The sequence below is a fragment of the Rattus norvegicus genome, chromosome 5 (genome assembly GCF_036323735.1).
Source record: "Rattus norvegicus strain BN/NHsdMcwi chromosome 5, GRCr8, whole genome shotgun sequence".
In the NCBI taxonomy this organism is placed as follows: domain Eukaryota; kingdom Metazoa; phylum Chordata; class Mammalia; order Rodentia; family Muridae; genus Rattus; species Rattus norvegicus.
The window spans coordinates 79,477,969-79,747,500 of NC_086023.1; the positions used below are offsets into that span (position 1 = coordinate 79,477,969).

The 269,532-nt window shown below is 44.7% G+C and overlaps 6 protein-coding genes, 1 non-coding gene and 1 pseudogene across 16 annotated transcripts in view; 2 read left to right on the top strand and 6 right to left on the bottom strand.

Annotated features, from left to right (window-relative positions):
* The first annotated feature begins 835 nt into the window (after positions 1-835).
* On the top strand, positions 836-130,150 carry Snx30 (sorting nexin family member 30). Of its 5 annotated transcripts, none has more exons than XM_063287322.1 (9): positions 836-1,458; positions 54,783-54,974; positions 63,034-63,144; positions 82,370-82,528; positions 87,879-88,074; positions 89,479-89,678; positions 94,783-94,869; positions 103,467-103,619; positions 121,193-122,077. In XM_063287322.1, the coding sequence occupies exons 1-9, from the start codon at positions 1,195-1,197 to the stop codon at positions 121,307-121,309; spliced, it is 1,479 nt and encodes a 492-aa protein (XP_063143392.1). In that variant the 5' UTR covers positions 836-1,194; the 3' UTR covers positions 121,310-122,077. The 5 variants fall into 5 exon arrangements, with proteins under 5 accessions (XP_063143392.1, XP_063143394.1, XP_063143393.1 ...); XM_063287324.1 differs by lacking the exon at positions 121,193-122,077 and adding an exon at positions 129,031-130,150 and having other exon boundaries at positions 840-1,458; XM_063287323.1 differs by lacking the exon at positions 121,193-122,077 and adding an exon at positions 107,935-113,632 and having other exon boundaries at positions 852-1,458.
* Positions 54,229-54,310, bottom strand: Trnaa-agc81 (transfer RNA alanine (anticodon AGC) 81). Its single transcript has one exon. It is a non-coding gene; the product is annotated as a tRNA-Ala (tRNA).
* Slc46a2 (solute carrier family 46, member 2) lies at positions 116,035-125,106 on the bottom strand. Of its 2 annotated transcripts, NM_001106652.1 has the most exons (4): positions 123,813-125,080; positions 122,439-122,522; positions 121,662-121,818; positions 117,182-117,657 (listed from the first exon to the last, which is right to left on the bottom strand). In NM_001106652.1, the coding sequence occupies exons 1-4, from the start codon at positions 124,945-124,947 to the stop codon at positions 117,591-117,593; spliced, it is 1,443 nt and encodes a 480-aa protein (NP_001100122.1). In that variant the 5' UTR covers positions 124,948-125,080; the 3' UTR covers positions 117,182-117,590. The 2 variants fall into 2 exon arrangements, with proteins under 2 accessions (XP_063143396.1, NP_001100122.1); XM_063287326.1 differs by lacking the exon at positions 122,439-122,522 and having other exon boundaries at positions 116,035-117,657; positions 123,813-125,106.
* A 29,115-nt stretch (positions 130,151-159,265) lies between the features above and the next one.
* On the bottom strand, positions 159,266-162,842 carry Obp3 (alpha-2u globulin PGCL4). Of its 5 annotated transcripts, none has more exons than XM_039109326.2 (7): positions 162,551-162,842; positions 162,110-162,243; positions 161,808-161,881; positions 161,023-161,133; positions 160,576-160,677; positions 160,360-160,405; positions 159,266-159,502 (listed from the first exon to the last, which is right to left on the bottom strand). In XM_039109326.2, exons 1-6 carry the CDS (start codon positions 162,647-162,649, stop codon positions 160,386-160,388), a joined length of 540 nt encoding a protein of 179 aa, XP_038965254.1. In that variant the 5' UTR covers positions 162,650-162,842; the 3' UTR covers positions 159,266-159,502; positions 160,360-160,385. The 5 variants fall into 5 exon arrangements, with proteins under 5 accessions (XP_038965254.1, NP_001029131.1, NP_001029130.2 ...); NM_001033959.2 differs by having other exon boundaries at positions 159,266-159,514; positions 162,551-162,707; NM_001033958.2 differs by having other exon boundaries at positions 159,266-159,601; positions 162,551-162,707.
* Positions 162,843-180,101: 17,259 nt separating this feature from the next.
* On the bottom strand, positions 180,102-181,686 carry Zfp37-ps6 (zinc finger protein 37, pseudogene 6). The gene has a single exon (XM_063261287.1). The coding sequence runs from the start codon at positions 181,155-181,157 to the stop codon at positions 180,435-180,437; it is 723 nt and encodes a 240-aa protein (XP_063117357.1). The 5' UTR covers positions 181,158-181,686; the 3' UTR covers positions 180,102-180,434.
* Positions 181,687-226,482: 44,796 nt separating this feature from the next.
* Positions 226,483-229,839, bottom strand: Mup4l4 (major urinary protein 4 like 4). The gene is made up of 7 exons (NM_147212.1): positions 229,702-229,839; positions 229,260-229,393; positions 228,956-229,029; positions 228,172-228,282; positions 227,725-227,826; positions 227,509-227,554; positions 226,483-226,677 (listed from the first exon to the last, which is right to left on the bottom strand). Exons 1-6 carry the CDS (start codon positions 229,798-229,800, stop codon positions 227,529-227,531), a joined length of 546 nt encoding a protein of 181 aa, NP_671745.1. The 5' UTR covers positions 229,801-229,839; the 3' UTR covers positions 226,483-226,677; positions 227,509-227,528.
* The window catches only part of Zfp37-ps1 (zinc finger protein 37, pseudogene 1), a 29,733-nt pseudogene continuing 7,482 nt past the window's right edge, over positions 247,282-269,532 (top strand).
* The window catches only part of LOC134479066 (zinc finger protein 37-like), a 28,577-nt gene continuing 7,508 nt past the window's right edge, over positions 248,464-269,532 (bottom strand). The window contains 2 exon segments of the mRNA XM_063261342.1: positions 248,464-249,200; positions 249,202-250,330. Of these exon segments, the coding sequence (XP_063117412.1) occupies positions 248,789-249,200; positions 249,202-250,330 (1,541 nt within the window). The 3' untranslated portion in view covers positions 248,464-248,788.

Sequence of the window (269,532 nt, forward strand, 5' to 3'; positions counted from 1 at the left end):
CTCAACCAAGGCAGACTGCTCTGAAGGAGATAAAAGACAACAGCTACTGTACTAAGGACTCAACTCTGGACTATGTCAGAAGAGGACCACTGGAGTTACATGAGACTTCTGGTAGTTATTTTGGGTTGGTTTCAGTTCTGCATTCTACACGACTTGTTTCCAGAGAAAGTGTGACAGATAGAGCCCTTTGTGAATCTCAGTGTTAAAACCTGTCATCGTTTTTAAACAGGTAAACTGGACAAACCTAAGAAGTTCAAGGATCGGAAAAAAATGTGTTTCTTCACAGTGAGCCACACGCAGTTCTTAAGTGTTTGCTAGATGGGCAGATGACCCTCTAACTTGGCCTTTGAGACAGAAGCGCCAGTGACAGGTAAGTGGAAAAAGGGACGCACATACACTTTAGTGAGCTGGAAGTAAAAAAGCCTGGTCTGTCTCCACCATGCCAACAATTCAGTTCAGCCCGAGGCCAGTATAGGAACCATCCATGCATGAAAAACGACTAGAACCTCACGGTTCTTCAGAAGACTGGTTGGCTAAGTGTGCATGCAAGGACCATAAATCATTTGTAGCACGCGCTATTTACGGATGCTCACGCTTCTGAGGTTTCGCCTTACATAAACCCAGCTTAGCTGCAGAAGCCAGCCGGTATGGGGACTTCAGTGTGGATTTGAAGACATATGACGCTGCCTCTTTAAATGTCCTTGTAGTTTTTCTACTCAGTGCTCTCTAGTTCCTCTGAGCCACGTAACCCTTTACGTTACTAAGATACGCTCCACATTTTTATTTCCTCCTGCGCGGGCAGTGTGGCTCGAAGACCCTAACTCACGCCGCTGCCGGGAGCAGCTGCCGGTGGGCGCACTTCCTGCCGGGAGGTGGGCGGGGCGGGCCACCTCCTCCCTTAAGCCCCGCCCCACCCTGCGTCCCGCCCTCCCTCCGGGCCCGCAGAGGCTCCGCGGGGGCGGGGCTGCGAGCCGTGGGCGGCGTGGCGCTGCTACCAGGGCGCAGGGCCGTAGGTGCTGGGGATCGCGGCGACTTAGCCCACGGATCTGCGGTGTGTTGCTCAGGAAAGCTCATCCTCCCGGGCAGGAGAAGCATCGGGCGAAGGCTGCCCCCACCGACTAGTGCAGGGCCTCAGGCCGAGTAGGGCCGAGAGCTACGGGAGTAAGCGGCGGCGGGTCCCGAGCGCAGCGCGCCATGGCGGGCGGGCCCCCCAAGGCCCTGCCGTCCACGGGGCCCCAGTCCTTGCGCGACATGCCCCACCCGCTAGCGGGCTCCAGCAGCGAGGAGGCCGTGGGAGGCGACAGCACGCCCAGCCCGGACCTACTGATGGCCCGCAGCTTCGGTGACAAGGTGGGGCGCTCGGGGCTGGGGACTCCTGGGGCGGAGCGGGAGACGAGGATGGATCCAGGACCACCCCTGACACTGGGCCGCGCTCACCCTGGAACCCCTTTCCCGAAGGTTAGGCGTGTTTTGGCCCCAACAGCCCTTGGCCAAAGCTTGTCCTCTCACTGCCCCCGCGGGGTCGCAGCTGCAGGCTGAGCGGCCAGAGGGCATGTGTTACCCTGGCTGAGAGTAGCCCTGAGCGCGGGTGACAGCTGGTGGGGAGGGGTTCGGGTTGGCAGGGAGCATGTGGGGACCCGAGGCGTGTGCTGCGGTACTTCGCTTCTGTGTCCCGGGAAGGAGGTCCCTCACCCTCCAGGTGCATTCCTTGAAGAGGAGCTGCAGAATAGAAATAACTTGTTGGTGCCTCCAGTTTCTCCGGGCTGAAAAAAAAAACCAAACAAACAAACAAGAGTTAATGGCTAATGACTTTCCGGGGTGGGTCTGAGTAGCCTTGCTCTTCTTCTCCCCAGTCGGTCATGTGGGGAGTGATCTTTGTTTAGGTTTGCTGTTTGCCCCAGGAGTCACCTGACTTCGACCTCAACGGCGGCTGGAGGAGAGACTCTGGTTTTCGGTCTAGGGCTTCATTCACCTCCTATTGCAGACCACATTGATTAGGTTTGGCAGTGGCTGGTTTTGTGGTTGACGGAAAGCAAGCTCGCCCTTTGACCTTCTTTGTGCAGAGGGAGGCTCTTGGTGGTTGAGGTATACTACTCTCCTGCTGCATTGAGAGACAGCAAAGTCCAGTGAGGAGAAGGAAGAGACAGCATCTCCCCCGCCCCCATCGCCATTTCGGCTATGACCAGGATTTTGAGCAGCGATTGTATCTACGCTCCTGCTGCCACTTAGTCATGAGTTGCAGACATTCCGATTGTTCTTAGCACTTGAGATCAGGGTTTCTTCCTCCTACTAAAATGGTAAATGAATTCTTCCTTTCCCTAGTATTAATGGAATCAATGGAACCGGGAGACTTAACTTCTTCCCTTAGATGGGAGGGCATATGGGAGGTAACATTTCCTGTGGGAGAGTGTGACTTGCTGGCCCTGAGCCCTCAGAATGATCAGGGAGTGATAGGGGTTTATAAAGCATAAGCTAATGAAATGGATTAATTGAACAGCACAAAATACGTTCTTGCATTCATACCCATACCTCTGTGGTCATTGCTTTTAATAGATTTTTAGACTATGTGAATACATAGGCAGCTTGCAAACCCTTCCTTATATTTGACATTCAAAAAGTGATCGTTAAATGCCTGAATGATAATTTTTTCCCGTATTAGCAGAGAAATTGATTTTGAATGGATGTAGAATGAGAAAGAACTAAGGTTAAATCTTTGGTTGCTGTCTCGGTTCTCCATAGGAAATTGAATTATTTCCTTACTGCTGTGTAAGAAATTATTTCAGAATTTAGCACCTGAAAATACTATCTGTGAGTCAGGAACCTGGGTGGTTCTGAGTCAGACCTTTAGGAAGCTGCCATCATCTGAAGGCTGGGTTGGGAGTACTCTTATCAATACTAGGCTCTCGTGTGGTTCTTCGCAAACCACAACATAGTAACTGGTTTCTGCCAGAGAAGGTGATCCAAGGCAGCCCCAGTCTCCAGCACTTTGATCCTCAAAGTGACATACCTCTGCTGTGTCTATTGCTTATAGAGGGACACTGGTACAGTGCGAAAAGAGGGTGTGAATCCTAGAGAATACTAGGAATGGAGTGGCCATCTTGCTTCTAACCTACTGTGTGTGTGTGTGTGTGTGTGTGTGTGTGTGTGTGTGTGTATGTGTTGCTGTGAATTGAACTCATGGCAAGTGCTCTACCACTGGGCTGTATAGATGTTTTGAGTATTTCCTTATGATCCAGTCTTACAGCCATTTTACTAATAAGTACTTGGGAAGGTAACTGTTCTGTCTCACTGAGATCTGGTTGGCTGGCAGTGAGACCCTTACCTAATTATGAATGGTTTCCTCCACATGATCTATTCTTTGAGAGTCTTGAAGGCACTATGGTTAATTATTTAACATTTAATAAATATCCCAACAACTGCGGAGAGCATCAAAATGACACAAGTCTCCAGGGCCCAATTTACAGTCAGTCACTTTTCCTTCGAGGCTCAGCGTTACAGTTTCTCTCTGTGGTTTTATTCTCTTATTTTGACATACATGTGTTCCCGTGCATTTTTTTAAAAAAGACTTATTTTGCATTTGTATGCGTGTGGATGTGTGCTTCTGTGTGAATGGATACTGGATGTACGCAGGTCCCTGGGAGGCCAGAAGAGGATGTTGGTTTGCCTGAAGATGGAGTCACAGGCTCTGTGAGCCTCCTGACATGGGTGCCCGTAGCCCAGCTCAGTTCCTCTGGACCAGTAGGAAGTACTCAAACTGCTGAGCCATCTCTCCAACCCCTCCCAAACATTTGTTAAGAGAAGCTAGAGAGCTGCAAACATGGGGATAGTTGTGGGGAGCTCCTCTTGCCCGTCTTTTCCTTGTTTAGGTAGCATAAGTGCCCTTGGAGGGCAGGAGTAGAGTCAGGGGCTGTGCTCAGTCTTGCGCAAAGGGCTTTTTCCCTGCCTCTTTAGACGTGGGGTTTCATCCTGGACAAGGTTTTAGGGTTGGTCCTGGGTAAGGGGCACGAAGGCATTGGCAGGCCAGAAACTGTCAGGTTATTGCACAGAAGGGAATTGCTTTCTCTGGCTTCAGATGGTGTTGCCAGCAGCGTAGCTGACAGCTCCAAATGGCCTTTTTTGTTCTGGGCGTAGGAAAGAGCGGCTGTGGTGATGTTCCGTCCATCGTCTTCTCATACTGTCCAAATGGTGGTACAGTGGGATAAATTTTTGTCTACCGAGGGCTGGATGGAAGCATTCTCCTGGTGCTACCCAAACCCACCAGGCCTGGTATCCCTTCATTATTCCTCTCCAGCTAAAATGTAAATAAAACCACTTGACCTATTTCTCTGCTGATTTACTTTTGTCCACGTATTCTGAGCAGTTTCTTCAGTGGTTCAACCTCGTGCCTGGGTGTTCATTCTGAAACGAAATACTTGATCCCTCTCAGCCTCCAGTCCTTGGTTAGGACTTCTCACACCCCCACCTTCTTTACCACCTACTTCCTGACCCTTCCTGCCACCAATGTGTCTTTCTTTTACATTTCAATCCCTGGGTATGGGACTCCAGATCTTCCTCTGTCCTCTTTGACAGCTTTTCTTTAAACCTTTAACTTTCTAAAAAAAAATTATATTTTTTTATGTGCATTGGTGTTTTTCCTGCATGTATGTCTGTGCGAGGGTGTCAGACTCCCTGGAACTGGAGTTGTGAACAGTTGTGAGCTGCCATGTGGGTGCTGAGAGTTGAACCCTGGGCTGTGGAGGAGCAGCCGGTGCTCTTAACTGCTGAGCCATCTCTTCTAACCCCTAAATCTTTAACCTTTAAACCCAATGCTATACAATGAATTCAGGACTGAACAGCCAGGAAACCCTGTCTTAAAACAAACCACCACCACCACCAAAGCCCAATCAACAACAACAACAGCAACAACAATAATAAATACATATTATAAATAAAGCTTACTAATATAGTGGATCACATAACCAATTCTCAGCCACCAACCCGGGAGTGCAACTGTGCCTTCTGCCTGCTCAAGACTCTGGATGTTCCCATGGCAGTCAGAGTGAAGGCCAGGGTTCTCAAGGGTTCTTCCAGGCCCGCATAATCAGGCTATTCCCTGACTCCTTTTGCTTTCTTCAGGCCTCTGCTCCATTGTGCCCTCCACATGACATTTACCACAGACCTCCACTTGCCACGCCCCCTCATGTCCTTAAGTCCTAAGACAGTCCAGTTCCCAACAGCCAGTGGTCCTGAAGTCCCCTTGCTACCCTGCTTTCTTCCTTCCACAGTACTTGCTGTGTAACCATGCACATTCCGAGAATGGGGATTTTGCTGCGTTAGTAAATAATCTTGGGTTCCTAGAACAGTGCCTGACTCCCTGAAGGTTTTCCTGGATGAACAAGAAGAATGAAGTCTGCCTCCCAGGGGTGGCGTGGGGCCACTCGGTTGGTTGAGAGCTTGCCTAGCTTGCCCTAGGCTGGAGTTCAGTCTCCAGCAGAGCAGAACCTTGATGGCAGTGTACACCTGCAGTACCTACACTGGTATTACCTTGGGAGGTGAGGCAGGTCATCGTCGCCATACAGAGAGTTCAAGACCCGCCTGACATACATACTACCACGCCCCCATTTAAAAAAAAAAGCATGTGGCTTGGGGAGATGGCTGTGCTCATACAGTGCCTTTTGTGCAAGCCTGAGCACTTGAACTCAGGTCTCTGGCATCCATATAAAGGGCAATTGCACACATCAGTGACTCTGGACACAGGACAGGAGGATCTTTATGACACTCAGCCAGGCCAGCTGAACTGGTGAACTCCAGGTTTCCACAAGAGACTGTCTCAGAACACAAGTGGGAGCTTGCTGGATGTGCTGGTGCACACCTGTAATCCCTGCAATCCGTGGGGCCTTGACTGAGGACACTGTTGTCCCTCTGGTCCCCACATTGCACACACGGACATATTCATGCATCGTCTTCTTACTTTTTATTTTGAGACAGGTTCTTGCTGTGTAGATCTGCCTGGCTGGTCTTGAACTCCCTGCCTCTGCCTCCTAGTGTTAGGGATTAAAGGTGTGGAACACCACACCTAGCTACTATTATTAGTCTCTTCTGATGTACGTGGACGCGCTTGTGTGCACGAGATCAAAGAATAACTTTTTTTGAGTTCCTTCTCCCTTGCCTCTTTGAGACAGGGTTTCTTGTTTCTGTGGTGCTACTTAATCCAGGCTGGCTGGGCTGTGAGCTTCTGGGTTCTGTGCCATTCTCCTGCCCCCAGGCCCCCCTAATCTGGAGATATTGTGATGCTAGGTGAAAGACACCAGGCTTTCTTAAGTGGGCTCTTGAGGATGGAATTCAGATTGCCAGCTGGCAGAGCAAGTGCATTTTACCCGCTGAGCCATTTTGTTGGCCCCTAGTTAAGATTCTTTTAAAGGGGGTGTAAAACAAACAAACAAACAAACAAAAAAAGCAAGCTGGCTGCAGGAAAATGTACAAGCTATTGAAAGGACCCAGATATTTTTGGCTGCAGGCATGGCTAGAATAGGTGCTGATGGTGTTGGAAATCTGTCACTTGCAACAAGCAGCAAAGTTCTGTCTTGACTGGAATTGGGTCAGACACCCACACCCCGTGTTTGTGAGGATCAGGCACAGCTAGCTAGAATCCAGGTATCTTTGGCCTGAGGGACTTTTAAAAGTGGAATATACAAATTAAGTGTATCTAGAAATGTGCCTGTGGAATTGAAGAGTTAGACATTATTTTTGTCAGTGAAGGAATGAGATCAACATTCATGCTCCTAACCCTCCATGTTAAGACATAGGATTTATTAATATTTTAGAAGCTCAGGCCGGAAGAGGATGACTTCCAAAGTCAACTGGGATGGGAGAACAGCTCAGTGGACTACTTACCATTGTGCTTGAGACCCTGTGTGTGTGAATTCTCAGTGGTCCGCGCGCGCGAGCACACACACACACACATACACACACACACACACACACACACACACACACACACACAGAGAGAGAGACAGAGAGAGAGAGAGAGAGAGAGAGAGAGAGAGAGAGAGAGAGAGAGAGAACGAACATTAAAGCAAAGTGTCTCTGTTACCAGAGAGAAGAGTATGTTGGGCAAGCAGGAAGCAGTGATTATTCACTAGAGATATTCTACTTCTTTGTAATTTGGGGTGTGTGTGTGTGTGTGTGTGTGTGTGTGTATGTGTGTGTATGTATGTGTGTATATGTGCGTGTATGTGTGTGTGTATGTGTATGTGTGTGTGTATATATGAATGTGTATGTATGTGTGTATGTGTGTGTATGTGTGTGTGTGTATGTGTATGTGTGTGTGTTTATGTGTGAGTGTGTGTGTGTGTGTGTGTGTGTGTGTGTATGTGTGAGTGTGTATGTATGTGTGGTCATTATTGGTCTTCAGTAATGCTCTACCTTTTGTTGGTTTTTTTTTGGTCATGTGGTGGTGGCTCACACCTTCAATCCCAGGAAAGCCAGCCTACACAGAGAACTCCTGTCTTGAGAAACCAGAAAACAGAAGTTAAAAAAAGAGAGACAGGGGTCTCACTGTGTAGGTCTGGTTGTTCTGTAACTTACTATGTAAACCAGCCTGGCCCTGAACTCACAGAGATCCACCAGCCTCTGCCTCTCAAGTGCAGGGATTAAAGGCCTGTGCTACTACCCTGACCTCTACTTGTTTAATTATTTTATTTTATTTTATATGTTTGGATAGTTTGCTTGCTTGTATTTCTGTTCTACGCGTGTGCCTGGTACCCAAGGAAGTCTGCAGAGGGCGTTGTTCCCCTAGCAGGTGGTTGTGACCATGTGGGTGCTGGAAATTGAATCTTGGGTCCTCTGGAAGAGCAGCCAGTACTTTTAACCACTGAGCCATCTCTCAGGTCTCCTAACGGTTTTGTTTTTTTGTTTTTTTTCCTGGAGCTGAGGACCAAACCCAGGGCCTTGCGCTTGCTAGGTAAGCGCTCTACCACTGAGCTAAATCCCCAACCCCCTCTTAACAGTTTTTAAATTATTATTTCATCTCTTTTATTTTCTTACTTACCTTATGATCCTGGGCTTCCCTGGCTTAGCTAGAATGTGGCCAGTGAGGGCCCTCTCCCCACTGGGTCACACTTGCATCACTAGTTTTGAGATAATGCCGGCTCAGCTATGTTTTGGTGAACACAGAACACAACAAAGCAAAGTAACTTGGACTCATACAGTATCTTGGCTGTAGTGAACAGAGTCAGTGAGTGAGCACGGGGATTTTTTTAAAAGTAAGTTTGTTTGTTTGTTTGTTTGTTTGTCTCTCCTTTCTTTCTTTCTTTCTTTCTTTCTTTCTTTCTTTCTTTCTTTCTTTCTTTCTTTCTTTCTTTCTTTCTTTCTTTCTGGGTGATGGGTTTTTGCCATATAACCCTGGCTGTCCTGGAATTTGCTATGTAGACCAGGCTGGCCTCAAACTTACCAAGGTCTACCTGCTTCTATCTCCCAAGTTCTGGTATGAAAATCATTTGATACCTCCTCTGATTCAGGTTTTAGTGATGCTGGGATCAGAGGCGTGTGCCTCCATGCCTGGCTTTGTTCTAAAATCTTACACATTGTAATGGCTATCTTTTCAGATTTGGGGTCATTTTGTATCACTTTGCATTTAGACTTTCATAGTTCCAGGTTAGGGACGATCAACCTCCAGTGGGCTACTGAACCTTAGAGAATGGTGAGCCCTCTATTTAAAGTGAGATTACTGGGGTGAGATGGTGCACCCATAAAAGGTCAGACGCAATCCCAGCAGCCCTACAGCAAGCTAGGAGGCAGAGAGGACAGGAGAATCGCCTGGAAGCTGGAGGGTCAGCTAGTCAGGAGTACAAAGAGTGGCAGAAACAATAGAGGCCTCAACACAGTGGAGGGAGAGAAACTGCTCCTGAAAGTTGTCCTCTGACCTCTACACATGTACCATGGAATATCCACACGAGCATTCATATGCACTAATCATAATAAAATTAAGTGTAAGAACACCCTTATAACCAAAATTTAGATGGGGAGATGGAGGCATTCTACCATTAACTTTGTCCGGGCCACAGAGTTAAGTACCAGTCACATCCACCGTGACCATCTGTTGGCGTGTCTCTTTCTCACTGGACAATGACCACTCAAGAGGCAGACCTCTGCTTACCTTCACCTATACCTGCAGCATCCAGCCCAGAGCCAGGCACATGGCTTGAGAGATACGAGTTCAAAAGTACCTGCACTGTCCAACACAGATGGGTCACGTGCTTTCCCGGCTCTGTCAGTTCTCAAAGCGAACTCCTGAGACCTTCCCCTGAGTAGCCCTGGCTCCCCTCTCCGCCTCTCTGCACACACAGGAGAACACACAAATGACACTGGGTTTCATTGGCTGCTCTGGTGGTCAAAATGAAGGACTCAGAGCCTGTTGTTAGCAAGCTTCAGTGCTCGTAGATCACCAGTATTTCTTGGCCAAGCCGATGTCTATGTACTCATAGCCACCAGTGTCTATCATGGAACATCTGATTTCCCCACAGCTCTCCATTCCCAGGCCACTATGGAGTCCTGCCTTCCCTTTACTGCCAACAAACCTCTCCGTGTCTGAGCTGTTTTCTTTTTCTCTCGCTATCCAGCCCTAGCTGGTTTGCTACTTGCTATAACAAGCTAACCTGGAACACTTTGTCTAAGTTCTAAACTCAGTTTCTTCATCCTGCAGCCCCATCCACTCATCCGAACTCATCCTGTTCAGATTCACAGTGATCAAATGAAGAATTTCCCAGGGCAGCATTCATTTGAGCAGGTTTTCTTTTCTTTTCTTTTTTAAAATAGATTTTTTAAAATTTATTTTATGCATACGGGTACACTGTAGCTGTCTTCAGACACACCATAAGAGGGCATCCGATCTAATTACAGATGGTTGTGAGCCACCAGTAGTTGCTGGGAATTGAACTCAGGATCTCTGGAAGAGCAGTCAGTGCTCTTTAACTGATAAGCCATCTCTCCTCCCATTGAGCAGGTTTTCGATGGTGAACTTTAGACAAACTCTGTCCTGAAATAACTCATTACCGCCACATTCTAGTCTTCTGAACACATCCCTACCACCCTTGCTTCTTAGCTAAGTCCTTCGCCTCTGGGAAGGTACAGATCATTTCCAGTCCCTTGGACTAGGAGGCCAGTCCCTACTTTACCAGTTAAAGTCATCTGGATACTTGCAAATCCTTCCTCCCCAGGCAATGACTCCATTTTCTGCCACAGTCCTTCATAGCTGGCCTTTCACTGCCAGACTCTTCCTATCCCAACCACTGAGTACAAACTCAGTAACCTCACTCAGTAGCCCTGTAGCCCTGCTGAGTGTCTACCTGAACAAGACAAGGCAGAACAAAACAGAAGGAGGGTGTGGCGCTAACATCCATATCAGTGCACTGAGGGCCTCAGGCCTCTCCTACCCATGTCCTCTCACCATCCCTACCTTAAGACACTCTAAATGCATGTGCTTGCTTCAGCCCGCTTGTCGTCTACTGCTAGCACAGTTCTCCCCACCTCCCATCCCTGGAGCTCTGCCTAAGCTAATTTCTCCGATAGTGCTGTCTTCACACCCCACTTCACTCCTAAAAGCCTCCTTAATCCTCAAGGACCAGATGAGCACATAGTCCTTGCCACCTCAGCCCTCCTGCAAGTCAAGCACAGGTACCTGAGCACTGGGACTCAAACACTACCTTTGGACACTCCCAAAGTACACACACACACACACACACACACACACACTCACACACACACGTGCATCTACACACACACGCGCGCACACACACACTACATACACACACGCGCACACACGCACACACACTACACACACGCTCGTGTGCACACACACGCACACACACTACACACATGCACACACTACACACGCACACACACGCATGCATGCACACACGCACGCACACGCACACACTACACGCGCACACACACACGCATGCATGCACACACACGTGCGCACACACTACACACACACGCACACACACAGGCACACACACTACACGCGCACACACACACGCACACGCGCTCGCACACACACACTCCCTGGCTGCCCTGGAACTCACTCTGTAGACCAGGCTGTAGATCTTTCTGTCTGTGTCTCTCCAGTACTGGGAGTACAGGTATGTGCCACCATAGCCCAGCTTCACTTCATATTTTAAGCTGATTTTTTTTCAGTTTTATGCAAAGCAGTGTCAACAGAAGGAAGGAAGTCATGCTAGGTACTAACCAAGCTAGCTTCAGAACTCAAACCATCTTGCCTTCTCTTTCTCTTCCAGTTTACTTACCTCTGACTTTAATTAATTAATTTTATTTTATTTTGAGTTGGGTCTCACTATGTAGCTTTGTTTGTCCTAGGGCTCACTTTGTGGATTAGGCTGGTATTGAACTCTCAGATCTCTCATGCCTCTGCCTCCCGAATGTTGGGATTAAAGGCCTATGCCACCATGCATAGCTCTGACCTCATTCTTGAGCAGCCACTCTGCATGTTGGGAAACAATTGCCCCGACCCAAAAGAAATATATTTCCCTCAGTATCTAATACATCTTGGGAAAGACTGGGGGTTCCCCATGTCACCTGCCCACTAAGGACCATACTTTGTCACTAGAAGTCATTGGTGAGAGACCAGAATGAAGGATTAAGACAGAGGTCAAATCTCCCCTTGTCATCCTCTTCCTAGTGAAGCTGGCCGGGCTGCTTCCTGTCCTGGAGGAGCAGCCCTGTTGCTCAGCTAGAATCTACAGTGACTGGATTCTCCACTGACCCTCCAGTCTTGAGGATCATGGGAGCTTCTGCTCCTGCTGTTCTTGATGACATCTTCATGCCCCTCTTGGCTCCTCAGGTTTCTTATCACCTAGGCAACTAATTCCCTGTACTTAAAGTCCCTCAGATTGAAGTACCTTCAGTGTTTTTTGTTTTCCAATTGGACTGCAACAGATGAATATTCAAAAATGGAGAAAGAAGACATGGAGCAACATATCAAAGATTCAGAAAAACTACGTTACCATACTATGAATTCCCTTGATCTCACATTAACCCAGGACTGGAAGTCTCTCTGACCCCTTCTACATACAGGCAAGGAAAAATCAAAGCCTTAGTGGAGCTGAGATTCGAAGCAAACCTGGCTTCAGCACACACTAACACAGGAAGTGGAGCAGGGCTTAGAGCACAAGGGTTCTCAGGAGGGTCAGGTAGGACCTGCAAGGGGGCAGACGAGATAAGGACTGGGACAGATTTACTCATTTAGCAATAAGGAAGTCATGGAGGACCCGAACAGCAAAGCCAGAAACCAGATAACAGGAGTCTGGGGAGTAAGCCAGAGGTTACAAGTAGAGAGGATGGCAGCATGCCTTCCTTCTAAGTTTGTTTGCAAAGCACAATAACCAAAAGTACACGCGTATATTCATATATGCACTAAGTGTGAGATGAAGGGAAGACTACCACGGAAATGTTTTCTTGACTCTTAAGTTTGAGCGTGTTCAGATGTAATGGAAACGAGGCAGTTGGGAGTGTCTGCTGCCGGCTTTGTATTACTGCAGTGAAATCCCCAGGGACGGCTTGTTTTACCAGGAAAGATTTAAGCTAGGAGTGTAGCCCAGCTAGGTGCCTGCCTCTATCAGCTACCAGGAAGCACAAACTGGGGCCCCACAGTCTTTTCTAAAGGCAGCAGGAGTCTTCCCCAGTCACCCAGCTCTGACATCTGGCCGTCTCGACAAGTTCCCAGCACTTGAGCTTTGGAGGTAGCGAGACACCATCGTATTCACACCAGAGGAGAGAGAGACTCAGGTGAGGAAGTCTCCAAGAGTGTACTACACGCAGGATTGGCCACATCAACTCCTACCAAAACAGGGAAGGAAGGAGGGCTGCAAATTCTGGTTGTATAACTTAGTGGGAAGAGCTCTGTCCTACGGCCTCTCAGGGGTCGTTGAGGTCAACAGTAGGGTGGGGAGGCAGAGGAAGGGCAAGAATGTGAGGAACAGGCCTGCGGTCAGCTGCAGGGGCATACGAGGGCCCACTGTGGAAACAGACAACCCAGCCCCTGTGAGCTGCGCCTCTGATGATGCTCCCGCTGTCTCTGTTCTCTGAACTTTAGGGAAAGGTGTGGACAAAAAGCAAGGAAACAGTGAAACAGGATAGCTGTTGAGGTGGGTGGGCCTCACTGTGTAAAGCAGATGAGGCTGAGGGTGTAGTTCAGTAGGTAGAACGCTTGCCTAACATGCAGGAAACCCTGGGTTCAAGCCCCCAGCACCCCAGAAACCACGTGTGGTGATGTACCCCTGTAATCCAAGCACTCTGGAGGTAGAGACAGGTGGATTAGAAGTTATAGGGCAGCCTCATATAGAGAGAGTTTGAGGCCAGCCTGGGCTACATGGTGCCTTGTCACAATAATAAATAATAGAGGTGGGTAGAGACCTTGGAGCTGCAGCTCGGGCCCAGCACTTGCATGTTAGGCCCTAGGTTTTTCTTCTCCCTGGTAGCACAAAGGGGACCACAAATGAAAGGAGTGAAGGGAAGTGAGGTTGGAGAACCAGTGTCTGTCATTACTGACTCAGAGGGAAGGGCAAGAGAGTAGGGCAGACCACGTGGTGGGGGTCTGCGGCGTCAGTGGAGATCAGTAAAACCACCATGGGAGACAGGACGGTGGGAGTCCCTACAAGACACCACGTGTTTCGGCTGGGCCTGCCCTCCTCTCTGAGGCCTGGGTCACAAAGCACAACTTTCTCTTTTTTCTGTCTCCTTTCAGATGCCAGCCAGAAGCTAAATATGCATCTCCAATACCTTGGGCGTCTTAGTTTTTCCCTCAAGGATCCTTCCCCACCATGTGTCTGACTTCAGGCTGGGTAAATGGAGTAGCTTTTTTCCTTTTTTCTTTCTCTGCTCCATTTCTCTCCTCCCAGCGACTCCACTGAGCCTCACAGCTTATCTGTTCTGGAGTTTTTTCTTTTAAACTTGTAATGAAATTGTGCTGGAGCTTAAAAAGCAAAAAAGGCAAAGGAAGCAAATAGTGTGGAGATTTTTAAAGAATTAAGAGATGGAGTCAGCAGGCGACTCAGGCCCATCTTCTTAAAACACATTCCATGCAAAGCAGAGGAAACCGCCCTCCTAAGGGCCTGGACTCTGGCTACAGAAATGGCTCAGCAGTAGGAGCTCTTGCCGCTCTTGCAGAAGACCCAGGGTTGGTTTCGAGCACTCACACGGTGGCTCACAATTGTCGGCAATTTTCGTTTCAGGGATCTGACACCCTCTTTTGTCTTTCCAGTGCACAGTATGCACTTGAGGCACATACGTCCATGCAGGAGAAACATTTGGAGGCTGTGGTATTGACTCCGTCTGGTCTACATAGTGAATTCCAGGCCAGCCGGGGCTATAAAGTGAAACCTGTCTGAAAAAATAAAGAACATTTCAGAAGTGAAACAGGTACTGAGCAGCTCGCTGGGGAGAGTAGGTTACTAAGCGAAGTCACCCTGAGAGGAGCTGGACCTTTAGCTCACACTGGCAGCCTCTACAACGGAAGGGGTGAGGTTCTCATTAGCCACTGGCAGAAGGCTGTTTGAGTGGTGAGTTTGGGCATTAATTAACAGTAGTTTTCAAACTGCCTAGGGGGCAGACAGAGCAGGTTCGGCTGGAGAAACAGCCAGGCTGAGAAGCTCAGGTGCTGGGTTGGTAGTTAACCAGAGGGTGCCCAAGTGGTCAGCACGTGGGGTGCACCGTCGGGTATTGATAGCACCTGCTCTAGTTACCATGAGGTGTACGTACTGGGAGTAACACTAAGAGGACGTGCCTCTGGCAAAGGAGCTAATTTTTGAGTCAGAGAATGAAGTAGGTGATTTCCTAATGGATAGAAATAGGAAACTCAGCCCCTCGCCCCAAGAAAAGTCCAAAATGTAAATGTGCAGGCTCTAAGTGTCAACTGGGAAACGCCGCGGAGGGGCCGGTGCGTGGTGAGCCTGGAGAGGCGGGTGGGTGATGCAGCTGTGACTGTAGCGGACCATTGGAGGAAACTGTTGGGAGGCCAGCCAGGGGCTAAGGAACAGCCGGAGTGGGCTGAGCTGTGGTTTTAAGTCCTGGTGATCAAGCCCCTATTGCTGGGAAAAGATGGTTAGTGGGTGGGTAGGGGGTGCAGTTCCACAGGACTCCTCTCACTGGACTCTGAGGGTGCCTTTTATTTGCTAATAATAGGAATACAGCTCCTGTTAAGTCAAGCAGAAGGGAAAGGAGGGCTGTGATCCTGTTGACAGTCACAGCTGGGACCTCTTGAATGCCACTGAGGATGGGTCACAGTCTCAGACGTGGGAACACGGCAGCATTTGCACCCCACACATTTTACAGCCAGAGCGAATGGGGAAAAGCCAGGGCTGCCTGGCTTGGGTCATATGCCAAGTGAACCTTGAGGGTGAGACCCTGATTGGCTTAACTTGGGCCAGTCATCTGTGGCTGCGGAGGAATTTAATAGCTGGGTCTAGAAGTTGGCTGGATAGTAAGGGGTCACCACAAGGGCGTCTGCCAGCAGCTCTGGTGACTGGCAGGGTGATGGCAGAATTTGAGGAGACACAGGTCAGGAATAAAAGCATAGGCTTTCTAAGGCAGACATGATTTTTTAAAAAAGTTAGATATTCTCATGCTACAGAATTCAGCCATGTATGTATGTATATATGTATGTATATGTGTATGTATATGTATGTATATGTGTATATGTATGTATATATGTATGTATGTAAATATGTATTGAGACAGAATCTCCTTATGTAGACCAGGATATCCTCAAATTCCCCTGAGTACTGGAGTTAAAGGTTTGCACCCTCATGCCAGACTTTTTTTTTTTTTTTTTTAAGATTTACTTATATTTAAATGTATATGATTGTGTCTGTTTGGGTATGAGCACATTCCTGTATATGCTCATGGAGGCCAGAAGAGGGCACTGAATCCTTTGGAGCTGAGTTACAGTGATTGTGAGACATCAACAGTGCTGAACCCGGTCTTCTGAAAGACCCAGATGTGCTCTCCTCCTCAGAGCCGTCTCTCCGGGTCTGTTATTTATCTATTTTTAGGTAGAGTTTTGCACGTTGCCTAGGCTTTTTGAATGTTTAATTCCAAGTGATCCTGTTGCTCCAGCTCCTCTGGTATTTGGCACTCTGGACACATGGCCCAATGCCTGGCCACAAAAATAAACTTTTTAAAAGTATACACCATGGTAGTTTTCAGTATAATTTTGAGGTTACTACCTGACTCCAGAAGAATTTCATGTCCCCAGAAGACCCCTGTGCCATGTGAAGGCATTCTTTAGTTTCTTTGTCCCCAGCCACTAATAGCTATGGGTTCCCGAGTGTGTAGACTTGCCTCACAGCTGTTTCACGCCTGTAGCACCATAGCGTGTACGTGCCTTCAGGTCCAGCATCTGTCACTCACTCTGATGTTTTAAAGGGTCATCCGTGTCCAGTACATGAGCACTTCAGTCCACCCGTTTGTCCCCCAAGCTTTACTGCAGTCTGACTGCCAAATCATGGTCCGTATTGAAGACATGCGCTGCGGTTCTGACATTCATGCATCGGGAAATCACCACATCAACCTTCTTAAAACATGAAATACCCAAAACTTCAAGTGTAGTTGCTTTTGTTTTTTTGGTAACGGGCAAGAACAGTTGAGTAGCCAGCAAATCTCAAATATAAAGTACATTGTTATGAACCATAGTCACCGTGCGGCATATTAGGTCTCTCTCTCTGAGTTCCTCATTTTGTAACAGGCAGTTTGTGTCTTTGACTAGTACTTCCCCTCATCTCTACCCCGGCATTGCTGTCCCTTTATGAGAGAAACTCATCTTACAAATAAACCCTGTTTGTGATCCTTTCATCAGTTGATGGGCATTGGGCGTTTTAGGCCTATGCTCATTTTTATGTAATTTTCTATAGTAGTTTTGATATATGAGGTCAGTTGTCATTTGTAAAAGTATCTTTCATTCATCTGATGTGATTGTCATCTCTGAGGCTTACCTGTTCCCGTCTGCTAACCTAGGCCTAATCCTGGAATCTTCTAGCCTCCGCACAATCTTATTTAGGCCTAGAATGATGTTAGCTTCTGAGACTTAGTTCTTTCCGCACTCTGGCTGGCTGGTTCAACTTAGCTGTCCTGGCTCAAACGCCTCTCCTAGCTGACTGATTCAGTCTGGCTTCTCTCTCAGTCTCTGACTGAATTGCTCTGCTTAATCTCAAATTAACTGTGGCGATCCGTTCTAATCTTCAGCCTCATTCTTTGGCTCATTCTGTCTTCACCTGTGTCTAGGTTGTTCTCTCTCTGCACTGCTATGTCACTTCCCTCTCCTTCCTCTCCTCATGAGAGTTAGGCATATCCTGCTCTGTCAAATCTTCCTCTGATTTGTCACCTTTCCTGCCACCCAAACTTCACTTTCAAAAACAGGTGCTTCATCCTACAAACTAATTTTACCCTCATTGTTTGGGATTAAAGGTGTGAGCTAAGGATGTGTCTATGCCAGCCAGAGGGATTAAAGCTGTGTGGTAAGGGATGAGCTGCACCACAACTAGATTTTTTTTTTTTTTTTTTTTTAGTAAATCACAACCTCAGGGTTCTCAGTGTGATCCAGTGTTCTGCAACAGTCATTCTAACTTACTAATTCATTTTCAAAACTATACAAGGGATTGAGCACATGGCCTCAGCACACTAGGTATATATAACCTTCGAGCTGTATCTCCAGCATTCTTTTTACTTCTTTTTTTTCCTTTTTAAATTTCAAGACTAACTCTGATTAAGTTACCTGGAACTCACAGTGCAGCTCAGGCTGGCTGGCTGTCCTTCTGCCTCAGCCTCTTCAGTAGCTGGGATTACAGGGTTGCACTGTCAGGCCTACCCAGTCACTTCACATCCAGGGTGGTTTCTGGGGCCTTCCTTGCCCCTCCCCCCCATCTCTAACCACTTTTCACACATTGTATCATACATTCACATTGTTGTTCGGATCTTCAGATTGTTCTGTACTTATTGAGTGGCAGCTCTCACCTTCCCTTGCTTGTCTGCTGATAACCCCCACTCTCTTTGTTTTTGTGAGGTGTCCTTGAGACACATCTTGGAGGATGTGAGCAGACAGTATTGTCTCTCTGTGGCTTGTTTTACACAGCAGCATGTCTTCCAGCATCGTCCATGTTGTAACACACGACAGAGCTCCCTTCTGGTTAAGGCCTTACTTATAGTATTCTAGTGGACCCTGCCCCCAGATCTCTCATTATTCATTTATTAAGGGATGTTGAATTGCTTTTGCCTCTTGGTTGTTTTGAAAATGCTACATTGAGTTGAGCTGGACTGGAGAGATGGCTCAGTGGTCACCAGCACCAACATGCATTACAGTGGGTGTAATTACATAATTACAGGCTCACGACTATCTGTAAGTCCAGTCCCAGAGGTTCTGAAGCCCTTTTCTGACCTCTGCAAGGACTGTGCACATGTGGGAGATCCTTATATTCTGGAACTGCCATCAGTTTAGCACAGGTCAGGTCTAGACATTCCAGCAAAAGGATCTTCCTGTAATCCTAACAGGAAGGGTTGCAAAGTGACAGGTTCACTACAGAGGTGGAGGCCGGGTGCCCTGTCCCAGGGCAGCTGAGTGAGGGCGGTGGTGTGTGCTAAGGATGTCACCTGTCCTAAGGATGGCGGCCTGTCCTGCTGCCATCAGCATCTGTGCTGGAGGCTCTGCAGCAGTGTTTCTGCACCATCTGCCCAGGCAGACCGTGTGCACTCTGTGACTTCGTCAGCAGTTGTAAAGGGCAGTCCGGCCTCTCGTTAGCTCCTCAGAGATTTGTACAGGACTACCACGTGCTGAGGGATTGAGTGCAGCCTCACAGGACAGCCATTCAGACAGAGGAAGGATGGGTGAAAACTGCCGTGTTGGCTGATGTGGTAGATACACACAATGCATTAGAATGAGTGACACAGTGGCTGGCTGGCTTGCTTGCTTGCTTGCTTCCTTCCTTCCTTCCCTTTCTTCTTTCCCTTCTTTCCTTCCTCCCTCCCTCCCTCCCTCCCTTCTTTCCTTCTTTCTTAAGTTAAAGAACTTTAACATTTGACTGAGGTCTTGGTTTCCTATTTCAGGTAACAACTGCATTTTATACTTAAATTAATGGCCAGTTTTAGAGTTTTAAATGAGAATTTGAATGGTTGCTTTCTGCTTTGGACAATAATGAGAGCTCCCCCACTTTTTTAGCCCTTAGATACTCATATTCTCTCTCTCTCTCTCTCTCTCTCTCTCTCTCTCTCTCTCTCTCCCTCCCTCCCTCCCTCCCTCCCTCCCTCCTCCTTCACTTTCTCTTTCTCCACTCATGGTCATGCATGAAACTTAGAGGAGAGTCTTAAGTGTTGCACTCAGGAGCTGTCCGCATCTGTTTTCTGAGACATCTCTCATTGGCTGGCTAGTAGACCCCAGGGGTCTCCCCCTCCACTTCATCACTGGGATTACAGGCTGTGGCCTCATGCCCAGCTTTTTGACATGGGTACTGAGGATTAGCCTCAGGCCCATATGCTAGCATGGCAAACACTTTGCTGACTGAGCTAACTCCCAACCCCTTCCTGTCTTTATTGTTGTTCCAGTCTACTCAGTGTTCATCCAGTACATCCACATTTAACTATGTAGTTTGTGAGGTCCAGTGCGCAATTCAAATGCATGCCTTCTTTTTTGAAAATATTAAGCATGGAGGTTAGAGAGATGACTTAGCTGTTGAAAGACCTGGCTGCTCTTCTAGAGGACCTGGGTTCAATTCTCATCACCCACATGGTGGCTCACAAGTTTCTGCAATTCCAGTTTCAGGGTATCTGGTGTCTTCTTATGGCTTATGCTGGTCCCTGGCACATACATGATACACATACATATGTGCATGAGGCAAAATGCCCATACGCATAAAAATTTACATATTAGATGTGTTGTCATGGTAACAACAGAGCATCAGGCTCAGCACTGGAATACTTCTAAACACAGGGTCCTGCACAGGTTTGTAGGTGGCATGTCCATGAAGCAGGTCCACATGTCCTTGAGAGCCCTGGCTTCCAGGTCCAGTTACAACCAGCATTAATGGCTGGCTAGCTGGTGGGCCCCAGGATCTTCTTCCCTCCACTTCTTTACCACTGGGATTATAAGCTTGTGGCCCCATGCCCAGCTTTTTGTTTCTGTAATTCCAGAACCATATGTGGTGAGCTCTAGATCTGTTCTGTCTCTATCCCGTGTGTGAGAGAGACACCTGGGCTTGCCGGGCTTCGCTACCCCAGCCTTGGTTGACAGTGAGGGTCACAAGACTCCTGTAGTCTCTGTAGAAGAACTTAATTCGGTCTCCTGAGGCCCAGCCTTCCTTGCACGATGTGTGCCTGGTGGTCCTTCATTTCCCTAGTTTTGCTTCTTCTCTTTCCCTTTGTTCTTGTCTCTTTTGCACCAAGGACCTCTCGTGTGTGATCTCTCCTCCCCTCCCTGTCTCTCTGACGTCACAGTAATGTGTGCCCCTGGAACCCGAGGTTTGGAAGGTGCTCTCTGGCGTTATTTCAGGGAACTACCCCCTGACGTGACTACTGTTCAATTCCTCTGACAACTAGAAAGTTGTCATTGAGAGGGGAAGTAACATGTTCAAGGTTACAGAGCTGAAAAAGAGTGAGGCTGTGATTTGAACTTGGGTTTGTTCAACTCAGGGACCTTCACTAATGCCGTACAGCATGGTCCTGAGTTAACCGTGATGCATTTCTTGTGTAGAGCATGGTCTTCAGATAGCCCTGCCCCTGCATCTTAGCCCACATCAAATCCCTCTTAGTTTCTGGGTCTTTTTTTTTTTTTTTGCTTTAAACTCTCAGTGTACCTCTCTCCTTGTTTCTAAGCCTTTTGCTCCCGTCACCATGGGCCTTGGATGATGGTCTCCGTGTACTACCTCCATCTGCCTCACCATCTGCTTCCTTCAGATTCAGTGTCACACCCACGTCGTCCAGGGCCAGCCCCACAGTCTGGCTCAGCAGGTCCAGCGGTTGTTTCTCCACTGCAGAATCCCAGGTCTGCAAAGCCGAGGTGCTGTGGGTATCATTTCTCACTTTCCCCAGGGCTTATTTCTCAGCTGAGGAAACTGATCTGTGAGACCAGAGTTACCCATTCACAGCCATTTTCCCACCTAGTGTTTAATGTTTGCTGAGTGAATGACTCCATGCTTGGCCTGTTTCCTTCTAGGCTCTGTGACCACCCCAAGCTCTGCTTCCTTCCTTTATCCATTTCTCCTAGATGTCTCTGGCTGGGCTTCCATACGCAGAACTGCTCAGGGGGCTCATGGCTGCATTTCTGGCTCAGCGGTTCAGTCTTTGGTGATTCCCGTGTTCCGTGCCTGTAGTTCCTCCTGGAAGAGTATTTCAAACCATACTTCTCCTCCCTCCTGCACAGCCTCGTCCCTGTATGAGCTTTCCTGTCCCTCCAGGTCCGCTTTCATTTCTTATGTGACTGTCAACACTGTCTGTTTATTCAGTCAGGCCCTCATCTCAGAAGCGCTAGCAAATCCCACATTCCTCAAGGACGGCCTTGCATATCCATTCCCTCCTGTGTGGACGTTGTTTATTCGGTCATGATCCTGGCCAGGCTTTCTCTGGTCAGGGATCTATTTGTCTCTCAGCTCCTTCCTAGCAAATTATGCTGTCGCTGACTGATTTCCTCCTGTGTGATTTCTGGCGTGCTGTGTGAATTCTCGTTCCCAGACGATGACAGGGGAATAAATAGAATAACAGGAGAATATGGCCTTAGCACATCTACTATGCTGTAGACGATGACAGGGGAATAAATAGAATAACAGGAGAATATGGCCTTAGCACATCTACTATGCTGTAGACGATGACAGGGGAATAGATAGAATAACAGGAGAATATGGCCTTAGCACATCTACTGTGCTGTAGACGATGACAGGGGAATAGATAGAATAACAGGAGAATATGGCCTTAGCACATCTACTGTGCTGTAGACGATGACAGGGGAATAGATAGAATAACAGGAGAATATGACCTTAGCACATCTACTATGCTGTAGACGATGACAGGGGAATAGATAGAATAACAGGAGAATATGGCCTTAGCACATCTACTATGCTGTAGACGATGACAGGGGAATAGATAGAATAACAGGAGAATATGGCCTTAGCACATCTACTATGCTGTAGACGATGACAGGGGAATAGATAGAATAACAGGAGAATATGGCCTTAGCACATCTACTATGCTGTAGACGATGACAGGGGAATAGATAGAATAACAGGAGAATATGGCCTTAGCACATCTACTATGCTGTAGGGTCTTCAGATTGCTGTGGATTGCAAGAATGAGTGGACACCGCAACCGCGTGAGGGGCTTTGCCTTAAGACCACAGGACTGCGAGTAGCCTGTAAATCAGGAGTGTTGACATTACCTGGCGACTGTTGCAAATGGAAATCCCTAAACCTAAGGCTGAACTACAGCGCTGCAGAATCTGTATCTGTCTTAGTTTTCTTAGTTTGGGTTTTATTTCTGTGGAGAGACACCATGACCACAGCAACTCTTAATTTAATTGGGGCTGTTTACAGTTTCAGTAGTTTAGTCCATTATCATCACGGCAGAGTACAGGCCAACATGGTTCTGAAGATGACCGAAGAGATCTACATTTTAAAATTTTATGTATGTGAGAACACCATTACTATCTTCACACACACCGGAAGAGGGCATCGGATCCCATTACAGATGGTTGTGAGCCACCATGTGGTTGCTGGGAATTGAACTCAGGACCTCTACTATCTCTCCAGTCTGGAGAGCTACATCTTGATCCAAAAGCAGCAGAAGGAGACTGCCACACTAGCCACAGCTTGAGTGTACATGACCTCAAAGCTCACCTCCACAGTGACAGACACACTTCCTCAAACAAGGCCATAACTACTCCAACAAGGCCACACCTCCCAGTAGCACCACTCCCTATGGCCAAGCATTCAAACTCATGAGTCTGTGGGGCCATTCCTATCGAACCACCACAGTATCCTAAGTGAGTTGTATGCATATCAAAATGTGGATGGGACACTTCTGTAATCTGAGTATTTGGAAGGAAGAGGTCGGAGGATCATGAGTTCGAGGCCAGCCTAGGCTAGATAGCCAGACACTGTTTCAGAATAGATATAAACATTTAAAATGCTGCTGCTCCTCTTTATCTTCTTCTTCTTCTTCTTCTTCTTCTTCTTCTTCTTCTTCTTCTTCTTCTTCTTCTTCTTCTTCTTCTTCTTCTTCTTCTGTTTCTCCTACGCCTCCTTTCCCCTCCTTTCCCCTCCCCTCCCTTTCTCCCTCCCTCCCCTCCCCTCTCTTTCTCCCTCCCTCCCCTCCCCTCCCTTTCTCCCTCCCTCCCCTCCTCATCCTTCAGTGGGAACATGGTTTTAGAATAGGTTATGAGACTTAGTTGGGCACTCAGACCCTCTGAGGATCTCTTAGGCAGTAGTGTTGCCTAGATCTTGAGAAATTTGGATCCCATGGTGGTGCAAACCCTGTAATCCCTGGGGAGGCTGAGGCAGGAGGATGGTGAGATTGAAGCCAGCCTGGTGACACAGTGAGGCTCTAAGACTCAGAATCGGGATGTCGCTCAGTGTTCAAGTGCCAAGGCCAGGGGTTGGGGATTTAGCTCAGTGGCAGAGCGCTTGCCTAGCAAGTGCAAGGCCCTGGGTTCGGTCCCCAGCTCCAGAAAAAAACAAAAAAACAAAAAAAACAAGTGCCAAGGCCATGGGTTCAATCCCCAGCACGGGAAAATGAAAAGAGATTAGATTTATACCTTTATACCTTTGATTTTTTTTTCTAGTTTTTTTCCCAAGATATGTGTGTGTGTGTGTGTGTGTGTGTGTGTGTGTGTGTGCAGGCGTGTGCATGTATGTATGTGCAAGTGTGTATGCGGTTTTGTGTGTGTGTGTGTGTGTGCGCGCGCGCGCGCGCGCGCGCGTGTATGGGTATAGGCCCATGTGTCGTGGTGCCTAAGAGACACCAGCTTCCTTTGCTAGTCCCTTATGTTCTTCTGAACACTGAGATGCTCTGGGACTCAATCTTGACACCCCTTATCTGCATAATGTCCTTAAGTGTCTCCGACCTAGCTTTATGGTATAAATATCTCCTGTGCACAGGGAGGAGTACAATCCCAAACCCTCCCCTGGGTCCCAGATCCCTGTCTCACTGACTTCTGACATCCAGGCATGTATCTCCCAGCAGGCTTAATTGCCCACTTAGCTTGGTGGTGGGGAAATGACTTCTTCCAGTCTTTCCTGTATTGTTCTGGTTTCTTAGGCCAACAAAACCCGGAAATCTTTGGAATATTTTAGGATTATCCTTAGCTCTTCTGTCTTTCTCATTCTGGCCCCATCCCCAAACCAAATCATTTGGAGATGTATTGAGAAAATGAGCACTGCTTACTGTCTACCCTGCAGCTACCCCAGTCCAGGCAGCCTCATCTTTTGCTTGAATTCACCAGGTTTGTCTCAGGAGCCTCTTGACCAGCCATCTTGCTTCGACTTTTACACGGTCAGTAAGTTGACAAGAGCTATAGGGTGTGCTTTCAGACTGCGGGACTTACAAGCATTGGGAGACATTTTAGTACCCCAGCCCTCCTCCATCCTTCTCAGCCTCTAAGGCACCCTGGCTGCCTTCCCCTTCTACGCACTGTTTACTGCCTTGCCTCAGGCCTTTCTCATATTGTGTTTCCTTGGCCGAGCATCCTATTCTAGATAGCATTGGGCTCACAGGTCACAACCTGCAGCAAACAGTTTACCTTATCCATGACTTCTCTGATGTTCCCATTACCCATGGTTATTGCTAGCCCAAAAATCTTACATGGAAAGCTCCAGAAATTTACAATTTCTAAGTTTTTAAGTTGCACTCCAACAGAAACATGTTAAAATGTAACACCGTCCTGCAGGGCCCCACCCAGATCAGGAAAGATCTCTGGCTCAGTGTCTGTCCTGGACAAACTGTCTTTTCATTGCTATTTAGTAGCCATCTGAGTTATCAGATCAACCCTTGTTTTACTTAAGATGGCCCCACACTGGTTAGTTTTTCCTTATGGAAAGAGGAGTTCATTTCTGTTCACAATTCCAGAGGGTAAGACCTGATGAGAGCAGGGTGGAGGGGACAAGGGGCTATCATGGTGGCGGAGCAGGAAGCTGAGTACTCACATACTCCATTGCTAGGCAAAGCATTCGGAAGAGAGAGCAGCAAATGGAGCAGACATTTAAACTCAGAGCTGCCTCCAGACAGCTTCCTCCCTCAGAGCTGGACCTCCTGAACCTCCCAGCCAACACGACCAACTGGGGACCATGTGTTCAAACACTCAAGCTGCTCTTTTTCCAACAGGGTGATGCTGGCAATCGTATTAGAGTATGTTGTTGTCATTGCTTCACTTTTAATAGCGATCGTTAATCTCTCGCTGTGCTTCATTTACAGATTAAACTGCCGGGGTTGTGTATGTTTAGGGAAATCATTTGTAGGTCTCAGTGCTCACCTCCCTTTCAGCACTTGCTGGGGGGTCCCTTAGAACGTGGACCCCCATGGTAAGTGTGACTGCTGTGGTTACCAGTGCCCTCTTTGCTACGTTTTTTCCCTTTCTAGCTTACTTTGTTTTGCTTAACAGCTCTTATGCCAGCAGATAGTTTGCTTAAATATCTGTCTCTCCATTGCTATAAACCAAACCACTCGAGGGCTAGAATTTTATTAGGTCAGTTAATGATGCAATTTCAATGCCTGGCCGAAACCTAGGATGGTGTAGTACATACATTTGTTGACTGAGCAAATGAACTTGTGCTGTGATGTCCCTATGAAGACATTTGTCTCAGTGTTAAGTTTAATAGCAACAAAGGGCCTCAGTAGCAATCACTTGTCAGTCAGTTGGTTTTTTTTTTTGTTTTTTTTTGTTTTTTGTTTTTTTTTCTTTCGGAGCTGGGGACCGAACCCAGGGCCTTGTGCTCGCTAGGCAAGTGCTCTACCGCTGAGCTAAATCCCCAACCCAGTCAGTTGGTTTTGTATTTCCAGGCCTGGAACTTGAGTTCACAGCTCTCCTCTTGCCGCAGCCTCTTAAATGATAGGGTCACAGGCAGAAACTACCTGGGAGAGTGGAGTGGATAAAGGAGATGGACTTTACTCAAAGCAGAGCCTCGGACAGTTTATACTCTGAGGGTTAAGAACGGTCACATGGGTAAAGTTGTCGTGAGTCAAGCGTATATAGCTGATTGTATACAAATCACCACAACGACAAGCTGCCCGTGTCATAAGCATGTTTTCCACCGAGGCACATAAAGGACAGTTTAACCACTGAATTGAACACCAACATCAGGCAATAATGAGTAACCTGAAGTAAACTCACTTCTGTCCGGTACACCCATGGGAAGCATGAAAACTCATTCCAAGAACAATTCTGTGTTTTGAAGAACTGAGGTCACAAGATGCTTGGAGTGTTGGTACTCAGAATTCTCCTCTCATGACTCCATTCCTGAATCGTGCTCCAACACTCAGGAGGGCAGTGCTTGCTACTCAATTGTGAAGTCATGAGCTTGGTTCCCCGGCACCCATGTAAAACCGTTGGGCATGGTGGCACATTCCCTTAACCCTAGCGCTATGAGGACGGGGGCAGGAGGATCCAAGGGCCTCACTTATCAGCCAGGCTAGCTCCGATGGCAAGCTCTGGGTTCAGTGAGAAATCCTGTCTCAGCAGTAAGGTGGAGAGTTGAGGTTTCTCAATGTTCCTGCTGCCACCAAATTCTCTTCAGGTGTGCCGGGAGACCTGGCCTATAATTTTGGGTGTTGTTGAAGAAGGGTTTTGTACAACTCAGAGCTTACCTTTGTAGTGTTCCAGACTAGATACACTTTAATCATAGGCTGCATGAGGTCCAGGCATGGGGCAGCGGCACTCACATGCATCTGCAGCTAAGCACATCTCAGGTGGTGATTCGGACCGAATGGTCACGTCTCCACCTCAGCACAGCTGTGCTCTAGCTTTTCTCCAGTCATTCTGATTCTCTTAGGCCCTCTCTGTTAAAGGCCTAAGCAAAACATTAAGGCCTTGATGAGTAAGGCCTAGGTAACTGTTACCTGGCTGGCCTGCCATTTTGTGCTGTTACTAATATTATAAGGACACTTTCTGTTTCTGCTGTAACTAGGAAACGTTCTCATGCCCAAGTTGATTATATATTCTGTTATGTTCTGTGCTTTTGGAAACCAATCACGATAGAAGTCAGTAGAACTGTTTTAAATAGTTACTCACAATAAGCTTGGACCGGAACCAACCATCCAGCAGCACTTCCTGCGTCTGCGTATAAGCTTTTATGGTGTTTGCTTTGATAAGTTGCCCCTGGGATGGACCCCAATATGAGAGAGACACTTAATACCAATATAGGAAACTCTCTGGAACAAGACTTCCATTTTGAGTAAAGGTTAAGTTCCCAAGACCTCCCTGGGAACTGATATCCTACTTGGCAGAAAGAGACATGTATGTATGTATGTATGTAGTTAGTTGACATCCTTGTTGGCAAGTTAAGACATGAATGTTAGATAAGACAAGTCTCATCTTGGTAGACAAATTTAGACATGAATATTAGGCAAAGCGAGTCCTCTGCCGCAGTTGAATACCCCAATCAATGGGTAAGTGTACAACAGACATGATCCTAAGGAAATCCCCTATCCCTAAATCCTGATTGGTGGAATAATTTGGCACAGATGTTTGTAGATTTCAGTCTTAAAAAACCCTGTAGGACCTTAACTTGGTGTCACGGTTCAGTTCCCAAATCTGGACCATGGCCCTAATCTGTCAATCTTGGGGCATATGCTCAATAAACTATCCCAGTGTGACTGAGCTCAGTGTTCATGTGGTTCATATGCAAGTAAGTCCTGGACCCCAACTCTCTGCACAGTGTGAGTTCAGACTATGGGGATATCTCAGTGCACTGCAGTGCTCCAAGAAGAACGAGCTCACCCAAGCCAGTGCATGTAGATGGCGGTGTTTTCACATGTTGACCTCCTGTTTGCTTCTTCATGTACAGCACACAGAGGCAAAGCATGTTGTTTCTAAGTTTTCTTCGTGTGTCAATTATGAGGCTGGCTAGAGAAGTCTTGCTGTGGGCTTACTAGTGAGGTTATGGTGTTGCAGTAAACGAGGGAGGAGAGTCTGTTCACGGTGACTGACAGTGCAGCCAGGAGCCGAGTGCATGCTCTGCCTGGGCTGCCAGTGTTCCTCGCAAAGCAGGAAGTGCTCCTGTGATGATGTCACAGGAGAGATTGCTTAAAGGCTATAAATGCAGGCAGGGCAAGCTGCTGCAGGACAGAGCCTTTGAGGTTGCCAAGAGAATCTTGATAAAATCACATACTGGCTGCCCTATCAATAAAAGGGGGACATTAATAATAACGCTTACTCCATTAGGTTGTTCAGATAGCCTAGTGAGATTCTCAGAGTTCAGATGCTGCTTCGTAAGGGATTTCTGGTAACTTTACTGGACATACTTGATTTTTTTCTTTACATTTGTTTTTGTGTGGTGGGGTGTGTGTGTGTGTGTGTGTGTGTGTGTGTGTGTGTATGTAGTATATGTCAGAAGATAGCTTGATTCTATTCTACATTGTGGATCCCAGGTTGCCAGATGTGAGGACAAGTGCCATTTACTCACTGATGGCTCAATGTGAACATATTTTTGTTTTTTTTGTCTTTTTGATACAGCATCTCAGTCTATGGCTCAGGCTGACCTTGAACCTAAGGTGATCTGTCTCAGCCTTTCAGGTGCTAGATTAGAATTATGAAGCTCCATATCAGCTCTTTGCTTGCTTTTAATAGTAGAGAGAGGTGCGTTTTAGAGTAGAATGAGCTTCCTTAGCCACCCAGACATGAGAGAGGGAAAAAATAAAGAATTGAGGCTGAAGAGACATCTCAGCAGTTAAGAGCATTGGCTGCTCTTCAGAGGACAGGGGTTTGATTCCCAGCACCCACATGGCAGCTCACAGCCATCTGTAGCTCCAGTTCCAGGGGATCCAGCGCCCTCTGCTGGCCTCCTCAGGTACCAGGCACACAGGCATACATTCAGGCAAAACACTAGTACACATAAAAATGACCGAAGTACAATTTTAAAAATGAAAGGAAGACTGTGCAGCAAGTGCTTGAGGGGAGGCAGGCGGGGAGACGCTCTGTTGGTCAGGCCTCCAGGACTGCAGTTGGACAGAAAGCTGGCACTGCAGTGTGTGTTTGCAGTCCTGGCACTGGGCTCTGGCCTAGGTGGATGGGGCAGCGAGAAACCCTGTGTTAAAAAGCAAGGTGGACAGCATCCCAAAAGAAGGAACACCACCTGAGTTTGCTTTCTGACCTCCCATGCTGGTATACGTGTGCATGGGTACAGCCCTGAGCATGGACACTGCCCACATCCATAGTCGGCACACAGAGCAAGAGACAATAATCCAGTTCTGCAGAGTCTATCAGGGGGAAGAAAATCCTGACTCTGAGGCCAAATTCTAGATCGTCCTGAAACTAATCATCCCCTGTGCTAATTCACTGTTGTGGTTGCAGTGCCGTAGACCCAGTCCCGGCCCTGGCCTCCTCAGGGCGCACGTTTTCATTCCTCTCCTTTATTTGAGGTTTCATCTTGTTTCAACAAGACGGAATCAGCCTTGGCTTGTTGAACGAGTACAGGAAGAGTCATTTGGTGTCTGTGTGCTGCACACCTTGAAGAAGGACTTGTCAGCTGGCAAGAAAACAGCCTTCCCTCCCCAAGGAAATAGGAGTTCAGATTCCATTCATTTATTCATTAAATATTTATCAAGTTGGATATCGTCTCTGCTCACAGCCAAATCCCTGTTGACAAGCCTCTGTGCAGGACTCTCCAGGTTCCCTTTGTTTCTTCTACCCCAATATTAAAAGATGAAGGTTTCAAACTGAAGACTGTATTGCTCCTGTCTGATATTTTTATCGTCAATATGCAGAGCTGCTTTTAAACTTTTCTCTTGCACCTGGTGGCGTCACTCAATTCTCACCAATTTTGGGTAACTCGTATTAGTCTCTTTTCTGTTGCTGTGATAAAATGCCATAGCCAGGGCAGCTTACAGAAGGAAGGGCTTATTGGGGCTTCAGGCTGCAGAGGGATAAGGAGTCCATTGCCTACATGGGGTAGAGGGCGGGGTGGAGGGGAGCATGGCCGCAGGCAACAGCAAGGGTGGCCACTGAAACAACAGGCTGAGCCCTCCAGTCTTAAACTACAAGCCAGGAGTACACTGGAAATGGGTCCCCCAGGCTTGTGACAAGCTGCCTCCAGCAAGGCCACACCTGCCACCCCAAGCAACAACACTAACTCAGGACTAGGATTCAAATGCTTGAGACTATAGGGGACATTTATTATCCTAACCTCTACACTTGTCTACCTAGAAAATTCAAGGTAATCATGTTTTGAAACCCATTGATTTCTTTTTTTTTTAAAGATTAATTTATTTAATGTATATGAGTACATTGTAGCTGCCTTAGACACACCAGAAGAGGGCATCAGATCTTATTACAGATGGTTGTGAGCCCCCATGTGGTAGTTGGAGTTTGAACTCAGGACCTCTGGAAGAGCGGTCAGTGCTCTTAACTGCTGAGCCATTTCTCCAGCCCCCCATTGATTTTGTTAATAAAACAAAACAAACCAAAACTGGCTTTGTTTATCATGGTCCATGTCTTTAATTCCATAACCCGGGAGGCTGAGGCAGGTCTATCTCTGTGCGTTTGAGGCCAGCCTGGTCTACACAGCACATTCCAGTGCAGCCAGGGCTACATGGTAGCCCTGCTCTATCAGAGGATGGGAGTTAGGATTCCAGCACTTGTATCAGGCAGCTCAATACCCCCGCCCCGCCCCCAACACATACCCACCCATTTTAGTACATTGGCCTGGACCTATGAATTCTTATGAAATTCTTAGATGAGGTCATTCTTGTCATGTCCTTGGCAAAGGGGCAACGGGTGTTTTCTCATTAGCTTTATTTGCTTCTGGTTTCTCGTTGACTTGAGAATTTTTCTAATCATATTTTTTAATTACCAAATTATGTTAGGTGTATGGGTGTTTTGCCAGTATGTCTGTCTGTGCACCAAGTGTATTCCTGATACCAATAGAGGGCAGAAGAGGGTGTTAGATCTCCTGTTACTGGAGTTATAGACGGTTGTGAGCTGCCATGTGGGTGCTGGGGATTGAACTCAGATCATCTGGAAGGGCAGCAAGTGTTGTTAATCATCAAGTCATCTCCCCAGCCGCCCCTAATTTAAAAAAAAAATTAGGAAATGAATGGAATGGTTATGATAAAATGCACCATTTAGCGTCTGTGGGTGCTATTAGAATTTTTCTGCATTAATTAATTGATTACTTCCCCCCTTTTTCTTTTTTGAGTCAGGGTCTTATTGTGAAGCCCTGGCTGACCTAGAATTCTCTGTGTAGACCTGGTGGCTTCACACTCAGAGCCACCTGTCTTTGCCTTCTGAGTGCTGGGATCTAAGGCGTGCACCACCATGCTCAGCTGCTAGTTGGTTTCTTGACATTGAGCTATGCCAGGGTCCAGCCTCGACACAGGATCAGAGTTCTCAACTGGAAGCAGGGATATCTGGAAGGCATAATAAATATACACGGACTACTCTTTGGGTACAAACTGACAGGCAATTTCAAGGCTTAAAGAAGTTTCTCTCTCTCTCTCTCTCTCTCTCTCTCTCTCTCTCTCTCTCTCTTTCTCTCTCTAGCAGCACACACTCTGCATTCTCTTGTGCACCCTGCTTTTTTTTTATTGCGGTTTTCTTTTCTTGAACTCCCACACTCATGCACACCTCTGTTCATTACCCTTTCATTCTCACACACACTCTTCATACACACCTCACACACATCTCACATGCACGCCTCACACACATCTCACACACACCACATGCACTCTCCTTTCACTCACACACACAGTCTTCATACATGCCTCACATTCTCTCTTCACCCACTCTTCCCATGCTCTCCAGCCTTTCTCTTGCCCCAGGCTTTTATTGATAATCCAAAAGCAGGTAGAAAAAAGACATTGTATAGTCATTGCCAAATCAAATTCAAAAGAATAACCACATCCCACAAAGAACTAAGAATTACAATTGTTCCCCAAAGTTTCAAGCTTCCCCTATTCCCAAGCCTGTGTCCAAAATAATAATTGTAGACTTATCATTACTTAAACTTTAACTTTTAACTTATTATACTTCAGAGGTGTAAGAGCCAAAGCTCTGAGGTCAGCTACTTTCATTTCCCTGTGAAGCTCTAATGATAAATGACATGGGCAAAGCTGCCAGGCAGTGTCCAGAAAGAATCAAGTTAACCCTTAACTCAGTGGTTCTGCTAGCTTTCTGTCCCTTACACACAATGACTCTCGTAAGAGTCCCAGTATTTTGACTTAGTTTACTAGTATATAATTTTATATATTCTATGCTTCCTTATCCAGGAACCACTCTCAAATGTTATGTAAAACTTATTTTCTAACTTCAATAACTTTTTCCTTTCTTAGGGTACCAATGTTAAGACTCTAATTCATTTTCTAATAATTTCTTTAAAGTTTCTTTGCAAGTCAAGCATTAATCTGGAACTACTATTGTGCAGTTATTACATTGTTTCCAAGATGAGAACACACAGCATGCACCTGGGCCATTAGGGCTGTGCTGTGCTGTGTCCTTATGCCTCAATTTCCAATTGTTTAAGAATCATAACATCAAGGAACATCTAGTTTCACAGAATTCACCAGAGCAGAAGGAGAAAGAAGTAGGAAAGTCAGATATAATAGAATAATTATGCACATCAAGGCCAATTGAAAGGCAGTCAGGCACAAATGAAATCTATACAGCCGTTGTCCAGGGCTAAGGGTAGGAGAAATGGGAACAACCAGTTTTTACAAAGAGCTGCTGTGGGCTACTGAGATGTCTCCATCCCGGCCTACTGCAGGCAGCCTCCTATTTCAGATGGTGGGTCCCCTGGGGGATGTGTGTCCTGCTTCTCAGGGTCCCAGATGCCACCCTACTTTACAAGGAGCTGCTGCAGGCTTCTGAGATGTCTCCATCCCAACCTACTGCTGGCAGTCCCTGTCATCATATGCTGTCCCCAGCAGAGCTGTGCTTGTGTTTATACTTAGAATGCATTCTACTTTGCTATGGATTTAGTTTGCTAATGGTTTAATTTTTTTTATTTTTAATAAGTATGAGAGAGAGAGAGAGAGAGAGAGGGAGAGAGAGGGGGAGGGAGAGAGAGAGGGAGAGAGAGAGAGACGGGGGATAGAGAGAGAGAGAGAGAGAGAGAGCGAGAGAGAGAGCGAGAGCGCGAGCGCTCCTTGGGTCAGTTCTTGCCTTCCACCTTGTTGAGGGGGAGGTCTGTCTTGTCCCTGCTGTGCAGTGTGCCTGGATGACTGGCTTGGCCATCCTGTCTCCACTCCCCTCTCATCATAGGAATGCTGGGATTTCAGGTGGATTCCAGCTTTGGCTTTGTGTGTGGATCCGGGACCAAATTCAGGTCGTCGAGCTTGCGTGCCAGGCATCTTTCCATGGAGCCGTCTCCCTGGCCTTGATGGGGCTTTATGGATTTTGAATTTATTTTTTATTTTCTGTTTGTCCCCCCACACCCTTTCTATGTCTTTATTTTCTCTATTTCTCTACTGACCTGATTGATCAAGTTCACTGTGTTCTGTTTTCTTTTTCTCTGCAATCTATTCCTTGTTTCCAGATGACTAATTTTTGTAGCTATATTTCTTTTCCATAGGAAGGTTAGTTATTATCCAGTTTTCTCCAGAATGAGGAGAGATGTTCTGGCTTCCTCGTCGTTTGTGCTTAGGTTTTATTGCCATCTTGACTTTGACCTCATGATTGTGGTTTTGGAAAAAAAAGATGTTTCTTCTATTTCTTAACAGCTTCAAACTTGACAGTAACATCAGCTCTTTATTAAATCAATGCTATCCTTTTCCCTTTTTCTCTTTTCATTAGAGAGGAAAGAGAGAGAGGGAGAGAGAGAGAGAGAGAGAGAGAGAGAGAGAGTCTGTGTATAGTAAGAATCATGCCCAGAGCTTTGTGCTTGTCAAGTGCATGCTCTACCACCAAGGAACAACCATTATTTTCCTTTCCTCCCCCCTCCTTCCCTGCCTCTCTCCCTCTCTTCCTCCCTCCCTCCCTCCATCCCCCACTGTTCCTACTCTGCCTTGGAACTTGCCAAAGATAACTTTGAATTCATAGTTCTCCTGTTTCTCTCTCTGTCTCTGTCTCTCTCTGTCTCTGTCTCTCCCCCGCCCCCCTACTGGAATTAGAGCCATGCACTGTCATACCTACTTTTATGCAAGTCTGGAGACCTAGACCTCCTGCATGCTGTCAAGCTCTGTCATCTGGCCTACACCCCCAACCCTCTTTTTCGAGTAAGACTTTATTCTGATTTATTTTCTTTAATGTAATGCATTAGGTCCATAAGCGCCCCCTTTCCCCATGATTCTGTGAAACACGTGGTTGTGGTGTGTGACATTTACTGGACACTAAGGCTAGAGTTGGCCTTTGCTCAGGCTGCCGGGACTGGGAAAGGTGTAGGATAAGGTTGGAGAGGGAGAACACAGAGACTGGCCTCTTGGACTTGGTCTTTGCAGCTTCCTGTTGTGCTCTGTGTCTGGCTAGAGCCTCCTCAGCTGAGGAAGTATAAACTGAGTTGCCCTGCATTGGAGAGTTTAACAGCTGTTCTAGAAATCCCTTCCTCTTTGTTTTCTCTAAGAAATCAGCCACTCCACATCCACCACCCTTCCCTTTCCAGCCTCTGCTCTCAGCCACTGTGGCTCTGAATTTGCTATTTTCTCCAGGTTCTTTAAATAAATAGAAAATCCTATCTCATCCCATAGCCAGCATTTCCCATGTGGTCCATATCTGCCCGCTCTCCCTCCCTCCCTCCCTCCCTCCCTCCCTCCCTCCCTCCCTCTCTCCCTCCCTCCTTCCCTCTCTTCTCTCTCTCTCTCTCTCTCTCTCTCTCTCTCTCTTTCTTTCTTTCTTTCTTTCTTTCTTTCGACAGGGTCTTAGCATGTAGCCCTTGCTGGCCTTGAATTTGCTAGGTAGACCTAGGTTGGCCTTGAATTCACAGAGGTCCATCTGCCTGCCTCTGCCTCCCCAGTGCTGGGATTAAAGGTTTTCTCTGTCATGCCCAGCCCCATTTTGGTTTTGGTATTGCTATTTATGTTTGAATGTGTGTGTGTGCATGCACACACTCGAGTGTGACTGTGGATGTGAGCTTACTGTGGCATCCGTGTGGAGGTCAGAGGCCATCTTTTATGAGTTCCCACCTTCTACCTTCTACCTTGCTTTGAGGCAGGGGCTCTTGTTTCTGGTGTTGCCTTGTACACTTGTACTCTAGGCCAGTTAGGTTGATTGTCCAGGATGCCTGCCACATAGGTTCAGGTGTCAGACACCCCGGTACAGAACCAAAGATGTCCCTTACATCCGGCTTTCGCACAGTGTCTGGCTGCTGGGGCTGTTTGCCGTAGTAAGAAGAAATTCATTAGGTAGGGATAGTACTTCTGCTGCCGACAGGAAAGCATTATGGTTGTTGAAGACAGATGGGTCCTGTAAAATGCATTCTAAGTCTTTGCCATTGACATGGCTGAGGACTGAAGAGAGGAGACACTGGATCTGTAATTCATTTTTCTTTTAGCTCAGATAGCCTGACAGAGCTTTAGACCCATGTAAATGGTGATCCCTCCTCCTGTTTTTCAGAGTCCTTCCCTGGTCTTTGGCTCTGACAGTATTTGGGGGCAGTAGGGGAAGTGGGGGGAGGGACCACTTTATTTCAGTGGTGATTTTTCTGCATTTGTTTTCTGTGAGGCCTTGGGGTCAGAGGTAGTCGTTAAGACTACCCAGTTGATAGAAGAAATGATGTTTTCATTTTGATACTGTGATCTGTGTGTGGTGGCTCTCTGGAGGCTGAATGATTGATGAAAACTTCAAGGCCAGCCTGAGCTACATAGTATATTACTGGTCATCCTGAGCTGTACAACGAACCCCTGGTACACATGTATTTGTTTCAGTTCTCTAGAGAAATAGAATGTATGTTAGGGTTTCTGTTGCTGTGAAGAGACGCGACGACCATGGCAAGTCTTACAAAGGAAAGTATTTAGTGGGGTTGGCTTACAGTTCCAGAGGTTTAGTCCATTGTCATTATGGTGGCAAGTGTGGCAGTGTCAAGGCAGATGTGGTGCTGGAGAAGGAGCCGAGGGTTCTACATGTGATCAACAGGCAGGGGGAAGAGAGCAACACTGGGGCTGGCTTGAACATGTGAAATCGCAGAGCTCTCAACCCCAGTGAAACATTCCCTCCAACAAGGCCACACCTCCTCATAGTGTCACTCCCCTTGAGCCTACAGGGTCATTTTCATTCAAACCACCAAGAGTTGTCCCCTAACAGAAAGGCCACAAAGCTGGTTGTTTTTGGTGGTCTTCGGTCTATATCAGAATCCCAAAGAAGTAGGTTCTAATACCAGCGAGGGAATGCCTCAGTAGCAGGATAGACGAACTTGCCAGTGCGTGTGAAGGCATGCAGGCAAAAAAGCAATAGCTCATTTCTTCCATGTCTTTTTATGGGCACTGCCGCCAGAAGGTGTGGCTCAGATTTAAGGTGAGCTATCCCACTGCAAATGATCCAGTTTAGGTGGGTCTTCCCATCCTAAATGCCTCAAATGATTGGATCCAGAAAAATCCCTCATGGGAGTGTCCAGCAGCTTGGGTTGTCGTTCGTTCCTGGTGTAGTCAAGCTGACAACTGATCTCAACCATCACAACGCCTGTACACATGAAATAAATGAAAACAAAGCAAAATAAAACTAAGTTATGTGTCATTTAAATGAGGATAAACAATAGTTTATTGACTTTATGTAGCTGTTCATTTTCTGTGTTGGACTATCTTCGTGTATCTGTCTCTCTTTCTTTTCTTTCTTCTTCTTCTTTCTCCTCCTTCTTTCTTCTTCCTCCTCTTCCCCCTCCCCCCTTCTTCTCCTTCTCTTCTTCTTCTTTGGCAGGGTTTCTCTGTGTAGCCCTGGCTGTCCAAGAACTCACTTTGTAGGCCAGGCTAGCTCCAAGCTCATGTAGATTTGCCTGCCTCTGTCTCCTGTGTGCTGGCGTGTGTGTGTTTCTATGCATGTCTATCACATGTACATGTTTCCCTCACCCAGCACCCTGTAGTCAGTGCTCACTTGCTACTATCACCTCTCACCGTTAAGAGAATATTCATGTCCTTATTTAGACAAGGCTTATCCATGTAGCCCAGGCTGGCATGTGAACTCATGATCCTCCTGTCTCAGCCTTCCAAGTGCTGGAATATTTTTCACATCTTAAATACATGAAAATTAATCTGAAGTCTTTCTTACATGCTGTAATATGTAAAAACTAGCAAGATGGAAGCCTCGGTGTCCTTATGTAGCAGCACAGTTACTGTCTTCTTGAGCTGTGAGTACAGGCAGCACATGGTACAGACATGAGCATCTTAATGATTCTGAAAAATTCATATCCCCCTGCTATAAACTGTGATCAGACTTCTTGAGCAATTGACATTTGTTTTTGCATTTGGAATTTGAGAACATTATTTGAGAAGAAGGTCCTGATTATTTTATCCTTTTAAAAATAGCTAATCAAATTCTCCATTGGTATTAATTGAAGAATATATTATCTTCTCAGTACTTAAGTTCCAGAGTTATCAATTAATATTAAAACTCAGGTTTGTTCTGCTGATTTCGGGGCTGACAGGTCATCAAGTCATTAGGCTGACATACGTTCTCTGGGGATGAGAATCCCTCATCCCATGCATTACCCTGAGCATCGGATGGACCACCCACAGTCTGCTCAGCCTCATGGCTTACTAAGTGCAGACACTGGTACTGTCCTTGGTTCATCTTTCTGGAGTCTGCAGAGGATTGATAATGGACAATTGGAGCCACTTATTAATGGCTTGTGGACCGTTTGGAGCTGGCCAGCTCTGAGAGTCCCTTGAGCAGCAGTATGACTCGATTTATTTCTCTGTCGCTGGTGGAGCAGGAGCTTTGCTGTTCTAAGAAACACACGTGGAGGCTGATTGTGTTTGGGTGCTCCCTACATGCCTGGAAAAGAGCGAAGGTGCAGTCAGAATGTTTCGTGTAGCTGGTACTGTCTAGTGTTATCTCTGGGATGTGAGAGGTAGGTGGTGCATGCTCTGGGGTCCTAGGCCCAGTTCTGTGTCCCTCTGCCTGTCCCTGGTGTGTGACTTAGGCCCACGTTGTAAACTCTAGTCCATGTTCTGTTCTCTCAGTAACCACATAGAGTTAATGAACTCTCTTCACTGCTTCCAAGTTATCTCAAGGATGAGTGAGAGCGGATGCACTACAGGTCCTTGGCTTACGCATTCTCTGAATGGTTACTTTGGCAGCCCTTCCCGAAGGATGGAGTCTGTGGAGATTACAGAGGGTTGTTGGTTTGGACTTTATGTGGTTTTGCCTGAAGGACAGCATCACTTAGTCCTCTGTAACTTACCTGTGTTTGAAATACGGTTTCCCTCTGGTTTGATCTGTTCCCCTACCTGGGAAGCATTCAAGAGAAAAATCCTAATCTTTGTCCTCACCCTGTGTCCATTTCTAGAGCATGTGCTAACTTCTTGTGAGAATAAAGCCACAGATAGTGCCAGAGGGAGTCTAAGCACCTGACCTGGTTAGCATTGAGAATCCCTCATTCGCCCTGCCTCTGCTGGCAGCTTGGGGAGGTGGGTGCCCGCCTGCCTACTGCCTACTGTTGTTGCCTGTACCCACCCTCTGCCTCCTGCCCAATGTTGCTTGTACCAATCCTCCTTTGTTCTGTAAGGTTTTTCTGAAAAGCTTAGGCAAAACCACCACTTTCTGGCTTCAAAGCTTAGACGTCCTTTGTGGAGCACTTCTCCAGTGCTTTCCTAAGATCTGAGGCTGGAGCTCCTCCACTTTCCAGGCTGCCTCCAGCTGCCACTTCCCTAAAGCAGCTCAGCTCACACCCACAAGGTCTGGTTTCCAGCTGAAAGTTTCCAACTTTCTTCGCACGGCTGCCTTTTCTCGCTGAAGGGCACACTCCTGGTTCTGGAGCATTGCACCCACGCTTTAAGTGTCTCTGTGTGTGGTCTGCCTATTGGCAGGGTGGACTCATTGTCTTCCCGACAGAGAGGCTGAATCTGAGGGGCTCAGCTGGGGCCTGAGAGTCAGCTGGGTTCTCAGTCCAGGCCTCTGCTATCCTCTTGAAGAAGCAAGTCAAAGTCATCCTGAAGTGTCCACCAGGGAAAGATTACTTCCCCTCCCTCCCCTGGACTATAGGTTTTACTTCATTTGTGCATTTATTGCATCATATCAAGTGGCCATGTTCTGTGCTGCAGCCTACAGGAAAGTCTTGCAGTAAATCCCCTCTCAGTCTGCCTTCTTCCCCAGAACTGCACCTGGCAGCCATCAAGAATGCCATGTTTGGATTAAGTACATGCACTAATAAATTCTGCTCTTTCACATCCTCTCAGCTGAGGTTTGGGGGCCCACAGCACCTGTCAGTTCTGGCACTTAGGACCCGTGTGTTGGGAAACACCTGTAATTTGGTCTGTAACATAAGTAGGGAGTGATAATTATTTTGTTTCTCTGGCATCTCATAGAGCCATAATCAGGTATTTTATTACTAGAAGAAAGGTGCTTAGCACATGTTTAATTGTATGTATTTTAGGAATGTAATCTTTTAGCTAAATTTTGTCCAACAGCAGCTGTACCTGGGAGAGGCTTTGAGGAAAGCGAGCTTCCACAATCTGCTAGCCTTTCTCTACAGCAGCTTTAACCAATAGTAATCATAGTCTTCAATTTGGACAGCTGGTGTTTCCCAGCATGTGAAATGTTAAACGGAAGCGTCGTCAGCAGGTGTGGTGCTGCACACCTGTGACCCCAGCACTCGGGAGGCTGGGCCTGGGCTGTCTAGGAAGAGCCTGTCAAAACCAACAGGACGAAAAGACACGGTAGGCAGAGAAATCCTGGTCCCGAGCTCCTGTGTATTGGCCTCGAACAAGTCTGCAAGTCGCTTCCTATCTGCAGACTCTGTGGTGCCAACGTGAAGGTGTCATTTCCTTTCTAACTGTTATAACACATGGTTTTGAGACACAGTGTAAGGTTTTGGCCTCATTCTTTCCTTGGGCTTCTTCTGTTACCTAACTGCCTCTCTTTCATCTGTTGTCAAGTGAGGATTCAGATAACAGTTCCTTCTTTGCCCAGCTCAACTCTGCAGATTAGCTCAGATGGCCCTACAAAGAGGGCAGGACTGACCAGTGCAGCCCCACGTCTCTTTACAACAGGGATATGTCCTGAAGAATATGTTTCTACATGATTTCCTCATTGTGTGAACACGGTGTGTACTTACCAACCTAAGTGGCGGTGGAGCTCGCTGAATACTTTGGCTGTGTGGAATGCCATAGAGGTGTGGGCGCCCAGCCATACAGCATGTTACTGTAGGCAGTTGTAACACAGTGGAATTGGTGTAGTTGAATAATTTACACACTAGCAAAAGGACAGTGAAAGCATGATGCTAACAGACAGCATAGCAGCAGGCTGGTCTCAGAGCATGCAGCACAGTGAGTGTGGTGCTGCATGGCTGCTCTGGGGTCACTGAGTGACTGCGGGTCAGCCTGCATAGCTGTTCCCCAGTGCAGTGTAGCCCGTGAGCGCTGTGCACTTAGCTGCAGTACGTGGAGGTAGTTTTAAATGTGTTGGCAACTCACCTTACTATAATAAACTTAAAAAAACCTTTTCATCATCAAAAAAAAAAAAAAAAAAAAAACCAAAACCAAAACAAAAAATCCCATAGCTTAAAACACAGACTTCTCTTTTTCTCCTTCCTGCTGTTTCTTGCTTTGACAAGTCCCAGGGATTAAGCCCAGAGCCTTATGCACTTAGGGATAAGAACCTGTTTTTTTCTTTTATTCTTTTTTTTTAAAGTTTTATTTATTATATATAAGTACACTGTAGCTGTCTTCAGACACACCAGAAGAGGGCATCGGATCCCATTACAGATGGTTGTGAGCCCCCATGTGGTTGCTGGGAATTGAACTCAGGACCTCTGGAAGAGCAGTCGGTGTTCTTAACAACTGAGCCATCTCTCCAGCCCTTTTTCTTTTATTCTTAATGTTCAAAAATTAATTACTATGTTCTTTGTTTACTTTGCGTGTGTGGCAGTCAGAGGACAACTGGTGGGAGTCCAGAAGCTTGAACTCGGGTTGTCAGGCTTGGCAGCAAGCGCCTCCACCTGCTGAGCCGTCTTGTAGGTCCATTCTTTTTTTTTTTTTCGGAGCTGGGGACCGAACCCAGGGCCTTGTGCTTCCTAGGCAAGCGCTCTACCACTGAGCTAAATCCCCAGCCCCTTGTAGGTCCATTCTTAATTTTTCCTGTGGTCAGACTCTTGGTGCAGTTAACCATGGACACAAAGAGGAACCAACCTTATCTGGTCTGAGCCACACTGGCAGGGATGTGGGGTTAGATCTGGAGCAGCCATGGACCAAGAAGGTGGCTCTGCAGGCTGGACGTCATCTGGACTTTGGGGTTAGAAATGTGTATTACAAATGAATACATGAGGCTTCTAAAACAGGAGCCCAGGGCACCATGTCTTCTGCCTCGAGGGATTTTTGGTAAGATGTGGATTGGAATCTGGGCACCGTTGCTGAACAAACACCTCAGAGCTAACACCTCGAGACCCCTGTCCCTTTTGTTGGAGGAGAAAGGAATGAAATGAACACTGACCTTAGGAAGTGTGACCTTCTGGGATACAGTCACATGCTTCCTTCCAGTTCAGCCTTGTGTTAATTTTCAGTTTGGGTTGTGGGTTTCAAGGCCTCCCATTGCCACAGCTGTAGGGTGTGTTTGTCACAAACCCTGAGTGTGAGAGAGCTCTACCAGAGGGTGGTTTGAGTTGTGTCCAACGGAAGGAGGGCATGTTTCTGTTCCTTTTCTAGATTAGAAAGGCAGTTGAAACTCTGTGGCCCTTCCTTTTCCCATAGACAGTTTTAAGACTGCAGAAGTCATATCTCTCCCAAGGAAGGATGTAAATGTCAAATGGTACAAAGAAATTTCATCTCTGAGATGCCCACAAATTTCAAAGAGTCTGTTTTGTAAGAGAGTGGTGAATTTTTGGTAGTGTCTGATAAAATGGAGACTTTCAGTCTTCCTGAAAATGTGGGGGATTGAAAGCACATTTAGAGATGAGAGCAGAGAAGACTGTCGTCATAGTAACATCTGATACTTGCCATTGGTCTGCTAGTCTGTCCTGTCCTGCTCCTTGCCTGAGTGGCTTTTGCCCTTAAGAGAGTTTGGTCGGGGGTAATGATTAACCCATATTTGATCACACAGAGCAAACCAGTGTTTTGCTTCTTCTAGACTCTTGTTCTGACAACCAAGACCGTTCTTTACCACCTTTTCTGAGCACATGTCTGCATTGGCCTATTTTGTAAGGTGGATGAGTGGTGGTTACAGGTTGGGTTGGGGACTGGAGAGATGGCTCAGTTAAGAGCACTGGCTGCTCTTGCAGAGGACTAGGTTGGGCTGCCAGCATCCACATGGCTGCTCACTGTAGCTCCAGTTCTAGGGGATCCAATGCCTTCTTCTGGCCCCCCAGCACTGCATGCATGTGGTACACATTTACACAGGCAGGCAAAGCACTCATGTACACTAACCAACCAACCAGAGTAAAGGCTGTGCTGGGCGCCTTCCATATAAGAAGGAGCACTGGGCTGTAGTTGTTTTAGCTCTCCCTGGGACATGGGCTCTGTTCGTCCCCACCCTCGGTAGATTGCCGACGACAGACCAAAGTAACAGTTCTGTCCCTGGTGGACCAGGGAGTTTATTTGGGCTTACTTAACAGATGTAGGTGACACCACACAGCTGTTGTGGTGATTTGGATGTGCTGGGCCATGGGAAGTGGGTGTGGCCTTGTTGGAGGAAGTGAGTTACTGTGGGGGTGGCTTTGAGTCCTATGCTCAAGTTCTGCCCAGTGTAGAAGAGAGCCCCCTCATGGCTTCCTACTGAAGAATCCCCTGGCTGCCCTTGTATCAAGATCTAGAACTCTTGAGTTTCTTCTCTAGCACCAAGTCTGCCTGAGTCCTGCCTTGATGATAATGGGCTGAACCTCTGAAACTGTAAGCCAGCTCCAATGACGTTTGCCTTTGTAAGAGTTGCATTGGTCATGGTGTCTCTTCACAGCACTAAAACCCTAAGACAGCTGTGTCTCATTAAAGTCTCATCCCTGCCTGGGTGAGACCTCCCTTCACCCCTTCACCATAGGGGGTGTATAGATGTGTAGATGGAGTACCCCTTCAGTTTACCCTCTATGATCTATCTGACAGCTATGTCCTACATGTGCCCCATGGGCTGCATGTCCCCCAGGAGAGCTGTGAGTGGGGCCCAACACAAATTGTAATCTTATTTACTTTGTGTATGATTATTTTTTTGTAACTTGATTGATGCTTCTTGAGCATGAACTGTGTGGATGACAACTTTGTGTTGCAATATCAAAAGATGGGAGGGACACCTGCCTGAGCCATAACACAGGTAGGGGCAGAAGGTAAATACGGTTGGGAGGAAGGGGTCCAGGAGGGAGTGGCTATAACCGCAGGTGAGGGCCTAATGACCTCCTTCCCTGGGACACATCGGCAGGCCCTTTTGGGTGCTCGAAGCTCATCTGATGAGATGCTAATGGCTGTTGTGCTTGCAGGACAGAGCTCCACAAGTGTGGTGTGGGACAGCCATGCATGAGACCTAGGCTCTTTATATGTCGTTGAATGACCTCAAGCCTGCCACTTCAGAGTCTTTTCCTTTTAGTGTAGAACAAACAGATTTGATGACTTCTGGTGAGCTCTATGCCCTATGGCCTTGTGTGATGTGGTACAGAAATGCCAGTGGAAGAATGAACATTTTGCTCAGTTGTGGCTTTTGGTTGGCAGGATCCTGAGAACAGGCTGGAGGTGGGCATGTTTTTTTAGTTAGCATTAGGACTTCTTAGTCTGTCTTCTTAGAAAGCTGTGTACTTGGACTTTGAAGTCTGCCAGGTGGTATGCATGTGCATTGACCAAACAAAATACCCGAGAGAAGCAATTAAGAAAGACGGTCTACTTTAGGCCACTGTGAGGCCTGTCCATCAGGATGGGAAGGCGTGAGTGCAGGGGCATGAGGTAGCTGGTCATGTTGCATCTGTGCTCAGGAGACAGAGAGATCAACACTGCTGCCCAGCTCCTATTCTCCCTTTGATTCAGCCCAGGGCCTCAGCCCATGATGTGCTGCCCTCATAGAGGGTGGGTCTCTCCACCTCAGTGAACCTAGAAACCCTGGTACAGACACGTCCACATTCCCCCTTCATGGTGATTCTGAGTCATGTCAAATCTGCAGTCAGGATTGTCCCTTACACCTGCAGTGGCCGGTCTTCTGGCTGTGGGCCTTAGTTCTTCATTTGGGGAGAAGCTTTTGAGAATGCCTCTTCCTTTAGTGCTGGCGACTCCTTGGCCTGGAGTGAATGACCACACTGCTGCCCCCTAGCCTTGCTTTTCCGTTTGGCAAGCGTCCTCATTCTTCTCAAGTTGCCCCAGCACACTTTGCTCTCATTCTTCAGGTCGAGGGCTACTGTTACAGCCAGTTTTGCTTTGTGTTGTCATTAGTGGTTCTGGCACTCCTACCCTAGCTAGACTGAGTGGTTTAAACACAGATGGTCTTGGCCCCATGTTTCCGTAGCCCTGTATCATCACTTTGGCTGACATCACTTGGATGCTCAGTCTGTTCTTGTAATAATGGTGCCTCCTTAGAAGGCATGTGTAGGAACCATATGTAAATCCATCAGCCAGGCAAAATCCTTGCTTTTAAGGGTGCCCGGAGTAGGGGCTACAGTCTGGGGGTCATGGAAGCCTGGCTGAAGACTGTGCTCTTTGACCCTGAAGTCCATTTGCAGGTGTTCTTTTCGTGTTGTGCCGATGGCTGCATTTTAAAGGACACGATTACTCAGAGAAGCCAGGGGAACATAATTCGTTTTCTAAAATGCTTTATCAGATTCTGTGAGTGCACAATAAGGAAGAGTCTTTGTCACATAGGAAATTGGCTCAAAAGGCAGAGTGGGAAAGTGTAAACCTATTCCCGGACAGCACCAGCCTGCAGACCAGGCCATGGTGGCCTCGGGACCTGGTGGATGTGTGCAAATGGCTGTGGGGGCTTTGGAGATTATTAGATGGGGTTTCTAGGGCACTGGTGGGAACACGGAACCTTTTGTACATACTAGTTAAGATACTTGAATAACTCCAGGGTTGAAAAGGATAATGCCTTAAAAATTCCCTGGTGTTGTATGACCATTTCCTCTCCGCAGTTTAGAAAATTATACAGACATAATTATAAGCACTGGTCAGCTCTACTGAAGGAATAAACAACCCTAGGCTCAAAGCTTGCAGCAGACATTATGTTGTGTTTTCTGGCTATGAGTCAGCTGTGTAACTCTTCCCAAATCTTACCTTCCTGAAGGAACAGTCCCTTTTGGGGACATGGTAGGCAGAGAAAAGAGATCAAGAGACTGTGGGAGACACAAGAATTCCTAACAGTCAGCTTAGATCTGGCCTATGCTGCATTCATTTGCCATTGGCTGGAGCAAGTCACATGACCTAACCCAAAGCCAGTGGTGTAGGGTGTTTTCCTGTAAGAAGCCACTAGGCAACGATAAGAATGTGTGATCATGTCACGGGAAGAGGGGCCAGTCACTTGAGGTGTCTACTCACTGTCCCCTGTGTGTCCTCTCCCCTTGTCACTGAATGAGGCAGTGTAAGTGCAGATGCCTTGTGTGCATTCACCCTACTGTGTTAAGGTCTTGTCTGTTATTCGTACTACACCTGAAGTTAATTTGGGGAAATGACTTGCCGTGAAGCAGTGTGGCTGATTACATATTTTCAGGTGTCCTTCAGCGTGTCATTACATCATCTCCCGATGCTCGGCAGTGGCAATCACTGGATGAGGTGGCACACACCTGAACCCCAGCACTGGAGGTGGAAGTGGAAAGATCGGAACCTCATCTACACAGTGGGTTCTGTCGAGTACATTGTGCATACGTGCGTCTCAGTCCATTGGATTGTTGCACTGGCAGGATCTCAGTATTCTCGTTTTTGTGGTCCATTATCGGCCTCATATTTTGTAGATATTCAAGCTTCCTCACTAGCCTAGAGGCAGTCTAGAATTGTATCTGAAAAAGAGGTGATAGCCAATAGCTGGGCAGAACTGCAGGGGTGAGCTGGGAGAAGAAACGGAGAGATTCACCAGCTGATGGACCAGAGCAGAGCAGAGAGGTAGGGCTAGCCACGTGGAGGGACGGAGTGCCAGGATTAGTCAGGTTAAGCTAGATAGCTGGCCGGGAGACTGCCCTAGCTAAAAGGTCTAAGTTTTAAAATATTAAAATGCCTGTGTCATTTAAACCGCTGGTGGATCTGCTGAAAGTCCTGCCATAGAGTTCTAGGCCAGCCTGGCCTGTGAGACCCTGTCTTAACCTCTTCTCCCTTGAAGAAGGCTCTTGTTTCTGACTTTAGTAGACATGTCTCCAGTGTTTCACTGTTTGCTGTGTGGTGTCCTTGTTCTTGCTATCTAGTTTACACAGGGTGCTGTTTCACTGTTGTCAACTGTACAGTGGCTTGTAGTGTGTTCGTAGGCCTGTGAAGCCATCGTCACTTTAACTCTAAAACAGGTCTGTCACCATCCCCACTGAGCCAGCAGCAGCAGCCCTGTCCTCTGCTCCTTTCAGGTCCTTGCAGGCTGAAGTCTCTGAAGGAGGACATGCTGCTGCTTACAGTCAGTGTAAATGGGTCAGACACTGTGTGGCCCTTTGTGTCTGATTACTTTTTTTTTTTTTTTCTTTTCTTTTTTTCGGAGCTGGGGACTGAACCCAGGGCCTTGTGCTTGCTAGGCAAGCGCTCTACCACTGAGCTAAATCCCCAACCCGGCCCTTTGTGTCTGAATAAGGTTCTCAAAGTTCATCTCTGCGATTTCTGATAGTATTTACATACTGTGAACCTCCCTTCTCTGAATCCTTAACTTCACTTACAGATTCTACTAGAGTGGCTCATATTTACCAGTGAAAGGCACCGGTGCACAGAGTTGCCACCATCGGTCTGTATTGTTCTTAGTGTGGTCATTGTATCATCACAGGTCCTAATGTCGAATCCTTGCTTTTGGGAACTCATTTGTCTTGGTCCTACTACATTCTTTTTTTTTTTTTTTCTCTTTTTCTTCTTTTTTCTTTTTTTTCGGAGCTGGGGACCGAACCCAGGGCCTTGCGCTTGCTAGGCAAGCGCTCTACCACTGAGCTAAATCCCCAGCCCCCTACATTCTTTTTAAAAACAAAATTACATATTTATTATGTATACAGGGCTAGGAGGGGATGGAGGTGCATGCTGGGGCACAAGTGTGAGATCAGAGGGAACCTGTAGGAGTTCTGTGCTGGTTATATCATATGGGTTCTAGTGTTTAAACTCAGGTTGTCAGGCTTGGTACAGATGCCCTTACCCTCCCCACTGAGCAACCCCAGACACCTTTCCTTTTATCTTCCCTTCCCTTTCCTTCCCTTCCCTTCCCTTCCCTTCCCTTCCCTTCCCTTCCCTTCCCTTCCCTTCCCTTCCCTTCCCTTTTTTTCTTTTATGTTTCTTCCTAAAGATTTATTTATTTTTATTTTATATGTATGGGTATTCTGTCTGTCTGTCTGTCTGTCTGTGCTCCATGTTTATGCAGTTCCCTAGGAGGTCAGAAGAGGCATTGGATCCCCTGGATTTACAGTTACAGTTGGTTGTAAGCCATGCTGAGGTGCTGAGAGTTGAACCCTGGTCCTCAGGAAGAACAGCCAGTGCTCTCAACCACTGAGTCATATCGCCAACTCTTCTATATATTGTTTTAAAAATTAGAAAGAATTATTTATTTACTTTTTGTGTATGAATATCTTGTCTGCATGCATGTATGTATACCAAATGTGTGCCTATTGGAGACCTAGAACTGGAGGTACAGATGGTTTGGGTCCACCATGTGGGTGTTGGGAATTAAACTAGGGTCCTCTGCAAGAGCAGCAGTGGGCCTCAACCACTGAGCTATTTCTCTGGCCCCTTCACATACTCTTTTTATTGATTCATTTTTAAAAGTTTTTTATTTAGCAAGGCAGTGGTGGCACATGCTTTTAATCCTATGCTTGGGAGGCAGAGGCCAGTGGATCTCTGAGTTCTAGTTCAAGGTCAGCCTGGTCTACAGAGCAAGCTCCTGGAAGCCAAGTTTACACAAAGAAACTCTGTCTTAAAAACAAAACAAAACAGAAACTCAAAAATAAAAACAAACAAAAAACTAACACATAAGCCATAAGTCTTTTTTTTTTTTTTTTTTTGGTTCTTTTTTTCGGAGCTGGGAACCGAACCCAGGGCCTTGCGCTTCCTAGGCAAGTGCTCTACCACTGAGCTAAATCCCCAACCCCCATAAGTTTTAAAATATGGTTTTGACTGTTACTTTATTGTTGGTATATATAGTAATTTCCCTTTTTTAAAAAAAATTTTGATAGCAGATTAGTGGTTAACTCTCATAAGATGGCTTGGGAGGTTTCTCCATGTTTCTCTGTGTCTTGGAATATTTGACTAAGGAGGCCTTGGGCTCATTGGGCTCAGCTGCAAACCCTCTGACCTTGGTGGTCATTGTTTTCAGCTGTGCATCTGTCCTTCCCCCAGACAGCCCAACTGTGGCTTTATGGACTTACGGTATAGTTACTTGTAATATACATATATATCACTTGTAATCAGATATAGAAATAAGATCTAAATAGTTATATTTTTCTTCTTTCTATTTTGTTCAGGCCTTGTAATTTTTACTTTATCTAGTCCATCTTCAATCAGATGTTGGCTTTGTTACTTTTCCTTGTTTTTAGTATGTGTTTTAAGCTTTCACACTTTAAAAAAAAGGGGGGGGGGGAGCACAGAGTAGACGTGGCCCAGTGTTCATCTGTGGGATAAAGCTATTGTGTGCATGTCTTTATCTGCTGTGTGAGCTCTGCCTCTCCGTGTTTGTTTTCTTGGGTTAGGATGATGAGGTAATGCAGGCGTAAGGTTTTTATTTTCTTTCTAGTTTGTTTACTCATGGCTGATGTGGTAATAACACACGTCTGTTATTGGCTTTGCATTGGAACAGGTGAGTTGGAGTGCCTCTGTTTCTGCTTGATGTTGCTAGAAGTGTCTTCCTGAGTTTCTACTTGTAACCATCAAACAGGAAAAGGATGAGGGGAAGGAAGTCAGGGTCCTAGCATTCCTGTAGAGGAAAGTTGGCTTGGCTCATCCCAGGGTCTGGGCTCCCAGTGGCCTGATTTCCATGTAGAGCCCACCCCTCTGTGTTTCAGCTATGTCTGTTTTGTGCCTGTGAACTTGTCCAGAGCTGTCTGTCTAGGTTCATCTGCTCTCAATGGTGCACCAAAGCCTTGAGGGCAGGGTGCCCCCTGCTGGTGATCCCCTGTTGTGCTTTGCCCTTGTGCACCTCAGCCAGAAACCTTCCTTTGTCTCCCTGTCTTGCCTACTCCACCCGGCAAATGCATCTTTCCAATTAGGGTGCACATGAGGGGGTTGTTTGTGAGTTTCAGTGACAGTGAGTAACCTCAAAAACTGTTAAAGGGGCTTTGTAGTTCCCGCTTCAGCAGTGTCCCAGCTGTGTCTAGTAGAACATTTTAGAGAGTCTGGCACTTGGCTGACCCTCTCCCAATTTCTAGAGTCATACTGCTCTTCCTATCACCTCTTCCCCAGTTCTTTTTGTTGCCTTTTTAGATGCTAAGTTAGCATCTGAGGGTAGAAAAGAGAGGATGTAAGCTGCTGTGGTTAACTTACTGAGATTGTCTGGAAGTCTAGATTTATAATTGTTATCTGTCTATCCATCCACCCATCATCCATCCATCCACCCACCCATCATCCATCCATCCACCCACCCATCATCCATCCATCCATCCACCCATCATCCATCATCCACCCATCCACCCACCCACCCATCATCCATCCATCCACCCACCCATCTGTCCACTCTACAGTGCAAACTGGCCTTAAACTTGTAATCCTCCTGCCTCTGCTACCTCAGTGCTGGGATTACAGGCACTGTCCTCTCTGTCCAGCTTTTATAACAAGTGTGCAACATTTTGTCTTGCTGCAGTAAACACCATGGGTCCTGGTTATTTAACAGGTTTCATGGTGTTTGCTGTTCTGTTCTGAGTATCTCTGACAAGCACACTTTTGAGGTTTTTCCCTTTGAGTTGATTCTCCGTAGTGGGTTTAAGTTGAAGTTCACTGCAGAATCATCTGTTTGATCTGTATAGGACGTTCCTTCTTTAGGTGTTCTCTGTGCATGAGAGTTAGGACAAACCAGGCAGGTACAGACTGTGGACAGAATGCTATCCTTTGCTCCTGTGGGTCCCCCTGAGCCACTTTGCCAGGTTCTTCTGAAATGGTGTCATCACATTGCCCCAAATTTTCCCAGTGGTGTAAATAGAGAAGCTGGACTATTTTAGCATGGTTTGTATTTTTACTGTCGTATTGGCTCCCAGTAGATGCCACTCTGCCTTCATAAACCTCTGTTTAACGTAATGAAGAATCTTGCCAGAGATTTCTGTTAATCATCTTGCCAACAGATGGCCATAACATCTTGAAACTGAAAAATCTTTGGACCAGAGGAATTTGTAAAGCAATGTAGTTCTCCTGTGTCTCCCCTGGGGTGACAGGCTGGGGGCAGAGGAAGGAATGTTCTTCCAGATGAGAGCTGACGCTTTACACCAATGAGTGTTTTGTTTGGTTTTCATCAGCAAGCAGTCACCATGGCTCACAAGGGCTATTCTAGATAAGTACTGGCATGATAAAACCTACTGTAAGAAAATGAATTTGAGGTACCAGCTACGTCTCTACTGTGATTTTTCTTTTCAGTAACATTGATGTGCCCATGTTTATAATGAAACGTAAAGGTACATAACAGACAAATCAACTTGACTGAACAGTGACGCGCAGCTTGCCATGCTTTCGTGGTTCACACACCCCTCTGGTTACTCCCCTGTAAGTGTGATGTCGCTTGTACTTCCTCAGCTGAAGTGATGAGAAGAGAACCATGCTCAGGCTTTATGAATACACGGCTTGGGCTGAGCCTAGAACATTTTTTATCTTATTACCCCTTGCCTAGATGCTTCTAGCCTCTGTGCAATCTAAACTTCTGCAAGCCTGGTCCTTGAAGTCTTCACCTTCCAGCCTCCATCTGCTAATACAGGCCTGAGACTTACTGCTGAGTAAGCTCACCCTTTCTAGCTCTTTCTGAACTCTGGCTGGCTCAACTCAGTTGTTCTGGCTCAAACTCCTCCTCTCCAAGCTGATTGATTCAAATTGGCTTCTCTTGGCTTTTGACTGAATTGTTCTGCTTGAAAAGACTGCTTCTGAACTCCATGTGCTGAACCGAACTCAACTGTACTCTCCTGATCTGCACTGAACCAAACTGTTCTGCACTTTCCTCTCTCCCACTACTTTTAAGTAGCATCTCTTTCTTGTCTGCTCTTGTGTGAGTTGGGCGTATCCTATCTCTGATTCATTCTGTCAAATCTTCCTCTGATTCATCACTTTGTCTACTTCTCAATTAGTTGCCATTATTTGGGATTAAAGGTGTATACTAAGGGTGTGTCTGTATTCCAGCCAGAGGGATTAAAGGTGTGCAGCTGTCTGCATTCCAGCCACATCATAACTTTGGATGGGATCCCCTGCCTGAGCAGCCATGTTATTGGATTAAAATTCCTCTATACTCCCGTATACTGACCCCCTCAGTGCTGCAGTATCCTTATTGCAAATGAGAGAGCTAAGGTACCGGCTAGTGGAGTCAAGCTTTTAATGTGGGCAGTGTGGCTCAGGTTACCCTTGCAGGTGTTCTTACTTCCCAGGTGTCTATTGGGTATCTTCTGTTGTTTTTTTTAATGATTTATTCATTTATGTATATGAGTACAGGGTCGCTGTCTTCAGTCACACCAGAATTAGGCATCTGATCCCATACAGATGGTTGTGAGCCACCATGTGGTTGCTGGGAATTGAATTCAGGACCTTAGAAAAGCAGTCGGTGCTCTTAACTGCTGAGCCGTCTCTACAACCCTTTTCTGATGTTCTAAGACTCATTTATTCATCACCACCTTTTGACTATCCCCTGTAAGGTATAGTCTCTGCTTTCGTGGAATTTACAGATGAGTAGAGAGTCAGTCAAGTCAGTGAATATGCAATAAAGTTCCAATAATGATAATCCTGTGAAAGCTGGAGAAGAGCTGAAGAGTGATGGAAGAATACAGGGGCCACTTTTATATTTTGTTGGACTAAGAAGGCCTCTTAAGCGGGTATCTTTGAGCAGCAGCCTGTATGAAGAGAGGGGGTAGCCACATCGGGATCTGGGACACCCCCCCCCCCACACACACATGGAGGGAGGGAATGAGGGAGAAAGAGAGAGAGAGAGAGAGAGAGAGAGAGAGAGAGAGAGAGAGAGAACATACAGTACAGAGACCGTGAGGTCACAGTGAGCCAGGGTCAGCCAGACCAGGAACTCAGAGCAGGAGGAAATCAGGCAGAGAAGTGGTGTGGAGGAGGGGTGGGTGAGCAGTGTCTGCTCTATGGGAGGGAGTTTAGACTTGTGTAATGGGATGGTTTTCAGAATTTAAAGCAAGGAAGCTGACATATTTGGATTTATATATTTTTAAAACATTTTTTTTAAAGCCAGGTCCTCATTGTATAGTAGTCCTGACTGTCCTGGAACTTGCTGTCTTTACTTATTTATTTTTAATTACGTACATATATATTATGTCAGTGTATGAGTTTGTGCACATGAGCTCAGGTATCTGAGGATGCCCTTCAGGGCTGGAGTCACAGACAGTTGTGAGCTACCCTACCTGGGTACCCTCTGCTAACAGCTTTCTAGCCTTGGATTTGGTTTAGTTTTGAAGCACCCTAGCTGTGGTGTGGTGAACTGCGTATGCATTCATGTTGGTCATAGGTGGTGCTGCCAGCATGAGATACCCACTAGAGAGACCAGGTCACTGCAGACTCCACTGTGGAGGCCTCTGCTGGCCTGAGACACCGGGCCCTTCAGTTCACCCAACCCTTGCTCATCTCCCCTAAGCAATTCATGTTTTCTTGTTGCTTTTATTTCTCCTGGGGCAATGTCTTGAGAATCATTTTGTGATAAACTTATGACCCCGAAGAAAAATGTTGACTTTACCTGACTGGCTTTAAAAACAGGATTCATGTTTACCTAGAAGGATTTATGGCTGCAGAATGGAGAAGAAGGCAAAGGGGCTGGAGAAATTCCATGAAGGGATTCGGCTTGGTAGGAACATGGGCTCACTGCTGGCAGAGCAAACACTAAGGCAGGCTAGGTCTTCTTTTCAGTCTGTGTCCTCATAGACAGAGATCATGGCTGACTTGCTAATCTTGCGAGGCTGTCATGGGTGCAGTCAGAGTGGTAGCCTCACTGTTCCAGAGACTTTTAGGGGACAGGTCACACCAGCCTCCAGAGTACTTCCTTGACCCCACCCTATGATCTGGGTCACCAATGCCTTTCCATTGCTATCATGTCACTTTCTTGCCACAGTTTCATTCTTTGTCTTGCAGTGTTATAGGAGGTAATGTTCAGGGCTCTGCTCCCTTGTGAAGTCCTAGCACAGCAGAAACCGTGAGACTGGGCCTTTGTCTCAGTTAGGGTTTCTGGGAGGAGATGACAGACCATAGCAACCCTTATAAGGGGAAACATTTAATTGTGGCTGCCTTACAGGTTCAGAGGTTTGGTCCATCGTAGTCATTGCAGGAAGCATGGTGACGTGGTGCTGCAGAGGTAGCTAAGAGTTTACATCCAATCAGCAGGCTGCAGGGGGAGTCTGACTTGGGCTTAAGCATTTGAAACCCCAAAGTCCACCCCCAGTGACATTTTCTTCAACAAGGCCACACCTCCTAATAGTGCCACCCGCCATAGCCTTTTAAAAATGTTATTATATTTGTAACAAATTCTTAACATATAATTTACTCAGGTAGCTTTAGGCCTTCACCCTAAGGTGGAAAGAGAACGAAAGCAGTTGTTTTGTAAGTCTGTTGGCCTTTCTTTTTTTCTTCCTTCCTTTTTTTCTGCCTGCCTGCCTGTCCTCCCTCCCTCCCTCCTTCCTTCCATCCCTCTCTGACATTTCTCTGTCTGACAATCTCTTTGATCTTTTTTTTTTTTTTTTTCGGAGCTGGGGATCGAACCCAGGGCCTTGTGCTTGCTAGGCAAGTGCTCTACCACTGAGCTAAATCCCCAGCCCCTGAAACTTTAAATTAAATACAAAGAGAACAGATTATATGATAGGCTAAGGTGCTGGTTCTCAGGGTTTGTCCACTTGATATAAGCTCGAGTCGCCTGGGAAACTGAACTTCAGTTGAGAAGGTACCTCCATCGATTGTCTGTAGGCAGGTCTGTGGACACTGTTGACTAATGATTGATGTGGGAAGGCCACACCCACTGTGAGAGGCGCCATCTCTGGGCAGGTGATCCTGGTGTGTTACCAGAAAGCAAGCTGAGCAAGCCATGGAGAGCAAGCCAGTAAGCAGCACGTCCCCATGGCTTCTGCTCCAGTTCCTGCTTGAGGTCCTCTTCTGACGTGTTCATTCAAAACACACGGAGTGAACAGAAGCACTGGCGCTTTCACAGTTGTTGAGGTGTTTTTCAGGCGGCCACAGCAGTGCAGTTGGTGAGGTTCTCTGTCCCCATGGTCTGTAAGGATGTTCTTCTTTCCTTCCAGGATCTCATCTTGCCCAATGGTGGTACTCCAGCAGGCACTTCAAGCCCAGCTTCTTCATCTTCGCTTTTGAACAGACTTCAGCTGGATGATGACATTGATGGTGAAACCAGAGATCTCTTTGTCACAGTTGATGATCCCAAGAAGCATGTCTGCACAATGGAGACCTACATCACGTACAGGATCACCACCAAAGTAGGTCTCTGAATGTTGGGGTCCAGACCTGCTTTTGCGTTTGGTCAGTTGACACAGGCTAGGGTCATCTGAAGGAGGGATTCTCAATTAAGGAGATGACTCTGTAAGACTGGCCTGTGGGCAAGTGTAGGGAGCCTTTTCTTAGTTAATGATTGGCATAAGAAGGCCCAGGCCAGGGTGGATGGGGCCACCCCTGGGCAGATGGTCCTGTGAGGTATAAGAAAGGTAGCAAACAAGAGCCTGGAGACGCAAGCCAGTTAGCAGCCTCCCTTCCTCCATGGTCTGCACCAATTCCTGCCGCAAAGCTCCTACCCTGACTTTCCTCAGTGATGAACTTTTATTGGGATGTGTAAGCCAAATAAGACCCTCTCCTTCCCAAGTCTGGCCATGGTGTTTATCATAGTGGTAGGAGGCAGCCTAGAACAATGCTGTGCGTGAACCGAGACCTTCCCTCTGCTGTTGTGAACGGAGACCTTCCCTCTGCTGTGTGTGAACAGAGACCCTCCCTCTGCTGTGTGTGAACCGAGACCCTCCCTCTGCTGTGTGTGAACAGAGACCCTCCCTCTGCTGTGTGTGAACCGAGACCCTCCCTCTGCTGTATGTGAACCGAGACCTTCCCTCTGCTGTGTGTGAACTGAGACCTTCCCTCTGCTGTGTGTGAACTGAGACCTTCCCTCTGCTGTGTGTGAACTGAGACCCTCCCTCTGCTGTGTGTGAACCGAGACCCTCCCTCTGCTGTGTGTGAACCGAGACCCTCCCTCTGCTGTGTGTGAACTGAGACCTTCCCTCTGCTGTGTGTGAACCGAGACCTTCCCTCTGCTGTGTGTGAACTGAGACCCTCCCTCTGCTGTGTGTGAACCGAGACCCTCCCTCTGCTGTGTGTGAACCGAGACCTTCCCTCTGCTGTGTGTGAACTGAGACCTTCCCTCTGCTGTGTGTGAACCGAGACCCTCCCTCTGCTGTGTGTGAACCGAGACCCTCCCTCTGCTGTGTGTGAACAGAGACCCTCCCTCTGCTGTGTGTGAACTGAGACCCTCCCTCTGCTGTGTGTGAACAGAGACCCTCCCTCTGCTGTGTGTGAACTGAGACCCTCCCTCTGCTGTGTGTGAACCGAGACCCTCCCTCTGCTGTGTGTGAACTGAGACCCTCCCTCTTCTGTGTGTGAACTGAGACCTTCCCTCTGCTGTGTGTGAACTGAGATCCTCCCTCTGCCTCTGCTTTGTCTCCTCTGGTTACTTTTACTATAGTTGTGGGAGAGAATGGTTATATTAAAAGTTAAAAGGAGCCTATATTTATAAGTTTTTATTCTTAAAATGAGGAGGCAGTGTGGCCGAAGTAGTTTAAATAAAACATTTCATCCCTACAATGCCTCTGTATCATATGGCAGTCTTGCTTAATGTGCCCATTTCACAGTATGCATGACATTATACCCACTTAAACCTCTGTAATAGCACCCTGATTGCAATTTGGCCTCAACGCAGTTAAAGACAGACGGGGCTTGAACCCCAGCCTGGTGATGGTCTGCCAGGCCTTCCTTCTACCAGACAGACAGAAGGCAGAGCATTGGGGTTGAACTGAACAGTTCTCACAGTAACCCTAAAAGGCTTGTGTTAGTTAGAATTTCATAGGTGAGGAAACTGAGTAGCTTGTATGGGGTTACAGCATTGGTAAGTGTGTTTCTAACAGAGTTTTTAAGACTACAGAGTTCATATTCTTGATATAATTTACTTGTAAAGAATACAGTCTTCTCACACTAAAGGATGAGTGCGGTGGTGTGCCTCCACCTCTCCCTTATATTTATGGCACACGTGTTCCTAGAGTGCACCCTGCGTGGGCTTCAGTGCGTGTGCTCTCTTGCTTTCCCTCCCAGTGGACGGTGCTGCTGAAGCCCTTCCTTGTCCACATCACTACACTTTGCTCTGGGCCTCTGCCTAATTATGCAACATTATACAAATCTCTTTGTGTGTGTGTGTATGTGTGTGTGTGTGTGTGTGTGTACCTTTAAACCACTCTCAGCTTTTAAAGTCACCCACCCATCTTTTCGCACCTGGCGCACACTGTCCTTCGATGCATGTGCACCTGTCACCTAGGCGGTACTCACACATGTATGAGTGAGGGCCTGGGGTGATGTGCATGGCTCTAGGAATTCTCAGCATTTGTTTCCTTTCCCTTGGGGTGAGCTTACTTTTCACCCTGCTTTCCTTGAGTCTCTGGGTACGTAAGCAGCCCGATGGCGGGGTGACTGCCTTGCTGCACATCAGCGTCCTTACCCCCCTGACTGCAGACAGTCCTCCGCCATGCACATCACAGAGATCCCTGCCAGGCTTACCTGGTTCATTGGCTCATGCACCTGTCCTCACTCTCCTCTCCCTCGGTCCTAGCCTACCTCCTCCCCTCTGCATTCTTATTTCTGCCCTTTCTCCTGGGCAATTAGACTCCTCGTAGGTGAGAAAGTGCCGTTCCCAAGGTATATTCCTGGGTTTCCACCGGGGCAAGGAGTTGCTGCCAACTGAGTCCTGCCGCTTTATTATCATGATATATAGTGATATCTGGGCATGAGAAAGAGAAAGATGGGCCACGGGAGCCTACATGGGGGCTTGCCCTCTGCTGAGGTCCTCAGACAGAGTTGGTGTAGAGCATGAGGTACTGTAAGCCTCTAAAGGGTGAGTGTGGTAGTGGCCAATTCAAGCCAGACTAAAAATGTATAAAAATATAAAAATGCAGGTTTATTGGGAAGATGCTCTTGGGCAGATGAATTTGATGGCCCCAGGGAAGGAGGCCAGGGAAGTCAGTATGGGGAAGGAGAGAAGAGAAGAGGGGGAGAGAGAAAGAGAGAAAGTGAGAAGGTGTGCTTGGTCAAAAAGAAGGAAAGGGGGTTGGGAGGAGGAGGGAAAGGGGAGGAAGAATAAAAATGAAAATTTCTGAGTTATACAGCAAAGAGCCTCAGGAAGGGCAGTCCATCCACTGGGCTGGAGAGTTCAGGGTTGGGGACGGGCTATGCTAGGTATGGACTAAGGGATGCTGTCAGAATCTGGAGTCCAGGTCTGCTTTGGTATATAAAATATGCACCTTATCTGCTTGTTCTGGGGCATGAAACCAATGATGGTGATGGTGATGGTGGTGGTGATGGTGGTGATGGTGGTGGTGGTGGTGGTGATGGTGGTGGTGGTGGTGGTGGTGGTGGTGGTGGTGATGGTGATGGTGATGGTGATGGTGATGGTGATGGTGATGGTGATGGTGATGGTGATGGTGATGGTGGTGGTGATAAGAGAGGTATCACTATGTAGCCCTGCCTGGTCTGGAACTCACAGAGATCTGCCCACCTCTGGCTCCTGAGTGCTGGGATTAAAGGTATGTGCTACTATGCCCAGACTGTTTCTTTTTCTTTTTTTTTTTTGTTTTTTTTTTTTTTTTTTTCGGAGCTGGGGACCGAACCCAGGGCCTTGCGCTTCCTAGGCAAGCACTCTACCACTGAGCTAAATCCCCAACCCCTTCTTTTTTTTTTTTTAATGTTTAAATTTTTACTTTACATGCATGAGTGTTCTACCTGCATGTATGACTAGGTATCATCTGCATGCCTGGTGCCCTTGGGAGGCCACAAGCTGGCATTGGACCCCTGGTACTGGAGTTGCAGATGACCATGGGCTGCTATGTGGGTGCTGGGGTTCGTACCTGGGTCTTCTGGAGGAGGAGCCTCTGAGCGACCACCGAGTCACCTCTCGGGCCCCTCTAATTCAGATTCTTGCCATGGTACAGAGCTGTGTTGCCTGAGATTAGCTGAAGGCATTTTGATATGGAGTGCTGCATCACATCTCTACGGTTCTTGTCTTCCTCTGTGACCAGGAGGTCAATACAGCCCCCTTCTCGGTACCCGCAGCCCCTGGCTGTTTTCTCTTCAGCCTCTTAGAAAGTCACAGCACAGTAACAGCTAATTAATTATTGGACACTTAACCACGTGTCCATCCATTTTTTTCTTCTTTTTTCTTTTTTTCGGAGCTGGGGACCGAGCCCAGGGCCTTGTGCTTGCTAGGCAAGCGCTCTACCACTGAGGTAAATCCCCAACCCGTGTCCATCCATTTTGTGGTGGAATTTTAATTTTAATTTTATGTAATTGATCTGTCATAGAAAACAGGAAATAAAAGTAAGCTAAGACAGTACAATGAAAGCGTGCCCATAAACTTGCAGTCAGAAGCAACTGTGGTGACTTGTATGCTATTTCTCTGTTCTCTCGTGAAAGTGAGCATTTGTGTGCAGCCAGCTCATTACTGCATTGCAGATACACTGTGCTAGCAAGTTCCAGGCAGCACATTTTGCTGTCGTCTCTGAGACCGAAGTCCTGTTCTCTCTGAGGCCACCCCATTGTTTGTTTTGTGCAGCTGCTATTGTGAATATTGACGCTATTCTTAGTTTTAAAATGGAGTGTAGACCCAGTGACATGGATGTAACTGCTCAGTGACGTGTGGCTGATGTGCGCTGTGGCTGGAGTTTGAGTCCAGAGACTTATGAATTGTGCTGTACTGACGGGAGGGTTCGTCTTCATTGTCAGTGGGAGTGGACTGGGAGTCACCCACAGGCACACCTAGGGTGGTGTCGCTTCTCAGTCATTTCCAGCTCCTTTACTCTGGCCAGTTTCTCATCAGATGCTTCAGGCGTCTAGAGTGTCCATGGGTTGAGGAGCTTCCCTGGTGCGGTTTGCAGTTGATTAAAGCTAAGGGAGGAAGAGGAGAAAAGATGTTATCAGTGAGCTCGGCAGTGAAGCAAGAAAAAGTAGTGACTGCAAGAGTGTGCTTCAGTGAGAGAGCTCTGTGTGTGCGCGTGCTCACGTGTGTGCGCGTGCTCACGTGTGTGCACATATATGTGTGTATGAATGTATGTGTATGTATGAGTGTGTGTAAGTGTGTTAGACAGAGCCTTGCTGACTTCAAACTTGCTGTGTAGCCCAGACTTGCCTAGAACTCTTTCCTGATCCTCTTGCTCTGCCTCCTGAGTGCTGGAGTCAGAGCTACGCCCCGCTGTGTCTGTAATACACTCATGTGTTTTTATTTTTGAGGATGAAGGAGAATTAAGATGGACAGGGCTGGCAGAAGTAGGCATGAGTGAAGCTAGAGCATAAGACGGAAATGTGAGGCTTCCCTCAGGGTGAGCATGTGCTTTGGCCTCTGACAGGAGGCGAACACTTTCCCCATTGTTCTGGGAAAAGGAAGGGAAGCTTGTCTCGTGACAGGAAGTAAAGGGATTCTTTGCTTGTGGCTGTAGTTTTATGTGGGGCAGAGTGACAAGATCATCTGGTAGGAATAGGTGGGAGGTTTTGGAGCAGAGTTTAGAAGTTTTGAGGTGTCTGTCACTTTTCATAACTGGTGCTGGGCTGTTGAGGCTTCGAGGTGCTGGGAGTGTTGGAGTCTCTTGGCAGTGTCAGGGATCCTGGTGTCGAGCGTTGCTCTTACCTGACATTGCTAAAGGCACAAGAGCTAGCAGAGGACAGCCTTAGCTTCTGAGTTTGTTGTTGAAACTAATAGTTGGCTAAATTAATTTAGTGTTTTGGCCAGTTTCGTTAAACCTACCATAGATTCTCTTGGCATTGGAGACTGTTTTTGTACAATTTAAAATGTTAAAAAGTCTATTCAAAATCTTAGGGTGCCCATAATATTGTCTGTAGGATAGAAGTTACTCATATGTAGGGCATCGGGCTTCCCAGAGCTGTTTGCCATCTAGGCTGGTGGGAAGGGGACCTTTTGTGGTGCATGGAGTCCAGGTCCAGGCTGTCTGGTTGGGTGGGGATTGGATTGCGGGTTGGTGCTGATGTTTCCAGAGACGACTAAAGGTGCTCACGAGGAGCAGCAGCTGAGCTCCCAGCATGGCGGGCTTACAGTCGCTCTGCACTTGGTTACTGTCTCAGGTCTGACTGGAGATCACTGGTGGACACTGTAAGTTCTAAACAGAGGCAGGCAGATCTCTGAGTTCAAGGCCAGCGATCTAAAAAGCAGTTTCCAGGACAGTCAGTCCTGGAAAAACCTGAGAAACCCTGTCTTGAAAAACTAAAACAAACAAACAAACAAACAAACAAACATGACCTGGACAGACAGAAGGGTGGGACTGGATAAGAAATGTGTGTATCGAAAGCACAGCTTCTACCTGTGCCTTGTGTAGCTACCATGAATTGGTTTATTTCAGGGAATAGAAATGTTACAGAAATGGTGGTTTTGGGATTGATTTGGCGAACATAATAAGAAATGTGATTGATTCTATCCTGGAACATTTAAGAAGGTGGAGGGAGAGGCCCTTTCCCCATTCACATGGAAACAAGTTTGCTTTCCTTTCTCACTTCTCCTTCTGGAGTCTCTGGGTGTTGGGAGGGGTCTTGAAAGTGTCCTCCTCGGTGCTTTTAATGTTGGGGACTTGGGGTGGCTCTGTGCAGTTCAGAGATCTAGGGCCACAGAGTACAACATGGTCCATCAGTGATGAGCCTGCCCTGCTGGTCCTGATGTCCTCCCCAGCCCCCTTCCTCTGTGAAGTCTTCTGATAACTTGGTAGTACCTTGTGCTGTCTTCCCTGAGTCTTCACACTCTTTGACGTGGAGAAGGCTGTGTTTCACAGGTGCTTGTGATTGGAGGGACTGGATGGGGAGCTGGTGCGGTCCTTGAGGGTCAGCTTTCCCCGTCCGGTTCTGCTCAGGCCAAGTCCACAGCTTTGTGGAGAATGACATCCCAACCTCAGAGCCAGGGCTGTGTTCACAGCCGTGGTCAGCGATGGCTGTTTTAAGATTCTTCTGAATGCCTCAGATTAAAACAGACTTTGGGCTTGAAAGAATACATTTGTAAAATGTAGCTTAGATCATTTTTGTCTTGTACCTTAGCTCATATTTGAGATCAGCAATTGCTGGTATCCTTCCAGGGATGAACTGTGTGTCCAAGAAGAGATAGCAGTCAATGAGTAAAATCATATTTTAGCATAACTTAATTTTATTTAATGATGGTTTATTATTAAAGTGATGTATTTCAGAAAACTTTAAAAATCCAGGATCAGGGTAGATTGTTAACATTTTCTGAAACACAATGCATTTTGTTATTTTTTCTAGATCTTCCTGATGGCAGTATGCTGTCAACATCATTGTTCTGCAGAATCTGGTCGAGGAAGCAAAATGTCTTTTTCTTTGTTTGTTTTTGTTTTTGTCTTGCTCCGCAGCCTTCCTGTCCTGGAAGTCACTGTGAAGGCTAGTGAGGCTATCCTTGAACTTACAGATTTCCTTCACATGTCTTGAGTGCTGGGATTGAAGGTGTGTGACACCTCACCTGGCAAAAGCCTCAGACTGTGCGCACTGAGGGAGCAGTCTTCTGTAGTCTCTACTTGACTGCTTCTTCCTTCTGCTTTCAGCAAGGCTTGTCAGCATGTGTAACAGGTGGAGCACCATTCCTTTTCCAGATTTGTGCTGGTTCAGCAGTATCTGAAATTGCATTATTCTGGGGGAAAAAACCCTACAACCCTCTCAGAGTTAAGCTGGAGGAAATGAATCAAATGTTCTAGATAATTCTGAAGAATAGCTGAGTTTCATTTCCTGAGGCAGGAAAACAGAAAAATACCCTCCTCCTCAAAAACAAAACAAAACAAAACAAAAAAACAAAAAAAACCCCCAAAACAAAAAAACCCCAAAACACACACACACACACACACACACACACACACACACACACACACACCAATGAAACCAATGATCTTATGTTTCCTAGCTCCTATGGATGGATGGATGAATGAATTGGTTTTCAAGACAGGGTTTCTGTGTGGCCTTGGCTATCTTGGAAATTGCTTTTTAGATCAGACTTGAACTCAGAGATCTGCCTGCCTCACCCTCTGCCTCCTGAATGCTGAGACTAAAGGCCGCACCACTATGCTGGGCTCCATCCTAGCTCCTTGACTTTGTTTCCTGCTGGTAAACGCTGCCATTTGGCTGTGCACGGGCGGAAGGAAGTGTGTCCTCGCCTTATTTGATTTCTAATAGTGTGTGTCTCCTTCCCCCAGCCAGAAAGCACTCCTGCTCACACCCCCTCTCTCTTCTCACTCGCAGAGCACACGGGTGGAGTTTGACTTGCCAGAGTATTCCGTTCGTCGACGATACCAGGATTTCGACTGGTTGAGGAACAAACTGGAAGAGTCGCAGCCCACTCATCTCATTCCCGTAGGTAGTAAGTCACTGCCGCTTGTTCTCGCTTTTCCCGAATTAGACTGACACAGGTGGTGCTCAGTTCTCTGCCTCGGCATGAAGGCTCAATTGCATTTTATACTGAATCCAGTCACCAAGAGAGTATGTAAGATAGAGGTGAAGTGGCTCACACTCTCAGCTTCTCTAGGTAAGGTGGAGTAGATTTCTACTTTTTTCTTTTCTCCCGTCCTCCTTTCTTTAAAAAAATACTATTAATGTATGTGTGTGTATGTGCATGTGTGTGTGTTTATGTAGGTGTGTGTTTGTGTGCGTGTGTTCATGTGTAGGTGTGTGTATGTGTGTGTGTTCATGTGTGTATGTGGGCATGTGTATGTATGTGTGTGGCTTCCCGCATACACATTCATGTCATAACATACATTTGAAGTCAGAGCACATCTTTCAGGATCTGGCTCTTGCTTTCCACCTTGTTGCTACATGGTTTCTCTTGTTTCTGCTACTCCATGTAGTCCTGGCCACTGGTTCGTGAGCGTGGTGAATCTCCTGCCTCTGCCTCACTCTCAGTTGTAGGCGTGCTAGCATTGCAGATGCGTACCACGGCATCCAGGTTTTCACATGGGCTCCCGAACTTGGCCTGTGGAGCGTCTTCAGCGTCTCTGTCTCTGATGTCTCTCTCTTATGTGGGACTGAGGATTAAATCAAGGGTCTCACACTTGCTGTTCATACACTCTGTACTGAGCTGGACCCCTGCTCTTTTTACTTTTGTTCTGAGGCAGGCAGCGTTTACTAATTTACCCAGGCTGGCCTTGAACTCATTTTGTAGCCTAGGTGAGCCTTGAACTTGCAGCCAACATTAGCCCGCTGTGCATTTGGGACTACAGGAATACACACACCACCATGCTCAAGTTTCTTTTTTTCCAATATGTGGTATTACCTTATTTCTCAAGCTGGCCTCGAGCTCACTGTCCAACCCAGGTTACTGTCAAGCCTATGGCAATCCTCCTGCCTCAGCCCTGTGTAAAGCCATGGTGCCTGGCTCAGATTTTCACTTGTATTATGACAGACAGACTTCCTTCCTTCCTTCCTTCCTTCCTTCCTTCCTTCCTTCCTTCCTTCTTTCTGTTCCTCTCTCCTTCCCTCCCTCCCTCCCTCCTTCCCTCCCTCCCTCCCTCCCTCCCTCCCTCCTTCCTTCCTTTTTTTTTTTTTTTGAAAAGGGGATATCAATACCCCGCCTCTTTAAAAGATTGAAGTTTTGTAGCTGGGTGTTCTGGTTTACACCTATGATCTTAGCACTTCAGAGGCAGAGGCAGGAGAGCGTTACTGGGAGTTCAAGGCCATCATGGGCTACATAATGGGTACCATCCAGTCTCGGCTACGTATGAGACAGTGTCTGGAAAAACCAACAACAGGAACAAAAAGGTTGATGCTTGAAGCTGCTTCTCACAGAAGCTGCTTCTCCTGCTTGGCAGGCATTCTTCCTGAGGTTTGGCTGCCTGCCAAGAAGACACAGCTGATGCTTCAGATTGTGGCCTGTGGGAGCAGAACTCTAACACGCCATCCCTTCACAACCACAGCTTTTTATTTAAAACTCGAAGAAGAAAACCACTTACTCCTCAGTACTGAGGCAGCATAAAGGACCCACCCCTTACAACTCCCTGCCTTTTTAAAAAAAATAGGTGATAGCTAAAATTTTAAAGACCGAATAATCAATATACATATCGGGTGGTTTTCCAAGGCCTTTAAGTTGAGATAATTATTATTTGGGCCCCCATCACTTTGGGGGACGTTAGGACATATGAATCTTCAGAGGCCAATTTATCCTTTAACAGGACCTTGTTTGAATAACCTCCAGGGCTGCCCAGGCTCCCCTTGCTTCTGTGCTTTCCGGCCTCCTTGCTACCCACCACAGCTGGATGCGGCAAATACTGGATGTTTTTAGGGTTGTGAGGGAGGTGATCCACGTGACTGGACTGGGCTGGAGGTGATGGGCCCTGAGGGGTTCACTTTCCCAGACTTTTCTTTGCCACCGTGAGTCCTGGCGGGTCTTTTAGGCCTGCGTCCAGTCACTTAAGAATGTGCCTGAAAAAGAAGCAGTCATTTTAAAGCAGTCGGACCAAGTCCTTGAAATAGACTCCTACTTGGCCAAATTGGTAGCTAGTGATACTGTTTTCAACATGCGCTTCCTATTTCAGAACAGTTTTCGTGTCGTTGTAAAAATAGGAGAACAGGGTTTTCGTACTCAGCACCTTGTGCATTCATGGCTAACACTACACAGGTGTGAGATGCTTGTCACAGTTAATGAATGGTCATGACTAGTCGTCATCGTGTTTAATAAACTTTGTCACTATTATTACTTTGTTCCGAGTTGAGGAGCTTTGCCTAATGCTGTGTTTCCTTCCAGGTTTCCTTCCAGGACATCTCATGGTTGTGCCCCTTTGGCAGTTTTTGCTTGTAACAGTTTCTCAGGGTTTCCTGGTCTTTGACAACCTTTGACAGTTTGTGGGTTTGCTAGCAAGGTCCAGTGGGCATTTGTCTCCAGGCCTTCTAGGTTAGACCATGAAAATGGAGTAAGGTGTTTTGGAGAGGAAAGCCACAGTGGTAAACTGTTAATCCAGGTCATATGACTTGAGGAGTTTCTGTTCTCTCTCTTTCCCTTGCTCCCCTCTGGGCTGCTAGGGGTGTTTCCTTTTCCTTGTGGGTTGGCACTTGAGAATCAAAAGCTCGAGAGTGACACCTGCTGGTAAAATGGAGTGCCACCAGTCTGCAGATCCCATGCTGCACTGCATGTGTCTCCAGCGTCCGGGAGCATCCACGTTCTTCAGTATAGTTTTCATCGGTTGGGTAGCATGGTGGGCAAGAAGGTGCTTTAGAAGCAGGCAGACTTCAGTTTCTTCACAAACTCTTGATACTTAGCCAAAGTGGAGAGATTTAATTTAGGAAAGTATCACTGGTTTAAATAGAGAAGTCAAGTGAGGAATGAGCTTTTTGCTTCACCCCACCCTCCAGCCCCAAATCATCTTACAGAAACTGTTCAAGGTTATCTCTCTGTGTCTAAGCACCAGCTGTGTATTCTTCACCAGTCCTGGCAGCTAACCTTGGCAGGAGCATAGGTGGGGTGGACAAGAGAACTTGGTTGAGTAGAAACTGGGTGCTAGCTCATGGTCTCAGTGCTCTTGCAGAGGACCCAGGTTCCCAACATGCGCATGGCGGCTCACAGCTGTGTATGACTCCAGTCCCAGGGGCTAGGACCCTCCTGTGGTGTCCACGGTCACCAGCCACATACATGAAACATAGACATAAATGCAGGCAGAGCCCATACACAGGAAATGGTTTAAAGAACTAAATCTTAACAAGGATGGAGAACTAGGTAAATGTGCAGCATAATTATTGTTTACACTTTTGCTGTCTCCTGTAATAGAGGATTTATTTTTAAGTGTTTTATTAGACTTATTTTATTTTATGTGTGTTTGCCTGAATATGTGCATAAGTATCATATGTGTGCTTGGTGTCCAAGGAGCTCAGAAGAATAGATCTCCAGGAGCTGCAGTTACAGATGCTGTGAATCACCACACGGATGCTGGTAGTCAAACCCATGTCCTCGGAAAGAACAAGTGTTATCACTGAGTTCTTAGTTTTGCTTTTGTTTTGTTTTGATACAGGGTTTCCCTGTGTAGTTCTGGCCATCCTGAACTTTCTCTGTAGACCAGGCTGGCCTCTAACTGCCTCTGCCTCTCGAGTGCTGGGATTAAAGGCGCGTGAGCCTTGTTTTTACTTTCAATCATGCACATCTGTGTGTGCCCATGGAGGTCAGAAAGGGAGTCATGTCCTTGGAGATAGAGGTATAGACAGGTGACTGTGAGCTGCCAGATGTGGGTGCTGGGAACTGAACCGGGGCCCTCTATAAGAGCTGAGTGCTCTCTTAGTCATTGAGCCTTCTCTCCGGCTCTATGTTCCCTCCTTTTTAAAAAGTCCCACTGAAGCCACATATGTTCAGCCCATTCATTTGAAATGTACAGTTCCAAAGCTTTTAGTGGATTCAGATTTGTGGAACAGCCAACAAATCAGTGTCAGGACCTTTTGTCACCTCAGAGGGAAGTCTCAAAATCCCCACCCGTCACCTTCCTCTCTCTGGAGCCTGGTGGCCTCACTCTGTCTCTTAGGCAGTGGCATCTTTCTCACCCACAGTGGAGCACTGGCTGGTGCTGCTTCTTACTGTAAGGTGATGGTCCGTGTGTGAGCATGCCACATGCTCTGTCCACCCTCAAATGGAATTCCTCGTCTTCTCCTTTGTCTCTTAGGCACAATACTGTGACAGACATTTGTGTGTAAGTCTTCCTGTGGCCAAGTGTTATTGTATTTGGATGTAGACCTAGAAGTGTAATTACTAAATTATATGTTATTCTGTATTTGATCATTTGAGGTACTGCCAGGCATTTGACATTCCCTCACACCGTGTGTGAGTTCTGGTTTCTCTATGTCTTCACAAACAGTGATTATTATGTCTTTAATTATAGCTGTCCTAGAGGGTGTGAGGTGGCATCATACCGTGATTTTTTAGATTTGCATTTGCCTGACAACTAAGAACATTCTGTGATGTTCTTGGTAAATATTTGCATGTCTTCTTGGAGAAATGTCTGTTCAGATTCGTTGTCCATTTAATTTCTTAACGATTTATTTTATTTTTAGTTATGTATATGTGTGTGGGTGTGTGAGCGCCAGTACCCTTGGAAGCCAGAGGTGTGGGTGCTCCTGGAGCTCGAGTCACAGGTGCTTGTGAGTCGCCAGACGTGGGTATGAGGAGTCAAACCTGAGCCATCTCTTTAGTCCCCTCTTTGCCCCTTTAAAAATGAATACTCTCTCTCTCTCTCTCTCTCTCTCTCTCTCTCTCTCTCTCTCTCTCTCTCTGTGTGTGTGTGTGTGTGTGTGTGTGTGTGTGTGTGTGTGTGTGTGTGAAGGTGAAGGAATTTTAGAATCTATTTGAATTGGTTGGGAAACAGGCAAGAGTGGTCTTGAGGCATCTGTCAGTTTATGTCTCTCCATCTTAGATCAGCTGTTGTTAAACATGTCTGAGAATGGCTGTGCTTTCTGATTTGGCTGCTTAGGGTGGAGTGTGGGGATAAAACCATTTCTTTAAAGGAATGAGAGATAGAGCTCTGGTTGAGCGATTCCCAGCATGAACAGGACCCCATGTTCCATATCCAGTTCCTTGCCGGGTGAGGGGTGGGAGTCAGCACTACACTTGGACTTCAGTGAAGCCATAGGAAGATGTGGCCAGTTAAATAGTGGCTCTGGGAAAGTACCCAGATGCTCGATTCGCTTCTCCTCATGGACTGTAAGATACCTGCTTTGTTTCCAGTCTCTGTGACTTCAAACTTGGCATCCTTTATGGGTTCTGATGGGAAAACAGTTTCCTGCTCCTTAGACCCACCCCTTTCTTTTGCCTGAGGAGAATCCCAAGATGATCTATAAACTGACTTTCAATTCAGTATTTTCTACTTTGTCTTCACAAATCCTGGCCTGCTTAAAGTATCCTGTCTGCCCCACCCCTGCTATGAGGGTTTAATGGGGCACCTCCCGCATACTGAGCATGCACTCCCACCACTGAACTACGTCCTAAACCACGAACAGCACATGGGCTGTTAGACTCTTCATCACTGACAAATACCTTGTTTTTTTTTTTAAAAAAAAAAAACATTTAAAAGGAAGAGAAGGGTGCATTTTGGCTGAGAGTTTCTAACCCTGGTTAGTTGGACCCATTGCTCTGAGCCTGAGACAGAGTAAGACACATTGGGAGCATGTGGCTGAAGCTGCTCTCCTCATAGCAGGCAGGGAGCAGAGCAGAGTAAGGAAGGACCTGGGCCAAGTATAACCCTGTAGACACACCCTCCAGTGACCTGCTTCTTCTCAAATAGCACCACCTGCTGCCAGTCACTTCCCAAAAGCCACCGCCTAGGGACAAGCCTTTAACCTGCAAGGGGCATTTCAGATTCAAATCCTACAGAGCCCTTTCAGTCTTGCAGTGTTCTGACAGATTCCTTTCTTTTATATTGCTTTGCTCCTCTGGAATTTAAAAACAGAACGAAGTAACCATATGTGCTGGGAGCTGGAAGTGTGTGGAGTTCTGTAAAGACAGTTCAGTCTTTTATCATTTAATGGAGGCATCCGAGAGTCTCAGTGGAGACTTTGTCCCACATTGTTTCTCTGTAAGTTGATGTACATTAATACACATGTACATTTTACATGTGGGCAATTTCATGAGCGTTATCACAGTCAAGGCACACCTACCCCTTCAGAAGCATCCTTGCATGTATGAATACTTAACATGACACATCCCGTAACACATTTTTAAAATATAATATTTGTATTTATTCTTTGAGAATTAAAATTACTTTTTTTTTATTAACTTGGGTATTTCTTATATACATTTCAAGTGTTATTCCCTTTCCCGGTTTCCGGGCAAACATCCCCCTCCCCCCTCCCCTTCCTTATGGGTGTTCCCCTCCCAACCCTCCCCCCATTGCCGCCCTCCCCCCAACAGTCTAGTTCACTGGGGGTTCAGTCTTAGCAGGACCCAGGGCTTCCCCTTCCACTGGTGCTCTTACTAGGATATTCATTGCTACCTATGAGGTCAGAGTCCAGGGTCAGTCCATGTATAGTCTTTAGGTAGTGGCTTAGTCCCTGGAAGCTCTGGTTGCTTGGAATTGTTGTAAATATGGGGCTCGAGCCCCTTCAAGCTCTTCCAGTTCTTTCTCTGATTCCTTCAACCGGGGTCCTATTCTCAGTTCAGTGGTTTGCTGCTGGCATTCGCCTCTGTATTTGCTGTATTCTGGCTGTGTCTCTCAGGAGCGATCTACATCCGGCTCCTGTCGGTCTGCACTTCTTTGCTTCATCCATCTTGTCTAATTGGGTGGCTGTATATGTATGGGCCACATGTGGGGCAGGCTCTGAATGGGTGTTCCTTCAGTCTCTGTTTTAATCTTTGCCTCTCCCTTCCCTGCCAAGGGTATTCTTGTTCCCCTTTTAGAGAAGGAGTGAAGCATTCACATTTTGATCACCCGTCTTGAGTTTCATTTGTTCTAGGCATCTAGGGTAATTCAAGCATTTTGGCTAATAGCCACTTATCAATGAGTGCATACCATGTATGTCTTTCTGTGATTGGGTTAGTTCACTCAGGATGATATTTTCCAGTTCCAACCATTTGCCCACAAATTTCATAAAGTCATTGTTTTTGATAGCTGAGTAATATTCCATTGTGTAGATGTATCACATTTTCTGTATCGATTCCTCTGTTGAAGGGCATCTGGGTTCTTTCCAGTTTCTGGCTATTATAAATAAGGCTGCGATGAACATAGTGGAGCACGTGTCTCTTTTATATGTTGGGGCATCTTTTGGGTATATGCCCAAGAGAGGTCTAGCTGGATCCTCAGGCAGTTCAATGTCCAATTTTCTGAGGAACCTCCAGACTGATTTCCAGAATGGTTGTACCAGTCTGCAACCCCACCAACAATGGAGGAGTGTTCCTCTTTCTCCGCATCCTCGCCAGCATTTGCTGTCACCTGAGTTTTTGATCTTAGCCATTCTCACTGGTGTGAGGTGAAATCTCAGGGTTGTTTTGATTTGCATTTCTCTTATGACTAAAGATGTTGAACATTTCTTTTGTTTTTTTTTTTTTTTATTAACTTGAGTATTTCTTATATACATTTCAAGTGTTATTCCCTTTCCCGGTTTCCGGGCAAACATCCCCCTCCCCCCTCCCCTTCCTTATGGGTGTTCCCCTCCCAACCCTCCCCCCATTGCCGCCCTCCCCCCATAGTCTAGTTCACTGGGGGTTCAGTCTTAGCAGGACCCAGGGCTTCCCCTTCCACTGGTGCTCTTACTAGGATATTCATTGCTACCTATGAGGTCAGAGTCCAGGGTCAGTCCATGTATAGTCTTTAGGTAGTGGCTTAGTCCCTGGAAGCTCTGGTTGCTTGGCATTGTTGTACATATGGGGCTCGAGCCCCTTCAAGCTCTTCCAGTTCTTTCTCTGATTCCTTCAACCGGGGTCCTATTCTCAGTTCAGTGGTTTGCTGCTGGCATTCGCCTCTGTATTTGCTGTATTCTGGCTGTGTCTCTCAGGAGCAATCTACATCTGGCTCCTGTCGGTCTGCACTTCTTTGCTTCATCCATCTTGTCTAATTGGGTGGCTGTATATGTATGGGCCACATGTGGGGCAGGCTCTGAATGGGTGTTCCTTCAGTCTCTGTTTTAATCTTTGCCTCTCCCTTCCCTGCCAAGGGTATTCTTTTTCCTCATTTAAAGAAGGAGTGAAGCATTCACATTTTGATCATCCGTCTTGAGTTTCGTTTGTTCTAGGGATCTAGGGTAATTCAAACATTTGGGCTAATAGCCACTTATCAATGAGTGCATACCATGTATGTCTTTCTGTGATTGGGTTAGCTCACTCAGGATGATATTTTCCAGTTCCAACCATTTGCCTACGAATTTCATAAACTCGTTGTTTTTGATAGCTGAGTAATATTCCATTGTGTAGATGTACCACATTTTCTGTATCCATTCCTCTGTTGAAGGGCATCTGGGTTCTTTCCAGTTTCTGGCTATTATAAATAAGGCTGCGATGAACATAGTGGAGCACGTGTCTCTTTTATATGTTGAGGCATCTTTTGGGTATATGCCCAAGAGAGGTATAGCTGGATCCTCAGGCAGTTCAATGTCCAATTTTCTGAGGAACCTCCAGACTGATTTCCAGAATGGTTGTACCAGTCTGCAATCCCACCAACAATGGAGGAGTGTTCCTCTTTCTCCGCATCCTCGCCAGCATTTGCTGTCACCTGAGTTTTTGATCTTAGCCATTCTCACTGGTGTGAGGTGAAATCTCAGGGTTGTTTTGATTTGCATTTCCCTTATGACTAAAGATGTTGAACATTTCTTTAGGTGTTTCTCAGCCATTCGGCATTCCTCAGCTGTGAATTCTTTGTTTAGCTCTGAACCTCATTTTTTAATAGGGTTATTTGTCTCCCTGCGGTCTAACTTCTTGAGTTCTTTGTATATTTTGGATATAAGGCCTCTATCTGTTGTAGGATTGGTAAAGATCTTTTCCCAATCTGTTGGTTGCCGTTTTGTCCTAACCACAGTGTCCTTTGCCTTACAGAAGCTTTGCAGTTTTATGAGATCCCATTTGTCGATTCTTGATCTTAGAGCATAAGCCATTGGTGTTTTGTTCAGGAAATTTTTTCCAGTGCCCATGTGTTCCAGATGCTTCCCTAGTTTTTCTTCTATTAGTTTGAGTGTGTCTGGTTTGATGTGGAGGTCCTTTATCCACTTGGACTTAAGCTTTGTACAGGGTGATAAGCATGGATCGATCTGCATTCTTCTACATGTTGACCTCCAGTTGAACCAGCACCATTTGCTGAAAATGCTATCTTTTTGAACATTTCTTTAGGTGTTTCTCAGCCATTCGGCATTCCTCAGCTGTGAATTCTTTGTTTAGCTCTGAACCCCATTTTTTTTTTTATTTTTTTATTTTATTTACTTATTTATTAGTGAGTCCAAACTACTCTTTTTTTTTTTTTATTAACTTGAGTATTTCTTATATACATTTCAAGTGTTATTCCCTTTCCCGGTTTCCGGGCAAACATCCCCCTCCCCCCTCCCCTTCCTTATGGGTGTTCCCCTCCCAACCCTCCCCGCATTGCCGCCCTCCCCCCATAGTCTAGTTCACTGGGTGAACCCCATTTTTTAATAGGGTTATTTGTCTCCCTGCGGTCTAACTTCTTGAGTTCTTTGTATATTTTGGATATAAGGCCTCTATCTGTTGTAGGATTGGTAAAGATCTTTTCCCAATCTGCTGGTTGCCGTTTTGTCCTAACCACAGTGTCCTTTGCCTTACAGAAGCTTTGCAGTTTTATGAGATCCCATTTGTCGATTCTTGATCTTAGAGCATAAGCCATTGGTGTTTTGTTCAGGAAATTTTTTCCAGTGCCCATGTGTTCCAGATGCTTCCCTAGTTTTTCTTCTATTAGTTTGAGTGTGTCTGGTTTGATGTGGAGGTCCTTGATCCACTTGGACTTAAGCTTTGTACAGGGTGATAAGCATGGTTCGATCTGCATTCTTCTACATGTTGACCTCCAGTTGAACCAGCACCATTTGCTGAAAATGCTATCTTTTTTCCGTTGTATGGTTTTGGCTCCTTTGTCAAAAATCAAGTGACCATAGGTGTGTGGGTTCATTTCTGGGTCTTCAATTCTATTCCATTGGTCTATCTGTTTGTCTCTGTACCAATACCATGCAGTTTTTATCACTATTGCTCTGTAATACTGCTTGAGTTCAGGGATAGTGATTCCCCCTGAAGTCCTTTTATTGTTGAGGATAGCTTTAGCTATCCTGGGTTTTTTGTTATTCCAGATGAATTTGCAAATTGTTCTGTCTAACTCTTTGAAGAATTGGATTGGTATTTTGATGGGGATTGCATTGAATCTGTAGATTGCTTTTGGTAAAATGGCCATTTTTACTATATTAATCCTGCCAATCCATGAGCATGGGAGATCTTTCCATCTTCTGAGGTCTTCTTCAATTTCTTTCTTCAGAGTGTTGAAGTTCTTATTGTACAAATCTTTTACTTGCTTGGTTAAAGTCACACCGAGGTACTTTATATTATTTGGGTCTATTATGAAGGGTGTCGTTTCCCTAATTTCTTTCTCGGCTTGTTTCTCTTTTCTGTAGAGGAAGGCTACTGATTTATCTGAGTTAATTTTATACCCAGCCACTTTGCTGAAGTTGTTTATCAGATTTAGTAGTTCTCTGGTGGAACTTTTGGGATCACTTAAATATACTATCATATCATCTGCAAATAGTGATATTTTGACTTCTTCTTTTCCGATCTGTATCCCCTTGACCTCCTTTTGTTGTCTGATTGCTCTGGCTAGAACTTCAAGACCTATATTGAATAAGTAGGGAGAGAGTGGGCAGCCTTGTCTAGTCCCTGATTTTAGTGGGATTGCTTCAAGTTTCTCTCCATTTAGTTTAATGTTAGCAACTGGTTTGCTGTATATGGCTTTTACTATGTTTAGGTATGGGCTTGAATTCCTATTCTTTCCAGGACTTTTATCATGAAGGGGTGTTGGATTTTGTCAAATGCTTTCTCAGCGTCTAATGAAATGATCATGTGGTTTTGTTCTTTCAGTTTGTTTATATAATGGATCACGTTGATGGTTTTCCGTATATTAAACCATCCCTGCATGCCTGGGATGAAGCCTACTTGATCATGGTGGATGATTGTTTTGATGTGCTCTTGGATTCGGTTTGCCAGAATTTTGTTGAGTATTTTTGCGTCGATATTCATAAGGGAAATTGGTCTGAAGTTCTCTTTCTTTGTTGTGTCTTTGTGTGGTTTAGGTATAAGAGTAATTGTGGCTTCGTAGACGGTATTCGGTAGTGATCCATCTGTTTCAATTTTGTGGAATAGTTTGGATAATATTGGTATGAGGTCTTCTATGAAGGTCTGATAGAATTCTGCACTAAACCCGTCTGGACCTGGGCTCTTTTTGCTTGGGAGACCTTTAATGACTGATTCTATTTCCTTAGGAGTTATGGGGTTGTTTAACTGGTTTATCTGTTCCTGATTTAACTTTGGTACCTGGTATCTGTCTAGGAAATTGTCCATTTCCTGTAGATTTTCAAGTTTTGTTGAATACAAGCTTTTATAGTAAGATCTGATGATATTTTGAATTTCCTCTGAATCTGTAGTTATGTCTCCCTTTTCCTTTCTGATTTTGTTAATTTGGACACACTCTCTGTGTCCTCTCGTTAGTCTGGCTAAGGGTTTATCTATCTTGTTGATTTTCTCAAAGAACCAACTTTTGGTTCTGTTGATTCTTTCTATGGTCCTTTTTCTTTCTACTTGGTTGATTTCAGCTCTGAGTTTGATTATTTCCTACCTTCTACTCCTCCTGGGTGAATTTGCTTCTTTTTGTTCTAGAGGTTTTAGGTGTGCTGTCAAGCTGCTGACATATGCTCTTTCCTGTTTCTTTCTGCAGTCACTCAGCGCTATGAGTTTTCCTCTTAGCACAGCTTTCATTGTGTCCCATAAGTTTGGGTATGTTGTACCTTCATTTTCATTAAATTCTAAAAAGTCTTTAATTTCTTTCTTTATTTCTTCCTTGACCAGGTTATCATTGAGTAGAGCACTGTTCAATTTCCACGTATATGTGGGCATTCTTCCCTTATTGTTATTGAAGACCAGTTTTAGGCCGTGGCGGTCCGATAGCACGCATGGGATTATTTCTATCTTTCTGTACCTGTTGAGGCCCGTTTTTTGACCAATTATATGGTCAATTTTGGAGAAAGTACCATGAGGAGCTGAGAAGAAGGTATATCCTTTTGCTTTAGGATAGAATGTTCTATAAATATGTGTTAAGTCCATTTGGCTCATGACTTCTCTTAGTCTGTCTACGTCTCTGTTTAATTTCTTTTTCCATGATCTGTCCATTGATGAGAGTGGGGTGTTGAAATCTCCTACTATTATTGTGTGAGGTGCAATGTGTGTTCTGAGCTTTAGTAAGGTTTCTTTTACGTATGTAGGTGCCCTTGTATTTGGGGCATAGATATTTAGGATTGAGAGTTCATCTTGGTGGATTTTTCCTTTGATGAATATGAAGTGTCCTTCCTTATCTTTTTTGATGACTTTTAGTTGAAAATTGATTTTATTTGATATTAGAATGGCTACTCCAGCTTGCTTCTTCCGACCATTTGCTTGGAAAGTTGTTTTCCAGCCTTTCACTCTGAGGTAGTGTCTGTCTTTGTCTCTGAGGTGTGTTTCCTGTAGGCAGCAGAATGCAGGGTCCTCGTTGCGTATCCAGTTTGTTAATCTATGTCTTTTTATTGGGGAGTTGAGGCCATTGATGTTGAGAGATATTAAGGAATAGTGATTATTGCTTCCTGTTCTATTCATATTTGGATGTGAGGTTATATTTGTGTGCTTTTCTTCTCTTTGTTTTGTTGCCAAGACGATTAGTTTCTTGCTTCTTCTAGGGTATAGCTTGCCTCCTTATGTTGGGCTTTACCATTTATTATCCTTTGTAGTGCTGGATTTGTAGGAAGATATTGTGTAAATTTGGTTTTGTCATGGAATATCTTGGTTTCTCCATCTATGTTAATTTTGAGTTTTGCAGGATACTGTAACCTGGGCTGGCATTTGTGTTCTCTTAGCGTCTGTATGACATCTGTCCAGGATCTTCTGGCCTTCATAGTTTCTGGCGAAAAGTCTGGTGTGATTCTGATAGGTCTGCCTTTATATGTTACTTGACCTTTTTCCCTTACTGCTTTTAATATTCTTTCTTTATTTTGTGCATTTGGTGTTTTGACTATTATGTGACGGGAGGTGTTTTTTTTCTGGTCCAATCTATTTGGAGTTCTGTAGGCTTCTTGTATGTCTATGGGTATCTCTTTTTTTAGGTTAGGGAAGTTTTCTTCTATGATTTTGTTGAAGATATTTACTGGTCCTTTGAGCTGGGAGTCTTCACTCTCTTCTATACCTATTATCCTTAGGTTTGATCTTCTCATTGAGTCCTGGATTTCCTGTATGTTTTGGACCAGTAGCTTTTTCTGCTTTACATTATCTTTGACAGTTGAGTCAGTGATTTCTATGGAATCTTCTGCTCCTGAGATTCTCTCTTCCATCTCTTGTATTCTGTTGGTGAAGCTCATATCTACAGCTCCTTGTCTCTTCTTTTGGTTTTCTATATCCAGGGTTGTTTCCATGTATTCTTTCTTGATTGCTTCTATTTCCATTTTTAATTCCTTCAACTGTTTTATTGTGTTCTCCTGGAATTCTTTCAGGGATTTTTGTGACTCCTCTCTCTGGGCTTCTACTTGTTTATTTATGATTTCCTGGAATTCTTTCAGGGATCTTTGTGATTCCTCTCTGTAGGCTTCTACTTGTTCTCTAACGGAGTTCTTCACGTCTTTCTTGAAGTCCTCCAGCATCATGATCAAATATGATTTTGAAACTAGATCTTGCTTTTCTGGTGTGTTTGGATATTCCGTGTTTGCTTTGGTGGGAGAATTGGGCTCCGATGATGCCATGTAGTCTTGGTTTCTGTTGCTTGGGTTCCTGCGCTTGCCTCTCGCCATCAGATTATCTCTAGTGTTACTTTGTTCTGCTATTTCTGACAGTGGCTAGACTGTCCTATAAGCCTGTGTGTCAGGAGTGCTGTAGACCTGTTTTCCTGTTTTCTTTCAGCCAGTTATGGGAACAGAGTGTTCTGGTTTCGGGCGTGTAGTTTTTCCTCTCTACAGGTCTTCAGCTGTTCTTGTGGGCCTGTGTCTTGAGTTCACCAGGCAGGTCACTTGCAGCAGAAAAGTTGGTCTTACTTGTGGTCCCGATGCTCAAGTTTGCTCTCGGGGTGATGCCCTCAAGCTCTCTGTGGCGGCAGCAACCAGGAAGATCTGTGCCGCCATTTCCGGGAGCTTCAGTGCACCAGGGTTCCAGATGGCGTTTGGTGTTTTCCTCTGGCGTCCGAGATGTGTGCAGAGTGCAGTCTCTTCTGGTTTCCCAGGTGTGTCTGCCTCTCTGAAGGTTTAGCTCTCCCTCCCACGGGATTTGGGTGCAGAGAACTGTTTATCTGTTCTGTTCCTTCAGGTTCCGGCGGTGTCTCAGGCACAGGGGTCCTGCCGCTCCTGGTAAAATTACTTTTTGGGGCAGGGGATTTTATTTTACCTTTTTCTTTTCGACTGTGTTGGGGATCGAACCAAGGGGCCTCATCCTTTTTACCGGGCTTTGGCCTGAGCTCTTTTTTAGCGCACACTCAAGTGCACACCATGCTGTTCACTAGAGAGGCTATTCATGTACAGCGGTGTATGTATGTAAGCTAAGCAGTCCCCTCCCATACCGTCCCCCGCCCCAGACAACCAGCATCCTTTGCTGTGCCTCTCTGCCTGTGCCCGCCGGCCTCACCACTGCTTTGCTCACTCCAGCTCGCTGCACAGCAGACAACACGGACGGTTAGACGGGCATGCGCAGGCTTGGGAGGTGACTTACATTCATCTATCGAACACTTTGGTGTTGAGTTCTACTTGCAAAATGAAGGTTTGTTTTTCTTGAAGGACAGACTATGTATTTGCTATGGCGCCTTCTTCTCACTGGAATTAATGATCAGAGTTTGTATTGCAACAACCGTTTCCCCAATGTAAAATGATTTCTTTTTCTACCCAACCCCACTTTTTAAATAAATATTTACTTCAGTTTTATTCACGTGTGTACCTATGTATGTGCCATCTGCCGTGTGTATGCAGATGCCATGGAGTCCAGCAGTAGGCATTTGTGTCCCCTGGAGCAGTGCCGGGAGCAGTGAGTGTTTTTGTCCAGTGAACTCTCTAGCCTCGCCTCCCTCCTTCTTTGAGGCACTTTTAGATTACTCAGGAGGGACATTAATAGTAAGATGCTGATTGAACTTGCAAGTATTTTGAATTAACATAGGGTTGGCAGTTACTGTCCTTAATGGCTTGGCTTTTAATCTTGATGCTCCTTTATTCGGCAGTGGTTTCTATCAAGTTTCTATCAAGGTTTGGAAGGTACAGGTGTGAGTGATGGCGCGCGTGCTCGGGAAGCTTTTGTTGAATGCAGGCAAGAGTTCAGACTCAGACAAAAAGTTGGACATTCCTCTCTTACTGAGCAGTTGCATATAGATTTCCTACTTTTAGAAATAATCTTCTCCGTGGTAATGTATAGGAAATACACTTTTATTTCAGATCACAGGCCAGGTTTAGAAGCTAAGAGCATTTGGAACATACCCCACAGACTCCCAAGTACCATGTGTAATGTGAGTGTTTTGAAATTAAACCCTGACGTTTCCAATGGAGTCTTGTAGTAATGTGCAAGCAGGCTCTTTTTAGACCCCAACATTCACCTGTACAAATACTTGTGGATGCTGGTTTGTTTTTGAGATAGGGACCTGTTATGTAGCTCAATCTGGCTATGCAACCCAGTACAGTCTTAGGTTTTTCTTGCCTTAATCTTCTGAATGTTGAGATTATGCGTGTGTGTGTGTGTGTGTGTGTGTGTGTGTGTGTGTGTGTGTGTGTGTTACAGCATATAAGTTCATTATGGCTTTGATTCAGCCCCTGATAATTAGGGCGGGCATCTTGCCATGTGCTTGTTGGCTGTTTGTAGGCTGGGGAAGTCGCTGAGCTTCATCACTGCCCCTGTTCATTCACTTTTAAAACGCGTTTATAATACTTTTATTATATTAATCACTGTGCATGTGGACATGAGGTCTGGCACATAGGGGATTTCATACAGGCACACGGGGTCTCCTGAACATTCCACCTTCCATTAGCACCATTCATTCTCTTTTACAGATTCGTGTCGTCTACACATACATGATTTTGCTCACGTATGTATAAAATCTGGATGCCACAGACGAGAAAGCGAGCATGTGATACTTGTTTTTCTGAGACTGGCTTGATCCACTCACTATGCTTAGTTATCTGCAGTCTCCCGTAAATAACATAACTTCTGTGGCTGAAGAAGACACGCTGTGTGCACAGCACATTTCCCTCGTCCTTTCTCCTGCGCCCCTAGCTTAGCTGTGGGAATGGTCTGTGTGCGTTGGCTCACAGTGTTCTGACAGACACCTGCTGCATAGCAGGGTTATTTTTTTAAAGATATATTTATTTTTTTTGTGTCTGTGAGTACACTGTATCTGTCTTCAGACACACCAGAAGAGGACATCAGATCCCATTACAGATGGTTGTGAGCCACCATGTGGTTGCTGGGATTTGAACTCAGGACCTCTGGAAGAGCAGTCAGTGCTCTTAACCACGGAGCCATCTCTCCAGCCCCATAACAGGGTTATTTAGTAGATCTGTTTTCAGGTTGGTTTTTTTTTTTAACAGATTTTTATACATAGATTAAACACATTAATGATTAGCTCTGAATCACGAATAATGCATTGGTATCAAGGAAAGAAATAAAAGCAAGTCCCCTTGGCGTTATTTAGCCAGGAGTGGTCCATATTTAATCCTCTACTTTATGTTCCCTGTGTCTTCTGCCCTCTGTTGTATGATCTGAATCTGTGCCTGCCTGAAGGCTGTCTTGTTAACCTGTCCCTGTGTCTGGGTCTTCTGTGCCTGTCAGTTGTATGAGCTGTGTCTGTGCTTGAACAAAGGACTTCATTCTGTCTTTGTTCAGCAGCACAGAAAGCATCACATGGGAAGGAATGGGCTACTTTACAGACATCCTTGACAGAGTTTTACAAGGAATGACATCACTGGCGCCAACTGAAGAGACAGTAGACAATACTATGTTTAGCGACCGGTATCCATGCATGCTGCACTCAGTCTTTTTGGTAGATTTTAGAAAGTTGCTTCCAGTCTCTGTGTTTACTGCATTCAGCACATGACACACATGCATCATTCTGAGTCAGGGGCATGGAGGCATATATCATTTTAGGTTACAGCTATGTGTTAGTTTAGATCATAAATGCAGATTACATGGAAAGCCCAAGGCAAGTGAGATGGTTGTTACATTGTTCCCTAAAGGCTGGCTAAAGAGCTTGAGCTCAGTAGGCTAGCAGTCAAGACTTAGGTGGTCTTGGGTGTGTTGTTAATCTGGCTGTGTGGTCCAGCAAAAGTCCCAGACTCGTAAAATACAAGAGATATTTTCAGGACTTGGGATGGTTTCGTTTGTTGTTTTGGTTTTGAGACAGTCTTACTGTGCAACCTTGGCTGGCCTGGAACCCTGAGATCTGCCTGCCTCTGCCTTCTGGAGTGCAGGATTAAAGGCGTTATTTTACTGTCAAGGGAAGGCAGCTTTTAGTTTACTGCAGAAATTCCACTGGGTTCCATAACAGAATGGTTCACCTTCCTATAGCAGTAGGCAGATAAGGCTCCCTCTTCTCTACATCCTCCCGAACTTTTTTTTTTTTGTCAGAACCCAGGTATTTTTGCATTAGCAGTCACTTTTCCCTGTGGTGGAGTAAGAGAGAAACCTTTAACCATTCACTTGAGCAAGCTACCAAGGAAATAAATTGAAGATCAAAGGTCCCTGGGTGAGCAGGTAATTTAAAGTGTTTAACAGATTTATGATAGAAAAATGTGACTAAATGAGAGAAGCAAAGTTACATTTTTTTTTCTTTTCTTTTTTTTCGGAGCTGGGGATCGAACCAGGCCTAAATCCCCAACCCCGCAAAGTTACATTTGATTACAAACCTAAAAGGGAAATCAAGACCGGTCTTCAGGTCTGGGAGCCTGCCTACTTCTTTATTTCTTTATTTACTGTGCTCTTGTACCCTTTGAACTGAAACAAAATCTTAATCTACTTTAATAATTTTTTGTGTGCTCAATATGTCTGCCTCCCCCCCTGAAGTGTATCTGTGTGTGTATGTGTGTGCATAGGTAGCTAGTGTAGGTACGCGTGTGTCTCTGGCTGTGTGTGTGTAGGACTGCCCTGGGTGTTGTTCCTCTGGCATTTTCTACCCCTTTCCTTTCTTTCTTTTCTTTTCTTTTCTTTTTTTTTGGTGGGAGAGTGGGGGTAGGGTGGACATGCAGTCTTTCACAGGGCAGTAGCTTACTGAGTGGGCAGAGCTGGCAGCCCAGCGCCCCAGGGATCTGCCTGCCTCTGCAGCCTCAGCACTGTGTCACAAATACACACTGCTACACCTGGCCTTCACGTTAACGTGGGTTCTGGGACTTGAACTCAGATCCCTGTGCTCGTACAGTAGGTACTTTACCAACTACAGTGTCTGCCCAGTCATCGCTCTCTTTTCTGAGACATTGTCTTCCACCTTTCTGTCTGTATCTTCTCTGCATATGTAAAGACAGGACGGCTGCATTCACTGAACGGGTGTTGGCTTCTCAGGCAGGGGCGGTGCGAGTGTTCTGTGCTGACAGGGCACTGCAGCGACATGTCCCATGAATCTTCGTTGATGGTAGCATAAAGGCCTAACAGATTAAACACTGGCTGGAAGTGAAGCTCAGTCGGTAAGTGCTTGGCATAAGTTAATGCAGTCTCAGTCTGAAGACCAGGCAGAAGTTGGGTCAGCTTCAGGCACACATCGAGTTCGAAGTTAACCTAGACTACGTGAGATCCTGCCTCAAAAAAAAAAGCAGACAAAAAAACCAAGTGACACCAACACCAACACTTGGACAGCCGGCTGTAGGAATTTGGTGGCCTGGTGAGCTTTTCTTGCTTAATTACTTATTCTTGATTACATCTTGATGACTGTATTTTTCTCCTGTTCCATAGCCACTTCCTGAGAAGTTTGTGGTGAAGGGTGTCGTGGATCGTTTTTCAGAAGAGTTTGTGGAGACCAGAAGAAAAGCGTTGGACAAATTCCTAAAAAGGATTACAGATCACCCAGTGCTCTCTTTCAATGAACACTTCAATGTGTTCCTCACTGCTAAGGTACAGGCAGAGTTTTGTGTGTGTTGCTGAAAATGCTTGTTCTTTGGCTCCTTCTTAAATGCTCTGCTCTCTGATGAGCCACTTCCACGAGGGGTCCTCTGATGTGGGCATCATAAAGGCTCTCCCTCTGCTTTCTCAGTGCCCATCGCATTGGCACCGGTTCTTTTAGAACCCAGCAGAGGACTAGGCTGCCTCCCACCCTCCTCCACCCCAGCAGTAGCAATGAAAGTCAGTATTCTCTCTTGCCAAAAGTACAAGTGGCCATTACACATTCCTGACAGTGTTGGCAGGTTGGTAGGCTTATTAACAATAGGCAAAAAGAGAGAGAATACAGGATGTTTGGTAGCAGTGTTCTCCAGGGCTGCCAAGATGGTTCAGTGGGTCAAGTATCCACTACAGCAGCCTAAGGAGCCAAGTCCTCTCTTCGGACTTGTAAAGGTGAAAAGACTTGGTTCTACAAGGTTGTCGTCTGACCACCACATGCCTGCCACCCACACAGCAAGGTGTGCACAAAGGCCCCTGCGCCCAGAGTGCTAAGGAACCGGGAGTAGTAGAGGGGAAGAGGAGTTACCTGGTTTTCAGCCAGAAGGTGGGGAGTGGACACTGTTAAGCATCTCACGCCTTTTTTTCTGTTTGTGGAGGTCATCCACCTTTTGCTGTAGAGACAGACCTCACCCAAATCACCCAAAAATGTTTATCTCAGACTCTTTCCCCACCAGACTGTTAATCTTGAGTTCCCAGTTAATAGGACCCATTCTTAGAGGAAATGTCACATGTACTTTATGGCCTCTATGCTACGTTGGTCAGAAGCACAGCAGATTCCAAAGCTTTTAACTACAGACCCCACCCCCTCGGGTGTCTGTCGGATTTGTGAGGGGGGGTCTGTGCAGTCACAGCGCAAGCTTTATTGTGCGCCTAGAATTGGAGTGACTTTCCTGGAAACTTTTCCCTAAAGTGTAAAGTGTGCCAGTCTTGTGCCCACCATGAATGGCATCAGACTCCCCAAGCTTGGTCCAGGTCGGTGATGTCCCTCAGAGCCGAGTTTTCATTGTCACCTCTTCATGGTCACTTCCCTGCCTGAGACCTGCAGAGCAGCACTCAGGAGCCTTGAAAGTAACCGGCCTCATAGTTTTAGACAAGGAAACTGAAGTTCAGAGAGGTCAAACTCATTCAGTCTGCACCACTGGTTCTGGAAGTCGGATCCCGTGGCTCGTAAGGCCTCGGTTTCCAGCTGTATCACAAGGCCTGGCCGTTGCTTGCCAACAACTCTTCCTCTTAGGTGTTTTCCAGTCACTGCCAGAAAAACAGTTGGCTGCCAGTGCTTCACTGGCTTCATGCTTCGCCTGCTGCTGGCAGCACTGACCTGAAATCTAAGAAGTCCACCCATACCGTGCAGAAATGGGCCACATGTCCACACTCTCAGGAAGCCTAGCTTCTCCCTACCCAACCCATTTAGTTTCAGGTCCATGCACTCAAGCCATATATACTACGTTCTAATGACAAAGGTGCTGAAGTCTAGGTTTGTTTTTGTTTTGTTTTTTTGTTTTGTTTCGTTTTGTTTTTTTTGGTTAAAATTACAAGAAAACAGAGACATGTGTACAGATGGCAACTGTTGACATTTAAGGCTCCAGAAGATTCTGTTCTCCACTCAGGGAAACTACCTGGCAAAGGCCGAAGGCTTCCTTTTAGCTTCAGTTGGTGGCTGCCCATGCACTGCCCCCCACAGGTTGAACCTGTTCAAATGTAAGCATTTCCCACTACACTGATACTTGGGTGTGGTTCTTCAGTTCTTGTTTCCACAAAGTGTAATTGGTTCTGAGGTTGCAGGTCCTTTGTTCCGAAGCCCCAAGCCAACCTCATTACTGAGTGAAGTAGGAGAGGGCTGTGGTGTGGATTCCTGGTCATTAGGATCTGCGTGGAGAGTGAGTGGGAGATTGTGTGTATCTTGGAGAGAGATGAATTGAGATTCCTGGGCTAAACAGTATGATAAAGATTTTTTTTTAAAAGATGTATTAATAAGGTCCTTCAGAATCTCCATCAAAATCCAGTTTCATGTAAGGGAATGCAAGAGATCAGTCCTTAAATCAACAAGTTCTGCCTGGGCTTGGGGTGGCGAACACATTTAATTCCGGCACTTGGGAGGTGGAGGCAGAAAGATTAGGAAATCATCCTCAACTACATAGTGAATCAAAGGCCAGCCTGAGCTAGACCACCACCACACCACCACCACCACCACCACCACCACCACCACCCCCCCACACCCTACACCCCACCACCACCATCACCACCCCACACCCTACACCCCACCACCATCATCACCACCACCATCACCACCCCACACCCTACACCCCACCACCACCACCACCACCACCACCACCACCACCATCACCACCACCACCCCACACCCTACACCCCACCACCCCTATCTGAAGAAAAAGAACTTCTGTTCTTAGAAAGCTGAAACTCTCTACTCATGAGTAGAGGGTTTCTTCCCACTAACCCTCCTGTGTTCTTCTTTAACATATTGTTGTGTGAACTTCCCTGGAGGGAGGTGTCAACATTTATTATTTCCCAAGATAGGAGACCAATGACAGACCAATATAATGATTCCTCCAGAGCGGAGCCAGTCAATTGGGTTTTATCTACAGCCCACAGGGAAGGGGCTACTTACAGGAGCGTGTGTGACTGAAACAGCCTCACAACAGTCTCACCCAAGTGTAGGTCATGACTTCCTGTAGCTGCACAGATGAATACTCCCTCCCATTAGCTTCTGTGCTACGTATATGCTCACGCCAAGTACCAAGGAGGGTTACACACAGGCCAGGGAGGTCTAGGAAGGAATGGCTAGAGTCTCAGGTATGGGTCTGATGATCTTCCTCCTATGATAGCAACAGGCCCCATCTTGACAAGGGTCCCTTGAGTAGTCACAGCTGCCGGAGTCAGGCACTAAGCTGGGAAGGGAAGTGTTTTACAGTGTGCAGTGAGGCCAAGATCTTAGATGAAGCACTTAGAGGCAGCATTTACAAGACAGTCCTCTGGGTGATAGCATGTTCTCATCCCAAACTAGTCAAGCCCCCGAGAAGAAGCCGGTGGTTCTGGGAGAGTGTAAGAAAGCTCAGTGGGAACCGATTGGAAGTCATGGGATCAGGAGGCTTGTTTCCCTGACAGGGAACGCTGTGCAGTGTTTGGTTGTTGCTGTTTTGAGATAGGGACTGTGGTAGTTGGAATAAGAGAATGTCCCCATAGGTTCATAGATTTGAATGCTTAATCATCAGAGAGTGGCACTGTTTGAAAAGGATTGGGAGGTGTGGCCTTGTTGGAGGAAGTGTAACACTTGAGGTGGCAGGCTTTGACATTTCAAAAGCCCACGCCAGACCCAGTGTCTGTCAGTCTGTCCCCCAACCCCAACCGGTAGATCAGGATCTGTCTGTCTGTCTATCTGTCTTTTCCAGTGGATCAGGATGTAATTCTCAGCTGCTTCTTCAGCACCATGCATGTCACTGTGCTCCTTGCTATGACAGTACTGCTCTACACCACAGAAACTGCAAGCAAGCCCCAGTCGAATGCCTTCTTTTATAAGAGTTGCCTTGGTCTTGGTGTCTCTTCACAGCAGCAGAACAGAGATGACAGCAGGACTCACTCTGTAGCCTGTGCTAGCTTGAGTGCCTGATCCTTTTTCTCAGCCCTGGTGCTGGAATGACCTGCATGTACCACCAGCTCAGTCCTAAGAGCTGTTTGCTTGTTTGTTTGGTGGGTTGGTTTGAGGCACAGGGTCTTACTATGTAGGCCAGGCTGTCCTTGAACTCAGAGATTCACTGCCGCTACCTCCTGGTATAGTTAGTGCCAATTGTAACCTCTTGTTTTTCTGCCTGTCAACTTTGTTCCTAGAAACAGTGACTCTGAGACAATATTTCATGAATAAATGCCAAGGCCAAAGCTTTGCTTGTTCCCCAACTAGCTCTTCGCTTAATTACTTATTCATTCTGTTCTGAGTCTTGCCAAGTGGCTGGTTACCTGGTCCTCAGTTTCATGTGACTGTTTTCTGGGTCTGGGGCAAATCTTTACACATCTGACTCTGTTTCCAGAATCCTCTCTGTGTACTAGAACTTCCGCCTCCCTATTTCCTGCCTGAGCTAGCAGGCCATAGGCTTTTTATTGACAGGTAGATGCTTCCACACACAGAATAAAAGATTCCCTCTACACCTGAGTGCTAGGACCAAAGGCAGAAGCCACCATGCTGTGTGCTTTGTCTTTTAAAATTCAGTACAAGAAGTTTAAAGGCCCAACCCACTTCCCACTTTTGCCTTGACCCACAGGAAATTCTGAATTTAGGATGTGTCCACAGGGTCAGTTGTGCTCAGTCTTCTAGCGTGCTCCTCTGACTTCTCAGCTCCCTCCTCTCACCCTCCTGTGTCCCTAGTTGGGTTTGAGTGAGGAATGAAATGACCCTCAGGCATTTAATTTTGTCTTAAAGACAGCATGGTGAATTTTTGCCAGAGGTTTTAAAAATTGTGGTAGAGTGTTGTATTTAAAGTCGGGGAGCATTGAACTATTGCAGTAGTTCCTAATGCCGGAACCCTTAATACAGCTTCTTATGTTGTAGAGATACCACAACCAAACAGCTACGTTCCCTGCTACTTTATAACTAATTTTGCTGCTGTTATGACTCAGTGTATAAATATCTGATATGCAGGACCCCTGTGAAAGGTCATTTGACACCCCTCCCAAGGGGTCACCACCCATAGGTTGAGAGCCACTGGCCTGGAGAGTCTGGGGGCCAGCCATGTTGACATGTGACATGAGCATGTGGATATGAGTCTGGGGGCAGGGCAGTCTGCTGTAGAATGCTCTCCTTCTTGTCACAGTAGCTGTGACTTTCTGCAAGTATGGAGCCTGGTGACTACTGATAGATCCCATCCTAGGTGGGCATGTGTGTGGTGGAGGGCTTTGTGGACTCACTTCCTCTCAGCCACTCCCTTCTTACTTCACAGCTAGCTGTGTATAATTCTTCCTAGTTCTGTGTGGCCTCGTGGCCTTGGGAGATGCTAGTGTATATAGACTCTGGACATTTGGCCGAGGGAGATACCTATCTTTGCAGCTTTGAGGAAGTCGTCATTCATGCTGGGATGAGACTTTCCTGTTGCAGGCTCCTCCGTTTGAACTTTAGACTTACACTCTGCTTTGCCTATAAGGGCAGGCAGGTGTTTGTTTGGCCTCCACAGGAAAAGAGTTCCCACAGTGACCCCAACAGCTCCTGCCTTCTAGTTCTTCCTTCTAATGAGACACTGCCTTCGGAAGCTGGTTCCCTCAGCCCTGGCTGGTGACTGAGAGGTTACGTTGTTGTCTGCAGGACCTGAATGCCTACAAGAAGCAGGGGATAGCACTGCTGACCAGAGTGGGGGAGTCGGTCAAGCATGTCACTGGAGGCTACAAGCTGCGGAGTCGGCCTCTGGAGTTTGCAGCCATCGGTGACTACTTAGACACTTTTGCACTCAAACTGGGAACCATTGATCGGATAGCCCAGCGGATCATCAAAGAAGAAATAGGTGAGCTCTTTGTTGAGATTGGCGGTGCCCAGAGTGTCAGGAATGACGTGCATTATGCTGGCTTGAAGTAACCTGCAGACACTCTGCAGTGACAGAACCAGGCCTCGTTCTGCATAAAAAACAGATACCAAGAGGGAGGGGTTAGTGGTGCCTGGAGGTGCTTTGCACTCAGTCCTTGTCGTTTTGCACTCAGCGTCTGTTTGCTGTTCCCATGCCCTCCTGCACGGAGGATGATTACAGAAATAAGCATAGCCGAGAGATGGCTCAAAAGAAGAATGTGTTGCCATGTTTGCCAAGGTTGTGACCCAGTGAGCTTTCGAGCTTACTGTCTGCTCCTCCCTGCCTACATCACCTCACATCCTCTCCTCTGACCTGGGGAGTTGCTCACACCTGAGGCTGTCCTTGTCACCACCACTGCCTGTCTACCCTCCTCCTTCCATGGTCGCCTGATTGACCTTGTCCCCTTACATGGGTGTAGGCAGACACACTGAGCAGCATGACAATCATGCTGAGACATGAGGCACATCACACAGGCCTGTTCAGTTAAACACGGCAGCCATTTTCTGTCAAATGACAGGGACCCCGAGCAAATGGGGGGCTGGGTTTACTCTTGTAGGGTGAAGAAATAATTTTTTTTCTTGTTCCCTAAAACCACTGGTAGACAGGAGCATTGAGGAGGGAGTGAGTCTGCCTCTGTGAGACCACATCTCTTCTAGCAGCATGTTCCCATAACCCCATTGTTTTCTTCCATTGCCTCTGATTTTTTTCCTTTAAAAAAAGCCCCCACCCTCAAGTACTAGAGAAACTAGTACTTGAGTACTAGAGTACTAGAAATGACTCAAGTTAAGGACACCTGTTGCTCTTGAAAAAGACCTGCATTCAGTTCCTACCACCTACATCGTGGCTCACAACCATCTATAACTCCAGTCCCGGGGGATATGAGGCCTCTGAACATATATGAAAGTCTCCCCCAGGGGTTGGGGATTTAGCTCAGTGGTAGAGCGCTTGCCTAGGAAGCGCAAGGCCCTGGGTTCGGTCCCCAGCTCCAAAAAAAAAGAACCAAAAAAAAAAAAAAAAAAAAAAGAAAGTCTCCCCCATTGCTTTCCAAAACATTTCACTTGCAGCATGAGTGAAGAATTATTTTTGAAGAAGTTCACTGGATTGGCTCTTAACTATTTTCACCCATAAGGTATTTAGGTTCCTATTAACAAGAATCCTAGATTTGTATGCTAGTGATAACTTACACTAGCTTGTAGGTATTAAAAATGTCAGGAGAATATGTCTAGGAAAGAGAGGAGCCAAGGCTGTGCGTTCTACCGCAGAGAGGTCTGGGCTGTGGATCCCTAAATCAGTGACACCAGTGAGTGCTCCCCAGGCAGATACCATTGCCTTCTCTTCCTGTAGAGTACCTCGTGGAGCTGAGGGAGTATGGGCCTGTGTATTCCACGTGGAGCGCCTTGGAAGGTGAGCTGGCGGAGCCCCTGGAGGGTGTGTCAGCCTGCATTGGGAACTGCTCCACAGCCTTGGAAGAGCTGACGGATGACATAACAGAAGAGTTTCTGCCTGTGCTCAGGGAATACATTCTATACTCTGACTCCATGAAGGTAAGCTGGCTTGCTTTTTGCACATTCACCAAAAGCCTATGAATTATTCCCTGTGTGCATGTGGTGTACATCCCTCCTTTCTATTTGGGAAATCTAATACCAAGGTCAAATAAATAGGACGTCGTATGCTGAACAGAGGGTGTGAATTAAATGGAGGAAATTTTCTCAGTGTTCGAATACTGCAAAAATAATACTGCTGCTAACAGGAGAGGGACGCTGTGGAGGAAGGATGGTCAGATAACTTAGGGGATTAAGAACACAGTCTGTGGGGGTGGAGAGATGGCTCAGTGGTTAGGCACACTGGCTGCACTCGCAGAGGACCTGGCTTCAATTCCCAGCACCTACTTGGTGGCTCTCGATTGTTCGTAGATCCAGTCTCCAGAATCCCTTTCCAGCCTCCTCAGGCCACAGGCACTTATAAGCTGCACAGACATAGCCGGCAAATCACCCATATTGCCTACGAATTTAGTTAAAAGTATATGGTTTGTTAAATAAGATTAGTAAAGTTGGAAACCGCAGTTTGAGGAAATCTTAAAAAGTAAGACCAAAAAAAAGTTGTTTGCTGGTGAACACAACTGCAAGCAGAGAAAGGAGCCAGGCAGAGAAAGAAAGGTCTGCCTTCCAACAGTATGAAAGCTCTGTTTGGAAGTCCACTTCCAAGCAGCCTTCCAAGGATGGCCCCGAACTCCAATCCTCCCACTTCCAGACAGATACATCCTGTGTTAACTGCAGTTGCACAGAGGTACAGGTGTGCCCCTGCCTAGCCCAGAGGCCTGGTTGGCAATTATTGGAATAGAGCTTGAAAAACCAAAACTTCTGACCCAAACCTGCAGCTTACTTCATCTGTTACGTTGCTTTTTAGCACAGATACAGATAGGGAGATGAAAGGAGGGGCAAGTATAGGAGGCATCCTGAGTTATTTTAAATGGACCAAATGTTTTCACTTTGCTTACAAGGTGTCTTCGTCAGGGTTTGTATCCTGCACAAACACCATGACCAAGAAGCAGGTTGGGGAGGAAAGGGTTTATTCAGCTTACACTTCCACATTGCTGTTCATCACCAAAGGAATTCAGGACCGGAACTCATACAGGTCAGGAGGCAGGAGCTGATGCAGAGGCCATGGAGGGATGCTTCTTACTGGCTTGCTTCCCCTGGCTTGCTCAGCTTGCTCTCTTATAGAACCCAAGACCACCAGCCCAGGGACGGCACATCCACAAGGGGCCCTCCCACCCTTGATGATTAATTGAGAAAATGCCTCACAGCTGGATCTCATGGAGGCATTTCCTCAAGGGAGGCTCCTTTTTCTGTGATAACTCCAGCTTGGGTCAAGTTGACACACAGAACCAGCCAGAACACAAGGGTAACAGTGCTTGTTTTTGTAAACAAAAAGTGACTTTCACAATCCCTGGGGTTTGTGTGGACTGGACTCTTGTACACACTTCATCAAGATGCTCCCCAACCTCACTCAGACAGAATGCAATAAGCACACAGTTTAGGGCTTTTCGAGCCTAGCACGTGGCAAGTATGTTAATGATATACATTTGTGGTTAGAGCAGGATTTTAAATTGCTGGTAGCAAAGATCTACCTGGTATCTAAAACACCGACTGCAGTGTGGGGCTGGGTTTCGGGAGCAGCCGAAGGCACGGCAGGAAGTAGGGGGTTGTTCCTCCTCTTCACCCCGTGTACTGGGATGAAGCATTGTACTGAGTTTCTAACCACGGGTCCCCATAATACTGCAGTCAGGTTAGTGGGGCAGGAAGGAGGATTGCCCACAGTGTGGTGGGGGAAGGGCATGGTGCAGAGGAAGTGTTGATTGGCAGCCTCTGAAGTGGAGCTCTGCCCAGTGCAAGCTGAGGTAAGCCAGCTAATAAAGGAGGAGACTGCTCAGGGACGTGCGGGGTGACCCACAGCAGAGCCTGCATTGTTGAGGCACAAGGTGCTTGGATAAGATTTTCAGTCAGTGATCCATGTCTTCATTGGCACCCTTGTGAATTCATGCTGCCTAAAAATCTGTTTCCATGTTTTACTTCTCTAAGAGTCTTTTCAAAAAAGCTTTCTGATCTTTTATTTTGAGACAAGATCTCTGCATATAGCCCTGGCTGGCCTGGAGCTCTCTGTACAGACCAGGCTCCCTTGAATTTACAGAGTACAGAGCTCCTTCTGCGTCTGCCTTCTAAGTGCTGGGATTAAAGATGTACAGTACCATGCCTACAAACATTCTGCTGTTTGTATTTGTGTGAGAGCCTTGGAGTTTGCTAGGAAAAGGGAAATGGAGAGTTTACTGGAGGCCTGTTTGCTCTCCTCTCCTGCACATGCTGGGTAGCCTGCAGGGTTCAGCAGGTCCCGCTGTCTTTGCCTCCATGGTAGTTACTGGTACTAGCTTTGAATGAACCAGAGTGAGCCTTTGAGGAAGCCTCGTTCCCTTCCCACAGCTTGTGAGCTCACAGCCTCAGTAGAGGAAGGCGTGGCCTTAGCTTGGGGAGATGTATTGTGATCTCTGGTGTATTCCACAACTGTGGAATTTTCTTGGAGAAAACCCAGTGCTGATATTGGAAGTCAAATTGCAGAATATGCCTGTGGTTCCTCCAGGTCGCTTTGTTCCACATTGTAGGCCATTTGCCACAAGCCTGTCATGATTGACAGTTCTAAGTCTCCTACTGGTACTCTTGGTGCATTGCAAACGTTTTAGATGATGTATTATGTTTGTATTGTTTGATGAATCTTTGTAGAAAATTTCCAACATGTCCAGAGTGGGTGGGAGTGAGAGTAGCAGAAACAGGATGGTTACTGGGGTTTGCAGAGGGAAAGACAGAAGAGAAATTAAAAAAACAGTTTCTTAAACTGTGGTCACATATTCAGTAGTGCTCAAATTGTCTCACAATCTTTATAGTCCTTCCCCCCAAATCCATCGGAATCCTTATATTTATTGATAGGTTTCTTAAATATTATATAATTTCTTCCCATTTTTAATTTTTTTCCCCTCAGTGTGTTCTTGTTAAACTGAGCAGTAAGCTGAGTCTCTTCAGTGAACAGAACACTAGTGAAGCTCCAGGTTTTTAGGACCAGTTAGTCTTGCTGACGTGCTCTACTTCTGAACCTCTATCCAAGACAAGCTCATTCTGTCTCAAATTAAATTCACCCTGTCCCCAAACCCTCAGTCCTGCCCACATTTGGTGACACATCATGTTGCCTCCAATACGGTCTCCTTGTTTGTTTCTGCCCCTTTTTGATGAATCAGGATACTGAAAGGCAGAAATAGGGTGGAACGCTCGTGACACGGAGAGAGTCTCAGGTTGAGGGGACTCTTGGCTTTTACCCCATTATATGGGGTCAACCCTCTCTAACTGTCAAAGGCTGGTTTGGCCAGTTGTATCCACAGAGACTGTGTTATTGGAGTGGGGAGCCATCTTTAACATGGCCAGCAGTGTGTAGAGAAGGTGCCCAGCCTTCAGCATGGCTGACGTATAGTCAGACTGTGAAGTCAGAAGACGGTGGAAACTGAGTTGCTGCTGTCCTGCCAGCCAGCAGTGTGGCCTCAGACAGGTCCCATATTGTCACCATGTCAAGTGTCCTCATTTAGACAGTTGGTTCTAGGTCCCTCGCCTCCGCCAGGTGGTTGGCAGCTTCGATGCTGTTCAGGGATCTGGGATGATGCAAGCCCAGGTCTTCCCATAGCCTGCTCATGAAGACAACATCCCGTTTGCTCCAGGTGAGCTGGGGTGGCATAGGCTCATAGGAGAGCAGCTCAGACAGGCAGAAAGCAAGATCTGAGGTCCTCTTGCCCTCCTTGTGGAATGGCATGAATAGTTGGACTATGGTAACCATCCAGGGTGATGCATCTTCTCTCACATCCCCCTTCAGGACTCTAGGCATCCTCAAGTGACCAAGTGACATGGTAAACAAGAGAGAGAACCACACTGTGGACTTACAGTCCCAAGGCATTGTCTTAAGAACGCTGGTTCTGAGATTCTTGTCACACCAACAGGCTACACGTCTGTGTAGCGTCATTCCCTGACAGGCTAGACTGAAAATGCTGCTTTCCCCAGTAAGATGTGCAGCATTCCGTGGAGGGGGTGTGTGTACACATGCACACACACCCATTTCTTCAGTCACACGAGCCTCATGTCAGGTATTCTGTAGGCAGATGGGGCTAGTAACGGCTGTGTTAGAGCCGTTTCTGTCAGCACAGAAAGCTCTGTTGGTGATTCTTGAGTGTGTGGGGAGAAAGTGAATGGGAGGTGAGTGATGGCAGGTTCTAATCTTCGCTGCATGCTGTGTTAGGAGGTCCCTGTGTGGAATTTATGATTGGAAACTGTCTTGGTGACCTGTGGGCTGAGGACTGAGTGTCCTTATGCCTTTCCCCACATCTCTGTCCCTCTCAGGCTGGATGTCACTGGGCCCATTTGCTGCCCCTCCTTGCAAGCTGGCTGTATGAGTTGAAGAACTCAGAGTTCTTGTACACACATCCCCTCAGATATCAGGATCTCTCTCAGACTGAACCCTCACATAGGGACCCAGAATATAGAACAAACAAGTGGCTAATGGAACGATGGGCAGATCAATCTACCAGGGATCAGCCAACAGATCAGAGTCAAGACTTCCCGTAGTCATTCTATAGCATAGTGAGGGTAGCCGATTAGTGTATTTATGAAAACTGCTGAGAGGAGATTTAAATAAGTATGAAGTAATGTATCTTAAGCAGCTCAATTTAGCCATACCATAATATGCATGTATTTTAGAACACTTCGTGGCAGAGTAAATATGTATGAATTTTGTCAATTCCTAAGATTTTTTTCACTGAACTCAGAGACAGCCCTGCATTTTAAGCATAAAGCTTAGCATTTACCTGAGGACTTTGTATGTGGTTAAGCTGAGAGCCCCGCAATATGGCAGTATCCCCGACTTGCTCTTCCCAAAATTTGTTGCTGTCACCATCTGGTGGGTTTCTTGCCTCCTGCCCTTAGAGCTGGTGTTATGAGTAGCTTCTGGACCATAATCCCTGTCCTGGGGCACAAGGCCGGGCCCAGGGCACTGTGATTTGGCAAGGGCTTGAAGATGGAGGCCCCTTCGAAGACATTGTGTGCTTCTCTCTACCTTCCACAGGGTGTGTTGAAGAAGAGGGACCAAGTTCATGCAGAGTATGAAGCCAAACTGGAAGCTGTGGCTCTGAGGAAAGAAGATCGCCCCAAGGTAAGGACAACACCCAGCCAAGGGTGGTTTGGGGGCTGCAGGCTCCCCGCTGATGCTGACTCTCATTCTTAGAGTGAAGAGTAGATTCTGCCTCTACCCATCGGGTGTTCTGTTTCTTTTTTTTTTTTTTTTTTTCATTTTTTTTTTTTTTATTAACTTGAGTATTTCTTATATACATTTCAAGTGTTATTCCCTTTCCCGGTTTCCGGGCAAAATCCCCCTCCCCCCTCCCCTTCCTTATGGGTGTTCCCCTCCCAACCCTCCCCCCATTGCCGCCCTCCCCCCATAGTCTAGTTCACTGGGGGTTCAGTCTTAGCAGGACCCAGGGCTTCCCCTTACACTGGTGCTCTTACTAGGATATTCATTGCTACCTATGGGGTCAGAGTCCAGGGTCAGTCCATATATAGTCTTTAGGTAGTGGCTTAGTCCCTGGAAGCTCTGGTTGCTTGACATTGTTGTACTTTTGGGGTCTCGAGCCCCTTCAAGCTCTTCCAGTTCTTTCTCTGATTCCTTCAACGGGGGACCTATTCTCAGTTCAGTGGTTTGCTGCTGGCATTCGCCTCTGTATTTGCTGTATTCTGGCTGTGTCTCTCAGGAGCGATCTACATCCGGCTCCTGTCGGTCTGCACTTCTTTGCTTCATCCATCTTGTCCAATTGGGTGGCTGTATATGTATGGGCCACCTGTGGGGCAGGCTCTGAATGGGTGTTCCTTCAGTCTCTGTTTTAATCTTTGCCTCTCCCTTCCCAGCCACGGGTACTCTTTTTCCTCATTTAAAGAAGGAGTGAAGCATTCACATTTTGATCATCCATCTTGAGTTTCGTTTGTTCTAGGGATCTAGGGTAATTCAAGCATTTGGGCTAATAGCCACTTATCAATGAGTGCATACCATGTATGTCTTTCTGTGATTGGGTTAGCTCACTCAGGATGATATTTTCCAGTTCCAACCATTTGCCTACGAATTTCATAGACTCGTTGTTTTTGATAGCTGAGTAATATTCCATTGTGTAGATGTACCACATTTTCTGTATCCATTCCTCTGTTGAAGGGCATCTCGGTTCTTTCCATTTTCTGGCTATTATAAATAAGGCTGCGATGAACATAGTGGAGCACGTGTCTCTTTTATATGTTGAGGCATCTTTTGGGTATATGCCCAAGAGGTATAGCTGGATCCTCAGGCAGTTCAATGTCCAATTTTCTGAGGAACCTCCAGACTGATTTCCAGAATGGTTTTACCAGTCTGCAATCCCACCAACAATGGAGGAGTGTTCCTCTTTCTCCACATCCTCGCCAGCATCTGCTGTCACCTGAGTTTTTGATCTTAGCCATTCTCACTGGTGTGAGGTGAAATCTCAGGGTTGTTTTGATTTGCATTTCCCTTATGACTAAAGAAGTTGAACATTTCTTTAGGTGTTTCTCAGCCATTCGGCATTCCTCAGCTGTGAATTCTTTGTTTAGCTCTGAACCCCATTTTTTAATAGGGTTATTTGTTTCCCTGCGGTCTAACTTCTTGAGTTCTTTGTATATTTTGGATATAAGGCCTCTATCTGTTGTAGGATTGGTAAAGATCTTTTCCCAATCTGTTGGTTGCCGTTTTGTCCTAACCACCGTGTCCTTTGCCTTACAGAAGCTTTGCAGTTTTATGAGATCCCATTTGTCGATTCTTGATCTTAGAGCATAAGCCATTGGTGTTTTGTTCAGGAAATTTTTTCCAGTGCCCATGTGTTCCAGATGCTTCCCTAGTTTTTCTTCTATTAGTTTGAGTGTGTCTGGTTTGATGTGGAGGTCCTTGATCCACTTGGACTTAAGCTTTGTACAGGGTGATAAGCATGGATCGATCTGCATTCTTCTACATGTTGCCCTCCAGTTGAACCAGCACCATTTGCTGAAAATGCTATCTTTTTTCCATTGGATGGTTTTGGCTCCTTTGTCAAAAATCAAGTGACCATAGGTGTGTGGGTTCATTTCTGGGTCTTCAATTCTATTCCATTGGTCTATCTGTCTGTCTCTGTACCAATACCATGCAGTTTTTATCACTATTGCTCTGTAATACTGCTTGAGTTCAGGGATAGTGATTCCCCCTGAAGTCCTTTTATTGTTGAGGATAGCTTTAGCTATCCTGGGTTTTTTGTTATTCCAGATGAATTTGCAAATTGTTCTGTCTAACTCTTTGAAGAATTGGATTGGTATTTTGATGGGGATTGCATTGAATCTGTAGATTGCTTTTGGTAAAATGGCCATTTTTACTATATTAATCCTGCCAATCCATGAGCATGGGAGATCTTTCCATCTTCTGAGGTCTTCTTCAATTTCTTTCCTCAGTGTCTTGAAGTTCTTATTGTACAGATCTTTTACTTGCTTGGTTAAAGTCACACCGAGGTACTTTATATTATTTGGGTCTATTATGAAGGGTGTCGTTTCCCTAATTTCTTTCTCGGCTTGTTTCTCTTTTGTATAGAGGAAGGCAACTGATTTATTTGAGTTAATTTTATACCCAGCCACTTTGCTGAAGTTGTTTATCAGCTTTAGTAGTTCTCTGGTGGAACTTTTGGGATCACTTAAATATACTATCATGTCATCTGCAAATAGTGATATTTTGACTTCTTCTTTTCCGATCTGTATCCCCTTGATCTCCTTTTGTTGTCTGATTGCTCTGGCTAGAACTTCAAGAACTATATTGAATAAGTAGGGAGAGAGTGGGCAGCCTTGTCTAGTCCCTGATTTTAGTGGGATTGCTTCAAGTTTCTCTCCATTTAGTTTAATGTTAGCAACTGGTTTGCTGTATATGGCTTTTACTATGTTTAGGTATGGGCTTGAATTCCTATTCTTTCCAGGACTTTTATCATGAAGGGGTGTTGAATTTTGTCAAATGCTTTCTCAGCATCTAATGGAATGATCATGTGGTTTTGTTCTTTCAGTTTGTTTATATGATGGATCACGTTGATGGTTTTCCGTATATTAAACCATCCCTGCATGCCTGGGATGAAGCCTACTTGATCATGGTGGATGATTGTTTTGATGTGCTCTTGAATTCGGTTTGCCAGAATTTTATTGAGTATTTTTGCGTCGATATTCATAAGGGAAATTGGTCTGAAGTTCTCTTTCTTTGTTGTGTCTTTGTGTGGTTTAGATATAAGAGTAATTGTGGCTTCGTAGAAGGAATTCGGTAGTGCTCCATCTGTTTCAATTTTGTGGAATAGTTTGGATAATATTGGTATGAGGTCTTCTATGAAGGTTTGATAGAATTCTGCACTAAACCCGTCTGGACCTGGGCTCTTTTTGGTTGGAAGACCTTTAATGACTGCTTCTATTTCCTTAGGAGTTATGGGGTTGTTTAACTGGTTTATCTGTTCCTGATTTAACTTCGATACCTGGTATCTGTCTAGGAAATTGTCCATTTCCTGAAGATTTTCAAATTTTGTTGAATATAGGTTTTTATAGTAAGATCTGATGATTTTTTGAATTTCCTCTGAATCTGTAGTTATGTCTCCCTTTTAATTTCTAATTTTGTTAATTTGGACGCACTCTCTGTGTCCTCTCGTTAGTCTGGCTAAGGGTTTATCTATCTTGTTGATTTTCTCAAAGAACCAACTTTTGGTTCTGTTGATTCTTTCTATGGTCCTTTTTGTTTCTACTTGGTTGATTTCAGCTCTGAGTTTGATTATTTCCTGCCTTCTACTCCTCCTGGGTGTATTTGCTTCTTTTTGTTCTAGAGCTTTTAGGTGTGCTGTCAAGCTGCTGACATATGCTCTTTCCTGTTTCTTTCTGCAGGCACTCAGCGCTATGAGTTTTCCTCTTAGCACAGCTTTCATTGTGTCCCATAAGTTTGGGTATGTTGTATCTTCATTTTCATTAAATTCTAAAAAGTTTTTAATTTCTTTCTTTATTTCTTCCTTGACCAGGTTATCATTGAGTAGAGCATTGTTCAATTTCCACGTATATGTGGGCATTCTTCCCTTATTGTTATTGAAGACCAGTTTTAGGCCGTGGTGGTCCGATAGCATGCATGGGATTATCTCTATCTTTCTGTACCTGTTGAGGCCCGTTTTTTGACCAATTATATGGTCAATTTTGGAGAAAGTACCATGAGGAGCTGAGAAGAAGGTATATCCTTTTGCTTTAGGATAGAATGTTCTATAAATATCCGTTAAGTCCATTTGGCTCATGACTTCTCTTAGTCTGTCGACATCACTGTTTAATTTCTGTTTCCATGATCTGTCCATTGATGAGAGTGGGGTGTTGAAGTCTCCCACTATTATTGTGTGAGGTGCAATGTGTGTTTTGAGCTTTAGTAAGGTTTCTTTTACGTATGTAGGTGCCCTTGTATTTGGGGCATAGATATTTAGGATTGAGAGTTCATCTTGGTGGATTTTTCCTTTGATGAATATGAAGTGTCCTTCCTTATCTTTTTTGATGACTTTTAGTTGGAAATTGATTTTATTTGATATTAGAATGGCTACTCCAGCTTGCTTCTTCTGACCATTTGCTTGGAAAGTTGTTTTCCAGCCTTTCACTCTGAGGTAGTGTCTGTCTTTGTCTCTGAGGTGTGTTTCCTGTAGGCAGCAGAATGCAGGGTCCTCATTGCGTATCCAGTTTGTTAATCTATGTCTTTTTATTGGGGAGTTGAGGCCATTGATATTGAGAGATATTAAGGAATAGTGATTATTGCTTCCCTTTATATTCATATTTGGATGTGAGGTTATGTTTGTGTGCTTTCATTCTCTTTGTTTTGTTGCCAAGACGATTAGTTTCTTGCTTCTTCTAGGGTATAGCTTGCCTCCTTATGTTGGCCTTTACCATTTATTATCCTTTGTAGTGCTGGATTTGTAGAAAGATATTGTGTAAATTTGGTTTTGTCATGGAATATCTTGGTTTCTCCATCAATGTTAATTGAGAGTTTTGCTGGATACAGTAACCTGGGCTGGCATTTGTGTTCTCTTAGGGTCTGTATGACATCAGTCCAGGATCTTCTGGCCTTCATAGTTTCTGGCGAGAAGTCTGGTGTGATTCTGATAGGTCTCCCTTTATATGTTACTTGACCTTTTTCCCTTACTGCTTTTAATATTCTTTCTTTATTTTGTGCGTTTGGTGTTTTGACAATTATGTGACGGGAGGTGTTTCTTTTCTGGTCCAATCTATTTGGAGTTCTGTAGGCTTCTTGTATGTCTATGGGTATCTCTTTTTTTAGGTTAGGGAAGTTTTCTTCTATGATTTTGTTGAAGATATTTACTGGTCCTTTGAGCTGGGAGTCCTCACTCTCTTCTATACCTATTATCCTTAGGTTTGATCTTCTCATTGAGTCCTGGATTTCCTGTATGTTTTGGACCAGTAGCTTTTTCCACTTTACATTATCTTTGACAGTTGAGTCAATGATTTCTATGGAATCTTCTGCTCCTGAGATTCTCTCTTCCATCTCTTGAATTCTGTTGGTGAGGCTTGTATCTACAGCTCCTTGTCTCTTCTTTTGGTTTTCTATATCCAGGGTTGTTTCCATGTGTTCTTTCTTGATTGCTTCTATTTCCATTTTTAATTCCTTCAACTGTTTGATTGTGTTTTCCTGGAATTCTTTCAGGGATTTTTGCGATTCCTCTCTGTAGGCTTTTACTTGTTTATTAATGTTTTCCTGTGCTTCCCTAAGTGTGTTCATGTCTTTCTTGAAGTCCTCCAGCATCATGATCAAATATGATTTTGTAACTAGATCTTGCTTTTCTGGTGTGTTAGGATATTCCATGTTTGTTTTGGTGGGAGAATTGGGCTCCGATGATGGCATGTAGTCTTGGTTTCTGTTGCTTGGGTTCCTGCGCTTGCCTCTCGCCATCAGATTATCTCTAGTGTTACTTTGTTTTGCTATTTCTGACAGTGGCTAGACTGTCCTATAAGCCTGTGTGACAGGAGTGCTGTAGACCTGTTTTCCTCTCTTTCAGTCAGTTATGGGGACAGAGTGTTCTGCTTTCTGGCGTGTAGTTTTTCCTCTCTACAGGTCTTCAGCTGTTCCTGTGGGCCTGTGTCTTGAGTTCACCAGGCAGCTTTCTTGCAGCAGAAAATTTGGTCTTACCTGTGGTCCCGAGGCTCAGGTTCGCTCGTGGGGTGCTGCCCACGGGCTCTCTGCAGCGGCAGCAACCAGGAAGACCTGTGCCGCCCCTTCCGGGAACTTCAGTGCACCAGGGTTCCAGATGGTCTTTGGCTTTTTCCTCTGGCGTCCGAGATGTGTGTGCAGAGAGCAGTCTCTTCTGGTTTTCCAGGCTTGTCTGCCTCTCTGAAGGTTTAGCTCTCCCTCCCACGGGATTTGGGTGCAGAGAACTGTTTATCCGGTCTGTTTCTTTCAGGTTCCGGAGGTGTCTCAGGGACAGGGGTCCTGCCGCTCCTGGGCCCTCCCCCACGGGAGCCCAGAGGCCTTATACAGTTTCCTCTTGGGCCAGGGATGTGGGCAGGGGTGAGCAGAGTTGGTGGTCTCTTCCGCTCTGCAGCCTCAGGAGTGCCCACCTGACCAGGCGGTTGGGTCTCTCTCTCACCGGGTCTGGGAGCAGAGAGCTGCTGCGGGCCGGGATCCGCGGGTGTGGGACTTCCGGTAAACACAGAACGTGCCTGGTCCTAGAGAAATTCTGCTTTCCTGTGTCCCAAGCTCACCAGGCAGCTTTCTTGCAGCAGAAAATTTGGTCTTACCTGTGGTCCCGAGGCTCAGGTTCGCTCGTGGGGTGCTCCCCACGGGCTCTCTGCAGCGGCAGCAACCAGGAAGCGGGTGTTCTGTTTCTTATTTGTTTGATTGGGAGTTGTATTTGTATTCACAGAAAGGATGGGAGTAGGGAATGTTGTTAAAAAGAAAACAGTAAGGACCGGAGTTTGGGCAAATAGTTTGACGTCAGAGTTAGTCATGTGCCCTCTCCACCCTGGAGCAGACTTGGGCAATGTACAGCCCAGACCGGACCTCAGAGACGGCACTCCTTCACTTCAGTTATGCTTTTTTTTTTTTTTTTTTTAATGATCGCCTTGCATGATGCTGTACTAGTCATCTGGGACCCAGAGGGGGCGGAGAAGTGAGTCACAGAGTAGCTCTGGGGATTGGCTGGCCTTTCAGGGTACAGACGTGTCTGTATCCAGTATGCCACCATGGCAGGTGGATGCATGTCTGCTACGTTGATTCATGTGTTACCATGGATCCACACTGGAATTTGAAAGCTGCCTGCATCTTACATGAATCTTGGGCCTCGCTTCGAGAAGGACACAGGTAAAGATTTATATGTTAGGGCATGGAAATGCCCATATCCTGCCGACAACAAGAACTCAAGACGGTATATTTGTAATGCATTTCAAGTGGATTTAGGATAGCACCCTGCACTGCATCATACAAAGGAGAGTTTGAGCATTGAACAAACGAGCCAACAAGAAGAACCATGGACGCCGTAGACCACCACATCCCAGTCTTTCCCCAACTGACATGAAGGAGCCTGTGGACGCTGTAGTTTATCCTCCATTCAGACATTTTTTTGCCATCTGAGGCCTTAACAGATGGCCCAGCCCCCAATCTTTTGTACCTTGAGCTAGACGGCTCCCATCCATTTTCCTCGGATATTTCTATTCCAGTGTCTACCAGACCCAGGAACATGATTAGCAGTACCTCAGGCGCAGTCGCAGCGTGAGCTACCTGCAAGCCTGAGTGCCAGCTATCAGCAGTCCTGGCACTCATACATCACACGGGAAGGTGCCCAGGCCCTCGGCCCTGCCCAGGCCACGTTGACATTGCTCTGGTTGGTAGAACTGACTCAAAGTAGTCACTCCCGTAGCTTGGGGACATTTGAGCTCAGTAGTCTGGGGACTTAAACCTTTCGGGGTTCAGGCAGCATTTGCTCTGGCAAGAGTTGGCCTAACTCTGGGCATGCTGAACCTGATCACCATACGGGCCCAGTGGAGTACTGTAGATAGGACAGAAAGTCTGGCGTTGGAGAACCACGTGACCAGGAGGCCCTCACTAGCCATGTGCGATGAATGCAACTCACACAGCAAGGTGAAGGTCGAAAGACCCGGGGACACACTTCCCTTTTGAGAAAGCCTTTCTAAGCCTTAAGGAAAACTTGAAGCCGCTTGCTATATTATGCTTCAGTTTTTTAAAACCCTTCAGTGTCTTCCCTTCTGTTCTTGAACTTTGTGGTGAACTGCCACCCAGAGATGTGGAGTCCAGAGGAGGGACCTGGCTGCTAATCTCCTTGTTCAGTTCACGCAGATAAACGAGGAAAGGTTCTCAGACATCATCAGTACTGGACTAGTTCATGTGACCAGAGCAGGGGCCCCTTCTCCTCCAGTTCTGACACAACACATCACCGAGCCCAGGACTGTTGCCATGTATGTTAGGTCTGTACCTGTTTGTCAGCACGGCTGAGTAAATCCTAAAGAGACTCCACACCGTCTTACTCTGACACAGAGGGTGGCTCCCCATGTGTCTCTGCTCTGCTTGGAAGGGTCAGATATTCTTGGGGTAAGATAGTGCTTTTTACAAACCCTTCCAGGGTCTGATTTTCAGGGAGCACTTTGACATTTTAATTTGGAATCATGTTTGTGGAAACCCAACTGCACCTCAGAGCCAAGAATGTATTTCCCTTGCAGGTGCCAGCAGATGTGGAGAAGTGCCAGGACAGGATGGAGTGCTTCAACGCAGACCTGAAGGCTGATATGGAGAGGTGGCAGGGCAACAAGCGAAATGACTTCCGGCAGCTGCTCGTGGGCTTGGCTGACAAGAATATCCAGTATTATGAGAAGGTGAGGAGGAGGCCCCATGTCACCACGCTTCCTAGTAACCATAGCCTTTCCTGAGTGTTGTCTTATTTAGGGATTTTCTGCTGTGAGCAAATACCATGATCAAAGCAACTCTTATAAGGTCAACATTTAATTGGGGCTGGCATACAGGTTCAGAAGTTCAGCCTGTTATCAAGGTGGGAACATGGCAGGATCTAGGTAGGCATGGTGCAGGAGGAGCTGAGAGTTCTACGTCTTCATCTGAAGGCTTCTAGCAGAATACTGGCTTCCAGGAAATTAGGATGAGGGTCTTAAAGCCCACACCCACAGTGACACACCTACTCCAACAAGGCCACACCTCCAAATAGTGCCACTCCCTGGGACAAGCATATTCAAACCACCACAGGTATCTTCTAGAAATCCCCAAACATGATCCCCCTTGTCCCATCTTTAACATTGCCTCATGTGAACTACCCTAGTGCCCTGCAGGACTGTGCTGTTTCAAAGCTGAGGCCCTGTTCTCCTAGGCTTAGTCTGGCTGGAGGAATGGCTCTTTGATGTGGGAAGCTGGCTGTTTCCCACACCGTGATACCAGCATGTGTGCACTCCGAGTTAATGGAGGCTTTGGGGTTGCTTCATGTTTCCTTGTGGTTTTATATAAAGGGGTTTCCATTTTCACTGTGTTGTGGACCCCTCTAGTCATCTCTTGAAGCTGACAGACATCATGCATACCAGAAGGAATTAGGTCCCATTACAGATGGTTGGAGCAGTCAGGTGCTCTTAACTCCTGAGTTATCTCTCCAGCCCACAATAATATTTGTTTTTAATGTTGAACTTTAAGACATACTTTTTAAATAAAGATATGTGGAATTACATTGCAGAACACACACACACACACACACACACACACACACACACACACACACACCCACACACACACACACACCCCACAGGAGGGGAGGGTAAAAGAGCTATCTCCTGAAATTAAGGTTCATTTCTTATGTATCTAATTTGAAGTCATTTCTGGCAATAAGTCTTGATGTCCTTTTGTAGCCTAAACTTGGAGTTAAACACTGGCCAGTTTCAGTTGAAATAACTTGGCCTTGAAATTTGGCTGTTGGGAACAGGACAGCCTCTCACCCAGGGACAGGCCTGTCTCCCAGACTGTGGTCCTAGGACTGTTGTGGTAAATCTCCAACCCCAATAAGCCCATGTAAAGAACACACACCTCAGTTATAATATTTATAAGCTATGCACCTAGATTGGGCAGCTTCACCACTGCACTATTCTGTTCCCCAGATACGAGATCCCTTAGAACTTGTGGCTTCTCCAAGCCACATGCTTCTGCTCCATCTTCCTTCCACCTCGTCTTTGTCTTCCTCTCTCTCCTCATCTCCTTGTCTCCCCTCCTCCTCCTTCTCTTCTCCCTCTCTAAAACTCCCAGACCCACTTTCCCTTCCACTGTCCAGTCACAGGCTCTAGCCTCTGTTTGACCAGTGAGAATGGGGAGAAGGTTCATCTGAAATCAGGGCAGCCCCTCCTGAGGAAGCAGAATTAGCATCAAAATTCAAACAGCACCTGGGCGGCCCACACCATAGGACACTCCCAGCTTTCCTGAGGCTTAGATGACTGGGCCTGCACTCTGCCTGATGTACTAAAGGGAGCTGGGGGAGCGAGCTGCCCTCCACCTTTCCATGCCTTTTCTCTGAGGTCCCTTCCTGCTCCTTCTGAACTGGATCTGCTCTGGACGCTTAGCAGTTGTCTGCTCGTTAAATTTAACCACCAAGTGGTGTGGGTATCAGAGGAGCCCTGAGTAAGCCAAAGTCCTGAGTGTATGTGTGTTGTTAAACCATTCCAAGTCCCCGAGGCCTCCAACCCGTGGATAGTGGCAAATGCATTACATCCTATGTGCCAAGCTTGAGGGTCAGCAAAGCTTTCTGAGTACAAGTGTTTGTGAACAATCGATCAGCAGGTTCAAAGACTAGAACTGCTGCTTCCTTCTCCCAGGTGAAGATCACCTACAGAGATCCTCGGACACTAGCAACCCCAACCCCTATGTTATTCCTAATAAACTCACTGAGGTTCCATGTTGCTGGCAATAGGAGCCCTCAATCACAGTGAGCACACCCCCTCCTGATCCCAGCTTTACTGAGAGAGAGAGAGAGAGAGAGAGAGAGAGAGAGAGTGTGTGTGTGTGTGTGTGTGTGTGCGTGCATGCATGTGTCCTTTCTCCCTTCACCTCTAGTCAGGATTGCAGGACTCAGGACTCGAGGATCATGGTAGGTGGTGTAACAAAGATAATTTTATGATTGAAACCATCATTCACAGGAGTTTAAAAATTCCTCCCATGCTGACCAGCCTTGGAGTACCAAACTGTAAGTATTTAACTGATAGAACCATCAGTCTGGATTGTTCCCACACAGCCAGCTTAGGAGACAGGGGTCTTTTGGCGACAGTCCTGCCTCCCCAAAGGTAGGAAGCTCTCTCCAAGGGAAGTCGGCCTCCTCCTGCTGGCCGTGGGTTGGGTGAGGCACCTGCCTATCCTCTCAGTCTTCATTGGTCAGTGCTAATCATTCTTTGCAGGATAATTGCAAAGGCAAAGTAAAAATGCACTGCAAGTTTCCAGAGTGTACCAACATGAGGCAGATGCTCAACTTAAAGTTAACCTCAATGCTCTTACCTCACAGTCCAAAACCAGCCAGGCCCAGTGCCTCCATGCCGGTTGTGGATGAACTCACCATCTCTAAACTCCCAGAGTGCAGACTCAGGGCTTGCATCTGTTTCTTCCCATTGTACTGCAGACAGGGCCTGTCTGAGGCCTGGCCTCGGCTTCTCTGCACTTTTCATATGCAAGGGATTCTGTAGAGAGCTGATAAATGGCAGACTTGCACAGCCCTGTAGCATCCTGAGTCCATCAGAGAAGCATTAATGATAGATTCCCAGGGGTAAGGGGGAAATAAGCCTGCTAAAGGGAAGAAGCAAGGACAAAAGTACTTGGGGCCAGGGGAGTGGTCAGGAAAGACCAGCCTATGGAATCTTGGAGCAGCCTTATGTTAGAATCAAAGATCTGATGAACATATACTCTGGGCAGAGGGAACGACATATGCAAGTCCCAAGTAAGTCATTTGATGACTGCAAAGAATGGTCAGCATGTTCCTCTTGGGATAGGAAGAAAGACCCTTGCAGTTATGAGGGGTGGCCTTGAATTTAGAATACTATGGGCCTCCTTCCAGTCCATGGCTGGAAGCAAGCTCCTTGGGGCTGACTAGTCTTCCCTTGTTTAGGACAGGCTTCTCAGTCTGGCTTCTTCACCAGCCTCAGAGTGGCCAAGGAAGGTCTGAGAGAGAGGTTTCGCCACTCCTCTTTCTGCTTGACCTCACGCTGCCTCTCTCCACCCATCCCTGCAGACCTCCTCCCCAGGTGACTCAGGGCAGAGCTCTTCCTCACCCTAAGTCTGTCTAGTACAGTGGGCTTGCCCTTCCCTTTTGCAAAAGGCTTTTCAGAGGGAGAGATGTGTCTGCTGGGTCAGCCACTCTCAGGCAGTACCCAAGTCTTCTAAGTTCTTGTCCTGTCAGAAGGATCTGGAATGAAAGGAGCATCTGTGGGCATTCATATTCTGTGACCCATATGATAATGACTATAAAATACACGGCAGGACATGGGCCTAAGAACACCTGAGTTTGGGGCCAGTGCGTGGGTCACTGGGGTGGTAAAGGTGCTTACTGCCGAGCCTCACAGCCTGTGTTTGATCCCTGGAACCTTAAAGTTGTCCTCTGTCCTCCACAAGCATGTCATGGTATGTGTGCCCTCACCCTTCACATACACAGAAATAAATGTAAAGACTGCCAGACTCCCTGCTCCCCAATCTTTGGGGAATATATAAAAGTGGCCCAAACCAGCAAAACCAAACTTTAGGTGACAAGAGCTTTTGCCACCCACCCTGATTCAGGCGTCTGGTCACTCTGTGTTTCCATCCTTACACAAGCCCCATACCTTCAGCAATGCCTCTATCAGTTCTCAGAACTGGTGTCCTCACCAACAGTTTCCTGCCTAGTCTGGTTTTTGCTTAGGTAAAGATTTTCTTAGCGTGGATTCTTTGCACTCTTGGGTGTTGGCTCCACACTATCACGAAGGCCTACAGGCCTTGTAAACACATGGCTCCTTCATAAAGATAAGAGGACGGATTTCAGACAAACACCTGTCATGCATGTCCCCTATCGATAACAGTATTGATGTCCCCTATTGATAACAGTATTGATAGCAGACGTAGGCACCACTAGCAGGTGGCCCAGCAGGGTCAGGATTTGGCAGCTGACCTTGTGTGCTGCTCTCGTTCCAGTGCCTCATGGCGTGGGAGTCGATTATTCCACTACTGCAAGAGAAACAAGAGGCCAAGTAGCTTTGGTTTTGGAGAAAAGACTCTTCTGCCTCCACAGGGCATGGTACCCTGAACCTGAATGTCCCTGCAGTGCCGGAGAGGTCGCCGTGGGAAAACAGCACAACACCACCTCTTGAGTGTGTACTTTCTCCCCACCCACCCCCAGTCGTTTTCAGTTAGTATTTATTCCTTGGAGTCTGTGAGGCTGTAATCATCTCTCAGCAGAAGCATACCTCCATATTGTGAAGGAACCTCTTAATGGAACACTATGAAGACTTTTGAAACTGAGGGGCAGGATAACCCCCACTTGACCTGTGACATCACTTTGGGAGCATCCCAGTTGCCATTGTGGGACAGAACCCCAGTCCTGCATTTCGGGGACATGGGGAGGCATGAAGAGGGCAGCTGCGGCTTGCTGTGGAGACATCTTAGCTCTGCACTTTACCCGTGAGGGCATTAATGTGACCCAGCATGGAAGGAGGTGTAGGTACCTTCTCTCTCGGAAAGTCCTTAATTTACAGTGGCCTGTGGCTGTGGCTGCGGCTCTGGCTGTGGCTGTGGCTGTGGCAGGTCTACTGCCTGCTCGTGATGAGTGGCATCTATGTACTTGTTTCTGGTTCACACGGGGCCACCTAAATCTGTGTCTGGGAGCATCGATGCTTGAGTGAGCAAGCCAGCGTCCTTGTCCTTAATGGATGCCTCAGGATCTTGTTTCTGACCCCAGAATGCAGCAGAGGAGAAGCTTTTTGGTGTGAACTGGATAAAAAAAGGTGCATTTTTCTCTGTGAAGGTCTTGGTGTGTGTGTTTTCCGTGTTAACTGTCATCATGGTTGGGATTAGACCTGTTTGCAAACAGCTGCTGTCAATGACACTCCTGTGTGCCAAGCCCCAGCTCTGATGTCTGCTTTGTGCAATTTGCCTTTACTTCACCAAAAATGTCTCATTTAATCTGTCTGCCATGCCCGCTGACTGTCTGGGCAGCCTTGCGGTGAGGGCTGTGTGCTGCATTATTGCTGTCACTATGTGTAAACTCAGTGTGACTGCTCTACATGAGTGTTTTAACCCTCACGATTCTGTGGCCAGAAAGAAAACAGCATCTGCAGGTCCCTCAGAGACGAGAAGAGTGAGCGACATCGTGCTCTTTGCTTCTGGCTATGTAGAAATCCTCATTTGTAGCTAAAATCTGGGGGCTGCAGCTGTGCTTAAAGTCTTCATTTGAAGCTTTCCAAATTGCCATAAGCCAACAATCAGAAAGAATCTCTCTCTTCCATACCGTTGCTCTTGCTAAAAAGAAGCTGCATTTTTGTGTTCTTTTATCTCTGGCTCTTTGCTAAAAATCCCTAGATCTGGCTGCAGGTATACGGAAGGGGCTTTGTTTTTAAGGCGAAGCAGTCAAGCACTGCCTCATATACAAGTTCATTTGCAAATCCAATCATCATCCAGCATGCTAAGTCCTGTAATTCCCTCTAATATGGAGTCAGCTGCATTGGGGACACCATGGGACCGCAGGTAGACAGCATGAAGCAATTGTCCTCTCAGATTTGACAGATCCGTGATAGAGATAATAATCCCCACATCTATCGGTACTTGCCCAAACCTATCTGTGCCACCCCAGAGCCCTTGCTGTGAATTGTCTGTGGTACAAATAGAAAAGGCCCACTGAAGCAGAAGAGTAAGAACAGTCTGTACACCCCACCTCCAGCGAGTCGGCGTCTCATTCTACCTCCAAACCACCGGGCTGGTGTGGGTACGCTCAGAGTCAACCAGAACGTGGGAGAGTCAGGGCATGCGTTTGGTTACCAACAGACCTCCATCCATGCGTATCAGAGGACACCAGACTCGCCAGAGGTGATGTCCATCTTTGGGAAACATGAGGCTTTGCCTTGTGGACTGTATGCTTGATACTTGCACAGTGATGTAATGATGAACACAGTGATGTAATGATGCATACAGTGATGTAATGATGCATATAGTGATGTAATGATGCATACAGTGATATAATGTAGAAAGAACTAAAGAAAGAATTATGATGAAGCTAAAATCTGATGACCAGCTAGTTGCCAAAACCCCACGTCAATCCCGTGTGCTGGTTAGTTACACAAGAAGAAAGTCCCATAGAAACAGCCTCCGGTTGCACTGGAAAATGTATGGAGGGAAGCGTGGTCCTCAGCCATTCCCTCATGAGAGATGGTTCTCATGGCATCTTGAAGTGTTTGTCTTGTGCTGTTTATTTGGTTGGTAGGCAATGTCCCTGGGCTTTGAGTTTCCAGAAAGAGCTGGGATAATGGAGACTTTCCAGTTGGAACAATGTCAGTGGTAGAGCCAGGGACACCCATGCACAAGAAGCGCTCTTGTCTCTCTCTTCAGGATGGCAGCTGGTAAACTGAGGAGGCTGGCCTGAAGAAAAGGGGCAGGAGACAGTGAAGGAGGCCTTCCACTTCCCTGCTCCTGAGGCTCTCTCAGTCCCTGGAAACTCACCAGTCAGAAGCATCACAAAAAAGATTCCCTACATGAAGCATAGCTCAGATACTACAGTGCCAAAATGCCCCCAGAGAGGCTCCGTTACTTCTGGAGCCTCAGAGCCTTTGCCCTGAAGTCACAGGTTCCTCTGACTTATTTTCCATGAGACTTTGCCTTGAGGGTATCACGGGCAGAGGGATAGCCATAGCTGTTGAGGCTTGAACACATGCTGGTGAGATGAAAGTTGGCCATAGCAACTGCCCAGGTCCTGAGAAACGGAGGGCTTCTTCACCGTGTTAGAAACCTGCAAAGGCAAAAGAGAATTCTTAAAGCCAAGGAGATTTGAGAGACTTGATTGTTTAGGACACAGTTGTGGTTTGTAGCAAGAAAGGGTACTACTGATGTTGGGAATTTAAAAGAAGAATCTAGGCTGTGCTGCTCAAAACAAGAAGGCTTTGCTCTGCAGTGAGAGGGGAATGACCCCTCAGCCTGTGTGGGGCCAGGTTTCACCCACTCCTAAGCTCAGCAGTGATTGAGCACGGTTCGGATGGGCTGGCACTTCTCCAAGCTGCTGCTCACCTCACCAGATATTTCCCTTAGCTGAATGAAGAAAACCTAGCCTGCCTGGGATAGGAGCGGGATGTAAGACACATCTCTCTTTATACCAAATGGAGTGGGCCCTAGTTGTTGAGTAGAATGTGCTCTTTTAGCCTGTAAACAGGAGGAAACCGTGTGTGAACACTACAGCCTCTGGGGAGGGCCCTGTGGACATTTTAATTTTAGAAGTGGGCATGACGACAGTGTTTGTCTTTTGGGACAACACCCACAAAGCACTCAGAGGCCGCGTGACTTGTCCTGTCCTGTGGCACTGAAGCTGTAGGAAGCTGGCTGTTTCGATGAGGTCATTTGAGTCAAGGGAGCTCATGAGCTCACTGGGGTGTGTAGAGGAAGGCAAGGACTGCCTGAGAGGCTGTGTTGGCCCTCCTGATTTGGGTCTTGGGATGGGTTGGAACAGGGTTCTTGTCAGATCAGGGGAAACTGGCAATCTTGAAGGGTGATTTTCCCCCCGCCCCCAGGATCTGCTGCCTGTGGCTGGAGCAGGGCACACCCTTCTGGGTCCCACCTTCCCTCAGAGGCTCTCGTTAAGTATGTGACTTGGTCATCTTCGTGTATAAGACTATGCTGGGGATTTGGGGTGGCCTCCTGCCTTTCTACAGCCTTCAGGGTGGCCACAGATGGATATGCCTTCTCAGTACCTGTGGTCTTCTCTGCTCAAGGCAGCAGTGGGCACTTGCAGTATAGTTGAGGAAAATGACCTCTCCTTGACCAAGCTGAGCTGCAGTCCGAATGCCAGGGCTGCATGCTTCTTTCCTGCTTACAGTTTAGTGAATAATCAGGGATCCAGTATTTCACTGACCCACTCCAGGTTGCCAGAGTTCCGTTTGAAGGTGTCTCCATGGTTGCACACACCAGAGGACGGGGACTCTGTGTCTAGAAGGCTGAGGCGAGGGCTCCGTTGTGGGGCAGACTGTTCGCAGTCTTATCTGTCTGAGTATTCCTGGGTATGACTGTGTGTGGCAAAAGCTCGTGTCACCCAAGTAGTCTTCAACTTCTGTAGTTTGTAAATGAGTGTTGTGGAGGGAACCTTTAGATGATCAATCAGATGTGTCTTATCTTTTTAGCACTTGAAAACCAACACACCCAGGAAATGCCACACATTGTTAGAAGCCTAATTGCAGTCGCTAACCATTTGTCAGTACCTCCTAACTGCCGCTCTGCCGCTAGTGTTTAAACGTCCACGTGGAAAGCGTTACATTTGGAAGCAGCTGGTGTAAACACTTACTCTAGGCAGCTGCAGTCCTCTTAAGTCTCCAGCCAGAAGGTGGGGGCCTTTCAGGTGGCAAGATTAAATTGTGCTGTTGCCAAATAGTATTTGAATTAATACCAGGAAACAGGGACCATGGTACTGCTGGATGTTTTCGGGTGAGAAAGATGAATGTAGTGTGCTTTGGCATGGTTTGGGAGACAGTGTCAGCAGTGACAAATCACACAGCTTCAACAAGTCCTCTAGTTTGTGACAGCATGACAGGTTTACTCTGTCTCTGCGAATGGGTCCCAGAGCCCGTTTGGGAGAGAGACTCTCCAAAGGTTGAAATGCCAAATAGCATAAAACCTGTTCCCTTGACTCAATAGTAAAGCCAGGGTGAAGAGCTGCACACACCTTTCTCCCTGAAGAACCGCCCAGGTATGTGGTGATTCTGGGCTCCCACAGTCCAGCTCAGAGCAGCTAAGACCTGTGCACGCTGTTGCTGGGCAGACTGGTCCCCAGCCTCAGACCCAACCTCTGCCAAGATGCTGAGGGGAGGAGGAGGGTGTTTTCCTAGACTGTGGGTTGGTGTAACAAAGCAACGACTGTGTCAGCTGGGCCTTCGTAGGGGAACAAACCAGTACAAACCAGCATCTTCTATCAGTTAGCACTGTCCTCCTGGACCATGCTGAGGGCTGGGCCTTTCCCTCAGAGTCCCTTCTCACTGTATTTCTGTGTGCCTGTTCCCTTCATGCGTGAGTCAGGAATACATGGAGAGACAGCCTACATCTGACAGACTCCCACAAAACAAACTGCCAGCAAACTTTCTAACTCATATTTTAACTGTTAAGGGGGGATTAAAACAAAATTTTGGACTGTGGTGTTTTTTTTTTTAAATTTTTAAAAATTGTTCTTTAGTTTTAAAACTTCCAGAGATAGAAGCAGGCTTCTGAGGTATGGTCTCGCTGTGTGCTTTCTCTCCATGCTGCCATTAAGCCAAAACAAAAGCTGTGAACATAAGTGCTTGAGAGAATGCGTGTTGATAAGAAAGTGATTTATTTACAGATCCAAGTCTTTGTCTCACGAAACTACCAAAAAGAATGTCACCATTTTTCTTCGTTGTGGAACCAGAGATTATAAAAAGAAAAAAAAAAGTTGTTTTGTTGTATTTTTGATGCTGGCACAAGGTTCTTGTCCACTTTGGTTTTTCGTATATCTGTATGTAAGAAATTCTGTTTCTTGTTTACTATGGAATTAGTATTACATTTTGAGGTAAACAAAGAATTTGTATTGCTTGGTAAACTATTAACTATTAGCTTGCAAATTTAAGAATTTTTTCTTTACCTCAGTTAACTTAAGTAATGGACCAATAAACCTATGACAGATGCTTTATTTAGCCTGGGTCAGGTGCTCTTTTGTCTCTTAGGCCTGGGAACAAGGCACCTGCCTTTGGGGCTTTTTAAAAGTTTCTCAGAACACATGATGATTTGCTTGTGAGAATCAAAACCTAGAGTGACCGTAAAGACACACACAGGCACACACACAAACTTCGCATTCACATTGCTATGGGTCCTGCCTCGGTTTACCCTCTCCTGCATCTTACAAGTGGCAAATGAAGAAACTGCTGTGTCGTCACTGTGATTGCCAGGCAGATGATACAGAGATTTCTTCCTGCACGGAACAATAGCAAATCATTATATTCTGGGTCAGGGCAGCGCTTATTGTTGGGGTTTTTGGTTATTGCTTTTCTTTCCTGCTGCACCTTCAAGGCACGAGAAGGGATGCCTACAGTTTATAGAGCATTAGCATTTCTAAGTAAGACGCCAGGGCTGGAGAGAGGCTCAGTGTAAAGAGCTCTATTGCTTTCTCGATGACACAGTGTGAATCCACACCTGTGTCTGGCAGCTCACAAACTTTGAAACTCCAGCTCTAGGGCATCCATGGACCTCTTCTGACCTCCTCATCCGCACTCACTCACATGAATATGTAGTTAAAATGGAGCCGAATGTAGGGCACACACTTCTTATCCCAGCACATGGGAGACAGGAGCAGGCAGATCTCTGAGTTTGAGGCCAGTCTTGTCAGCATATTGAGTTCCAGGTCAATCAAGGCTACGTAGCCTTGATTGTTGTCTTAAAAAGAGAAGTCAGACATTGGAAAGGGCTTCATAATGATGCTGAACTTGGCTTAGTGGTGATCATCCAGTCGTTAATTCAGTTATTAATGCAACACCATTAATTTAATACTACAGTGATAGAAAATGGGGCGGCAAGACGGAATAGAGAGACGAGATTTGATCACCATTGTCTCAGTAACTGTGGTTCTAGAATAGCTCCATCTTTGAGCCTATGCCCTTTGAGGTACAGACCAGCCTTCCCTAGAGGGCTCTTGACAAACTAGCGATTATGTACACAAAGCACCTGTATGGTGGGCACTTCCGGTATGAGGGCCCTTATGGAAGGGCTCCTCCTGCTGTAGTTCAAATCCACCTAAGTGAAATGTTGGTGAGCGAGCCTTTTCTATGTGCTTGGCCGGCTGACTTACTAAGGAGTGTTTATGAACCTCCCCTCCCCGTTCAGAAGGCACAGAATGGATAGAAATAAATTGCCAAAGCCGTGGCAAGGACTGGGGAGATGGCTCAGCAGGTGAAGGTGCTTGGCACTAAGCCTGAGGAACTGAGTTCAATCCCCGGGCCCCACATGGTAAGAGAGAACAACATCGTGCAAGTTTCCTCTGACCTCCATTAAAACCACGGCAAGAAGTGCTGAGGAGGTTGTAATGGGATTTAAGAGAGAACTGTGAGAAAGGAGACTGGCTCAGAGGTGGTTTGGAACCTTACAGCCTGGGAGGTGGAGGTCCTGCTATTTTATCAGTCAGGGAAGAGAGAAAAGATGCAGCAGTCAAAGTGCTGTGTGAGGGAAAGGAAGGGTTAGGGTTATCTTTGGGGACTCATGTTGGAAAAATTCTGGGGTCTGTGGGAAAAAATAAAACATTAAATAACGAAGAACGGTGCCTTTGAGGCCTCAAGAGTTAACAATACAAGGAGGATGAAGGGGAGATTTTTGAGAGAGGAGGAGGGAAGTAAAGTTTTGATTGTTGCCTGGAGTCAGACACAAACAACCCAATGCCCTGACATTTAAGTACATTCTCCAAATATTTCACTTTCGTTTGAGAGTGCCACCTCTGTAGTTACAGGGGGAGTCCATCAGAGAAAGATTTGAATTCAAACTGTGAATATTGACTTTATTGAAAGGTGATTCTGCTTTGTAAGCAAAGGAATCAGACTAAGTAACTCAGAATAAACTGATCTTCACCATCCCATCTTTACCCCGCACACTCGGGAAGATACTGACTGAAAGCGTTCAGTTGCGCATTTCGCTAAGGAAGTCTGCTGGGATTTGGTGGGTTTTGTTTTCTGTTGGTGGTGGGTGCTGTTCCTGGGTTTTTTGGTTTGTTTGTTTATTTTTTGAGGCAGGATTTTGTGTATCCCCGCTGGTCTCAGCTTGGCAATATGGCTATGGGCTGTGATCTTTCTGCCCCACCCTCCCAAGTGCTGGGACTACGGCCTGTGTGACCAGACCTGGCTTATGTTGTGCAGAAGATTGAACCCAGGGCTTCGTGCATGATAGGCAAGCACACCACCAACTGGGCTGCTGCCCCAGCCACGATCTTTGTATTTAAAAGCAACAAAGGTGGTGGGATTGCAGACTGGTACAACCATTCTGGAAATTAGTCTGGAGGTTCTCTCAGAAAATTGGACATAGTACTACCTGAGGATCCAGCTATACCACTCCTGGGCATGTACCCAAAAGATGCCCCAACATATAAAAAAGACACGTGCTCCACTATGTTCATAGCAGCCTTATTTATAATAGCCAGAAGCTGGAAAGAACCCAGATGCCCTTCAACAGAGGAATCGATACAGAAAATGTGGTACATGTGCACAATGGAATATTACTCAGCTATCAAAAACAATGACTTTATGAAATTCATAGGCAAATGGATGGAACTGGAAAATATCATCCTAAGTGAGGTAACCCAATCACAGAAAAACACACATGGTATGCACTCATTGATAAGTGGCTATTAGCCCAAATGCTTGAATTACCCTAGATGCATAGAACACATGAAACTCAAGACGGATGATCAAAATGTGAATGCTTCACTCCTTCTTTAAAAGGGGAACAAGAATACCCTTGGCAGGGAAGAGAGAGGCAAAGATTAAAACAGAGACTGAAGGAACACCCATTCAGAGCCTGCCCCACATGTGGCCCATACAGATACAGCCACCAAACTAGAAAAGATGGATGAAGCAAAGAAGTGCAGGCTGACAGGAACCGGATGTAGATCTCTCCTGAGAGACACAGCCAGAATACAGCAAACACAGAGGCGAATGCCAGCAGCAAACCACTGATCTGAGAACAGGACCCCCGGTGAAGGAATCAGAGAAAGGACTGAAAGAGCTTGAAGGGGCTTGAGACCCCATATGAACAACAATGCCAAGCAACCAGAGCTTCCAGGGACTAAGCCACTACCTAAAGACTATACATGGACTGACCGTGGACTCTGACCTCATAGGTAGCAATGCATATCCTAGTAAGAGCACCAGTGGAAGGGGAAGCCCTGGGTCCTGCTAAGACTGAACCCCCAGTGAACATGTATGGCGGGAGGATGGGGAGGGGAACACCTATAGAGAAGGGGAGGGGGAGGGGTTAGGGGGATGTTGGCCTGGAAACCAGGAAAGGGAATAACACTTGAAATGTAAATAAGAAATACCCAATTTAATAAAGATGGAAAAAAATAAAATAAAAAAGAACATCTTAAAAAAACAAAAAATAGAAAAAAAGAAAAAGAAAAGCAACAAAGGTAGCAGCACCACCTTTCACTCCATTGCTCTTACTTCCAGCCGAGGAAAGCTCGGCCAACAAAGCTCATTTTTTCCCCAAGATTTTATATTAATTTATAAACTGTTGTCATGTGTGCAAAACTGTTGTCAGTTTTAGCAAACTGTCCGTTTCGTGTTCATTCCCCTTGGGCTGGTGAAGTTTAGGCTTTAGTCACAGTCTTCCATAGAACTAGCACGATCCCCATGTTCCTCCACTGGCATCGTTAAGATAGCAATGGAAGTAAGGGGCTGGCTGGCTGGAGCCTGAAGCCCTCCAGGACCCAGAATGCCCGAGCCAGCAGCTGGTACACCCAGGCCTGACCTCTGCCTAGCAGAGGCATTGGAGGAGCACTAGGAAATTTCCTGCAACACCCAGAAGGCGATTTCCCTCCCACTAGGGACCCGAGGGTTATGGGAAGACTGGAACTTGGGTCTCACGGGCAGAACCTTGTTCTCGCTGGCATTTCAGCTCCTCTGTGTATCCGCACACTCTCCTTGTCGTGACCCCGGGACTTGTTTGTAGGCCACAACACTGTAAGAAATTGCAGAAGAGAGCTGTAAAGGGACAGCTGGAATGAGGCAAAGCAGGTCACTCTTCCTCCTCACCCGTGTCTGAGTCAGCTCCCACCCCTCTTTCTCACCGATGGAGAGATAGGCTGACTCCACAGTGCATCAAGGCGTTGTTACTGAGTGAGAAGCCTGGCTCTAGGGAACTCTGCAGATGCTTTCCAGGTCCTGTCTGAGCAGTCCCCATCTCCAGTGAGGTGGTGAACAACTCTGCCTCACACTCCTGCCTAGTGATGAGTTCCCACGAATATCCCAATAGCAAGGTTAACCTCCACTGATCCCAACCAGTTCCGTTGCCAGCTACCTCTGAGGACCTTCTTGCTGTCACCCCTTCCCCAGCACTGGGGTTGCACTTGCTTTTACTTAGATACTGGAGACCTGAACTCATATCACCATGCTTACACAGCAAGTATTTTCCCAAGTCATCTTCATGGCCCCAAATCCTTCTCATTATTGTTTAGACAGGTCTCGGGAAGCCTAGGCTGAGTCTGGCCTGGAACTCCTGACCTTCCTGCCTTCATCCTCTGAGAGCTGGGATGATGGGGATGGCCCAGATGCCTGGTTTATGATGTGCTGGGGCTTGAACGCAGGGCTTCCTCCATGCTACGTAAGCACTCTACCAACTGAGCTATAGCCCAGCCTCAGCGGCCACGCCTTTTTGACAAAGCATTTATTCATTATACAAATCTTTCTAGAATACTTCGTAGGTGCTGAGCTCTCTGTTGAACACAGCGGACACATGGGAGCCACACAGCTATGGTCTCTGACCTCTGCAAGCATCTACTGGAAGCATATTAAATAGATCAACATGGGTGGTCACCAACTAGTGTGCTATGAAGGGAAAATACAGGAGCTTAAGCAGAGCTCAGTTTAGAGCAAGGTAAAGGGAGGAGTTTTGTTTTCTCATCTGCAAAACAGGGATAAATAATATTTACCTCAGTGGAATCCTTATGAAAGGTCATATATAAAATATTTAATGCATTTGTTAGTACCATTTTTTAAAAGCCTGGGATGGAGATGGGATAGGAATTCAATTAAGTGTGCAGGTTGGAGAAGATGAAATCATCCTCTTTTGGTGAATTATATTTTCTCGGAGCAACACAGAGAACCTCGTGAGTACCTGTGTGCTCTTGTGTGTGTGTGTGTGTGTGTGTGTGTGTGTGTGTGTGTGTGTGTGTGTGGTGGGGGGATAGGGAAGAAGGCTGAGGCAGCAGCAGACCCACAAATACTTCCTTAGCATCTCCCTGTTCATGTAAAGAAGAGCAGGAAGGGAAGACAGACAGACTCCCACAGGGGTTGTGACAATACCTCCCTTTTGTTATAGGGATTAGGCAGGGCCAGCATGAGCGCACGCACGCACGCGCACGCACGCGCGCGCGCACACACACACACACACACACACAGAGTAAATGTAAAAATCATTTTAAGGAACTGTTGCACAAAGAGATGGCTGGATGCAAGTGCACTGGGTGAAGGGTTAGGGCATCACATCCGTGCTCCCTCAACCCTCTTCCTGAAGAAGGCAAGCCGGCCTGCTTAGCACAACCCATGTGAAACTGGGAAGGGACCAGTCATCGGTTTTGTTGGTCTGTTTATAACGTGATGACCTACATTGGCTAGTTAGACTAGTTTCCTACTATTGTTTCTGGATGTTTATTTGGGTTAGAAAGGCTGTGCCAACCTTCAGTAAAATGGGATTGGTTACTTGGGTGAAGTTATTAATCCATTGTGAAGCTGACTAGGGAGTTGGGACTCCTCAAAAATCTGTACTGCAGGTTAGCTCTCACCAAGTTAGTCCAGCCCATGCCGCCATGGCCCAATGAAAAGGTCTAAAGGTTGGACAGTCCTGGCTCAGTCTGCTTGGCTAACTATCCCTACCTCTTTGTTTTTTGTGTCTTATTTTCCTTGACTAGCAAATAAAGTGAGCAGCCTTACTGACTGACTGGCCTATCACAGGAGGCCTTGCAGAGAGACCTACGTATGATATAGCGTGAGGATTCTGAAAACGGCTTTGGGCTGGAAAGATGGCTCAGCGGTTAAGAGTACTAGCTGCTCTTCCAGAGATTCTGAGTTCAATTCCCAGCAACCACATGATGGCTCACAATCATCTGTAATGGGATCTGATGCCCTCTTCTTAAAATAATAAATCCTCAAAAAACAGAACAAAACAAACAAACAAACCCAAAACCCCAGCTTCATCACAGTCTGCCTTTAATTATTATCTACTCTGCTGTTAACAATACAGCTGTTCCTAATACCAATAAATACTAATATCTAATCCTAATATAGGAACCTTGAAGAGAGAGACTGTGTCAAATCTGTTGTGCCTTGTGGCATATCCTGAAAGAGACATTTCTCTAATTGCTACTCCCCACTGGTACATGAGAAAGCCCCAATTCAGGGGAAGTGGTAGTTACATGTGGCTACCGAACCCGTAAAATGCGACTACAGAACAGAATTTACTGTAAGGATGACCACACATAACCGGATCCCAAAGATTCGGTCATTTTAAAAAGTAAAGCATTCCTGTTGCCTAATTGTGTGTGCTGGTCACATGTTGGGCCATTTATGTACCAGCTATATTAAGCTATATCATTATAATTAATTTCACCATCTTTTTTTTCTTTTTGGAGACAGGGTCTCATATGGTCTTGGCAGAACTCAAACTCACTGTGTAGCTCAGGATGACGTCGACCTTCTGATCCCCCTGCCTCCAGCTCCTGAGTGCTGGGACCACAGGTGTGCGGCACCACACTGGTTGATACAAGCTAAGCAAGCGCTGTACCAACTAAACTATGCCCCAGCCCACCTTTTCTGTTTTAAAATGTGGCTCCTGCCAGACATAGGGCACATACTTGCAATCCTAGTACATAGGCAACCGAGGCAAGATGGTGCAAGTTTGATGCCAGCCTGAGCTTCATAGCAAGACCATCTCTCAAACAACAAACAAAATGGCGGTTCCTTGGGTCTGGGGGGATGGCTCAGTGGTTAAGAACACTTACTGGCCTTGTTCAGTTGATATCACTGGGAGGCCTGCTCTTTTCTGAAGGAACAGTGGGTCTGGGGGAGAGAGGAGGTGAGAGGGATGGAAGGAGTGGAGGGAGGGAAACTGTGGTCAGGGTGTATTCTATGAGGCAAATAAAGGGGGATAAAGAACACTTGTTGCTCTCTCAAAAGGCCTGAGTTGGGTTTCCAGCACCCAGATGGCAGTTCACAACCACCTGTAACTTTAATTCTGGAGGATCCCGGCTTCCTCTTCCTGCCTCCATGGGCGCTGAATACACACGGTGGACAGATGGACATGCAGACAAAACACTCAAAATAAAAACTACAGTTACTTAAAAATAAAGCCTCTCCTTAGCAAATTTAAAGCACGCACACACACATACACACACACACGTACACACACGTGCACACACACTCACTCACTTGTGATTTACATTCATTTCTAGTGAAGCCAGAGTTAACCCTTCCTTTCCATTCTGTTGGCCCTCCACTAGGCTAGTGCCTGGCCCTGGAGCCCTTGTGTCTTCTCTGCTGGTCCTCCCCCTGCCTGTGCCTGCCTGGAGCTGATGCTCTTGCCTCCCAGAGGAAGAGGTGGCGGACCCGTTGCCTAAGGCCTTGTTGGGGAGCTCACACTTCAGTGATCACCGAGTGCCTTCAAAGCACAGCGAAGGGACAAGCTGGGTGACTTTTGCCTAAAGGGATCCAAACCAAAGAGGTCAGAATGGCTCAAACCGCTTTCTAACCTGGCCTCCACCGGTAAGAAAGCATGTGCAGCATCTATAAATAAGCCGTCTCTCAGAAGTGCCAGAAAGGAGCCAGATCTTTGGCGCCATCGTTGGACTTTTCAGCTTGAAGGAACATCTTTGTCAGAGAGTTTATCATTACCAAACCAAAACAACAACAAAGTCTGCAATTGACCTATGCACCGGCCCCAACCCACACAGCAGGCAGTTTCTGTCTTACCCAATTGGGACAATGGCCAAGAAGGAGAGAAAAGAAGACAGAAGAAAGCAGGTGCCGGCGAACTTGTTCAGCGTAAGCTGATAGATCTTGTTGTACATGGTGGATGTCACCACCCCAGTCAGAGCTAGGCACAGCTGCAGTATGACGAAAATCTTTCCTGTGAAGGAGAGGAATGTTATCAACAGATCTGCTGTTGTCCCTTTCTTGTTCTGCCTACCTGGTCTCTGGGCAGCTCCGGGAGTCCCCCACCCCCACTCCCCCCACACTCTCCTAAGGAATCCTTTTCAGTCGCTGTGGCTCAATTTGATGAGTGTCCTGTCTCCATCTAGTTGGAGCTTCCCAAAATGTCATTCTTTGTCTCTGGATTTCTAGTGACTAGCTTTGTGAGTTTTTTTCCACCCTCCTTTCTCCATTCCAAAAGACCAATATGTTCCTTATGAGTTTGAGGATGCTTCTAGAACTCTCTCTCTCTCTCTCTCTCTCTCTCTCTCTCTGTGTGTGTGTGTGTGTGTGTGTGTGTGTGTGTGTGTGTGAGAGCCAGAGCTACACATAAAGCTCCAGGAGCCCTCCTCTTGGCCTCCTTTTGGTCTCCTCAGCACTGGGACTATGTATTCCCACCAGCAGTTTACAAGTGGTGGAGATCCAATCCCAGGATGCCATGCAAGCCTGTTACCAGCTGAGCCCTCTCCCTAGACCCACTTCTTGGTCTTCAGGAAGTCTGTGCAGCAAGCTGAGACAGCCTGGGCAGGACGCCCTGGAGAAAGTCCTCTCACTCACCATAGGAAGAGTCCTTTACAAGCTTGGACATGGCTGACCGGATGGTTGTGATGGGAATAAGTGCAAACAGCATGACAGCTCGGGCTGAAACAGATGGGAGGGAGAAACACCTCTCACCTGAGTCCAGCTTCCACCCAGGAGATGGAAGGAAGCAAAGGTTTCACCTCCAGCCCCCCTCCCCTCAGCCCCTGTGGCCTGCGAGCCTTAGACTTCTCTGCTGGTAATGCCCCAAGTGACCCAGACTCTGAATCTCTACCCCGTCTCTAGTTCAGCTGCTTCTCTTCCTTAAGGCATTATTAACTAGTCAAATACAGGGAGAGGGAGGAAGAAGGGGGAGGAAGGACAGAGATGCAGTGGGAAGGGCTGGGGTGGGGGGCACGCTGTCCTCTGTACAAGGCTTTCTTAACTGGAAATGGGCACCAGGTTATCTTGCTATTTGCTGCCTCTCCAAGGTGTATGGCCTGAGGCAATTCTTTGATAACTATCTAGAATTTCCCTTTCCAAGTTGTTAGCTATTAGGCACACGTGGCCTGTGCAAGCTAACATGAAATAAGCATTAAACTCTGTTCTTTCATTACATTAGCCACATATCAAATGCTCCATAGCCACACATGGCTAGTGGACATTGCGTTGACAGACGGAGGCCACTCTGTACCTGTAGAAAGTTCTGCTGCAGCACGAGTCTAGAGCTTTCTACTTAGGGTTGACCAGTCTCTGTCCTCCAGTGGAAACCTCAGCCCACTGCCTTGTGGGAATGTATCATAGGAGCCAGTTACTGAGGAATTGTGGGCATTGTTAAAAAGCCCCTATTTGGCACTGACTAAGGGAATTTGTGTGTTTGTGTGTGTGTGTGTGTGTGTGTGTGTGTGTGTGTGTGTGTGTGTCTTACTTCTTTAAAGCTAGAGAGAAGACTGGAGAGAGATAGCTTGGTAAAGGTGTGCGCAGCCAAGATGGAGAACCTGAGTTCAATCTCTGTAACCCACATGGTGGGAGGAGAAAATAAACTCTGGCAGGTTGTCTCCTGACCACGCACACCTCCCCACTCTGATGAAATAAATATGATTTATTACTAAAGTTAAATGAACCCCAATCCCATCTCCACTTAAGGCTGTGTTGAGCCTTCCGTCTGACTCCAAGATCCAATGACCATGTCTTGGCCCAGAGCCAAGGGTACTGCCATGGCAAGATTCAGACAGCAATACAGGTAACACACACCACAATACAGATACCTCTATTCCTGTTTCCTTTGTACCTCCTGGATAGCAAATTCAGTCCCTGGTACTGAACTGGGACTCCTAGACCACAGTACCCCTTAGCATCAGACCATGGCACAGAGGGCCCTCAGTACCCTGCTTCCCTAAGCTCCAGACTTACCAATATAGAACATGTATGTCTTCTTCACAAAGGCCAAGAGAAGGGCTCCAGACCCAAAGGAAACCATCCCAATTATGATCATCGTGGTGTCCCGGAAGTAGCGGGAGAAGACCAAGACACCCAAGAAGCTGGTTATGAAGATTATGTACCCAGAAGCCATCCCATAGCCCAGCTGCACTTGGTTCCAATGGAGAGGATCCTTTAGCACGAAAAGGGCCATAACGTCCAATGTGCCCACGACAGCAAGGTCATAAACAATGGCGCCCACAAACAGCAGAGCAATGATGGCTTGGGAAGGCTTCTCTTTTCCAGGAGTTGGAGGGTTTGCCTGTATATTAGGCTTGTCCTGTTGATCTGGATCCAGGGTTCGATAGGTGCCCATCATGCCAGACACAGTATCTACAGTGGGGTGCACCTTGTTGGGCTTGGACACAGCTTCAGGGACCTTTAGCACGAAGAGACTGTAGAAAAGGGCAAACGCCGCACAGCCCACGCTGCAGGCGGTTAACAGAAGGCCTTGCGCAGAGTGCCCAACGATTTGCTTGAAGAGATGCCCTGAAGCCATACTGCCACAGAACCCAGCCAAGCCTAGGACTAAATCGATGAGGATGAGGCGCACGGAGCGGCGGCTTTGGGAGCAGCTCAGGGATCCCAGCGCCATGACCCCGGACCAATAAGCGGAGAAGCCCCCGCACAGCCCATTGAGCGCCGCTGCTCCGTACATCACCTCCAGTGGCCAGTCCAGCATCACTTTGAGTAAGAGTCCGATGCGGGACAGAAGGAAGCCCAGCATCGCCGTGCAGATAGAGATCTTACGGTGGTAGCGGTCGCTGAGCCAGCCCAGTACATAGGCGGACAGCAGGGGTGTCAGGCCCACCACGAGGTTGTAAATGATGTAGAAATTGGAGATGGCCTTCTGCTGTTGGTCCTCCTGACGTTCCCCCAGCGACTGGTTGGCACTGTAATTAGAGGAGTCTCTAGCGTCAGATGCAAAGGACTCCTTCAGTACCAGAAGTAGTCCTGTATCATAGAGGGAACCGGCCACCTGGGTTGAAGCCACCACAGGCTCGATCCAAGTCCTCACCCGGAAGCCAGAGAGCGAGCCGCTCCACGGACAGGTGAACCCGGGACCCATGTGACCTGTGTGACAGGGAACGGGCCTTGCTGTCTGCAGAGTCTGGGAGATGCTCCCAAATTTGGAGGGTCAGGGCTCAGTCCCAGAGTGTTTCAAGTGCGTGCCTCGAGAGCAGAGCTGAGGTGGCTGTGTGACAGTAGCCAAGGAACTTGCCTAACTGCGGCCCCTCCTCCTCAGGTCAGAAAAAGCAGCGCCCCACCTCCACCTCCACCCCGGGTCGGCAGAGCGGACTGGCAACAGCCCAGAGAAGCTACTGGGTCAGAGCACTCGCGAGCTTGGCTCCCTCCCCCACGCCCCTAGAGCAGCCTAGACAACCTGCCTTCCCCGACAGCTGAGTACCAAAGTCGCTGAAGCTCAGTCAAGCAAGAGAGCTCTGGGACCTGCCCAGCGATTGTTTCTAAGTTCTTCCTCCTTTGGAGGCAGGTTTGGGCAGGGGTCTAGTGCTTTCTTAGGCTTCTGCTTGATGCAACTCTGAGGTGCCAAGTTTTCTTTGTTGGAAGTAACAGGAACCTTGGCGCACACACAACTCGGGGTTCTAATCTCAGTACCATGTAAATCAGGAACGCTGGGACATATGTGTGAGTCCAGCACTTGAGACAGGGAGGCAGAACCGTAAGAAGTTCAAGGTCAGCCTCTCATACACAGAAAGTTTGCTACAAGAGACTCTGTCTCAAACAAACAGACAAACAAGAGCAAACAAACACAAAAGATGATTCAACGGGTAAAGGGGCGGCCATAAAGCTTTGTGGTAATCCCTGAGACCCATCCCGTGGAAGGAAAGAATGACTCAGAAAGCTGCCCTCTGACCTTCATGCACATACTGTGGTACAGAAACACACACACACACACACACACACACACACACACACACACACACACACACACACACACAGTCGATTAATTAAAAATATTAAAAATAACAAGGACCCATTTGTAAGAAGCTAGCAACACAGACAGACTTTCAAAGAAGCCATCTAGATGGCAACTCCTTCAGGTCAACGGTCTCTCTGAGCAGTGCCTACCTCGGGCACCTGTATTAATGGGCCTTTCTCGTTGGATTCCAGCCTCCCTCAACTTCCAGTCCCAGATGCCTCTCCACAGCATAAAACTGGACTCTCTCTGGCAGGACTCCTGGTGGCGTTTACTGAAGTCAGCAGGTTTGTCTGAATCAAGATGGGAGCAGAGATCTTTTTTGCTTCCTCGTAGTTGTTCTTCCTGTCTCATAGCCTTAATCCTATCTAGCCTGGGCTAAGAGTTCTGCTCCCCAGGCCCCTGGCTTTCTCCTTCAAGTGCACGCTTCTGGATGAGGTGATCCTGGGTAATGCAGGAATCTAAATACGCCGAGGAGTAAGAAGACCTTTCTCTTCCACATGGATGGTTAGAAAATCACTCGGTCTCTGTTCTTGTCTCTCCATCTTCAACCCTGGCACGGTAAATAGTCACACAACTGGCAGAAATTCAAAGGTACAAGGATACATGAGTCTGCCTGGGAGAGTCTAAAAAGCCATATGTTTCTACAGTGGGTGGCGAGAGATTAGATTCCAGACAGTTCTTGTGTAATTCTGTGCCCCTTTGGTAGTATTAAGTGGGGTGCTCTCTCTCCTCCTTGTCACCAGTCAACCCCCTCTTTTGGGTGTTCAGATCTAACTCTGACTTCTGCAAAGAGGAAGATGTATCCTGTCTCCCCTTGAGAGATGCGCCTTGTAGCTCTGGCTCCCAGCTGTGTCTTTCTCCCATACCTTGGCCTACTTTCACCAACCCATGCCTGGCTCTCCTACTCCATTCCTGACATAGTTTTCTAAGGCTGCACCAGGCAACTCAGCAAGCTGCTCTCGTGCGTGCGTGGCAGAAACTCCAGGGATGGTTGGGTCACAAGAGTTCCGCAATCAACGATAGTACAACCAGAAGGACCACTCCGGCCATTTGATCAATGGAGTCTGCTCTTGGCTGCTGTAAACAGCAGGAGGCAACCTTGCCCAATCTCTGGCAGGTTTTATGGGTTTTCAACTCTCACTTTTTTTTTTTTTTTTTTTTTTTGTGGAATATAAGAAACCTCTCTTACGGATTCACACCAGACCTGGGAGAAGCTGGGTGTTGGCCAGCCTTGGTGTTCTCCAGATTTGAGAACTGAATCTCCTGGTCTAGAAATGAGCTACTCTCAGGTCCGATGATGTCTTTCTCGACTTGGACTACTGTGGGTTGGATGATATTCTCATTACACGCTTTCTCTCCTCTCCATCTCTGAATGATGGATCCAACTGAAGTGGCTCCTGGCCATCTTCTGGGACCAACAGGTTGAGCCTTGACTCTCTGCTACATTAAGATTTAGTATCCTTTACAGGCCCGTGATCTTAAATTTCTTGTTCCAGGATTTTCTGGAAAGGGGTTTCTCTACTCCTAAAGCACTAGCAATAAAGCGAGCACCACTGCCTTGTATGTCAGCTGTGAGGATTGTTCTGGAAACTAATCTGTAGCTTATAACTGGCCTCATGAAAGAGAAAAGGTTACATTTCTTATCTCCATGTGAATAAGGGTACTCTACTCCACCTATCTCATGTGGTCTAGGCTAGCCTCAGACTCACCATGACACCAATGGTGACCTTGAAGTTCTAATCCTCTTGTTTCTACCTCTTGATGGAACTATAGTGAGCATGGGGTGCTGGGCTTTTGGGGTGCTGGGGATGAAACACAGGGCATTAGGCATTCGAGGCAAGCTCTCTATCAAGTGAGGCACACCTCCTCCCTACCCTAGCCCACAGTTTTAGGAAGAAAGGAGACATCTAACATTAACTGAACTCTTATCATGTACTAAGCACATTATATTAACAAATTCGATTAATTGTCTGGGGAAGTCTATGAGCTGAAACCAGAGATGTTGAAGTAATTTGCACAAGCTTATACAGAAAGCCAGTATTTAGCATCGGGCAGTCTTTGAAAGCCTACAGCTGTGGAGAGAATGCTGCAATTCATCTGAAGATGCCTTCCCAACCAGGATGGAGAGATCCAAAAACATCATTGTCGACGTGGGCAGGGACTTGTTGCTCAATGGTGGATTGCAGAAATGAGCAAGAGGTGTGGTTGAAAGCTTCTTTACTGAGCTTACATCCAAGGTACTTTACAGTCAAATAGGAGATACACACACACACACACACACACACACACACACACAAATGTAAATTTTAAAGGAATCTATTTCATAGAAAAAATATAAAATAAAATTATTTGGCTGGAGAGATGGCTCAGTGGTTAAGAGCACTGGGTTGCTCTTCCAGAGGTCCTGAGTTCAATTCCCAGCAACCACATGGTGGCTCACAACCGTCTGTAATGAGGTCTGATGCTCCTTTCTGTCATGCTCATGCAGGCAGACATGCAAATTGAGCACTCAAATATGTAAATAAATAAAAAATCTCTTAAAAATAAAATAATTTCTTTTATAAGCAATGTATTAATTAATATATTTATAAGCTACATGTATACACACACATATATATATATATATATATATACACATATATGTTGTGAATTGCCCTGGTGCTATTTGCATTTTGATGCTAATTCTGCTTCCCCAAGAGGGGCTGCCTGGGACACGGAGTGAATTACTGTACTCAGGTGACTTCATCTGAAGCTTCTCTCCATTTTAACTTGTAAAGTAAGGGCCAGAGCCGGTGACTGGGCAGGGGAAGGGAAGGTGCAGTGGGAAGTTTTGGAGAGAAGGAGGAGGGGAGAAGAGAGAACAATGGAGGAGGAGGTGGGAGGAAGATGGAGCAGAGGCCCATCTTGTGTTCATGTTAACTGAGTTGTGTTTTCATTACCTGGGCTTGTTTGAGTTGGAGATTTTACCACAAAAACATATATATGTGCATACACATGTATGGATGATACATGTATAATATACATGTGTATATATACACACATATAAACATATATTAGCATTATATACATGTATAAGCAACATATATAAGGAATAAACATGCTCTCTTTCTATACGTGTCCCTCAGTTCCTGTCTTTCCTTTTCTTACTCTTTGATAATTCCGTACATGTACATGCTGTGTTTAACTGTTTGCCATTTGCTTGTGTTTCAGGAAATGGGACCCATTCTTGTTCATGCCAGCAGTCACAATTAAACTCAATGGATCAAAATAAAACAAACAAACAAAAAAGACAGCTGGGCAAGATGTCAAACAGCCTGCCATTTCATTTGGGATCATTCCCTTCCCCTTCTCATGGGCGGTCAGTGTGAGTCTTTGTTCTTTTATTGGGCAGAGACTGGTGAAGACTGAGTTCCACATGAGCTGGCACAAAGCCAAGCAAGGACCATGGAGAAGTCCCAGAGCACACGCATCTCCCGTGGGTGGGCTGACCTATGGCACAGGCTCTGGCTTTCACAGGCCACAGGACTGAGGAGCTAAAACCATTTACTGCACCTGGAGAAACAGAGACCCCCTCAGCTGACATGCAAGACAGAGGTGTTCTTTTTATTGCTAGTTTTTTCGGGGCTGAGGTAAACCTTTGCATCCCCCCCCCGAAATGGAAAATGAGCTCTCCTATGAAACCTAAATACATAATAGACTAGAGCCTGTCTGTTTGCCAAGCAGGACAACCTGGGTTCTGTTCCTGGTTCCCTCCTGATGGAAGGAGAGAACCAACGCTCATAATGTGTCCTCTCACCTCTACATTCACATTGTAGCCTACAGACATTCAATAAATACAGTGCAATTCTATATGATCTGACGGAGAGAGACGTGCACACCCAGCCAAGAAGTCAGGCAGATCTCGGCAGTGAGCAGCCACGGTTAACAGGGAGTTAGCTGCTGGTTGCTGGAGTGCTGCCTCCTCACTCGGCCGGCAGAGGCCTGATGGATGACCAGGAACAAGGATAGCAGCTTGGCATCAGTGCATTCATATTGCCTCTGCCCTATTGGCTACTTTAAACGTTAGGTCAGATTCCTGTTCAAGTCTGTATTTAAGAAGTGTTCATCTAAAACCGGTAACCTCCCACACACGCCTTCTGCAAGGCTGAAGAGTAACCAAGGCATGGTTAATAACTGAAGGGCTATAATAATCACCAAGTTGTCAACCGCCAGCCTTTTGTGTATGTGATTTAGTCTTTATCCACTCTTTGAGAATTTCACACGTACATGCAATGGATTTGATTGTACTCACCCCTGACCCTCCCTCCCTTAACTCCTCCCAGGTACACCTTGACCCTCATCTCCTCCCAACTCTGTCTTCTTTTTAAAAAAAGGTATCTATTGTAACTGTGTGTGTGTGTGTGTGTGTGTGTGTGTGTGTGTGTGTGTGTGCCTGTGTAGGGGTATGTGTACTTAGTATAGGTGCCCAGGGGCCCAGAGGTATTCAGTCCTCTAGAACTGGAGTTACAGGTGGTTGTGAGCCGCCTGACTATTGGTGCTGGGAATCGAAGGTGGGTCCCCTGCAAGAGCACTACTTGCTCCAAACCTCTGAGCCATCTCTCCAGCCCACACCACGCTTGTATAACCCACTAAGCTTAATTTGTGATACACATATATGTGTGTATACATCTTAAATCTAGAAGCTACAACCTTTCTGCCACCTCTTCCATGATAAGTCATGGGGACATAGAGGCAGCCTATGATCCAGATGTCCCGCTTGTGGCTGAGCATTCCCAGACTTCTCTGCAGTGGTGTTTCTGCATTAACCACGGTCCACTGCGAGCATGCGCGTGCGCGCGCGCGCGCGCGCGCACACACACACACACACACACACACACACACACACACACACACTCACTCACACTCATGCTCGTAAAGCCATCTGTGGGAACATGCTTACCTACCAAAGGCCACATTCTTAAAGGAAACTGACTCTCCCTCCGACTGTCAATACCTGCAGCTGTGAGCCTCCTTCCCTCGCCCACTGGTGTGTCAACTGATTAGCTCTTGCACGAGCAGCCACAGTTGCCTTGACTTTATCAGTGCAGTGGCCCCCTCTTATCTGCAGTCTTCCCCAAACCCACAGCTATTATTCTGCTAAGTGAGCATGGCATGAAACTCCCTTTTGAATTAATACCTCTATGCCCAGAGATTAGTGCAGCTCAGGCCTCATCAGAGAAACCTCTCTGTGCAGTGGACCGTGAAGGATGTAGCTTCTAGATTTAGGATGTGCTGCTCCAGAACACGAGAGCAGCATCTAGAAGTTTCCAATCATTGTCTTAATCCCAAAAGAAGGTGCCGTGGTTGACCTAATTAACCATCATGCTCTCTGACTCATTCTTTTTTTTTTTTTTCCTGGATCACTCCTTCTTGCAGTTACTGTGGGTTCCAAGATAGCAGGTCTGACCAAGAAACATGTTGCAATGAGAGTCAGAACTACTCTGTAGGCTGTAGCTCTCCTGTCACCAACCAGGCTCCTCACGATACTCTTGAGATCGCATCACCCAGACCGGCTTTATTCCTTTCTTATGTAGCCTGAAGTTCTTGATGCCTCGAGGGCAAGACTAGGATGCTGCTGTCTCTTGCAAGATATTTGATCACCAAAGATTGTGTAAATATCAAATATTTGGATATTTAAAGATATTTGAAACCCAAGATTGTGTTATTTGCTGGGGGAAAAAAAAAGAACTGTTTCCAGTTGTGGTGAGATTCAGCCCTTAACACATACCTTTAATCCTTCTGGTTGGAATACCCACACACCATTAGTACACACCTTTAATCCCAAACAATGACAGTAAATTAGTTTGTAGAAAGAAGCACCTGTGTTTGAAAGTGATGTCTAATTAAGTGGCAGACAAAGGGATGAATCAAAGGTTTGACAGAGTAGGATATGCCCAACTCTCAGGAGAAGAGAGAGGCTACTTAAGAGTAAGCAGGAGAGAGAGAGAGAGAGAGAGAGAGAGAGAGAGAGAGAGAGAGAGAGAGAGAGAGAGTGTCAGTTTTACCAGGACAGTTATAGAGAGGCAGGTTGAAGAGAGAACAAACTAGATACAAGTGAAGACCGACTGACCCAGAGAATGAGCAGGAGCCAGAAGATTTGAACGTCCTGTCAAAGTTAGTATTGAGAGCCCGAACCTACTCTTTCTTGGGACCAGCCTCCATTTTAAAAGAAAAAAGCCTGAGAACTTCACCTGAGTTGAACCCAAGCTGCACCCAAGTACCAGGAAGGACCCCCACGCTTGTCCTTGACCAGAGTTACTGCCTAGCTACTTCCTAGCAACAGTGAATCAAAGATTAGTCTGATTGTTTCAGATGCTCTTCCAGACCTTTTATAATTGTATACAGTCTTGCTTCAGAGCACCCACCTGTCTGTGTACAATAGTTATTCTATTAGATACTTGCCAGGGTGAGCTCCCCTCCTTTGTTTACCATTTCCTATAGAGCCTTGTCCTGCTAAGAGCTCAGGGCTGCACCCTCCCATTCTGTCAGAGATGGCAGAGTGGCCCAAGCTCTTGCTTGTAAATAAAGACCCTAGTGGGATTGTGTGGGAATCAGCTTCTTGGTGGTCTTGGGGTTCAAGAACACTTCCTGGCAGAACAACTTAGGAGAGGCTGAGTGAGAGAAGCCAGATTGAATCAGTCAGCTTGGAGATGAGTTTGAATCAGAACAGGTGAGTAGAATCAGCCATCCAGAGATCAGAAAGAGCTAGAAAGGGTGAGCTCATTCAGTAGCAAGTCTTAGAGGCTGAAAATATCTAGACCTAGATAAGACTGTACAGAGGCTAGGAGCTTCCAGGACTAGGCCTAGGTTAGAAGACAGAGGCTGTAAGCTTCGACGACAACAATTACTCAGGAGAATAAAAAAAAAAAAACCATTTACAGGTCCCTATATTTGCTTCCTGTATGCTAAACGAATTAATTTTCTGCTTCCATTACTACTGTATCCTCTTTGGACATTGTGGGCCACTGGTTGAGCCTGGTGCATTGAGACCACCAGCATCAGGCTTCTGCCTTGTGACTCTAGGATTTCAACATTTTTCCTTCAAGTGTATTCCAGTGATTGGGCTGCCATCACTACATTAAGGACACGTCTCAAGTCTCTTTGTTTGATCACAAACAATTCTTCAGTTAGGATGTTACTGCCACCATATTGTTGAGGACAGGAAGAAAATTTGCTAGTTACTGGGACTGCCCAGGCAATTTTACCTGATAACTTAGTAGGTGAGGACTGTGGTCTACCTGACTTTCTTTTTTCTTTCTTTCTTTCTTCCTTTCTTTCTTTCTTTCTTTCTTTCTTTCTTTCTTTCTTCCTTCCTTCCTTCCTTCCTTCCTTTCTTTCTTTCTTTCTCTCTTTCTTTCTTTCTTCCTTCCTTCCTTCCTTCCTTTCTTTCTTTCTTTCTCTCTTTCTTTCTTTCTTTCCCACTTTCTTCCTTTCTTCCTTGCTTTCTTGCTTTTCTATTTTGAGACAGTAAATACATTCATACAACTTCTTGGGAAATCAGTGCATTGGCCTTTCCGCCCTGAGATGGCATCCTATTAATAATAATATCACGCAATTTCATAGATGAGGAAATTCTCATTCTCCATAAGAATCTCAAACACAGATTCTTATGGAGCCAGGACCCAGGGTTGTATGGTTTTAGAGTCCATGCCATTTACATTGTACTTGAAGTAATCAAGAAGAGATACATTTTAAAAAGGTATTTGGTTGTTGAACTTTCCCATCAAATAGTGAACTTACTTCTATTCATATTTTCAAACTCAAGTGATCCATTGTTATTCATGAGTCATCCACCCACCCATCCATTAATCCATCCATCCATTCATCCATCCATCCATTGGTCCATCCATCCATTGGTCCATCCATCCATTGGTCCATCCATCCATTGGTCCATCCATCCTCTACAAACATTATTGAATACCATGCCTAATAGAAGGCATCAAGAATGCAAACTCTTACCTTTAAGAGTTTTGTTGTTGTTTTTAGCCTAAAGAGTTGTCATAAGATACTCATAGGGTTAGCAAGATGGTCTGGCAGGTAAAGGCACCACCACCAAGCCTGATAACCTAGTTCAGTCACAGTAGCCAAAGGATGGTAACTACATAGGACCAAGTCCCACAAGTACCACATGTGTGTTGTGCATGTGTGTAAACATGCACACACACACACACACACACACACACACACACCTTTAACAAACACACACATGAAATAAAAATAAATAAATGCAAAACAAATAAATAAAAGGCCCTTGTAAGACTAACACTATAGGTTCTGTTCCACACATGAAACTATTGACATCATGCCACGCCTCCTCTTTCAATACTGGCTTTGTGAGATTTCTCTCCACCCCAGGCTGTGCTACCAGACTGAATGAGCTCATAAACAACCTACTCAACACCGTAAAGGAAGACAGAGTTTGTCTCTGCTGCCCAGCCCACATCGGCTCAGTGGTAGCTGCATCTCACGTTTCCTCTTCCCAGCCATCTACTAACCCTCTCCCTGCCTATGCTTTCCAGACAGTTTGCTAGAACACAGGTGGATATGATGCTGTCTAATCCTAGCACGGTGTGCCCTTGATCACAGCCATGGAGATACGACCCAAGTCTGGGCAAGTAAGAGGAGGCCCAAGAGCTGGGCTTGAACAGTTGGGAAAAGATGAAAAGAGAGCCTCTTTTATTTATTTTTTTCCTGTTGGTTTTGAAGCAAAAGGTATGAGAGCCTTTTGGAGAAAAACTTGTCTGAGATTGGAACTAATGCAGACTGGAGCAGAGCTGACCACTGGAGGGTCCAAATCCCTGTAGCCACCTATGAACTCATGGATGTAGCTGGACCAGAAACTAAGTTATCCTTTCGCTGTTAGTAACAGAAGTTGCTGTTCTAATTTTTTAATGATGCCATTTGATTGGGATTTTCTGTCCATTGCAAACACAAGAGACACAGACACACACACACACACACACAGACACACACACACAGGCACACACACAGAGACACACACACAGAGACAGACACACACAGAGACAGACACACAGAGACACATACCACACAGACACACACACACAGAGACAGACACACAGACACACATACCACACAGACACACACACATACACACACGCACACACACAGACAGACCCAGAGACACACAGACACATGCCTAGACACACATACACAGACACACAGACACACACACACACACACACACACACACAGAGAGAGAAAGACAGACATACAGAGATACACAGGCACACGCACAAACACACAGACACACATAGAGACATATACACAGATACAGAGACACACACACACAGAGACAGAGAGAGACAGAGACAGACACATACAGACACACACAGAGAGAGAGAGAAAGAGAGAGAGAGAGAAGAGAGAGACACACACGGAGACAGACACACAGACACATGCACACACAGACACATGCACAGACACACACACACTCACTCACACACTTTTATTTCTTTTACTTATAAAGTACTTTGGAAGTAGTTTGATTCCATTCACAATTGTGTCTATATCTGTGTTTGTTTTCTCAAAAATAATTATTCTTCAGAGACATTTCATGCAAATAGGAACCCCGAATGCTGGACTGTTCGATTCTCTAGCACCTAGGGTCTGTGTGGCCTGTGGCAGGAAGTCAATAAATACCTGTGAAGTGGTGAATGGGTGATTCCAAGCTGAGGTTTTCAAAACACTTTTTTCGTTCATTTGACTCTTCCCGATTTAGCTTGCAAGATACAAATGCAGTGGTGAGAGACTAGTCCAGGAGTCCAGGGCAGAGCTAAAGAATCGGACAGTGACTGCAGCTGGGGGCCGGAGGAGGCAGACATGAAATGTGGCTGACCAGCTAGCACAGTTTCACTTCAGATCAAGGTGAGTGAAGCTGGGGGTCTGTGTTTTAATGTACCCAGGCCAAAAAAAATTCATGCATTTCACTGTAAAAGCTCGTAAATTGGTCAGACCACTGTTCGAGTTAAGTGTTCTTATCCCAAGAAGAGAAGGGGGGGATCAGGAAGAAGAAAAGGAGGGAGAGAATTAAACTGTATACCTCCCTTCATATTCTCAGCATTATGAAATTCATTCTCTGCCTTAAATAGATGTCTCTTTAACTTGTTAGGCATTTATGGTCATCTGGTTTTGTTTTTTGTTTTTAATTAAGTCCTTTTAAAACTCTGTGTGTGTGTGTGTGTGTGTGTGTGTGTGTGTGTGTGTGTGTGTGTGTGTGTACATATGTGCAAGTATGGAGGTCTCCCCTTTCGTGATGTGGGTCCCAGAGAGAAAATCAGGTCACCAGGTTTTGCAGCAGGAAACTTTACCCACTGAGCCATCTCTTTGATCCTTTTGTTTCTTTACGATGCCACAGCTATTTGGGGTTCACATCCTAAGCCACTTTTAAGCCAAGCAGAGAAGCAGTCTCTCCTCTCTGCCATCACATTTCTTTTCCTTCCCATCAGCAAGAGGTACAGTTGTGGCTGAGTGCTGAGTGCTCCTTCGGAGCCAGCACTCAGCCACTTGGTGGCTTAGTACTTAGTACCTGGGCAACCTTAAGAACTCTCCTGTGGTATTTTTCTTAACTGTGAAATAGGACTAATCTTCATATGGAGAGTAGCCAGGATACACGATTAGTGCATGACGTATGTTTCAAATAGACTAGTAAATGTTGGGTTCTGTAGTTATTAGCCCAATGCACTTTCTAGACGTCAGGCTGTAGGTTGAACTCTCCTTGGTCTGTTCCCACACTACAGTCACGGCGTTGGAATATCAACCCCATATTTCATGCTCACTTTACTGTCTGAAAGCTTTGGCTGGCTAAGGAGCCTAATCGACATTGCCAACCGAGATTGTTCTGCGAAGGCCCGAGGAAGAGAATCACTCTCGAGGCCATTTGAGGACCTACTTAAAGACTAAAGGCTTTTAAACGGGAAGAAGGGACTAAGTGAATGGCGTGGACGGGTTGGGCAATCAGGGTGGTGAACTGAGGCATCACTCAAGCTACTCTAAAGACTCCTATTGGATCGGATCAGACTTGTTCTTTGTGGTCACAGAAGAAAGCTAGGGCCACAGGATGGGCAGTTTGGTTTGGTCTAAGGAAAGAGCTTTTAACGAGGATTTCCAAGCCCAGCTCAGTACTGCCACCAGCTTCTCTCTCCTGAGCAGTGCAAAGTCATATCCCAGCTTGTTTCCCATATTTGTGTGTGTGTGTGTGTGTGTCTTGCACACACATGAGAATATACACATATGAGGAGAGCAGAATAAGAAGTCAGGGGTCCTCCTCTGTCACCATTCTCTACTTCCTTGAGACAAGGGCTTTCATTGACCTGGAAGTTCCAACTTTTGGCAGGCCAGTTAGCTCTAGTGATCTATCTCTCCTGTCCCACCCCAGGGATGGGAGTGTGGGCACATGCAGCCACAACAGTATTTTATATGCATTCTGGGGATTTGAACTCAGGTCCCCATGCTTGCAAACCAAGCACTCTTACTCATCGACCCATCTCCCTGACTCCTCAGACTTCTCTTACTGTTTATATGGAATGTACAGTCCCCGACACATAGTGAGTGTCCCTCTCCAATATGCTAAGCCACACTGCAGTCCAAGTGGCTTTGTCAAAGCACAGGTAAGATCCTGTCATTTCCCTGGGTATGCCCCTTTGATGACTTTATTCTTGGAATAAAGTCCAAATTCATATTCTAGCGAACAAGGTGTATCTGACCTGAGGCTCCCTGCCTCTCCAGCCTTGATTCATCCGACACGTCCTTACAGTGGCCCAGCAATTATACTCTGCCATGTACTACCCCAGACGCCTCCAGAACCTCAGAGCACATTCTCATCTCTGCTGTGACACTCCATTTCCATTGTCCCCCGTGAGTGTGCCCTTTCCCTCGGGTGATAACCTTCTCAAGGGGGCCGCCCTTGAACTGCTAGTCTATGCGATGCTGTCCTAGTGGTACATCTCATCACCACTGCTACAAATCGATGATATTTGTATGGGTTCTTTCTTGTTCTTTTAATAATGCTTTAGATTTATTCTTTGAAAGTGTTATGAGCATATATAATGTATTTTAATCATATTTACCTCCTGTATTCCTTCTGTAAGTAGCTTGTCTTCCTAACACGTCTCTCCTACTTTAATTTTTTTTCTTTTCTTTTTTTTCAGAGCTGGGGACCAAACCCAGGGCCTTGCGCTTGCTAGGCAAGCGCTCTACCACTGAGCTAAATCCCCAACCCCTAATTTTTTTTTTAATGTATGACAAACTCACTGAGCTTAATTAGGATTGGTTGAGTGTGTGTGTGGGTGTGGGGTTATTTACTGGATCCTGGACAATGTACAACCCTAAAATAGTCACAGCCCTAAAGAAGATGATAATCCCCACTCTAGTAGCCATTAGCTCGCAACCATTGCTCACAACCCTGAAGAACGACACTCCCCACCCCAAGTAGCCATTAACAAGCATTAGCTCCTCAGCTAGGGGTGGGGGGATCTTGGGGCCCCTCCCTTATCCATGCTGGAATGTTGAGAGGCTCAGTGTTGTGCAGGTCTTGTGCAAATTTGACCACAGCCGCTGTGGATTCATGAGTCTGACGGCCGCCATGTCATATCCAGAAGACAGGATTTTACGGCTCTCCTCCGGATCCTCTGGCTTCTGCATTCTTTCTGCTTCTTCTTCCCTGAACTTTGGGGTGAGGGGCGGGCCTGTGTGATGTAGTCTTCGCCCTTAGAGTTAAGTACAACAGACTCTCTCAGCACTCTCTCCGGTTACGACTCAGTACCATTGCACAAGCTCTTGAGCGGTGTTCGTCAGGTCCATGAATACGGAGAACCCGTCTTTTCCTTATCATCTCCACTTGAACCTCTTCGTAGAACACAGAACTGCCGCACGATAAGTCCCGGAAGAAATGCATGAAACAATGATTGGGCAGCTTCCATTACAGGACCGTACTTCTGCCAGTGCACTTGTTTTAAGCTGAGACTCAGTACACCCAAGGCTTCTTTGAGAACGCGGTTCTATAATTCCAAGACCTTTCTAGTAAAGAGTTACGTGGTTCAGAAGAAGGTAGAGATCTTACCGAATCCCTGCAAGCAGGTTTTGTACCAGTGCCACATGGTGGAATAAACAAATTGCCTGAGCACAACCTAGTGAGTGGGAGGGGGACACGCTTCTTTTCTCCATTGACAAGCTTTTGAAGTCTTGGACCAGTAAGCTCAGTATGACCGTCCAGGGAACATGCCCCAAAAGTTGTCTGTTTCTAGCTTCGAAATGTCCCATGATGACCCAGGTTCTTTGGGGAGCATGTGTACTTCAAGTGGAGGCTACATTTAATTAATATTCATTCTCACTCTGTGCATGCAAGGCCATATAAAACACCTGCATTTGATTGCCCCAGACTTTGTAGATAGTTCAGATAGTATACAATGTATCTTCTGAAGAATATTATACGTCATGAATTTTGTTAGATAAAATAAAACAAAAAATGATTTGAGTATTAACACGGTAGTTACTCAGGTTCAGCATTTCTGTGCAAGCGTTCTGATTTTCTCACTTACCCATGCTTATTCAGAACTTTTTGAAAATTCTTACAATTAGTTGAGAAATGTATTAGTCTAGCTGGTGATCAATGTACAACCCTCTGCTGTAAAGGAGAAAGTCCCCCTTGTGGGAGTTATTGTATTGATTCACACTGCTTCAGATTCTTTTGGTAGTGAACATCTATTTGGTAAATAGAAGAGAAAAGTCAAGACAATGATTAAACGAGTTTTCCACAGATTATGGCAATTTGGAGAAATCTCAGACCATATGGGCATTCCAAATCAACAACGTCTAGTGATTTATTGTTGCTTTGTAGAGAGAGAGATGATAGCACTAACTTATTTATAATAGCCAGAAGCTGGAAAGAACCCAGATGCCCCTCAACAGAGGAATGGATACAGAAAATGTGGTACATCTACACAATGGAATATTACTCAGCTATCAAAAACAATGACTTTATGAAATTCATAGGGAAATGGATAGAACTGGAAAATATCATCCTGAGTGAGGTAACCCAATCACAGAAAAACACACATGGTATGCACTCATTGATAAGTGGATATTAGCCCAAATGCTTGAATTGCCCTAGATGTACAGAACACATAAAACTCAAGAAGGATGATCAAAATGCGAATGCTTCACTCTTTCTTTAAAAGGGGAACAAGAATATCCTTGTCAGGGAATAGGGAGGCAAAGTTTAGAACAGAGACTGAAGGAACACCCATTCAGAGCCTGCCCCACATGTGGCCCATACATATACAGCCACCCAATTAGATAAGATGGATGAAGCAAAGAAGTGCAGGCCGACAGGAACCAGATGTAGATCTCTCTTGAGAGACACAGCCAGAATACAGCAAATACAGAGGTGAATGCCAGCAGCAAACCACTGAACTGAGAACGGGACCCCCGCTGAAGGAATCAGAGAAAGGACTGGAAGAGCTTGAAGGGGCTTGAGACCCCATATGAACAATAATGCCAAGCAACCAGAGCTTCCAGGGACTAAGCCACTACCCTAAGACTATACATGGACTGACCCTGGGCTCCAACCTCATAGGTAGCAATGAATAGCCTAGTAAGAGCACCAGTGGGAAGCCCTTGGTCCTGCCAAGACTGAACCCCCAGTGAATGTGATTGTTGGGGGGAGGGCGGCAATGGGGGGAGGATGGGGAGGGGAACACCCATAGAGAAGGGGAGGAGGAGGGGTTAGGGTTAGGGGGATGTTGGCCCGGAAACTGGGAAGGGGAATGACAATCGAAATGTAAATAAGAAATACTCAAGTTAATAAAGATGAAAAAAATTAAAAAAAAAGAAAAACTGTGTATGATGGTCTAGTTTGATCAACAGTCTCGACTAAGATACTTCAAGTTTAATGCTATATTATTTGCCTAAAGAGGTTCTGTGCTGCAGTGATAACGCATTTGTAATATTATATATATGGCATATATGCTAAATGATGTATAGTCTCTTATATAAGCATCAGACTGAAGGAAAAAAAACCATATCAAGTAGGGACACAGCTGGGTAGAAGAGCCCTTGCCTTGCATGTGCAGGCTCCTGAGTTCCATCCCCAGAACCACAAAAACTTGTTAAATTGTAGAACCATGTAATAAATTCATTTTCAGGCTTTCCTCAGGGGGATATGAATCCAAGCATATACTTAAATATACTTAGATCTCCATGTCTTGATCCAGCCATATCTGGAATGGCTCAGAGTCTGGGGGGTCTGTTGGGAATGCAAGGCATCCAGGCCAAAGACACCATGCAAGATCTGCACAACCACCTCTCCTCCTACCTGGACAGGGTGAGAAGACGGGACACTGAGAACAAGAGTCCAGAGAACCAACTCTTGGAACATCTGGAGAGGAGAGAGTCCTGGGTGTCAAGAACTGGGGCACTACCTCAAGACCATCGAGCACCTATGGGTCCAGGCCTTGGTGAATTCTGTGCCCCCATCGTCTACAGACCAACAATGCTCACCTTGCTACTGATGATTTTGGAGTCAAGTACAAGACAAAATTGTCCATGCATCAGTCTGGAGCGGCATCCGTGGACTTTGAAGGTCACTGGTGATACCAACATCAGGAGGCTGCTGCGGTTTAAAGATGGAAACTTAATCTTTCAAGAAGTTTGTGGAGAAGAACCCCAGCATTAACACAGGGAGGAGTTAAAGGTCTAGAGACTGTGTGGTGGTTGGAATGAGAAATGCCCACCATAGACTGGGGTATTTGAATTCTTGGTTCCCAGTTGATGGTGCTGTTTGGAGAGATTAGGAGGTATCATCTTGCTGGGAAAAGCATGTTACTGAGGGTGACCTCTGAGGGCTTAAATCCTTACTCCACATCCCCTCTCTCTGTTTCATACTTGTGTTTGAAGAGGGGAGCACTCAGTTCCCCACTCCTGCCACCACATCTGCCATTTACTGCCACCCTTCACCCCTGTGACGAACTCATTCCTCTGGAACTGAAAGCCCAAATAAACTCTTCCACAGTTTGCTGTGGTCATGGTGTTTTATCCCAGCATTAGAAAAGTGTCCAATAGAGTCTAGGCATCCAGTTCTGCGTTGAACGTGGAAATGTATGATCTCAGATCTCACAAATCCAACAAGACTATGGCAACATCAGGACTCAACATGACAGCTGGCTTAGACGGACTGAAAGGAAATGAACAGATACTGGCTCCAGTAGACTGGGGGGAGCATCAGAGGGAGGACCAGAGGGAGTACCAGAGGGGTCATCACTCAGGCTTCCCAGATCAGAGATGCTGAAATGACAACTGGAGCTGAGATGCACCTTCCAGGTCTTGGATTCCATGAGAAATCAGAACGCCAGCTCTGAGATCAGTCTGAGGGTGGGCTCTGAGTGGCAGCCTGTTATGCTACATCTATGGCCCAACCTGGTCATGCTGCACTTGGAGTTGAAGCCAGCAAAGACATGGACAGAGGCTCGGCACCAGACCCAGGAGAACCTGCCTCGTGAACAAGATCAAACTGAGGGCTGAGATAGATAGTTGTCACGGATTGCTGGAAATCCAAGGAGGATACTAGTCTGCATGATGTCATGGAAAACAGCAACTTCATGCAAACCAACCACAGTACAGCTACCCTACAGGACCATGCATGGCAAAGTGATGTCTGAGACCAGTGATACCAAAGTCCCAAGCTCTGAGACAGAGAAGCTGGGTACTACCCCCTAGGGACTGAGGTGCCCAGTCTCATGTGAGTATGTGTGTCTATCCATTTGTTCACTAAGTCACACTTATTGTGTAGGTAGGTGTGTGAACATTTGTGCATACTCGTGTGGAGTTCAGATGACAACTTTTTGTGCCCTTTCTCTTCCACCTTCTCTGGGATAGTTTCTCACAGGCCTGGATATTGTCAAGTTGACCACCAGATGTCGCTGTTGTAAAGTACACGTTTCTCCAGACCATTATCAAAAGGAAACCCGATTGTGTGGGTGCACTCTCTCTGCTTGGTGGTTTGACAAGTAATCCAAGCTTCCTCCTGGGCAGTGGTGGGTGGGTGGGATGGCTTGGTTCCACTGACACCTGCACAGCCCGGTGTCTCAAGAGTCGCAGATTTCTTCATGGCTCTGAACTCACACTGCCTGGAGCAGCCTGGGTTGCTATCCAAACTGGATATCCCTGGGTGTAACCCTACCTGGTGCTATGTCCCATCCCTGTCCCTGGGTTCTCCAACAGCCTGTATTTCTGGGTCCCAGGGATCAGAACACGAAAACATCGGCAGCTGTTTGATGGTCAGAGAGGCCCTGCACCCCAGGAGGTGACCACAACCTTTGGTGCCTGTTTTCCATCCTTCCTGCTGGACTTTGGAGCAGCCATGTTGCCAACCCAGTTCCTGAGGCCTAGGTTCACAGCACAAAGCCCCAGCAAATGTCCCTTGATTGCTGAAGCCAGAACAGAGGCCTTGCCTGGGCCACTTGACCCTAAACAGGTAGCTACTGTGGAAGCCTTAAAGCTACTGGCTGACAGTGGCCCACAGATCTGAATCTGTTAGGTAGCATGCTGGTCCTGATCACAGTGAGACTCCCTACTGATCCCACCAGGAGACCCTGCTGGGATTCTGGCTTGACTGAGTGGCCTGAATCAGCAGGAGAAGCAGAGCAATTTGAGGTCAGGACAAGAAGAAAAGAGGAAGCAGAGATTTCAAGAAAGCAGAGATCTTGCAAAATGCTGACAAGAGTCAGAGGAGGACCTTCACCGGTCTTCAGGATTTCCTGAGAGTCATCAAGTGTTCAGGGTCCACTGTCTCACATCCCAGACCAAAAGTCATACAGCTGGACGCTGCTCTGGGCCACAGTACGTAGCTCAGCCAGGGACGTGCCAAGGTTTGCCTGAAATGAGGAAGATAAAATAATCTTGTTACAGGCAGATATCGGAGCTTCAGAAATAACTGTAGAACAATAGTCTTTTTAAAAATGTATTAATTAGCCCGGAAACGGCGGCACAGATCTTCCTGGTTGCTGCCGCCGCAGAGAGCTCATGGGCAGCACCCCGTGAGCAAACTTGAGCCTTGGGACCACAGGTAAGACCAACTTTTCTGCTGCAAGTGACCTGCCTGGTGAACTCGGGACACACAGAGGCAGAATTCCTCTAGGACCGGGCACTCCCTGTGTTTACCGGGAGCCCCAAACCCACGGATCCCGGCCCGCAGCAGCTCTCTGCTCCCAGACTCCGTGGGAGAGAGACCCCACCGCCTGGTCAGGTGGGCACTCCTGAGGCTGCAGAGCAGAAGAGACCACCAACACTGCCCACCCCTGCCCACATCCCTGGCCCAAGAGGAAACTGTATACGGCCTCTGGGTTCCCGTGGGGGAGGGCCCAGGAGCGGCAGGACCCCTGCGCCTGAGACACCGCCGGAACCTGAAGGAACAGAATGGATAAACAGTTCTCTGCACCCAAATCATGTGGGAGGGAGAGCTAAACCTTCAGAGAGGCAGACACGCCTGGGAAATCAGAAGAGACTGCACTCTGCACACATCTTGGATGCCAGAGGAAAACACCAAACGCCATTTGGAACCCTGGTGCACTGAAGCTCCCGGAAACGGCAGCGCAGATCTTCCTGGTTGCTGCCGCCACAGAGAGCTCGTGGGCAGCACCCCGAGAGCGAACTTGAGCCTTGGGACCACAGGTAAGACCAACTTTTCTGCTGCAAGTGACCTGCCTGGTGAACTCAAGACACAGGCCCACAGGAACAGCTGAAGACCTGTAGAGAGGAAAAACTACACGCCCGAAAGCAGAACACTCTGTCCCCATAACTGGATGAAAGAAAACAGGAAAACAGGTCTACAGTACTCCTGACACACAGGCTTATAGGACAGTCTAGCCACTGTCAGAAATAGCAGAACAAAGTAACACTAGAGATAATCTGATGGCGAGAGGCAAGCGCAGGAACCCAAGCAACAGAAACCAAGACTACATGGCACCATCGGAGCCCAATTCTCCCATCAAAACAAACATGGAATATCCAAACACACCAGAAAAGCAAGATCTAGTTTCAAAATCATATTTGATCATGATGCTGGAGGACTTCAAGAAAGACGTGAAGAACTCCCTTAGAGAACAAGTAGAAGCCCATAGAGAGGAGTCACAAAAATCCCTGAAAGAATTCCAGGAAATCATAAATAAACAAGTAGAAGCCCATAGAGAGGAGTCACAAAAATCCCTGAAAGAATTCCAGGAGAACACAATCAAACAGTTGAAGGAATTAAAAATGGAAATAGAAGCAATCAAGAAAGAACACATGGAAACAACCCTGGATATAGAAAACCAAAAGAAGAGACAAGGAGCTGTAGATATGAGCTTCACCAACAGAATACAAGAGATGGAAGAGAGAATCTCAGGAACAGAAGATTCCATAGAAATCATTGACTCAACTGTCAAAGATAATGTAAAGCAGAAAAAGCTACTGGTCCAAAACATAAAGGAAATCCAGGACTCAATGAGAAGATCAAACCTAAGGATAATAGGTATAGAAGAGAGTGAAGACTCCCAGCTCAAAGGACCAGTAAATATCTTCAACAAAATCATAGAAGAAAACTTCCCTAACCTAAAAAAAGAGATACCCATAGGCATACAAGAAGTCTACAGAACTCCAAATAGATTGGACCAGAAAAGAAACACCTCCCGTCACATAATAGTCAAAACACCAAACGCACAAAATAAAGAAAGAATATTAAAAGCAGTAAGGGAAAAAGGTCAAGTAACATATAAAGGCAGACCTATCAGAATCACACCAGACTTTTCGCCAGAAACTATGAAGGCCAGAAGATCCTGGACAGATGTCATACAGACCCTAAGAGAACACAAATGCCAGCCCAGGTTACTGTATCCTGCAAAACTCTCAATTAACATAGATGGAGAAACCAAGATATTCCATGACAAAACCAAATTTACACAATATCTTTCTACAAATCCAGCACTACAAAGGATAATAAATGGTAAAGCCCAACATAAGGAGGCAAGCTATACCCTAGAAGAAGCAAGAAACTAATCGTCTTGGCAACAAAACAAAGAGAAGAAAAGCACACAAACATAACCTCACATCCAACTATGAATATAACAGGAAGCAATAATCACTATTCCTTAATATCTCTCAACATCAATGGCCTCAACTCCCCAATAAAAAGACATAGATTAACAAACTGGATACGCAACGAGGACCCTGCATTCTGCTGCCTACAGGAAACACACCTCAGAGACAAAGACAGACACTACCTCAGAGTGAAAGGCTGGAAAACAACTTTCCAAGCAAATGGTCAGAAGAAGCAAGCTGGAGCTGCCATTCTAATATCAAATAAAATCAATTTTCAACTAAAAGTCATCAAAAAAGATAAGGAAGGACACTTCATATTCATCAAAGGAAAAATCCACCAAGATGAACTCTCAATCCTAAATATCTATGCCCCAAATACAAGGGCACCTACATACGTAAAAGAAACCTTACTAAAGCTCAAAACACACATTGCACCTCACACAATAATAGTGGGAGATTTCAACACCCCACTCTCATCAATGGACAGATCATGGAAACAGAAATTAAACAGAGACCTAGACAGACTAAGAGAAGTCATGAGCCAAATGGACTTAACAGATATTTATAGAACATTCTATCCTAAAGGAGAAGGATATACCTTCTTCTCAGCTCCTCATGGTACTTTCTCCAAAATTGACCATATAATTGGTCAAAAAACGGGCCTCAACAGGTACAGAAAGATAGAAATAATCCCATGCGTGCTATCGGACCATCATGGCCTAAAACTGGTCTTCAATAACAATAAGGGAAGAATGCCCACATATATGTGGAAATTGAACAATGCTCTACTCAATGATAACCTGGTCAAGGAAGAAATAAAGAAAGAAATAAAAAACTTTTTAGAATTTAATGAAAATGAAGGTACAACATACCCAAACTTATGGGACACAATGAAAGCTGTGCTAAGAGGAAAACTCATAGTGCTGAGTGCCTGCAGAAAGAAACAGGAAAGAGCATATGTCAGCAGCTTGACAGCACACCTAAAAGCTCTAGAACAAAAAGAAGCAAATACACCCAGGAGGAGTAGAAGGCAGGAAATAATCAAACTCAGAGCTGAAATCAACCAAGTAGAAACAAAAAGGACCTCACACCTCACACCTCACATCTTAGAATGGCTAAGATCAAAAACTCAGGTGACAGCAAATGCTGGCGAGGATGTGGAGAAAGAGGAACACTCCTCCATTGTTGGTTGATCTTCACTGATGTTGTCCATATTCATCTTAGAGGTTGACTGAACAGCAGCTATGGTGGAGTGAGAGCCAAGGTTATGCTTTAAGTTTTGACTACTGTGCCTAAGAGATCTATAAAACGAAAGAACTGCCAACCCGTAGACCCCCTTGTTCAAGGACGGACACTTCCCGAAATGTTGGAGGCTATGGTTTATAGCAGCTAACAAGCTACATGTTCTCACTTCCCTAAACAAGTTTGGTTGAGCCAACTGTACCGGATGTGCTTGATCACACGTAGGTAGGAGGGAGATGAGTAGGAAGTACTACAGGATATATGCTTGCCTCTGATTGGGCCTGATGGGAAATATGGTGGTTTTATGGATTTGCCTTTACAAGACTCTGCAAAATGTGACTCATCACCACATTCTGGGAACCCTGGACTGGACCTGGTTACAGTCCATCATCCCGGCCAGTCCTTAATTAAAACTTGCTGCAAATTTGACTTAAAAAATCATGGACTGGTTTTTTTCTCTCAATTTTCAGGATTGACAGTGGTTCAAATGAAAAATGCCCTCCATGGGCCCCTGTATTTGAACACTTGGTACCTAGTGGTGGTGCACTTCTGGGAGGTTGTGTAGTCTTTGGGAGCTGCAGCCCCTGGGGGTGGGCTTTGACAGTTCATAACCCTGTCCCCTGCTTGAGTTCACTGGCTTTGCTTCCTGTGTGCAGATGGAAATGTAACTGGTCATCTATCTGCTCCTGCTCCCTGCTGCTATGCCTTCTCTGCCACCATGGACTCTAACCTGCAAACATAAACCAAAACGAAACCTTTTGTCTATAAATTGCCTCTGTTGTGGTGTTTTAGCACAGCTCCAGAGATCTAATGAATACAGTCTTCCAGGGTAAAACTCTGTCAGGAGTCAGGCAGTTTGAAGCAAGGGATGAGTATTGTTGGGGACCAATCCTCATTAGCATGTCTATGCATCTTCTGGTGGCTTGCGTCCCAGACCATATTTTCAAGGATGCTTAATATGACAAACCACCAGGAAAGAAAAAGAAGACATTCCTCTGGGGTAGAGAGCAGGTATGTTTCCTGACCAGGAACTCTCAGTCTCCCTAGTTCCTGAAGTTCTCTTTTCAGCTGACGTCAACACCATGCCCATCATTTCCTTTTCTGTTGTGCGGAGCAGAGAGCTGAGATAACATTCTTTTCCTCATTTTTGACCACGCACCCTCCCCATTATGAAGTCCTTTTCTTTCAAAGTATACCCCAAATCACAGCACTTCTTCCTGTCTCTCCTCTCACACTGGGGCCAGTCTGGACTGTGTCCTGTCTGCTTTACTGGAGGTGCCAATGGACATATTGGATCCCATGTCCAGATGTCCCTTTGCCTGACTCCCCGATGACCTGGAACTTCTGTCCTGAGACCTTTGTCCTTCTTGACTCTTCTCTGCTTGGCTGACTCAGCTCAGCTAGCTGCTAGCTTTTGGGATTACTGCCATCCTTGACTGCTATCACGTCCTCTGCATTCTTTTCACCCTTGACTGTGTTTGCTGCAATCCCTTTCTTCTCTTCACTGTGAAGATTTTAGCTTTTAGAGTCTTAGTAAGACTTCAGGAAGAAGGAAAGACAGCCACACGTCCAATTTACCATGCTTAACTGGGAGACTGTGGTGATTTCTTATTTAAAGATTTATTTAATTTAATCTCTCTCTCTCTCTCTCTCTCTCTCTCTCTCGTGTGTGTGTGTGTGTGTGTGTGTGTGTGTGTGTGTGTGTGTGTGTAAATTATATGCACCATGTGTGTACAGGCCTGTAGAGGATAGAAGACGGCTTACAGGTGGTTGTGAGCCAATGCTGAGAACCAAACCCAGATCCTCTGCAAGAGTAAGTGCTCTTATCCACTGAGCCATCTTTTCAGGCCCTATGATCATTTCTTAAATATAGGTTTAAATGGTCCCCTTCTAAGTTGTTTTGATTTTCTTAGTTTCAGTTCCCCTTGGCTAGCTGCAGTCTGGAAATATTAAATAGAGAAGTAATCTGCAAGTTCTGAACAACTTACATTATAGTATACTACCATACTTACTATATCAGTTATTGTTGTTAATATTTTAATATACCCAGATTATTTTTAATTTAATTTTATTTATTTTATATCCCAACTGAAGTTTGGGATATAAAATATCTCCTCTTTTCCCAATCTCTTCCCCTCCCCCCTTTCCTCTCCTTACCCCTATTCACTCCTCCTCTGTTTTTCTTCAGAAAAGGACTGGCGTCGATGGATATCAAACCAGTGATGGCATTAATATACTCAAGTTCTATATTAAACTTTATTATGGACATGTGCATAGAGAAAGAACACTGAGTTTGGTACCCTTTATGGCTTCCCACATTCACTGGAAGGCTTAGGGCGCAATCCCATGGATAAGGGTTTGTGCTAGGGTGTCCTGGCCTCTGAGTAAACACTGAAATTTGGCCACGGCCAGAGGAACGGGGCCAGGCTCTCTGGATCAACCTGATACATCCTGTTCTCTCTTCAACGAATGGTTAGCCAGGAATTGTCCATTATTCTCTCAACCAAAATCAGTTCCATCAAAAACTTTTGGAAGTCCTGTAAATGGTTTTGGTAGTTAGTACTGTAGAGGGATTTCATCCAGGGACAGTTTCAATTAAATCCCATCTTGGTAGAACAACATCAAAGAGACAAACTCTTTTAAGCCGGGAACAGGGATTAGGAACCTTACCAAATCATTGATTTTCATTGTGAAAATAATCTGAGAGTGCCCGAGTTTGATATTTACTCTAAAGATCTGTTTGACATTGATCTGACTTTCATCTACTTGGGCTAGGTGGTTTGAGGCGCTTAAAGGGAACAGTATCAAGACACAACAACAAACTGAACCTCGAATCATATCATTCAATGCCGGTTTCATTCAAGGTTTACTCAGGGTTGGCTCTAGTTTGCCAGCTTTGTTTGCTGCAGGGAAGGGAGTGTGAAACAAGCAGCCACCATGCACAGGGTTAGAGGTAACATGTGGAAAGGGAGATCTGTGTGCCTTTCTCAGGCTTGTGGAGAAAGCTTAGACTTCGTAGGTAACAGTGCAAAGCAAGTGTGTGTATAGACCGTCTAAATGGATACCTGGAATCTCCCAGGACTGTCATATTGGCACAAGGGCACACCAGTCAGCCCATGGGCCTATTAAGAGACTCCTCTGGGTGCATTGGATTGACTGCATGATAGAGGCAGTAATAAGAATCAGTGAACGAAGACAAGTTGTGCTGCAAAACTTGACTCCTGCTCCACCTGACACATAAAGCTGGACAGCTAGACTGAAGACTTTGCTATGGTTTGGATGATGTCCCCCAAGAGCTGATGTGCTCAAGACTTTGTCCCTATGGTGGCACTATGAGATCTGTGTGGAACCTTAGGAGACATAGGGCTCATAGACAACCTTAGGTCATGGTGGGGAAGAGGTGCTATTGAAGGGCATTGTGGGTCCTTGGCTTCTTCCTGATCTCTCATGAGGTGGACGGTTCTATCTGCTCTGTGCTCCCATTGGGATGCGTTGCCCTTGTTAGAGGTTGAATGTGATGGGCGATCTGATGCTAGATTGGAGCTTTCAGAATGAGTTCAAATAATTCCACCCCAACTCTCTCTCTCTCTCTCTCTCTCTCTCTCTCTCTCTCTCTCTCTCTCTCTCTCTGTGTGTGTGTGTGTGTGTGTATCGTGTGTGTGTGTATCGTGTGTGTGTATCTTCCTTCTGGAATGGCCTGAAACTTACTAGTAGGCTAGATCAGCCTTGAACTCACAGAGATCCACCTGCCTTCACCTCCTGAGTGCTGGCATTAAAGGTATGTGTCACCACGATCCTATTTCTTTATATGTTAATTATCTCATACATTTTCTTACAGTATTGGGAAGCCAGTTAATAAACATTTGATGTGTTAGATAAAACTATGAAGTTGTTACAAAAAACACAGAACACTTATGTGCAAGAAGCGATGTAAAACCTTCCACAACAAAAATAATAAAAGGTGGAAACAAATCCTGCCTCCAAACTGGTGGATCTGATCACATCAGATGCAATTGGCGTCACTGATGGATGCTCTGGGAAAACCTAACAGTGACGGAGGAAGGGAGAATGTCCACCACATATGAGGTCAACTGACTACACTATTCTTTTTTTTTTTTTACTTATTATTTTTATTATTAACTTGAGTATTTCTTATATACATTTCGAGTGTTATTCCCTTTCCCGGTTTCCAGGCAAACATCCCCCTCCCCCCTCCCCTTCCTTATGGGTGTTCCCCTCCCTACCCTCCCCCCATTGCTGCCCTCCCCCCAACAGTCTAGTTCACTGGGGGTTCAGTCTTAGCAGGACCCAGGGCTTCCCCTTCCACTGGTGCTCTTACTAGGATATTCATTGCTACCTATGAGGTCAGAGTCCAGGGTCAGTCCATGTATAGTCTTTAGGTAGTGGCTTACTGACTACACTATTCTAAGAACTCCAGTATACCTGCCTACAAGAAAATGAAATTTTCATAAGAAAACAGGCATGAGACGGGGCATGGTGGCATACCTTTTAAGTGTCAAGCAGATCTTTTGTGAGTTCAAGGCCAGCCTGGTTTATATAGCAAGTTTCAAGACAGTCAGGGCTATACAGAGAGAGTCTGTCTAAACAAACTATAAAACAATTTACTAATGATGAAATGTCACAGTAGAAAAATGAACTCTAAGTTCACTGGTATTCAGGAACATTCGAATCACACCTGCATCAAGATTCCAATCTAGACTAGCAAAAATGGAGGGAGGTTCTACCTGCGTTGGAAGAGGTGTGGAAATACAAGAATACTCAGGAATCGTTGGTGGACATGTGAAAGGGGAAGAGTTTCTGCAGGAAGTTTACTTTGACAAATTGTATTTGCTCATGTTCTGGGGTGGATGGAGACTTTCCATTTGGCAACAGTCAAGGCGTTCTTTAGATCCTCAAGGGGAAACGCAGTTCCTGTTCAGTGCAGCTTCAGGGGCTGGTAAGGGCTGGAGGGCACAGGGCTTATGGTGGGTGTTCTGGTAGGACTCTCAGGCATCGGCTAGAAACCTTGCATTCATATCTTGTTTTTTTTTTTCATCTGTCTCCCCTTTCTTCTTCTTTTCCTCTCTACTCTTTCTCCCCCTCCTCCCAATCTCTTTCATTTTTGAGAGGGAGAGGATGGTCTCACTAGATAGCCTCACTTTGACTACAACTCACAGTTTAAGTTGTTTCAAACTTGTGATTGGCCTCAAACTTTTAATCCTTCTGCCTCAGTTTCCCACGTTCTGAGATTATAGGCATGCAGCACCATGGATGAAATTTATATTTTGATTTATGACACCATCTTCCTTGTTGGCTTATTACTTAGAAGTCTTTATTTTGCCAAGGGAATGGTTACTCTAAGGTTTGAGTCCATTCATGCCTTTCTGTCTCCTGTCTTTAAGGGATACTGTACCAGACATCCTTAGATGGAGAAATTCTAACAGTGTTTCTAGTCTTCATTCTTCTCCTTCGTTCTCCTTTTATTCACATTTTCTTCTACATATTAAAACAGCACAATATGTCATTGTTGTGTGATTCGAACAGCTGATTGCCCTTTAAGAATATAGGTAAAGGGGGTTAAGGATTTAGCTCAGTGGCAGAGGCGCAAGGACCTGGGTTAGGTCCCCAGCTCCGAAAAAAAGAAAAAAGAATTAAAAAAAAGAATATAGGTAAAGAAGTCAGACACACACCCATGGCAGCCACGACTTTCTTGCTTTGTACAGATTCCATCTGGCATGGTTTTCCCTCTGCCTACTGGGTTTCCTTCAGAATCCTGGCTAATCCATGGTAATTGTCACAGAGAAGTTGTCACTATTTTAACATCTTGATGCTAATAACAGCATCATTTTCTACTGTTTCGCTTTCCTCTCTTTGGAGGAAAATATTTTCCTGTTTCTCCGTGGGCAGGTAACTTTTAAGTTAAACATCAAACACCATGGTTGGCTCATGTACACGTCTATCAGTGTTCTTGAATGTTCTGAGAATTTCATTACTTACAAATAACTTGATTTTATTGGGTCTTGATTTAATGTGTACTAGGTGGGATAAAGTCATTGGATGTAGATTGTTTTAAAGATTTATTTATTTATTTATATATGTATTTATTTATAAATACACTGTAGCTGTCTTCAGACACACCAGAAGAGGGCATCAGATCCCATTACAGATGACTGTGAGCCACCATGTGGTTGCTGGGATTTGAACTCAGGACCTCTGGAAGAGCAGTCAGTGCTCTTAACCACTGAGCCGTCTCTCCAGCCCCGGGTGTAAGATGTTTAACATTCCCTTATTACTGAGAATCCCACGGGGATTAATTTGCTTTGTATAGTAAAAGTTTGGTCATTATGTAGACTTGAACAGGTCTGCAATGTTACCTATGTGGTTGAATTGCTCTCCTTCATTATAAGAAGGAAATAAAGGAAGATTACAGTCAAGAAACCAGTGGGAAATGACTTAAAAGAGAGACAAGGGACTAAAGAGATGACTCAGTGGTTAAGAGCACTTATTGCTCTTCAGAAGACCCAGGTTTGCTTCTTAGCACCTACAGGGCAGTTCATTCATACATGAGTTCCAGAAAATCCAGTTCACTTTCTGGTCTCTGCAGGCACCATGCAGAGATGTAGTGCGCTCACACACACACACACACACACACACACACACACACACACACACACACACACACACAGAGGCAGGCACTCTTACATATAAAATAAGAATAATCAATTTTCTCTTCCTCCATCCCTCCTTTCCTTCTTTCCTTCCCTCCCCCTCTTCCTCCTTCTTCTAAGAAAGACACCATCAGAAACAGCTTATCCTGTGAGATCACAGGGTGTGCATGAAGGCTGGAGAAGTCTCCATGAGACAGTGTGTGGAAGGCTCCTGAGAGACCTGTGGCACACACACCCGCTCTCCCTGAAGAAGCACACATACCTATTCTAGAACCAGGGAGAGGTTCCAGTCTCAGGGTTAACTGAGGCTGTTGCTCAGCTGACCCGAGGGGGAGGGGATTGGCCTGTATCATCCAAGGTTTCTGGTAACTGCTGGGTGCTTCTGAGTAGAAGGGTAGGCATTGTCCTTCTAGAAGGAGTTGGCCAGACTTGCCTGGCTCTGAAAATGGAGAAAGGGGTTGTGAGCCAACAGATATTCACAGCCTCAAGAAGCTCTAAAAGGTTTAGAGTCCTCAAAAGGGCACTCAGCTCAGAGTGCTACTCTCCTGTTTTTAAAAGCAAATTTCAATGGCTTCCAAAAACAAACAAACAAAACAAAATAAAACAAAACAAAAATCAAAAACCACCTAGGAAACAGAAAATAAATTGCTGTTACAGTTTGGATCTGGAACGTTCTTTCAATGACCTGTGTGTTAACAGCTCAGTAACTGGTCCTTAAGAGGTAGGTCCTGGTAGAGGCCTTCAGGGTGCTGGGTCCCACATCTAAAGAGGACCTGGGGAACAGAGGTCTTTTCTCCTCCTTTGAATGTTTCCCCTGGTTATGAAGTGAGTAGCATTGTTCAGTTGCCTGCTTCCGCCTCAATGATACACGTTATAGGAACAGAACTTGGCCTGACGTCTCCAGATGATGAGTTTTGTGCTGTGGGGTGTTTGTGTATATGTGTATACACATGCTCAGCAGCCAGAGGTCAATGTCACAGGACTCTTGTTATTGTCTAGTTTTTGAAGCAGGCTCTCTCATTGAGCCTGGAGCTTATGAGTTTAGGTTAAAATGGATGACCAGTGAATCCCTGGGGTGAACCTGTCCCTCCATCTCTGAGACCCACCTGTCCCTGTCCTCCATCACTGAGACCCACCTGTCCCTGTCCCTGTCCCTGCCCTCCATCACCCTGACACACCTTGTCAGATGGTTGTTGTTTGTATCTTGGAAGTCAAATTGGGCCCTGATATAGGCTGTGGAGTTAGAGGTCCAAAGAGAAAAAAAAAAAAAAAAAAAAAAACAACTGTTTGGCTCGCAATTGCTTGTTCTCAGCAGGACCTACCAAAGCAAACATGTAGGCTGGACTCTGCCAAGTGGGAAGTGAATGTTGGTGCAAAAGCACAGCTCTCACTTCCAGCAAAATAAGAAAGAGATTATTCTGAAGCTGGTCAAAAAGCCTAGCAGAGAAGGGAGGTGATCACCAAACCTGATGACCTGAGTTCAATCCCTACAGCCCTCAGAGGAAGAAGAGAATCATCTGACCTCAGCACACACCCTCCCCCAACAACAAATGTGTGTGCCTGTGTGTGTCTATGTGTGTGTGTGGGGGGGCAGGCAGGAGAGGAGAGGAGAGGAGAGGAGAGTAGAAGAGAGGAGAGGAGAGGAGAGGAGAGGAGAGGAGAGAGATTATTCTAGAGCCAAATATGAGTGCCCACAACCCAGGAACTTACTTTTAGGCTTCCCTTCCAACATGGCAACAGTTCTATGAGTCTTCATAGCATCGTAACAAACGGTAAACCAAGGGATTTTAAAAACACAATGGTGGGAATGTCAGGTATTTAAAAGATGCATTGGAAGGGGTGGTCACATTGAATTGAAAACTCTGATACAGGCATCAGATATTGAAAATATTATTACCTAAATGTCATAAGGATATTGGGGTCACACAGAGAGGCAGAGACTGAAGGATTTAGGCAGTTAATGACAGCCAAGACAATTTACCTCCAGACCTACACCATCCCACCTCTCTACAGTCATTGAAGGTTCGTCAGTTAACCGGTCTTGCAGATGTGGTGCTGCCTCTTTTCCTGCGAGCATCAGCTCCCAGGAAGTGAGTGTTAAGGATCAGCTTTCCTGGCCTGAAGCCTCACTCCAGCTTGACTGAGTCCCTGCTTCAGCATCTGGACTGAAGCAGGGATTGAACTCGGGTCATCTGATGTCTGTATAGTGAGGGTCTAGGTTAAACAGCAGATAAGATAGCAGCTGGGGCTTGGAGGACAGCTGGGGAAGGTGGTCAAGAACCCCTACACTCGAGTCTGCTGTTTTAGGTGGCTTCGAAATGGCCGCCATCAATAAGGGACAGGAAAGGAAGGTAGGCAGGTCACAGAAACCAATCTAGAAATTTCCAAGAGTTTCCAGGTGTGGCCCTGAATCGGGACAAACAGGAAGTGGGAATGGGCCACAGAAGATAATAAATAAGGCAGAACCTGGATTCAGAGCCAAGGGTGGAGTGAAAAGAACATATCATCACTCGTCCTCTCCTCTCCTCTTGTTCTGTGTGGACAAGGCCATGTCCCAGGGGATCACTGGAGGAAGGACCAGGGTTCTGAATGAGTACAGGAAAGAGAAATTAATTCCATCCTCACTGAGTCATATTAGATTGGGTCTGTGTGTGTGTACACGTATGTATGTGGATGTGTGTGTACATACACTGGTGTGTGTGTGTGTGTGTGTGTGTGTGTGTGGTCATATGTGTGTGTGCACTAGTGTGTGCACATATGTGTGTTTTGGCCAGATATCAAACCTTGAGTGCTGTTGGCCAGAGTCTGTCCACTGTATTTGGAAATACAGGTCTGTCATTTGCCTGGAACCCATTAGGATAAGCTAGAGGCTGGGATAGCTAGCCAGCAAGCTAAGCCCTAGGGATCTATCTGTCTCCATCTGCCCACTGCTGGTATTACTGTCATGAGACACTGTGCTCCACCAGGATCCACCCAGCTCAACTGTTGATGTGGATTCTGGGGATTGAACTCAGGACCCCACACTTGCACATCCAGCTCTTTACCAGTTGAGTTGTCATCCCAGTCCTGGGGCTCCTTTTGATGCATACTGAAAGGTTTGAAACTGGCACCTTTCCTTACCCCTAAATCTATGCTCCCAAGAGACTTGGAGAAATGACAAGCCTCTCATTCTCTCTCATAGCTCAGACTAAAATTTAAACACTTCCTTGATTCTGTCCCCTACCAAACACACAGCCCCAAACCAAACATTGCGTTTATGGTTTAGGTTGTTGCTGCCAAGTCATGGAGCAACCTCTGTTTTGTTTTAAAATTTTAGTGTCACCCCATTAAAGGCCACTAGGAGCATATTTGTAAGTAAATAAAGCTTGGGTTTACTAGGACTACTGATGTTTGGGAGAATCCTTTAAGCGCAGCCTGGGTCATTTCAGAAAGAACCTGAGCTGGCTGAGGTAATAAGGTATTTTTCATGAAAGCCTGAGGCCCTCTCTTTGGGTCCCCAGCATCCACGGAAGAAGCCTAGTAGTGCAAAACCTGTAATCCCAGCACTGGGGAAGCAGAGGCAAGGAGATCCTGTGGGTTTGCTTTTTAGTAGGTCCAGCCACATTCATAATCTCTTGGTGAGGTGAAAGACTCTGTCTCAGAAAAACCAGGTAGAGAATGAGAGAGCAAGACACTTGACACCAACCTCTGACTCCTACATATACACATGCACACGTGCACCTGTACACCCATGCACACGTGTGTGTGCATGCGCGCGTGTACACACACACACACACACACACACACACACACACACACACACACACCAATCTTTATAAAAGGAATGAAGCAAGGAATCTGCTATAGGACTTAGGGATGTCTCAGGAAGCTCTGGGTTGGGTGCAACTGGAAAAGAACACCTCATTGATTATATAGCCCGATAGATCCCATTTATAATAAGTGGACACAAACATAGAGGTAACTGTACAATTGGTAAAGAAGTAGCCATCACTTATTTTAGCCAGAGGGCATATGTGTTTATAGATGGCAAACTGATCTTGCATTTACGATCTCAGGATGATCGTGCATAATGTTGATATTTTGTGGGTTATTTATTCCAGATGGGACATTATGGCCAACAGTGAGCCTCAGGCCAGCATGTTAAGTGGAAACTCCTAGAACTGGAAGTCAGGGCAGTCCTAAGGTGTCAGCAGCTGCTTTGATCTTTAGAATGGGTAGTTCTGTCGCTTCTGCAGCACAGATAGTTGTCTTCTGATTGTGTGTCCACCTAAGGGTGGGGATCTGTCCTTGAAAATCATTCTGCGGCATCCCTTGTTCCTTTGAGGGATCCTTGTTTTGTTTTGTTTGTGACAGTTGCACCAACACTCTATGCTCCCTTTGCTGTAATTTTACTCCCAGACCACAGAGAATTATCCAGTTCTACCGTACCAACCCTCACCTCTTCTCTCTCTTCTTCTTTACAAAGGGATTGGCTCTGTCTCTGGTGTTTGGAATTTCTTCCTTGGCTTTGAATGTTTCTACTATTTCACATCTCATTTCCACAAAGTGTTTGGTATCGAAGGGGGAAGGCTTTAGGTGAACTCCAGCTGCCATGTTGACCTGGGACTAGTGAGTTTGTCTGGACCTTTCTCTGGGTTGCGGTCCCTTAACTTATGGCACCATTATCAGGAGATTTTCTATCTTCCACAGAGTCCTGGATTGGAACTGTTACCTAATTTTGTAAGTATTCTCAAGGATAGCTTAGCTTGTGAACAATTTGTTTTTTTGTCTCTTAAATTTTTGCCAAGACTAAAAGTGAAAAGCCAGGCACAGTGGTGCACGGATGCGAATGAAGCCACTGAGGAGGCTTTGGTCAGAGAATGATATGGACCGTGGCAGGGGAGGGGGAGACAGAGAGACAGAGAGAGATTTCAGCAAAATTGGTTGGCTCTCTCAACAGTGTTTTTGCCATATTGTAGCAAACCACAGCAAGAACTTGATTCAGGATCCTGAGCTTGAACCAAATTTAATCTCTCGATCTAGGGGCCAGAGGATGCTATGGGGTGCTGGGCAAACTTTTGTCTTTATCCATTGGGCCTCTAATGACCAGACCTCCCCCGACCCCTGGCTTGTAATGAACCCTGTTGAGCAGCCATAGCCTTAGAAAGATGTGTCTCTCCTCGATCTGTTGGAAAAGATAGTCTATGGATGGAAGAATCGTGCAGCAAGTCTCATGTGTCTATGGTCCTTATAAAGCCTCTAAGGCAGGAGCCCTAGAGAGCATTCATCAGGTCTTGGGACTGCTCCAGAGGTGGTGAGATCCTGAGACTCAGCTTAGATTCTGGGACATGTGGAAGGATCTTGGGTACAAGACTAAGGAGGTCGCCTCATTCTCTCATATGTTAGCCCTCTGGACACATAGACATACATTTAAGTGCAAGGGTAATCATTTATTGCACTGCAAGAGCAAGAAATTTGTGCGGAATGATCATGGGTGGGGCAAAGAGAAATTTAAGAAAGCTTTTAATTCTCGATGTGTTGTCCTGGGTAACTAGGGAAGATGCTGGAGAGACCGGGATTGCACTTTTCTGTGAGACAGGATGGAAATCAGATCGCAGAATTTGTCTCAGGATGCTCCATGGACAGGAAATGGTAATGCTGGAGTCCTGGTGAGAAGTCTCCACTCAGCATGGAGTAATCCAGGAAGAAAGAATAAAGGAACCCATTAAGCACTTCTTGGATTGACTTCTGGACAGAGAGGCACTCTATTGTATAGAACAAAGGATGAAGAAATAGATCTTGCCCTGCAATCTAATCAACATTATTTGTCAGAAAACAGGGATTAAAGGCATAGAATAAATGACTCTTTCCTTATGGAAGGCCTATGAAAAATGAAGTAACGAAAGGTCTGAGGCTTGTTTCCACAACCTTCGGCATAAGAAGCTCTGAAGAATGGTCATTGCCTTGAGGAATAATGGTGAAAGCCTTGGCCACTTTTAAAGACTTTCATACATTGCCTGAGTGAAGTCTTGGGAAATGGGAAAGAGGGGTCAGAGGAGTCTGCTCTCCAGACTGGAGGAGAAGTGGAGATCATGCAACTCCACTTCCAGGTAAGAAGCCAAGGTTGTACGGAGTTCAGATGAAGATCGTATTGTGCAGAGTGGGATGGAGTAGGACCGCAGTCTCTGAAGAGCAGTCATACTCACATCCTGCTACTCTCTGTTTCAAACTTTAACTCTTAATGACACTTAACACATCGCTGAGCCCTTTTTACACAACCATGCAGCAACTATCGAAAACTCACTCCCTTGTTTTCTTGCCTAAGTGCTTGGGTCACTTTGCTTTAGAGCTCAAAATAAGGCAAGATAATCACAAATCCACATAATTCAAAGCCATTTTTCAAGCCCTCCTCAAAGACTCCTTATCAAATCATTCTTATAATAATTTGGGGGCACAATAATAATGCTTTTGGAAGGCCTGGTCCATGCCCACCCCCACCTTGCTCTCACTGGAGATTGCCCACCTGGAGGCTCAGGCCTTTCTTCAACCTCAGGCCTGGAGACAGCGATCTGCAGGATGAGAACAAGAACGTGTTCAGGTACCAGGTCCACGTTATTCCCCGAAGAGGAAATGAGGTGCCTCTCCAGCTTTCAATGAATGGTTGATAGCCAATCCCCCAGGTTCATTTCTTCTATGATATAATATTCAGGATGAGAAAAATAAGTGAGTCCTGACTTACCAGTCTTGGTTAGGTCAATGATATTGTCCCTAGTGATTCCATGTGCCACACATAGTTTTGCAAACTTTTCCTTGATGTCTGAACTCAGATCCTTTGTTCTGCCTGTGAAAAGAGCAGCAGAGAGTGTAGCAGCTGTGTCCTAGGCATTGACCACAGAACTAAGTGAGGGGACAGGGGCTCCCCCATAAGGATGAGAAAATGGCTGGTGACATGGTTGACAGGTGTGGGTCCAATCTATCCTGAATGTGGCACCCACGGAATGCCTTCTGGCACACGGAGAGATTTCAGAGTGTGCCCATCAAAGTGCTCAAGGCAGGGTGCAGGTGAACATCCTCGACCTTCAGGAAGTGAGAAAGAGGCGGACCAAGCTGGGAAGACCATACTAAAGCTAGAGTTTCCTTACTGTTTTCCCACCACAAGATCAGTGTCCGTGTGGAAATACTTTACCATAGAGCTCCATCAGCTGGAAGGTTTCCCCGTTGTTGACATTAACGAGATGAAACATGACATAATTGTCATAGTCTGTCTTAAGTATAGTAAATGTATTCTCTCCGTCATCTGTGGAGGAAATGGGACACAGCTCAGAAATTCTCTGGTCTGCATGAAATTATGTAAACCCTTTACCTGTTCTACCCCAAACATAAAAATCATTAAAATACATATCCTGGAAGAGATGGGGGGCGGGGATGTCTGCTGCTTCCCATCTGTAGCTTTCTGGACTTGATGAAGTAACTTCTAAGGAAGGGGCCCTGGGACGACGCCCACTAGAGAACACTTAGCCACAGCAGTGACTCACTCTCTCTCATCCTCTCTGAGGCTTACCTGCCTCCCTCAGCACCTTCAAGCGACACGTCTGTCTTTCGTAAGTCTGCTGTCTGACATGGCTACATCCTGATCAATGTGCACCGCTGCTAGCTACCGGGCAGTATCAGATTCCACCTCACCATACTTATCTCCCTTGCCTGCCACAGGGTGCTAGCTACTAGATGGCCCCCATGTCCCTGGCTAAATCAACCATGTCAGGAAGTGCTTGAGATTCTACAAGGGGTTGTGGTGAGTTCCCTAGTAGAAAGTTTGACTGGGAGGTGCAAGTTCCTGAGTTCAAATTCCAGCAACACACACACACACACACACACACACACACACACACACACACACACACACACACGATAAAGGTGGTAGGGTTTGCTAATTTTCTTGTGGATAGATATATAGACATTCTATATACTTACACTCAACAAAATATTCGCCATCCTTTGCTGTTTTGTCGGCAACCAAAGAAAATTCTGTGCACACTCCATTTTCCCTGTAAAACAGAGCAAGCTGGTGCTTAGGGGAATTTTGATCTGGCTGGCTTCTTCACCCTCTACTCTATACGTATCTCCAGTTTCTGATTCCATTTACCTTTTGAATATTTTTGCAAAATTAGCAAAATGGCTTTTTTTAAAGTTTATTTTGTTTCTGTCTGATATTTAGTAATCACGAATTTGCTCTTATTTCTTCTTCCTCAGCTAAGGGCAGACACCTCACTTACTTAATACGGAACGTGAAGCCTAAGGAATTCTCCAAGACATCGATATGCTGCACAAAAACTCTCATGCTGCCGTTCTCTTCTATCTTTTCTCTTTTATCAGAGGCCACGACAATAGAAAACCAATCCCCATTGAGCTGTAATGGATAAGAAAATGCTTAAGGGAGAAGGGGGTAGGGATACCACATGGACGTGTTTCTTCTTGAATTTGCTTGATAGAGTTGTCACAATACCTAACATTCTGCCCCCACCTCTCAGTGAGATCAGAGGTCCCCAAACCTTGTTAGATCTGAATACCATACAACTGGTCTTACTTCAAGGTCTGAAGCCATTCATTTGTCTAATAGAACAGGCCACTGTACCCGTCCCCTCAGCGGACCAGCTTGGCTTCAAGAGTTCTCCAAAACACTCTCTGAGTCAGAAGTTACTATTCGCTGAGCCTACCTTGTCCACATCGAGGTTCCCTCTCTCGAAACTAGCTTCTTCTGCATGGCCACAGACCAGGGTCAGGCCCAGACACAGCAGCAGCAGCAACAGCTTCATGTTGGTAGGGAATAGAATTGCCTCTCTGTCGGGACAATCTCTCTGCTGATGGTGCCCACACTCCACCTCCAGCACTTTGCTCGTCTTTATACTCTCTCTGGGTTCGAGTGTTTTTTTTTCTCCTTCTCATATGGGCCTCCTTCCCTCAGGCTTTGTGGAATGTTTTCTCATGTTCTGATGTGAAGCCAAGGATTGTTCCTGCCCTTTTGAAACTTGGCAACCTCATCTCCTATGGATTGATTCTATCACTCATACATTTCGCAAAACATATTCCCAAGAAAAACAGTGGGTGTTCTAGAGGGCCATCTGGATCCAGATGCACCTTTGGATCTGACTTGAATCAGAAAGCCAGTAATGGAGTGGGTGGGTACTGAACTGGAAGGTCAAGCATGGAGAGAATCTTTGTTTGAAGACTTGAGTGGAGTGTGGAAGAAGCTGAATTACTTGGGTTTTCTTTGAAAAGATTCATACACATTTCATGCGTATGAGCATTGGTTTTGCATGTGTACCATGCACACACCTGGGGCCAAGGAAGTCAGAAGGAGGTCAAAAGAAGGAGGCAGATTCTTTGAAACCTGTTCTTGCTGAGGACCCAGGTTCAATTCCCAGCACTCACATATCATCTCACAGCTGACACTAGCTCCAGTCACAGGAAATGACCTTCTTTTGGCCCCTGTGATCTCCTGTACACATGTGGTACATATGAACTCACTCATTCAGGCACATATGCATAACAATAATAAATCTTAACTTAAAAAGATTATCAGGAAGGGTCTTCCGAAGCTAAGCTGAAAGGCCCCACCCCCAAACCCACCCCAAAAGATTGACCTCAGAATGCAAACAGCTAACTTAGTAAGGTAAACTGCTTCAGCTGTTTACCTCAGAGAACGTTGGACTTTAAATGACTGGACATAATCTCATCATTAAAGAAAAACAAAGGTATTGTTCAAAGTCATATTTGCTGATGGAGGTCCAAGTAGAAATGATGTCAAGAGTCTGCTTACAAAGAAACACCATTGTAAATGGGAACATATTTTGTATCCGTATAAATTGTATTTACCCTGGAACTAGAAACATAAAATAGTGTTTGATGTGGGGAAATAAAGAATTCAAGAAGGAGGCAAGTCCTCGACAGGTTTTATTTCCACTTTGCATCAACTCTCTATAGTATGTACTATTTATTTTCATCTTTCCATAGTGTTAGCTAAGACTCAGAAAGATCAAGTAACTTACAAGGCCATACAGCCAGTCAGCGAGAGAACTTAGATTTAAACCCAAGCCTGTCCATCTGACTCAGGAGCCTTTGTTCTTATTAACTCCATACACAGGTCTGGATGTTTTTACCTGAAGGGAGGATGGTTAAATAGTTGAAAGAGGAATAAACAGCACTGTAGAGCTCCAGACACATCAGACTGAAACTGCACGTGGGTTTCTTCAAAGTATGGAGGAGTGGGTGTAGCTTGAGATTGAATGAGACATGACTACTGGCCCCTCTTGGTCTACAAGTATTTGGTAAATGCTTGACTAGGGGGTTATCATTTTTCTTTTCTCCTATTCCTCTTTCTCCTGCTCCTCTCCCCTCCTCTTCCTTTTTTTTTGGTTGATTATGGTGTGTGTGACACATGTGCACATATGTGCACACACCTGTGCCTTTGCTAGTATACACAGGAGTCAGAACAGGGTGCCACTTTACTTTATCCCCTTCAGACAGGGTCTCCCTCTGAATCTGGGACTTAGTGTGTTTCAGATAGGCTGGCTGGCCAGTAAGTTCCAGCAATCCTCCAGTCTCCACCATCTACCTAGTGTTGGGGTTAAAGGCAGCCATGGCCAGCTTTTTTAATGTGAGTTCTGAGCATCTGCTCTGACCTTGCTGGGAGCCCGCACAGCCCTCACAGCCCGTACTTCTCCCCTGATCTGTCGTCCCAGCAACTCACATAGAGGCTGGCCTTGAGCTTCCTGAGTTTCTGAATGGTCTTGGATCTGTGGCAATCCCCCAGCTCCAGCATCCTGAATGCTAAGATTACAGGTTGTAGCACCATGTCTGGCTATAGATTACTGCTTTTCTAGTAATGGATGAGAAGATGCTTCCGCAGCAGAAGGCAACAGCCAGTCTCTTCCACTTAACACTCCTCAGTACACGTGGGATGTTTGTGTGACTGAAGCACTGAGGCTGTTAAGAAATGACTAGACAAAGCAGGTGGGTAAGGGATTTAAGGAGTATACATGTAACCAGCTAATGGCCCATTTGTAACTAGCTAGCATTTCTGAAACTGACTAATAGGAAGATGATTTAATGACATTTACCTGAGTCTTACCCTCAGCTAATTGAATAAATAACCCATTCAGAAAGCCTGCGGAAACATTCGAGTCACTCACATGGTGCCAGGGTGTGTTTGGGGCCAAGAAGAACATCAATGAACACGGGCTTATTTGATTCATGTCCCAGAGAGTAAATATTCTGTAGTCCCTCCAGCAGAGTGACAGATAGGACTGCTGACCCCAGCTCAACATCAGTTCTAAAGCACCTGCTTGTGTCAGCGTCAGAGGATGCTTGGAGCCACTGGAATCCACCTGCTTAACTCCCAAAACCTAGAGCAGGCCCCAGAAAACAGGCAGAAACAAACTTTAGGGGACAAAGAGATTATTGGCCAGGAACTCGTGAAGGACGAAGGGAGCTAGGAGACAGCAGAATCAAGGAAGGGAAGTTACCCTGTGGTAGGCAGAAATGCTATGCCAAGTTTTGCTTGATCATGGGGGGGTGCACCCCAAAGAGACCAGCATCTCAGCTCAAAGGAAGGGAGTCTGAAGCAGTTAACAGTTGGGACGGCTAGCTATTCACACTCCTCACAACCAAGCAGTCTTTTCTTCAAGGTTGGGGGTGGACTCTAAGCTACACTGCTTCCTGATGTCTGGGATTTCATTCTGCTGTCCATGAGTAGTCTTTCTTCAGAGGGCTCGAGTCCTCTCCCCAATTAGGTATCTGTCACAGGATCATTGCAATACAAAGATATTTAACTCGGGTAATCTGTAAGCCACCGAGGCCAGGAACCATGCGTTCACACTACTGCATGCTCAGACGGGTCAGGGCCTTGGCAGGCACAGTGTTAGCCTTCAGTCACCAATGGCTGATGGAGGGCAGGCAGGATGACACCAGAAGAGGGAGAGACTGGAGAGATGACTCCCGGTTAAATTCCCAGCACCCACAGGAATCCATAAGTCTAGTTCCAGGGATCCGACACCCTATGTGGACACTGCGTGCATGTGCTCTACAGACATACATGCAAGCAAAACATTCATGCACATAAAATAATCTATTGTTTTAAGCACAGGATAATTGACCAGACTAACAGGAACTAGGCAGGGGCCTTCTAGGGTGTGGGGAGAATGGATACATACGTGAAGGCCATGGCAAACAGGAGTACAAATAGTTCAGAGCGCCAAAGGAAACCTTGCTAGAACACAGTGAACACAGGAATTATGAAATGAGTCAAGGCTAGAAAGGGAGTTATGTCCGTTTGCAGGGGCTGCCCTCTGGAAGTCATGCAGTATGGGTGACTTCAGCAAAAAATAGACTTTCTCCTTTCTGGCAACTAGAACTCTGGGAGCAAGATGTTCGCTGGGGCTTGCTTCTTCTGAGCTCTTCCTCATTGGTGGAATCGTGTTCCCAGGTCTTCAGGAAGTCTCTTCTCTGATCCATCCTGTATCCTAGTCTTTTCTTTTGAGGACACTGGTCAGGCATCTTGACTTAGGGTTCACCCTGAAGACCTCATCTTACCATAATTACACCAAATCACAACCTCAGGCACTGTGGGTAAAGCTTCCAATGTACGAATTTTTGGTGGGCACTCTTATCCAGGATCAGCTTATGTGGGCCCGTGAGGAGCTTGGTAGGGGTTGGTTTTCATGTATCTGGGAAGGACCTGAAGCATTTTAGAATTACAGTAGGAGCATGGTCAGAGGTGTGCTTTCAAAGTTCATCTGGCTGCATTTGGATAACAAAGACCAACAGGAAGGCAGGAGAAGAGAGAAAAAAGTTGCTATCAGTGGTTCCCAAACATGTGGATCGAGACTCTACATGTGTTCTCAAAGTGTGGGTTGTGACCCCCACCTGAGTCACATGTCCTATATCCTGCATATCAGATATTTACATTTCAATTAATAACAGCAGCAAGATGACATTTATGAAGTAGCAACGAAATACGTTTATGGTTGGAGGCCACCATAACATGAGGAACTGTATTAAAGGGTCATAGCATCAGGAAGTTTGAGAACCTTTAGGCAGGAGATCATGAAGGAAGTTACTGGAACATGCTGGCAAGAGATCATGTAAGCTTACTCTCCATAGCTGGAATTAGAGGGACGTCTATAGAGAAAGTACATGGTGTTCAGAGAATGTGAGGTGTTAAGAACACATTGGTATTCTGCATCCTTATATAGATACAATTTAGAGTTCTTACGATTAATATCATGACCAAAAGCAACTTAAGGACGAAAGGGTTTATTTTAGCTTACAGTCTATCATGAAGGGAAGTTGTGTGTGTGTGTGTGTGTGTGTGTGTGTGTGTGTGTGTGTGTGTGGTGGGAGGACTCTATGAGAGAACTTGGAGGCAGGGACTAAAGCAGAGTCCTTAGGAGAACATGGCTTCCTGGCTCGTTCCCTGTGCATTGTGAGCCTGCCTTCTTATATACCTCAGAACACCCTGCCCAGGGTGGTACATCCATAGTGAGGTGGGTCCTCCCGAATCAGTTTCCTAGAGGCATTTTCTCACTTGAGGGTGCCTCCTTCCAAATAACTCTAGCCTGTGTGAAATTGAAACAAAAACAAAAATAAAAATATGACCCAAGAAAGTTAGTAATGAAGGAAAAAAACAAAACAAAACACCAAAACAAATAAAAAACAACTGTACATGAGAAACAATAACGATAATGCCTCTGCCTAGTGTTTTGAAACCTGACGTCGGTATCCCTGTGTACAGGTGGACGTGAAGGCATCTATGTGCCGTTGACTGATCCACACAGATGCTGGATGCATGCGAGTTGGTGAGATGCTTTTTTCAACCTTCGTGATGTAGGCACCTCTTGCTTCTGTCTTCCTTTTCTTCTTCTTTCTTCATTACCCATAATTTTCTGTGTTTTATGCTGCAAATATTTTTATAAGTTATCTCAGGACTTCCCCCCTGACATTAACTGAACCGAACCTATATAACCGCCATTTACAGGTCAGAAACGGAATTGTGGCGGTTCATACAGTTCACTGAACGGTGGATGCTTCCGTGGACGTTAATTCTTTTTTAACTGAAGCATTAGTGGTTTTAAAATTCAGAATGTAAAAATATTTTAGCCACTTATGTGTAAAACTTAAAACTGGATACCTGAAGAAGTGCTTAGGGTTGGGAGGCGCCTCGGTCATTGATACTGTCTGGAGACATGCTTCCAGAGGGCAGGATGGACAGAAGTTCCCAGCAGCCCCATCGAGCAACTCACAACCACCTGCAGCCCAAGTGCCCTTGTCAGGCCTCGGCGTGCACTTTCAGGCCTACGTGCGCGCGCGCGCGCGCACACACACACACACATACACACACACACATTAAAATTAATCTTAAACGATCAAATATAACAAGAAATGCTAAAAATGGGCTTATTATATGTGTCTATGAAGATGATATGACAATGATTGGTTTATCCCTCATAATTTATCTGATAAACAGCAATTCAGAAGTAATTTCATTGTAAGCCTGAGAACTGGTTTTCTGAAGAGATGATCGCTTTGGTTTTATTTAGATGCAAAGGAACTTTAAATAGTTTTCAAATGACTACAAAGAATGGACCTACTTGAGATGGAAATTAAAAAAAAAAAAAAAAAGAAACTCCAGTCTTAAATACAGTATAAATCTAGTGTCGGAAATTTGTTTATAAATAATAAAATGACTATAACTGTGTTAGAGTGCAGAGAAGTACCACTCTGTGTGACATTCCGTGTTAATTGGTTGTGGCGCTCAGCTTAATCTCATACAGTTTCATCCATCCACTATGCAATACAGTTTTAATTAGATATATAAAAATATAGAGGAGCCAGTCAAATACTACTGACAAACCAAATAAGGACTGAAACTCTGGAGATAATAGGACAGACCCGATAACCAAACCACGGCCTTTGTAATTACGCATGCGAAGTTCTGTTAAGCTCATCTACAGACTAAAGAGTAAGAATCTTAACCACACCAAGAAATCTATGCTGGGGGTTCACAGAGCCAGTGCAGCAAGGTGTAGGGTTGCCCCCTACTGGCCAACCTCAGTGTTGCGCTGTATCCTACAGCCGCATTGCTGGGGCTTCCTTTGTGCATGTTAGGTCTCTGTTATGTTTGTGCTTATAATTTGCAGCCAGTAGCTGGAGAGTTGGAGCACAAAATTTGTACTCATCATCGTCCTTTTTAAAAATAGAAAAGTCGAGGCTGGAGAGATAGCTCAGTGGGTAAGGGCACTCGATGCCTTCACACAGGACCTGAGTTCAGTTTCCGGCATACACAGACTAGCTCGCACCCATCCATACCTCCAGTTTCAGAAGATATGACACTTTATTCTGACCTCTTCAAGCACGAGTTGTATATGTGGTGAACAGACATACATGCAGCCAAAACACTTATACACATAAAATAAAACTAAAAAACGTCTAACCAGACAAGTCAGGACTGGAGAGCTTTGTCACTGGTTAAAAGCATAGGGCTGTTCTTTCAGAGGACTTAGGTTTGGTTCATGGCACCCACATGGTGGTTCACAACCATCTGTTCATCCAGCTCCAAAGGATCCGTTTTTAATCTACATTAAAATATTAATCTCATCTTTCATTACAAATGTTTCAGGCTAATGTTTCAACGAAAAGCCTTGGTTACTAGTCTTTTAACCTCAGAGTTACATTCTGTTCTTTTGTTTTTTGGGTGCTGAGGATTGAATGAGGATGTCATGGTTACAAAGTCACCATTCACCACCAGTGGCCTATACCCTTGTTTCTGAAGTTCGATTCTTTTACTGGAGTTACTTTAGATAGTCTGAGGTTTTTCTCCATAGGAAACTGTTCTTGGTCCTCTCTTGTGAGTTTGTCTTAGCACTTTTTTTCTGTTCCCATCCTTTTGCGAATGCTTTCATTACTTCTTACCCAATACAAATCAAATGTAAGTGTCTTTGTGGTATTGTATTAAGTGGGGTTCCCTAGAGGAATAAAACTTACAGTGTGTGTGTGTGTGTGTGTGTGTGTGTGTGTGTGTGTGTGTGTGTGTGATTAGTTTATTAGAATGGCCTACACACTGTAGTTCAGGTAATCTATTAACATAAAGTCCATGAATTCAGGAGTTGTTTAGTCCACAAGGTTGGATGTCGTAGCTGTTTTTCAGTGTATGTCAGAATTCCAAAGTAGGCCCTAACACTCATGAAGGAATGGACCTGCTAGCCAGAGGAAGAGGAGGCTCTAGGGAGGGATCTTCCTTCTTCCACATCTTCTATGTAAGCTGTCTGCAGAGCGGTTGACCCAATTTCAAGGTGGACCTTCCCTCCTCAAAAAAAAAATCCGGATAAAAAGTGTGTCTTTCCATCTTCAATTGACTTAGCCACTCTCTCACACGTGCATTGGCTGTTAAGGTTTAGCTATTTCCGGATGTCGTTGAGAACCAAGAGCAGCCATTACAAGCCCACCCCTGGTCAATGTGACACACAGTCACATCTCTTTGTCATGCTTAATTTACAGGTGGAAGTAACAGCCAGGTCATAACTATGCCTGTGTAACTACCCCATGTACAGCCTCAAAGGCGTTATGTGTTTAACAGAGTCATAATTGTACACAGCGTGATGTAAGCATCCCTCGTACAACCATAAATGCATTATAAATTTTATGATGTTCCTTCAAGGGACATTCCTTTGATATGTCAAAATTTAAATATGACAACTACTGATATTCTCTTAATCGTTCTGATACTCCATGACAAAGAAATAAAACATGAAAATCTGTACAAACACATTCTTAACAAAATACTGCGCTGAGCTGCCTGCTGCACTCCCCCGGACCCCCAGCTCCATTGTCCAGCCACTGGAAATAAAGAAATGAATTAAGCACTTTCTAGAATTCAGTGATACCTAAACCACACAAAGACTCAATAAATAAAGAGATCTTCAGACCAATTTCCACTATGAACATTGATGCAAATATTCTCGATAAAATGCTTGCAAACTGAATCCAGGAACACATCAAAAACATTATTCACCATGATCATGTAGGCTTCATCCCAGGGATACAGGGATGGTTCAATGTACAGAAATCCATCAATGCAATCCACTGTACATACAAACTAAAAGAAAAATATCACATGATCATTTCACTAGATGCAGAAAAAGTCTTTGACATAATCCAACACTCCTTCATATTAAATGTCTTGGAGAGATCCGAGTTATAAGGTGCATTTCTAAACACAATAAAAACAATATACAGCAAACCAAAAGCCAACATCAAAAAAATAAAGAAAAATATAAAGCAGTTCCACTAAAATCAGGGATAAGTAAGGCTGCCCATTTTCTCTCTATCAATTTAACATAGTGCTTGGAGGAAGTTCTAGCTAGAGCACTAAGACAACTAAAGGAGATCAAAGGGGAACAAATTGGAAAGGAAGAAGTCAAGGTATCACTATTCACAGATGATGTGATAGTACACGTATGTGACTCCCAAAATTCTACCAGCTGATACACACCTTCAGCAAAGATGCTGGATATAAAATTAACTCAGAATAAATCAGTAGCCCTCCTTTATAAAACAATAAACAGGCCAAGAAAGAAATTAGGGAAGCAGCATTCTTTACAATAGCCATGAATAATGCAAACTATGGTGGTGTAACTCTAACCAAGCAAGTGAAAGACCTGTATGACAAGAACTTCAAGTCCCTGAATAAAGAAATCAAGGGAGTTATCAGAAGATCGAAATAACTCCCATGCTCATGGGTCAGTAGGATTGACACAGTGAAAATGGCCATATAGCCCAAAGCAATCTATGAGTTCAGGGCAACTGCCATCCTAATTCCAACGCAATTCATTACAGAGCTTTACAGAGCAGTTCTCAACCTCAAATAGAAAACCAAAAACCCAGGATAACCAAAACAATCCTGAACAATAAAAGAACCTCTGGAGGAATCACCATCCTGATTTCAAGCTGCACTACAGAGCCAATAGTAAAAAAAACTACACCGTGTTGTTACAGAGACAGACAGGTTGATGAATGGAATAAAATCAAAGGTCTGGAAATCATACACACACACACACACACACACACACACACACACACACACACACACACCTATGGACACTTGATTTTTTGATAAAGAAGCCAAAATCATACGATGGAAAAAAGAAGCATCTTCAATCAAATGGTGCTGGTTTAACTGAATGTCTGCATGTAGAAGAATGCAAATAGAGCCATATCTATCACCCTGCACAAAACCAAGTCCAAGTCGATCAAGGACCTCAACATAAAACCGGACATACTGAACCTAGTAGAAGAGAAAGTGGGGGAACTTCCTTGAACACATTTGCACAGGAGACGAATTCCCAAAGAACACCAATAACTCTGGGCTACAGAGCTAAACAGAGAATTCTCAACAGAGGAATCTTGAATGGCTGAGAAGCACTTAAAGGAATTTTCAGTGTCCTCAGTCCTTAGGAAATGCAAATCAAATGACTCCGAGATTCCTATACCAATCAGGATGGCTATAATCAAAATGTGAGGTGACAGCACATGCTGGTGAAGATGTGGGGAAAGGGATTATTCACCCATTGCTGGTGGGAGTGCGAACTTGGACAACCACTTTGGAAATCAATTTGGCAGTTTTCAGAAAATTGGAAATGAACCTGAAGTCTCAGCTATATGCCCCAAACATACCCTGCTCTACCACAAAGACACTCGCTCAACTGTGTTCATAGCAGCTTTATTTGTAGTAGCCAGGAATCGGGAATAGCTCAGATGTTCCTCAACTGCTGAATGGAAAAAAGAAAATGTGGTACATCTACACAGTGAAATACTATTCAGCTATTAAAAACAAAGAGTTCATGAAATTTGCGGGCAAATGTATGGAACTAGAAAATATCGTCCTGAGTGAGGTGATTCAGATCCAGAAAGATACGCATGGTATCCAGTCACTTATAAGTAGACATTAGCCATAAAGTGCAGGATAACCATACTACAATCCACAGACTCAAAGGTAATTAGGAGGGCCCAAGGGAGGTTTCATGAATCTCACTCAGAGGAGACAAAATAGTCATCAAAGGGAGATAGGTGGGAGAGGGGGTGAGGAGGGGAATGTGACAGGGATCAGGTGTGGGGAGAGGGTGCTGGGGAGGTCTGGGTGTGAGAACAGAAACTGGTGGGGGCAATTCTGGAACTAGCTGGAGATCTAGGATAAGGGAGGCTCTGGGGAGGCTATAGGGATGACCTACCTTAGACTCCTACTAGCAGTGAATATGGAGATTGAAGTGGCCATCTCCTACAGCCAGGCAGGACTTCCAGTGGAGGGAGGGAGACATTAATCCAGCTACAAAACCTTCAACCCAAAATCTGTCCTGCCTCCATGATGTTCAGGGACAAAGATGGAGCAGAGTTTGAGGGAATGGCCGACCAATGACTGCCCACCTTGAGATCCATTCCATTGGAGAGTCAACCCTGACGGTCTTAGTGATACTCTGCTCTGCCTGGAGACAGCAGCCTGGCATAGCTGTCCCCTGAGAGGCTTCATCCAGCACTGAATGGAAACAGATGCAGACACCCACAGTCAAACATCAGGCCGAGCTCGGGGACTCTTGTAGAAGAGCTGGGGATAGGACTGAGCGCTGAGCTGGACAGGGCAAGGACACCACTTGCAGACCTACTGTTGTGCTAGAACCTCTTCTGGTACTAAAATCTGTATTAGTCAGGGTTCTCCAAAGGGACAGAACTTATAGAATGAAAGAGAGGGGCTCTAATATTTACTTCCTCCTTCTGTAATGTAAATTATATTACATCATTTTGAGTTGAGTTTGTCCTTTTTCGATAGTTTCTGGAGGTGTAGAATTTGGTTGCCACTTGAGGTAGTTATACAGGGGGAATCTACTCTTATAACCTTTGACATTGCTTTTTCACCCAGTGAACTGTAACATCCTGTTCTCATCCCATTGCCTTGCAACATTTTCTAACTTACTTTTGAATTTATCCTTTGAACTAATAGTTATCTATATTTGCTTTATTTAATTTCCACCAATTGCTCTAATAAACTCTGCCCACTACCCCAAGTTCCTAACCCTGGATGACTTCTTCAAAGCCTCTACTGTTGGCTTTTAAGCAATATTAATCCATGACCCCGAGGGCCAGACTCTGTCACACAGACACCCTTATGAGTCCTAAACCATTCACGGATTCTCAGAAGACAAACACTGTCTGCCTTGAGCTTATGAGTATCAATAAAGATGCCGTGGCCACCAAGATGTGCTCAGATTCTGGTTAAATATGAGTCGGTAACAAAGGGAATCTTTTTAGCATCTGAACTTAGTGAAAATTGCTTAAAGTTGCTCGGTCAGTGTTGGATAGAGGGAGAATCTGGTTTTTACAGGCTGTATTGTCTTGTGTCATTCCCCATATCTAGTCCAGGGGTGATTTTTGGTTTTGTGTTTTAAACTCTTTTTCAGAGAATGGTAGGTTGTGGGTTGAAGTGGAAACTTAAAGGTTGTTTGGAAAGTCTGTTGTGTAGGATGTCACACAGGCGAAGGCAGGTACAAGATAGAATGAGGCCTGCCATTGGATGAGAAGGAGGGATGAGGGGAGAAAAGTTTTAGAGAGAGGAGGAGACTGGAGTGAGGCAGAGGAAGCAGCGGAGAGAACATGGTGGTGGATGTTAAGATTCCTGTCTGCACATTTACAAGTTATGAACATTCTTAAGGGATGGATGTGGACAGGGCTCTGTATGTTTAGGTGAGCAATTATATCTTATCAATTGGATCAGAGGTTATTGTGTTGTGTGTTCTTTCATGTGGAGATTTAAATCAAAGAGAGTTATGTGGCAGCCAGAGACCCTAAGCTGCCACGGACTTGGGATGTATATTTCTGGCCTGGTTCAACCTGCCTTGGGAACTGGATGGGTAGAGAGATTGTTGCCAGGCTCAGAGAGTAGTCATAGGCAGTGTGGTATGGGATGGAGCAGAGCAGGTGAGAAGCTTTGCTGACTGAGATGAAGATATCTACCAGATGTCTTGGGGCACTATGGTGCCGGATCTAGTACGGGGTAAAAGAAAGCTTTTTTTATAATTTTACAGCAACACAGTTGGATGGTGTTTTGCTAAGGCAAAGTGTGAAGGAATGTTTGGCTGAAGCAGACACAGGAGAGAAGATATTCTGCTAAAGCAAGCATAGGAAAGGACACAGGATGAAGGATTCTTTTCTAACAACATGCATTATTGGTCCACCTTACATGGCATAGTTGAGGTGCAGTTGTCAGGACTCCATAGAGAGAAATGCACCAAAACCTTCTGGTAGAATAGTGGTGTGCTGCAGTTTCTTGGCGGACTCGGGCTGATTGGATGCACATGCTGAGGGAAGACACATCATGGACACATGATGGTTGGAGGGTGTAAATAGGACTCCACAGAGTGACAGACAGAGCCTAGCTTAATGGTCCAGCTGTGCAAAGCTTGTGGGTCTCGAGGCTTTGTCGATCTTCACTTCCATGAGACAGACACAGCCAAGAACTTCTGGTGTTCCTGTTGGCCCCTGCTGACTGGATCCTAGGCTGAAGCCTGGCTGTCTCCACTAGGTTGTAACCATTGTTGCTAACTGGTTTCTACCAAACTGGACTACTGGTGTATCTGTGAAGTGTTTGCTCATGGATTGAGCTGCTGCTGCTGCTGCACGAACTAAACTGCCAATTTCCGGACAGCACAGATTGGAGTTGCTCCAAAGAACTTTTCTAAACATGTCTACTTCCCTGATATCCTTTCCTTTGTACTGCCTCTGGTGGGTGGTGGGTTACAAGGAAGGTTAAAGCGTTAAAGAACCGTCATTAAAAATAGGATTTGAAAAAAATTAAGGTTACAGTGGATTGTGTCGGCTTAAATATGCTCGGCTCCTGGGAAGTGACATTAGGGTGTGTGGCCTTGTCAGAATAGGTGTGTCCTTGTTGGCAGAGGTTCATCACGGTGGGGGTGGGCTTTGAGCTCCTATCCTCAAGCTCCCCTCCTGGCTGCCCTCATTAGACAGTCTCCTCCTGGCTGCGTTTGGATCAAGATATGGAACTTTCAACTTTTCAATGTCTGCCTGGATGCTGCCTCACTTCCCACGGTGATAATGAACTAAGCCTCTAAAACTGTAAGCTGCCCCAATTAAATGTTTTCCTGTATAAGAGTTACCTTGGTCATGATGTCTCCTCACAGCAAGGAAACCCTAAGGCACAGATCATTGAGTTTAAAGTCAAAATAAATCATAAAGGAGAACTTTCTCTTTCACTTCAGGCTCAGCTGAGGGGAACTTTTCTGCTTCTCTGGAGCTGCTTAGAGCAGATATGGGTGGAACAGAGGGAGACTCACCTTAGGTAGCTATTTCCTCCTCCCTGTGTTCATGCTGCTTAGAGGAAAGGGACCCTGGATGAGAGGCCTGGCCTCTCCCCACCTCCAACCAGGGAGCAACCCTGATTGAGACTGACAGTCAAGCAACAAATAAGCAAGTGCTCCTGCTCCCTGAGTGGGGCACGTGTAGGGTGTATGCGTGTGCGTGTGTGTGTGCGTGTGCGTGTGTGTGTGCGTGTGCGTGTGCGTGTGCGTGTGTGTGTGTGTGTGTTTCTTTCTTTAGGTGACCTGGCAAAGCCCAAAGCATCTGGGTCCCCAACAGGATTGGGCATAGGTCTTAAGCTAGGGGCTCTCATAGCAGAGGAATCCACTGGTCATTACAGGTAAACAGAACTGACCGACACACATAGAAAGACACACAGACACACAATGGATTAGGCCCTGAGTTCTGGCAGGCGGTGCTGTCTACACACTGCTTACAGCCTGAATGGTACCTCCATCACGGATGGAGTTATAGGATCTGGGGCCCTCTTACACTCCCACTACAGACATAAGTGTTTGGAGATAAAATGAAGGCTAATTCAGAACCTCTGGGTTCTCTTTTCAAATACATCTTAAACTTGCTCTGTGGGCTCACATCAACCACATTCCGTCATTGACCCGCCCTCCTATTTCTAAAGTATAAAGGTCATTTGGGCCAACACAGGCTGATAAAGTGTCTCCCGTCCAGTGACAAGCACCTTGGAGTCCAGCTTATCAATCACAAATACGTCATAATGTGCTCCCAGTGAACAGGTCCCCAGACTTAGTAGGCCCCAGGACTTGCTGTGTGAGTGCTGGGAATCAAAGCCAGATCCTGTGGGAGAGAATCCAGTGCTCACTGGAGCCATCTCTCCAGGCCCTACATCCTAAGTCTTAAAGAGCTCTTCTTTAGGACTCTCTGACCACATGCTTTAGAACCCTGAAGAACAGAAGTTTTGGTTTGAAGAAAACTGCTATATGACAGACACAAGTACAGTGCACATTTGTGGCCAAGCAGAGTCTCATTCTAGCTCATTGAAGCAGTCACTTAAATTCTGACAGTTAGATATAGTGGGGAGAAATCTGGAGTTCTCTGATGCTTGACCTGGATTTGGTGCAACCCGTGCATGCCTGGCCTTCCTTCTATGTAGTTGCTGGTCCTTATCCTTACACTTCAGTGTCTACTGAACCACCCTCAGCCCTGACATCTAGTTCTCTTACTTTTTTTTTTTCATTCACCTAAGAGAGAATTTATTTTTACTACACAAAATGACTTGAAGCACTAATGTCTACCATTCAGGATACCCTTCTAAAAAGATGCAGGCTTGGGGTTGGAGAGATGGCTCAGCGGTTAAGAGCACTGACTACCCTTCCAGAGGTCCTGAGTTCAATTCCCAGCAACCACAGGATGGCTCACAACCATCTGTAATGGAATCCAATGTCGTCTTCTGGTGTCTGAAGACAGCTACAGTGTACTCACATACATAAAAAAAAAAAAAAAAGATGCAGGCTTTCTGCAGCTCTGTGTACAGTGCCGGACTTCCACTTGGAGAGAAATTACCAATGCCAATGGATCTCGTATTGCACTTTCTTCACTGAAGAGCAATTATGTGGATATAAAAGCACAATATTCTTAGGGTAATCAATAATCCCCCAATACAAGCATGCACATGTGAACACACAGACTTTGCCCATATTTATGCTCATTGTTCTCTGAAATGAGGACGTTGGGAAGAACCAGAATGAAGTATTTAATCACCTATGTTTGGGGCCTACTATTGTGCTACACTGCCTTGTAGATAAAATCCTGAGGGGGACGGAACAGGACTAGACAAGTTCTAACGACTGGGCCATGGTGTTTTGAGATGGGATTTAATGAATATGCTGTCAGAATATAAAAGGTTACAGACAATCAAATATTTTCTTTTCAGGGAAGGGGGTGAGATGGGCCGGTTTTTGTCTTGTTTTGTTTCACTTTGTTTTGACTGGAGAGACTGCTGTGGGTGCTGGGTACTGAATGTTTATTCTTCTGGTTGTGAGATTATCCTTTAATGACTAAGCCATCTCCAGCCCAAGAGTATATTTTGTAAGCTTGCTTCAGAGACATGATCTTAAACCAGTTTCCCAAGTTGGGATTATGATGTGTGAGGGGATGTCAACTGAGAAAATGCTCCTGCTAGAAGGGTACGTGGGAAAGCCTGTGGTGCACTTTCTTGTTTGACGGTTGACTTGAGAACGCTGCCCAGCTCACTGTTGGAGAGGCCACCCTGAGCTGACAGTCCTAATGTACAAGAAAGCAGGCGGAGCATGCTATGAGAAGCAAGCCAGTAAGCAGTACTCCTCTATGACCTGTTACCTCTAGGTTCCTGCCCTGAATTCCCTGGATGGTGAGCTCTAAGCTACAAGATGAAATGAACCTTTTGCTTTTAGTCATGGTGTCTCATCAGCAATAGAACCTAGCTAATAGTTTGCAATGGCACACAGGTCTCTTGAAAACAGAATCATGCTGCTGTACAGAACCTTCTGGAATGCTTCCCCACCAAGCATTCTGAAGCAGACTCTGTGAGAAGCTGAGTGAGCAGCGGTATCTGCTACTGGGTAAGAACAGGGTGTGGAGGCATTTGTCGCAATACAGCTGAAATCCTCGGCTAAGACACTTGTGAATTAGCATTCTGAATATGAAATAAAAACTCATCTGCAACAAGAATCCATCCTTAGTTTTTAATAGCAAACAAGAGAAATAAAGTAGTTACAGTTATGAGTCATGTTAACAAAATCTGTGTTCTATAGGAAACTCTTCATGAATATCGAGGTTTAATGCCATACTTCAAACTCGTTCATAAATGAGTATAGAAATCTCAGGTCACTTTGTCAAATAACACTGTGGAATAGACTCGGCTGTATTTTTAAACTGTGTTAATTTGTACATATAAAAGTATTTTAATGTGATATATATTTGAATAAGTCTCTTGTACATGATAAAAATGTGAGACATCCATGCTGCACTCCTGTGTTCAGTGGTAGCCCCTATTTTCTTATAGGTTAAAAATCCAAGTCTATTCATATACAAATATATAGGTATAAATGCATATTTATGTACACAGAGGCATAAAAAGACAGACACACATACACAGTCTTTGTCCACAGTGAGAACATACTATATACACTGTTCAACAATCTGATTTCTGTACTTAAACGATATAACAAGTAGCATTCACTACAACACATTGCCAGCTGTTTTCCACATTTTTATTCAACTCTTATTAACAATATCTAGACAAAACCCTCAAAGTTTTCTGTTGAAGTCTTTAAACTAGCACTTGGGAGGCAGAGACAGGCACATCTCTGTGAGTTCAAGGCCAGCCTGGTCTACATAACAAGTTCAAGGCCAGCCTGGTCTACATAACAAGTTCCAGGCTGGTAAGATTCTGTCTCAAACAAAACAAAACAAAACAACTCCACAAAGTTTTCTATTAATTCAGAAGCTAACAAAGACCTTAACAAAGAAAGCTAGACGATACCAGAGGGTACCCTCACCTGTATTTTACACAGGCCGTAAGTATGCAGTAAGCATAAATGCAAATTAAATACTAATTGTGGTGGCTAAGCACATGCCTAAAAAGTTCATGAGTTATTTTATCTTATCGTTTGTTGCCCTAATTAACATTTTCACAAATGAGCGGTGTGTGTGTGTGTGTGTGTGTGTGTGTGTGTGTGTGTGTGTCAACACGAGTACCGTTTCTCAGGAGCACAGTACCCTGTCTATAAAAGTTTTTCCCTCTGACCTATGGCTTGTAAATTAAGCAAGTCTGGTTGGCCAGGTAGTTTCAGGGATTCTCCTGTCTCAACTTTCCCAAATATGAGGTTGCAAGAGCACAGCAGCACATCTAGATTTTGACGTGGGTCCTAGGGATGGGATTCAGATCTCTATACCGCTTAACAAGCTTTTACTGATTACGCTATCTCCTCATCTCCTTGTTCACAATTTTAAGAGTTTCCTATTTTAATCTAAATATGGAGACAATTTGTAACAAGTGTAAAAACACAGTATTTCCTGGAAAGGTTTAGGATGAAGTTTAAACTTTATTACCATCTAATGATCTCATGTAAAGATTCATACTCTTAAAAAAAGACTCTAACATCATCAAACTGAGACCATCTTGAAGGTTAAACAATACCAAACAAGTCAGCTGTCAGAGTTCCCACATTAATCTTCCTCCTGAGATTGCTCTTCCGAGTGAGTTTTCATATGTTTGGTAAGAGAAGCATTTTGTTTGAAGGCTTTACCACATTCAACACACTCATAGGGTTTCTCTCCAGTGTGGGATCTCTGATGAATAACAAGTTGTGATTTTGCACTGAAGGCTTTTCCGCACTCATAACATTCAAAGGGCTTCTCCCCTGTATGAGTTCTCTGATGTACAATGAGGTGTGACTTCTGACTTAAGGCTTTTCCATATTCTACACACTCATAGGGTTTCTCTCCTGTATGAACTCTCTGGTGTTGAGTAAGACCCTCAATTTGCTTAAAGGCCTTACCACATTGATTACATTCTAAGGGGCAATCCCCGGTGTGAGTTCTCAGATGGTAGGTAAGAGATGAGCTATGTCCAAAGGCTTTGCCGCACTCCTTACATTTATAAGGTTTCTCCTTTGTGTGAGTTCTTTGATGGATAACTAGGTGTGACTTTTTGCTAAAAGTCTTCCCACACTCAGTACATTCAAATGGCTTCTCGCCTGTATGAATTCGCATGTGTTTAGTCAGGGATGAGCCATACTTAAAAGCTTTGCCACATTCATTACATTCATAGGGTATTTCGCCCATGTGTGTTCCCACATGTTCGGTGAGAGATGAATTATATCTGAAGGTTTTGCCACATTCCTTACACTCGTACGGCTTCTCGCCCGTGTGAGATCTTATGTGTTGCATAAGGTTTGAGCTGTGCCTAAAGGTTTTGCCACATTCGTTACATTTGTCGGGCTTTTCTCCGGTATGGATTCTCAGGTGGTCAGTGAGGGCATGTTTGTGACCGTGGGCTTTGCCACACTGGACACACTCGTATGGCTTTTCCCCGGTGTGAGTTCTCTGAAGAACGACAAGGTGGGACTTTTGGCTGACAGCTCCCCTGCATTTGTTACATTCATATGGTTTCTCCCCGGTATGAGTTCTTTGATGGTCAAGGAGCCCCTGTTTATGGGTGAGGACCTTCCCACATTGATTACATTCATAAGGTTTCCCAGAGCCTGGAGCCTTGTTGGGTTTAGATGGACTACGGCAGGGCGATTTCAGTTTCTCCCCGGTATGAATTTTGTCTCCCTTGGTATGGGACGCGCTATGACGGCATACTTTCTCACATTGCTTGCCTGTATGGTTTTTGTCACCTTTACCAAACAATTTATTGTTGGGTGACTTGTCACATTTCTTTCTAGTTGAAATCTCATCTTTGTTCACATCGGATGCAGAACGGTGAGTGATTTCCTATATTCGATAGCTGTATCGGGTTTCTTTTCGCAGAGTTTTTAATCTGACTGGGTAAGTCTAAATTCTGATTCAAGTTCTTCCCATACAAATTGGATTTATGCAATCTTTTTTCAGAAGGATCGTGTTTTGAATGGACATTTTTCTTCTCCAACAAAGTACACTAACTGCTTTTCTTACTGTTTGAACTTTTCTTCCTGAATGTCACTTCTGTAGTGAGTTTCCTTTGGAATTTCTGCTTCCCCTCCGTCTGTGCACCATCTTGTTGGACCTCTAAAATAGAATTGATGAGCCTTGGGCAGCACCCCGCGAGCAAACTTGAGCCTTGGGACCACAGGTAAGACCAACTTGTCTGCTGCAAGAAAGCTGCCTGGTAAACTCAAGACACGGGCCCACAGGAACAGCTGAAGACCTGTAGAGAGGAAAAACTACACGCCCGAAAGCAGAACACTCTGTCCCCATAACTGACTGAAAGAGAGGGAAACAGGTCTACAGCACTCCTGACACACAGGCTTATAGGACAGTCTAGCCACTGTCAGAAATAGCAGAACAAAGTAACACTAGAGATAATCTGATGGCGAGAGGCAAGCGCAGGAACCCAAGCAACAGAAACCAAGACTACATGCCATCATCGGAGCCCAATTCTCCCACCAAAACAAACATGGAATATCCAAACACACCAGAAAAGCAAGATCTAGTTTCAAAATCATATTTGATCATGATGCTGGAGGACTTCAAGAAAGACATGAACACACTTAGGGAAACACAGGAAAACATTAATAAACAAGTAGAAGCCTACAGAGAGGAATCGCAAAAATCCCTGAAAGAATTCCAGGAAAACACAATCAAACAGTTGAAGGAATTAAAAATGGAAATAGAAGCAATCAAGAAAGAACACATGGAAACAACCCTGGATATAGAAAACCAAAAGAAGAGACAAGGAGCTGTAGATAAAAGCCTCACCAACAGAATTCAAGAGATGGAAGAGAGAATCTCAGGAGCAGAAGATTCCATAGAAATCATTGACTCAACTGTCAAAGATAATGTAAAGCGGAAAAAGCTACTGGTCCAAAACATACAGGAAATCCAGGACTCAATGAGAAGATCAAACCTAAGGATAATAGGTATAGAAGAGAGTGAAGACTCCCAGCTCAAAGGACCAGTAAATATCTTCAACAAAATCATAGAAGAAAACTTCCCTAACCTAAAAAAAGAGATACCCATAGGCATACAAGAAGCCTACAGAACTCCAAATAGATTGGACCAGAAAAGAAACACCTCCCGTCACATAATTGTCAAAACACCAAACGCACAAAATAAAGAAAGAATATTAAAAGCAGTAAGGGAAAAAGGTCAAGTAACATATAAAGGCAGACCTATCAGAATCACACCAGACTTCTCGCCAGAAACTATGAAGGCCAGAAGATCCTGGACTGATGTCATACAGACCCTAAGAGAACACAAATGCCAGCCCAGGTTACTGTATCCTGCAAAACTCTCAATTAACATAGATGGAGAAACCAAGATATTCCATGACAAAACCAAATTTACACAATATCTTTCTACAAATCCAGTGCTACAAAGGATAATAAATGGTAAAGCCCAACATAAGGAGGCAAGCTATACCCTAGAAGAAGCAAGAAACTAATCGTCTTGGCAACAAAACAAAGAGAATGAAAGCACACAAACATAACCTCACATCCAAATATGAATATAACGGGAAGCAATAACCACTATTCCTTAATATCTCTCAACATCAATGGCCTCAACTCCCCAATAAAAAGAAATAGATTAACAAACTGGATACACAACGAGGACCCTGCATTCTGCTGCCTACAGGAAACACATCTCAGAGACAAAGACAGACACTACCTCAGAGTGAAAGGCTGGAAAACAACTTTCCAAGCAAATGGTCAGAAGAAGCAAGCTGGAGTAGCCATTCTAATATCAAATAAAATCAATTTTCAACTAAAAGTCATCAAAAAAGATAAGGAAGGACACTACATATTCATCAAAGGAAAAATCCACCAAGATGAACTCTCAATCCTAAATATCTATGCCCCAAATACAAGGGCACCTACATATGTAAAAGAAACCTTACTAAAGCTCAAAACACACATTGGACCTCACACAATAATAGTGGGAGATTTCAACACCCCACTCTCATCAATGGACAGATCATGGAAACAGAAATTAAACAGAGATGTAGACAGACTAAGAGAAGTCATGAGCCAAATGGACCTAACGGATATTTATAGAACATTCTATCCTAAAGCAAAAGGATATACCTTCTTCTCAGCTCCTCATGGTACTTTCTCCAAAATTGACCATATAATTGGTCAAAAAACGGGCCTCAACAGGTACAGAAAGATAGAAATAATCCCATGCGTGCTATCGGACCACCACGGCCTAAAACTGGTCTTCAATAACAATCAAGGAAGAATGTCCACATATACTTGGAAATTGAACAATGCTCTACTCAATGATAACCTGGTCAAGGAAGAAATAAAGAAAGAAATTAAAAACTTTTTAGAATTTAATGAAAATGAAGGTACAACATACCCAAACTTATGGGACACAATGAAAGCTGTGCTAAGAGGAAAACTCATAGCGCTGAGTGCCTGCAGAAAGAAACAGGAAAGAGCATATGTCAGCAGCTTGACAGCACACCTAAAAGCTCTAGAACAAAAAGAAGCAAATACACCCAGGAGGAGTAGAAGGCAGGAAATAATCAAACTCAGAGCTGAAATCAAACAAGTAGAAACAAAAAGGACCATAGAAAGAATCAACAGAACCAAAAGTTGGTTCTTTGAGAAAATCAACAAGATAGATAAACCCTTAGCCAGACTAACGAGAGGACACAGAGAGTGCGTCCAAATTAACAAAATCAGAAATGAAAAGGGAGACATAACAACAGGTTCAGAGGAAATTCAAAAAATCATCAGATCTTACTACAAAAACCTATATTCAACAAAACTTGAAAATCTTCAGGAAATGGACAATTTCCTAGACAGATACCAGGTACCGAAGTTAAATCAGGAACAGATAAACCAGTTAAACAACCCCATAACTCCTAAAGAAATAGAAGCAGTCATTAAAGGTCTCCCAACCAAAAAGAGCCCAGGTCCAGACGGGTTTAGTGCAGAATTCTATCAAACCGTCATAGAAGACCTCATACTAATATTATCCAAACTATTCCACAAAATTGAAACAGATGGATCACTACCGAATACCTTCTACGAAGCCACAATTACTCTTATACCTAAACCACACAAAGACACAACAAAGAAAGAGAACTTCAGACCAATTTCCCTTATGAATATCGACGCAAAAATACTCAACAAAATTCTGGCAAACCGAATCCAAGAGCACATCAAAACAATCATCCACCATGACCAAGTAGGCTTCATCCCAGGCATGCAGGGATGGTTTAATATATGGAAAACCATCAACGTGATTCATTATATAAACAAACTGAAAGAACAAAACCACATGATCATTTCATTAGATGCTGAGAAAGCATTTGACAAAATCCAACACCCCTTCATGATAAAAGTCCTGGAAAGCATAGGAATTCAAGGCCCATACCTGAACATAGTAAAAGCCATATACAGCAAACCAGTCGCTAACATTAAACTAAATGGAGAGAAACTTGAAGCAATCCCACTAAAATCAGGGACTAGACAAGGCTGCCCACTCTCTCCCTACTTATTCAATATAGTTCTTGAAGTTCTAGCCAGAGCAATCAGACAACAAAAAGAGGTCAAGGGGATACAGATCGGAAAAGAAGAAGTCAAAATATCACTATTTGCAGATGATAAGATAGTATATTTAAGTGATCCCAAAAGTTCCACCAGAGAACTACTAAAGCTGATAAACAACTTCAGCAAAGTGGCTGGGTATAAAATTAACTCAAATAAATCAGTTGCCTGCCTCTATACAAAAGAGAAACAAGCCGAGAAAGAAATTAGGGAAACGACACCCTTCATAATAGACCCAAATAATATAAAGTACCTCGGAGTGACTTTAACAAAGCAAGTAAAAGGTCTGTACAATAAGAACTTCAAGACACCGAAGAAGGAAATTGAAGAAGATCTCAGAAGATGGAAAGATCTCCCATGCTCATGGATTGGCAGGATTAATATAGTAAAAATGGCCATTTTACCAAAAGCAATCTACAGATTCAATGCAATCCCCATCAAAATACCAATCCAATTCTTCAAAGAGTTAGACAGAACAATTTGCAAATTCATCTGGAATAACAAAAAACGCAGGATAGCTAAAGCTATCCTCAACAATGAAAGGACTTCAGGGGGAATCACTATCCCTGAACTCAAGCAGTATTATAGAGCAAAGTGATAAAAACTGCAAGGTATTGGTACAGAGACAGACAGATAGACCAATGGAATAGAATTGAAGACCCAGAAAAGAACCCACACACCTATGGTCACTTGATTTTTGACAAAGGAGCCAAAACCATCCAATGGAAAAAAGATAGCATTTTCAGCAAATGGTGCTGGTTCAACTGGAGGTCAACATGTAGAAGAATGCAGATCGATCCATGCTTATCACCCTGTACAAAGCTTAAGTCCAAGTGGATCAAGGTCCTCCACATCAAAGCAGACACACTCAAACTAATAGAAGAAAAACTAGGGAAGCATCTGGAACACATGGGCACTGGAAAAAATTTCCTGAACAAAACACCAATGGCTTACGCTCTAAGATCAAGAATTGACAAATGGGATCTCATAAAACTGCAAAGCTTCTGTAAGGCAAAGGACACTGTGGTTAGGACAAAACGGCAACCAACAGATTGGGAAAAGATCTTTACCAATCCTACAACAGATAGAGGCCTTATATCCAAAATATACAAAGAACTCAAGAAGTTAGACCGCAGGGAGACAAATAACCCTATTAAAAATGGGGTTCAGAGCTAAACAAAAAATTCACAGCTGAGGAATGCCAAATGGCTGAGAAACACCTAAAGAAATGTTCAACATCTTTAGTCATAAGGGAAATGCAAATCAAAACAACCCTGAGATTTCACCTCACACCAGTGAGAATGGCTAAGATCAAAAACTCAGGTGACAGCAAATGCTGGCGAGGATGTGGAGAAAGAGGAACACTCCTCCATTGTTGGTGGGATTGCAGACTGGTACAACCATTCTGGAAATCAGTCTGGAGGTTCCTCAGAAAATTGGACATTGAACTGCCTGAGGATGCCTATACCCAAAAGATGCCCCAAGATATAAAAAAGACACGTGCTCCACTATGTTCATCGCAGCCTTATTTATAATAGCCAGAAGCTGGAAAGAACCCAGATGCCCTTCAACAGAGGAATGGATACAGAAAATGTGGTACATCTACACAATCGAATATTACTCAGCTATCAAAAACAATGACTTCATGAAATTCGTAGGCAAATGGCTGGAACTGGAAAATATCATCCTGAGTGAGCTAACCCAAACACAGAAAGACATACATGGTATGCACTCACTGATAAGTGGCTATTAGCCCAAATGCTTGAATTACCCTAAATGCCTAGAACAAATGAAACTCAAGACGGATGATCAAAATGTGAATGGTTCACTCCTTCTTTAAAAGGGGAACAAGAATACCCTTGGCAGGGAAGAGAGAGGCAAAGATTAAAACAGAGACTGAAGGAACACCCATTCAGAGTCTGCCCCACATGTGGCCCATGCATATACAGCCATCCAATTAGACAAGATGGATGAAGCAAAGAAGTGCAGACCGACAGGAGCCGGATGTAGATCGCTCCTGAGAGACACAGCCAGAATACAGCAAATACAGAGGCGAATACCAGCAGCAAACCACTGAACTGAGAATAGGACCCCCGTTGAAGGAATCAGAGAAAGAACTGGAAGAGCTTGAAGGGGCTCGAGACCCCATATGTACAACAATGCCAAGCAACCAGAGCTTCCAGGGACTAAGCCACTACCTAAAGACTATACATGGACTGACCCTGGACTCTTGACCTCATAGGTAGCAATGAATATCCTAGTAAGAGCACCAGTGGAAGGGGAAGCCCTGTGTCCTGCTAAGACTGAACCCCCAGTGAACTAGACTGTTGGGGGGAGGGGGACAATGGGGGGAGGGTGGGGAGGGGAACACCGATAAGAAAGGGGAGGGGGGAGGGGGATGTTTTCCCGGAAACTGGGAAAGGGAATAACACTCGAAATGTATATAAGAAATACTCAAGTTAATAATAAAAAAAATTTGTAAAGACTGTGCAACATAAAAAAAAAAAAAGAATTGATGAGAGATTCTTGTGAGTTTTTGCACCCCCACTGAACTTCGTTATAAGTTTCCTAAAGAGATGCCCTCCTTGGTTGGGGTTGAATATATACCACCCTAACATTCCAATAATAAAATAAGTGTCAGGAAGGACTGTCTCTGTCCTCTTGGACCCAATGGAAAGAAAACTACAGTAAACCAGGAAAAAGACAACTGAAAGAGTTGGCTGCGTAGAAACAGGATCTTGTAACCTTAGGGTAGAAGATGAAATACACACAAGGAATATTGAACAAACAATGCATTAAGTTAAAAAACAGATTTGTGGTTATGCCTGGTATAGTGGCACATGCCTATTATTCCCAGTACACGGGAGGCTGAAATACCTTTTCATAAGTTTGAGGTCAGCCGGAGCTACATAGCAAAGCATTACTAGTCTCCCCACTGTGATTAAATTTAGGATGCCATGATGTAAGTGTTATAAAAGCCATACTTATCCTACTTACCCACACACAGAAAGAAGCAGAAATGTAGGACTACTTGTTCTCAAGAACATAGTGTGCATAGTTTCACATCCCTGTGACTTCTAAGTTGCCAGTTCTTGTTCCTGGTGGAGTCTGGCTAAAGTCTCTACCCTTGGGTTGTAAGAGGTGTACTTTTGCCTCTTCAATAAATCCTTCTATTTTTACTAAGGCTACCTAAAATAAACTGAAACAGAACACATCTACCAAGGAGAACTGAGGAGCCAGCAGATGACTGGGGCACTGCGAAGGGTGGCTGCTCCTCCCTTCTCTTCCATGAGCAATGTACCAAGGACATCCTTACTAACAACCAATGCCTCCATGGTTCCTCTAAGTTCCCTGATGCTTTTGCAAAGTCATGAAATTCCAAGCAACTCACTTGGGAGATGCTTTACTGTCTGGGTTTACAGTGGGTGTCCACCTGTTTTCCCAGTGACTTGTGGATTGCATGCCTTTGATCCTGTCACCATTCCAATAGATGATGGCCAATTTCAAGTTGATTCATGGCCCGAACACTTGCTCATGTTCTTTTTCCTACACATTGCCCAATGCAAAAATGTACATTTAGGAAAAGTCTTCTTCTCTCATCCTACTCCCTTACCAGCTCTCTGCATAGAAATGGAATGGAGAAATCATCTGAGGTAAGAGTTTTAAATTTAAAGAGAGAAACATAGGTAAGAGTGAATAGCCACTCCAGTTTATATGGAGAAAATCAGAGCATCTGAATGGATGACTGGAATTCTCACTTTTATGGAGGGCATTTAGGAGATCCTGGTTTGGGGTAAACTATGGTGGCACACATCTTTAATCCCAGCATTCATGAGGCAGAGTTCCAGACCAGTCAGGGCTACATAATAGAAATACATATGTGTGTGTGTGTGTGTGTGTGTGTGTGTGTGTGTGTGTGAGTGTGTGTGTGTGTGTAAGAGAGAAAGAGAGAGAGAGAGAGAGAGAGAGAGAGAGAGAGAGAATGTTTGGTGGAAATCTCTATAGTATAGAAGGGGGAGTCCAGAAAAGCTGAACTGGAGCCACTCTTTCACCCAGGAACTCAAGACTCGCACCCTGGGATAGAGAGATGAGCAGGACTCTCCAGGCAGCAGGACTCTCCGTCTTCTGATACCCAGTGATGATGGGGGAAGACAGGGACAAATTTCGTTTTAAAGGACGTGATCAGGACTTACACCTGTTCTCTTGAGATGTAAGATTAAAACAATCTTTGCCCGTGTGTACACATGTTCATCTGGATGTGTGCACATATCCACATGCCCATGCATGTGCATGCCAGTTTGTCATAAAGCCATTCCTGGACTGTTTTCTTCATCTTAGGTTTGCAACAAGGTTTCTCACCAAACAGCTCACCAGTTGGCTAGACACGCTGGCCAACAAGTCCCAGCTCCGGTCTCCACCGCCTTGATGCCAGATTACAGGTGTGCACCTCCAGGCACAGCTTCTTACATGGAGGTTGAAGAGCTGAACTCAGGGTCATGCTCATGAGGCCAGTACTTTACAAACTGAGCCGTCTCTCTAGCCCCATAACCAACTTCCTACAGGGATGGATGGAGGTGTCACAATGGGTATCCACTCCCCCAAAACACAGAAAGTATGAAAAGACAACTTCACTATGAATGTTTTGTGAATCACAGTCCTACCATGTGACAAGATCATACCAGGGCACTAATAATTGATTAAGGTTGAAATCATTTTCTCTTCCTTTCCTTGTTTTTTTTTTTTTGGTTTTTTTTTTTTTTTGTTTGTTTGTTTTCAAGGCAGGGTTTCTTTGTATAGCCCTGGCTGTCCTGGAACTCACTCTGTAGACCAGGCTGGCCTCAAACTCACATAGATCTGTCTGCCTATACCTCCTGAGTGCCAAGATCAGAGGTGTGTGTATCCCCCTTCTCAGAAAGAGAATTTTCTTAATTTGAGACAGCAACTGGAACCTGAATTTTAAGAGAAACCAAATGTCACTTCAGAAACTGAAGCATGGGCTCACTGGGCCCTGCAAGTGCAGGTAATGCTTATGAGTGACACATCTGTACCGCGAATCAGGGAACGTGGACTCATTAACCCTCCTAAGTACTAGACTTAGAGATAAGACAAGCCGGACTCATGTACTGTCAGTGACAACTAAAAAAAAAAACCAACAAATGGGACTTGACAAGAGGATCATAGAACACAGGTCAAAAGCAGGGAGGGTTAAGGGAGCCTCTGACTATTAAGAACGAGAGTTTCCATAGCTGAATTTCCTACAAGCTACTCCAATAAGTAGGTAGGACAAAGACGTCGGAGATGTCCACCTAGAAGCTGCCAGTCTAGAAAAGTTAGCTTGTATTTGCATACTGGGAGATCTTTTGGAAAGATGCAATAGAGACTAGAACACCAGGATGCATGACTTTAAGGGACCATCAGCAAAGTAAGGGAGCTGGTAACTCACCCATTTAAAGACACAGCAAGAACTTAAGGTTGACAGCCATTAACAAGGGCACTAGAGGGCAAGAAGGTTGACTAGAGAGTGATTGTATTAGTTACGTTCATATTGCTGTGATAAAACGCCATGACCGTGTCATCAGGGGGCAGATGGTTTCAGAGAGATACTTCTCTCTCTACAGTCATGACAGGGAGGCATGGCAGCAAGGGACCGTCACAGAGCAGGAAGCTGAAAGTCATATCTTGAGCTGTAAGTAGGAAACAGGCCATACCTGAGTGTGGGGCACACACACAGTTGGGCCAGCCCTAATGAAAACACCCACCAACTGGGTGATGTCTCAAATGCCTGAGACTATGGGGGGATATCTCATTCAAATCATCCCAGGGATTAAGGACGGATGGACACTTACAGAGCAGGGGTATGAGGAGTTTTGTAGTTAATGGAAGGAAACAAAATTATTAGGAGTGTCCACCATCTCCAGAGATGCAAAAAAGAGACTGATCTAAGAATGTCTAAAATTATTACAAGAAAATATGACAATTAGGGAACTGGTGTGCAGGAAGAGGAAAGGGAAAATTGAGGATTCTTTTTTAAATATCGTGAAGAGGAACGAGATTGAACGTTGAAGAGTCTTCTGGAGGCTAAGTGATAGGTATACAGTAGGGAAGGGGCTAGGTGAGGGAGGTGACTTCAGGCTACTGAGCCCCGGATTTCAGCTTTCTCCCTACCACTGTCAGACTGGTGACTGACTATACTCTTGCTCCTTATGGAAGACCATGCCTCTTGGGCTACCCTGTAGCATGGCATTTGGAATTGCTGCACCTCCTCTATAAAGAGATTATGCATGCCTACCCCTGAGCCAGGCGGCTCGCTCTGATCATTTGAAAGTGAGCTACAGTGGGTAACTAACACATCCAAGCAGTGATTTAAGGAGTAATTAAGTGGTTCCATTCACCCATTCTTTTCTTCTCCATGAAATAAAAGCTTGTTGTGAGCTGCTCATGTGGACAAGTTTACAGGAGAAGGTGATATTAGAATCTCCAAGGTAAGAAAACATCTGTACTGTGAATTCCTTTTCTCCTGAGAGATTCTGGTGTTGTTTCTACTAGTTCCTGGTTAAGAGACAAAAACCCGGAATTTTTAAGAAAAAAATTTTTTTCCATATTGGGGATTAAATCTAGGTCCTTGTGAGAAATCACTCTCTATTCTGAGCTGTATCCCCAGCCCTAATGAGAGTTTTCAAATTACTCTTTGAGGAATTCCAAGCTTACCACCAAGAAACTAAAGACTTACTTGCACTGGTTCCTGTTTTCTTGAGTCTGTGCAGACTACTTGGGCTGTTCTTATTGACCCTTCCTGAAGACCACCGCTCTTTTTCTCCATCCAACTTAGAAACTAGGCCTTGTTTGGGATCTTGATTTCCTACTCATAAGAAATGGTAGATACTGAGGGTTGGACCAACCATTTCAGAAATCAAGCCCCAACTTTTTTACTTCAGGGTCTTTCAAGGCTAATGAACATATATGGCTTCTGATGTTTCAAAATAAGCATGCCCATGAACCTCCCTTTTAAGTACACCTTCCCTTTTGGAGGCAATGGCACAAGCATCATTCCTAGCACCTGTTGCAATTCTGTCTAAGCTCCACCCCACAGCTACTTGGCAGCAGCCAGGTATGCTCTGCCCCACAGTTGCCCAGCAACAGCCGTATATAGTACCTGACACTATAAAAGGAACTGTTTCACCCCCCACCTCTTATTCCCTCTTACCATCTCTTTCCTCTCTTGTTCTTTGTTCTTCTCTGTTCTTCCCAACACCCCCATGTGCCCATGACTGGGCCACCTTTTCTCCCTTCTTCTGCTCTTCTCTCCTTAAACCTCACCATGTGAAACCATGGTGTCTTAGTATTTTCTGTCCAGGCATGGGCCGAGATTCAAAACCCTAACAGTATTAAAAAGGGATCAAGATTTAGCGGGAGTCCCAAACCAGTGGATCCCTTCCCCCAGCAGCTCTCTGCTCCCAAACCCCGTGGGAGAGAGCCCTCACCGCCTGGTCAGGTGGACACTCCTGAGGCTGCAGAGCAGAAGAGACCACCAACACTGCCCAGCCCTGCCCACAACCCTGGCCCAAGAGGAAACTGTATACAGCCTCTGGGTTCACGTAGAGGAGGGCCCAGGAGCAGCAGGTCCACTGAGTCTGAGACACCACCGGAACCTGAAGGGACCGACCGGATAAACAGTTCTCTGCACCCAAATCCCGTGGGAGGGAGAGCTAAACCTTCAGAGAGGCAGACACGCCTGGGAAACCAGAAGAGACTGCACTCTGCACACATTACTGATTCCAGAGGAAAACACCAAACACCATCTGGAACCCTGGTGCACGGAAGCTCCAGGAAAGGGCGGTGCAGAGCTTCCTGGTTGCTGCGGCTGCAGAGAGCTCCTAAGCAACACCTCATGAGCAATCATGAGCCTCGGGACCACAGGTAAGACCAACTTTTTTGCTGCAAGTGACCTGCCTGGTGAACTCAAGACACAGGCCCACAGGAACAGCTGAAGACCTGTAGATAGGAAAAACTACACTCCCGAAAGCAGAACACTCTGTCCACATAACTGGCTGAAAGGAAACAGGAAAACAGGTCTACAGCACAACTGAAACACAGGCTTATAGGACAGTCTAGCCACTGTCAGAAATAGCAGAACAAAGTAACACTAGAGATAATCTGATGGCGAGAGGCAAGCACAGGAACCCAAGCAACAGAAACCAAGACTACATGGCATCATCGGAGCCCAATTCTCCCACCAAAACAAACATGGAATGTCCAAACACACCAGAAAAGCAAGATCTAGTTTCAAAATCATATTTGATCATGATGCTGGAGGACTTCAAGAAAGATGTGAAGAACTGCCTTAGAGAAACACAGGAAAACATTAATAAACAAGTAGAAGCCTACAGAGAGGAATCGCAAAAATGCCTGAAAGAATTCCAGGAAAACATAAATAAACAAGTAGAAGCCCATAGAGAGGAGAAACAAAAATCCCTGAAAGAATATCAGGAAATCATAAATAAACAAGTAGAAGCCCATAGAGAGGAGTCACAAAAATCCCTGAAAGAATTCCATGAAAACACAATCAAACAGTTGAAGATATTAAAAATGGAAATAGAAGCAATCAAGAAAGAACACATGGAAACAACCCTGGATATAGAAAACCAAAAGAAGAGACAAGGAGCTGTAGATACAAGCTTCACCAACAGAATACAAGAGATGGAAGAGAGAATCTCAGGAGCAGAAGATTCCAAGAAATCATCGACTCAATTGTCAAAGATAATGTAAAGCAGAAAAAGCTACTGGTCCAAAACATACAGGAAATCCAGGACTCAATGAGAAGATCAAACCTAAGGATAATATGTATAGAAGAGAGTGAAGACTCCCAGCTCAAAGGACCAGTAAATATCTTCAACAAAATCATAGAAGAAAACTTCCCTAACCTAAAAAAAGAGATACCCATAGGCATACAAGAAGCCTACAGAACTCCAAATAGATTGGACCAGAAAAGAAACACCTCCCGTCACATAATAGTCAAAACACCAAACGCACAAAATAAAGAAAGAATATTAAAAGCAGTAAGGGAAAAAGGTCAAGTAACATATAAAGGCAGACCTATCAGAATCACACCAGACTTTTCGCCAGAAACTATGAAGGCCAGAAGATCCTGGACTGATGTCATACAGACCCTAAGAGAACACAAATGCCAGCCCAGGTTACTGTATCCTGCAAAACTCTCAATTAACATAGATGGAGAAACCAAGATATTCCATGACAAAACCAAATTTACACAATATCTTTCTACAAATCCAGCACTACAAAGGATAATAAATGGTAAAGCCCAACATAAGGAGGCAAGCTATACCCTAGAAGAAGCAAGAAACTAATCGTCTTGGCAACAAAACAAAGAGAAGAAAAGCACACAAACATAACCTCACATCCAAATATGAATATAACAGGAAGCAATAATCACTATTCCTTAATATCTCTCAACATCAATGGCCTCAACTCCCCAATAAAAAGACATAGATTAACAAACTGGATACGCGGGCTGGGGATTTAGCTCAGTGGTAGAGCGCTTACCTAGGAAGCGCAAGGCCCTGGGTTCGGTCCCCAGCTCCGAAAAAAAGAACCAAAAAAAAAAAAAAAACCAAACTGGATACGCAACGAGGACCCTGCATTCTGCTGCCTACAGGAAACACACCTCAGAGACAAAGACAGACACTACCTCAGAGTGAAAGGATGGAAAACAACTTTCCAAGCAAATGGTCAGAAGAAGCAAGCTGGAGTAGCCATTCTAATATCAGATAAAATCAATTTTCAACTAAAATTCATCAAAAACGATAAGGAAGGACACTTCATATTCATCAAAGGAAAAATCCACCAAGATGAACTCTCAATCCTAAATATCTATGCCCCAAATACAAGGGCACCTACATTCATAAAAGAAACCTTACTAAAGCTCAAAACACACATTGCACCTCACACAATAATAGTAGGAGACTTCAACACCCCACTCTCATCAATGGACAGATCATGGAAACAGAAATTAAACAGAGACGTAGACAGACTAAGAGAAGTCATGAGCCAAATGGACATAACAGATATTTATAGAACATTCTACCCTAAAGCAAAAGGATATACCTTCTTCTCAGCTCCTCATGGTACTCCAAAATTGACCATATAATTGGTCAAAAAACGGGCCTCAACAGGTACAGAAAGATAGAAATAATCCCATGCGTGCTATCGGACCACCACGGCCTAAAACTGGTCTTCAATAACAATAAGGGAAGAATGCCCACATATACGTGGAAATTGAACAATGCTCTACTCAATGATAACCTGGTCAAGGAAGAAATAAAGAAAGAAATTAAAGACTTTTTAGAATTTAATGAAAATGAGGGTACAACATATCCAAACTTTTGGAACACAATGAAAGCTGTGCTAAGAGGAAAACTCATAGCGCTGAGTGCCTGCAGAAAGAAACAGGAAAGAGCATATGTCAGCAGCTTGACAGCACACCTAAAAGCTCTAGAACAAAAAGAAGCAAATACACCCAGGAGGAGTAGAAGGCAGGAAATAATCAAACTCAGAGCTGAAATCAACCAAGTAGAAACAAAAAGGACCATAGAAAGAATCAACAGAACCAAAAGTTGGTTCTTTGAGAAAATCAACAAGATAGATAAACCCTTAGCCAGACTAACAAGAGGACACAGAGAGTGTATCCAAATTAACAAAATCAGAAATGAAAAGTGAGACATTACTACAGATTCAGAGGAAATTCAAAAAATCATCAGATCTTACTATAAAAGCCGATATTCAACAAACTTGAAAATCTATAGGAAATGGACAATTTCCTAGACAGATACCAGGTACCAAAGTTAAATTAGGAACAGATAAACCAGTTAAACAACCCCATAACTCCTAAGGAAATAGAAGCAGTCATTAAAGGTCTCCCAACCAAAAAGAGCCCAGGTCCAGACGGGTTTAGTGCAGAATTCTATCAGACCTTCATAGAAGACCTCATACCAATGTTTTCCAAACTATTCCACTAAATTGAAACAGATGGATCACTACCAAATTCCTTCTATGAAGCCACAATTACTCTTATACCTAAACTACACAAAGACCCAACAAAGAAAGAGAACTTCAGACCAATTTCCCTTATGAATATCGACGCAAAAATACTCAATAAAATTCTGGCAAACTGAATCCAAGAGCACATCAAACCAATCATCCACCATGATCAAATAGGCTTCATCCCAGGCATGCAGGGATGGTTTAATATACGGAAAACCATCAACGTGATCTATTATATAAACAAACTGAAAGAACAAAACCACATGATCATTTCATTAGATGCTGAGAAAGCATTTGACAAAATCCAACACCCCTTCATGATAAAAGTCCTGGAAAGAATAGGAATTCAAGGCCCATACCTAAACATAGTAAAAGCCGTATACAGCAAACCAGTTGCTAACATTAAACTAAGTGGAGAGAAACTTGAAGCAATTCCACTAAAATCAGGGACTAGACAAGGCTGCCCACTCTCTCCCTACTTACTCAATATAGTTCTTGAAGTTCTAGCCAGAGCAATCAGACAACAAAAGGAGGTCAAGGGGATACAGATCGGAAAAGAATAAGTCAAAATATCACTATTTGCAGATGATATGATAGTATATTTAAGTGATCCCAAAAGTTCCACCAGAGAACTACTAAAGCTGATAAACAACTTCAGCAAAGTGGCTGGGTATAAAATTAACTCAAATAAATCAGTAGCCTTCCTCTACACAAAAGAGAAACAAGCTGAGAAAGAAATTAGGGAAACGACACCCTTCATAATAGACCCAAATAATATAAAGTACCTCGGTGTGACTTTAACCAAGCAAGTAAAAGATTTGTACAATAAGAACTTCAAGAAACCCCGTGGGAGAGAGACCTCACCGCCTGATCAGGTGGGCACTCCTGAGGCTGCAGAGCGGAGGAGACCACCAACACTGCCCACCCCTGCCCACATCCCTGGCCCAAGAGGCAACTGTATAAGGCCTCTGGGTTCCCGTAGGGGAGGGCCCAGGAGCGGCAGGATCCCTGCGCCTGAGACACCGCCAGAACCTGAAGGAAACAGATCGGATAAACAGTTCTCTGCACCCAAATCCCGTGGGAGGGAGAGCTAAACCTTCAGAGAGGCGGACACGCCTGGGAAACCAGAAGAGACTGCACTCTGTGCACATCCAGACGCCAGAGGAAAACACCAAACGCCATCTGGAACCCTGGTGCACGGAGGCTCCCGGAAAGAGCGGCGCAGATCTTCCCGGTTGCTGCCGCCGCGGAGAGGACTTAGGCAGTACCCCACGAGCAAACTTGAGCCTTGGAAACGCAGGTAGGACCAACTTTTCCCCTGCAAGAGACCTGCCTGGTGAACTCAAGACACAGGCCCACAGGAACAGCTGAAGACCTGTAGAGAGGAAAAACTACATGCCCGAAAGCAGAACACTCTGTCCCCATAACTGGCTGAAAGAAAACAGGAAAACAGGTCTACAGCACTCCTGACACACAGGCTTATAGGACAGTCTAGCCACGGTCAGAAATAGCAGAACAAAGTAACACTAGAGATAATCTGATGGCGAGAGGCAAGCGCAGGAACCCAAGCAACAGAAACCAAGAGTACATGGCATCATCGGAGCCCAATTCTCACACCAAAGCAAACACTGAATATCCAAACACACCAGAAAAGCAAGATCTAGTTTCAAAATCATATTTGATCATGATGCTGGAGGACTTCAAGAAAGACATAAAGAACTCCCTTAGAGAACAAGTAGAAGCCTACAGAGAGGAATCGCAAAAATCCCTGAAAGAATTCCAGGAAAACACAATCAAACAGTTGAAGGAATTAAAAATGGAAATAGAAGCAATCAAGAAAGAACACATGGAAACAACCCTGGACATAGAAAATCAAAAGAAAAGACAAGGAGCTGTAGATACAAGCTTCACCAACAGAATACAAGAGATTGAAGAGAGAATCTCGGGAGCAGAAGATTCCATAGAAATCATTGACTCAACTGTCAAAGATAATGTAAAGCGGAAAAAGCTACTGGTCCAAAACATACAGGAAATCCAGGACTCAATGAGAAGATCAAACCTAAGGATAATAGGTATAGAAGAGAGTGAAGACTCCCAGCTCAAAGGACCAGTAAATATCTTCAACAAAATCATAGAAGAAAACTTCCCTAACCTAAAAAAAGAGATACCCATAGGCATACAAGAAGCCTACAGAACTCCAAATAGATTAGACCAGAAAAGAAACACCTCCCGTCACATAATTGTCAAAACACCAAACGCACAAAATAAAGAAAGAATATTAAAAGCAGTAAGGGAAAAAGGTCAAGTAACATATAAAGGCAGACCTATCAGAATCACACCAGACTTTTCGCCAGAAACTATGAAGGCCAGAAGATCCTGGACAGATGTCATACAGACCCTAAGAGAACACAAATGCCAGCCCAGGTTACTGTATCCTGCAAAACTCTCAATTAACATAGATGGAGAAACCAAGATATTCCATGACAAAACCAAATTTACACAATATCTTTCTACAAATCCAGCACTACAAAGGATAATAAAGGGTAAAGCCCAACATAAGGAGGCAAGCTATACCCTAGAAGAAGCAAGAAACTAATCGTCTTGGCAACAAAACAAGGAGAATGAAAGCACACAAACATAACCTCACATCCAAATATGAATATAACAGGAAGCAATAATCACTATTCCTTAATATCTCTCAATATCAATGGCCTCAACTCCCCAATAAAAAGACATAGATTAACAAACTGGATACGCAATGAGGACCCTGCATTCTGCTGCCTACAGGAAACACATCTCAGAGACAAAGACAGACACTACCTCAGAGTGAAAGGCTGGAAAACAACTTTCCAAGCAAATGGTCAGAAGAAGCAAGCTGGAGTAGCCATTCTAATATCAAATAAAATCAATTTTCAATTAAAAGTCATCAAAAAAGATAAGGAAGGACACTTCATATTCATCAAAGGAAAAATCCACCAAGATGAACTCTCAATCCTCATCTTCGGTTGGTTTATATACAAGTGTGCAATTTCTAGGCTTGAAAGTAAAATGATGCTATCTCGTGCTGGATAGAGGAGCCTTATTTTTTATTATGGCAGCTTGCTATTTTTGTAATATGGTGATTTGGTTGAACACATTAAAGTACAGTAGTAACTGATCTCCCCCTCTTCCTGGATGAGTGAGGAGATGATTAAATGTTGATGTCAGCATCCATGAGCATATTCAGATGAGCTTCTGCTTCCGTTGAAAAGGATGCTGTGTTTGATTGTGGTCCGAAGCTTTGAAGCACTACTTGGCATCTCCTTCCTTGGAGGTCTCACTGTTTAAACATAACAGATTTGATAGCTTGTTGGTAAGGTGAGGTCCAGCTTGTCTCCACTAGGTCATCTTCATGTGAATCCGGTGGTTATACGGTTTTGTTCTAGGGATATTTCATTTTTTTAATAACGGTTTTAGCTGACATTCATGGAGAGAATGAATCCTTAGAAGTGTGCCACTAGTGAAAGGAAATCCTGTCTAGAGTATGTTTCTTTACAAAGCTGTGTCACACCATCCTTTGGGCCCTCTGCTGGAAAAGTAGAATCAAGTCTCAAATAATGCCTTTTAAATTGTATCCTCTAGTATTATAGATGTAGGACAGTACTGTATCATACCTCTGTGGATGTAAAATAGCTTGTACCTGCTTTATGATACGTAGTAGTGACCGTGCTTTATCAGAGCTGTTTTTAATGATGTTGCTCAGAATGTTTTCTTTCCAGATGATGATTGAGAAGCTAATTTAAAAAAAAATGGTGCCAGGTACCACAAGAGTAACAGAACTGTGCTGTTTTCTCGGGTTTTGTTTTTTTACTTTTTTTTTTTAATGGAGTGTGCTGGATGTCTCTACAGTTTTGTTCAGATGACTGCAGAACCTGGAAAAGCTGTTGCTGCTGTTGATGCATAACACACTGCTATTATTGGTCTTTTTATATAAATATAAATATATATATACAGATATATAATTTGAATTTTTTGAAACTTTACCTGTGCTGTCAACTTTCGAAAAAAGTATCCCCGTTTACTGTGTTGAGTTGGCACTGTACAGAAATTAACAGCCATATTGGTCTAGAAATGTTGAACTTAAGTTTTTTCCATTTGTACAGGGGTAACACACTGTATTAAATATGTAAGGTCTTAAAAAAAACAATTGAATTATCTTAAAAGTATTTAAAGTAATATGAAAATATAATTCTTATAATCAAACACTGTCATGCAATACCAGTATCTGTCCATCAAATTCTCTTGTAATTTAATGAGGTAACCCTGCTTTTCTAGCCTTCTTTTTACAGCAACTGGCTGAGTCATGCTGATTTTAGTGAGATTTTGCTGTGCCAAACTCTGTCTGCTGCAAAGAGAAAGAAAACCTGAAATAAGAAAATAAATATCTCTCTTTCCAGAATCTAAAGCAGAAAGAGTATTTGGAACTGTTTGTTTTCTGCCCTTGCACTGGGTCAGTCCTTACGTAAGTCTTATACAATATTTCAGTGGTTTTGCTTAGAGGCCAAGTGAGGCCAAAGCCAGCATCAAAATCAATAATTTCTACCTAGCCGTTTGTTTTCATCTTTCTTTCCCTTGGTTCTGAAAACAGGAGGTTAACTACTTACTGTTTTCAAGATGGCTATACAGCTTTCAGAAGAGGCATCTGCAGCATTCTGCAAAATTCAATTATGATTATCGAGGAATACTTATCAATGAGCATTCAAGGAACGAGAGCTCCCCTGTGCTCTGTTGACAGAATAATCCTGTTCTTTTGAGGAGATGGGTAGGTGAAAGATTGGCATGACTTTTGGTTAAGCATGATACTGATTTGGAGTTATAATTGGTTCGTCATAATGGTGTGAACACAGGGATTTTACATTAGTGTTCTATGCTCTTCATCAAATTACAACTATACTACAGGGAAGGTGATTCCGGATCATAAGGTGGCCTTGGTAATTATCCCCATGCTGCTTTTCAATGTAGTTAGGTTTACTGTTGCCTTTCACTGTTGACCACTCTGAGGTGCGTTGGCACTTCTCAGTGGTATCTAAGGGCTGCACTTTCTAACACATACAGCCATGCTCCTCAATTCCCTGAGGCCCCTTTCCCACTTAATTCCAGTTTATGGACTTTAAATTGGTACAGCCTTTCTGGGTAGCAGGTAGGGAATTAAATTAAACATGTGTATACCATTTGAGGTAGCAATTCCATGTCTTGAAATGTACCCTAAGGAAAACATTAAGGACGTGCACAAGGGTATGGAAACAATAAAATTCATCAAACTAAATGTACAAATTTGGGCTTTAACACCAAGGTAAATTTATTGAGGTGTAGTGGGAAGCCAAAGAATATCTGTCTGTGAATAGGGAATGCAGAGGCAGAGAGACGCATTCTAGAGATGCTTCACACACACACACACACACACACACACACACACACACACACACACATTCAATCACTCATGTACACACACATCAAACTGGGTACCAGGTTTATTCATGAAAGCTCAACAAGGCTCCATACACATTTTATAGGCACAATGGAGGCAAACTAATAAATAAGCCAGATCTATTCCAAAAACAAATGAGAAATATACCCTAGCAATAGAAAATGATGAAATGTCACTCATCTTGCTCATTATAGGAAGCATGCATCAGTTCTAAAGTAAACTGTGGAAGATTTATAGGTTTTACCTTTGGGTTCTGTATGGATCAATGCTATGCCTAGCTAAAACAAAATCAAGTGCAAAATTGTATAGAGACATTTCATAAGGTTTTCACAAGCATAAACATCCCTATAGTTTTAAAAACACACAAAACACTATCAGTATGTCTTAAGTCAAGTTGGAATATAATTACAATGTAAAAAGCCCAAAACACACTTTTTGATATCATAGAATTTTCCTAAGAATTAACAGTACTTTAAAATGTAGTTAAGAATGTAGATATGATGTAGGTATAATACAGCCCAATGGTAGACAAAACATAGACATAATCTCAGAAGAGACTAGACTTTTGAACAGCGTTGAGACGCTGAAAGACTTTTGCATTATGATATGGCCACAAATGGAGGGATTCAGTAGGTAGAATGCGGTGGTTTAAATACGAGGTCTCCTCAAACTCCAGGGTTTTAATAATTGGTTCCCAGTTGGTAAGACTGTGTTGGGAGGTGTAAAGGCTATGACTTTGCTAGAGGAAGTATTTTACTGGGGTGGACTTTGAGGTTTTAAAAGCCTTCTACCACCCCTACCATTCACCCCTGTTGTTTCCTGCTTGTGCTTCAAAATATGAGCTCTCAGCTGTTCCTACTGCTACACCTAGTGACCATTGGCATGCTTCCCTACCTTGGTTAAGATGGACTCTTAACCCTTTGAATCTGTGAGCCCCAAAACCCTTCTAGAAGTTGCCTCACTCATGTTTTTTTGTTTGTTTGGTTTTGCTCGGTTACTGTTTTATTTTTTATGACAGCAATAGAAAAGTAACTAAAAGAGAAGCATTGGTTTTTCCAACCAAACTAATGACCTATTTTTCCCTATGACTACCTTGTCTTTTAAAAGAACAAAGGAGAATGATTTTTCTTCTAATGTGCAAAAAGTAAAATAAAGTCCCTGGATTCTTGTGTGCTTAGGAAAAGATCTCTGACAAAGACAGGAACAACGACGACAACAAAGAAAATAGAATATGTAAATTGTATTGGTCACACCCCCAAGAATGAAGTAGTCCTGGAAACCAATCATTGTGTGTTTTAGGTAAAAGGATTTAAACACACACACACACACACACACACACACACACACACACACACACACAGAGCAATTTAATAATAATTAATGCTAATAAATACTTGTTCAATTTACTTTTTGTTTATTTGACACATTGTCTTCACTATATAGCCCTGGTTGACCTTAAGTTCACAGAGACCCACCTGCCTCTGTCTCCTTGAATGAGTTCGAGATTAAAAGTATGTGCTACCAAAAAAAAAAAAAAAAAAAAAAAAAAAAAAAAAAAAAAAAGAACTTCAAGACTCTGAAGAAAGAAATTGAAGAAGACCTCAGAAGATGGAAAGATCTCCCATGCTCATGGATTGGCAGGATTAATATAGTAAAAATGGCTATTTTACCAAAAGCAATCTACGGATTCAATGCAATCCCCATCAAAATACCAATCCAATTCTTCAAAGAGTTAGACAGAACAATTTGCAAATTCATCTGGAATAACAAAAAACCCAGGAGAGCTAAAACTATCCTCAACAATAAAAGGAGTTCGGGGGAATCACTATCCCTGAACTCAAGCAGTATTACAGAGCAATAGTGATAAAAACTGCATGGTATTGGTACAGAGACAGACAGATAGACCAATGGAACAGAATTGAAGACCCAGAAATGAACCCACACACCTATGGTCACTTGATTTTTGACAAAGGAGCCAAAACCATCCAATGGAAAAAAGATAGCATTTTCAGCAAATGGTGCTGGTTGAACTGGAGGTCAACATGTAGAAAAATGCAGATCGATCCATGCTTATCACCCTGTACAAAGCTTAAGTCCAAGTGGATCAAGGACCTCCACATCAAAATAGACACACTCAAACTAATAGAAGAAAAACTAGGGAAGCATCTGGAACACATGGGCACTGGAAAAAATTTCCTGAACAAAACACCAATGGCTTATGCTCTAAGATCAAGAATCGACAAATGGGATCTCATAAAACTGCAAAGTTTCTGTACGGCAAAGGACACTGTGGTTAGGACAAAACGGCAACCAACAGATTGGGAAAAGATCTTTACCAATCCTACAACAGATAGAGGCCTTATATCCAAAATATACAAAGAACTCAAGAAGTTAGACCGCAGGGAGACAAATAACCCTATTAAAAAATGGGGTTCCGGGGGTTGGGGATTTAGCTCAGTGGTAGAGCGCTTGCCTAGGAAGCGCAAGGCCCTGGGTTCGGTCCCCAGCTCCGAAAAAAAGAACCAAAAAAATGGGGTTCAGAGCTAAACAAACAATTCACAGCTGAGGAATGCCTAAAGAAATGTTCAACATCTTTAGTCATAAGGGAAATGCAAATCAAAACAACCCTGAGATTTCACCTCACACCAGTGAGAATGGCTAAGATCAAAAACTCAGGTGACAGCAGATGCTGGCGAGGATGCGGAGAAAGAGGAACACTCCTCCATTGTTGGTGGGATTGCAGACTGGTACAACCATTCTGGAAATCAGTCTGGAGGTTCCTCAGAAAACTGGACATTGAACTGCCTGAGGATGCCTATACCCAAAAGATGCCCCAAGATATAAAAAAGACACGTGCTCCACTATGTTCATCGCAGCCTTATTTATAATAGCCAGAAGCTGGAAAGAACCCAGATGCCCTTCAACAGAGGAATGGATACAGAAAATGTGGTACATCTACACAGTGGAATATTAATCAGCTATCAAAAACAACGGCTTTATGAAATTCGTAGGCAAATGGTTGGACCTGGAAAATGTCATCCTGAGTGAGCTAACCCACTCACAGAAAGACATACATGGTATGGAGTCATTGATAAGTGGCTAGTAGCCCAAATGCTTGAATTACCCTAGATGAATGAAACTCAAGACGGATGATCAAAATGTGAATTCTTCACTCCTTCTTTAAAAGGGGAACAAGAATACCCTTGGCAGGGAAGAGAGAGGCAAAGATTAAAACAGAGACTGAAGGAACACCCATTCAGAGCCTGCCCCACATGTGGCCCATACATATACAGCCACCCAATTAGAAAAGATGGATGAAGAAAGAAGTACAGACTGACAGGAGCTGGATGTAGATCGCTCCTGAGAGACACAGTCAGAATACAGCAAATACAGAGGCAAATGCCAGCAGCAAACCACTGAACTGAGAATAGGACCCCTGTTGAAGGAATCAGAGAAAGAACTGGAAGAGCTTGAAGGGGCTCGAGACCCCATATGAACAACAATGCCAAGCAACCAGAGCTTCCAGGGACTAAGCCACTACCTAAAGACTATACATGGACTGACCCTGGACTCTGACCTCATAGGTAGCAATGAATATCCTAGTAAGAGCACCAGTGTAAGGGGAAGCCCTGGGTCCTGCTAAGACTGAACCCCCAGTGAACTAGATTGTTTCGGGGAGGGCGGCAAGGGGGGGGAGAGTGGGGAGGGGAACACCATAAAGAAGGGGAGGGGGGAGGAGGATGTTTGCCCGGAAACCGGGAAAGGGAATAACACTCGAAATGTATATAAGAAATACTCAAGTTAATAAAAAAAATGTGGAAAACAGCTGGCAATGTGTTGTAGTGAATGCTACTTGTTATATCGTTTAAGTACAGAAATCAGATTGTTGAACAGTGTATATAGTATGTTCTCACTGTGGACAAAGACTGTGTATGTGTGTCTGTCTTTTTATGCCTCTGTGTACATAAATATGCATTTATACCTATATATTTGTATATGAATAGACTTGGATTTTTAACCTATAAGAAAATAGGGGCTACCACTGAACACAGGAGTGCAGCATGGATGTCTCACATTTTTATCATGTACAAGAGACTTATTCAAATATATATCACATTAAAATACTTTTATATGTACAAATTAACACAGTTTAAAAATACAGCCGAGTCTATTCCACAGTGTTATTTGACAAAGTGACCTGAGATTTCTATACTCATTTATGAACGAGTTTGAAGTATGGCATTAAACCTCGATATTCATGAAGAGTTTCCTATAGAACACAGATTTTGTTAACATGACTCATAACTGTAACTACTTTATTTCTCTTGTTTGCTATTAAAAACTAAGGATGGATTCTTGTTGCAGATGAGTTTTTATTTCATATTCAGAATGCTAATTCACAAGTGTCTTAGCCGAGGATTTCAGCTGTATTGCGACAAATGCCTCCACACCCTGTTCTTACCCAGTAGCAGATACCGCTGCTCACTCAGCTTCTCACAGAGTCTGCTTCAGAATGCTTGGTGGGGAAGCATTCCAGAAGGTTCTGTACAGCAGCATGATTCTGTTTTCAAGAGACCTGTGTGCCATTGCAAACTATTAGCTAGGTTCTATTGCTGATGAGACACCATGACTAAAAGCAAAAGGTTCATTTCATCTTGTAGCTTAGAGCTCACCATCCAGGGAATTCAGGGCAGGAACCTAGAGGTAACAGGTCATAGAGGAGTACTGCTTACTGGCTTGCTTCTCATAGCATGCTCCACCTGCTTTCTTGTACATTAGGACTGTCAGCTCAGGGTGGCCTCTCCAACAGTGAGCTGGGCAGCGTTCTCAAGTCAACCGTCAAACAAGAAAGTGCACCACAGGCTTTCCCACGTACCCTTCTAGCAGGAGCATTTTCTCAGTTGACATCCCCTCACACATCATAATCCCAACTTGGGAAACTGGTTTAAGATCATGTCTCTGAAGCAAGCTTACAAAATATACTCTTGGGCTGGAGATGGCTTAGTCATTAAAGGATAATCTCACAAACCAGAAGAATAAACATTCAGTTCCCAGCACCCACAGCAGTCTCTCCAGTCAAAACAAAGTGAAACAAAACAAGACAAAAACCGGCCCATCTCACCCCCTTCCCTGAAAAGAAAATATTTGATTGTCTGTAACCTTTTATATTTTGACAGCATATTCATTAAATCCCATCTCAAAACACCATGGCCCAGTCGTTAGAACTTGTCTAGTCCTGTTCCGTCCCCCTCAGGATTTTATCTACAAGGCAGTGTAGCACAATAGTAGGCCCCAAACATAGGTGATTAAATACTTCATTCTGGTTCTTCCCAACGTCCTCATTTCAGAGAACAATGAGCATAAATATGGGCAAAGTCTGTGTGTTCACATGTGCATGCTTGTATTGGGGGATTATTGATTACCCTAAGAATATTGTGCTTTTATATTCAAATAATTGCTCTTTAGTGAAGAAAGTGCAATATGAGATCCATTGGCATTGGTAATTTCTCTCCAAGTGGAAGTCCGGCACTGTACACAGAGTGGCAGAAAGCCTGCATCTTTTTTTTTTTTTTTTATGTATGTGAGTACACTGTAGCTGTCTTCAGACACCAGAAGACAGCATTAGATTCCATTACAGATGGTTGTGAGCCACCCTGTGGTTGCTGGGAATTGAACTCAGGATCTCTGGAAGAACAGTCAGTGCTCTTAACCGCTGAGCCATCTCTCCAACCCCAAGCCTGCATCTTTTTAGAAGGGTATCCTGAATGGTAGACATTAGTGCTTCGAGTCATTTTGTGTAGTAAAAATAAATTCTCTCTTAGGTGAATGAAAAAAAAAGTAAGAGAACTAGATGTCAGGGCTGAGGGTGGTTCAGTAGACACTGAAGTGTAAGGATAAGGACCAGCAACTACATAGAAGGAAGGCCAGGCATGCACGGGTTGCACCAAATCCAGGTCAAGCATCAGAGAACTCCAGATTTCTCCCCACTATATCTAATTGTCAGAATTTAAGTGGCTGCTTCAATGAGCTAGAACGAGGCTCTGCTTGGCAACAAATGTGCACCGTACTTGTGTCTGTCATATAGCAATTTTCTTCAAACCCGAAACTTCTGTTCTTCAGGGTTCTAAAGCATGTGCTCAGAGAGTCCTAAAGAAGAGCTCTTTAAGACTTAGGATGTAGGGCCTGGAGAGATGGCTCCAGTGAGCCCTGGATTCCCTCCCACAGGATCTGGCTTTGAATCCCACACAGCAGGTCCTGGGGCCTACTAAGTCTGGGGACCTGTTCACTGGGAGCATATTATGACGTATTTGTGATTCATAAGCTGGACTCCAAGGTGCTTCTCACTAGAAGGGAGACACTCTTATCAGCCTGTGTTGGCCCAAATGACCTTTATACTTTAGAAATAGGAGGGTGGGTCAATGAAGGAATGTGGCTGATGTGAGTCCACAGAGCAAGTTTAAGATATATTTGAAAAGAGAACCCAGAGGTTCTGAATTAGCCTTCATTTTATCTCCAAACACTTATGTCTGTAGTGGGAGTGTAAGAGGCCCCAGATCCTATAACTCCATCCGTGATGGAGGTACCATTCAGGCTGTAAGCAGTGTGTAGACAGCACCGCCTGCCAGAACTCAGGGCCTGATCCATTGTGTGTCTGTGTGTCTTTCTATGTGTGTCGGTCAGTTCTGTTTACCTGTAATGACCAGTAGCTTCCTCTGGTATGAGAGCCCCTGGCTTAAGACCTATGCCCAATCCTGTTGGGGACCCAAATGCTTTTGGCTTTGCCAGGTCACCTAAAGAAAGAAACACACACACGCACACGCACACCCACACCCACACACACACACGCACACGCACACGCACACGCACACACACACGCACATGCATACACCCTACACGTGCCCCACTCAGGGAGCAGGAGCACTTGCTTTTTTGTTGCTTGACTCAGTCTCAATCAGGGTTGCTCCCTGGGTGGAGGTGGGGAGAGGCCAGGCCTCTCATCCAGGGTCCCTTTCCTCTAAGCAGCATGAACACAGGGAGGAGGAAATAGCTACCTAAGGTGAGTCTCCCTCTGTTCCACCCATATCTGCTCTAAGCAGCTCCAGAGAAGCAGAAAAGTTCCCCTCAGCTGAGCCTGAAGGGGAAGAGAAAGTTCTCCTTTATGATTTATGTCGCCTTTTAAATCAATAATCTGTGTCTTAGGGTTTCATGGTTGTGAGAAGACATCACGACCAAGGTAACTCTTATACAGGAAAACATTTAATTGGGGCAGCTTACATTTTTAGAGGTTTAGTTCATTATCACCGTGGGAAGCGAGGCAGCATCCAGGCAGACATTGAAAAGTTGAGAGTTCCATATCTTGATCCGAAGGCAGCCAGGAGGAGACTGTCTAACGTGGGCAACCAGGAGGGGAGCTTGAGGATAGGAGCTCAAAACCCACCCTCACAGTGATGAACCTCTGCCAACAAGGCCACACCTATTCTGACAAGGCCACACACCCTAATGTCACTTCCCAGGAGCCGAGCATATTTAAGCCGACACAAACCACTGCAACTATAATTTTTTTCAAATCCTATTTTTAATGATGGTTTTGAAATGCTTTAACCTTCCTTGTAACCCACCACCCACCAGAGGCAGTACAAAGGAAAGGATATCAGGGAAGTAGACATGTTTAGAAAAGTTCTTTGGAGCAACTCCAATCTGTGTTGTCCGGAAATTGGCAGTTTAGTTTGTGAGTCAGCCGCAGCAGCTCAATCCACAGGCAAACACTTCACAGATACACCAGTAGTCCAGTTTGGTAGAATCCAGTTAGCAACAATGGTAACAACCTAGTGGAGACAGCCAGGCTTCAGCCTAGGATCCAGTCAGCAGGGGCCAACAGGAACACCAGAAGTTCTTGGCTGTGTCTGTCTCATGGAAGTGAAGATCGACAAAGCCTCGAGACCCACAAGCTTTGCACAGCTGGACCATTAAGCTAGGCTCTGTCTGTCACTCTGTGGAGTCCTATTTACACCCTCCAACCATCATGTGTCCATGATGTGTCTTCCCTCAGCATGTGCATCCAATCAGCCCAAGTCTGCCAAGAAACTGCAGCACACCACTATTCTACCAGAAGGTTTTGGTGCATTTCTCTCTATGGAGTCCTGACAACTGCACCTCAACTATGCCATGTAAGGTGGACCAATAATGCATGTTGTTAGAAAAGAATCCTTCATCCTGTGTCCTTTCCTATGCTTGCTTTAGCAGAATATCTTCTCTCCTGTGTCTGCTTCAGCCAAACATTCCTTCACACTTTGCCTTAGCAAAACACCATCCAACTGTGTTGCTGTAAAATTATAAAAAAAGCTTTCTTTTACCCCGTACTAGATCCGGCACCATAGTGCCCCAAGACATCTGGTAGATATCTTCATCTCAGTCAGCAAAGCTTCTCACCTGCTCTGCTCCATCCCATACCACACTGCCTATGACTACTCTCTGAGCCTGGCAACAATCTCTCTTCCCATCCAGTTCCCAAGGCAGGTTGAACCAGGCCAGAAATATACATCCCAAGTCCGTGGCGGCTTAGGGTCTCTGGCTGCCACATAACTCTCTTTGATTTCAATCTCCACATGAAAGAACACACAACACAATAACCTCTGATCCAATTGATAAGATATAATTGCTCACCTAAACATACAGAGCCCTGTCCACATCCATCCCTTAAGAATATTCATAACCTGTAAATGTGCAGAGAGGAATCTTCACATCAGCCTCCATATTCTCTCTGCTGCTTCCTCTGCCTCACTCCACTCTCCTCCTCTCTCTAAAACTTTTCTCCCCTCATCCCTCCTTCTCATCCAATGGCAGGCCTCATCCTATCTTGTACCTGCCTTCGCCTGTGTGACATCCTACACATCAGACATTCCAACAGCCTTTAAGTTTCCACTTCAACCCACAACCTACCATTCTCTGAAAAAGAGTTTAAAACACAAAACCAAAAATCACCCCTGGACTAGATATGGGGAATGACACAAGACAATACAGCCTGTAAAAACCAGATTCTCCCTCTCTCCAACACTGACCGAGCAACTTTAAGCAATTTTCACTAAGTTCAGATGCTAAAAAGATTCCCTTTGTCACCGAGTCATATTTAACCAGAATCTGAGCACATCTTGGTGGGCACGGTGTCTTTATTGATACTCTTAAGATCAACGCAGACAGTGTTTGTCTTCTGAGCATCCGTGGATGGTTTAGGACTCATAAATGTTTCTGTGTGACAGAGTCTGGCCCTCAGGGTCATGGATTAATATTGCTTAAAAACCAACAGTAGAGGCTTTGAAGAAGTCATCCAGGGTTAAGAACTTGGGGTAGTGGGCAGAGTTTATTTGAGCAATTCATGGAAATTAAATAAAGCAAATATAGATAACTATCGGTTCAAAGGATAAATTCAAAAGTAAGTTAGAAAATGTTGCAAGACAATGGGATGAGAACAGGACGTTACAGTTCACTGGGTGAAAAAGCAATGTCAAAGGTTATAACAGTAGATTCCCCCTGTGTAACTACCTCAAGTGGCTACACATTCTACACCTCCAGAAACTACCAAAAAAGGACAAACTCAACTCAAAATGATGTAATATAATTTACATTACAGAAGGAGGAAGTAAAGATTAGAACCCCTCTCTTTCATTCTATAAGTTCTGTCCCTTTGGAGAACCCTGACTAATACAGATTTTAGTACCAGAAGAGGTTCTAGCACAACAGTAGGTCTGCAAGTGCTGTCCTTGCCCTGTCCAGCTCAGCGCTCAGTCCTATCCCCAGCTCTTCTACAAGAGTCCCCGAGCTCGGCCTGATGTTTCACTGTGGGTGTCTGCATCTGTTTCCATTCAGTGCTGGATGAAGCCTCTCAGGGGACAGCTATGCCAGGCTGCTGTCTCCAGGCATAGCAGAGTATCACTAAGACTATCAGGGGTTGACTCTCTCAAATGGAATGGATCTCAAGGTGGGCAGTCATTGGTCGGCCATTTCCTCAGGGTGCTCCATCATTTCCCTGAACATCATGGAGGCAGGACAAATTTTGGGTTGAAGGTTTTGTAGCTGGATTAATGTCTCCCTCCCTCCACTGGGAGTCCTGCCTGGCCTGCTAGTAGGGGTCTAAGCTAGGCCATCCCTATAGACTCCCCAGAGCCTCCCTTATCCTAGATCTCCAGCTAGTTCCAGAATTGCCCCCACCAGTTTCTGTTCTCACACCCAGACCTCCCCAGCACCCTCTCCCCACACCTGATCCCTGTCACATTCCCCTCCTCACCCCCTCTCCCACCTATCTCCCTTTGATGACTATTTTGTCTCCTTCTGAGTGAGATTCATGAAGCCTCCCTTGGGCCCTCCTAATTACCTTTGAGTCTGTGGATTGTAGTATGGTTATCCTGCACTTTATGGCTAATGTCTACTTATAAGTGACTGGATACCATGCGTATCTTTCTGGATCTGAATCACCTCACTCAGGACGATATTTTCTAGTTCCATCCATTTGCCCGCAAATTTCACGAAGTCTTTGCTTTTAATATCTGAATAGTATCTCATTGTGTAGATGTACCACATTTTCTTTTTTCCATCCAGCAGTTGAGGAACATTTGAGCTATTCCCGATTCCTGGCTACTACAAATAAAGCTGCTATGATCACAGCTGAGCGAGTGTCTTTGTGGTAGAGCAGGGTTAGTTTGGGGCATATAGCTGAGACTTCAGGTTCATTTCCAATTTTCTGAGAAACTGCCAAATTGATTTCCAAAGTGGTTGTCCAAGTTTGCACTCCCACCAGCAATGGGTGAGTAATCCCTTTCCCCACTTCATCACCAGCATGTGCTGTCACCTCGGTTTTTTATTATAGCCATTCTGATTGGCTTATGATGGAATGTCGGAGCCATTTTGATTTGCATTTCCTGATGACTGAGGACACTGAAAATTCCTTTAAGTGCTTCTCAGCTATTCAAGATTCCTCTGTTGAGAATTCTCTGTTTAGCTCTGTAGCCCAGAGTTATTGGTGTTCTTTGGGAATTCGTCTCCTGTGCAAATGTGTTCAAGGAAGTTCCCCCACTTTCTCTTCTATTAGGTTCAGTATGTCCCGTTTTATCATGAGGTCCTTGATCGACTTGGACTTGGTTTTGTGCAGGGTGATAGATATGGCTCTATTTGCATTCTTCTACATGCAGACATTCAGTTAAACCTGCACCATTTGATTGAAGATGCTTCTTTTTTCCATCGTATGATTTTGGCTTTTTTATCAAAAAATCAAATGTCCATAGGTGTGTGTGTGTGTGTGTGTGTGTGTGTGTGTGTGTGTGTGTATGATTTCCAGACCTTTGATTTTATTCCATTCATCAACCTGTCTGTCTCTGTAACAACACGGTATAGTTTTTTTTACTATTGGCTCTGTAGTGCAGCTTGAAATCAGGATGGTGATTCCTCCAGAGGTTCTTTTATTGTTCAGGATTGTTTTGGTTATCCTGGGTTTTTGGTTTTCTATTTGAGGTTGAGAACTGCTCTGTAAAGCTCTGTAATGAATTGCATTGGAATTATGGTGGCAGTTGCCCTGAACTCATAGATTGCTTTGTGCTATATGGCCATTTTCGCTGTGTCAATCCTACTGACCCATGAGCATGGGAGTTATTTCAATCATCTTATAACTCCCTTGATTTCTTTAATCAGGGACTTGAAGTTCTTGTCATACAGGTCTTTCACTTGCTTGGTTAGAGTTACACCACCATAGTTTGCATTATTCATGGCTATTGTAAAGGTTGCTGCTTCCCTAATTTCTTTCTCGGCCTGTTTATTGTTTTTTAAGGAGGGCTACTGATTTATTCTGTGTTAATTTTGTATCCAGCCACTTTGCTGAAGGTGTTTATCAGCTGGTAGAATTTTGGGAGTCACATACGTGTACTATCACATCATCTGTGAATAGTGATACCTTGACTTCTTCCTTTCCAATTTGCTCCCCTTTGATCTCCTTTAGTTGACTTAGTGCTCTAACTAGAACTTCCTCCAAGCACTATGTTAAATTGATAGAGAGAAAATGGGCAGCCGTGTCTTATCCCTGATTTTAGTGGAACTGCTTTATATTTTTCTTTATTTTTTTGATGTTGGCTTTTGGCTTGCTGTATATTGTTTTTATTGTGTTTAGAAATGCACCTTATAACTCGGATCTCTCCAAGACATTTAATATGAAGGAGTGTTGGATTATGTCAAAGACTTTTTCTGCATCTAGTGAAATGATCATGTGATATTTTTCTTTTAGTTTGTATGTACAGTGGATTGCATTGATGGATTTCTGTACATTGAACCATCCCTGTATCCCTGGGATGAAGTATACATGATCATGGTGAATAATGTTTTTGATGTGTTCCTGGATTCAGTTTGCAAGCATTTTATCAAGAAAATTTGCATCAGTGTCATAGTGGAAATTGGTCTGAAGTTCTCTTTATTTATTGAGTCCTTGTGTGGTTTAGGTATCATTGAATTCTAGAAAGTGCTTAATTCATTTCTTTATTTCCAGTGGCTGGACAATGGAGCTGGGGGTTCGGGGGAGGGCAGCACGCAGCTCAGGGCAGTATTTTGTTAAGAATGTGTTTGTACAGATTTTCATGTTTTATTTCTTTGTTATGTTGTATCAGAATGATTAAGAGAATATCAGTAGTTGTCATATTTAACTTTTGACATATCAAAGGAATGTCCCTTGAAGGAACATCATAAAATTTATAATGGATTTATGGTTGTACGAGGGATGCTTACATCACGCTGTGTACAATTATGACTCTGTTAAATACATAATGCTTTTGAGGCTGTACATGGGGTAGTTACACAGGCCTAGTTATGACCTGGCTTTTACTTTCACCTGAAAATTAAGCATGACAAACAGAGATGTGATTGTGTGTCACATTGACCAGGGGTGTGCTTGTAATGGCTGTTCTTGGTTGTCAACGACATCTGGAATTAACTAAACCTTAACAGCCAATGCATGTGTGAGAGAGTGGCTAAGTCAATTGAAGATGGAAAGACCCACTTTTTATTCGGATTTTTTTTTGAGGACGGAAGGTCCACCTTGAAACTGGGTCACCCCCTCTGCTGAGAGCTTACATAGAAGATGTGGAAGAAGGAAGATCCCTCCCTAGAGCCTCCTCTTACTCTGGCTAGCAGGTCCACTCCTTCATGAGTGTTAGGGCCTACTTTGGAATTCTGACATACACTGAAAAACAGCTACGACATCCAATCTTGTGGACTAAACAACTCCTGAATTCTTGGACTTTATGTTAATACATTACCTGAAGTATAGAATGGTAGACCATTCTAATAAACTAATCACACACACACACACAAACACACACACACACACACACACACACACACACACAGTAAGTTTTATTCCTCTAGGGAACCCCACTTAATACAATACCACAAAGACACTTACATTTGATTTGTATTGGGTAAGAAGTAATGAAAGCATTTGCAAAAGGACGGGAACAGAGAAAAAGTGCTAAGACAAACTCACAAGAAAGGACCAAGAACAGTTTCCTATGGAGAAAAACCTCAGACTATCTAAAGTAACTCCGGTAAAAGAATCGAACTTCAGAAATAGGGGTATAGGCCTCTTGTGGTGAATGGTGACTTTGTAACAATGACACCCTCATTCAATCCTCAGCACCCAAAAACCAAAAGAACAGAATGTAACTCTGAGGTTAGAAGACCAGTAACCAAGGCTTTTAGTTGAAACATTAGCCTGAAACATTTGTAATGAAAGATGAGATTAATATTTTAATGTAGATTAAAAATGGATCTTTTGCAACTGGACTTAACAGATGGTTGTGAACCACCATGTGGGTGCCATGAACCAAACCTAAGTCCTCTGAAAGAACAGCCCTATGCTTTTAACCGGTGACAAAGCTCTCCAGTCCTGACTTGTCTAGTTAGACGTTTCTTAGTTTTATTTTATGTGTATAAGTGTTTTGGCTGCATGTATGTCTGTTCACATATAGAACTCATGCCTGAAGAGGTTAGAATAAGGTGTCATATCTTCTGAAACTGGAGTTTGCGAGCTATCCTGTGTATGCCGGAAACTCAGGTCCTCTGTGAGGGCATCGAGTGCTTTTACCCACTGAGCTATCTCTCCAGCCTCGACTTTTCTATTTTTAAAAAGGACGATAATGAGTACAAGTTTTGTGCTCCAACTCTCCAGCTACTGGCTGCAAATTATAAGCACAAACTTAACAGAGACCTAACATGCACAAAGGAAGCCCCAGAAATGCGGCTGTAGGATACAGCGCAACACTGAGGTTGGCCAGTAGGGGGCAACCCTACACCTTGCTGAACTGGCTCTGTGAGACCCAGCTTAGATTTCTTGGTGTGGTTAAGATTCTTACTCTTGGGGTTGGGGATTTAGCTCAGTGGTAGAGCGCTTGCCTAGCAAGCGCAAGACCCTGGGTTCGGTCCCCAGCTCCGGAAAAAAAAGAAAAAAAAAAGATTCTTATCTTTCCTCTGTAGATGAGCTTAACAGAACTACGCATGCGTAATTACAGAGGCCGTGGTGTGGTTATCAGGTCTGTCCTATTATCTCCAGAGTTTCAGTCTTCATTTGGTTTGTCAGTAGTATTTGACTGGCTCCTCCATATTTTTTTTCTTTTTTCTTTTTTTCGGAGCTGGGGACCGAACCCGGGGCCTTGCACTTGCTAGGCAAGCGCTCTACCACTGAGCTAAATCCCCAACACCTCCATATTTTTATATATCTAATTAAAACTGATTGCATAGTGGATGTATGAAACTGTATGCGACCAAGCTGAGCGCCACAACCAATTAACACGGAATGTCACACAGATTGGTACTTCTCTGCAGTCTAACACAGTTATAGTTATTTTATTATTTATAAACAAGTTTCCGACACTAGATTTATACTGTATTTAAGACTGGACTTTCTTTTTTTTTTTAATTTCCATCTCAAGTAGGTCCATTCTTTGTAGTCATTTGAAAACTATTTAAAGTTCCTTTGCATCTAAATAAAACCAAAGCAATCATCTCTTCAGGAAACCAGTTCTCAGGCTTACAATGAAATTACTTCTGAATTGCTGTTTATCAGATAAGGGATAAACCAATCATTGTCATATCATCTTCATAGACACATATAATAAGCCCATTTTTAGCATTTCTTGTTATATTTGATCATTTAAGATTAATTTTAATGTGTGTGTGTGTGTGTGTGTGTGTGTCTGTGTGTGTGTGTGCAGGTGCACACGGAGGCTTGACAAGGGCACTTGGGCTGCAGGTGGTTGTGAGTTGCTGATGGGGCTGTTGGGAACTTCTGTCCATCCTGCCCTCTGGAAGCATGTCTCGAGACAGTATCACCTCCGAGGCGCCTCCCAGCCCTAAGCACTTCTTCAGGTATCCAGTTTTAAGTTTTTCACATCCATGGCTAAAATATTTTTACATTCTGAGGTTTAAAACCACTAATCATGCTTCAGTTAAAAAAGAATTAACGTCCACGGAAGCATCCACCGTTCAGTGAAGTGTATGAACCGCCAGCACAATTCAGATTCTGACCTGTAAAGGGCGGTTATATATGGTTCGGTTCAGTTAATGTCAGGGGGGAAGTCCTGAGATAACCTATAAAACTATTTGCAGCATAAAACACAGAAAATTATGGGTAATGAAGAAAGAAGAATAAAAGGAAGATAGAAGCAAGAGGTGCCTACATCACGAAGGTTGAAACCAGCATCTCACCGACTCTCATGCATCCAGCATCTGTGTGTATCCATCAACAGCACATAGATGCCTTCATGCCCACCTGTACACAGGGATATGGACCTCAGGTTTCCAAACACTAGGCAGAGGCGTTATCTTTATTGTTTCTCATGTACAGTTGTTTTTTTATTTTTTGTTTTGGTGTTTTGTTTTTTCTTTCCTTCATTACTAACTTTCTTGGATCATTTTTTTTTATTTTTGTTTTTGTTTCAATTTCACACAGGCTAGAGTTATTTGGAAGGAGGCACCCTCAAGTGAGAAAATGCCTCTAGGAAACTGATTCGGGAGGACCCACCTCACTATGGCAGTACCACCCTGGGCAGGGTGTTCTGAGTTATATAAGAAGGCAGGTTCACAATCCACAGGGAACAAGCCAGGAAGCAATGTTCTCCTAAGGCCTCTGCTTTAGTCCCTGCGTCCAAGTTCTCTCATAGAGTCTCCCCAACACACACACACACACACACACACACACACACAAAACTTCCCTTCATGATAGACTGTGAGCTAAAATAAACCCTTTCCTCCTCAAGTTGCTTTTGGTCATGATATTAATCGCAATAACTCTAAATCGTTTCTACATAAGGATACAGAATACCAATGTGTTCTTTTTTTTCTTTTTTTATTAACTTGAGTATTTCTTATTTACATTTCGTTTGTTATTCCCTTTCCCGGTTTACGGGCCAACATCCCCCAACCCCTCCCCCGCCCCTTCTTTATGGGTGTTCCCCTCCCCATCCTCCCCCCATTGCCGCCCTCCCCCCAACAGTCTAGTTCACTGGGGGTTCAGTCTTAGCAGGACCCAGGGTTTCCCCTTCCACTGGTGCTCTTACTAGGATATTCATTGCTACCTATGAGGTCAGAGTCCAGGGTCAGTCCATGTATAGTCTTTAGGTAGAGGCTTAGTCTCTGGAAGCTCTGGTTGCTTGGCATTGTTGTTCATATGGGGTCTCGAGCCTCTTCAAGCTTTCTAGTCCTTTCTCTGATTCCTTCAACGGGGGTCCTGTTCTCAGTTCAGTGGTTTGCTGCTGGCATTCGCCTCTGTATTTGCTATATTCTGGCTGTGTCTCTCAGGAGAGATCTACATCCGGCTCCTGTCTGCCTGCACTTCTTTGCTTCATCCATCTTGTCTAAGTGGATGGCTGTATATGTATGGGCCACATGTGGGGCAGGCTCTGAATGGGTGTTCCTTCTGTGTCTGTTTTAATCTTTGCCTCTCTATTCCCTGCCAAGGGTATTCTTGTTCCCCTTTTAAAGAAGGAGTGAAGCATTCACATTTTGATCATCCATCTTGAGTTTCATTTGTTCTAGGCCTCTAGGTTAATTCAAGCATTTGGGCTAATACCCACTTATCAATGAGTGCATACCATGTGTGTTTTACTGTTATTGGGTTACCTCGCTCAGGATGATATTTTCCAGTTCCAACCATCCTACGAATTTCATAAAGTCATTGTTTTTGATAGCTGAGTAGTATTCCATTGTGTAGATGTACCACATTTTCTGTATCCATTCCTCTGTTGAAGGTCATCTGGGTTCTTTCCAGCTTCTGGCTATTATAAATAAGGCTGCTATGAACATAGTGGAGCACGTGTCTTTTTTATATGTTGGGACATCTTTTGGGTATATGCCCAAGAGAGGTATAGCTGGATCCTCAGGCAGTTCAATGTCCAATTTTCTGAGGAACCTCCAGACTGATTTCCACAATGGTTGTATCAGTCTGCAATCCCACCAACAATGGAGAAGTGTTCCTCTTTCTGTACATCCTTGCCAGCATTTGCTGTCACCTGAGTTTTTGATCTTAGCCATTCTCACTGGTGTGAGGTGAAATCTCAGGGTTGTTTTGATTTGCATTTCCCTTATGACTAAAGATGTTGAACATTTCTTTAGGTGTTTCTCAGCCATTCGGCATTCCTCAGCTGTGAATTGTTTGTTTAGCTCTGAACCCCATTTTTTAATAGGGTTATTTGTCTCCCTGTGGTCTAACTTCTTGAGTTCTTTGTATATTTTGGATATAAGGCCTCTATCTGTTGTAGGATTGGTAAAGATCTTTTCCCAATCTGTTGGTTGCCGATTTGTCCTAACCACAGTGTCCTTTGCCTTACAGAAGCTTTGCAGTTTTATGAGATCCCATTTGTCGATTCTTGATCTTAGAGCATAAGCCATTGGTGTTCTGTTCAGGAAATTTTTTCCAGTGCCCCTGTGTTCCAGATGCTTCCCTAGTTTTTCTTCTATTAGTTTGAGTGTATCTGGTTTGATGTGGAGGTCCTTGATCCACTTGGACTTAAGCTTTGTACAGGGTGATAAGCATGGATCGATCTGCATTCTTCTACATGTTGACCTCCAGTTGAACCAGCACCATTGGCTGAAAATGCTATCTTTTTTCCATTGGATGGTTTTGGCTCCTTTGTCAAAAATCAAGTGCCCAAAGGTGTGTGGGTTCATTTCTGGGTCTTCAATTCTGTTCCATTGGTCTATCTGTCTGTCTCTGTACCAATACCACACAGTTTTTATCACTATTGCTCTGTAATACAGCTTGAGTTCAGGGATAGTGATTCCCCCTGAAGTCCTTTTATTGTTGAGGATAGCTTTAGCTATCCTGGGTTTTTTGTTATTCCAGATGAATTTGCAAATTGTTCTGTCTAACTCTTTGAAGAATTGGATTGGTATTTTGATGGGGATTGCGTTGAATTTGTAGATCGCTTTTGGTAAAATGGCCATTTTTACTATATTAATCCTGCCAATCCATGAGCATGGGAGATCTTTCCATCTTCTGTGGTCTTCTTCAATTTCTTTCTTCAGTGTCTTGAAGTTCTTATTGTACAGATCTTTTACTTGCTTGGTTAAAGTCACACCGAGGTACTTTATATTATTTGGGTCTATTATGAAGGGTGTCGTTTCCCTAATTTCTTTCTCGGCTTGTTTCTCTTTTGTGTAGAGGAAGGCTACTGATTTATTTGAGTTAATTTTATACCCAGCCACTTTGCTGAAGTTGATAATCAGCTTTAGTAGTTCTCTGGTGGAACTTTTGGGATCACTTAAATATACTATCATATCATCTGCAAATAACCAATGTGTCCTTAACACCTCACATTCTCTGAACACCATGCACTTTCTCTACAGACGTCCCTCTAATTCCAGCTATAGAGAGTAAGCTTACATGATCTCTTGCCAGCATGGTCCAGTAACTTCTTTCATGATCTCCTGCCTAAAGGTTCTCAACCTTCCTGATGCTATGACTCTTTAATACAGTTTCTCATGTTATGGTGGCCTCCAACTGTAAACTTATTTCGTTGCTACTTCATAAATGTCATCTTGCTGCTGTTATTAATTGAAATGTAAATATCTGATATGCAGGATATAGGACATGTGACCCAGGTGGGGGTCACAACCCACACATTGAGAACCCATATAGGGTCCCGATCCACATGTTTGAGAACCAGTGATAGCAACTTTTTTCTCTCTTCTCCTGCCTTCCTGTTGGTCTTTGTTATCCAAATGCAGCCAGATGAACTTTGAAAGCACACCTCTGACCATGCTCCTACTGTAATTCTAAAATGCTTCAGGTCCTTCCCAGTTATATGTAAACCAACCCCTACCAAGCTCTTCACGGGCACACATAAGCTGATATGGGATAAGTAGAAATAATTCATTGACGAATTATATCTGAAGGATTCCTTACACTAGTATGGCTTCTCGCCCGTGTGAGATCTTTGCATCCCAGCATTCATGAGGCAGAGTACCAGACCAGTCAGGGCTACATAATAGAAAGAGAGAGAGAGAGAGAGAGAGAGAGAGAGAGAGAGAGAGAGAGCTGCAGAGATGCCAAGACAAAAACACAGATACAGAAAGAATGAAAGAGGAAAACACATACACAGTGAGACAGAGAAACAGAAAGACACACACACACACACACACACACACACACACACAGAGAGAGAGAGAGAGAGAGAGAGAGAGAGAGAGAGAGAGAGAGAGAGAGAGAGAGACTCTTGGGGGGGGGAGAATGATTGGTGGAAATCTGCATAGTATAGAAGGGAGAGTCCAGAAAAGCTGAACTGGAGCCTTTCACCCAGGGACTGAAGACTCGCACCCTGGGATAGAGAGATGAGCAGGACTCTCCGGGTAGCAGGACTCTCCGGGTAGCATGACAGCACAAATCTTCTGATACCCAGTGATGATGGAGGAAGACAGGGACAAATTTCCTTCTTAAAGGAAGTGATCAAGACTTACACCTGTTCTCTTGACATGTAAGATTAAAACAATTGTTGCCCGTGTGTTCACATGTTCATTCGGATGTGTGCACATATCCACATGCTCATGCATGTGCATGCAGTTTGTCATCAAGCCACTCCTGGACTGTTTTATTCATCTTAGGTTTGCAACAAGGTTTCTCACCAAACAGCTCACCAGTTGGCTAGACACGCTGGCCAACAAGTCCCAGCTCCGGTCTCCACCGCCTTGATGCCAGATTACAGGTGTGCACCTCCAGGCACAGCTTCTTACATGGAGGTTGAACAGCTGAACTCAGGGTCATGCTCATGAGGCCAGTACTTTACAAACTGAGCCATCTCTCTAGCCCCATAACCAACTTCCTACAGGGATGGATGGAGCTGTCACAATGGGTATCCACTCCCCCAAAAGACAGAAAGTATGAAAAGACAACCTCACTATGAAGGTTTTATGAATCACAGTCCTACTACGCGACAAGATCATACCAGGGCACTAATAATTGATAAAGGTTGAAATAATTTTCCCTTCCTTTCTTGTTTTTTTCTTGTTTTTCAAGGCAGGGTTTCTTTGTATAGCCCTGGCTGTCCTAGAACTCACTCTGTAGACCAGGCTGGTCTCAAACTCATATAGATCTGTCTGCCTATGTCTCCTAAGTGCCAAGATCAGAGGTGTGTGTATCCCCCTTCTCAGGAAAATAATTTTCTTAATTTGAGACAGCAACTGGAAACTAAATTTTAAGAGAAACCAAATGTCACTTCAGAAACTGAAGCATGGGCTCACTGGGCCCTGCAAGTGCAGGTAATGCTTATGAGTGACACATCTGTACCGCGAATCAGGGAACGTGGACTCATTAAACCCTCCTAAGTACTAGACTTAGAGATAAGACAAGCCGGATTCGTGTACTGTCAGTGACAACTAAGAAAAGCCAACAAATGGGACTTGACAAGAGGATTATGGCACACAGGTCAAAAGCAGGGTGGGTTAAGGGAGCCTCTGACTAATAAGAATGAGACTTTCCATAGCTGAATTTCCTACAATCCACTCCAATAAGAAGGTACGAAAAAGACGTCAGAGATGTCCACCTAGAAACTGCCAGTCTAGAAAAAGTAGCTTGTATTTGCATACTGGGAGATCTTTTGGAAAGATGCAATAGAGACTAGAACACCAGGACGCATGACTTTAAGGGACCATCAGCAAAGTAAGGGAGCTGGTAACTCACCCATTTAAAGACACAGCAAGAACTTAAGGTTGACAGCCATTAATATGGGCACTAGAAACAAGAAGGTTGACTAGAGAGTGATTGTATTAGTTACGTTCATATTGCTGTGATAAAACGCCATGACCGTGTCAACAGGGGGCAGATGGTTTCAGAGAGATACGTCTCTCTCTTTACAGTCATGACAGGGAGGCATGGCAGCAAGGGACCGTCACAGAGCAGGAAGCTGAAAGTCACATCTTGTGCTGTAACTAGGAAACAGGCCATACCTCTGTGTGTGGCACACACACAGTTGGGCCAGCCCTAATGAAAACACCCACCAACTGGGTGATGTCTCAAATGCCTGAGATTATGGGGGGATATCTCATTCAAATCATCCCAGGGATTAAGGACGGATGGACACTTACAGAGCAGGGGTATGAGGAGGTTTGTAGTCAATGGAAGGAAACAAAATTATTAGGAGTGTCCACCATCTCCAGAGATGCAGAAAAGAGACTGATCTAAGAATGTCTAAACTTACTACGAGAAAATATGACAATTAGGGAATTAGCATGCAGGGAAAATAGTGGATTCTTTTTGAAACATGGTGAAGAGGAACGAGATTGAACGTTGAAGAGTCTTCTAGAGGCTAAGCAATAAGTATACAGTAGGGAAGGGGCTAGGTGAGGGAGGTGACTTCAGGCTACTGAGCCCTGGATTTCAGCTTTCTCCCTACTACTGTCAGAATGGTGACTGACTATACTCTTGCTCCTTATGGAAGACCATGCCTCTTGGGCTACCCTGTAGCATGGCATTTGGAATTGCTGCACCTCCTCTATAAAGAGATTATGCATGCCTACCCCTGAGCCAGGTGGCTCGCTCTGACCATTTGAAAGTGAGCTACTGTAGGTAACTACCACATCCAAGCAGCGATTTAAGGAGTAATTAAGTGGTTCCATTCACCCATTCTTTTCTTCTCCATGAAATAAAAGCTTGTTGTGAGCTGCTCATGTGGACAGGTTTACAGGAGAAGATGATAATTAGAATCTTCAAGGTAAGAAAACATCTGTACTGTGAATTCCTTTTCTCCTGAGAGATTCTGGTGTTGTTTCTACTAGTTCCTGGTTAAGAGACAAAAACCCTGGACTTTTAAGAAAAAAGTATTTTTTCCATATTGGGGATTAAATCTAGGTCCTTGTGAGAAATCACTCTCTAGTCTGAGCTGTATCCCTAACCCTAATGAAAGTTTTCAAATTACTCTTTGAAGAATTCCAAGTTACCATCAAGAAACTAAAGACTTACTTGCACTGGTTCCTGTTTTCTTGAGTCTGTGCAGACTACTTGGGCTGTTCTTATTCGCCCTCACTGAAGACCACCACCGCTCTTCTTCTCTATCCAACTTAGAGACTAGGCCTTGTTTGGGATCTTGACTTCCTACTCATAAGAAATGGTAGACACTGAGGGTTGGATCAACCATTTCAGAAATCAAGCCCCAACTTTTTTACTCCTGGATCTTTCAAGGCTAATGAACATATATGGCTTCTGATGTTTCAAAATAAGGATGCCCATGAACCTCAAATAAGCACACCTTCCCTTTTGGAGGCAATGGCACAAGCATCATTCCTAGCACTTGTTGCTATTCTGTCTAAGCACCACCCCAGAGACACTTGGCAGCAGCCAGGTATGTTCTGCCCCACAGTTGCCTAGCAACAACCATATATAATACCTGACAGTATAAAAGGAGCTGCTTCCCCCACCCCACCTCTTATTCCCTCTTACCCTCTCTTTCCCCTCTTGCTCTTTATTCTTCTCTGTTCTTGCCCCAATGCCCCCATGTGGCCATGACTGGGCCACCTTACCTCTCTTCTACTCTTCCCTCATTAAAACTCGCCATGTGAAACCATGGTGTCATAGTATTTTCTGTCCAGGCATGGGCTGAGATTCAAAACCCTAACAGTACTAAAAAGGGATCAAAACTCCCTGACCATCCACCACCACCACCACCACCAAAATAAAACAAAACAAAACAAGAAATCATCAAAGGGAAACGTGGAGGTCTTGAGGAAAAAGGGACTGCAGGGAACATGTTCTGGGTGGAGGGGAACTGTCCTTATTCATTGAGGCTGGATTGCTGCAGTTCTCTAGCTTTGTATCCTTGTACACGTTTCTCTGCCCAGGTTCCAGTTGCTCCCAATCCTTCTGAGGAAAAGCCACAGACCCATCCATGAATGTTACTGACTCCTATCATTCTTATTCAGTCCACAGAGAATTGGACAGTTCGACCGTATCAACCCTCACCTCTTCCCTCTCTTCTTCTTTACAAAGGGATTGGCTCTGTCTCTGGTGTTTAGAATTTCCTCCTTGGCTTTGAATGTTTCTACTATTTCACATCTCATTTCCACAAAGTGTTTGGTATCGAAGGGGGGAAGGCTTTAGGTGAACTCCAGCTGCCATGTTGACCTGGGACTAGCGAGTTTGTCTGTACCTTTCTCTGGGTTGCGGTCCCTTGGCTTATGGCACCATTATCAGGCCATTTTCTATCTTCCACAGAGTCCTGGACTGGACCTGTTACCTAATTTTGTAAGTATTCTCAAGGATAGCTTAGCTTGTGAGCAATTTGTTTTTTGTCTCTTAAATTTTTGCCAAGACTAAAGGTAAAAAGCCAGGCACAGTGGTGCACTGATGCACTGGTAAGAGAATGATATGGACCGTGGCAGGGTTGGGGGAGACAGAGAGACAGAGAGAGATTTCAGCATAATTGGTTGGCTCTCTCAACAGCGTTTTACCATATTGTTGCAAACCACAGCAAGAACTTGATTCAGGATCCTGAGCTTGAACCAAATTTAATCTCTTGATGTAGGGGCCAGAGGATGCTATGGGGTGCTGGGCAAACTTTTGTCTTTATCCATTGGGCCTCTAATGACCAGACCTCCCCCGACCCCTGGCATGTCCTGAACCATGTTGAGCAGCTGTAGCCTTAGAAAGATGTGTCTCTCCTCGATCTGTTGGAAAAGATAGTCTATGGATGGAAGAATCGTGCAGCAAGTCTCATGCGTCTATGGTCCTTATAAAGCCTCTAAGGCAGGAGCCCTAGAGAGCATTCATCAGGTCTTGGGACTGCTCCAGAGGTGGTGAAATCCTGAGACTCAGCTAAGATTCTGGGACATGTGGAAGGATCTTGGGTACAAGACTAAGGAGGTCCCCTCATTCTCTCATGGGTTAGCCCTCTGGACACATAGACATACATTTAAGTGCAAGGGTAATCATTTATTGAACTGCAAGAGCAAGAAATTTGTGCAGAATGATCATGGGTGGGGCAAAGAGAAATTTAAGAAAGCTTTTAATTCTCGATGTGTTGTCCTGGGTAACTAGGGAAGATGCTGGAGAGACCGGGATTGCACTTTTCTGTGAAACAGAATGGAAATCAGATCGCAGAATTTGTCTCAGGATGCTCCATGGACAGGAAATTGTGATGCTGGAGTCCTGGTGAGAAGTCTCCACTCAGCACTGAGTAATCCAGGAAGAAAGAATAAAGGAACCCATTAAGCACTTCTTGGATTGACTTATGGACAGAGAGGCACTCTTGTATAGAACAAAGGATGAAAAAATAGATCTTGCCCTGCAATCTAATCAACATTATTTGCCAGAAAACAGGGATTAAACACATAGAATAAATGACTCTTTCCTTATGGATGGCATATGAAAAATGAAGTAACGAAAGGTCTGAGGCTTGTTTGCACAACCTTTAGCATAAGAAGCTCTGAAGAATGGTCATTGCCTTGAGGAATAATGGTGAAAGCCTTGGCCACTTTTAAAGACTTTCCTACATTATCTGAGTGAAGTCTTGGGAAATGGGAAAGAGGGGTCAGAGGAGTCTGCTCTCCAGACTGTAGGAGAAGTGGAGGACATGTAACTCCACTTCCAGGTAAGAAGCCAAGGTTGTACGGAGTTCAGATGAAGATCTTATTGTCCAGAGTGGAATGGAGTGGGACCCCAGTCTCTGAAGAGCAGTCATACTCACATCCTGCTACTCTCTGTTTCAAACTTTAACTCTTAATGACACTTAACACATTGTTGAGCCCTTTTTACACAACCATGCAGCAACTATGGAAAACTCACTCCCTTGTTTTCTTGCCTAAGTGCTTAGGTCACTTTGCTTTAGAGCTCAAAATAGGACCAGATAGTCACAAATCCACATAATTCAAAGCCATTTTTCAAGCTCTGCTCAAAGACTCCTTATCAAATTATTCTTATAATAATTTGGGGGCACAATACTAACACTTTTGGAAGGCCTGGTTCATGCCCACCCCCTCCTTGCTCTCACTGGAGATTGCCCACCTGGAGGCTCAGGCCTTTCTTCAACCTCGGGCCTGGAGACAACGATCTGCAGGGTGAGAAAAAGAACGTGTTCAGGTACCAGGTCCACTTTATTCTCCGATGAGGAAATGAGGTGCCTCTCCAGCTTTCAACAAATGCCTGATTGCCAATCCCACAGGTTCATTTCCTCTATGATATAATATTCAGGACGAGAAAAATAAGTGAGTCCTGACTTACCAGTCTTGGTTAGGTCAATGATATTGTCCCTAGTGATTCCATGCGCCACACATAGTTTTGCAAACTTTTCCTTGATGTCTGAACTCAGATCCTTTGTTCTGCCTGTGAAAAGAGCAGCAATGAGTGTAGCAGCTGTGTCCTAGGCATTGACCACAGAACTAAGTGAGGGGACAGGGGCTCCCACATAAGGGTGAGAAAATGGCTGGTGACATGGTTGACAGGTGTGGGTCCAATCTATCCTGAATGTGGCACCCACGGAATGGCCTTCTGGCACATGGAGAGATTTCAGAGTGCCCATCACTGTGCTTGAGGAAGGGTGCAGGTGAACATCGTTGACCTTCAGGAAGTGAGGAAGAGGCAGGACCAAGCTGGGAAGACCATACTAAAGCTAGAGTTTCCTTCCTGTTTTCCCACCCCAAGATCAGTGTCCGTGTGGAAATACTTTACCGTAGAGCTCCATCAGCTGGAATGTTTCCCCGTTCTTGAAATTAACGAGATGAAACATGACATATCTGTCATAGTCTGTCTTAAGTATAGTAAATGTATTCCCTCCGTCATCTGTGGAGGAAATGGGACACAGGTCAGAAATTCTCTGGTCTGCAAGAAATTATGTAAATCCTTTACCTGTTCTACCCCAAACATGAAAATCATTAAAATACATATCCTGGAAGAGATGGGGGGCGGGGATGTCTGCTGCTTCCCATCTGTAGCTTTCTGGACTTGATGAAGTAACTTCTAAGGAAGGGGCCCTGGGACGACGCCCACTAGAGAACACTTAGCCACAGCAGTGACTCACTCTCTCTCATCCTCTCTAGGCTCACCTGCCTCCCTCAGCACCTTCAAGCGACACGTCTGTCTTTCATAAGTCTGCCGTCTCACATGGCTACATCCTGATCAATGTGCACCGGTGCTAGCTACCGGGCAGTATCAGATTCCACCTCACCATACTTATCCCCCTTGCCTGCCACAGGGTGCTAGCTATTAGATGGCCCCCGTGTCCCTGGCTAAATCAACCATGTCAGGAAGTGCTTGACATTCTACAAGGGGTTGTGGTGAGTTCCCTAGTAGAAAGTTTGACTGGGAGGTGCAAGTACCTGAGTTCAAAACCCAGTAACACACACACACACACACACACACACAAACACACACACACACACACACACACAGGATAAAGGTAGTAGGGTTTACTAAATTCCTTGTGGATAGATATATAGACATTATATATACTTACACTCAACAAAATATTCGCCATCCTTTGGTGTTTTGTAGGCAACCAAAGAAAATTCTGTGCACACTCCATTTTCCCTGTAAAACAGAGCAAGCTGGTGCTTAGGAGATTTTTGATCTGGCTGGCTTCTTCACCCTCTACTCTATACGTATCTCCATTTTCTGATTCCATTTAACTTTTGAATATTTTTGCAAAATTAGCAAAATGGCTTTTTTTTAAAGGCTATTTCGTTTCTGTCTGATACGTTAGTAATCACTAATTTGCTCTTATTTCTTCTTCCTCTGCTAAGAGCAGACACCTCACTTACTTAATACGGAACTTGAAGGCTAAGGAATTTTCCAAGACACGGATGTGCTGCACAAAAACTCTCATGCTGCCATTCTCTTCTATCTTTTCTCTTTTGTCCGAGGCCACGACAATAGAAAACCAATCCCCATTGAGCTGTAATGGATAAGAAAATGCTTAAGGGAGTACGGGGCAGGGATACCACATGGACTTGTTTCTTCTTGAATTTGGCTTGATAGAGTTGTCACAATACCTAACATTCTGCCCCTGCCTCTCAGTGAGTGCAGAGGTCCCCAAACGTTGTTAGATCTGAATAGCATACAACTGGTCTTACTTCAAGGTCTGAAGCCATTCCTTTGTCTAATAGAACAAGCCACTGTACCCATCCCCTCAGAGGACCCGCTTGGCTTCAAGAGTTCTCCAAAGCACTCTCTGAGTCAGAAGTTACTATTCGCTGAGCCTACCTTGTCCACATCACGGTTCCCTGTTGTGGAACTAGCTTCTTCTGCATGGCCACAGACCAGGGTCAGGCCCAGACACAGCAGCAGCAGCAACAGCTTCATGTTGGTAGGGAATAGAATTGCCTCTCTGCTGGGACAATCTCTCTGCGCCTGGTGCCCACACTCCACCTCCAGCACTTTGCTTGTCTTTATACTCTCTCTGGTTTAGAGTGTTTTTTTTTTTTTATTTCCTTCTCAAATGGGCCTCCTTCCCTCAGGCTTTGTGGAATGTTTTCTCATGTACTGATGTGAAGCCAAGGATTGTTCCTGCCCTTTTCAGAGTTGGCAAAGTCATCTTCTATGGATTGATTCTATCACTCATACATTTCGCAAAACATATTCCCAAGACAAACCGAGGAAGTTCTAGAGGGCTGCCATCCGGAACCAGATGCAACTTTGGATCTGACTTGGAATCAGAAAGCCAGTTATGGAGTGGGCGGGTACTGAACTGGAAGGTCAAGCATGAAGAGAATCTTTGCTTCGAGACTTGAGTGGAGTGTGGAAGAAGCTGAATTACTTGGGTTTTCTTTGAAAAGATTCATTCACCTTTCATGTGTATGAGCATTGGTTTTGCATGTGTACCATGCACACACCTGGGGCCAAGAAAGTCAGAAGGAGGTCAAAAGAAGGAGTCAGATTCTTTGAAACCTGTTCTTGCTGAGGACCCAGGTTCAATTCCCAGCACTCACATGGCATCTCACAACTGACTCTAACTCCAGTCACAGGAAATGACCTTCTTTGGGCCCCGTGATCTCCTGTACACATGTGGTACATATGAACTCACTCATTCAGGCACATATGCATAACAATAATAAATCTTAATTTAAAAAGATTATCAGGAAGGGTCTTCTGAAGCTAAGCTGACAGCCCCCACCCCCAAACCCACCCCAAAAGATTGACCTCAGAATGCAAACAGCTAACCTTTTAAGGTAAACTGCTTCAGCTGTTTACCTCAGAGAACGTTGGACTTTAACTGACTGGACATAATCTCATCATTAAAGAAAAACAAAGGTATTGTTCAAAGTCATATTTGCTGATGGAGGTCCAAGTAGAAATGATGTCAAGAGTCTGCTTACAAAGAAACACAGTTATAATGGGAACATATTTTGTATCCGTATAAATTGTATTTACCCTGGAACTAGAAATATAAAATAGTGTTTGATGTGGGGAAATAAAGAATTCAAGAAGGAGGCAAGTCCTCGATAGGTTTTATTTCCACTTTGCATCAACTCTCTATAGTATGTACTATTTATTTTCATCTTTCCATAGTGTTAGCTAAGACTCAGAAAGATCAAGTAACTATACAAGGACATACAGCCAGTCAGCGAGAGAACTTAGATTTAAACCCAAGCCTGTCCATCTGACTCAGGAGCCTTTGTTCTTATTAACTCCACTACACAGGTCTGGATGTTTTTACCGGAAGGGAGGATGGTTAAATAGTTGAAAGAGGAATAAACAGCACTGCAGAGCTCCAGACACATCGGACTGAAACTGCACGTGGTTTTCTTTAATATGGAGGAGTGGGTGTAGCTTGAGATTGAATGAGACATGACTACTGGCCCCTCTTGGTCTACAAGTATTTGGTAAATGCTTGACTAGGGGATTATCATTTTTCTTTTCTCCTCTTCTTCTTTCTCCTGCTCCTCTCCTCTCCTCTACCTTTTTTTGGTTGATTACGGTGTGTGTGACACATGTGCACACATATGCACACGCCTGTGCCTTTGCTTGTATACGCAGGAGTCAGAACAGGGTGCCAGTTGTCTCCCTCTGTCTCCTTTTACTTTATCCCCTTCAGACAGGGTCTCCCTCTGAATCTGGGACTTAGTGTGTTTCAGATAGTCTGGCTGGCCAGTAAGTTCCAGCAATCCTCCAGTCTCCACCATCTACCTAGTGGTGGGATTAAAGGCAGCCATGGCCAGCTTTTTTAATGTGAGTTCTGAGCATCTGCTCTGACCTTGCTGGGAGCCCGCATAGCCCTCACAGTCAGTACTTCTCCACTGATCTGTCTTCCCAGAAACTCACATAGAGGCTGGCCTTGAGCTTCCTGAGTTTCTGAATGGTCTTGGATCTGTGGCAATCCCCCAGCTCCAGCCTCCTGAATGCTAAGATTACAGGTTGTAGCACCACGTCTGGCTATAGATTAATGCTTTTCTAGTAATGAATGAGAAGATGCTTCCCCAGCAGAAGGCAACAGCCAGTCCCTTCCACTTAATACTCCTCAGTACACGTGGGATGTTCGTGTGACTGAAGCACTGAGGCTGTTAAGAAATGACTAGACAAAGCACATGGGTAAGAGGTTTAAGGAGTGTACGTGTAACCAGCTAATGGCCCATTTGTAACTAGCTAGCATTTCTGAAACTGACTAATAGGAAAATGATTTAATGACCTTTACCTGAGTCTTACTCTCAACTAATTAAATAAATAACCCATTCAGAAAGCCTGCGGAAACATTTGAGTCACTCACATGGTGCCAGGGTGTGTTTGGGGCCAAGAAGAACATCAATGAACACGGGCTTATTTGATTCATGTCCCAGAGAGGAAATATTCTGTAGTCCCTCCAGCAGAGTGACAGATAGGACTGCTGACCCCGGCTCGACATCAGTTCTAAAGCACCTGCTTCTGTCAGCGTCAGAGGATGCTTGGAGTCACTGGAATCCACCTGCTTAACTCCCAAAACCTAGAGCGGGCCCACGAAAACAGGCAGAAACAAATGTTAGGGGACAAAGAGATTATTGGCCAGGAACTCTTGAAGGACAAAGGGAGCTAGGAGACAGCAGAATCAAGGAAGGGAAGTTATCCTGTGTTAGGCAGAAATGCTATGCCAAGTTGTGCTCGATCATGCGGTGGGGGATGTGCACCCCAAAGAGACCAGCATCTCAGCTCAAAGACAAGGGAGTCTGAAGCAGTTAACAGTTGGGACGGCTAGCTATTCACACTCCTCACAACCAAGCAGTCTTTTCCTCAAGGTTGGGGGTGGACTCTAAGCTATACTGCATCATGATGTCTGGGATTTCATTCTGCTATCCATGAGTAGTCTTTCTGCACAGGTCTCGTGTCCTCTCCCCAATTAGGTATCTGTCACAGGAACATTGCAATACAAAGATATTTAACTCAGGGGAATCTGTAAGCCACCGAGGCCAGGAACCATGCGTCCACACTACTGCATGCTCAGACGGGTCAGTGCCTTGGCAGGCACAGTGTTAGCCTTCAGTCACCAATGGCTGATGGAGGGAAGGCAGGATGACACCAGAAGAGGGAGGGACTGGAGAGATGACTCCCGGTTAAATTCCCAGCACCCACAGGAATCCATAAGTCTAGTTCCAGGGATCCGACACCCTATGTGGGTACTGAGTGCATGTGTTGCACAGACATACATGCAAGCAAAACATTCATACACATAAAATAATCTATTGTTTTAAGCACAAGAGAATTGACCAGACTACCAGGAACTAGGCAGAGGGCCTTCTAGGGTGTGGGGAGAATGGATCCATATGTGAAGGCCATGGCAAACAGGAGTACAAATAGTTCAGAGCGCCAAAGGAAACCTTGCTGGAACACAGTGAACACAGGAATTACGAAATGAGTCGAGGCTAGAAAGGGAGTTGTGTCAGTTTGCAGGGGCTGCCCTCTCGAACTCATGCAGTATGGGTGACTTCAGCAAAAATTAGACTTTCTCCTTTCTGGCAGCTAGAACTCTGGGAGCAAGGTGTTCGATGCGTCCTGCTTCTTCTGAGCTCTTCCTCATTGGTGGAATCGTGTTCCCGGGTCTTCAGGAAGTCTCTTCTCTGATCCATCCTGTATCCCAGTCTTTTCTTTTGAGGACACTGGTCAGGCATCTTGACTTAGGGTTCACCCTGAAGACCTCATCTTACCATAATTACACCAAATCACACTCTCAGGCACTATGGGTAAAGCTTCCAATGTACATATTTTTGGTGGGCACACTTATCCCGTATCAGCTTATGTGGGCCCGTGAGGAGCTTGGTAGGGGTTGGTGTTCATGTATCTGGGAAGGACCTGAAGCATTTTAGAATTACAGTAGGAGCATGGTCAGAGGTGTGCTTTCAAAGTTCATCTGGCTGCATTTGGATAACTAAGACCAACAGGAAGGCAGGAGAAGAGAGAAAATAGTTGCTATCAGTGGCTCTCAAACGTGTGGAGATGGACTTTTTTTGGGTTCTCAATGTGTGGGTTGTGACCCCCACCTGAGTCACATGTCCTATATCCTGCATATCAGATATTTACATTTCAATTAATAACAGCAGCAAGATGACATTTATGAAGTAGCAACGAAATAAGTTTACAGTTGGAGGCCACCATGACATGAGGAACTGTATTAAAGGGTCATAGCATCAGGAAGGTTGAGAACATTTAGGCAGGAGATCATGAAGGAAGTTACTGGAACGTGCTGGCAAGAGATCATGTAAGCTTACTCTCCATAGCTGGAATTAGAGGGAGGTCTATAGAGAAAGTACATGGTGTTCAGAGAATGTGAGGTGTTAAGAACACATTGGTATTCTGTATTCTTATATATACAATTTAGAGTTATTGCGATTAATACCATGACGAAAAGCAACTTGAGGAGGAAAGGATTTATTTTAGCTTACAGTCTATCATGAAGGGAAGTTGTGTGTGTGTGTGGGTGTGGGTGTGTGTGTGTGTGTGTGTGTGTGTGTGTGTGTGGTGGGAGGACTCTATGAGAGAACTTGGAGGCAGGGACTAAACCAGAGGCCTTAGGAGAACATGGCTTCCTGGCTCGTTCCCTGTGCATTGTGAGCCTGCCTTCTTATATACCTCAGAACACCCTGCCCAGGGTGGTACATCCATAGTGAGGTGGGTCCTCCCGAATCAGTTTCCTAGAGGCATTTTCTCACTTGAGGGTGCCTCCTTCCAAAACACTCTAGCCTGTGTGGAATTGAAACAAAAAGAAAAATAAAGAAATGACCCAAGAAAGTTACTAATGAAGGAAAGAAAAAACAAAGCACCAAAACAAAAAACAACTGTACATGAGAAACAATAAAGATAACGCCTCTGCCTAGTGTTTGGAAACCTGACGTCCGTATCCCTGTGTACAGGGGGGTGTGAAGGCATATATGTGCTGTTGATGGATACACACAGATGCTGGATGCATGAGAGTCAGTGAGATGCTGGTTTCAACCTTCGTGATGTAGGCACCTCTTGCTTCTATCTTCCTTTTATTCTTCTTTCTTCATTACCCATAATTTTCTGTGTTTTATCCTGCAAATAGTTTCATAAGTTATCTCAGGACTTCTCCCCCTGACATTAACTGAACCGAACCTATATAACCGCCCTTTACAGGTCAGAATCTGAATTGTGGGGGCGGTTCATACACTTCACTGAATGGTGGATGCTTCCTGGACGTTAATTCTTTTTTAACTGAAGCATGATTAGTGGTTTTAAACCTCAGGATGTAAAAATATTTTAGTCACAGATGTGAAAAACTTAAAACTGGATACCTGAGGAAGTGCTTAGGGCTGGGGAGGCCCTCGGTCGTTGATACTGTCTCGAGACATGCTTCCAGAGGGCAGGATGGACAGAAGTTCCCAACAGCCCCATCAGCAACTCACAACCACCTGCAGCCCAAGTGCTCTTGTCCGGCCTCGGCGTGCACCTGCACACACGTGTGTGCGCGCACACACACACATTAAAATTAATCTTAAACGATCAAAGATAACAAGAAATGCTAAAAATGGGCTTATTATATGTGTCTATGAAGATGATATGGCAATGATTGGCTTTATCCCTCTTAATTTATTTGATAAACAGCAATTCAGAAGTAATTTCATTGTGAGCCTGAGAACTGGTTTTCTGAGGAGATGATCGCTTTGGTTTTATTTAGATGCAAAGGAACTTTAAATAGTTTTCAAATGACTACAAAGAATGGACCTACTTGAGATGGAAATTTAAAAAAAAAAAGGAACTCCAGTTTTAAATACAGTATAAATTTAGTGTCAGAAATTTGTTTATAAATAATAAAATAACTATAAGTGTTAGAGTGCAGAGAAGTACCAATCTGTGTGACATTCCGTGTTAATTGGTTGTGGCGCTCAGCTTAGTCGCATACCGTTTCATCCATCCACTATGCAATACAGTTTTAATTAGATATATAAAAATATGGAGGAGCCAGTCAAATACTACTGAGAAACCAAATAAGGACTGAAACTCTGGAGATAATAGGACAGACCCGATAACCACACCATGGCCTTTGTAATTACGCATTAGTTCTGTTAAGCTCATCTACAGAGGAAAGAGTAAGAATCTTAACCACACCAAGAAATCGGTGTTGGGGGTTCACAAAGCCAAGTGCAGCAAAGTGTAGGGTTGCCCCTACTGGCCAACCTCAGTGTTGCGCTGTATCCTACAGCCAAATTGCTGGGGCTTCCTTTGTGCATGTTAGGTCTCTGTTAGGTTTGTGCTAATAATTTGCAGCCAGTAGCTGGAGAGTTGGAGCACAAAACTTGTACTCATTATCGTCCTTTTTAAAAATAGAAAAGTCGAGGCTGGAGAGATAGCTCAGTGTATAAGAGCACTCGATGCCCTCACAGAGAACCTGAGTTCAGTTTCCGGCATACACAGGATAACTCACAACCATCTATACCTCCAGTTTCAGAAGATAGGACACCTTATTCTGACCTCTTCAGGCACAAGTGGTATATGTGAACAGACATACATGCAGCCAAAACACTTATACACATAAAATAAAACTAAAAAACACCTAACTAGACAAGTCAGGACTGGAAAGCTTTGTCACTGGTTAAAAGCATAGGGCTGTTCTTTCAGAGGACTTAGGTTTGGTTCATGGCACCCACATGGTGGTTCACAACCATCTGTAACTCCAGCTCCAAAGGATCCATTTTTAATCTACATTAAAATATTAATCTCATTTTTCATTACAAATGTTTCAGGCTAATGTTTCAAGTAAAAGCCTTGGTTACTAGTCTTCTAACCTCGGAGTTACATTCTGTTCTTTTGTTTTTTGGGTGCTGAGGATTGAATGAGGGTGTCATTGTTACAAAGTCACCATTCACCACCAGAGGCCTATACCCCTATTTCTGAAGTTCGATTCTTTTACTGGAGTTACTTTAGATAGTCGGAGGTCTTTCTCCTTAGGAAACTGTTCTTGGTCCTTTCTTATGAGTTTGTCTTAGCACTTCTCCGTCCCCGTCCTTTTGGGAATGCTTTCATTACTTCTTACCCAATACAAATCAAATGTAAGTGTCTTTGTGGCATTGTATTAAGTGGGATTCCCTAGAGGAATAAAACTTACAGTGTGTGTGTTTGTGTGTGTGTGTGTGTGTGTGTGTGTGTGTGTGTGTGTGTGTGTGTGATTAGTTTATTAGAATGGCCTACAGACTGTAGTTCAGGTAATCTATTAACATAAAGTCCATGAATTCAGGAGTTGTTTAGTCCACAAGGTTGGATGTCGTAGCTGTTTTTCAGTGTATGTCAGAATTCCAAAGTAGGCCCTGATGCTCATGAAGGAATGGACCTGCTAGCTAGAGTAAGAGGAGGCTCTAGGGAGGGATCTTCCTTCTTCCACATCTTCTATGTAAGCTGTCAGCAGAGGGGGTGACCCAATTTCAAGGTGGACCTTCCCTCCTCAAAAACATCCAGATGAAAAGTGGGTCTTTCCATCTTCGATTGACTTAGCCACTCTCTCACACCTGCATTGGCTATTAAGGTTTAGTTAATTCCGGATGTAATTGACAACCAAGAACAGCCATTACAAGCCCACCCCTGGTCAATGTGACACACAGTCACATCTCTTTGTCATGCTTAATTTTCAGGTGGAAGTAACAGCCAGGTTATAACTATGCCTGTGTAACTACCCCATGTACAGCCTCAAAGGCGTTATGTGTTTAACAGAGTCATAATGGAACACAGTGTCAGGTAAACATCCCTCATACAACCATAAATGCATTATAAATTTTATGATGTTCCTTCAAGGGACATTCCTTTGATATGTCAAAATTTAAATATGACAACTACTGATATTCTCTTAATCGTTCTGATACTCCGTGACAAAGAAATAAAACATGAAAATCTGTACAAACACATTCTTAACAAAATACTGCCCTGAGCTGCGTGCTGCCCTCCCCTGGACCCCCAGCTCCATTGTCCAGCCACTGGAAATAAAGAAATGAATTAAGCACTTTCTAGAATTCAATGATACCTAAACCACACAAAGACTCAATAAATTAAGAGAACTTCAGACCAATTTCCACTATGAACATTGATGCAAATATTCTCGATAAAATGCTTGCAAACTGAATCCAGGAACACATCAAAAACATTATTCACCATGATCATGTAGGCTTCATCCCAGGGATACAGGGATGGTTCAATGTACAGAAATCCATCAATGCAATCCACTGTACATACAAACTAAAAGAAAAATATCACATGATTATTTCACTAGATGCAGAAAAAGTCTTTGACATAATCCAACACTCCTTCATATTAAATGTCTTGGAGAGATCCGAGATATAAGGTGCATTTCTAAACACAATAAAAACAATATACAACAAGCCAAAAGCCAACATCAAAAAAATAAAGAAAAATATAAAGCAGTTCCACTAAAATCAGGGATAAGACAAGGCTGCCCATTTTCTCTCTATCAATTTAACATAGTGCTTGGAGGAAGTTCTAGCTAGAGCACTAAGACAACTAAAGGAGATCAAAGGGGAACAAATTGGAAAGGAAGAAGCCAAGGTATCGCTATTCACAGATGATGTGATAGTACACGTATGTGACTCCCAATATTCTACCAGCTGATACACACCTTCAGCAAAGATGCTGGATACAAAATTAACTCAGAATAAATCAGTAGCCCTCCTTTATAAAACAATAAACAGGCCGAAAAAGATATTAGGGAAGCAAAAACCTTTACAATATCCATGAATAATGCAAAGTATGGTGGTGTAACTCTAACCAAGCAAGTGAAAGACCTGTATGACAAGAACCTCAAGTCCCTGAATAAAGAAATCAAGGGAGTTATCAGAAGATCGAAATAACTCCCATGCTCATGGTTCAGTAGGATTGACACAGCGAAAATGGCCATATAGCCCAAAGCGATCTATGAGTTCAGGGCAACTGCCACCATAATTCCAACGCAATTCATTACACACCTTTACAGAGCAGTTCTCAACCTCAAATAGAAAACCAAAAACCCAGGACAACCAAAAAATCCTGAACAATAAAAGAACCTCTGGAGGAATCACCATCCTGATTTCAAGCTGCACTACAGAGCCAATAGTAATAAAAACTACAATGTGTTGTTACAGAGACAGGCTGCTGAATGGAATAAAATCAAAGGTCTGGAAATCATACACACACACACACACACACACACACACACACACACACACACACACACACACAGTCCTATGGACACTTGATTTTTGATAAAGAAACCAAAATCATACGATGGAAAAAAGAAGCATCATCAATCAAATGGTGCTGGTTTATCTGAATGTCTGGATGTAGAAGAATGCAAATAGATCCATATCTATCACCCTGCACAAAACCAAGTCCAAGTGGATCAAGGACCTCAACTTGAAACTGCACATACTGAACCTAATAGAAGAGAAAGTGGGGGAAACTTCCTTGAACACATTGGCAGAGGAGAGGAATCCCCAAAGAACACCAAAAACTCTGAGCTACAGAGCTAAGCAGATAATTCTCAACAGAGGAATCTTGAATGGCTGAGAAGCACTTAAAGGAATTTTCAGTGTCCTCAGTCCTCAGGAAATGCAAATCAAAATGGCTCCGACATTCCATCATCTGCCAATCAGAATGGCTATACTCAAAAACTGAGGTGACAGCACATGGTGGTGAAGATGTGGAGAAAAGGAACATTCACCCATTGCTGGTGGGAGTGCAAACTTGGATAACCACTTTGGAAATCAATTTGGCAGTTTCTCAGAAAATTGGAAATGAACCTGAAGTCTCAGCTATATGCCCCAAACGAACCCCGCTCTACCATAAAGACACTCGCTCAGCTGTGATCATAGCAGCTTTATTTGTAGTAGCCAGGAATTGGGAATAGCCCAGATGTTCCTCAACTGCTGAATGGAAAAAAGAAAATGTGGTACATCTACACAGTGAATTACTATTCAGCTATTAAAAACAAAGACTTTGTGAAATTTTCGGGCAAATGGATAGAACTAGAAAATAGAGTGAGCCCAGGCTGGCCTCGAGTTCGTGATCCTCCTGCCTCTGCCTCCTTCAGCAAATCCTACCGGCGTGCGCCACGTGGGGAGGGGAACACCCATAAAGAAGGGGAGGGGTAGGGATTAGGGGGATGTTTGCCTGGAAACTGGGAAAGGGAATAACACTCGAAATGTAAATAAGAAACACTCCAGTTAATAAAAAAAAAAGTATGTTAAAAAAAAAAAAGAAAATAGAGTGAGGTGATTCAGATCCAGAAAGATACGCATGGTATCCAGTAACTTATAAGTAGACATTAGCCATAAAGTGCAGGATAACCATACTACAACCCACAGACTCAAAGGTAATTAGGAGGGCCCAAGGGAGGATTCATGAATCTCACTCAGAGGAAACAAAATAGTCATCAAAGGGAGATAGGTGGGAGAGGGGGTGAGGAGGGGACTGTGATCAGGTGTGGGGAGAGGGTGCTGGGGAGGTCTGGGTGTGAGAACAGAAACTGGTGGGGGGCAATTCTGGAACTAGCTGGAGATCTAGGATAAGGGAGGCTCTGGGGAGTCTATAGGGATGACCTACCTTAGACTCCTAGTAGCAGGGAACATGGAGATTGAAGTGGCCATCTCCTACAGCCAGGCAGGACTTCCAGTGGAGGGAGGGAGACATTAATCCAGCTACAAAACCTTCAAACCAAAATTTGTCCTGCCTCCATGATGTTCAGGGACAAAGATGGAGCAGAGTTTGAGGGAATGGCCGACCAATGACTGCCCACCTTGAGATCCATTCCATTGGAGAGTCAACCCTGACGGTCTTAGTGATACTCTGCTATGCCTGGAGACAGCAGCCTGGCATAGCTGTCCCCTGAGAGGCTTCATCCAGCACTGAATGGAAACAGATGCAGACACCCACAGTCAAACATCAGGCCGAGCTCGGGGACTCTTGTAGAAGAGCTGGGGATAGGACTGAGCGCTGAGCTGGACAGGGCAAGGACACCACTTGCAGACCTACTGTTGTGCTAGAACCTCTTCTGGTACTAAAATCTGTATTAGTCAGGGTTCTCCAAAGGGACAGAACTTATAGAATGAAAGAGAGGGGCTCTAATCTTTACTTCCTCCTTCTGTAATGTAAATTATATTACATCATTTTGAGTTGAGTTTGTCCTTTTTTTGGTAGATTGTGGAGGTGTAGAATTTGTTGCCACTTGAGGTAGTTATACAGGGGGGATCTACGGTTATAACCTTTGACATTGCTTTTTCACCCAGTGAACTGTAACGTCCTGTTCTCATCCCATTGTATTGCAACATTTTCTAAATTACTTTGAATTTACCCTTTGAACTGATAGTTATCTATGTTTGCTTTATTTAATTTCCATGAATTGCTCAAATAAACTCTGCCCACTACCAAAAGTTGTTAACCCTGGATGACTTCTTCAAAGCCTCTACTGTTTGGTTTTTAAGCAGTATTAATCCAGGACCCTGAGGGCCAGACTCTGTCACACAGACACCCTTATGAGTCCTAAACCATTCACGGATTCTCAGAAGACAAACACTGTCTGCATTGATCTTATGAGTATCAATAAAGACACCGTGGCCACCAAGATGTGCTCAGATTCTGGTTAAATATGTGTCGGTAACAAAGGGAATCTTTTCAGCATGTGAACGTAGTAAAAATTGCTTAAGGTTTGCTCGGTCAGTGTTGGATAGAGGGAGAATCTGGTTTTGACAGGCTGTATTGTCTTGTGTCATTCCCCATATCCAGTCCAGGGGTGATTTTTGGTTTTGTGTTTTAAACTCTTTTTCAGAGAATGGTAGGTTGTGGGTTGAAGTGGAAACTTAGAGGCTCTTTGGAAAGTCTGTTGTGTAGGATGTCATACAGGCGCAGGCAGGTACAAGACAGAATGAGGCCTGCCATTGGATGAGAAGGAGGGATGAGGGGAGAAAAGTTTTAGACAGAGGAGGAGACTGGAGTGAGGCAGAGGAAGCAGCAGAGAGAATATGGAGGCTGATGTGAAGATTCCTCTCTGCACATTTACAGGTTATGATTATTCTTTTATTAATTTATTATTTATTTTTTTCAGGTAAAAGAAAATAGTAAATCATTATTTATTAAATAAACATACATAGAATACTTGAAAAGAGTTCATAGTCCCTATTTAAAATCTGCTAAAATGTTATTTATCAAATTGCAACTTCACTATTTCTGGCTTTCAGGTCTATTTTTTTTTTAAATTTATTTAATACTTAATAATAATTCTTTGGTTTCCGGGCAAACATCCCCCTCCGCCCTCCCCTTCCTTATGGGTGTTCCCCTCCCAACCCTCCCCCCATTGCCGCCCTCCCCCCAACAGTCTAGTTCACTGGGGGTTCAGTCTTAGCAGGACCCAGGGCTTCCCCTTCCACTGGTGCTCTTACTAGGATATTCATTGCTACCTATGAGGTCAGAGTCCAGGGTCAGTCCATGGACTAGGTAGTGGCTTAGTCCCTGGAAGCTCTGGTTGCTTGGCATTGTTGTACATATGGGGTCTCGAGCCCCTTCAAGCTCTTCCAGTTCTTTCTCTGATTCCTTCAACGGGGGTCCTATTCTCAGTTCAGTGGTTTGCTGCTGGCATTCGCCTCTGTATTTGCTGTATTCTGGCTGTGTCTCTCAGGAGCGATCTACATCCGGCTCCTGTCTGCCTGCACTTCTTTGCTTCATCCATCTTGTCTAATTGGGTGGCTGTATATGTATGGGCCACATGTGGGGCAGGCTCTGAATGGGTGTTCCTTCAGTCTCTGTTTTAATCTTTGCCTCTCTCTTCCCTGCCAAGGGTATTCTTGTTCCCCTTTTAGAGAAGGAGTGAAGCATTCACATTTTGATCATCCGTCTTGTGTTTCATTTGTTTCTGATTTTGTTAATTTGGACACACTCTCTGGGTCCTCTCGTTAGTCTGGCTCAGGGTTTATCTATCCTGTTGATTTTCTCAAAGGGATGGATGTGGACAGGGCTTTGTATGTTTAGGTGGGCAATTATATCTTATCAATTGGACCAGAGGTTATTGTGTTGTGTGTTCTTTCATGTGGAGATTTAAATCAAAGAGAGTTATGTGGCAGCCAGGGACCCTAAGCTGCCACGGACTTGGGATGTATATTTCTGGCCTGGTGGCAACCTGCCTTTGGAACTGGATGGGTAGAGAGATTGTTGCCAGGCTCAGAGAGTAGTCATAGGCAGTGTGGTATGGGATGGAGCAGAGCAGGTGAGAAGCTTTGCTGATTGAGGTGAAGATATCTACCAGATGTCTTGGGTCACTATGGTGCCGGATCTAGTACGGGGTAAAGGAAATCTTTTTTTTCTAATTTTACAGCAACACAGTTGGGTGGTGTTTTGCTAGGGCAAACACGTGAAGGAATGTTTGGCCAAAGCAGACACAGGAGAGACGATATTCTGCTAAAGCAAGCACAGGAAAGGACACCCGATGAAGGATTCTTTTTTAACAACATGCATTATTGGTCCACCTTACATGGCATAGTTGAGGTGCAGTTGTCAGGACTCCATAGAGAGAAATGCACCAGAAACCTTCTGGTAGAATAGTGGTGTGCTGCAGTTTCTTGGCGGACTTGGGCTGATTGGATGCACATGCTGAGGGAAGACACATCATGGACACATGATGGTTGGAGGGTGTAAATAGGACTCCACAGAGTGACAGACAGAGCCTAGCATACTGGTCCAGCTGTGCAAAGCTTGTGGGTCTCGAGGCTTTGTCGATCTTCACTTCCATGAGACAGACACAGCCAAGAACTTCTGGTGTTCCTGTTGGCCCCTGCTGACTGGATCCTAGGCTGAAGCCTGGCTGTCTCCACTAGGTTGTAACCATTGTTGCTAACTGGATTCTACCAAACTGGACTACTGGTGTATCTGTGAAGTGTTTGCTCATGGATTGAGCTGCTGCTGCTGCTGCACGAACTAAACTGCCAATTTCCGGACAACACAGATTGGAGTTGCTCCAAAGAACTTTTCTAAACATGTCTACTTTCCTGATATCCTTTCCTTTGTACTGCCTCTGGTGGGTGGTGGGTTACAAGGAAGGTTAAAGTGTTCAAGTACCATCATTAAAAGTAGGATTTGAAAAAAATTATAGTTACAGTGGATTGTATCGGCTTAAATATGCTCGGCTCCTGGGAAGTGACATTAGGGTGTGTGGCCTTGTCAGAATAGGTGTGGCCTTGTTGGCAGAAGTTCATCACTGTGAGGGTGGGCTTTGAGCTCCTATCCTCAAGCTACCCTCCTGGCTGCCCACATTAGACAGTCTCTCCCTGGCTGCCTTTGGATCAAGATATGGAACTCTCAACTCTGCCATGCCTGCCTGGATGCTGCCTCGCTTCCCACAGCGATGATAATGAACTAAACCTCTAAAACTGTAAGCTGCCCCAATTAAATGTTTTCCTGTATAAGAGTTACCTTGTTCATGATGTCTTCTCACAGCAATGAAACCTTAAGACACAGATCATTGATTTAAAAGGCAACATAAATCATAAAGGAGAACTTTCTCTTTCCCTTCAGGCTCAGCTGAGGGGAACTTTCTTGCTTCTCTCGAGCTGCTTAGAGCAGATATGGGTGGAACAGAGGGAGACTCACCTTAGGTAGCTATTTCCTCCTCCCTGTGTTCATGCTGCTTAGAGGAAAGGGACCCTGGATGAGAGGCCTGGCCTCTCCCCACCTCCAACCAGGGAGCAACATTGATTGAGACTGAGAGTCAAGCAACAAATAAGCAAGTGCTCCTGCTCCCTGAGTGGGACATGGAGGTGTGGGTGAGCACGTGTGCGTGTGTGTGTGCATGTGTATGTGTGTGCGTGTGTGTGTGCGTGTGCGTGTGCGTGTGTGTGTGTGTGTGTGTGCGTGTGCGTGTGCGTGTGCGTGTGTGTGTGTATGTTTCTTTCTTTAGGTGACCTGGCAAAGCCAAAAGCATTTGGGTCCCCAACAGGATTGGGCATACGTCTTAAGCCAGGGGCTCTCATAGCAGAGGAAGCCACAGGTCATTACAGGTAAACAGAACTGACAGAGACACATAGAAACACACAGACACACAATGGATTAGGCCCTGAGTTCTGGCAGGTGGTGCTGTCTACACACTGCTTACAGCCTGAATGGTACCTCCATCACGGATGGAGTTATAGGATCTGGGGCCCTCTTACACTCCCACTACAGACATAAGTGTTTGGAGATAAAATGAAGGCTAATTCAGAACCTCTGGGTTCTCTTTTCAAATACATCTTAAACTTGCTCTGTGGACTCACATCAACCACATTCCTTCATTGACCCGACCTCCTATTTCTAAAGTATAAAGGTCATTTGGGCCAACACAGGCTGATAAAGTGTCTCCCTTCCAGTGACAAGCACCTTGGAGTCCAGCTTATCAGTCACAAATATGTCATAATATGCTCCCAGTGAACAGGTCCCCAGACTTAGTAGGCCCCAGGACCTGCTGTGTGAGTGCTGGGAATCAAAGCCAGATCCTGTGGGAGAGAATCCAGGGCTCACTGGAACCATCTCTCCAGGCCCTACATCCTAAGTCTTAAAGAGCTCTTCTTTAGGACTCTCTGACCACATGCTTTAGAACCCTGAAGAACAGAAGTTTCGGGTTTGAAGAAAATTGCTATATGACAGACACAAGTACAGTGCACCTTTGTGGCCAAGCAGAGCTTCGTTCTAGCTCATTGAAGCAGCCACTTAAATTCTGACAATTAGATATAGTGGGGAGAAATCTGGAGTTCTCTGATGCTTGACCTGGATTTGGTGCAACCCGTGCATGCCTGGCCTTCCTTCTATGTAGTTGCTGGTCCTTATCCTTACACTTCAGTGTCTACTGAACCACCCTCAGCCCTGACATCTAGTTCTCTTACTTTTTTTTTTCATTCACCTAAGAGAGAATTTATTTTTACTACACAAAATGACTCGAAGCACTAATGTCTACCATTCAGGATACCCTTCTAAAAAGATGCAGGCTTGGGGTTGGAGAGATGGCTCAGCGGTTAAGAGCACTGACTGTCCTTCCAGAGATCCTGAGTTCAATTCCCAGCAACCACATCGTGGCTCACAACCATCTGTAATGGAATCCAATGCCGTCTTCTGGTGTCTGAAGACAGCTACAGTGTACTCACATACATAAAAAAAAAAAAAGATGCAGGCTTTCTGCCGCTCTGTGTACAGTGCCGGACTTCCACTTGGAGAGAAATTACCAATGCCAATGGATCTCGTATTGCACTTTCTTCACTAAAGAGCAATTATTTGAATATAAAAGCACAATATTCCTATGGTAATCAATAATCCCCCATTACAAGCATGCACATGTGAACACACAGACTTTGCCCATATTTATGCTCATTGTTCTCTGAAATGAGGACGTTGGGAAGAACCAGAATGAAGTATTTAATCACCTATGTTTGGGGCCTACTATTGTGCTACACTGCCTTGTAGATAAAATCCTGAGGGGGATGGAACAGGACTAGACAAGTTCTAACGACTGGGCCATGGTGTTTTGAGATGGGATTTAATGAATATGCTGTCAGAATATAAAAGGTTACAGACAATCAAATATTTTCTTTTCAGGGAAGGGGGTGAGATGGACCCGTTTTTGTTTTGTTTTGTTTCACTTTGTTTTGACTGGAGAGACTGCTGTGGGTGCTGGGAACTGAACGTTTATTCCTCTGGTTGTGAGATTATCCTTTAATGACTAAGCCATCTCCAGCCCAAGAGTATATTTTGTAAGCTTGCTTCAGAGACATCATCTTAAACCAGTTTCCTGAGTTGGGATTATGACGTGTGAGGGGGATGTCAACTGAGAAAATGCTCCTGCTAGAAGGGTACGTGGGAAAGCCTGTGGTGCACTTTCTTGTTTGACGGTTGACTTGAGAACGCTGCCCAGCTCACTGTTGGAGAGGCCACCCTGGGCTGACAGTCCTAATGTACAAGAAAGCAGGAGGAGCATGCTATGAGAAGCAAGCCAGTAAGCAGTACTCCTCTATGGCCTCTTACCTCTAGGTTCCTGCCCTGAATTCCCTGGATGGTGAGCTCTAAGCTACAAGATGAAATGAACCTTTTGCTTTTAGTCATGGTGTCTTATCAGCAATAGAACCTAGCTAATAGTTTGCAATGGCACACAGGTCTCTTGAAAACAGAATCATGCTGCTGTACAGAACTTTCTGGAATGCTTCCCTGACAAGCATTCTGAAGCAGACTCTGTGAGAAGCTGAGTGAGCAGCGGTATCTGCTACTGGGTAAGAACAGGGTGTGGAGGCATTTGTCGCAATACAGCTGAAATCTTCCGCTAAGACACTTGTGAATTAGCATTCTGAATATGAAATAAAAACTCATCTGCAACAAGAATCTATCCTTAGTTTTTAATAGGATACAAGAGAAATAAAGTAGTTACAGTTATGAGTCATGTTAACAAAATATGTGTTCTATAGGAAACTCTTCATGAATATCGAGGTTTAATGCCATACTTCAAACTCGTTCATAAATGAGTATAGAAATCTCAGGTCACTTTGTCAAATAACACTGTGGAATAGACTCGGCTGTATTTTTAAACTGTGTTAATTTGTACATATAAAAGTATTTTAATGTGATATATATTTGAATAAGTCTCATGTACATGATAAAAATGTGAGACATCCATGCTGCACTCCTGTGTTAAGTGGTAGCCCCTATTTTTTTATAGGTTAAAAATCCAAGTCTATTCATATACAAATATATAGGTATAAATGCATATTTATGTACACAGAGGCATAAAAAGACAGACACACATACACAGTCTTTGTCCACAGTGAGTACATACTATATACACTGTTCAACAATCTGATTTCTGTACTTAAACGATATAACAAGTACCATTCACTACAACACATTCCCAGCTGTTTTCCACATTTTTATTCAACACTTATTAACAATATTTAGACAAAACCCCTCAAAGTTTTCTATTGAAGTCCTTAATTCTAGCACTTGGGAGGCAGAAACAGGCATATCTCTGTGAATTCAAGGCCAGCCTGGTCTACATAACAAGTTCAAGGTCAGCCTGGTCTACATAACAAGTTCTAGGCTGGTAAGATTCTGTCTCAAACAAAACAAAACAAAACAACTCCCCAAAGTTTTCTATTAATTCAGAAGCTAACAAAGACATTAACAAAGAAAGCTTACGTTACCAGAGGGGACCCTCATCTGTATTTTACACAGGCCCTAGTATGCAGTAAGCATAAATGCAAATTAAATACTAATTGTGGTGGCTAAGCACACGCCTAAAAAGTTCATGAATTATTTTTTTATCGTTTGTTGCCCTAATAAACATGTGTGTGTGTGTGTGTGTGTGTGTGTGTTTGTGTGTGTGTGTGTGTGTGTGTGTGTGTGTGTGTGTGAACACGAGTACCGTTTCTCAGGAGCACTGTACCCTGTCTTTAAAAGGTTTTTCCTCTGACCTATGGCTTGTAAATTAAGCAAGTCTGGTTGTCCAGGTAGTCTCAGGGATTCTCCTGTCTCAACTTTCCCAATTATGAGGTTGCAAGAGCACAGCAGCACATCTAGATTTTGACGTGGGTCCTAGGGATGGGATTCAGATCTCTATACCGCTTAACAAGCTTTTACTGATTACGCTATCTCCTCATCTCCTTGTTCACAATTTTAAGAGTTTCCTATTTTAATCTAAATATGGAGACAATTTGTAACAAGTGTAAAAACACAGTATTTCCTGGAAAGGTTTAGGATGAAGTTTAAACTTTATTACCATCTAATGATCTCATGTAAAGATTCATACTCTTAAAAAAAGACTCTAACATCATCAAACTGAGACCATCTTGAAGGTTAAACAATACCAAACAAGTCAGCTGTCAGAGTTCCCACATTAATCTTCCTCCTGAGATTGCTCTTCCGAGTGAGTTTTCATATGTTTGGTAAGAGAAGCATTTTGTTTGAAGGCTTTACCACATTCAACACACTCATAGGGTTTCTCTCCAGTGTGGGATCTCTGATGAATAACAAGTTGTGATTTTGCACTGAAGGCTTTTCCGCACTCATAACATTCAAAGGGCTTCTCCCCTGTATGAGTTCTCTGATGTACAATGAGGTGTGACTTCTGACTTAAGGCTTTTCCATATTCTACACACTCATAGGGTTTCTCTCCTGTATGAACTCTCTGGTGTTGAGTAAGACCCTCAATTTGCCTAAAGGCCTTACCACATCGATTACATTCAAAGGGGCAATCCCTGGTGGGAGTTCTCAGATGGTAGGTAAGAGATGAGCTATGTCCAAAGGCTGCCGCATTCCTTACATTTATAAGGTTTCTCCTTCGTGTGAGTTCTCTGATGGATAACTAGGTGTGACTTTTTGCTAAAAGTCTTCCCACACTCAGTACATTCAAATGGCTTCTCGCCTGTATGAATTCGCATGTGTTTAGTCAGGGATGAGCCATACTTAAAAGCTTTGCCACATTCATTACATTCATAGGGTATTTCGCCCGTGTGTGTTCCCACATGTTCGGTGAGAGATGAATTATATCTGAAGAATTTGCCACATTCCTTACACTCGTACGGCTTCTCGCCCGTGTGAGATCTTATGTGTTGCATAAGGTTTGAGCTGTGCCTAAAGGTTTTGCCACATTCGTTACATTTGTTGGGCTTTTCTCCGGTATGGATTCTCAGGTGGTCAGTGAGGGCATGTTTGTGACCGTGGGCTTTGCCACACTGGACACACTCGTATGGCTTTTCTCCAGTGTGAGTTCTCTGATGTACGACAAGGTGGGACTTTTGGCTGAAAGCTATCCAGCATTCGTTACATTCATATGGTTTCTCCTCGGTATGAGGTCTTTGATGGTCAAGGAGCCCCTGTTTATGGCTGAGGACCTTCCCACATTGATTACATTCATAAGGTTTCCCAGAGCCTGGAGCCTTGTTGGGTTTAGATGGACTACGGCGGGGCGATTTCTGTTTCTCCCCGGTATGAATTTTGTCTTCCTTGGTATGGGACGTGCTATGACAGCATACTTTCTCACATTTCTTGCCTGTTTGGTTTTTGTCACCTTTACCAAACAATTTATTGTTGGGTGACTTGTCACATTTCTTTCTAGTTGAAATTTCATCTCTGTTCACATCGGATGCAGAATGGCTGAGTGATTTCCTATATTCGACAGCTGTATCGGGTTTCCTTTCGCAGAGATTAATCTGACTGGGTAAGTCTAAATTCTGATTCAAGTTCTTCCCATACAAATTGGATTTATGCAATCTTTTTTCAGAAGGATCGTGTTTTGAATGGACATTTTTCTTCTCCAACAAAGTACACTCACTGCTTTTCTTACTGTTTGAACTTTTCTTCCTGAATGTCACTTCTGTAGTGAGTTTCCTTTGGAATTTCTGCTTCCCCTCTGTCTGTGCACCATCTTGTTGGACCTCTAGAATAGAATTGATGAGGGATTCTTGTGAGTTTCTACACCCCCACTGAACTTCTGTATAAGTTTCCTAAAGAGATGCCCTCCTTGGTTGGGGTTGAATATGTACCACCCTAACATCCCAATAATAAAATAAGTGTCAGGAAGGACTGTCTCTGTCCTCTTGGACCCAATGGAAAGAAAGCTACAGTAAACCAGGGAAAGGACATCTGAAAGAGTTGGCTGCTTAGAAACAGGATCTTGTAACCTTAGGGTAGAAGATGAAATACACACAAGGAATATTGAACAAACAATGCATTAAGTTAAAAAACAGATTTGTGGTTATGCCAGGTATAGTGGCACATGCCTATTATCCCAGTATAAGGAGGCTAAAACACCTTTTCATAAGTTTGAGATCAGCCGGAGCTACATAGCAAAGCATTACTAGTCTCCCCACTGTGATTAAATTTAGGATGCCATGATGTAAGTGTTATAAAAGCCATACTTATCCTCCTTACCCACGCACAGAAAGAAGCAGAAATGTAGGACTACTTGTTCTCAAGACCATAGTGTGCATAGTTTCACTTTCCTGTGACCTCTAAGTTGCCAGTTCTTTTTCCTGGTGGAGTCTGGCTAAAGTCTCTACCCTTGGGTTGTAAGAGGTGTACTTTTGCCTCTTCAATAAATCCCTCTATTTTTACTAAGGGTACCTAAAATAAACTAAAACAGAGCACAACTACCAAGGAGAACTGAGGAGCCAGCAGATGACTGGGGCGCTACGAAGGGCGGCTGCTCCTCCCTTCTCTTCCATGAGCAACATACCAAGGACATTCTTACTAACAACCAATGACTCCATGGTTCCTCTAAGTTCCTTGATGCTTTTTTTTTTCATTTTTTTTCTTTCTTCAGAGACTTGAAGATTTTTTTTTTATTAACTTGAGTATTTCTTATATACATTTCGAGTGTTATTCCCTTTCCCGGTATCCGGGCAAACATCCCCCTCCCCCCTCCCCTTCCTTATGGGTTTCCCCTCCCAACCCTCCCCCCATTGCCGCCCTCCCCACAACAGTCTAGTTCACTGGGGGTTCAGTCTTAGCAGTACCCAGGGCTTCTCCTTCTACTGGTGCTCTTACTAGGATATTCATTGCTACCTATGAGGTCAGAGTCCAGGGTCAGTCCATGTATACTCTTTAGGTAGTGGCTTAGTCCCTGGAAGCTCTGGTTGCTTGGCATTGTTGTACATATGGGGTCTCGAGCCCCTTCAAGCTCTTCCAGTTCTTTCTCTGATTCCTTCAACGGGGGTCCTATTCTCAGTTCAGTGGTTTGCTGTTGGCATTCGCGTATGTATTTGCTGTATTCTGGCTGTGTCTCTCAGGAGCGATCTACATCCGGCTCCTGTCGGTCTGCACTTCTTTGCTTCATCCATTTTGTCTAACTGGGTGGCTGTATATGTATGGGCCACATGTGGGGCAGGCTCTGAATGGGTGTTCCTTCAGTCTCTGTTTTAATCTTTGCCTCTCTCTTCCCTGCCAAGGGTATTCTTGTTCCCCTTTTAAAGAAGGAGTGAAGCATTCACATTTTGATCATCCGTCTTGAGTTTCATTTGTTCTAGGCATCTAGGGTAATTCAAGCATTTGGGCTAATAGCCACTTATCAATGAGTGCATACCATGTATGTCTTTCTGTGATTGGGTTAGCTCACTCAGGATGATATTTTCCAGTTCTAACCATTTGCCTACGAATTTCATAAAGTCGTTGTTTTTGATAGCTGAGTTATATTCCATTGTGTAGATGTACCACATTTTCTGTATCCATTCCTCTGTTGAAGGGCATCTGGGTTCTTTCCAGCTTCTGGCTATTATAAATAAGGCTGCAATGAACATAGTGGAGCACGTGTCTTTTTTATATGTTGGGGCATCTTTTGGGTATATGCCCAAGAGAGGTATAGCTGGATCCTCAGGCAGTTCAATGTCCAATTTTCTGAGGATCCTCCAGACTGATTTCCAGAATGGTTGTACCAGTATGCAATACCACCAACAATAGAGGAGTGTTCCTCTTTCTCCACATCCTTGCCAGCATCTGCTGTCCCCTGAGTTTTTGATCTTAGCCATTCTCACTGGTGTGAGGTGAAATCTCAGGGTTTTTTTGATTTGCATTTCCCTTATGACTAAAGATGTTGAACATTTCTTTAGGTGTTTCTCAGCCATTCAGCATTCCTCAGCTGTGAATTCTTTGTTTAGCTCTGAACCCCATTTTTTAATAGGGTTATTTGTTTCCCTGCGGTCTAACTTCTTGAGTTCTTTGTATATTTTGGATATAAGGCCTCTATCTCTTGTAGGATTGGTAAAGATCTTTTCCCAATCTGTTGGTTGCCATTTTGTCCTAACCACAGTGTCCTTTCCCTTCAGAAGCTTTGCAGTTTTATGAGATCCCATTTGTCGATTCTTGATCTTAGAGCATAAGCCATTGGTGTTTTGCTTAGGAAATTTTTTCCAGTGCCCAAGTGTTCCAGATGCTTCCCTAGTTTTTCTTCTATTAGTTTGAGTGTGTCTGGTTATGTGGAGGTCCTTGATCCACTTGGACTTAAGCTTTGTACAGGGTGATAAGCATGGATCGATCTGCATTCTTCTACATATTGACCTCCAGTTGAACCAGCACCATTTGCTGAAAATGCTATCTTTTTTCCATTGGATGGTTTTGGCTCCTTTGTCAAAAATCAAGTGCCCAAAGGTGTGTGGGTTCATTTCTGGGTCTTCCATTCTATTCCATTGGTCTATCTATCTGTCTCTGTACCAATACCATGCAGTTTTTATCACTATTGCTCTGTAATACTGCTTGAGTTCAGGGATAGTGATTCCCCCTGAAGTCCTTTTATTGTTGAGGATAGCTTTAGCTATCCTGGGTTTTTTATTATTCCAGATGAATTTGCAAATTGTTCTGTCTAACTCTTTGAAGAATTGGATTGGTATTTTGATGGGGATTGCATTGAATTTGTAGATCGCTTTTGGTAAAATGGCCATTTTTACTATATTAATCCTGCCAATCCATGAGCATGGGAGATCTTTCCATCTTCTGAGGTCTTCTTCAATTTCTTTCTTCAGTGTCTTGAAGTTCTTATTGTACAGATCTTTTACTTGCTTGGTTAAAGTCACACCGAGGTACTTTATATTATTTGGGTCTATTATGAAGGGTGTCGTTTCCCTAATTTCTTTCGGGGCTTGTTTCTCTTTTGTGTAGAGGAAGTCTACTGATTTATTTGAGTTAATTTTATACCCAGCCACTTTGTTGAAGTTGTTTATCAGCTTTAGTAGTTCTCTGGTGGAACTTTTGGGATCACTTAAATATACTATCATATCATCTGCAAATAGTGATATTTTGACTTCTTCTTTTCCGATCTGTATCCCCTTGACCTCCTTTTGTTGTCTGATTGCTCTGGCTAGAACTTCAAGACCTATATTGAATAAGTAGGGAGAGAGTGGGCAGCCTTGTCTAGTCCCTGATTTTAGTGTGATTGCTTCAAGTTTCTCTCCATTTAGTTTAATGTTAGCAACTGGTTTGCTGTATATGGCTTTTACTATGTTCAGGTATGGGCCTTGAATTCCTATGCTTTCCAGGACTTTTATCATGAAGGGGTGTTGAATTTTGTCAAATGCTTTCTCAGCGTCTAATGAAATGATCATGTGGTTTTGTTCTTTCAGTTTGTTTATATAATGGATCACGTTGATGGTTTTCCATATATTAAACCATCCCTGCATGCCTGGGATGAAGCCTACTTGGTCATGGTGGATGATTGTTTTGATGTGCTCTTGGATTCGGTTTGCCAGAATTTTGTTGAGTATTTTTGCGTCGATATTCATAAGGGAAATTGGTCTGAAGTTCTCTTTCTTTGTTGTGTCTTTGTGTGGTTTAGGTATAAGAGTAATTGTGGCTTCGTAGAAGGTATTCGGTAGTGATCCATCTGTTTCAATTTTGTGGAATAGTTTGGATAATATTGGTATGAGGTCTTCTATGAAGTTTTGATAGAATTCTGCACTAAACCCGTCTGCACCTGGGCTCTTTTTGGTTGGGAGACCTTTAGTGACTGCTTCTATTTCCTTAGGAGTTATGGGGTTGTTTAACTGGTTTATCTGTTCCTGATTTAACTTCAGTACCTGGTATTTGTCTAGGAAATTTTCCATTTCCTGTAGGTTTTCAAGTTTTGTTGAATATAGGCTTTTACAGTAAGATCTGATGATTTTTTGAATTTCCTCTGAATCTGTAGTTATGTCTCCCTTTTCATTTCTGATTTTGTTAATTTGGACACAGTCTCTGTGTCCTCTCGTTAGTCTGGCTAAGGGTTTATCTATCTTTTTGATTTTCTCAAAGAACCAACTTTTGGTTCTGTTGATTCTTTCTATGGTCCTTTTTGTTTCTACTTGGTTGATTTCAGCTCTGAGTTTGATTATTTCCTGCCTTCTACTCCTCCTGGGTGTATTTGCTTCTTTTTGCTCTAGAGCTTTTAGGTGTGCTGTCAAGCTGCTGACATATGCTCTTTCCTGTTTCTTTCTGCAGGCACTCAGCGCTATGAATTTTCCTCTTAGCACAGCTTTCATTGTGTTCCATAAGTTTGGGTATGTTGTACCTCCTTTTTTTTTTTTTTTTAATTTGGTTCTTTTTTTCGGAGCTGGGGACCGAACCCAGGGCCTTGCGCTTCCTAGGTAAGCGCTCTACCACAGAGCTAAATCCCCAGCTCCTGTTGTACCTTCATTTTCATTAAATTCTAAAAAGTTTTTAATTTCTTTCTTTATTTCTTCCTTGACCAGGTTATCATTGAGTAGAGCATTGTTCAATTTCCAAGTGTATGTGGGCATTCTTCCTTGATTGTTATTGAAGACCAGTTTTAGGCCGTGGTGGTCCGATAGCACGCATGGGATTATTTCTATCTTTTTGTACCTGTTGAGGCCTGTTTTTTGACTAATTATATGGTCAATTTTGGAGAAAGTACCATGAGGAGCTGAGAAGAAGGTATATCCTTTTGCTTTAGGATAGAATGTTCTATAAATATCCGTTAAGTCCATTTGGCTCATGACTTCTCTTAGCCTGTCTACATCTCTGTTTAATTTCTTTTTCCATGATCTGTCCATTGATGAGAGTGGGGTGTTGAAATCTCCCACTATTATTGTGTGAGGTGCAATGTGTGTTTTGAGCTTTAGTAAGGTTTCTTTTACATATGTAGGTGCCCTTGTATTTGGGGCATAGATATTTAGGATTGAGAGTTCCTCTTGGTGGATTTTTCCTTTGATGAATATGAAGTGTCCTTCCTTATCTTTTTTTGATGACTTTTAGTTGAAAATTGATTTTATTTGATATTAGAATGGCTACTCCAGCTTGCTTCTTTTGACCATTTGCTTGGAAAGTTGTTTTCCAGCCTTTCACTCTGAGGTAGTGTCTGTCTTTGTCTCTGAGGTGTGTTTCCTGTAGGCAGCAGAATGCAGGGTCCTCGTTGCGTGTCCAGTTTGTTAATCTATGTCTTTTTATTGGGGAGTTGAGGCCATTGATGTTGAGAGATATTGAGGAATAGTGATTATTGCTTCCCGTTATATTCATATTTGGATGTGAGGTTATGTTTGTGTGCTTTCATTCTCTTTGTTTTGTTGCCAAGATGATTAGTTTCTTGCTTCTTCTAGGGTATAGCTTGCCTCCTTATGTTGGGCTTTACCATTTATTATCCTTTGTAGTGCTGGATTTGTAGAAAGATATTGTGTAAATTTGGTTTTGTCATGAAATATCTTGGTTTCTCCATCAATGTTAATTGAGAGTTTTGCAGGATACAGTAACCTGGGCTGGCATTTGTGTTCTCTTAGGGTCTGTATAACATCAGTCCAGGATCTTCTGGCCTTCATAGTTTCTGGCGAAAAGTCTGGTGTGATTCTGATAGGTCTGCCTTTATATGTTACTTGACCTTTTTCCCTTACTGCTTTTAATATTCTTTCTTTATTTTGTGCGTTTGGTGTTTTGACTATTATGTGACAGGAGGTGTTTCTTTTGTGGTCCAATCTATTTGGAGTTCTGTAGGCTTCTTGTATGCCTATGGGTATCTCTTTTTTTTAGGTTAGGGAAGTTTTCTTCTATGATTTTGTTGAAGATATTTACTGGTCCTTTGTGATGGGAGTCTTCACTCTCTTCTATACCTATTATCCTTAGGTTTGATCTTCTCATTGAGTCCTGGATTTCCTTTATGTTTTGGACCAGTAGCTTTTTCTGCTTTACATTATCTTTGACAGTTGAGTCAATGATTTCTATGGAATCTTCTGCTCCTGAGATTCTCTCTTCCATCTCTTGTATTCTGTTGGTGAAGCTTGTATCTACAGCTCCTTGTCTCTTCTTTTGGTTTTCTATATCCAGGGTTGTTTCCATGTGTTCTTTCTTGATTGCTTCTATTTCCATTTTTAATTCCTTCAACTGTTTGATTTTGTTTTCCTGGAATTCTTTCAGGGATTTTTGTGACTCCTCTCTATGGGCTTCTACTTGTTTATTTATGATTTCCTGATATTCTTTCAGGGATTTTTGTTTCTCCTCTCTATGGGCTTCTACTTGTTTATTTATGTTTTCCTGGAATTCTTTCAGGCATTTTTGCGATTCCTCTCTGTAGGCTTCTACTTGTTTATTAATGTTTTCCTGTGTTTCTCTAAGGCAGTTCTTCACATCTTTCTTGAAGTCCTCCAGCATCATGATCAAATATGATTTTGAAACTAGATCTTGCTTTTCTGGTGTGTTTGGACATTCCATGTTTGTTTTGGTGGGAGAATTGGGCTCCGATGATGCCATGTAGTCTTGGTTTCTGTTGCTTGGGTTCCTGTGCTTGCCTCTCGCCATCAGATTATCTCTAGTGTTACTTTGTTCTGCTATTTCTGACAGTGGCTTGACTGTCCTATAAGCCTGTGTGTCAGGAGTGCTGTAGACCTGTTTTCCTGTTTTCTTTCAGCCAGTTATGGGGACAGAGTGTTCTGCTTTCGTGCGTGTAGTTTTTCCTCTGTACAGGTCTTCAGCTGTTCCTGTGGGCCTGTGTCTTGAGTTCACCAGGCAGGTCACTTGCAGCATACAAGTTGGTCTTACCTGTGGTCCCGAGGCTCAAGTTTGCTCGCGGGGTGCTGCCCACGGGGTCTTTGCGGCGGCAGCAACCAGGAAGACCTGTGCCTCCCCTTCTGGGAGCTTCAGTGCACCAGGGTTCCAGATGGCCTTTGGTGTTTTCCTCTGGCGTCTGAGATGTGTGTGCAGAGAGCAGTCTCTTCTGGTTTCCCAGGCTTGTCTGCCTCTCTGAAGGTTTAGCTCTCCCTCCCACGGGATTTAGGTGCAGAGAACTGTTTATCCCGTCTGTTTCCTTCAGGTTCCGGCGGTGTCTCAGGCAGGGATCCTGCCGCTTCTGGGCCCTCCCCCACGGGAGCCCAGAGGCCTTATACAGTTTCCTCTTAGGCCAGGGATGTGGGCAGGGGTTGGCAGTGTTGGTGGTCTCTTCCAGCCTCAGGAATGCCCAGCTGACCAGGCGGTGAGGTCTCTTTCCCACGGGGTCTGGGAGCAGAGAGCTGCTGCGGGCCGGGATCCGCAGGTGTGGGACTTCCGGTAAACACAGGACGTGCCCGGTCCTAGAGGAATTCTGCCTCTGTGTGTCCCGATTTCACCAGGCAGCTTTCTTGCAGCAGACAAGTTGGTCTTACCTGTGGTCCCGAGGCTCAAGTTTGCTCGAGGGGTGCTGCCCACGGGCTCTCTGCAGCGGCAGCAACCTGGAAGACCTGTGCTGCCCCTTCTGGGAGCTTCAGTGCACCAGGGTTCCAGATGGCCTTTGGTGTTTTCCTCTGGCGTCCGAGATGTGTGTGCAGAGAGCAGTCTCTTCTGGTTTCCCAGGCTTGTCTGCCTCTCTGAAGGTTTAGCTCTCCCTGGGTATCTCAGCCTCCATCGTCCTGCCTCGTATTCTCCTTCTCTCCTCTCGTCCTTGATGCTTTTACAAAGTCATGAAATTCCTAGCAACTCACTCGGGAGATGCTTTACCGTCTGGGTTTACAATGGATGTCCACCTGTTTTTCCCGGTGTCTTATGGATTGTATGCCTTTGATCCTGTCACAATGCCAACAGGTGATGGCCAATTTCAAGTTGATTCATGGCCCGAACACTTACTCATGTTTTTTTCCTACACATTGTCCAATTGAAAAATGTACATTTAGAAACACTCTTCTAGCCCAGGTCCATACGGGTTTAGTGCAGAATTCTATCAGACCTTCATAGAAGACCTCGTACCAATATTATCCAAACTATTCCACAAAATTGAAACGGATGGAACACTACCGAATTCCTTCTATGAAGCCACAATTACTCTTATACCTAAACCACACAAAGACCCAACAAAGAAAGAGAACTTCAGACCAATTTCCCTTAAGAATATCAACGCAAAAATACTCAATAACTTTCTGGCAAACCGAAAAAAAAAAAAAAAAAAAAAGAAACACTCTTCTACTCTCAGCCTACTCCCTTACCAGCTCTCTGCAAAGAAATGGAATGGAGAAATCACCTGAGGTAAGAGTTTTAATCATTAAGGAGAGAAACATAGGTAAGAGTGAATAGCCACTCCAGTTTATATGGAGAAAATCAGAGCATCTGAATGGAGGCTGGAATTCTCACTTTTATGGAGGACATTTAGGAGATCCTGGTTTGGGGTAAACTATGATGGCAGACATCTTTAATCCCAGCATTCATGAGGCAGAGTTAGAGACCAGTCAGGGCTACATAATAGAAATGAGAGAGAGAGAGAGAGAGAGAGAGAGAGAGAGAGAGAGAGAGCTGCAGAGATGAGGAGACAAAAACAGATACAGAAAGAATGGAAAGAGGAAAACTCATACACAATGAAACTGAGAAACAAAGACAAACACAAAGACACAAAAACTCACAGAGAGAAAGAGAGAGAGAGAGACAAAGAGAGAGAGAGAGCATTGCAGAGAGGAGGAGACAAAAAGAGACACTGAAAGAACAGAAACAGGAAAACACATACAGAGTGAGACAGAGAAACAGTAAGACACACACACACATACAAACTCTGAGAAGGAGAGAGAGAGAGAGAGAGAGAGAGAGAGAGAGAGAGAGAGAAAGAGAGAGCATTGCAGAGAGGAGGAGACAAAAATATATACAGAAAGAACAGAAAGAGGAAAACACAAACACAGTGAGACAGAGAAACAGAAAGAAACACAGACACATTCAGAGAGAGAGAGAGAGAGAGAGAGACAGAGAGACAGAGAGAGACAGAGACAGAGACAGAGAGAGAAAGAGAGAGAGCGAGCTGCAGAGATGCCGAGACAAAAACAGATAAAGAACAGAAAGAGGAAAGCACATACACAATGAGACACAGAAACTGAAAGACACACACACACACACACACACACACACACTCTGAGAGAGAGAGAGAGAGAGAGAGAGAGCTGCAGAGATGGCGAGACAAAAACAGATACAGATAGAAGAGAAAGAGGAAAACACATACACAGTGAGAGAGAAAAACAGAAACACACACACACACATACACACTCAGAACTCACAGAGAGAGAGAGAGAGAGACAGAGAGAGGGAGAGAGGGAGAGCTGCAGAGATGCCGAGGCAAAAACAGATACAGAAAGACCAAAAAGAGGAATACACATACACAGTGAGACAGAGAAACAGAAAGAGAGACACACACACACAAACACACACACACTCAGAGAGAGAGAGAGAGAGAGAGAGAGAGAGAGAGAGAGAGAGATATGCAGAGATGCTGAGACAAAAACGGAACAGAAAGAACAGAGAGAGGAAAACACATACACAGTGAGACAGAGAAATAGTAAGACACACACACACACTGAGAGAGAGAGAGAGAGAGAGAGAGAGAGAGAGACAAAGAAAGAGAGAGAGAGAGGGAGGGAGAGAGAGAGAGAGCTGCGGAGATGACGAGGCTAAAACAGATAAAGAAAGAACAGAAAGAGGAAAACACATACACAGTGAGACAGAGAAACAGTAAGACACACACACACACTGAGAGAGAGAGAGAGAGACAAAGAAAGAGAGAGAGAGAGAGAGAGAGAGAGAGAGGGAGAGAGAGAGAGAGCTGCGGAGATGACGAGGCTAAAACAGATAAAGAAAGAACAGAAAGAGGAAAACACATACACAGTGAGACAGAGAAACAGAAAGACACACACACATATCAGAGAGAGAGAGAGAGAGAGGAAGAGAGAGAGCATTGCAGAGATGAGGAGACAAAAACAGATACAGAAAGAATGGAAAGAGGAAAACACATAAACAGTGAGACAGAGAATCAGAAAGACACAACCACAAACACACACACACACACACTCAGAGAGAGAGAGAGAGAGAGAGAGAGAGAGAGAGAGAGAGAGGGAGAGAGAGAGAGCGCTACAGAGATGGCGACACAAAAACAGATACAGAAAGAACAGAAAGAGGAAAAAATACACAGTGAGACAGAGAAACAGAAAGACACACACACTCAGAGAGAGAGAGAGAGAGAGAGAGAGAGAGAGAGAGAGAGAGAGAGAGAGAAAGAGAGAGAGTGCATTGCAGACATGAGGAGACAAAAACAGATACAGGAAGAATGGAAAGAGGAAAACACATACACAGTGAGACAGAGAATCAGAAAGACACACACACAAACACACACACATACACACACACACTCAGAGAGAGAGAGAGAGAGAGAGAGAGAGAGAGAGAGAGAGCTACAGAGATGGCGAGACAAAAACAGATATAGAAAGAACATAAAGAGGAAAAAGTCAAAATATCATTATTTGCAGATGATATGATAGTTTAAGTGATCCCAAAAGTTCCACCAGAGAACTACTAAAGCTGATAAACAACTTCAGCAAAGTGGCTGGGTATAAAATTAACTCAAATAAATCAGTAGCCTTCCTCTACACAAAAGAGAAACAAGCCCCGAAAGAAATTAGGGAAACGACACCCTTCATAATAGACCCATATAATATAAAGTACCTCGGTGTGACTTTAACCAAGCAAGTAAAAGATCTGTACAATAAGAACTTCAAGACACTGAAGAAAGAAATTGAAGAAGACCTCAGAAGATGGAAAGATCTCCCATGCTCATGGATTGGCAGGATTAATATAGTAAAAATGGCCATTTTACCAAAAGCGATCTACAAATTCAATGCAATCCCCATCAAAATACCAATCCAATTCTTCAAAGAGTTAGACAGAACAATTTGCAAATTCATCTGGAATAACAAAAAACCCAGGATAGCTAAAGCTATCCTCAACAATAAAAGGACTTCAGGGGGAATCACTATCCCTGAACTCAAGCAGTATTACAGAGCAATAGTGATAAAAACTGCATGGTATTGGTACAGAGACAGACAGATAGACCAATGGAATAGAATGGAAGACCCAGAAATGAACCCACACACCTATGGTCACTTGATTTTTGACAAAGGAGCCAAAACCATCCAATGGAAAAAAGATAGCATTTTCAGCCAATGGTGCTGGTTCAACTGGAGGTCAACATGTAGAAGAATGCAGATTGATCCATGCTTATCACCCTGTACAAAGCTTAAGTCCAAGTGGATCAAAGACCTCCACATCAAAATAGACACACTCAAACTAATAGAAGAAAAACTAGGGAAGCATCTGGAACACATGGGCACTGGAAAAAATTTCCTGAACAAAACACCAATGGCTTATGCTCTAAGATCAAGAATCGACAAATGGGATCTCATAAAACTGCAAAGCTTCTGTAAGGCAAAGGACACTGTGGTTAGGACAAATCGGCAACCAACAGATTGGGAAAAGATCTTTACCAATCCTACAACAGATAGAGGCCTTATATCCAAAATATACAAAGAACTCAAGAAGTTAGACCGCAGGGAGACAAATAACCCTATTAAAAATGGGGTTCAGAGCTAAACAAAGAATTCACAGCTGAGGAATGCCGAATGGCTGAGAAACACCTAAAGAAATGTTCAACATCTTTAGTCATAAGGGAAATGCAAATCAAAACAACCCTGAGATTTCACCTCACACCAGTGAGAATGGCTAAGATCAAAAACTCAGGTGACAGCAGATGCTGGCGAGGATGCGGAGAAAGAGGAACACTCCTCCATTGTTGGTGGGATTGCAGACTGGTACATCCATTCTGGAAATCAGTCTGGAGGTTCCTCAGAAAATTGGACATTGAACTGCCTGAGGATCCAGCTATACCTCCCTTGGGCATATACCCAAAAGATGTCCCAACATATAAAAAAGACACGTGCTCCACTATGTTCATCACAGCCTTATTTATAATAGCCAGAAGCTGGAAAGAACCCAGATGCCCTTCAACAGAGGAATGGATACAGAAAATGTGGTACATCTACACAATGGAATATTACTCAGCTATCAAAAACAATGGCTTTATGAAATTCGTAGGCATATGGTTGGAACTGGAAAATATCATCCTGAGTGAGCTAACCCAATCACAGAAAGACATACATGGTATGCACTCACTGATAAGTGGCTATTAGCCCAAATGCTTGAATTACCCTAGATGCCTAGAACAAATGAAACTCAAGACGGATGATCAAAATGTGAATGCTTCACTCCTTCTCTAAAAGGGGAACAAGAATACCCTTGGCAGGGAAGAGAGAGGCAAAGATTAAAACAGAGACTGAAGGAAGACCCATTCAGAGTCTGCCCCACATGTGGCCCATACATATACAGACTTCCAATTAGACAAGATGGATGAAGCAAAGAAATGCAGACTGACAGGAGCCGGATGTAGATCGCTCCTGAGAGACACAGCCAGAATACAGCAAATACAGAGGCGAATGCCAGCAGCAAACCACTGATAATAGGACCCCCGTTGAAGGAATCAGAGAAAGAACTGGAAGAGCTTGAAGGGGCTCGAGATCCCATATGAACAACAATGCCAAGCAACCAGAGCTTCCAGAGACTAAGCCACTACCCAAAGACTATATATGGTCTGATCCTGGACTCTGACCTCATAGGTAGCAATGAATATCCTAGTAAGAGCACCAGTGGAAGGGGAAGCCCTGGGTCCTGCTAAGACTGAACCCCCAGTGAACTAGACTGTTGTGGGGAGGGTGGCAATGTGGGGAGTGTGGGGAGGGGAACACCCATAAGGAAGGGGAGGGGGGAGGGGGATGTTTGCCCGGAATCCAAAGAATTAGTATTAAGTATTAAATAAATTAAAAAAAAATAGACACCTGTGGATCCCGGCCCGCAGCAGCTCTCTGCTCCCAAACCCCGTGGGAGAGAGACCTCACCGCCTGGTCAGGTGGACACTCCTGAGGCTGCAGAGCAGAGGAAACCACCAACACTACCCACCCCTGCCCACATCCCTGACCCAAGAGGAAACTGTATAAGGCCTCTGGGTTCCCGTAGGGGAGGGCCCAGGAGTGGCAGGACCCCTGCGCCTGAGACACCGCCAGAACCTGAGGAAAACAGACAGGATAAACAGTTCTCTGCACCTAAATCCCGTGGGAGGGAGAGCTAAACCTACAGAGAGGCAGACACGCCTGGGAAACCAGAAGAGACTGCACTCTGCACACACATCTGGGATGCCAGAGGAAAACACCAACCGCCATCTGGAACCCTGGTGCACGGAGGCTCCCAGAAAGTTCGGCACAAATCTTCCCGGTTGCTGCCTCCGCGGAGAGGACTTAGGCAGTACTCCACGAGCAAACTTGAGCCTAGGAACCACAGGTAAGACCAACTTTTCCGCTGCAAGAAAACTGCCTGGTGAACTCAGGACACACAGAGGCAAAATTCCTCTAGGACCGGACACTTCCTGTGTTTACTGGAAGTCCCACACCCGGGGATCCTGGCCCGCAGCAGCTCTCTGCTCCCAAACCCTGTGGGAGAGAGACCTCACCGCCTGGTCAGGTGGGCACTCCCGAGGCTGCAGAGCTGAAGAGACCACCAACACTGCCCACCCCTGCCCACATCCCTGGCCCAAGAGGAAACTGTATAAGGCCTCTGGGTTCCCGTAGGGGAGGGCCCAGGAGTGGCAGGACCCCTGTGCCTGAGACACCGCCAGAACCTGAAGGAAACAGACCGAATAAACAGTTCTCTGCACCCAAATCCCGTGGGAGGGAGAGCTAAACCTTCAGAGAGGCAGACACGCCTGGGAAACCAGAAGAGACTGCACTCTGCACACACACCTGGGATGCCAGAGGAAAACACCAACCGCCATCTGGAACCCTAGTGCACGGAAGCTCCCGGAAAGGGCGGTGCATATCTTCCTGGTTGCTGCCGCCGCAGAGAGCTCGTGGGCAGCACCCCGCGAGCAAACTTGAGCCTCGGGACCAAAGGTAAGACCAACTTTTCTGCTGTAAGTGACCTGCCTGGTGAACTCAAGGCACAGGCCCACAGGAACAGCTGAAGACCTGTACAGAGGAAAAACTACACGCCCGAAAGCAGAACACTCTGTCCCCATAACTGGCTGAAAGAAAACAGGAAAACAGGTCTACAGCACTCCTGACACACCCAGGCTTATAGGACAGTCTAGCCACTGTCAGAAATAGCAGAACAAAGTAACACTAGAGATAATCTGATGGCGAGAGGCAAGCACAAGAACCCAAGCAACAGAAACCAAGACTACATGGCATCATCGGAGCCAATTCTCCCACCAAAATAAACATGGAATAACCAAACACACCAGAAAAGCAAGATCTAGTTTCAAAATCATATTTGATCATGATGCTGGAGGACTTCAAGAAAGACGTGATGAACTCCCTTAGAGAACAAGTAGAAGCCTACAGAGAGGAATCGCAAAAATGCCTGAAAGAATTCCAGGAAAACATAAATAAACAAGTAGAAACCCATAGAGAGGAGACACAAAAATCCCTGAAAGAATTCCAGGAAAACACAATCAAACAGTTGAAGGAATTAAAAATGGAAATAGAAGCAATCAAGAAAGAACACATGGAAACAACCCTGGATATAGAAAACCAAAAGAAGAGACAAGGAGCTGTAGATATAAGCTTCACCAACAGAATACAAGAGATGGAAGAGAGAATCTCGGGAGCAGAAGATTCCATAGAAATCATTGACTCAACTGTCAAAGATAATGTAAAGCAGAAAAAGCTACTGGTCCAAAACATACAGGAAATCCAGGACTCAATGAGAAGATCAAACCTAAGGATAATAGGTATAGAAGAGAGTGAAGACTCCCACTTCAAAGGACCAGTAAATATCTTCAACAAAATCATAGAAGAAAACTTCCCTAACCTAAAAAAAGAGATACCCATAGGCATACAAGAAGCCTACAGAACTCCAAATAGATTGGACCAGAAAGAAACACCTCCCGTCACATAATATTCAAAACACCAAACGCACAAAGTAAGAAAGAATAATAAAAGTAGTAAGGGAAAAAGGTCAAGTAACATATAAAGGCAGACCTATCAGAATCACACCAGACTTTTCGCCAGAAACTATGAAAGCCAGAAGATCCTGGACTGATGTCATACAGACCCTAAGAGAACACAAATGCCAGCCCAGGTCACTGTATCCTGCAAAACTCTCAATTAACATAGATGGGAAACCAAGATATTCCATGACAAAACCAAATTTACACAATATCTTTCTACAAATCCAGCACTACAAAGGATAATAAATGGTAAAGCCCAACATGAGGAGTCAAGCTATACCCTAGAAGAAGCAAGAAACTAATCGTCTTGGCAACAAAACAAAGAGAAGAAAAGCACACAAACATAACCTCACATCCAACTATGAATAAAACAGGAAGCAATAATCACTATTCCTTAATATCTCTCAACATCAATGGCCTCAACTCCCCAATAAAAAGACATAGATTAACAAACTGGACACGCAACGAGGACCCTGCATTCTGCTGCCTACAGGAAACACACCTCAGAGACAAAGACAGACACTACCTCAGAGTGAAAGGCTGGAAAACAACTTTCCAAGCAAATGGTCGGAAGAAGCAAGATGGAGTAGCAATTCTAATATCAAATAAAATCAATTTTCAACTAAAAGTCATCAAAAAAGATAAGGAAGGACACTTCACATTCATCAAAGGAAAAATCCACCAAGAGGAACTCTCAATCCTAAATATCTATGCCCCAAATATAAGAGCACCTACATACGTAAAAGAAACCTTACTAAAGCTCAAAACACACATTGCACCTCACACAATAATAGTGGGAGATTTCAACACCCCACTCTCATCAATGGACAGATCATGGAAGCAGAAATTAAACAGAGACATAGACAGACTAAGAGAAGTCATGAGCCAAATGGACTTAACGGATATTTATAGAACATTCTATCCTAAAGCAAGAGGATATACCTTCTTCTCAGCTCCTCATGGTACTTTCTCCAAAATTGACCATATAGTTGGTCAAAAAACGGGCCTCAACAGGTACAGAAAGATAGAAATTATCCCATGCATGCTATCAGACCACCACGGCCTGAAACTGGTCTTCAATAACAATAAGGGTAGAATGCCCACATATACGTGGAAATTGAACAATGCTCTACTCAATGATAACCTAGTCAAGGAAGAAATAAAGAAAGAAATTAAAAACTTTTTAGAATTTAATGAAAACGAAGGTACAACATACCCAAACTTATGGGACACAATGAAAGCTGTGCTAAGAGGAAAACTCATAGCGCTGTGTGCCTGCAGAAAGAAGCAGGAAAGAACATATGTCAGCAGCTTGACAGCACACCTAAAAGCTCTAGAGCAAAAAGAAGCAAATACACCCAGGAGGAGTAGAGGGCAGGAAATAATCAAACTCAGAGCTGAAATCAACCAAGTAGAAACAAAAAGGACCATAGAAAGAATCAACAGAACCAAAAGTTGGTTCTTTGAGAAAATCAACAAGATAGATAAACCCTAACCAGACTAATGAGAGGACCCAGAGACTGTGTCCAAATTAACAAAATCAGAAATGAAAAGGGAGACATAACTACAGATTCAGAGGAAATTCAAAAAATCATCAGATCTTACTGTAAAAGCCTATATTCAACAAAACTTGAAAACCTACAGGAAATGGACAATTTCCTAGACAAATACCAGGTACTGAAGTTAAATCAGGAACAGATAAACCAGTTAAACAACCCCATAACTCCTAAGGAAATAGAAGCAGTCATTAAAGGTCTCCCAACCAAAAAGAGCCCAGGTCCAGACAGGTTTAGTGCAGAATTCTATCAGACCTTCATAGAAGACCTCATACCAATATTATCCAAACTATTCCACAAAATTGAAACAGATGGAGCACTACCGAATTCCTTCTATGAAGCCACAATTACTCTTATACCTAAACCACACAATGACCCAACAAAGAAAGAGAACTTCAGACAAATTTCCCTTATGAATATCGACGCAAAAATACTCAATAAAATTCTGGCAAACCGAATCCAAGAGCAGATCAAAACAATCATCCACCATGATCAAGTAGGCTTCATCCCAGGCATGCAGGGATGGTTTAATATACGGAAAACCATCAACGTGATCCATTATATAAACAAACTGAAAGAAAAAAACCACATGATCATTTCATTAGATGCTGAGAAAGCATTTGACAAAATTCAACACCCCTTCATGATAAAAGTCCTGGAAAGAATAGGAATTCAAGGCCTATACCTAAACATAGTAAAAGCCATATACAGCAAACCAGTTTCCACATTAAACTAAATGGAGAGAAACTTGAAGCAATTCCACTAAAATCAGGGACTAGACAAGGCTGCCCACTCTCTCCTACTTATCCAATATAGTTCTTGAAGTTCTAGCCCGAGCAATCATACAACAAAAGGAAGTCAAGGGGATACAGATCGGAAAAGAAGAAGTCAAAATATCACTATTTGCAGATGATATGATAGTATATTTAAGTGATCCCAAAAGTTCCACCAGAGAACTACTAAAGCTGATAAACAACTTCAGCAAAGTGGCTGGGTATAAAATTAACTCAAATGAATCAGTAGACTTCCTCCACACAAAAGAGAAACAAGCCCCGAAAGAAATTAGGGAAATGACACCCTTCATAATAGACCCATATAATATAAAGTACCTCGGTGTGACTTTAACCAAACAAGTAAAAGATCTGTACAATAAGAACTTCAAGACACTGAAGAAAGAAATTGAAGAAGACCTCAGAAGATGGAAAGATCTCCCATGCTCATGGATTGGCAGGATCAATATAGTAAAAATGGCCATTTTACCAAAAGCGATCTACAAATTCAATGCAATCCCCATCAAAATACCAATCCAATTCTTCAAAGAGTTAGACAGAACAATTTGCAAATTCATCTGGAATAACAAAAAACCCAGGATAGCTAAAGCTATCCTCAACAATAAAAGGACTTCAGGGGGAATCACTATCCCTGAACTCAAGCAGTATTACAGAGCAATAGTGATAAAAACTGTATGGTATTGGTACAGAGACAGACAGATAGACCAATGGAATAGAATGGAAGACCCAGAAATGAACCCACACACCTATGGTCACTTGATTTTTGACAAAGGAGCCAAAACCATCCAATGGAAAAAGATAGCATTTTCAGCCAATGGTGCTGGTTCAACTGGAGGTCAACATGTAGAAGAATGCAGATTGATCCATGCTTATCACCCTGTACAAAGCTTAAGTCCAAGTGGATCAAGGATTTCCACATCAAACCTGATACACTCAAACTAATAGAAGAAAAACTAGGGAAGCTTCTGGAACACATCGGCACTGGAAAAAATTTCCTGAACAAAACACCAATGGCTTATGCTCTAAGATCAAGAATCAACAAATGGGGTCTCATAAAACTGCTAAGCTTCTGTAAGGCAAAGGACACTGTGGTTAGGACAAATCGGCAACCAACAGATTGGGAAAAGATCTTTACCAATCCTACAACAGATAGAGGCCTTATATCCAAAATATACAAAGAACTCAAGAAGTTAGACCGCAGGGAGACAAATAACCCTATTAAAAATGGGGTTCAGAGCTAAACAAAGAATTCACAGCTGAGGAATGCCGAATGGCTGAGAAACACCTAAAGAAATGTTCAACATCTTTAGTCATAAGGGAAATGCAAATCAAAACAACCCTGAGATTTCACCTCACACCAGTGAGAATGGCTAAGATCAAAAACTCAGGTGACAGCAGATGCTGGCGAGGATGTGGAGAAAGAGGAACACTCCTCCACTGTTGGTGGGATTGCAGACTGGTAAAACCATTCTGGAAATCAGTCTGGAGGTTCCTCAGA

Coding starts and splice junctions, on each gene's coding strand:
- Mup4l4 (NM_147212.1), bottom strand. CDS start 229,800: ATGAAGCTGTTGCTGCTGCTGCTGTGTCTGGGCCTGACCCTGGTCTGT. Junction 228,283..228,955: donor TGGCGAATATTTTGTTGAGT/GTAAGTATATAT, acceptor TTTCCTCCACAG/ATGACGGAGGGAATACATTT. Junction 227,555..227,724: donor CATTGACCTAACCAAGACTG/GTAAGTCAGGAC, acceptor CTCACCCTGCAG/ATCGTTGTCTCCAGGCCCGA.
- Snx30 (XM_063287322.1), top strand. CDS start 1,195: ATGGCGGGCGGGCCCCCCAAGGCCCTGCCGTCCACGGGGCCCCAGTCC. Junction 54,975..63,033: donor CGTACAGGATCACCACCAAA/GTAGGTCTCTGA, acceptor TCTCACTCGCAG/AGCACACGGGTGGAGTTTGA. Junction 103,620..121,192: donor ATATCCAGTATTATGAGAAG/GTGAGGAGGAGG, acceptor GCCCTCCACTAG/GCTAGTGCCTGGCCCTGGAG.
- Obp3 (XM_063287204.1), bottom strand. CDS start 162,649: ATGAAGCTGTTGCTGCTGCTGCTGTGTCTGGGCCTGACCCTGGTCTGT. Junction 162,244..162,550: donor GGAACCTCGATGTGGACAAG/GTAGGCTCAGCG, acceptor TATCCATTACAG/CTCAATGGGGATTGGTTTTC. Junction 160,678..161,022: donor CCAGCTGATGGAGCTCTATG/GTAAAGTATTTC, acceptor CTCTTTTCACAG/GCAGAACAAAGGATCTGAGT.
- Zfp37-ps6 (XM_063261287.1), bottom strand. CDS start 181,157: ATGCAACACATAAGATCTCACACGGGCGAGAAGCCGTACGAGTGTAAG.
- Slc46a2 (NM_001106652.1), bottom strand. CDS start 124,947: ATGGGTCCCGGGTTCACCTGTCCGTGGAGCGGCTCGCTCTCTGGCTTC. Junction 122,523..123,812: donor GACATACATGTTCTATATTG/GTAAGTCTGGAG, acceptor CATCTGTTTCAG/CCCGAGCTGTCATGCTGTTT. Junction 117,658..121,661: donor TTGGCCATTGTCCCAATTGG/GTAAGACAGAAA, acceptor AATTTCTTACAG/TGTTGTGGCCTACAAACAAG.